This window comes from Aptenodytes patagonicus, chromosome 1 (genome assembly GCF_965638725.1).
Source record: "Aptenodytes patagonicus chromosome 1, bAptPat1.pri.cur, whole genome shotgun sequence".
Classification (NCBI taxonomy): domain Eukaryota; kingdom Metazoa; phylum Chordata; class Aves; order Sphenisciformes; family Spheniscidae; genus Aptenodytes; species Aptenodytes patagonicus.
Genome location: NC_134949.1, coordinates 80,269,097 through 80,488,386, shown reverse-complemented (window position 1 = coordinate 80,488,386; position 219,290 = coordinate 80,269,097). Strand labels below are relative to the sequence as shown.

Here is a 219,290-nt window from a genome sequence, read left to right as displayed (position 1 = left end):
GACCTCATGGCTCTCTACAGCTTCCTGAGGAGGGGAAGTGGAGAGGGAGGTGCTGATCTCTTCTCCTTGGTATCCAGTGAGAGGACATGTGGGAATGGTTCAAAGCTGCGCCAGGGGAGGTTTAGACTGGACATTAGGAAACATTTCTTTACCGAGAGGATGGCCAAACACTGGAACAGGCTTCCTAGAGAGGTGGTTGATGCTCCAAGCCTGTCCACGTTTAACAGGCATTTGGACAATGCCCTTAACAACATGCTTTAACTTTTGGTCAGCCCTGAATTGGTCAGGCAGTTGGACTAGATGATCGTTGTAGGTCCCTTCCAACTGAAATAGTCTATTCTATTCTATTCTATTCTATTCAAATAAATAAAGAAAAACAGTGCCAATGCAATATTAATACTGGTCATTTTATAAATTAGAAAAATAAAAAAGATCTTGAGACATAAAATGAGACTCTTTGTATTCAGGCAGTATATTACATGTCTTTGATTACTAAATATGTGCATTAGGTTAATGATCGTTATTTTAAGTGAAAAATCATTAAATGTGCAGGATATATAGAGCATAGTTAAAGTCACACCCCTGTAAAAAGCCTATCTTTTGCATTTCCTGACTTTAAAAAAACACTTGAAAACTTGATACCTTCATAAAATCTGCAATATGGTACATTAATAATAACTCAGTGTTATGTAAAGTTAAAATCTGCTGCCAAACATTAAGGTTGCCAAGTTAACACTGACTTGCAGATAACCATTATCATGGTGGAGAGTTTTTCCTGGATAATAACTTATTCACTGAAAATGCAGTTTTCAAAAATCAAAGCAATCCTTAACTAATGTCAAATCTGGCAAACATATCTGAACATTTTTTTTCAGTGACGAAAATCCTTTGGCTCTATTAATCCAGTAGATGAAGAGCGTTCAAGGGCATGACCCCACAGGGCAAAGGTTAAGGCCTCTGAGTTGGGATATCTATTTTGCAGTTTCTGTTCCAAATTCACTAAAGAGGAGATTTAACTATTTTGTCTTTTAGTTCTCCAGGTAACTACTCACTGGGCTACTAGTAAAAGGAGAGGGGAAAGGAGGAATAACGAAAATTACCATCTGCTCCTATTTATCCAGATACATCACTCTCTCCCTTTACTTTCATTAAAAGTGACCAGAAATACTTTGTATAAGACAGTTATGTTAATATGCCATTACTAAAATGTTTGGGTTCGGTTCTACCTGAACCAATGTTTAAAACTTCAGCACGGCTGCTGAAACCAAAACATCATTTATTCACCCGTTTTTTTAAATCGGTACCTCTAGTAATGAATTTTCCAGGTGTCTCTTCCTTTAGAAGACCCTGTCTTGCAGAACCCTGCCACATCCAGAGAAACAGAAAGCGATCAAACGCAGCCAGGATGCAAAAATCTCATTGCTATACACATGCAGGGACGGGAAGCAGAAACAATGTTATCAGTAACTAGGAGAATTAATACAGAGCCCAGCTTTTACCACAAAGCACAGGTTGCAGGCGCTGTAGCCAACATATTCATCACATAGAAAAGCAGATTTTTATCAGTTAAAATGCTTCATTTCCATATGTAATGCCAAAAAAAAAAAATACAGTCAGCATCTGAACCGCCTGGACCAGGTAGATGGTGATCGATTGGACTCTGACCACCCGCCTTTGCTGAGATCAGCCTCCCTGAGCATTCCTTCCTCAACTGCATTTAGAATTAATCCCAGATGATCCAGATTAGGGGAAGCTGAAACTTAGATTAGATACCACTCCCATTTAAAATGTAGACCCAAGAAAATTATATTATTATATTTTAGAGGCTTCTAAAACAGTCCAAGTCCATTTAACTGACAGAAGAAGGATAAAGAAATTGCAACACGTAACAAAGAAGGGAGCTAGCTGGGAACCTGTTTTTCTGGAGTTTATGGACGCCTTACTCATTTCACTATTTTATTTCCTTTTACAAATTTCCTGGTTTAGACCTTTTAAGAAAAAGCTGTCTTTAAGATGTAAAGAAAAAAAAAATCTTCTCAAGAATCAGTAATACTCTCTAGGGGTTGTTTTAGGCAATTCTAATTTTACAGTTTCCTCTTCACGTTGGATAAGGATCTTGGATAGTGTCAGAGATTTGGTATGTGCACAAGATCTTGGCCCTGGAACATTAAGTTGTCATAGCTACTTTGGATGGTTTCTAAACATGACCAAATCCTCCACAGGATCCTTCCCAAGTTTAAAGGGCTCTTCTGCAAAAGCTGGTTCCGAGTGTTTCAAAGCAAGTCTCACTGTTTTGCCTATATGTATCTGTACAGCTGATGTAAAGGAAAGCAGTCACTAAATCAATGACAAGGCAAGTTTAAAAATGAGTAACTAAATAACTAAATAAATGGAGTCCAGGACTGCTTAAGAGCAGTGTTCCTCATACTTAAACAGCACATTATCATGGTCTGCAGGGGACTTCTCTTTAAAAAACAAGAGTTTGCAAGACTTTGTGTGTAACACAGTTTTTCAGGTAGAGAGTTTGTCGTTGTTCTTTTAAATATACACTTTTAAAAAAAATTATAAAATAGGAAAAGCGTGGGAGCGAGAGACTACAGACCAACTAAGAGAAAGCTCATCTTCTGAAAAATAGAAGGAAATGGTCCAATTCTTTGATGCAGACTATAAAATAAATCCTGGTTTGGTCACAGCAGTGTAAAACTGGAATAAATTCATCAACACTGGAGGAGCTGAGCTGGAATTTACCAGAACAGCTGAGAGCAAAACTAGGCCTTTAGTTTTACATTTTGTTCCGCTCTCCTATAACTTGAGTAGAATCATAAATCAGCAGCTCATTGTCTCTGGAAGTATACGGAAAACTAAGTCATTTTCTTCCGGGCTTAAAGATGGAAGAATGGTTTAATTACCTTTAGCTTCAAAGCAATAATCTTGATTTGAAGATATGGTTGTACTTTAGAATATGGTAGTATAAACCCTCTGACACAGGAGAAAGCAACATTTTCCAAACTGCATTTTACCCTGTATCTTGAGGTTAGTCTCCATTCTTTTCTATTTTCAATGCAAGAGGCGAGAGCATTGTGAACTTGAACTGTTAAAAGAAGAACAGGGATTGTTGATTCCAAAGGTAGATTCATAGCAGGGAAGATAAAAATGGAAATCTAGTAAATGGAAGTTGGTTTGGAACAAGCTCTTCAGCAAGAACTATTGCCATAAAATACTGCTATTGAAATAATAAAAAACAACAAACCTGGCTTAGTAGGTTAGGTCTGCTTTGTGTAGGAGGTTGGGCAAGATGACCTCCAAAGTCCCTTCCAACCTAAATCATTCCGTGATTCTAAACAAACTGGAATTTTCCTTGTAAACATATTTGTTCAAGAGATTAAAAGGGATTTAAGAATCGATATTGATTGACTAGGTAGTTACTACTATAGCAAAACTTACAAATAGTCACTTACAAATAGCAAAAATATTACTCCTTCAGTAATACAAAAAATAATGACCTTATGGTTTGATCATTCAAGTAAAGCCTGGTCAGAGAGAAATATAATGTATAACTCTCTTAACATTTTCCCTAAGCTTTCCCACTGATGAAAAACAACTTTTTGGTCATGTATATCACTGCTTCCCTCTCAGTTGCAGTCCTCCTGTTGCATTCCAAAAGACCCAAGGAAACAATGTTGTTGAATACAAAATTTTATGAATGTTATACAGTAAAGGCCTGTTGGAAAATGTTTCCGTGTATAACTTCTAGGAAATTTAGTCTTAATGTGGGATATGCATCACTCATGAACAGGGCACTTAATTTTTATTGCCTTGTTGGTTAAGTTAATTATGTTATAACTGCTAGCAATTTTTCATCAAAACAGGAGGCTGTTTTACCATATTTTTTTCCTTTTGCTCCACTGGAGCGCACTGGAAAGTATCACAAATGTGGACAGAGGAGCATTGTTAAATGGTGGTATTTGTGCTCATAAATTCAATCTAAAATAAAGTCGCTGTAAACCAACAATAAAATGGAATATAAGGCTGACGTTAAGGTAAAGGAGTGGAATTTGCCACAGTGAAGTAATGAAAAGAGGAATATTTTAACAGCTTTAGCTTCAGATGTGTATTAGGTGGAAAACAAGTAATACCTAAAGTTTTTTGTATTGATTCTCCTGTTGCACTTGTGTTACTTGACAGTGCTTCAGGGTTCCAGTCGCAGATATGAACACGGTTAGGTGAGGTACTAAACAAAAACAACAAAAGAGTCACGAGGACTCTGCTGATGCCAGTGCATGCATACAGGCCCAGTCTTGCATTGCTTCCCTACCTGAAAATCCCACTGAGATTTCTACTTCCATCCCACTCAATCTAATATCCACAGAGAGAATCCCTTTTTCTTTCAAGGAAAATATTAGAGTCAAAATGGACTATGTCACACTAATTTGAACAATAAAAACAATATTTCTTCCTAATGCAGTTAGAATATGCCCAAAGAGCTCTGTTGGAAAAATCTGGTTGTTTTTATGCTTGCATTTATGTGCAGATCTATAATCCTATGAGCTATTTTGGTATTCATCATATCCATCTCTGGGTTTTCCCAGTCTTTTGATGTGAAGCTCCGTTCTTATATCTTCATGCAAGTCTCTGAATCGGCAGCAGTTCAGGTCCTGAAGGTATGGAAGGCACAACTGGCTGTAATCACTAGCTGTAAATGTTTAAGCTCACTCCTCTCCCAAAGAGAGACTGAACCGCTTTCAGTGATTAAAGGTAGATATCAGTAAACACTTTCAGGATGCAATTATAGAGCATTTTCACTCCTCTTACTGGAGGAAGCAAGCTGCCGTTGACTTAAAGGGGTTTGAGCTTCTGCTGATAGTTATCCTTTAACAGTTGGGACCGCTTTTGACCCACAACACGTGAAACAGTGCTTTATACGGTACCACTATGGTCCTAAGAGATATCTGGTTAAGGTGTTCTTCAAGATCAGGCCCAAAGCACAAGGAAAGGTTACTCAACTGCTATTAAATGTACAAGTACCATTATAGAAGTATTTTCTGTTTCCTCTGCTTTCATCATGGCTTTGTTGGTAGTATTTCTTTTTACTCTGAAAAGGCCACAGTTTAAACCCTGTCACAGGAAGATATCTTTCCTTCATACAGTTTTATAGCTTGACATTTTTGGCTTTGGTTTGCCTTGTAGTACACCTTTAAACATTTTTAGGACATACAGTTCTTACAAGGAGCAGAGGGTATTTCCTGAGGCAATGGAAGTGCAGAGACAATGAAAGTCTGTTTCCTCACCAAGATGTATACTGCCCCCTCTCACTTTTCTCCTTCGGGTTTTTTTGGGGTGTGTGTTGTTTGGGGTTTTTTCCCTCCCCCTCTCTCTTTGCTAATCATCATCTACTTGGAAATACGGATTTGGAAAGACTGGCCTGTCTTTCTTCAGATGAGGGCAGCTTATCACCAGTATTTGTAATCCTGGGCCACTAGGCAAGATGCTGTAAAGACACCAACTATAAGACAGTTCCTCTCCTGAAGAGCTTACAATTAAGTGTCTGACAAGAGACCACAGCTGGACACAACACAGGCACACACAAAAAGAAAAAAAAGAGAGACCTGTAGTGGTATTTGGCAAGAGATCAGGTAAATTGTCACTTGGACAATACTCCCCTGTTAGAAGATCACTGATAAGACCTGAATGGCTACATGAATGCTGTTCAGTTTTGCTTATCCAGCCAAACTAAATCCAGGGGAAAACAAAAAACCAAACAACTAATTCATGGAAATCGTGTTTCCCTCAACGTGTCCCTGGGTGAGAAGACAGGGTGCTGGGCAGGACACCACAGCAACTCAGAAGCACGGAGAGATTCAGTTTTGAACCCTGGAACCCCTGTATATCTGGAGAAGGAAACCTCCCTGACCTTCCCAGAGTACGATATTTTGAGGGCTTTTTCTGCTACTGTTCTCTCACTTAAACCTTTTTAAAGCCACCGGCCAAGGAGGGAAGAAGGTCCAAAGATGAGAACCTCAGTTCTCTGAGGTTCCACAGGTGGAAGACTTGGGACAGCTGGAGAAGAAGATTGCTTCCTCCTTCCATGTCCCTCCTCCCTCTTCTTACCCCTGCCTCGCCACGTAGTGCCTCTGTACTCTTGGAATATTTTGATTTGAGCTTAACTGTAACCAAATCCTACGCTACACTCCAGTAAGGCTAAGCTAAAAGGCCTGATGAGGAAATGCTGCTGGGAAACATCTGTGCTTTGTTTTATGCAACCGAAGAGTTAAAATTTTTTTCATAAATACCATAATGTATAAAAGCTGTGAACACCCAACTGTAGTGTCAGACTTCCAAATTGTATAAATCTATTTGTCTCTCATATTAGTAAACGTTATTTGAACAGAAATAGCACATTGTAACAGCCTAACAAGAAGCAGTCTTTCTGATGACGTTTGAGACTTCTTTGCTCCACTGTATGGAAATATTTAAGACTTAAAAGATTTATATTACAACATAGCATTTAAAATGGCTCAGTCCTGTTCCCAGTAAAGTCAAAGAGGATTTTTACCGTCAGCTTCAATGGAAATGGCATAAGGGCCAAGAGGCATTTTAACATTTTTTTTTTCCTGTTTTGTTCTAAGAGTCAAGAAGTTTCTTCAAAGGCCCCCCCCCCCCCAAAAAAAAAAAAAAAAAATCAAGTGAGTTATCAAGCGTCAGTCACTGTCATGGCCAGACATTAACGGCCATTGAGACCTCTGCGCAGGTAACAGTAAGTGGGCTCTGAATACCAGAGTTCCACCACGCGCAGCACATTGGGCACAGAGAAACACTGTATTTCTGAGTTTATTGGAAAGCTTCTGTTGCCTTTTAGGATCCTTTCTCACAATATCCAACATACTGTCCTATTTGCTCTGAGACAAAAATTCTCATCTTACGCACACACTTCAAAGATAAAACAACATGAACTAGTAAGTGATAAAATCTGATCCTTTAAAGGGATTCGAGTGCGAGTAAACTCATCAGCCTTTGATCCATTTTCTTTTTTTGTGATTGACAGATGCCAAATTAAATGAGATAAATGAAGAAACGGTCACATAAATTTTTAAAATCCATGTTTTAATTTAAATAACGCAAGGACAAACACCATTTCTCTTCAACTGAGTTTTTCTACCAGCCTCCAGTATTAAAATGTTTTTCTTTCTTGGTTTTTATGGTTTATGCTTGGTTTTTTTAACAATTTTTAGATCATGCATTTTGCATTTCTATTGAGCCTTAAGTGATATGTGAATAGCAAAAGCATATTTAGCTTCGTGATAAAAGTTTATGGGAAACATGGAAATGACACGTCCTAATATTTAGTTTATTCTTCCGTCTTCTGTTTTTTGGTTTGGATTTTTTTTTCCTCTCCTGTCTTTTAGATATTCCTCTGCTACAGTGCCCTAAATATTAATGTAACAGCAGAAGGTTTTCTCTAAAGAATCCTCCACTGCATTTCTTAGTGGTGTATTTTCCAAAAAGCTTGTTTGACATCCCTTAAAATATCAACTGCATCAGGACACCAGTCCTCACAAAGTGAACAATTACAACCCAGGCAAACTGCGTATCTGCCCGTCTTTTTAACTGCATCCACTGGATTTGTCTGACCACAGACATTTATCTCAAACAGCTCGTTTTCAATTGGCACATCTAAGAGCTGAAATGAAAAAAAAAAAAAACCCCAGAATGAAAAATAATTACATTCCTCAGTTAGCTGTATAGTTTCATACATTTAAAGAAAACTAAAGGAAAACTAAACTTGCAATGAAGCCACTGAGTTGGGACAAAGGTGATTATTTTTTTAGTTGCTGGTTTGAGCAAAGGTTTTTCTAGAAACTTAAGCATTGGCTAGTATGAAATTCATTTTCCCCCAAATCTCAGATAGGAATAATAATAATAACAACAGCAACAATAACACCACCACCACCACTTTCTTTCTCTTCCTTTTTGTTCTGAACATTTATTTAGAATTATAAGCTCCATTGGAAACTACCTACTGTGCATATGTCCAGAGCCAACATTGATGGGTTCTTAATCTAGTTTGGTGTTGCTAAATGTAGCACAAATATATTGGTCATGAAGAAAACACCATTGTGTGCTTCCTAAAAGTTATATTAAAAAAAGTCTGAGCATTTTTTAATGTGGTAGTATGCATCATATTAGAACGGGAGTCACCTGATACCAACATTCAGGCCTGCGTCTTCTTTTCTCTTTAATATGTAAGCAACGAGTAGTTTCTGAAATACTTGCATTGTAGTTTTCAGCTGAGCACATTTCAGCGAGTAAGGGGGAGGTGTATAGGATAAGCAGCTAAATTGCTTCCTAAATATTCAAATGAGAATGAATACTCGAGGAGTCAACTGCTCATCAGAATCTGGAGTATGATGTTTGGAAACAGACTGCTATAATAAATTAAAAAAAGTAATAATAAAGATTTGCCCATCTGCTCTTTGTTACAATTTCTGTTCAGTACTTTTATATGTGTATGTATATATACACACACACATACCATGTATGAATAAAACAAGTTACACTGAAAAAACCTTCCAGATTGCCTTCCTGATTTTTTTTTCAGTGAATAATCAACCTACATTGCCATGAAAACTGTGTCTCCGTGGGCGAGCAACAATATTTACATATGCAGATAAACACAAGAAATGCTCTTGCTGAAGTTTAGGGTTTATAATCCCCTGTTACTGGTAAAGGCTTCTATAATTTCCTGAAGTATTTGCTGCTCGGGCCGAGGTTACTTATTCTTGTGCTACTCTTTGAGCTGTGGCAAACTTGCCTCCCACCGGTTTAAAAGCAGGCAGGTACTCGGCACAAGACACAAGGCAATCTCGTACGTGTGCAGCTGTGCGCGTGCCAGCCTATAGGTCCGAAAAGTAAGGAGGTAACAGCACAGCATCCGACACAGTCATTAAGGCACAGAAACACATCAGGCACAAATATGATGTCCTCGCAACGTGCCCCTGTGACAGTTGCCACGGGAGACCTAACTTTGAATTTCCTTAGGTCTCAGTGTAAAAAAACTTTGACCGCGTAGCATTAATGCAGGGGGTTGGCTTCGCACCCTTTAGGCACAAAGCTAAACACTACAGGTGTTCAAGTGAAATCTTTTTGAGCGTTTTACTCGCTTCTTTTCCTCTGGTGTCGTGCTTCAGTGTTGTTCTGTTTGAAGAGCCCTAAGTGACCCTTTAAGCTTAAACACAGCCAGACAAACTTTTATCCCAGACAATTATGAGGGAAAACAGGGTAATGTCACGCAAACGTGATCCAGTGACTTAATTAGAACCAAGTTAGCAGAGACGGAGAGAAGCTGAAAATCTCCTGAAACTCCTCGGGGGGCTGTTGCGGGAGGGCGAAGCCCTTGCAGCGCTGGGGAAGGGCAATACAAGGGCGGCAAAAAAACCCCCCACAAACCCGAAACAAAACAAAAAAAACCAACCTGCATTTTAGAGAAAAACATGTTAGAGTAAGGCTGTGCATTTTTAAAGGAAAAGGTTAAAAAAGCCTTTAAGGAAAGAGCCCAAAGAGTTAATTTCCAGCAGCACTTGAAAGCAGGCAGCAGCCCGCAGCCTGGGAAGGCTCCCGGCGCCCTCTGGTGGGAGGCAGCAGCAGCAGTGGAAATTTCCTTTGGAAACCAGCTTTGTTTCAAAGTTCAGACAGATTAAAATGACTCTTAAACGTGCCGACGGGGCGAGGAGAGATTTTCCCGAGCGACGAGGCGGCACAAGGGGCGCCTTGCTTGGGGGGCAGCTTAGTTTGGGGGTGATGGGGAGGGAAGGGGGAAGGTTGCTTTATTTGTTATTATTATGTATTAATTCCCCCCCCCCCCCCCCCCCCCCCCGCTTTATTTCTGCTCCGGAGTCTCAAGTTGAGCCGGCTGCGATATGAAGAAAGGAGCCTTGAAAACCGGGCGGTGAATGAAAACATCGCAGGCTCCCCGGAATAATGGTTGCAGCGTGACAAACATCTTTCAAAACAAAACAAAACAAAAAAAATAAAACATGCACGCCTGTTTCCCTCCGGTCTGGAGTTTCCAAGGGAGGGCTAGCCTAAACGAGCACGGAGGAGAAATGTCTTCTTCCTACATGACTTTAATACTAAGCGGGAAGAGCCTCAAAAAAAAAAAAAAAAAAAAAAAAGGCGTTCTTGATTTCAGGCACCTCTCCCTTAAAATTGAAGATACTGCAGTCGACACCCTTATTTTAATTGCCAGGACAGCGAGGAGCCCTCTCTGGTATCAGGCTGCGAATTCAGATATTTTTTTAGATCTTTACAATAAATAACGACAAGTAATTTGTAGCTACTTTTGAGAATCAAAACGCACACACAAAAGCCTACCTACAAACGAAAAGGGGCCGACAGATCAAAACGGGAGAGCAAACCGCAAGGTTATTCCTTTAGGTACCTGCCGGGGAAATACACTCTGGTTTTAACTCCTAAAAAAAAGGGGGGGGGGGGGGAGGTGATTGGGGGGGGCGTGGAGGCAGCTTCCCAGCTCATCTTTACCAGCTGTTTCTCCCCCATTCCTAATACCTCTCAAAATGGCCCATCTTCCAGCAAATGCATCCTCCAACCCCTTCAGGAGACCTGACAAAAAGCAGGTACCGCTTTTTAGCCGGGGGGGGGGGGGGGGGAGGGGGGGGCGGCTGCAGGTCCGCCCTCCGCGGTGCTGCCCGGCCGGGGTGGGCGATGGTTCTCATCGGTACCTGGTTACAGCGATGCTGCTAACGGGGTTTTTAGCTCGCCTTTGCCCGCATCCATCCCTCTCGGCATCCTTTCCACGGGGGCAGCAGGCGCTGGGTTTCTCCCTCAGCTAAGGACAAATTTACCTTTTTTTTAAAAAAAAAAAGAGATTTTTTTGTTTCCCTTAAGGAGGTTGTTTTTTTTTTTTAAAAAAAAAGGAGGTGCTTTTTTTTGTTGTTGTTTAAAAGGAGGCTTTTAAAATAAGTGCTTTCATCTCCCGCCCTGACAACGCTTGAGAAAGTTTGGGGAAATAAGCGGCAAGTCCCTGACGGCCTCTCTGCGTTTTGCATACCAACCAAAACATATTTCCCTGGGGGGAAAAAAAATACAAAACTAAAGACAATTTATTTAATAAAAGCCAGCAGATTTCTGTTGTCAAGGTGCGGGCGAGGCTTCGCACCTAACCTGGTTTGTAGACATACGCGCATGGGACTCTTCCACCCCAAGCTCCCCATCGAAGGGCTTTAAAAGGGAAAAGAGAGGGGGGTTTAGTTAAAATTTTGCAGCCAGCGATAAGGCAAAGCAAACCGTCGCCGAATATTTGTAGGAAGGTCATGTGCAGGCGGATTTGTCCTATTAATAAGACATAGGAAGAGCCGGGAGAGCAAAGCCCTGCCCTGAGGACAACGTGGGATGTTATTTGGGGTAATAGATTAAGGACAGACACTGGAAATCAGTACTTTGTGGATGCTCAAACGCGTCGTTATTTCGCGTTAAATAACATTTTAGGAGAAGCTCCCCCGGCTTTTCTGCTGGAAGGATGCGGGATTATTTGGAAGCAGTTGTAAAATGGGGAGGGGGGGGGGATGAATAGAGACGACAGGTCCCTGTCGGGAAGCTAATCAACGTTATAGATTATAAACGTTCAACTATCAAGGGCTGCTTTGCCGCAATTAGTTTTAAATCATAAACATATAAATAAAGGAACTAGTTATGAGACCACATCGGAGTTTATCTGGAAATGACTGGAAAGTAACAGACCATTCCCGAAAACTATCGGTACCTTCCAGGGAAGCCTGTTGATGCTGAAGAAGCGACAGTCGGCGGCAAAAGAATAGAGCGGGGGGGGGGGAGCCAATGTCCCCGTGCTTAGATGGCAACACACGATACGTTTCTAAAAATGCCGGTCACCTAATTGTTATTTTTGTAGTTAAAATCTATGGCTGAAACCGTAGGTGTTAAAGATCTGTTAGTAACACGCTATTACAGACGTGCGGAACATTTTAAATACGACCTTAATAGTTTAAGAAGTAAGGGTTTTAGGTAACAAGACTACGATAGCTATTCATTTTCCCTAATTAGAAATAATTGATTTTTAATCAATTTTTTTCACAACAGAGACTTCACCAAACAAGATTTCAGTTTTTTTGCTTATAGGTTGTTTGGGGTTTTTTTAGTTCGGGCTTTTACTGTTGTTTTTTTTTATTGCTCACTTTGTGTCTATGTTTATTACCATTAATAAGAATTTCCAGAAGAAAAAAAAAATGGAGGCGATGAGGAGGGCCTGACTATACGTCTTTAATGAAGCGAAAGACAAAACTTCTATTGACTCACGTGGGAACAGAATGAGGCCCTACGAGAATTACTGCTGGGTGTCCCCTGTGCAGGAGCCAGGTTTATTTTCCCTTCAGCCGTGAGGGAAGAGGTGGTCGCCGAATAGGTATTATCCAGTTCTCCCACGCGGGTGCATTGGTGGCAGGGCTCGGAGCCGCCTGCACCTCCCCAGGGAAGGGCTGTTAAATCGGGGAGGAGCGCTGCCCCTTTCCCTGCCCGAGCGGCAGAGATCCGCTCCGAAAGCTCACCGGCACCTCTCCCCGCCTTCCCCGCCAGCACCCCTGCCTTGCGCGGCCGTGGGGAGAGGAAAGGGGGCACGCGTGGCAGCTGCCCGCTGCCAGCGGTTGCCGCCTCGGTTTGCGGGGAGCCGGAGCGGGACCTCCGGACAGCAAGACCGACCGACAGACGTGCTAGCGGGCTCCCAGCCGGCGTGCTCGCTAGGTGCTCAGTAAGCGGGTATTCCCACGCAGCAGAAACAAGCCGGGGGCTTTGCAAATGTTCTTTCCACGGCGGAGTGAAAGGGGCTCAGACTGAATTATCAAGTACCCTGAAATATTCTGCTTTCATTCACGTTTCAATTAAATTATTTCATTAACGACCCATTAACTCTTTTAACGACCCATGTTATTTAATCACTAATGCTCCATGAAAGTTATTATTTATTTGAAACTTCATTACAATTTCCAGTCATTCTCCACTTACCGTGGGTATAACATGCACTGTAAGAAGAAAGCGAGAGAAGAAAAACACAGTTAGTCCCACATATTGCAAGACGAACACTACACTTAGGCTCCTAGTTCCATTTTTTATAGAAATAAAAGTATTTTCCCACTTGCTAAGCACTCACTATTCCTGTTGATCTCCCTGGAAGGTGTTGGGTACTGAAGCCTTAGGAGAAAACAGGCCACCTTTCAATAAAGGCCTAACCATGGATTTAGATAGCCTAACTTTAAGCACCTACATTAACAAACAAGAAGCCCTACGACTTCATTTCAATCCCCAATTCAATGTACCACGCTCCAAAGATGACATAAACAGATGTGAGCGCTGTAGAAACGGTGTGCGAAAGTTAAAGCCGAAGAAAAAAAAAGGCTATCATAAACGAAAAATGATTTTAGGGGATGTTAGCCCAGCGACGGCCGCACGATCTGCAAACTCGCTCATTCCCTCTGAAAACACAGCCGGTCCGTTCCTACCGCCGTCCTAAGGATAATACCGGCGGTGTTAAACTCGCCCGTAAATCCCCACGGCACCGGCACCGACCCGCGGAGAGGGTATTTACGGGACAAGGGCCACCGAGTAACAACCCCGCAGCAGAACTGCCGGGGGACGAGAACCGAGTGATGCCCCCCGGCACCCACGATTTCTTTTCGTCCGGGTCCGGCCTTTGCAACCGATCAGATTTTTGCTCCGAGGCGGGGGCATACCCCCCCCCCCCCCCCCAGTCCCCTAAAACTTAACCGTGATGTGTCTGAAACCCAGCTCTGCGCCTAGCGTGCAGACTTCAGGCGCAGTGGAACAGATTAAGCCCACGCGGGAACCGAGGAAACCGCGGCACGAACAGGGCGACGCGGGCAGCAGCTGGGACTCTCCGCCGGTGGGGCTAGGCAGGGCTGCAGGATCGGGCCCGCACGCTTCGTTCTCTGATCGTTAAATTAGCGACAGAAATACTTAAAAGAATTCCCGCAGACCTAAACTCAATGCGTTGTTGAGATCTCAGTAAAGCAAAGGAGAGAAGAAAAAAACCAACCCAACAACAACAAAAACCCGAAACAAAAGCTTAGGACGGGCGGTCAGCAGCACGGCCCTACGTGTTCCCCATGCCTGCACGGCCGCTCGGGTTTTCCTCCACGACGCTCCCACCGCGGAGGGAACGACCCTGTTTTCCCTGCAACCTCTGTTACCTTTTCTGCTCGAGGCAGCAACCCCGTCTCCCTGCGCTAGGCCTTCTGCAACGTCCTGAAACAGTGCGGTGTTAAATAAGGCATACGCCCGAGACTGGGGTGTTCTGACCGACATTTGTTTTATTAAACACCTGCATCTTTAAATATAGCGGGAACAAATTAGACCCGAGGTAATGCGAAGGCAGTAACAGAAGCGGCTTTTCTAGCCTGGCGTTGTCTTTATGTCTGGTTTATACAGTGCTTAGTAAAATGGATTAAACAGAACGATCCCTCGGTGAATCTAAGCGGTGTGATAAACCACGGTGATAAAATATGACCGTACCGTTCTCTACGTAATACCTCCGGATTATTTTATAACGGTACGCTCCCCGGTTATTACCTCTGCCCGTGACTGACGGCCGCGGGGCCGGCTGCCGGAATCGAAACGCACGATCTAAGCCGGGGAAAGTTTTTTAAGTCCCCGGGCTGACCTTCCTCTTCACAAACAGTAAAAAATGCAGAGTTCAGGAGGCGGAGCGATAAACTCCCATTAAAAAATTGTGACACGGGAGCAAGGCGTATATATACCTATATATATATATATATAAAAATGTGTGATTATTTTTAAGGAATTGGTATGATTTCAGCAACCTTGTTTTTAAAACACACTTCGGGGCCGCTGAGTACTGCGTGTTCGATTACTTGGGAGGCAAAGGGCAGACCGGGCCACTCTGGATGTTCGCATTTTGGTATTTTTTTTAGAAATAAGGCAGTACAAAACGAAAGGAGACCCGAAGCACCGACAGACGGTCACTCCACACAAGCAGCACGCAGACATCCTCGCCATTTTAAACAGTCACCACGAAGGCCCCGGTTCCTGCGCATTAAAAAGGGCAGTGGAGGATAGGATTACCTCAAACATTAACAAAGACGTTAACTTGGGGACTGCGAAGAAGCCGAGTAACTGCTCGGGCAGCGCGGTGATCTCTCCGCGCTCCCCCCGCGGGCTGCGGAGCGCGGCCCAGCCCTGCCCCGGGCGCGCCCGCGGAGGCCGGTCCTGCCCGCGGGGTTCCCGCAAAGCCTTGGCGATGGGAGGCGGGGGAGAAGCGGGATGTGACCGTCCTTCGGATGGCGACACCGCCGTTGGGCTCCCGCACAGGCTAGGCGGGCAGGCAGGCAACCACAGCCCTGCGCCCCGCCGCACGGCGCCCGTTCAGCGAGAGCGCTGCAGTTCAGAGAACCGAAAAGTTAAAAAAAAAAAAATAATAAAGGAGGAGAATCGCAACCCTTTCGAGTCTTTATTTCCAGGCAGGGCCCTCCAAGAAAATAAGCCTGTCACCCGGCCCGGCGGAGGGGGTAGGACCGAAAATAAAGATGTCTGCGTGCTGCCGTCGGGTCCTCCCCCCTCCTACAGCGGAGGGGGCAGCGCGGCGGCGAGCCTCCGCCTCGCAAGCCCGGGGTCCCGCTGGCCGGCACCTGGCGGGCCCCGTCGCCCTCCTGCGGCACCCCGGGGCCGTGACAGCCCGCACGCTCCCCTCGCCGGCCCGGAGGAAAAGGGCGGGCTCCGGGCGACCGCGTCCTGCCAGTGCGTGCGTGCGGCCGGGGGGAAAGGGGGGGACGGGGACATCTGCCTCCGGGTGGCTGCGCTCCCCGGCACGCACAGCGCGGGGGGGCCGGGGACAGCGAGGAAAGCCCAGAGCGGCAAAGGGCGGAGAGAGAAAATGGAGGAAGGTGAGGGGAAGGCGGGCTCCGGGCCGGCTGCCACCGGGGCCGGGCCGAGCCGAGGCGGCTGCGCCAGCGCTCCGCAGCTGCATGGCGGCAGGCGGGGCGGGAAGCCTCGGAGCGGGGATCCGGGCGAGAGGAGCGGCGCGGAGGGGCGCAGCGTTTCTTTTCGGCCTCTGAAAGCGGACCGGGGGCCGGGCTGGCACAGGAACGACCCGAGCTTCGAGCCAAGGGGGGAGCGAGCTAACCTCCTTCCCCGCCCGCCTCCCGTACCGCTCGCGTACCCTTAACCGGGAAACTGCAACTACACACAGCCTCCTATCCCCCCGCCGCCCCGAGCCTCCCCAGGCCCACGTCTGGCCCGCCTGCGCGGCCCGTCACCGCCGCTGGAAGTTCGCGTCTCGACACGCAGCGGCGGCAGCGCCTGGCCGGGGAGGGGGCGTGCCGCGGTAACGGATGGACACGGGTGGGTGCCCCCCCCCCCCCAGCCTGGCACCGCGCCGGCTCTCCGCAGGCGGTGCTCGGTCACAACCCGCTGGAGACGGGGTGACGTGCCCACGCCGTACCGGGCGACATGGGCGCCCGCTCGGAAGGGCCGTGCCGGCGCCTTCCCGCCGCGGCTCGCCCCCTCACGGAGGGTAACGGGCGGCCGGGCGGAAGACGTAAACGTCTTCCTTCCAGAACGTTCTCCGCGCGCTGACTGAGGCCGGCACTGCCTGCGGCGAGCGGAGGGCGCCCTCTGCTGCCGCCCAGGGAGCACGCCCCGCCGCCCCGCCCCGCCCGCTGTCGGGGTCGCCCGCCGGGGTGGCGAGACCCCTGTCCCGGGAGCCCTGCTCCCCGCTCCGGGCAGGGAGCACCCCCCAGAGCACCGGGCAAGCAGAGGGAAACGGTTACAGTTAAAAATGGAAAATGTAATAATTTTGTGGGGGAAAAAGTCATCTTTCAAAGCTGATTTGGCATCCTACAATATATCTTCCCCCCACCCCCCACCTGCTGTTTGTATAATTTTTTGTCAGGATTTCGTCAAATTTCTTTTATTTACAGCCTGAACGTTTTAAGGCAAAAGTGCCGAGTTGCCGAGTAAAATCAAAAGTTGAGTTAAACTCAGCTGATGAGCACAACATAGATTTTTTTCATTCATTTTAAAAGTACATGCCCAATTTATCACCACTTTGTGGTCGTTTGTAGTTCCGTTAAATGGCTGCAAATATCAGATCGCAAATACCAAAAATGTAAATTCAGCTTGTCTAATCCAGAGTTTAAAATATTCTTGTGATGTCACAAAATGATGGCTTATAAAATATTTTCATTTAATTAGGAAGCACTAAGAGGATTTCTGTAAGGGAAAAAAAAAGCGAGGAAGCTCAGTTTGAATTATTTATGTGCTGTGAACGATCATGATTGCCGCTGAAGCTTTTCAAGTACAAAAATGCAGGCTTTGCTCGCTTTTAATTTTTAGGCCCTAGTTCTTTAATTATTCAGGCATGCAAATTCCTGTGAATGGGGATTAATTATGCAGGTAATCAAGGTTTTATTCTAAGTTAACTTTTAAGAAGCAAAGATTACCCGATACCGTGTACAGTGTTGCTGACACTGTGTGCATGCACCGACATATTATTTTAAGGTGTGATAATGGTTTGGGATTCCGTGGAAATAAAAAGGGGTATGGATGAATTCGTGCCTCGCGTAAACCGAGGAACGCAACCCGTTGCGGCACCGCTGTGGTCAGCTGGCACAACCCGCTGTCCTGCCAGAGGGAAGGATGTCCTCCGTCAGGATCGAGCGCTCATCGTCGCCCTTTTGCAGTGATGTGTACAAAGAGATGTACCACAGCGTATGCCGTGAAGAAGTGAGGAGGTCAGAGACTGTTTCGGATTGGGAAGAGTGAGCTCGGGAGCGAGAGGCAGGAGGAAGACCCTTAATTCCACCATTTGTGAAGCTGAGCTGGCTTCTGTCAGGGGTGCCACCCGCTGCCTTCAGGGGTCTGTCTCCTCCAGGAAGGTGCTGCATTCATTACACAGCATTGTGGGGCTTTATGTAGCTGCCCTGTTCCCACTTGCTTTGCAGGCGCTCGGACATCAAAATGGCGTTAAGTGTCTCAGTTCAGGTGCCAAAGCACACAAATCTAGCGGTGACAGACCGAAACATGGAGAAGCTCAACTTCTGTACATAAACGCTGCACTGTATCATTTAATAAATGATGCTGTCAGAAGTACCACAAAATAACACCAGCAGTGAACACCATTTACATCTCAAAAAATTTTTGCAGCTGTAATCACACTTAGATACTTCAATTAGCAATCCCTTATTTAAAGCTGACGGTTATATAGTTTCCAGATACAGAAGTGTCGTTGTGTCTTTAGTATGACTTACTCCAGTAGAACTATAATTCGTTATGAAATACCTTCTCCTGACCCTTCAGACTAATATATTTGAACACAGAGCTAGGCTTAAGTCCCTGAAAATAGCGAGGCTCAGGGCAGGGAGCGGTGGAGCCCTGGCAGGCACCGCGGCGGCGCAGCCTGCTGCCATCCCGCCCTGGGCCATCCATGGAGCCATCTTGTGTGAGGCAGCGGGGTGGTGGCCGGTGCCTGTTTCGGGGTCGCTCGCAAGCTGTCGATCACTTCGGTGCTTCTGGCGTTAAGGTACGGCAAGTTACAAAGTCAAGGTGTCTGGCTTGGCCTGTTTTGGGTACTGCTTGATCACGAGTCCCTTCGATCAGTTAAAGAAATAAAGCCATACCCTACAAAACGCCATTTTGGGTTGGAGAAAGGGAGTTGTTGTATGCTGTCAAAAGAGCTGGACCTGAAGAGTTAAGGGGTAACGTTACTTTATTCATGGTCCAAGGAGAATAAAATTAGGTTTATTTTAAATGCCAGAGTATTATTTTAAAATGCTAGGACAAGAGCTAGAGGTCTGTGGAATGGGCAGCCCGAGTCCTTTGGAGGCCTTGTGGCTCTTTCATCTTCCTCCCCCCTGGAATTCCCGCTCCATTCCAATTGTTTGAGGCACCCTCTGGGCAGCAGGGAGGGGTCCATGCCATTAGAAAAGCTATTTTATTTCAGACAAAACTGCGCTACAGCGTCTGTCTCATGCACACACAACAACTAGCAAAACCTTTTACCTTCTTCCTACCAAAGTAGCTTCCTGAAGCCTCCCTCAACAGCCACTCATTAAAGCAGGAAAAGGAAAACCCAAACCCTAACCACCTTTCCCCCACCAACTAATCTGCTGGCAGATATCCAAAAGGAGAAATGGACCTCTTACTTTCTTGATTTCTTTTTCTTTAACTCACTGATGGGACTGGTGATTAAGCAGCATTTACAGTGTGGTGGTTCTGACAATGTTAGAAGGAAAAGGCAGCATGGGGGATACCGGTACAGCAGGGAAAAAGCCTACACATTTTATGACCAGCCACAGTCAGTTAGATGAACATCATAATGCAATTCATTATATAGAAAATGATACAGAAAGTATTTATAGTAAATATAAATTTACTATTTACAAATAGTAAAGAGCCTTCTCAAAGAACAGAAATAGTAATGCTCACGCTAATCAGTATTAGCATTAGTATTGGCATAGTTTTTCAGCCAGCTTGAAGGAAGACACCCTGTTACAAACAGAACATACAAGTTCAAGCTCATTCTTTGTTCTGAAGATAACTTCTGCAATCTAAGAAAAAACGCTTAGGAAAGGAACATGATTAAAAGAAATCATGACTAGAGAACCTGCACGCTTGCATCTTCTGGTGACATTTACTTGAGATAGGAAAGGAGGGGAGAGAGAAAGAGAGAAATTAAGCTCACAAAAAAATCTGATTCACCCCCTTATTTTGTCAAAACATGATGAAATGTGGAGAAGAAAAAGCAGCCCATGATAAAAATCCACACAAAGGAGAAAACCGTCTGCACTTAGTAATGGAATTATGACATTCTATTTACTTCACTATAACAGTAAGGTATCATATATTGTCCTACTTTTAGGACAGTTTACAGATGGTTTACAGAATGCCCACACTTGCAAGCCATAGGGTTGCATGCTGTGCTGTAGCTACATCATAGCCATCACGGTGCAAATCCCTTTGTAGATACTGTAGTATTGGTGTGACTTCTGAAGAAACTCCCTGCCTAGGGACAAAAGGGGGTGGGGGGATCAGACATCTCCTCTTCTCCCTTATGTCGCATTCAGTTTCTCAAAGCATTGTTTCTCCTGCCCCAGGGGTGGAAGCCACTTCCAGCTTTGGGTGGCTGGAAGAAGAAAGGCCAAGGAGCTGATCTTCAATTGTATGGAGTGAACAGCAACAGATGGAGAAGTAGGAGACAAATGAATTGTTCCTTCCCTTTCTGGATCTCTCTCTGGATTTAATTACCCAGTGATTTTGTAGCTGTCAACTGATGGATGTGCAGTCTACCAGTGCTTGCTGGCTAATCCACTTCGGGGCTGTATTAGATTGGTTGAAAAATGATTGAATTAGAATAATATTTTGCTGTAACATAAAACAATAGTGGGGGAATGAGGAAGTCTATGGAAAAAGTATTATTGGTATCAACAGAAGAAACTGAGTTTCAATCTCTAAGGGGTAAATCTGAGTTTCAGTTACATTAGTGCAGCACCACGGAAAGAGTTGGGCTTGTTCTTATGAGATTCAGAATTACATAAAAGAAAAAATGAGACACAGAAAAAATTAGCAAAACATAATATAATATATGGTCTTGTGGTTTGGTAGAAATCCAAATAGAGGATATTAAATTTGGTTGGTGTGGTCAGTAGCACCTTGTAAACCCAGATGCAGAACATAGTGGTAAAACAATAACAACTGGAGGAAGAGAAAGGGGAAGTTGTAGACCTATCAAATGAAATACAAGTGAGCTCCCTTAAATGAGTACTTGAGGTTTACATAGCTGGAGATTTGTCTTATGCCATGAGAATTCTCTGTGTGTGTGAAGTTTTTATTCAATGAATCATGCTTAAATGAAAAAAAAAAGAAAAAAACACCACCAAAATCCAGAATGGTGCATAAACCAGAGTGTGTTTTGACACTGTGTATCCATTCTCATGCTCTTATCTCTGAGTAATGGTTTACTCTTAAAGCAGTGATTTGGAGTTGAGCCCTGAGTAAAACGAGGGGTATTTTGTATATCTTAAGGTCCGAGGAAACTTGCTTAGTATATTTTTAGTTATTAGTTATTATTAGTTATTATATTATTAGGGTTTTTTTTTAGTATTTTGTGCTTAGTGCAACAAACACACTGTGTGAAAATTGTTTCTGCATCAACGGTATGCCTTTATCATCCTGAATTGTTTCCTCTTAGATATATCTACATACCAGTATTGCCGTTATCTTGGTTGAATTGAATCTGACTCTTCCATTTTCTCTAAGTGACTGGAAAAAGAAAGAATTTTTTCATACAGTCTGTTTGCATACTAAGAAATAGGAATAGGAATAGGAATAGGAATAGGAATAGGAATAGGAATAGGAATAGGAAGAGAAGAGAAGAGAAGAGAAGAGAAGAGAAGAGAAGAGAAGAGAAGAGAAGAGAAGAGAAGAGAAGAGAAGAGAAGAGAATATTATATTTCAGTTGTAGGGGACCTACAGTGATCATCTAGTCCAACTGCCTGACCACTTAAGAGCTGACCAAAAGTTAAAGCATGTTATTAAGGGCATTGTCCAAATGCCTCTTAAACACGGACAGGCTTGGGGCATCGACCACCTCTCTAGGAAGCCTGTTCCAGTGCCTCTGGAAACTTCAGTGCTCTTAGGAAAGATAAATAAGTCATTATTTTAGTATCCAGTGTTTATGAAGGGAGTAGAAATAGCCACTGAAAGCAGAGGCATTGTACTTCCACAAAATTCCGTGAACAAGCCAAGAGCGATTCAAGTGTGTATATCCCACAAGATACATATGATGTCTTCAATGAGATAAGCCTGATCTTACTTGTTTCTGTCCCTGGGAGGAAATGGTAATTTTTCCCTATTTCACCCATATCAGTAGTCAAACACATAAAGAAAGGAAGTCCTCTTAGGTGAGAACACCAACAGCAATATGCCCTATAAGGAGCGACAACTGATGCGGTCACTAGCATCTATGATGCTAGAAGATGACTTCTTCAGAAGTGCCTTCATTAGAAATTGCGCAAGAATGGCCAATACCCTGCCCTTTATGTAAGAAATCATTAACAATCCTGTCAGTAATAACATCAAAACATCCCCGTTGCTTTTTGCAAGCCATGAAGACAAAGGTCTGGCTCACAGTTTTGGCATTTCCCATTCGGCAAAACTGGCTCAAACATCCAAAGAAGGTGGTATATTTATATCCTTTGGCTTTGTTATTGCTTCTTTTGTATCAGCCAAATCTACTGCGATCCATTTAGCTTTTGCATCGCTAGTAGTACCACCGCTGTCTTCCATAGCACTATGAGCAGTTAGCAAAGCACATAGAGAAGGAACTAGCATGAAATGTCCCCATCTTCTCGCTGAGGTAGGAGGAACACTGATGGAAATGACTCACACAAAGTCATTCAGTAGGCCAGTGATTCAGTGAAGACTAGCACTAGGCACGTCAAATTCAGTATACTCAAATTTCCTTAATGTCATGACAAACTACATGAACAATGACTAGCTGAAGTAACCTGCGACAAAGAATTAAAAGGCAGAAGGCGCCCACCTGCCAATTGTTAGATTTCTATGGGTAAGGCTTGTATTATTTCACTACATTATCAGCAGGATGCCTTGACAGACAAACAATGTAATATACTTAAAATGACTGGAACTGAGTTGGTCTGTCAGCATCTACAAGAAAGACCATCAAAAAAGCCGCACCAGTCTGAAGGAGAGGTAACAAATTCTAATTTCAAAAAGTGAGCTATAGCCATGGAAATTATTAGCAGAATTATTGTGGATTCTGGAAATACTACGTATGCTGTAGGATTACACTTTTGAACCCAGCTTTCATTTTTATTTTCAAAATACAATTGTTGAGTTACAAACAAATTCTTAGAAATACCAAAGAAATGCTGTATTTCCTGTGTATTTTTAATACAATGGTTCATTTTACCAAAGTGCTGCTCTTTCGTTTGGTTCCAAAATCTTTCTTTCCTTTACTCCTATTCCGATTAACACATCTCTTCTCTTTTCATTGTCAGCTGACTCTCTTCTGCACACCATTTTTCTCTTACATCACTGTTCTTTCCCAATTTCTCTGGAAATTACTACCTTACATTTTCTGTTCTCTTACAGTCTTTTTTTGTCAATGTGTAAGTAGGTGTAATAGCCACCCTTAAAGGCCTTTGAATACTTACTGTCCTATATCAAATTCTTCCAAAGCATATACTTACGCTACATATAGAAAACAGATTGCTCTGTATTATGACACCAAAAAGTAAGAGATAGGGCAATCTCTGCAAGAGCTGACACAATGCCGTTCTAAGGAATGACAGACAATTAAGATTTGGTTTCCACATTACAAAGGAAAAGTACCTGTACAACAATAGGAAAGTTGCAAAGAAATTTCTAGAAAGTTGCATGTCTTTTTTTTTTAGTTGCCAAAAGTAAATGGACACCTACAGCTGTCAGCGAAAAGAGGGGTTTTCCCCCTTACCTTTATGTTTCATTGATTGTGAGAGACATTGTGGACAAGATGGGACACTGCTTTTAAAACCAAACCAAGTTAAGACTTTCTAAAAGAAGAAAAAAGGGAGGGAAAAAATCGAATAAGGAGATTTAGTCAAGAGACTGTGTTTGGTAAAAGCAATAAATACGTTCTCAGTTTACGGCTCATGGAGACTCAGTAGACAATAGCCTAACAATCAGCTGTTGTATGAAAGATCCCTGTTATACCAATCAAAGAGCAAAAGGCAAAAGACCGTATTAGCTCCGGCATGCACACAAACAAGCCCATAATGATTCTGTGAATAAAGCTCTGTATCACTTTAGAGGGAATAATTTACTCAGCGTAAAACTCTCCTGCATCCAGAGACCCTGCAGACAAAATGTGAAGTGGTGAGGAACGTCCCACAGAGTGGTACTAGATTTCGGGGCTCTACTCTGGATTTGGAAGGATGTTGGGGACTAATCATTTAAGGTTGGTAATCAGCAATTCTGTGGTGTGGTGCCAGCTTGGGGAGGAGGATGATGTCTAATAGATTAATGGAGGAAACGAGACAGTCTAGCAGTCAGGATTCCTAGATTCTTGACTGCATTTGTTCTCTAGCTAGACCAGACAATAGACAGCCATTACAAATAGGAAGAATTATGATTGGCTTACGTGCATTGTCATATATACAGAGACCATATCAAGACATCTCCTGGTGTGAATTACGTTACATTTATATTGATGCATTTTCTTTGTTTAGGACCCTATGAGTGAACATAGCTACTTTACAGCTACTCTTTTTTATATAAAAAATCTCCATGGACAGATGATAGTGCCCCACCGTTTCCTACTAGCACAAGTAGCATTCATTATTAATGTTTATATAATAGTGTCATGTAAAGGTCGCAAAGTTAGTCTCCAATTTGCTAAGTCTTGTAGGAACGTGTAGAAAAAAGTCATTGTCTGCACCCAAAGAGGACTGAAAGAATTTCATTTATACCCTGGTGTGAAACCTGTCCGTACTACAGGAACTGTTCATACTTTCTCCAAAGATGCCCTGATTCTTCACTTTTCTGGAGGCACAGGTACAAGCACAGTGGCACCTATACTTAATTCCCCCCTTCTTTTAAAAAAAGCAGAAAGATTAATTGATTCTAGAAGCCACAGATAATCAAAGGCTTTAAATAACTGATTTCTGCTCCGTGCTTTACATCTTTTGCCATGACGGATGGTATCACAGGAGCCCAGCATCTGCCAGCCCAGTGTCTTAGAAGATTTGTTTTGCATGCTTCCTTAGGTAACCTGTCCTCACACTTTGCAGCTTTCAGGGAGCATATTGGCGGGGGCAGGGGCGGGGGGGAGGAGACAGGGGCTGTGGCGGCCACACAATGATTTCAGATAATGCAGGACTGCAGGCATCATGCCAGGAAAGCATAATGGGGAAGCTACTGCCCTTTTGGGCCCTTGCCCAGTAAGCCTGTGCTTAGTTTGGAAATAATTTTTTTAGCAACTTTTATAATGCATGTAAGGTATGTTAGGGCTGCATCAAAAAAAATGCTGAGAACCTTCAGCTCCAATAAAGGTGATGAAAGAGTAGAGGCAGTCAACACCACTTAAGATTTAGACCCTGGTCTCTACAGAAATCTTGTGCTGAGATTAATCAGACACTGGATTCAAGCAAAGAGTTAAATCTGAAAACTAAAGTATGCACTTTTAAACATCTCATAAATTGCTTATAACTGCACAAAATACCGCAGGGTGCATGTGAGCACCCCCACATGAAGCTGAATTGCAGCCAGATAAAATATCCTGCAGCTTTTGCTGATAATCCTGATGAAAGAGAGGCTTGTTGTAATAGAAAGAAAATGTAGGAAAGATTTGTAGATAAGTGATCGTTACAATTCAGTGACCTGGGGGAGGACATGGCACAAACAACGTTATTTGATGAATCGTTGAAAACTGTAAAGGGAAGAGTGGCAAACCTTTCTAGATTATTTGCAAAGTCCATTTCCGTATAACTAAGTTAATAGATCCAATGCAATTATATCGTAGAACTGCAGTACGGCAACATAGCTAGGTTAGTCAAAACCTGATACACAGAGGCAAAGATTAAAATATCAGTGTAAAAGAGACAAATGTTTTGGAAAACGGATGAAGGGTGAATGAAGGATAAACTTAGTTGGACACAGCCTTATAAAACTACTCACCCGGCATCATCTTCACCTGAAAACCTCTTTAATGGGGCAGGTTTTTTAGATTTAAGACACTAGAAATAGGTTGAACTCTTAAGAAGTAGGCTAATGAATGGACATATATCTCAGCACTGTCATTACTGTAGCTTTAAATGAAATGCAGTCCCTCCTAGGTAAGAGCAGTAGATGGTCCTTGATGATGGCTGGGTGGAAGAGACAGGAAGCTAAACAAACCAATGTCCTCATGTTTAGGTTGGCAACATGAGTATCATCAATCCCGTGCTTTCAAAACTAATGCCTGGACTCTCCCTCCCCCCACTCCCATTATTAGATTTACTTAAAAAATTGGGATAATTATAAAAATAGCAATTCTAGATGTGCTTTCTTTTCTTAGAATGCTGTAGTTTCTGGGAGGAGGGGAAAAAAAATCACATTTAGGAGTTTTTCTTGGCATCTCACATGTATGGAAAAGAAAAAAAATCCAGAGGTTCTCATCTCATCTGTTATTTAAAAACGTCAAGCATGGAAAGGCATGAGATTAGCTTTTGAAATCTGGCAATGATGTACTGTTAAGTGTATATAAATATGGATCATCAGAGTCATTTTTAAAAGCAACATACACAAAATTGAAAGATGATACTTTATTCCAAACAGGAGGGCACCCATTTATACAGATTTATCCCAAAATAGTAAGTGGTATACAATAAATCAAATTAATAATTTCAATATGAATAAAGCCTATAAATTCCTGTATTTTTATGCAGAGATGGTTAGCAAGTCCTTTAATGAGTTATTCTTAGGAAAAAATGAGTGTTTAAAAGCTCAATTACAAGATATAAAATATGGCCCAAACATATGGCTCCTGTTATAAAGTTTCTTACTGGTTGCTGACATCTGTTTAATATTTTCTTGATATGAGAGGAAAAAAAGATGCTATTATATGGTTTTCTGCACTTACTGTTCACCTTTCAGGATGTTCCCCTAACAGGAGACTGCACCAGATAGCTGGAGCTCTTATAGCAGGAGACAGATGTGCACTTTGACTCTAGACCTGAGATTTCTGGGAAATGTAGTTTATAAATCAGAAAGAAAAAAAAAGACTGGCTTTGCTGTGGTTATTTGCAATTAGTGAAATTACAAAATTTTTGTATTTGCAATTAGTGAAATTACAAGATTTTTGTATGCTTAAATGCAGCGATGATTTACTGGTCTGGTGGCAATCCCACAGAGGCATGTGTTTCTTCTGATGACAGAAATGCAGTTAACGGTTTATCTGAGAGATTATGAGTAATACCTTTGAAAGCAATAAGATGAACTGCTAAAGAAGATTCACATCATTAAGCTGTATCACCAGTGATACAGTGATAAATGAAAAAAGAGGTAAGCTCATCCATGTTGTGGTCAAGCCAATGGGAAGTGAGTAATCTCCACACTGCTCAAATTAGAGACGAGTAAATTCTCCCTCACTGTCTAGCAATGAGGCAGGGGCATGGATGGATGGAGATGAGGCAGAGTAAGTGGAAACCTCACTAGACCTTAGAGCTCCAAATGCTGACGTCTGACTCAATTGGAGGAGAGCACCATTGTACCATTTTATTTATCACTAATTCTTTTTCTCCCCTATATTTCTCCCACTTCTTTTTTTAATGAGTATTCCTACTGTATACCTTTAACGATTCTTACCAAGGTGCCTCAGCTTCTTACAATGAAAAGTGCCTCTGCAGAGGGTTACCTGAAGAAGGGATCAAAAGGATCTGCAACTCCAGACTCACAATCTAGCTACACAGAATAGGGATGAAGCTAACATCGAATGAGGGTACAGCTGCGCTGGTGGAAAGGCTATAGCAGGGCCTGGTAGAGTTTTCTGTTTGGTAATTAATGGGTAAGAATGTTTCTCTCATCTTTCTGCAAGGAAGCAATCTCCCCTTAGCGTTGGTAGAAGAGTGCCATGCTCCCTGTCTACAGTCTCATCCCATAATATGGCACTGCGGCCCCTCTGGCCTTACCTACACTGGGATGCTGCCCTAGTGACAAACACTCTGTGTGGCTCACCGTATCCGAACCAAGGCAAAGATGCTATTCGCCTTAGCGAGATTTCAAGGTTTGTTCCTGTGATGCAAACAATAATTTCTAAGTCATGTTTGAAATCTACAATCAAGCAATTTCACTGGGACAAAACATCAGGCCAAATACACAGAGTAGGTACGGCTTTAGTCTTCACAGGCTGATTATCAACGCTTATGGGTTTGCAACTCATAGAAGCCAAAAAGAATTTTGAATCAGATGGCATAAGGTTACAACAGAAGATCAGTTAGGAAAAAAGACTCTCCTATAGACTGCTTAACAAGGTGTAGCCTCCCTTTTAATATTATAAAAATTCCAGCACACAATAGGCAGGCAAAAAAATTTAATACATCACACAAAACTATTCAGTCACCTAGCTTTTGAAAAGATGATTTTAAGGGGCAAGTGTAACCTAAACCCACCATAGTATCTTTTGTACTCATCATTTGAAAACACAGATAACTAAAATGATGTTTGCCCACCTAGACGTGCCTGAGAATATGATTAGAAAACATGACTGGAGCATGTAAATCAAAAAAATTACTTCTGAGTCCTGATTTTCCTTTGTTGCATCGTAGGTAGTTGTTGACCTAGAGACCGGCAATGGCTCCTAGAAAAAGGGAAGAGAAGGGATTCCTCTTTAAATAACATAAAAATGACAGTAGAAGATTGTACTGATTACAGATTAAATTACTGGACCAAATTTATTTTATTATGATTCCAGTATAAACCTTGCTGAACTCAATATTTGGTTTGCATTCATTTGGGCTGCCTTAGTAGGGCTACCTTAGGCAAACAGCAGACTTGGGTTCAATGAGGTTGTCTCTCTCTCTCTAGTACATTACCTAAAGCAGGGAATGAAAGTTGTTCACAGAGTTTCAAAACCTGAAGTTTCAAACCTTAAGTCTCTGAATTGCTGACCTAATTAGAAATGTGCAGAGACTCCTTTGATTAGACATTTTCTTTGTGAACCAGTGAGAGCGCTTGCTATTGCAAGATTAGGATGAAATGGGTCACCTCATGAAATGCATCCTAGACACAACTGCTTTGGGTGTTCCTCTGAACTCCTCGATACAAACTACATCTCCTTTGGTCAAGCTAGATGCTTTCTGAAACTCTTTCAGAGTAAGTTGGGAAGGTTTATTTTATCTCTTGCCATGCTTTATGAAGAAGAATAGAATTTTCACAGCACAGTGCTTGAAAGCAGAGTCACAGAATCATAGGCGTTGTGTCTAAAAGGGACCTCAATGCTTGTAGCCTGAGGTAGGATCCTGTACTACTGAATTTCTGTAGATGTTTACTTAACCTGGTCTTAAATCTTGGGAAGATTTTCCCTAATTAAACTAATTTTGCCTAAATGCTGCTCAAATCCATTTATCCCCTGTGTCTGTGTACAACAATTCCTTACCTTGCCATCTTTGTGACATGTTTGTGCACATTTGAAGACTGTTATCCTCTCTCTGCTCAGTCCATGTGTCTTTAAAATAAACAAACACAGCTGATTCAACTTTTCTTCATGGATCACATCTTCGACACATAGAATCATAGAATCATTAAGGTTGGAAAAGACCTCTAAGATCATCGAGTCCAACCGTCAACCCAACACCACCATGCCCACTAAACCATGTCCCTAAGCGCCTCATCTACACGTCTTTTAAATACCTCCCGGGATGGGGACTCAACCACTTCCCTGCGCAGCCTGTTCCAATGTTTAACCACTCTTTCAGTAAAGAAGTTTTTCTTTACTTTTTTGAACATCTTTCTGTTGTTCACCTCTGGGTCACCTCCAGTTGATCTATATCCTTCTTGAAGTATGCTGCCCAGGAGACACAGTTCATCCATCAGTCTAGGCTTCCTACTGCTGCAAAGAGTGAAAGAATTAGTTCACGTACAGCACGTACATACAACATGCTAGTTTATTCAGAGTATTTAACTTTTTTTTTGCAGCTATATGATATTGCTGACTCATGTTCCGTTTTAACTGCTGAACCTTCTTCTGCAGAGAATCTTTCCAACTAACACAGTCAATGGAGTAAGAAGCCAGTTCATGAAGAACAGAAAAAATTATCTAAAATTGTATTAAGTGCAGTGCAACAAAGCCAGTAAATATCCACTTAGTAAGGGAGGAGATAGTGAGAAAGTCTGTTAATGCCATTTCGTGCTGGTACCCCAGACACGTGTAATGCATCTAGTTATACGTTGCTGTGGTTTGAACAATGCCTCTCAGCTTTGATGAAACAAGAAGTAAACAAAAATTTTCAAACCAGGATTAACCTGAAAATGTGAAATACATGAAGCAACTGAGCATGGGCTCCTATGTTACTTGATTAATCTAGTTTGGTGTCTGTTAAACCGATGAAATGTTAGCAGGCTTAGGAATTACAGGAAGACAGATACTCTGAGAAGTAGAACATATTCCAGGTAGTGAGATATAAAAGAGAGGAAAGCAGAAGATGGAGAGAAATAGGGAACAGAAAACAGAGACGGAAGATAAATGAAAGCCAGTGGCAGCCAAAGGTGTGGACAGATGCTGTTTTGCGTAATACCGAGTGAGAGAACAACTAAGGGCAGCAATGGAAAGTTTAGTTACTATCTAAGACCAGATTCAGACTTTGACCTTGGTGCAAACTGTCTATTGCCATTAATGGGCGCTGTGCTGGACACCTTGCCAGAGGTATGCCCCAAAAGCATAAACAGCGTGTAATTTGCCCGCTCCCATCAGATGAGTGCCATACCCTTCTGCTGAATCAAAGCTCAAAGAGCAGATGACTGAGAACAGGGCTCGGCATCAGAAGCTCGCTGAAGGATATCCTGAGTCTTAAGAAAAGCTCTAGAGGCAGACAGTGGGTTTGGTAGTCTCTCAGAAAGAATGGCCATCTTAGACCTAGGAAGCAGCTGGGTAAATGAGAGAGAGTCATTTAAGAAAAGACTTCATGTGCAAAGGCCTGGCAACATAAATACAAAATATTACGGACTAGTTGTAAATATACATATATATATATATATATACACTTAGCATAGACATCTCTAAAGAACAGGTGTAAATTGTGTGTAAGATCCTGGTCAGGTATAAGATACCTCTCCTTGTATGCTTCTTATTTTCATTTTTCTTTTAGTTCTGTTCCTTTCTTTCAACCTTTTTTCATGCTTTCATTTTCTTAGTGTTAGATGGGGCCTTCATCTACAATTGCGTGGAGCAACAGTGCCAGACAGTGGCTGGCTGGGATAAATGCAGCTGGATTTTGCTTGTAGTTCAGGCTTTGGGACCTGTAACAACCATGCTAGTTACCTGTGATTGATCTGAGCAGTACAGAAAGACGAGAAAGCCACGTAAAGCAGCCTGTCGCAGAGGAATTACCCGTTGTCTGCATTCCCCAGAAATTTGATGGGATTTGTTCTGATTTTTAGCACTATGCTTGGAAATACGCTCTAGGGAAGATGATGTGAGCTGTGACCAACAGTTTAAAATTCCTTTCGCCTTCGGCACTGCTCATGCTTCCATTTACAGAGCTTTACAGCAGGTTGTAAAGCTCTCTTCATGCTGTGAGGATTGCTCCTCCTGCTGGGACAGAGTACCCTGTCTGTAAGGCCCTGCAAGCTGTAGCAGCTCAGGTCAGACTAGCAGCGCTGTGTCCCTCATGGCACAGTATGGGTGACGTGCAGCCTGGAATAAAATTAAACCCATGCCTCTGCCAGTGAATCTCGTTCCTGTCATCTGCTTTTCTTAAGAGACTGACGCCCAAGTTACCCTTGAGTAACTGCACACCCAGTAGTTACCTCCTGTTGACTAAGCTGTCAGACAAATTCACAGCCTGACTCATGACTTCTGAAGGTCACTTGAATTCTCCTCCTCAGGTGCAGGAAAACCCTCTCCGGTTGAGGGAGTGGAGATAAATGCATTTGTGATGGATTGTGAAAGCTGAAGTCCAACGGGCCTTGGAAATACTTTGTCATAGGAACCATTTTATCAAAAGGTTATGGGGAGGTATGGCGATCAGGCAGCAGTGTGGTATAGGTGACCTTTCCTTCTGCGAGTTCAGAGGAGTGAATGACCAGCTTCGTCAGCAGAAGGTCAATGGGTGGAAAAATGAATTTTCAATCGACTATATCACCTGTCACGCCAATTATTTTGGATGAGTAAGAAACAATGATTGTGCACTAGCAGAGCATTCAGCAAATGGTTTCAACCCACATCTACCAGTGTTTTTGTATTTATGAATATTACCTTACTTTCTGGAAGCCTTTTAGCGTTACTGAAGTGGTATTTGTTTAATGTAGTTTAACAAGCTTTACATATTTTGCCTATAAAGTTGAAGTAACTATATGAATTTCTGAATACTAATGTAAGAATTACCTATTTTAATATTCTCCAGGTTTGGGGGTTTTTAAATCACAGAATTACTAAGTTTTGTGAAATCTTCTTATCCTCAGCCTAAGCTTTCAGCGATAGTTAAGCCAATATTTGAAGGAAAGAAAATCTGTCATTTATCCCCAGTCCAGCATCTTCAAATCGATTAGCTGAAGATAACAGTGGAGTAAGGGTCAAAAATACAAAAAGAATTTGCCCTGAAAATGACGTTATCTCCAAGCTAGTTTAGACACAATCTAGTGTAGTTTCTTTTGCTGAAACTGCTTGGGTTTGCATGGAAACACGACAAAGGCTTACTAGCTCAAAGAGGCAAGTAGGACGCGCTAGCCTGACGGTTAGCACACAGTCACCGAGGAGACAAAGGTCATCTGAACTGCGGTCCTACTTCCATGGGTTTTGTGAGGGAAAAAAGCAAACCAACCTGTACATGCAATCCTTAGAGAAGTAACAGCAATTAATAGTTGTGTTGCTGAGCCCCTCACTCTTAATCTCCCTGGCCCAGCAAAAGTCTAATTCCTGTATGCAAACCGGCACAGCTTCACAGCGAGAAGCAGCGCGCCTGTTTTCAGACCCACGCCCGGGTTCGCGCGCGGTTTGGGGAGGGGGGCGGTGCAGAGGAAAGGAAGGCAGCCCACGGGCAACACCCAGAGTTTGCGCTCTTAAAGCCAGCGGCCGCGGCGGGGTCTCGGCCCGGGGTGCAGGGCGGAGACCGGGGCTCGGGAACTGCGGCTTACGATCCCATCGCAGCCCGGCGCCCCCGCGCCCTCCGCCACCACGAGTCCCCGCAGCCGCCCCTCGCCCAGCCGCTCGGGCCCTCCTCGCCCCGGCCCGGCCCGGCGCCGCCGGCGCCGCCGCCTGCCGCCCCTGGGTGGCGGTGTTACCCCGCGGGACGCGGCCGCGCCCGGCGCCGGGGCCGCCCCGGCCCCGCTCTCCGCGGCAGGGCGCCGCGCCGGCGTTTGCGAGGCCTGGGGCAGAGGCTCCCCGCGACTGCCCGCTGCCGCCGCCTCGGCCCTGCCGCCGCCCGCGGGCACGGCTCGGCCGCCGCGCCTGCTGCCGCCCGGGCCGGAGGGAAGGCCTGTGCATCCCCCGCGCCTCCCACCGCCGCCCCGGCCGCGGGCAGCGCCCGCTCCGCGCCCCGCGGGCGCCCGGGGCTCTCGGGGGGGGGGACCTCGCTTGCAGAAGGCTTCAAAAAGCGGAAAAAAGGGGGATTAAGGAGCGGGAAAGCTGCATCTTGAATGCCCTCTGGGTGTTGGTCAAAGAGTTTGGATGGCAGCTCTGGGTACAGTTATGAGGCTCTTGGAGAAATGGTTTTGCAAAAGGGAAACACGGTCTCATCTTACCTAGAAGTCCTTAAAAAAATAGTGGGAGTGCAAAAAAAAAACCAAAAAAGTGGGTTTAGGTCAGGGGAAAAAAAGAATAAAGGACATTTAAATACAAGGGAAAGAGCGTGAAGGGAAAACGCAGCATTTTAAAGGACAAATTGTTCGTAGTTAAGTATTAGGAAAAATGTAGCAGAAGCGGTCTGGAGGAGGGCCGGCTGCCTGCAAAGACCCGGAGCGTTGATTATTAAAGAATAAAACGTGAGGAATGCGGGGGGAAAGGCAGAGCGAAACCGATCAGCAGGGAGAGATAGCGGAGGGCGGCGGTGGGGTGAGCAGGCTCCGCCGTCTCCGTCTGTCCCAGGGGGACCCGGCGTGAGTCACCCCGCAGCAGGGCCCTTCTCTGTCTCGCTTCGCTTCTGCTTCCCCTTTCCAGGGACCGGCTTGGGACCTCTGCGCAATGCCCCAAGGAGACCCTGTTTTCGAGAGCTGGGTGGGTGATGGCAAGGTGCGGGCAGCGTTGACTGTGGGAGTCATCTAAAAATGACCTGCGATTTCACACTGCATCTCTTCAACCACGGCAGCCTGGCTGGGCTTTAAAAAAATCCTTTGTTTTCTCCGTCAGGATAGATGCTTTACGATGAAGTTCTGTGTTCAGCCTCTTTTGCTTGCTTGTCACTGCCTGCTTTCCTTTCAACCTTTACTGGTGTGCGTTTAGCCGATTCCCTCCGAGAGATGCCTAGAGCCATTTATGTTTACTGTTACTACATGTATATAAATGTATGTGTGTAAGTGGGCATAGGTGCACGGGTTTATCCATATCTATATAACCTACCACAGCCCGCAAACGTGTATTTGGGTGCTATTTAAGCGTGCATATGCATGCAGATATATGCCTCCAGACAGGCACACATTGTGTAGTAGACTGGAATAGATAATTCCACAGAACGCAGGAATAAACTGAGCAGCTCAGAAATCAGTGAGAAAGAAAGAAAAGACAGAAAGAAAGGACAGAAAGAAAAGGAAGCCTTGCTTGACTGTTAGGGTCTGAACACAAAGTGAGTTTTTGTCTCACCAATTAATCTCCCTAGGAGCAGCAAACTGAATATCCTAAACTCGTGTCAAAAGCCAAGTATATCTGTTTCTTAAAGGAGGAAGAATGTTTTCTTACGGTTGAAAATGAAATCAAATTTAGTGACAGGCGTTTGTAAATGTGCAACAGGGTCGGATGACCAAAGAGAAATAGTCTGGGCACACACACACACATCGCCTTTTAGGATACGGAGCTGTAAGCAAACGGGGGTTAACGCCTGCCTCTTTTTGATTAGAAAGAAGGGGGGGTGGGGGAGAAAAAAAAAGTTTTAACGATCTCTTTTACGAAGTCCATACATTGCAAAGCCAGCCGCATTACCATATTAGAGGAAATGAAAAAATGCTTCGGTGTGAGAGGACGAGTCCTTTATTTCCCTTATTGGATACGTTTCATGTGTTTTCCCCAACACTCCGGCTTAAGGACATGCCTTCTGAAACACAAACACACGCACAACTCGCACACGCACATGCACACAGACAGATAAGATATGTATTAGATCCTGACACATACGGGGTGGGGGGAAGAGCGGGGGGGGGGGGGGGGGGGAGAGAGATCCTCCTACCTGGAGCCATAGATTGCAAGATACGTAGTGTTACCTGGGGAAGTCAGAACAAGTAAAAACACATTGAACTTCAGGGCTCTATGAGGCAGTTGATCAAGATCAGTGCTTGCTCATTTTCTCCCTCAGACTGTCTGTCTTGGGTTTTTGTTTTACCGCTTTGAGCAGCTCTTTCTATTTTTTCCTCCCTCTTTAGCTTTAATATCGGAGCCGGTTTCGGTCACCATGGCTCTGGGAAGAGCTGCTTATCTGCACGGTGTTGATTTTTTACAGTTCGGCCGGCTTTGCTCCTGGGTAGCTTCAGCAATGCTCTTGACTGGGATTTAATCGACAAGATCAGTTCGACTTTTTGTGCAATTTTTATGGCTCAGTCCATTCTCTAGATCATGCACAGAAACTTTCGGAAGTGGATTTTCTACGTGTTTCTATGCTTTGGAGTCATCTATGTCAAATTAGGGTAAGTCCTTGTGCACGACAAATCTCCTTGGCTTTTGGGTCACGCTATTACAGAGTTGTGAACAAAATGTTGCAAAGGGGAAAAAAAAAAAAAAAAAAGAGAAGGAAAAAAAGAGGTAATTACTTCTCTTCTCTCTCCCCCTCCCCCGGGTGCCCAAGCGGTGGCAGCCCCCAGAAGCACGCCGGTGTTTCTCCCCGGTCCCCGGGCAGCGCGGCGGGGCGATGCCCGGCCGCGGGGCCGCCCAGCGACGAGGCGCTCCAGGAGCGCCGAGCCGGGAGGGAGCCGGTCGCGGGTGATGACGGATCCTTTTATTTTGTACTGCTTAAGCGAACTTAAATATTATCTCTGGCGTATAGTACCCTCGGGGGGAAAAAAAAAAAAAAATAAAAAAAAGGCAGCCCGACAGAGTTAACTCAGCCGCTGCTGCTGGGACAATAGAGCAGAGCTTAGGTATTAAAAAGGCGAAAGGGGCGGGAGGAGGGGAATCCCTGCTCTGAACCTGCACTCAGGGATTTGTTTTATGCAGGCCTAGACACAATTTGCGTTTCTATCCATCACACGGACGTGTTGAAATTAACTTGACAACTGGTCCGGCTGCCTCCGCGCTGAAGCGGCCGGGAAGCCGAGCGGGCTCCGCCGAAGGGACCGGCTCGGGGGCTCGCAGGCCGGCCGGCGGCGTGGGCTCCCGGGAAGCCCGCTGTTTGCTCCTCGGTATTTGATCACCGCGATCGAGATCACTCTGTTATTTTAGTTGCCAAGTTTCTCCCTCTCTCCCTCTGCCTCTCCCCCCGTACCTGTATGCCCTTATTAATATTGCTCGTCGCAGTAGGCTGACTTGAGTTGAATTTCCACATTCCTGAGCCCCAGCCGAGTCCTTACCTGTCGAGCTACAAACCCTTTAAAGATCCTGTCTTTGCATAGCTGCGGGATTTTTTTTTTTTTTTAAATGATCAAGAATGCATAAGGTGAGTTGCAATCCAAAAACGCTCGCTTCCCACCTTGAAATCACTACGGGGAAGCGGGGGGGAGCCACAGGGCGGCCCCCAAAGGCGGGAGAGCGGGGGCAATTCCCCGGAGGGCCGGGCAGGCCGGCCGTCAGCGCGGCGCGGCGCAGCAACCCCGGCCCGTCCCGGAGCGGGAGGGCAGCGGCGCAGCGACAAGCGGGGAGCTGCCCGGCCCGGCCCTGCCCGCCCGGCCGCCGGGACCTGCTGGGGCCGCGCAGCCCGCCCGTCCCGCCGCTGCCGCCGCCGCCGCTGCTCCGGGCACGATGCGCGGCGGGGACAGCCCCGTCCCCGCTGTCAGCAGCCCGGGCAGCGGCGGGGAGGAGGGGGCTGGCGGGAAAAGGGAGGGAATCGCCAAAAGGGAGCACGCCAGAGCTGAGGGTTAAGGTTACACCGCGGGAGGAGGAATTAAATCAGGCTCCTCGGGGATGAGAAGGGAAGCGACGCTGCCCAAGCGGGGTCGGTGCTCCCGCCGGGAGCTCCCCCTGCCCGTTCCCTCCCCAGCTGCCGGCAGCAAGGGCAGGGCTGCCGGCGAAAGCCACGGGCTGCCTTCCGGAGGGTCCCCAGCAGGTTGCTCGGCGGGCACCAGCCGGATTGCATCCCTCTGTGTGTGTGCTTATTTATTTAGTTTTGGCACGGCTCTCAGCCCGCCCCCACAGCCACAGGTGCCGCCGCGGGGGCCGGCGGAGCGCGGTGCTGTCCCGCGGGCGAGCCGCGGAGGATGCGCGGACGCGGAGGGGGCGCGGGAGACGTCCTCCGCGCTGCCCCCTGCCCTGTCCCGGTGAGGAGACCGCGTCCAGCCCTGCCCTGGCCGGCGCACACGCCCGGGGGTAGCCCCAAATCCTGCCTGCTGGAGACAGGAGGGTGTTGTCGGTGCTCTAACCTCTGCGGGGCTACATACCTGCGCCGCCCTTTGTCGTAGCTGCGGTCGGCAGCGATGGGCTCTGTGTCGTCCTCCAGGCTCGGATTGACAGGGGTTTAGCTGAGAAGCGAATCTGGCGAGGCTGTGTATCCATAAATGAAGCGATGACGGGGACACCCCATCTGCTTCAGTAGCTGGGGGACTTGGTACAACGCATCCCTCAGAGAGAGGCAGGCGAGCTCAAAGAAAATGCTTTATAGAATAAGGGTAATGATATTGCTGTTCGCTTTCACTGCGGTTTTATTTTTAAAGGGAACAGAAGATTGGGCACATGTTACAGTCTGGAAGGCAGATCTCTTTTCGAAATTGATTGTGGCTGTTTTAGAAGGGGATTCAGAGTAAAAATCACAAGAATGCTGTGGGACTGAGGCTGGAAGTAAAACCGAGTGGACAGCAGGAACAATACAAGCCCTTACAGAAACCCCATCAGATCCATCACCATGCCTGTAAGGCGATGAGGATACTTCACTTTCTCTGAACAATAGGAGAGAAATTTGCTCTGAGATCCAGGGCTACTTCCAGGCTAGGCATGTGGGACGCAATTATTGCCTCTTTCATCAGCCACTGGAACTACCATTTTGTTGAAACCATATCCTTTGAGTGTAATGATACCTTTTCTAGTGAGCTCTTTGCATAGAAAAGGGGAGGAGATGAAGTGAGATAAAACGTAGTTTGTCTTCCAGTGCATTAGGTTTATTTTGCAGCGTGAAGGAGAGAGCCATTGTGTCAGCGATAGCAAAGAGGTTAGGCTTGGCAGGCTTTTTTTTCTTTCTTGCTGCGGAGCACGTGTTCATGTCTTAATAAAACGTGCTAAAAGCTCCGCTTCCAGTGGCAAACATGAGACCGAGGGGAGAGAAAATAACGCAATACATAAGTATTCACCCAGCTGCTGGACGGGGCGGGAGGTGTCCCGTGGGGTGACACGGCAGGGTACCATAAAGAAGCCGCCGTGTGCAGTTAGGAGGAGAGAGCAAGATCCCGCTCAGGTAGCCCTTCCTCTCAGGGAATGCCCGTTGTTCCCATTTCTATTTCCTATCCCCGAGTTTGCCTGAGAGAGGCGTGAAGTGAAGCATCCCTTGATATTTCTGTCGATGACGTTTCCGTCCAGGCACCGAAGCGTGAAGCGTCTGCAGCCCTGCTGACTCCACGTATCCCCTCGCGAAAATAGATCCCATCAAATATTCACCCCGGCTAGCAGCAGGATTGAAACAGAAATATTTCCTGCGAAGATCGCAGAGCGCTCGGCTCCAGTTTAATTAATAAATACGTCGGAAGTTAAAAATCACAGCTGTGCCACAGATGCAAATCACAGCGGATGCTCTGGGGATGAGTGATGTGACCTCCGGAAAGACGGGGCCGCGGGCAGTGCCAGATCGGGGCTCTGGGGGCAAAACTCACCCTGTTCCTCTTTATCTTTTCTGGAGGGAAAGAAGGGGGGCAGCCGGGCAGCGCCAAGGGGAGCGGAGAGGACACCCCCCCTCCCGCGGGGAGGAGGGCAAGGTGGGGTTAGAGGGATGCAGGCGGTGGGGGCTGGCGCTGCCCAAGGGAGCAACGGAAGGTGCCGGCACCCCTGTGGGGTGCGGCGGGGACGCTTCCTCCGTGCCCCTGCGGCAAAGCCGAGTGGAGCTGGGGGCGCGCAGGGCTGCGGGCGCCGGGAACCCCGGCCCGTCCTGGGGAGGCCGGAGGACGCCGCTCCCTCTCGGTACTCCCGGCGACCCTGCGGCGGGGAACGGGCCAGCCGACCCCTCTCCCCGCCCCAACGGCGAAGCTCGCCTTGGCTTTGCGGCGTTTGCAGCAGACGCCAAGGAAATCCCGCTCCCCTCGCCCACCCCCGGGGCTGTCTGGCCGCGGGGAGCCCTGCCCGGTCCGGCCCGGCACCCTCGGCCCCGCGGCAGGCAGCGGCTGGGGCGCAGCCTCGACGGCGGGCACCACGTGGCAGCGCCGGGAGCCCCCGGGAGGAGACCCGCGGGATTTACGCTCGGCGCCCCGGACGGTGCGGCTGCGGCAGCGGGGCTGCCTGGCTCCGTCCCCCCCCGGCGGGACGACACGCTCCCCGGCCCCTCCACGGGCACCCTCCCTTGCGCTGCCGCCGCCGCCACTCCTCGCCCTCCCCGCCAACCAGACATCCGCTGATTTCAAGCGGGTCATGATTCCCCCCCTCTTCTTTCCCCTGGCACTCGACTTGCAGCTCGGTGAGCTACAAGAAATACCCGGTTCCGACCAGAAAGGAGTGCAGTGTGTTGCCCACCGGGCGTACCTTCAAAGCTCTTACGGGCTTCCGACGTACCCTTGTGCCGGACACTCGGCAGGTTTGGGGTAAGGAAGAAACCGCAGCTGGGAATAGACAGATAGAAGAAATAAAGGAAATACTTTATTCGTGCCTGCTCTGCTTCACCTGCCCGACTGTGGTGTCGGCAACCGTTTCGGCGCCGTTATGCCCCTATTTTGTCCAAAATACACGTGTTTGTGGAAGAAGGAACGGCAGATGCCGAAATGCCCGTACTAGGTGTTACCGACAATACCCTTTCCTCCGGTGCCACGTCATTTTGTTGCAGGGAAGATATTCGGCTTCAATCAACAAAACAAGTGCGCTTCTCGCTACCCCCGGCTGACGTACGTATAGAAACCATTTGGGTGGAATTTAGCAGGTTATTCTTATCATCATCATTATTAATTTTCCGACGTAATAACCGGTCCGGGATTTTAGAATAAAAGTTAACTTCCCGAAAAGAAACGGCACGTTTTGGTTTCTTTTACACAAGTTTCCTCCCCCTACACAGCTAAGCTGTGGATAAAACCAGCTTCGATCCGAAAATTGTGGAGATCGGTAAACTGTCTTCGTTTCAGCTGGACTGGGTCAAACTCTGCCAGCAGCAGTTCGAAATTTTCCAGCGCCAGCCTTTACTTTTCATTTTCACAATTCACTTTGTTTTTGTTCTTCTTCTTCTTTCCCCCAGGCACATCTTTAAAAGCAGATGCACATTGTAAAACGTATCCGAAGCCGAACAAATGCTAGAAATAAAACATCAAAAGTCGCTACCCGTTCTCCTAGTTCACGTCCAGCACAGCTGCCCCAGCCACAGCCTGCATGTCTGAGAGGGAGAACGGGCATTGCAGGCGATACACATCTGTATGTCTGTCTGTCTATCTATCTATCTATCTATCTATATGCATACGCACACACACACTTACAGAAGTATAAATGCGACGATTTTAGAATCTTAAAGAATTATAAATAAGACGATTCTGGGATGTAAATAATCGTTGAAAGGCTTAAGCTTCTGTCTCTTGTTAATCGAGACTAGCGTTTCTTAAAAGGACGTTGACTGTCCCAGCGTCTGCAGTGAACTTGTAGATGAAAGTGGTTAAATGAAACCAAACCCCGAGAAGGTTTTTATCGCATATTGGGCGGCAGACAACGTTTTAACACCAATCCTGCAATTCCCATTCCATCTGAAGGAATATTTCGTTGTGTCACGGAGAGAGCTGCACCCATGTGCCGGGACTGGTTCGCTGGAGGAGGTGTTCCCAGCGTGTTTGGAAGAGCTCTTGGCCAAGAAAAGTACTTCGGTCATTAGGCAATTAACCTGAGACGAACGTTTACAAACCCTACGGACCGAGGAGACTTCGGAACCTAGTTCTTGCTCACTTCGGCTACGTTTGCGTTAAATTATCCGTGCTAAATTTATGCACACTTCTCTTTCGGGGTTCGTTTTCAAACCCCAACCCCAGCATCCGCAGCGCACGTCTTTCCACCATCTCTCCCACCACTAAAACTTTCTTCGGAGGAAAAAAAAGGACAAACGCCCAACGAGGCAAAGAGGAAGAGCGACTGTCTGCTGGGCGGTTGGGGCTACACGGGGCGAAGGGCTCCCGCCCGCCGGAGCGGGGAAGGGTCGGGCATCCCCTCGCCCCGGAGCGCGGCGGTACCGAGGGGCAGGAGCCGCCCGGCTCGGGGGACAGGCAGGGGAGAGGCAACTAACCTGCCGGGAAACGTCTCTTCGGACTGGCATCTTCTCAGGAAGGAGAGAGGGAGAGGGAAGAGAGGAGACGCCAGCTCTTCCTGCGGGAGCGGCGAGAGGTGCGGGGACCCGGGAGCCGCCTGCAGACGCTGCCTCCCCGGCGAGGGGCTGCGCCCCCCGCTCGCCTCCCTACACCGGCTGTTTCACACCAGTCCTTTCCCTCCCCTTCCCTCACGCGAAATCCAATCTCGCCAGGAAGCTACGAGCGTGCATGTCTTTATTTCTCACTCAGGCGGGCTACGACAACATATACGCCTTTCTTTTCTTTTTTTTCTTTTTTTTTTGGAAAGAACCCCCTGAAACCGGAGCTTAATTTTCAATACCGGGGACAACAAGAGCCAAAGCCCTGCCGAGGCTGGAGGGGACGGCGGAGCCCTTCGGGGGAACTGGGGCAGCCGCCCATAATAAAGCAATTAACCGAGAGCGGGGCTGAGAGCTGCCAGCTCCTTCAGGATCTCTCCCAGGGCGAGCTGAAAGGGTGCCACGGCAGACGCAGGGAGCCGGCCGCCCGCAGCCCGCCGAGCGCCGAGGGAGAGCTTTAAAAATGCCCCGTGAAGCGGGTGAGGAGAGCTTGCGGAGCGGGGCGTACGGAGAGGGCTCAGCCAGGGAGCACGGATTCGTTGCAGCCCGGGCTAGATCAGTGTCTCTCCGTTGTCATCCTCCCCTTTAAAAAAAAAAAAAAAAAAAAAAAAAAAAAAGGGAGATGGAGAGAAAAAAGTAGGCGGATTGCAGTGACTGACTGCCCAATGGCAGCCCCGAGTCTCAGGAGAGTTACAGAGGGGGGGGGGGGGAGAGAGAGAGAGAGAGAGGCACTTTCTGCCATCCAAATCCCTTAAACCATCCTCATTCCAACACGAGAACCCACTGTAACAACTTCCAACCACTGAGACATGACAGGCAGGAGCCCAGAGGCAGCAGCAGCAGCGAGAGCAGCAGCAGCAGCACATACTCTGCACAGGGAGCAGCATTAGCACCAGGGGAATACTAGACACAACAATACAAACAAACAAACAAACAAACAGACAAAGCCCCCCCAAGCCCAAGGGACTGGATTCCAACTCAGATTCAAGCCACAGCTGACACCAAAAAGGGTGGGGAATTACGACCAGGGGGGGCCAGAAAGGAATAACCAAGGAAGCGAACTCCAAGAGTGTAAACGGGATTCAGCCATGATCCTTTTTTCATCTCGCAGTGTGTTACTCTCAGTGTATTACCCTCAGATTTTCCTCATCCTTACCAGTGGGAGTTACCTGTAAGTGATCCAGATTTTTTTTTTTTTTTTTTTTTCCAAAATACTGTTTGAAATGACCCCGCTAGCAGCTACCTAGGGGCAATGCGCAAAGCAAGCAGAGGGAGCCGGGAGAAGCCAGCACGGGCGGCAGCTCCGTGCAGTGCGCGGTGGTGAGGATGGTGGTGGCGGCGGAGGTGCTGTGCTGGTGGCGGTGCTGGCGCTGCTGGTCGGACCCTGCCGGGGGAAGGTGCACACCGCCAGGTAACTCCCGGGGCTGCCCCGCCGGCGGGGCCGGGGCCCGGCGTGCCCGCAGCGGGGGCGGCGCACCTTGGAGGGCGGCGGGGCAACGGGGCACGGAGCGGCCGGCGTCTCCCCTGGGGACTCCGACCCCGACTCCTCCTCCTGCCAAACCGGAGATGGGCATCGCTTCGCGCTCGTCGGGGGAAGTGTGTTTCTGCGCGGAGATCCCGAGGAGCGCGGGGCTGCCGCAGCCGGCGGCGAGCGCCCAGCCCCGCAGCCCGGGGAGAGCCCCCCGGCCGCGGAGGCCCTTGCTAGCCGGCTGCTTTTGCTCCGGAGGGATCTCCAGTCCCGCAGTTAGAGCTGGCTCCAGGACCTTTTCCTTGTGAGGAAGGGGGTGGAGGTAGGGGTGGGGGAAATGAGAGTCGGTGGGTGGGACTGCAAGGAGTTTCGGTCTCTTTTTTTTTAATATCTATATCTGTATCTAACGTTGCGGTGGATAAGTAGCGGCTGGGCTTAGTCCGTGCGGGCTGCGGAGAGAGTGTCCGCCGTCGTGCTCCTGCAGGTCCCCCGGCAGGTCTCTGTCCCCGCCGGGCGCCGCGTCAGGGGGTCGGGGGCGGCGGGCCGGGGTCCCCGCGCCGGCCAGCCGCGGTGCCGAGGGCAGCCGGGCCCGGCCGCGGTGCCGAGGGCAGCCGGGCCCGGCCGGGGCTGCACGTCGGAGCCCGGAGGGGCTGCCGGGGAGCTGTCGAGGGCTTCTGCTCTCCCGCACTCCGGGCGAGACCTGACCACGCGTTGGGGCAGCCGTGGGGAGAGGAGGGCGCTGGGGGCGGCAGGTCCCCCGGCCGGTGGAGTCGGTTTAAAATCGGGACCCTCCTCCCTCCCTTGAGCACCCCCCCAGCCCCGGGGCGCGGCGTGCCCCTCCGTGCCGGGACTCGGGGATAGGGCCCGGGGGAGCTCTGGGAAGCGCGGCGGGCGGTTCGGCTCCGGCCCAGGCTGCCCGGGGCCCGCGGCAGAGGGGCTCACCTCGGCTCGGGCGAGCTCTGGTCGGTGATGGGGAAAACCCGCCTCGGCATCCCCGGCCTCGCATTCGCCTCAGCTGCGGGGTCCGGGCGGATTTCCCTCCTCTCTCAGCCTCCTGACGAGCTCAGACCTTTTTGCACCCCGGCGGGTGCAAAATTTGAGCTCCTACCCCTGAACTGTATGTGGATTTGTGTGTGTATATATATATAAATTTTTTTTTCCTCTCTATGCGTGCACAGGAGCACATGCACATAAACAAGCACATGTGCGTGTATTTTCTGTGGACTATAGAAAAACATAATCCACCGCTATGGAAGAAAAGTAGGAATAAACACACCCATAAAAAGAAACTAAACGCCTATTTCTACATTCTTAATTCTCAGTGAAATGCACATGCCTTGGCTACCGATTTTTAAAGGCGTTTGATTTGTGGAAGCACGTTAGGTTTAATTCGGCTGGATGCTATTGATTAAACCAAATAGCCAGAGCTGCCTGTTTCTATTCACAGGCGAGATATGTCTGCTGGTAGGTGACCAATAGCTTGTAAAAAAATTGCAGTGATATCTTTTTAAAAAAAAAAAAACAAACAGGAGGAAGGAGTCGTAATAAATAAATAAATACAGCCTTTTAATATAAGCGTAGCCATATTTTCTCAAAACCGTAGGAAATTACTATCCTACAAAGTTTTCCTTCTATAAATAGTTCAAATCTTGAAACAAAAGTTTTAAACCGCACACCAGATGCTGGGATGCTAGCGGTTTCCCTTGCTGTGTGACATAATTATAAGGTCCGAAAGCAAAAGCTATAGAAGTATAATAATAATACGAAGGCGACTGCTGAGGGGAAATACAAGGGAAGCAATGCCTGCTTTATTTAGAGCGAACTGCTTGGGGATCTTTTGAGCGCTGCTCCGCGACAATGAGAATTTGTTGCGGCTAAATAATGCTCCCTCGCCTTTCCCTGTGCCATCCCCAGTTCACCCCCTCAGCGGCAGGTCACTCGGAGCTGGACCCGCGGAGCCGGAGCCGAGGTGGCTATTGCAGTCCAGCAGAGCAGAAGGGAAAGGGATCAGGAGGTGAAACCCAACAAAGCGGAGCCCCAAACCAACGCGCACCTCCCTCCATCCATCACTCCGGAGGGACGGAGCCGGCGGCTGCCTCCCCGGGGAGAGAGCAGTGCGCCCGGGGCCGGCGGGGAGAGGCTGCCCGCCCCCCCCCCCCCCCCCCCGCCCGCTCCCCGCTCTCCCTCCGTGCCACCCCCGGCCCCAGCCCCCGGCCGGGCTTGCTGCAGCTCAGCTGTGTCCCCCGCTTCGCCCCCAGTAAGCGGGGAGCAGCGGCGGGGAGAGCCGGGCACGCCGCGATGCTTCGCCTCGCTCCCGTTTGAAAGTTAAAAGAAAGAGGAGTTATTTCGGTGCTTAATGGATAGTAGCCTAGCGAACTTGTGGTGTTTATCTTGTGGGTAAATATACTTCTCTGGCTTACTAATGGTAGCTTTTGAAGATTAAAGCATAGTAGAGCCTGTTCGAGCATTATCTTCTCGTGTCTGCTTCTGCTACCCTCGCTCTCTGGAGGGGAGGATGCTTCCCAAGCTGCTATTTAGTGAGCTCTCATGCACTGTCAATGGTTACGTTAATTTTGCCCGAGATCTCTATCATCTTTTGGCTATGGGAACAACTCCTCGGCCTCGGAGTCGCTGGTCCTTCAGGGATAAAGACGAACCTACCAGGGGCAATATATAGTTTGCTCGGACGAGCAAACCGAGCGCAGGGTGTCCGTGCTCTGTCTCTCTTGGTGCGTGTGAGTCAGGGTAGGGGGACACACATGATGCAGCTCGTTTATTCTGTTAGAAAAGCTGTAAAGCAAAAATCCCATCGTGATGAAATGGGATTTTCAGAATGAAAAAGGCAATGATGAAATGAAATTTCATTTTCAGAATGGAAAAGGCACTGGGGCCTCAGTGTTTTGTGTGCACTAGCTGGAAGAAAGTTAAGTTACAGTAGCCTACATCCAAAACTAGTTTAAAGAACCAACTCCTTTGTAAAATTGATTTCTATATTGTAAGTATGCTATCTGATAAAGTAATCTTCTTTGGCGTGCTTGCTTACTAACCTTTGGCCCTCTGAGACACTGTAAACATTTTTCCAACCAGAAGCAATTAGTGTCTGACTTTTCGAAAAAGAAAACCGACTGCAGCTAGAATAGCTGGTAGTAGGATGATTGATGCATTTTAATGCTCTGGACATATTTTGGTAATCCAATTACATATTTAAAGTATAAAACTGACATTTAATAATATCAATGTAATTAGTATAAATGTCTAAAAAACAGGATTATATATAATACTGTCTGGCAGCGTTTCTTGAAGTGCATGTTTGAGAGTGCATGTGTCTGTACACATATACATATTTAGCTTCTTCTAAAGAAGATGGTGCTAGTCTAACTTTCCCATTTGTGTACTCCTTTCACTGTTCATCTTCTTTAGGGTTGGATGCATTCACCAGCAACATGAGAGTCGGTTCTTAAGAAGCTTATTTCAGGGATTATCTGCTGGTACATAGACAGAGTTAATTCAGTTATTTGCTATAAAGCAATTGGAAATAACTTGTAAGAGAGAGTGTGTGGATGTAGTAATAGCAGCGTAAATCTTCAAAGAGGCTACGTATTCTAACACCATAATAGAGCAAATAATTTATATTAGAGAGTAGATATTACTGGCTGGTTAGGCAATGTAGAGGGAGAAAAATCCTCTGCGCATTTTGCATCTGTTCTGCTGATGCTCCCATGTCCTTACAATTCCACATCCTTTACAACAGGGCTTCTCCACACTCGTGGGACGCGGCTTAGAAGGAACATGTATTTTTCATATGCATACAGGAAAGTAATCATGCCTAAAGATTAGGACTGCTGGAGACAGTCCCTGAAGCTTGTCTCTTAGTCTGTGCGGTGTGGGAGGGTGCTACGCAAGCAGGGAACAGCCAGCCTGCTCTGTGGTGCAGACCCTTCAAGGGGATGGTGGGCACGGCTTCCCCATTAATATCAACCAGTGTGACTGATGCTCCCACATTAGCTGATACAGTCAGGGCTACACAATCCAGCCCACTCTTCCCATCCCGCTTAGACCAGGGCTGTATCGACCTCTGTGATAAAACTGGCTGTTATGGGAACAGGATTGTCCCTGGCTCAGTCACTGGACTGTGGTGTAAATCTGTCATTTCCCTGCTTTTGCACCTTATTCATCTTATAACTGAGACCGTGCACTCTTTAGGACAAGCTAGCTCTCTCGACCTCTATTTGTGCAGTGTCCTGTGCCTGAGGAGAGCTGTGTTGAGATCCTTAGATACTCCTTTTATATAGTGCTGTAATAATAGTAATCTATAAGAGGATTTGGAATAGGACTTCAACTTTACCGTCCCCCAGAGATGTGTTGGCTTAGAGACAGAACAGGTGAACCTCCAAAGTGTATTGACTATTGTCAGGATCACCTAAAGCTAATGCTTCTGCTTAGCAGAAGCAGGAAAGATAAAGAATATTTGCATGGTGGGCCGCCATAATCACTGTGAGCTTGGCTTACCTGCCTGATACAGGCTATTTCCATGTACTGAAGCTGCCACACAAAGACGGGAGAGTGATTGTGATACGACTTCTTGGTAGCTCTAGAAGATAAAGTCCACCATTTCTCTGAGAGACCCAGACTAAAATTCCCTGTCTAAAACCGCAGAGCTTTGGTAAATCTGTGACTGGCCACCCCTCTCCCTGCCATGGTCTAGGCCAAGCACCCAAGTTCTGGATATCCTTGAATCCAAATGCATTTGGATATAGGCGCCTCTCTCAACCCTTTGTGGCAAGCAGGTTCTGAGAATTAGATATCTAGCACGCCTTAAAATTGAAAAAAAGTAATGACAAGTAATTATAAGGAAAGGTGGCAGCATCCAGAATTTGTAGGATGACAGCGTGGAATTATTACATGTGCTGCAATACTAACATAATATAACAAGTGGGTATAAAGCAACATGAAATACTCAGATGAGTAGGTAAGATTAAATGCAGATATGCTCGCATATTAAACAAAGAACAAGGCTAATCCCTCAGAAGACAAATTTCAAAGGAGGTGTTAAAGAGCTAAACAAAGCAAGCTGCAATTACACAGTTAGACTGACAAACACATTTTATGCAATGGAAAAAATGCACCATGTGTACCTGGCAATATGGCATGCTAAAGGTAGAACGGTGCCAAGTGTTTTCTCAGTTCATGGGACTGTGTAATTTGGACTGAAATACTGGCAGAGAGATTCCTAACCCCCAAAAATACAGTTTAACCCTCTAGTCCTTCCAAGTTACTGCAAGCAATGGGAAGCTGGGACCAGCTATAGATCAAAGGAGTTCTGCAGACGTGCTGACACCACACGTTACAGAACTGGTTAATGTTGTAAGCCCGATTCTTCAGCCCATAACGTTTGCACGTTGTTTTACCCTCAGTGGACTCTGACCAGTGTCTTTCATGCATGCTGGCAAAACACTTTTGCGTGCTAACTACATGACAGGTGGCTTTTTGCAACTCCAGGTTCACCTGTCTGCTTGACTCTTCTCATTATTTTTGCTCCTTCCTCCTTGATGCTTCACTGCCCTCCTGTAGAGCATTACCCCCCTGTACAGCATTACCCCAACCTGCCCCAGGTATATAACTTACATAGTATTGTAGTAGCGCTCCCCATGGAAGAGTTGTATGAGAACCAGCCAGGCCTCTAGTCATGAGAACCATGACCAAAATATCTACGCATGAAAGCAAAATCTCCATGACTTCTGGGTTCTGGGATTGTGCCATGCACATGTGAATACCCTGGCAATAAGCTGAACAAACTTGTCACCAAAAGCTTCGGGTTTACAAGCCCAGAGTTACTTGGGAGGCTAAGAAAGACCAGGAGCTCAGGCGCAGGAGTGCTCTGGAAGAAAAGCCAAGGAAGGCAGGTTCCTGGAGAAAGTCTTTCAGTCCTTTAAGGGTTATTAGCACCCTCTCCTTCTCTTTTACTCTCCCTTCAATCCTCCCCCAAAGGAAAAAGGATACATTTTCCCTCCATTGTGGAGAGCTGCATAGGACTTGCTGGCTTCTTGTCAAGACAACTCCTATGTATTTGCTTTTGCTACAACACATGCATAAGGAGCGTTGCAAATACTTCAACTAGAGCAAATGTGAAGAAATTCTAGAAGAAAGTATAGAGACTTAAAAGTATTTCCTCAGTAGGTTTTTCTGTTCATATGCAATATATTTCTATGACTTCTCTCTTCCGTTACTGCCTAAACGGTGTTAGGACAAACCTTTAGATAAAGCACTGAGGTGTCTTTTCCACGCTTTCCTCTTGGGCTTTCTTTCTAAAAGGCAGTTTTCTTGATAGTGCGATGGAGCTGAAAGTTAGCTGCCTCGTTCAGTTCTAATGGAGTATAGGCAGCTTTTCTAAAGTTACGATAGTTAAGGCCAAATAGTTGCTCTCATCCTAAAAAAATCTTTCTTCCACTAGGATCTGACAGCAAGGTGATTATCACCTATTAATTATTTTACAGCAAACCATACCTTCTTTAGAAAATCAGAAGACAGGCTAAATTAGAGAGTCGTATCTTTTTCTGGAAATAATTTTAATAGTGCATACAGTTTGTACCCACGTTGTAGTTACAGTTTTGAACATTTATTTTCTTTTCAGCCTATGCTTGGGGATCAGATTTCCCTCGTGGCAGGAACCCACAAAGGATAAAATTCACGTTTATGCAAAAATCCCACTTAATCATCATGGTGACATAGTCTTTGTTCCAGCTCTTTGTCCAAGGTCAAATTTCACCCTGAGTTCCTAAGTAATAAGAAATAAAGGACATCCAGTGGTATAGCAAGTGTGCAAATGAGGGCAACAGCTAGCCTCAGATGTTTAAGATGTGGCAGAAGAATTTTTCCCTGTGAAGTGGCACCAAGTCCACTGGTCACTGTACTGCATGTCCCAATTTTTTTTATTTGAAGTAGAGCCACCCTGTTGCTAATCAGTGGCACCACTTTCGAAACAGCTTGAACTCCAGGGACTTTACTGGCAGATTTGTGCTGCAAAGATAATGCTGATGAGTCCTATCTTCCACCAGCACGTACCTGGAATGCACAACAAAGGCATTCAAAAATATTTTCTTCTGGATGGCTATCACTATAGATCTGTGCAGCATTTTGGGAAGCTCTTCTATCTTGTCTTTTCAGCCCTGAGGGCCCAAGGCTTCTCTCCCCTGGGGTTGCGTCCACAGCTCAGCAAGTTAATAAAGCAGGAGCAACTCTGCCGCAGTCAACGGAGTGACTCTGGTGCAAGTGAGAGGAGAACCAAACAGAAAGTCAGCACAAGCCTTGTTCTTCCAGTATCCATTCGAGTATAGCCTTGGCACAGGCTGCCATATTATGCAATTTAAAGGGAATGTGGCCATATTTCCCAAGAACATACAGCAATAGCAATATTAATAGGAGGCCATGTCAGACAAAACCCAAAATCAGTTCTATGGGCTATTGAAAGAATCATTATGGCCTCTGGTGCCAGTAAGAGCTGACATAAAAACAAAACGTTATTTATTTTTTGAGGGGAGAAACACTTCAAAAGCACTGCAGCATTTGCTCGTTATGTGCAAGGCATTGTGGGGCAGCCCAGCTTTCAAAGCTGGAAGTGAGCATAAGCTGTAAAGATATAAACCACTGCCTGCCTGCAAGTAGGGCCTAGAAAACAATTTGAGGTGATTTAATTTAAGATTGTTTAAATGCTGCAGTACTGGGACTGGATATCATATCCACCCCCCTAATCTGGCTGAAGTGAGACATAATTATGAAACGTGACTACTATTTAATAATAGTTTCTTTCATTCAAGGATCGTAAGCAAATTAATCCTCCCAGTATTCAAGTGAACTGGGCAAGGATCATTTCACTCACTGCTGGGGTGGAATGCAGCAGCTGCTACGTAGCACCCAGCAGAGTTGTTATGGCCATGGAGGACCAGCACCGGTCCTAACACCCCCAGCAGCAAGGCAAGAAAGCATCTGAAAAAAAGCCCAAGTGCATCTCTGATTGATGTGGACCCTGGCCAGGGCAGCGGGGTAGCCCCTCTAAAGAGTATGCTTTTCCATGGTGGGATTTGCTGGGAGGTGAAGGCAGGCAAGATCCGAGACTGGACCGATGCCTGAGATGCTGAATAGCAGTATCCTGACTTCTGCCTGCCTCAGTTTCCCACAGCTTCAATAGGGCAATAACAACGCTGGTATGGCTTGGAGGTAGGGGAGGGGCAGGAGAGCCAAAGCTACCACAGCACTTTGAAAACGGAAAACGTGGCGTAAGTGCCATGTCATTACTTTCAGTGACTCTTTTCCAACCACAAGCGGTGGAGACAGCATGATTGCGTCTCATCTGAAACATGGCATCGCTATGACCTACTTCACCGTGTCCAGTGTGGACTCGGGGAGAGGGCAGGGGGAAAGCGCCACTTACCAAAGTCACGAGCATCATTTTTGACAGTGCCTCCTCCTTCCACAGGCGCCAGCCAGCCACCCATGGGCACAGCCGAGCAAGGTCTGGCTGAGGAGAGCCGCTGGCCTTGGGCGCGAGGTGGCTGGTGGCAGGCTGGGTAGCAGGCAGGACATGGTTAAGGGAGTGCTGAGGGGAATGGCAGCATCTCTCATGACTCCTTTGGCTGCTCGCCAGGGAGCCATGTGACTCCTTGGTTAAAAGAGTCCTCTCAACCATGAGACACTTTTTTTTCCCCCCTCTGGTTATACCTTTTCTTTTCTGAACTTAAAAGAAAACAAAACGTACCCACAAAACTTTCCACATTAAAGTTATATTGTAGTCTGATGACTCAGGGTGAGAAATTCAAGGGGAATGAAGAGGAAGGGGAACATTTCTGAATCAGACCTGTTGTGCTGAGCCTTAAAGGAGAGGAGGATTTTGCTGGATGGAGAACAGCACTGCTGTACAGCATGGTGAGCAAGGAGCAAAGGACGGGGCTTAAATCTATTCCCTACTGCTGTGGGCTACAGCTAAATCTGTCAGGGTAGCTTCAAATCCAGTGGACTTTGATGCTATCAAAAGGGCCAAGGGTGGGAGTGCAAATAAGTATGGCTTCATCTGATTCATAGTAAATTCCTTTTTCTCCACTCCCATGGCCTAAAGGGTACATCATCTAGCTTTACAGTTTTTGGTTGTTTTCTTTTATTGGCACCTCTCATCACAGTATCTGAGCACCGCCCATAACAATTAGATTGGCACATCCCTAGTAGACTTCCTGGAGTCTTTTGTTCTTCTCCCTTCTCTGTCTCTGGGGAGCTCTGCCCAGGGTAGGTGCTTCTGAGGGGAGGGATGGGGTCAGGTTCTTGTTGTTAATGTCACTCTGGTTATGTTGTAAAAGGTATATCAAAGAGGAAGTTCTTGCACTATGACCTAAAGGTCATCGGACTCTGGATTAGTCTAATCTCTGAAAGTTTGTTCCCCAGACAGATCCTTTTGACCGAGAGTAACTTACCTCTGGGCTCAGAGCTTTGTCTTGTGTTTTACGATCTTCGTTATTCCAGAGGAGCTCAACAGGCCTGGCAGAGGCAGAGGTTTGGTCTGTCTTCTCTTGCTGGGCCATGATCCACTAATTGCTGGGTAGAGGTTAGGCTTCACACCTTTAACTGGGGATGAAAGAGAACAGGAGAGATGAGAAGGACTTGCATGCAGAGGCAATGTGCACAGCGTAACCTCACCTGGACACATGCTATCTACTTTGAAGTCAGCATGCTGTTTTCACGGTCAGAGCACTCTGGAAGTCACAGAGCCTGAGTCTCACTTTGGCTTTGTCCTCTTTCGGGAGAAAAGGGCAAAACGTTTTGAAAATTGCCAGCAGGGCGATTTTCAGGCTCATCCATCTGTTTGGGTCTCTTGCAGGCTGCACTGAGTGGTTGGAAAAGCTGTGGCTGGAGAGTGGCAAGTTCAGGGATGTCCCTTAACCAGTAACACACAATGCAAGTGTGCTGAGGATGTGAGGCATGCAGGAGAGGATTTAGAAACAACAGCTTGCTCCTTTGTAACCCCCAAACGCAGATGTGCTTCTGAGCAGAACCAAGGCATCATCTCGGTGTAAATACTCAATTTTAAGGAATGCACTTGAGACAAGCATGTGTGCCTGCCCCTGTGTGCTCCTCTCCTCTCCCCACCCCAACTACGCGGCGTGCCAAAGCCAGCTCCTCAGCAACAAGACTTGGCAGGTGGCACCTGATGAGATAATCATGCCCCTGGGACATGAGGAGGCATGAGGTGCAGCCAGGTGCTCCTAATCTGTCCATGGGTGTGATTTTCTGTGGTAACCACACCCTCAAGTGTTGTCTTACTGCAATTAGGAAATTTGTTCAGTTTAGGTCAAGTACTTCTATTAGGGTGCTCTTCACATCTAACATGTGTTGGTATGGCAGGAGCATGGTGGACATCCAGGGTCACGTAATGCACTGTGCTGAGTGGTGTTCCTGCAACTAACAGGGAAGAGATCCTACTTCTCACCGCTTTGCTATCTGCTTATTTCCAAACCTGGACCTTCACTTCACGAAGACCCACTAATCTGAGCGTTAATTCAGGTGCAAATAAAACCAAATGGAAACAGGTCCATGGGACAAGACACTCCATTTCATATGTGTCACAGACAAGGTACCTTTTAAGAGTTCGCCACTTTCGCTTCCTGGGATTTCTATTTTGCAAGAAGTGCTTTAAAAACTAAAACATACGAGGGCCTTACTGCAGCAAAGATCAAATGACTGTTCCTTCTTGTAGGTAGAGAATGCCTTGCTTTCACAGGCTGGCTTGCGTTTCAGTCTTACTATAGGTATGGAAGCTAGGTGTTAAATAAATGTTAGTGAAAAATACCAGTCAGATACTCACACAGGTTCCTACCTTCTTATTAAAGACTTGGTGTAACAAGGTCCAACAGACAATGAGGTGCTCTGGCTATCACAGAGGTGAATAGGAAAGTGGGGCCTCCAGCTGCTTGCAGAATTCATTCCCCATGTCTTTACTTGGGCAGAGCCGTCATTGCTTGCCATGTCTGCTGCAATACTGTAAGAGGTATAAAATGAAACAGCACAGAAGAGGCTTCAAGTGCTGCCAAGGTCTTGGTGTGACTCTGGGGAAGCCTTTCCTGCCTGTGTGCTGTGGTTCCTCTTCCAGCATTGCCTGCTTGGGCTGCATGCGGGGGAAGAGCTCTCCGTGCCTTCACACAGGGAAGCACGTGCAAAACTTGTGCTATCTGCCCTTCACTCAGCCAGCCTAGCTGCTGCCTAGTTTAAAGTTTAAGTTTAAATTTTGGCTCCATCCAAACATTGCCTGAATAACTGCAGGATTTAGCTCACAGTATTTTGTTAGGACAGTGCTGTTTATTGGAAAGAAATGGTAAAATCCATCAACTCACTGAGGAAATCTCCTATGTTGGGGAAAGATAAATTAGAGGGACTGGTGTATTTTACCTCTCCGAAAATGAAAAACACTTTCAGTGCTAACAGAAGTCCTGCTTTTCTTCATATTGCACAGATATGTTTTTTGAGGTATATCAGATCTTTGCTTACATGATAGTTGCCATTGTATACCTAATTAGGAATCAGCTTTAGCTTTCTGACAATAGCTGGCACGGATTATGTTCACTCTAAGACATCTTGTGAGATAATTAAAGCGATGACTGACAACATAGCACAGCAAAAGGAATGTTTCTCAAAGTACAGCTGCTTTACGTGTTGCTTCTATGCGTTTTGTTAAACGCAGCCCTGGTATAACTACCCTGACTTTGATGAATTCCCCAGAAATGAATCTGGTGCCTTATTGTTTGAGAGCAAATCCTGAAATTCTCTCCGTTTCTGACTCCTTTTTAAATTCATATTTAAACAGATGTACATGAATATACTGCTTATGAAGGGTGCCTGAATCACAGCCCTGGAAAATGAATTCCTCTCCTTACCCACAAAACCAGCACAGCACAAGCAGAGGGTGTGTGAGCTTCCCCACTCCACCCCATCCTTGTGTCTCATCCATGACCTAGAGGGGCAACCTCTAGCTAGGCATAAGCGTGTGGCTCAGTCTCTGTACTTATTTAATCCTTGGCCAACCTGCTAAGGCTGCCAATAAGGGTGCCAATTGTGGTGGTGGTTTCTGTGATGTGGATAGTCGTCCACTGGGAACTGGATTAAGACCATCAACTCATTTCAAATACTCTAGGCCACAAAGCATCTGCCAAACGGTAACCATTTTTTTGGTCACTACTGACTTGGGTCATGTTTGGATCAGTGATGAAAGGCTCCATATCCCAATACCAATCCCCTGAGCCATACAGTTTCCCAGAATAATTTTTTTAAAGAAGGCAAACATTATTTATTGTCCTAGATTCTACTTTGATCTGCTGATTTTTAGTGTGCATATTGGCCCTTTAAGGTGCATAATTTTCATGACTTGATTGTAGAGGGTTCAGATGCTGGGAAAGATTTTGGAAGATGGCAGGTGGCAGATCCAGGCGGTGTGATCCAAAATGAGCTCTCGGAGATAGTGGTTACACACTCTGGCACCTCAGTTGGCATTATGTTTGGACCTAGAACTGATCTTACACCTTCAAACTTACACACAGTCCCTCAGCAGGGAAACTGCCATTAAATTGGAGAAGATCACATTGCTTCCTTTGCTCTTGTTCTTTTGGAGATACCTAGGTATCTGTGTCAGATCTGTGGCATCAACCAGCTTTTCTGGTAGCTCTTCCAGCAGCTAATTATATTGTCAGTGGTCCCTGCTGAACCCACCACAAACTTTCGTGTATGCCCACTAGCACCCCACGTTGTCGGGAGATGACTTATTTCACAGATGCTGCAGAACTGCAGGAGGCAGAGACTAAATCATTTGGCTAAAATCACACAGCCCAGCAGGGCAGGGAACTGGCGTGGAGTTCTCCTGATCTCAGCCTAGCCCCCAAACCATGAGCAGTCCTTCTCTTCGGCACACCTGAGAGTGGAGCTAGGGCCAGCTGAAATTCTTAGTTTAGTTGGCAATGAATAATATTGCTTCCTGTGGCCCTGTCTCTTGCCCAGAAGAGACCCAGTCTCAGAGAATGCCTAGGATGAGAAGCATGTCGTCAGCATGCTGAAGGAATGTATTTCTGGCCTTTCTTGGATAATACAAAGCTGTGCAACATTGCCACCAGCTCTCCCTTGAACTGAAGCAAATCCTAAGAGGTGACTACGTTTTTCTTTCCTGGGGCTAATTTATATTTACACTAGCACGAAGGCACTACTTTGCTTGCATTAGTTCCTCGGAACAGTGAGTCACCTACCTTCTTCTTCTCTATTACACATGGAAGTGAAGCATGCTGTGATATCAAAGGAGTGACTGTTAAGATGATAGAAAATTCTGAGCAGATCCATTACAGCTATGGATGTTCAGAAGCAACAGATAGAGGAAAAAATGATGGTATTGAGTTGATGGTATTGTGAGGCTGTGATAGAATCTGCTTTCTGTCACACAAGAAAAGCGTCAGGAGCATCTTTACCAGTAGATATCACACAGTGGTTTATTGGTATTAGACTGTGAAACATGTATTTTGGATTTCCTTTTATTTTGTTTAAAATAATAAACAAAAAATTATTTTATTCAATATAACCTTCCACTGTGAAAAATTGTTTCTGTTAAGAGAAATAGAAGAAGATGGAAAAAGTAGGGGAAAAATTGTGTTTGAAAGATTATATGCAGTCAGAGAGATGTGTATAGAAATCATAATTCTTTAATTCTTAAAAAAATAAATGCATCACTACAAAGCTCTCTTTTTTTAAGTTTCTCTGCTTATTTGGAGCCCTTTTATGTATAGTTTCTCTTTCCAGAATAGAAACTTCCCTTTCAATAGCAGCTGAGGCTTAAATTCAAGAAAACACATGGAGAAATGTAAGCATACTGGCTTAAGAGAACTTGTAGTTACATGCATATATTTAAGCAGACCATGTCCCAAATGTAGAAAACACAAGACACATACAGTGCCTAGCACCCTTGTATGTTCCCCGAGTACAAAGGGATTCCAACACATGCTTAATTCTTTCCTAAACAAGTTCTAAATTCGGGTGATAGCTCTCAATTTTACTTTTTCACTAGCAAACCCATGAAAAGTGAGCTGAAAACATACAGTGTCAGAGTGTCAGTGAAATCTCAGCTTGGGATGTATGAGTTTATATAAATAAGTCAGATTTTTCCTTTCAGCCTGTTGGCTGTGCACGAGGACCAAACTTACCGTCTCAGGAGTTTTGAGATGAAAGGTGATGGGGAGTGATGGGTAGCAAGGGAGGGACAGCCAGGGCAGGGCCTGCGTGTTCCTCAGGGAGAAGGGAATGGAGAGAAGTGTGGGGTGGAAAACCCAACGGGAAGGAGAGTGAGTGAACCAGGAAGAGAAAAGGGGAAGGAGCCCAGGGGAAGGTTAAAAAGCTGGAAGGAAGAAAGTGAGAAGTCAGGGAAGCATGGAAAACAGAAAAGATGGAGCTGGAGAACAAAACAGGCTTTAGGATGGTTGCCAGAGAGGGAGGCAGTTCTTGGGAGGTTCAGCGTTTAGCCAAATCATCGTTCAACCTGTCTTGCTGGTCCAAGTCATGGCCCCATCAGTTGGTCAGAAATTTAATCACCTGAGAGCAGCTTTTTTGCAACTCAGCATGAGGACCACAGTCTGGAGAGAAGCATAGCCTGGGACCATGAGGCAAAGAAGGAATTAGGAAGTATGATCAGAAAGCGCGAGCAGAGCAGCTCAGGAAACCGACCTCAACCCAGAGACACCCGCTGTGCTGCTGAGGCTTATTTGTCCCCAGAAAAGATGTGACTGACCATCACTGGTCAGGAAGAGAGACAACAAAGGACAGAGCACAACTCATAGCTGGCTAACTTCAGCTAGCAGAGGATGATCCGCCTTTTGAGGAGGGGGCAGGGGGAGAGATGCAGGAGAGGGAATGTAAAAGAGAGAAGAGACAAAGCGCAGTTTACATCAATAAGAGAATTTGGCTTTGGAAGAAGATTTTCTGCATGGCTGCTCCACATAAATTGTGCTTAGCTCTACCATTGCAGGATTTTGGGGTCTCTGATGAGGCTTTTGAACTCCTAAGGACAATTTTACTATTTAGCATCCCAATATGCTACCATCCACGAAACCTAAAGCCTTTTGCAGGTGCACTTTTAAGTTCAGAGATTCAGAGATGCTGTAATACTAATGGTTAAAAAAGACATGGATTAAAGGCTCTCTTTACAGGATTTAATTTGTGAGTATTGGGGTAAATGTACTCTTTGGCCTGAGAGTCCACAACTAGAGTGTGTAACGGCAATACATAATATTACAATTGTTCAGTCACAGCAAATGCTGTGTAATACCGGTGTGCAAGGCTGAGCTGGGACAGTCACTACTGAGGGGATGCTCAGCTTTTCCTTCCTCTAGAGCATGAATTCATTTCAAAAGCCAAGCTTTCAGGGGGTATAGCATTGTTTGTGTGCAGCCAAACCATGAAGGATTTTCTTCTCAAATTAAATTCAGCTCTTTTCTTCCCATCTCTAGAGCTAACTCTTTTCAATATTTCAGCTGACTGGGATCCAGTTTTTAAAATATATATAGGAGCTATTGCTTGGCACAGAATAGAGACCTTGGCTTTTACAGCATCCATGCACTACCAGGGTCTAGTTTATTACTTTGTAAAGTATTTTTGGGATACTTCTTTGTTTATATAAAACTAAGTCCAGTACCATGCATATTTCACATCTCTCTCTTCTTTTCTGTTGTTTTCTTCATGGACACAAATATATATAAAGGGTTTATAAGATACAGAAAGACCGGAGAAGGTCCTTTATGACTGACTGTGAGTGGTTTTTGGATCTTCTTTTTAGCTTTGTTTAGAGTTCTCTTTCCAAAGTTGCACACAGTTTTAGTTTAAATTGGTGCCTCATACACACATATATGATTTCAATCTATGCCTCACAAGCCTGATTCCCAAAGTTTCACTCAGCAGTTTTCACTAAGGACATGTGTGCGTAGACCTAAGACCAAGCAAATGTTAAGGTAAGCTGGCTATTGTATCTCATCCTTCTGAGGAGCTCAAATTAAACTCCTTGAGATGAACAGAGCAAGATTGTCATCTGAAGTAAACTATCTTATCAAAACTAATCTCCATGTAGCTATGCTGGTTTCAGTCTTGTTATACAATCACAGAACTGTATTTTTATTTTTCTCCCTCTCCTCTATTCCCTCCGTTATTTTTTCTAAAATAAAATGATTAAGGAAGCAGATAAGTAATAGAGAAACACATGAAACTGAAAGGAGGCTCGGAAACCACCTATGATCCCCATCGGTGGATTCTGCTCTTTGGAATAAACCTCAAGTTACCCACTTTCCCTGAGATGTGAACCCAAAAATATACTTCCCAAGGACCAGGAAGCACCTGGCAAATACCTGGAGAGAGACTCGCTCACATGTTCAGCAACACAGGCTGGGACACAAATGCAGTCACCCAGGCAGAAGAGTAAATGCTAGCTCCAGTGCTTCCAAGTTGAGAACACATATCTGGGCAAACATAGGTTATTATAACTCTGGACAGCAAACCACAAAGGCATTCAAAGAATCACCACCACAACATTTTACAGAATATTATTACAACTGTCACCAGCAGTTCTGTCAGAAATCTGAAAATTGCAAAGGACAAAATTTAACTACTGAGGAGCAGGGGATTCTCAAAAATTGTCTGGCAGTATGCTGGCACGTTTCAGACCAGATAGAAAAACGCTGGACTTTGCTGCTAACCATCCTGCAAAGCACAGGGGGAAAACTAATATCAGAACGATACTCGTCTACACCTCTTCCTTTAAGATCCTACACGCATTCTCATTAGTATTTTTATGTCTGCTTGCTCTCCTTGTCTGTATTGCACCACCTCTGGAGCTGGACTAGCTCCAAGGACTAACTCGAACACTGTTCTTCATCAAAATCTCCAATCTCACTAGAGCTGTGACTTTAGAAACAGGTTTGAATTTTATGAGAGAGGAAATAAATGGAGCTGTGCTCATCTGGCCTATACCTGCCCCAGCAAAATGTGTCACGGTAACATTGCAGTTAAATTATAGCTCTGAAGTCACATAAGACATCTGGTTGGGCATGACCTCTTGTGCTGTTAAAAGACATATTTTGTGCATTTATATATTCTGATATAAAATACGTGGCATTTTGTGTTGCTCCAGATTTTAATTATGCACTACCAATCCTTTCGCCATGCCTCCTTAATGCAAGAGGTTGTCAGAGAAGAAGTAGAGATTTGGACACAAGGATCTGGGAGTTGGCGCTTCTGGAGCTTGGGAAGCTTCCACAGGAAGGGTTTTTGGTGACTTGAACCCTTGGGATATCTTCTAGACAGGAGGTGGAACAGGACTGTTATGCAAAGGTGCAGAGCTTGAATTCCTTCCTTAAGTCCCCCAACCAACAATGGCTCTGAGCAACCTTCTCCATGCTGCATCCCTTTTAGCTGCTACTTCAACCAAAATTGATCCACGAGCACATTGCTTAGAAGCTTTTGGTTGCATTATTAGGAGTGAAATGGTTAAGCACACTAATTGCCATTTTCACCAGGTTTCAGGAAAAGCAGCTTTCAGAGCTATTGTTTCAGACTCCTTGCAGACTGAGGGGAACAGAAAGGCTACAGTAGTTTGTATGTTGAAGGGCTAATGAACTAGTTAAGAAAATACTCAGGATCAGAATGGTGCTGCAGCTTCCAAATAGTGAGCGAGGACACGTTAATGTAGTTGGCCCCAGTTACTGTCTGTGTGAGAGCCTGCCAGTATTTGTGCAAAGTGTTGTTGGGTGTGTTTAAACTTCTGGCAGCAAAGCCTTGTTGCCTCTGTCATCATGTATTCCAAGGATGGCTTTCCTGGAGCCCCACACATGGCACAAGCAGACCCTGTGGGCCTGTATGCTGGGATGTGATTGTAGCCAGACAGTGCCCAGATGCCCGGCAGTGCCTGCCTTCTACGTTCCTGTGTAATGCCCTGTACAGAAAAAAGATTTATCCTAGAAATACCTGAGAGAGTTATAAAACATATTATTTTTACTACTGGTCATGCCCATCTCCCTCTAAAGCCAGGTGTTTTTAATACTAAGAGTTCAGGGACTTGTCTGTAATACAGCACCAGCATTGTGGAGTTGTGAAAGTGTCCAGTTGTGCAAAATCCCTTCAGCTGACCCTGCCCTAATGACCTGGCAGTTGGTGTAGATCTGGAAACTGAAGTTCAGCATCATGTCCTCTCACTTTGGTCCCAGTGCTGGATGGGATATTTTGTTATCTAGTGTAGTTATTTGCAACCAGAAGAAAATGCAATTGTATTTTTGTAAGTGTAAAAAGCCTCCTGCTTTACAGGCCACAGGGCGAATGCGAACAAGTCATAACAGGGGCGCTTTTTAGGCAACCTGAGGCCACTATCTACATAAAAGTGTGAATTGCCCCAGGGTCAGTAAGTATGATTGTATAAGGCCTAGAAATGGACAGAAGACAATTCCTAGCTCCTCAGTGGTACAGCACACTCCTTTCCAGGCGGTAATGACTTATACGATATTACACATGAAGCCTGTCAATCATCCAAGGCTGACTGTTGCATCTTTGACGTAGGAAATGCCGATTCTGGGGGGAAATATTTTTGTTTATGCGCTAGTGGTTTTATAACTGCTGCTTAGGTTTGGAGCTTCAGAAGTGGCTCCAGCAAGCCTGGGTTAATGGACTGAGAGTACGAGAGGTGCAGGATAAGTAACGTAGGAGGCATTTCCGCAGCTTACCAGCTGATATCACCACAATGTAAGTGATATCAATGTATGTGCTGAACAAAGCAATCTGTTGTATTGGGTTCCCGCCTAGCTCAGTTCAGCAAGAGGCTGACGTTTTGTGGCCTAATTTCACCAAAGTACTTAAGCCTGGGAGTATCCCACTGGCTCTGGTTCGAACTCAGTGGGAACATGTGCATGTTTAAAACTTTCCACACGCTCTTAAGAGCATGTCTAAAGCCCATGCCCAGTGTGCTCCATGGGACGACCACCGAAAGGCTGAGTGTCATCAGCAGCCACTGGTGACGTGTGCGCTTTGGTCACAGCATGCTCCCCTGGGTGGGCAGTTGCTTCACCAGACTGTTTTCAGTTACATTTTTTTCCTGACCAGGGTCGTTTAGTTTGTCCCTTTGCTCTCAGACCTTTGCTTGGACAGTTTATGTCGCTTTTCAAGAGCTGCCTTTAACGCAGGAGCTCAGACCTCTTTGGGAAATCTGCCTGCAATCATCAAAATCAAAAGGGACAAATCTGCATATGGAACATGCTGAATGTGTAACGTCATGTAGATGCCTAAAGGAGAGATGAGCTCTTTAGGAAATCAGACTGCTCCTGTGCTGGAAATCTGGCTTTCAATTCTTTGGAAAATCTGGGTGCTGGACAGATTTCCTTTTAATTACCTGTCTCCGCTATCATCCCTAACACTGTTAAAAGCTTACCAAAGGTAATCACCTACGCTGAAAGCCTAGAGAACATTCATTCACTCACACGTGTGTGCTATTGTCTGTACATCCATCCAGGTGAAGATGCACGCATTCCCCAGCTATGCATATAGCACGGGCTCCCTTCCTGGTGCCTCTTCTCACAGAGCTGCACCCCCAGCTGCCTCACCACCCCATATGCAGGGACGTGGCATGACCCTTTATTTTCAGTCTTCTCCAGCTCTGCTCTAGGGACAGTCACTCCTCCCCCAGCATTATCCTTTCCCATTCATTGGCATTCTAACATTTGCTATTTATTTATTTTTAAGCTGAACCTTTGCTCTACAGCTGCCCATACAAAGCAGCTTCTAGCAGGGCCAGTCACCAGCACTGGTGGAGTTCATCATCTACTGCCCATCCCCTGGTCTAGCAGGGAAGGAAAGGGAAAAATGTGTGCACAGGCAAGGTCCTGTGCAGGACAGGAACACTAAGGCAACAATAATGAGCGCTGATACTGGCCCTGGTTTCCTGTATACATGCTGCCAGGGAGGACAGTCATTTCTTTGGAGTCCCCAGAGACTCTTGTAGAGTTAAACGGACTGTGGCTCAGGCCACCTTTGTTTGATACAATCATTTGCTTTAATGGGGTGAGTCAAATTACTCCAATTCCCTCCCAGTTTGAGATGCAGCTGATTGAAGGGGAGGATGTAGATGTTGCAGTAGGAGGGAGAAAGAGGGAATAGTCTCCTTTGAAAGCAAATAAATGCTACCACTTCTGCTAATTGCATAAAAGTCAAAAGCTAAGCCATAAGTGGCAGTGCAAGTCTGAGATTACTCGACAGCCCTGTTATTCAAATGCAGAATGCTATATGAAGCAGATATAGAAGAGCTTAGTGTTAGAAAAGGTTCTTATCTTCCCTTGTTAAACCACTCATGTTGCGACAAGTCATCCCCAGCCTAACAAATGAAGATTAGTGCACCACCAGCAGTGTTAAAATGTATAGATACTAGAAACTGTAACAGTGGACCCAAATGGCCCCTGATCTTTGGAGAACTGACACCTCAATCCAGTTGTAGCTCGACCCCTTTCTCATGAAACATCCAAAACCCACCTGTCTGTCACGTACTGATGAACATGCAAAGTACTCTTTTTGATACGAGAACTGACTTCCCAGTCCAATTAATCTAGTGAAAAGGCTCCTGCTGTTTTCAATAGGCTTTGGATCAAGCCCAGGAGTGGCTGATAATGCACACCGAGCATTAACATGTGGCCCGGAAGGATGGCAGATATCTCAGCTTCTGCTCATACTTGGTAGCTTCTGTTAAAGCCAAGGCATACCAGAGTGGCTCCTCAGAGATGACTTGCTGTGGAGTGGCAGAAAATTGGCCTCGGTGTTAATATCCAGAGTTGTTTTCAAAGTCAACTGGAATACATATTTGTGCGTAGGATTTTTCCTTTGAAAAATTCAATATGCGGAAACCACAAGTGCTCCATGATAAGAGGTAAACAAAGAGAAGAACAAAAGGAGCTGTGAAAGGCAGCGGCATGTTGCAATCCATTTGAATGTTTATCTGCAGCAACATGCAGAGGTGGATTCATAAAACCAAATTTAGGCAATGAGGAGAGGCTCTCAAGTTAGGAGTCTGGTCTCCCTGGGTGCCTCCTATAGTTAATGGAGAAACAGGCAGGTCCATGGGTTAATTCAATCCACCTCCGTTCTGAATCATCCTGGGAGGTGGCTGGCTCTTTCCTTGGTGGCAGAGGGAACCTGGGGGACCTGGTTGCCTACCTCAGGCACCTCTTGAAGCATTGTGAACAGCACAGAAAATGGGGCCCAGTGAAGAAAGCTGCCAAACATCTTTGTTAATTCCCATTAAAGTGGATTAGACCTAGCCTGGCTGCCTGAATGCTGAGATGCAAGAGAGTTAGAAGGGAGCAAACGGGATGGATGCTAAAGAGGCAGAGGACCAAACTCTGCTCTGTGCCCATGATCCCATGATATGTCTGGGTCACAAGTAGTGTAAGGAAAAATGCAGCACTGGCAGTCTATGTGCTGCATGGTTTTTTGGGTTGATGAATGGGAGCTCTAAAAGCCCCTTATAAATTAAAATAGTCCTGAGGTGCTGCAGCAGTGGCATCCTTCTTTAGGCTGTTAGACTGAGTAGCGTGATGGCTCTGATAAATAGCAACATTTCTTTGAAGGTGGGATAGTGAAGACCCACGTACACCAACACACCACTGTTCCTGAAGAAAAAACAACTTCTCAGCCTTTGTTATAGGTTATCAGTGCCATGGTCAATATACAGTTGAGAAGGAGGCAGAGCAAACCTGTTTTCTAATTCAGGTAAAGGGTTCAGCAGCACTTCGGGGAGAAGTAACACAATCTCTAGAGCTGCCGAAGTGTGCTTGGGACTTCCAGGCAGCAAGAGTGAGTCACAGGGAGGGACAGAGAGAGAGAGAAAGAGAAGCGAGCTCAAATCTGGGTAGAGAGTGTGGGTGGAAGGCAAATGCCATGAAAGAGCAGAGGGCTGCTGTGTGAGTCAATTGAATCCTATAGATACTAACATTTATCATAAATACCAAAGAGGTTTTAGCAACCACAAACTCTCAGAAGGTACTAAATGAAAACTGTTTCCTGTGGTTAGAAGGACCAGAGAAGAAGACGTGAGTGGAGGAAAAGGAGATAACAAGACTGTGAACGCAAGGGAAGGGGTATTGCGGAGTATGACATAATGGAATACGGATTAGCAGCAATTACGTGGCATGGACAACAAGATCAGATGATTAGCTTTTCCAGAAAGATGCTGTGTTATTTTTCCCGGTAATCTCTTTTAAAAGGATTCTAGAATGCATGAACAATACAAGAAAAACCCTTCTTATTCTAGTGGCTTTTCTTTCCGCAACTCCATAAGTTTTGCACAAAAAGCATGGCAAGATACTTTTTTTTTAAAGTGCCACTTCATTTCAGTTTTATGTGTCTTGTTTGCTTTGGTTTTCAGATGGCACTGAAATATGAGGCTTATGATCTATGCAGAAATATTTTTAACTCTGAAAGTTGCTTTTGGGAAGCTCTGTCAATGCAGAGAATACTGTTTACTGCTTTTACTTCACAACATTATCTCTCACAAGGGCCTGCCCTGTGGGGTGCAATAGCCTGTCAATGATTCATTTTTCTTCTTTCTTCAGAAAATGCACTGGAGGGTGAAGGAAATGATAAGCATTATAACAATCTTCTTACATAGCTTTTTGATTTTAATAACAAAAAAGACATTGTGAAAAAAAATAATAGAAATGCATCTTTGAAGGTAAGGCAGCAGTACAACGCCTAGGAAAATACAGAGTTTTCTTTGACTCTTTTAGAATGTTATAAAATAAAGCCTAAACTTTGGGCATTCTCAACATGCAGAAATGATCTATTTTTTTTCCTTTTCTGGAGGACAGATTGGAGTGAATGTCAAATATAATTGTCAACGCTGGACTCTAAACCTTCTCAGGTGGTTCCATCTACAGGTTAAGTAGAGCACTTTTCAGAATGGATATAAGGGTGAGAAACTGGGCCACAGCTGATACAAGTTAGGACTATACATACAAGCCAAGGCAGGGAGGGAAAATTTTTATCTGAAATTATAGGAGGGATTGTTATGCATTTAATTTGGTGTTGAGACTTTTCCTGTTCTGTGACTGCCTCAGTAATTTCAGACAAGACAGTTCAGAAGACTCTTAGAAAGAGGTTACAGAAAAGGATACTGCCCTGACCTTCATGACTGTTTCTCTCATAATCTCTAGAGTGCTCTTGAACAGGAATTTGCAATTGGTATCGGAGTTATGTCCAAATTTGACATTTGAAAGCTCCAAGTTTGGGTTAAAATTTCAGTTTAGTAGTTATTTCTTTTTTCCTGAGAACTGCCAATGAGTCCTGGTTGTGGCTCCCACCTAAGTGTGCATTAGTATGTGGTCTTTAATTCACGGTCACATTTTTCTACAGGATCCCTGCCTCAGGAGTGCACGCTAGAGTGACTTTGGGTCGGTAGGCTTTCCTCCAGGGGCTGCGATTGAGCACAGGCTGTCTGGGGGGTAGTGGGAGGGTCCTGTGGGTCAAGTGTTTGAGTGTTGCTATCGGGAGCTATGTCCCGTTCCTTCCCCTGGCCCGACTGCCTGTGTATTGCTAGCTGAGTAATTTAAACTTTTTTTTTTTTTTTTAAAGTTGGTAGTAGTAGCTGTTCCCTGTATTTGATTGCTTGATTCGGGTTCCCAGGATGTGACTTGTTGAGGTGGGGAGCAATCCCAGCTGCAGCAGAAGTCAGAAGGATCAGCGTTTCAGACAAAAAAATTATTTTGAAGGCTGGTGTCCTAAGAGTTGTCAAACTGAACTCGTTGGATAGGCGAATACTTCATAGATAAATCTTGCTAAATTTCTAAGGTGGGAAGAATCACGTCTCCTCTCCTCAACGGGATATTATGAAATGATTTTCCTGTGATGCTCTCACACATTGTATTGATCAGCACTACACAAAAGCCAAGGTCAAGCTCAGAATTCATCAATAAAATGGAGTTTGAAGCGCTGATAAAGCCTGGGGTGTGCACAGTGAACAGAGAAAGCAAGACAGAGCAATCCTCATCAAGGGAGTGCATCCACCCTGTGCACTAAGTGGAGGAGAGGGTCCTGTGGAAAAAAGGTTGTGCTGCCGTTGAACTGCAGGCTGTATCACTGTGCACACACAGAAGACAGGTGAATTAAAGTTTCACTGTCACTTCTCGTTCTGGCATTTCCTAACTTACAAGTGCTCAACCTTTTGACCTTAAAATGTTAGTGTAGAATTGCTTTCTATCTGTTAATATTATGTATGCTTACAGTGGTTTAAATGGAAAGACTGATAGAATGAACTAGGACATGAAACCCTGATGTAAATTGTCTTTTTAAATTTTTTTTTTTCCATTTTAGAGAACAGTTCATTCCATACTTGTTTTTCTGAGGCATCCTCTATGACATATCATAATATATTGGCTCACTCACTTTTAAATTAACAAGTTAATTGAAGCCTGTTAAATCCTAGAATTTAACAGTTTGGGATTTCAGAGGCATTGCCCAAACTCATACCTCATATTACTCTAATGACTTTGGTATTTGGCTTATTGCACCCCTTTCATTTTGGAAGGTTAATCCTGCTAGCCTTACTCACAATGAAGAGATACATCGACTTGGCCTATTACACTGGACTCCTTTGTGTCAACAACTCAGTAAATGAAGAGACATATTCGGATGCCTTTGCAGGGCAAAAAAAAGAACTACCTTGTGTCTTGCCAAAGAAACAGAAGCATTCACAGGGCCAATTAAAACTTTGCCACATAGCTGATGGAAAACCACTAAGTGGTAATTTCACACAGCAGTTTGCTGAAGACTGTACCCTGCTTATAAGGTCTTGGTTAAATCCATCCTAACTTTTAAGCTGCAGGTCTTATTAAAACAAGGTGTATTTTTAGATAAAAATGTTAGAACACATTGTAATTTCTACGGCTGATTACACTTTGCAAGAGAAGGAAAGCAAGGTGAATGGCTGGGGGTGTATGAGCATAGGTACGTGTGTGTATGTGTGTGTGTGCAGGTATCTGTAACAAAGGTGGAGTTAACTATTATTTGAAAGAAAAAATCAACCCCATCAATTTCTGGTTTTGCTTTGTTTTTTTTTAAGAAAAAATAGCTATAAAAGGTGCAGCCTGCAAACCAGCTTGGCTGCGTTGGGCCAGGGTAAATGAAGAAGGGTGGTAATAGAAGCGGGATATCGTGGAATACATCTGAACAGAAGAGTGGTGGCCTGAGGTTTACCAAAGCTCATAGAACAGAGATCTCCCACTTCATGGTGAGCAGCCCAAATTCTGTCTAGAGCAGCATTAGCTGGAAGACATCATCACACCATGGCTGCTGGGTGGTTGAGGAGAGAATGGATGTTGTGGCTTGACAGCAGCTCCCCCATGGGTCCCACCAAGCCACTTCCGTAACTAACAGTAATTAACACCCCTATTTCCACCGTTCCAAGTTCCAAGGCCAAGAGGCAGGCCTGGAAAGGTGAGAGTTGTCCCTCTGAGAGGCCCCTAGGTTGTGGCTAAACTTGTAGAGTGAGCACTCTAGTACCCTCCAGCCTTTGAACACCCAAAGAGAGTGGGCATCTGGGAAGAACTTAAGCCATGGGAAGCAATGGGTTAAATTTACTATCTCACCATTTAACTACCCCAAGGAAAAGTAGTGAGATTGGTTAGCGAAGAAAGAGAAAGCAGCTATATCTTAGGATGCTTCTGTCAGTGTCATAGGGCAGACTAAATTTCGTACTGCAGAGGTTTCAGTTTTCTTTTTGGCTGTTGTTTGCTCTTCTGTGACAAACGTTAGTGTCTGAGTCAATGACTGGAAGCTGAAAACAGAATCATTCAGATTTTTATGACAGCAAATGTTACAGCAGGAGTCGCTAGAGCAAACTGCTAAGGGGAGTGATGGGCTGTTCACCTTGGGAAGCGCTCTCGTAAAGTCTGGATCCTTTCCAGCATGTGCTTTAGTTCTGAGTTTCTCAGGTGAGTAGTTCGTGATCTCTTTAGGGGTCAAAAGAGGATTTGGGTGACATTACAAAGTTTTAAATTGCGGCGTGCAGCCACTCGATTCCTCCAAGGTGGAGGAGTGAGAGGCAGCGGAGGTATGGGTGTCCCATGGTTGCACTAGCCAAGGCACAGCTCGGCAGCTTCAGTTTGTTGGTAGGAGCTCAGCTCCTCCAGACCAAGGGGGATGTGCAGCAAGCAAGGAAGTGAAGGACAGCGAAGCAGAGAAGAGGTGTGTTATTGCCAAATGGGGAGTCAACATAGGCAGCATTTATAAATTCACAAAACTTCTGTGGCATTTATACTTGGGCTGCATCTATGATAAGAATTTGAGATATAATATATTCAGTATGTCCTCCTTGCCTTTAGTAGGAGATAATTGATACACAAACTAACATTAACATCTTAGGCATGCAACTAACATGTTAATTAATGTTAGTCTATTTAACATAGCTGAATTTGAAAATGGTCCTTAAGATGGTACTGCTGAGCCACCTGAAGGAGACATCTAAGATTTGCTATACCTACACTCATGTACCTTCTCTGGAGCTGGAAAACACTGACATATGTTTGGCAAAAGTGAAGAGGATGGTTTGTTTTAGAATTATTACTTTGGCAACAACATCAGCTCAGCTAGGAAAAAAACCTATGGGCAGCTAGAAAGACAAAACAAAATCCCAACCCAACATCTTCTTCCATGCAAATGAATAACAGCAACTACAGCAAAAATGATCAGGATCATTTAAAAGAGTTTGAAAAGGATAATTTGGATGGCAGAGGGAAGCACTAAAAATGATAGTACTCTCTAATTTTTTAATGCCTCCCTTTGCTGTCAGCTTGTTTGTTACTGGTGGTACCTATGTGGGAGTCAGTTGGTATGTGCCTTCTAGTTAATTTTTCAACTGAATTAATGCCTAGCACTGAGTCTGTACCGTGAAAGAGATTACAAGAGCAGGCAAGTCACCGTCCTGGCCCACGTGCCATCTAGGAAGGTAAAACAGATAAATGCAAGGAAGCAGGGAAGAAGCACAAGGCAATGAAGTGGCTTACCCAAAGATGCACAGCAAATCAGAGCCAAGACTAGGACCAGATCTTGTTATTTTGATCCAGTATCCGAGCCACTGGAGAAGTGGCTCTCCACCTCTCGTCTGTGGACCTTTTGGAAGAATAGGTAAGCAAGGAGAGCGAGCATAGGCTGCTCTTCAGGACCAGAAGACTCTTGATATCCTGAACCTGTCTGATGCATCCCTCACACAACCTGACTCAGGTTGTGAACATGGGAAGTGAGCTGATACCCTAGATGTGAACAGCGTGAGACCTGAGTCAGGTTGCCTGATTTTCTATAGTCTGTGACTCCAGAGGACAATCTCTCAGACTTCCATTTCAAATCCTAAACATATGGGATGATCTGGCCTATCATCTCCCTGATTTGACATCATAGTGCCAAGGTCTCTCATTCAGAAAGACAATAGGAAGGTAAATGTGGTAAAATACTGCGCTAAGTATATGCCAGGGAGGCTTCCCATGCTATTTAGAAGCTGTAGGCCTCTAAAATATGGAATATATTGAGGCAGACAACTAAAACCAGCAAAACTTAATCTAGTGTTCAGCACCTGCTGGTTTTGATCCTATCTAAAGGTGTACATCTATTGGAAACTATAGCTAACAATTTTCTACAAACTCCTGTGTGGGGTTTTGATCCCTTCCTTTTACATTGTGCTATAATGGTTGGAATCACTCAATCCCCAAAGGGAATGGGTAATTCTGCAAGTTTCAATAAGCACTGAGGAGTTGAATAAGAGTTTGCTTGGCAAAGATACTGCATGCGAAAAATTTCACTAAGTTAAGATGGTAGGGAGCCATTTAAGATATTCTTCTCCAGCTTTGCTATTAAAGTTCATTAAAAGCTTTGTGAAGCAGAAGATGTTTTGGATTAATTGCCACATTCAAATTCAAAGCAAACATTTTTTTGCATAGTTCTGTGCCTCAGTATTCACATTTCTAACAGTACCACTTCTCATCTATTGCTATTGCTAGGAATTTTTAATCCCTGATTTTTTAAGACCCTAGGCTTTTCTTTATTTCACATAGGACAGGTTTGAAAATTATTTGGTTTGCCTGTACAGTGTCTCACTATGCTCAGAGGAGGGTTCAGAATGTGTTGGATCCCACCGACAGCGGATGCCAATTAAGAAAAAATAATGGAAAGTAATGCATTGTAGCAAGGATAAGTGTAGAGCTGCTGCAGTGACACTTAATTCCTTGATAAAGTTGCTGTACAGAAATCGCAGAAGTCCGGCTTTGATTCCTAGCTGCAGTAACTCACGAGATCTTCACAGGGACCTACTTCTTCACGTTTTCTTTTTAGTCATCTATACCAGTGTCAGGTTACAATTTGGCTGCTTTCTACACAACTTCCCTTATAACTTAACACAGGCCAGGACAGCTGTAAGCTTGCAAGTCAACAGCTTGCAATCAAACCCAAGGATCTCAGCCACTAGGAAGACAGTCTGTCAATAAGACAAAAATAAAAGCCACCCAACAGTTTACCATGCTTCAGAGTAAGGGATATTTAATTCCATCCCCTCTAGCTTGAAGTAACAACAGTTTGAAAATATTAGCTTACTTCTGTGTGAGTTCACAGAATTAAATGAAGTGCGGGTGATACTGGTGGAATCTGCAGTATTTGGTGCAGAATTTTAAACCCATATAAGGGCATTGCAAAGAGTCAGTGATCAAGGAGACAAGTTGCTGTAGGCAAATATAATACAGTTTTTTATTTTCACACCGTTGATTCAGATCCTGATGAAACTAGTAGTTTTGAATGACGTGAGTTTGACCAGCCTTGGGATAATTTCCAGCAGCCCAGAACACCACAGCTGCCATTATCTGCCATTGCCTCATTGACAGTTTCTACACAGAATTCAAGGACTGAATGGTTATAGAAAAGGAACTACCTTTTCACCCTCAGAGAAGATTTTTCCAGTTCAGCACCGAATACTGCAGTCATTGGGTGTGGAGAGGGAAATAAGGGAGGGAGAACATCAGTTTCTAGAAACTAACCAAAAGAAATGAGCCAATCTTTTTTTTCGTCCTCTCATTCTCAAATTAAAAAATGCACAAACTATATCTTGGAAGAGCTGGAGGAGAATTTCTTCTATAGCCGGAATGAAGCCATCAGGCAAACACCCACTATTGAATTATCACTTTTTTAATCTTGGCTAGGTAGAGTTTTATTTTCCTTTGCAATCCCTGTATTTGTCATGCTGAGTCATCTAAGGTTGAGCAGCTCAATCATCTCTGCCATAGTGCACATCTTTTCTGGGATCACTGTTGCCATGTTTGCATTTTGCAGCTGTTGGTATCACCAGACCCTGCTTAGCTTGGGTACCACTAGCAGTGCAGCGTGGTGCTCAGCGTGGACTAGCAGCCCTACCAAGCTCAGCTTCTTCAGACCAGACTGCGTTCCCTTCTGTCTTCTTTACATTGCTTCATCTCTTGTGTAGATCTTCCCATGCTGCTGTCATAGCTGTGACCACATTATGGACATAGGTGACACTCTAACAATGGAGGGCAGCAGGTTTGGTGTATGAAGTCTCTTTCTTCCAAGATTTCCAGTTTCTCTGGTCTTTCCTATCTCATCCCTGGAAGTTATTAGCATTTCAGCCAGGTCTTGCTGTAGACTTCAGTCAGTAAAAGTGACTTTAGTGGGCTGCAATGTTAGGACCTTATACCACAAAGTATTTTATTTCTCTTTTGGGTTTACGTTTTCCTTCTGAGTGACTGGTTTTTTTGTCATGAGAAACATTTCTTATTCTTCACAAACTTTTCTCTGCGTTAGAGTTTTATGCAGTGATATTGTGTAGAGACGGAGGATACACTGTGCTGAACATTTGGCAGAACTGAGAATAATCTCTTCACCAAGAAACTGACTGTCATTGTTTATGTCTTTCAGTGAAATAGCTCAATTATTTTGAGCTTAATAACCAAACTGGCTAGAGGACTGATCATTACATTTATGGTTCAAAAAGGATCTATGGTACAAAAATGATTATAATGTCAAGCTTCCTGTTTGAAGTCTCCTGTTCTGTGAATCACATTTTCCTCTACTAGCAAAACAAGAAGGGTGATCATCCTCTTCTATGCAGTGTGGATTCACTCATTGCCATTTCTAGAAAGCCCTGAGATCCTCAAAATACACGATTTAAGTTCAAAAGTAGTAAGCCTATTTCATAAATCTGGACATACTGTAAGCCAGCTCTTTTGCCACCCACAATTCCTCTGTGGTAGGTTATGGCCAAAATCCATCCTGGCATCACTTCACTTCTCCAGTCAGAGAGCATCCTAACAAATACACAAAAGCATACACCTTTTCTTTCTGAGTTAGAGACACATCCACCTATACTTTGTATGCGTTGTATATAACTAAGTCATGAATATACGATATTTTTGTCCCTTCTGAAGGAGTCCCGAAACAGTTGCAGGCCTCTCACATGTGTGCTCAATTCTACATTCACAGGGTTGTCCCACTGGGCCATAGGGTTAAATACCAAACCATGTCTAAATTCCTAGGTAGAATCATTCAATTCAGAACTGGAAAATATCAGCCATTCAGCAGGAAACGGTATCACATTTACTCAAGTAATCAGCAGGTTTCTTGCCCCCAGCTTTACCAGAAAAAAGCTAGGATGGTCGTTGTGCAGACCAAATGCAGAAAAACTGTTTAAACAGGAAGAGGAGAATATAATATATAGTTAATACTTACAGGAATTTTACACAAGCAAGATTTTCCATCAGTTCTCTGACTGCAAAAGATGCCAGAGGATTTTTAACACCACAAGAGATCAAGCCCTCTGTTTCATCTCTGGGAGGCAACACCAAACTGTAGGACATGCGTCATCATCTATCACCATCTATTTTCACTGTGAATTAGGCATTTGGTATCTCCAGAGGAACTGGATTTTGGGTTAGCATGAGATTGCATTGTTTTGTTCTGCAACAAAGACGCTGATTCTTGTTAGCTTTTGGGAGTTGGTTTGTGATGTTTGGATTGTATTATCAGGATCATGCACCATATGGGTTAGTTATCAGATCCTTCACGAAGCTATAGTTTTCCTAACACTAAACAAAAAAACCCCAAAGGGGCGATTTTCTTACTCTTGTACCTCTGTAAGACAGAAAGAATGCTGTGGATTTTTTTTTTTCTTTCTGGGTGACAGGAAGTTTTGAAGCATAACAAATATGATGCTTGAGAGGCCTAAAGTATATTTTAAGACATGGCATTAAGGTATTATTTTATAATACCTTTTTTGTGAAAGCATTCAAAACATTCTCTTTATTAAAGTTATTGAACAAATATGTATGGCGTTCACCCACTGCAACTAGTTTTTCCTTTAAAACAAAGATTATTACAGCATTCTGTAAGTATTTTTTAGAACACACCAGAAGTCAGAATAAAAGGACTCAACTTGGAAAACACTGGCCACCACAGAAAGAGCCTTGGGAGGATGGACTTTGAACAGCATGAACTGTGATTTTTTTTTTTTTTTCCTGGTGTCTGTGGGGTGGGCTTCCCCACACAGAAAGGCAGTTTGTGTCTCATGGTCAAATTTTCAAAATAAGCGAGATTTCTGTTGACCCTCCAAATGGGTGGCCAACTCATCACAAAGAATTGTCTGTCAACTGAGTAGATTTGTGACAGGGGTGAGTGGTCCTACTTACGGACTGAACCCATGACCTCCTAATCCTATCTCATGTGTAGTGCCTGCTAGACTGTTCAATGGTCATTAGACCTGGGTGAACAATTTGGACAAAAAAATTAAGCTATTCTGGGGATTAAAGATCCAAAGAAACCAAAACCCAGCTCTCAAAGTTACTTTGGGCTCTCAGGCTCCACACAATTTTGTATTACAGTGATATCTTTCCTGTGCTACATGTTTGTTTTGCCATGACAGTAAACTTTCATCCTGGATCCTATAGGCTAAGCTAGGAAAGCTCGAGGATACGGTACAAGTCCTTTGTGTGTGAGCTAGAGACACTGGAGTTTAAGGATTCACTTTGATGGAATAATGCAATGGTAATCCAATAAAACAAGGCACTTTGATTTTTACTAGGATGAAATGCTCAGAAATTGAATAAAAAAATGTAAATGCTGGCTTAATTCTAGAGCTGTTTATTTAAAGTGGTATTGGATAGAAAGTTTTATACCACATTCTACAGAAAATCCATGAATTATAGCAAATTCAGAAGCATCTAATGATTTGGACTCTTAATCTTAACTCCTAGGGTCCCTTGAGCATACAGACTGGTCTAGAAATTAAACAGAGAGACTGCATTTCAGCCTGCAACTGAAAGACACTTTTCCACCAACACATGTCATTCCTTACAACAAAAACTTGTTTGACTTTGTTTTGAGACATGGGAGAATGACCCAGTAAGTCTGGAAGCGATGCCACCTCATTTCTCTTAACCAGTTCACAGATCTCTGATTAGAGAAATTCTCCTGCGCAGTTATTCCAATTCTCAGAAGTGCAATGAAACCAAAAACGTGTCAAGCCTACTTTGGCTGTCACTTACTGGGAAACTAGTTTCCTCTGCTGTAATTCTACTCAATACTGCACCAAAACTTGGTTTAGATTTGTTCAGACTGTGTATCTGTGGAAGCCAACATATGCAATATTTCTAAGACTCTTAAAACAGATGTTTTTAAAACACGTCCTTTTTGTATTTTAAGTATTTAATGAGGATACTTTTACTTGCAGAGTTTACCCTGTCTCAGACACTAAAAGCTTTAATGTAAATATCAAGCATAATCTATGTGAATTGAGTTTCTACACTTTTTACTGTACTTCCTCTCCATCTGCCCTACATTTTCAAAGTCAGATGCTGCAACTCCCCTTATTTGCAAATCAAAGGAGTGCTGATAACTGGACACTAATTGCACAACTGCTACTGTTCCACTAATGAGGGGGTGAGACACAAGTTCAAGGAGTCAAAATATTTTTGCAAGGTCCATTTGACACAGCTGCAAGATAGCCTTAACATTGGGTCTATGCAGGAGCTGAAGAAGTCAGAAGCAATGGAAACTCGCTGTAAAATGAGGTCTAAATAGTCATTTTACTTCAGGTCTCAACTCTGTTTCTCTCCTCCCTTCACATGTACCTATTTTCAGATTTGGCAGTGTTTTGCTTCATTTTCCTTTTATACTGCTACGAAGGATACAAAGGAAGGCCTCAGTGTTGAGCCAGTATTGGTTTTGATACACTCGATATATTAAGTTTCACTCTCAATATAATACCAACGATTTCTCAAATCAGCTCATTGCCCCTCACCTACAGCCATCCCAGAGTGTGGTGGTTAATCTAACACGGGCAATCAGGGAGCCTCGGAATTGCAGATGGCCTGAGGTCTCTGGTCCTTAATTAAGTCAGTAGAGTTGGTCAAGCCCCTCGTATAGGGCAGCTCTCCGCCAGACCAAACCCGAGAGGAGCAGCACTCCTGCCTTTTCTGCTACGTGCCTTTTCAGACTGTGGTATGAAGGGAAGAGGGACACTTTGGAGTTCGGTTTGGGATGTAATGTTGGTAAGCAAGGAAAGGTAAGAGTGTGATATAGAAGATACCCACTGATCACAGCTGCATTGGGGTATAGCCCGAATTAGAGCTAAGCCCAGGATCAGTGGGTAGCAGGCAGCATCCAGAATGGCACTAAATGTGTGGGGTAGCAAAACCAGTTATCTTATTGTTGTATCCCTGTGAGGAGGAGAGGGGAGTGTATTTCCTTCAGTGCCAATCATATTCAATTTAGCAGCTTCTTATGCAGAAAAACATGGACCAGTGGGAGGGAACATTGAAGAGAGCGATAGAAATGATTGGAGGTCTCATGCCTAAGAGGAAAAGTTGAATGAGGACAGTTTTGCTCTGCAGAAGGTTTATAAAAAACATAAAAGATGGTGCAAGACCTCTGGGGACAAAATATTCTCTGTTTCCATGGGGCATCAGAGAAGAAGCACTGAGCTTTAATTGTTGAAATTTAGGGAAAATTAAGTTAGAGTGTTTTTATAAATAGTACTAAGTATCTGTCAGGGGTGAGAAGTGTGTAGCTGATCTTGCCTCAGGGAAGGTGGATGGACTACTGGCTCCTTAAGGTCACTTTCTGTCCTATTTACTCCCTTCTGTTGTTAATACTGTGCCTTCCCACCGCCATTCAGACAGAAGTGATTACCACATTGCTTTCTCACAAGACTCTCTCCCGGGAATGTAGCTCATTCAGTCTCCAGCGTTTGTGGTCTTGTAATATCCTAATGGGAGCCTTTCAGCGTAAGCATACAGTGGCCAGCGCTGCACACTGCTGTGCGTACATATGCCAGTCCAACAGAGTGCTTTGGCATGTGCTTATAGATCCTTTGATGAACGTATTCTGCTGGTACTCTTAAAGATAAATGCGTGCTTTGTTTTGCCAGGGTTGGCTTAACACCATACACAAAGGCATGTCACGTCATCTGGGTACCCACTGGGAGAAACTAAGAATGCAGGTTGCAGATTTCACATCTTAGAGCATGTCCATGACTATCCTTGGCTATAATCACAAGCCTTTTTAACTAACCTCACCTTTTGAGAGGTGGGTAAGTGCCATAGGGTTTAATGATATTTAACTTGTAGGATTTTAGGAAAATTTAATAGTTTCAGGACTTAATTATAGTCTATGATGTTATTGCTAGTTTTTCTTCTTTAGAATGGTTAAATGTAATTCAGACAGAAAGGTTACACTTCTCTATCAATTTCTATTGCACTTAAGGGTAAAAAGGTTAAAAAAAGCAGTGGCAAAAGAGTGACAGAATAGGGAAAAAAACAGAGTAAGTATTTGTTAGCAGTGAAGGAAGATTTGTCTAAGAGTGTGAGGCCGGCAGAAGACGAAGACTAGAGTGTGACTCAGATGTAGCTGTTAAGCCATGCTTAACCTGCTCTGGCTGCTCACTGACTGACACTGTGTGTGCCACACCATCTGCCTATATGCCCTATAGATTTCATATGCTTCATTTTTATGTAGCTGTTTTAGTACCACCTCTGCTGGCTCAGCTGTGAATCCCAAACATTTATTATCACTTACTTCTTTAAATATGTTCACTCTTTGGATTACATGGCCATAAAGGGATTTCTTTGAATTATTAGATTTAGAAAGAGAAATGGAGGAAGAAGGCATGCAAGATGCCCATAGCCAACAACATCTTCAGTTTGAAGGCAGGAAGAAGCTTAATTGGGGTCAATAGACACCATAACAAAAATGCAGGTAAATGCTTGCATATGTATGATTGTCAGTGTGTGTGTAATCTTTTGAGAGAAGATTTTAGAAGGAGAAGTATTTCATCCAGCTGCTTTCACAAGCTTACAGCGATTTGCAAAAAGCCAAGGACACACCCAGCACAGGCCACTGGGATAATAACACAGATGCACAATTTTTATGGCTGCCTACCAAATTTAGAAACTCCCTCTGGAAAAATAACTCAAAACGGCTTTTGCTAATCCTTCTGAACACCTGGAATAAGCTCAACAAGCCGGGGAACTAGAAAAGTTACTGTGTGGTTTACCATGGCTCTTACATCACTCAAAATTAAAATTTTGAAATAAGCAGCTGAAAGAAACCTTAGAAATTAATGGATAGCCCTGTTGGGTGTTACACTGTTTTGCACCAGTGTTGACAGTTCAGATTATAAAACACAGTGTTTCTGTTAGCAGAGAGCCCACATGCTGAATACAATAATGTTTTGAATGTTTGGAAGTCTTCATAGGAAATATGTTTTTTATATTCTACAGTTTCTGTGGGGTTCCCCTCTTTTTTTTTACCCTCAAGGCTTTCTCAGACTGCAGCCATTTTATAGTAATGTCCAACTTCTGGGAACAGATCTGAAGATCTGATGAGTCTCATAGTGTACTCTCAACCAAGCCCTCTTTCGTTCGCTTACTGACATGAATAACCTCACATACACAAACTGTCTTGCAACTTCAATGGGATAATTCACATAAGGAAGTTAAGCATAAATTATCTATCCGATGGATCAGAATTTCTCTTTGCATGATTATCAAGAGCCAGAGGGAGTTGCGCTGGGTGCAAGGAATGCAGGCCTGCTCCGTAAAAACGGCAAGTGGTTTCACTTATGGTTAGTTATGATGGTGCAGAAAGGCTGCCAATAATTTTGTCACTGGGAAATAAAGGTCGCCAAACAGACTCTGAAGAGAAAAGGCAAGATTAGTTAATGCACTAATAGGCTATTAAAAAAAATATTTTTACAAGGGCAATTCAGTTTGGTATTTGTTCAAAAATACGCTGCAATTTTTTTTTCTTTTGTTTTTAGACAAATATTTATTAAAAGTGTAAAAAACCTACCGAATGCAGTGTTTCTGCACTCTGTATTTCTTAGGTATCCGCCTTAGTGCAAAGCTTCTACCTCTTCAATGCATTTTGGGATCTGGTGTTTACTATGAAGTCTCTATGCAGGGATGTATTCTGATACATTTACTTAGGCTGACTTGCAGCTTAATAGCAAATTTCCTGCTGAAGCAAACAGGACTACATGACCACGAAAGCATGGAAGGTGTCAACTATGTATCTAGCATGTTGAAATCTGTGATAGATCTCTTGTATTTAATATGCTGGTCCTAACAGCATTTTCCTTCTTTAAATCAAGGCTTTGCAAGATCTTATCTGAGCTGTGCAGGCTGAAGGGGACTTTCAGGGCACCTCTGTTTGAGGAGCATGCTCATGTTGCAGTCAGCCTAGTGAGCTCATTTAAAGCTACCTGTCTAGCCATAGCACAACCTCTTGGTTGCCAAATCTGTCCCAGGAGCAGGACAAGTACCCAGGCAATCAGCCTGTGCCGATCTCAGGTCTATGGTGGTTACACTGCAACTTCTGACAGGTCACCTAAAGCTAGTCTGGATATGGCTGCATGAGGCTGAGCTCACGGCAGGGCGATGGTGCAGAAGTGCCCTGGTCTGAGAGGCGGGTTGGCTGTGCAACTACTCTGCATCTCCAACACCAAGGACAGGAGGGAGGCTGTATCTGCCGTGTCACCTAAAATTGAACAGACGCCGCTCTGCTGCTTCCATTAGCTTGTGCCTGTGTAATTTTCTGTGGACTCTCTGGTTGTGCCGACTTGCCACTGAGTAATGTGATGTGGCATTTTGCTTACTGGTAGCAACATGACAGTTCTAACCACAGAATGGGTGTGGGGCCTCTAAATCGATATAAAAATATTAGAAGAGACAAAATATCTTGATTCCAAAAGCAGATCACCCGGGAGAAACTGTGATGTAATTAGTTGCTCTGGAAAAGGGCAAAGGATACCTGCCTTCATGCCAAACCTGGAGAGGTCAATGGTTTCTGCTTCTGGGACTTTGTGTTTCTTTCCCAGTTTTTCTCACTTCTTGGAAATGATGCAAGCGTGTTCACTATAAATGGGTGTACACCAACTAGTGTAATTTGAGGGAAAGGTAAAAGTGGGCCATTGAGCGGGAAAAAGTCTAGGGCTCAAGGCTCTGCAACCAAATTGAGAGTATGTCAAGGAGCCAATGATCTGCCTGGTACACTTGGGCACTGTCAAGGATGTGCCCAGTCCTCACACTTGCTTCCTTACCTACTGCACACCTGCGCAGGAGAGACTGCCCTTCCCCTGATGGTGTGTCATCCCAAAGCTTCATCAATAGTAAAGAAAAATCAAGAGAAGACCTTACGCTTTTCATCCTCTCTGTTGGCAGACAACGGTCTTGCCTTAAGTGGGACAGTTAGAGCAGATGGGAACGACAAACGCCGCCACTGGTTTGAGCAATGCACCCATTCCAGATGTAGAAACAGGCCAGTAAGCAAACCTGACAGTATCAAGCCTATGGGTTTTTGGTTTTAATTTTGTTTGCGGATGTTATTTAATTTCATATCCCGATATCTCATGGCCTTAGCAAAGATTTACCACCATGAAAATAGTAGTGAGGAAAGGAAAAGAAGAAATAAATCATGACTCAGAGTATATTGGTGTATATAAATATCAGTGTATATCAGTGTATATCAGTGTATAAAAATTCAATGTCACTAACAAAGTGAATTTAATTTTTTCTTTTCTGCTGCTAATTCAAGACCTCCAGTGGTCATTTAGTCCAAATTGCACATTGCACAATTGCACATTGTGTGTGGGGTCAATATGGCCTCTCCACCTTCCTCACTTAAAAGGACCTCTGAGACTACTTTGTATGGCTTTTCAGGTGTAGCTTAAAGCCACATACGTGCTTTCATCGTCATGATTAACAGCCACTGCAGCGTAGTCTTAAAATTAACACAAAAGATTAAATTTTCCAACATAATGGTTCATTAGTAGATTTTCAGAATTTATTCTCATTGACTGCTCAGATGTTGGCTAACAAAAATGAGTTCCTACCTGAACCACCATAGCAGTAAAGGCAGATGATTTCCTTTTGGGAAGCAGGTGTCTTCCTTTCCTGTAGACCCACTATCACATGCTTTCCGCTTTCAATTTTTGTATCATATCCATGGAATTCCTGTGCATGCAAAGCCAAAAAATTAAGATATATTATATACTTAAATGTTAAATGGAAAATATAACAAAGCATATATTTTAAAATAGATTCCACCAACAGTCCATCTTTAAGATTTTAAACCCACAATGCATACCTGCTATTAACTGAATGACGTTTTGGAGTGAGCTAACCAAGGAATATATGCTTCTGTGCACGAGAACCGTTCTACCACGGTTTCAGAGCCACACCGTGACTGTGACACACTTTCATCAGATCTCACAAATTAAGCAGGGTATGGTGTTGACAAGTCTTGGACTTTGCCCGAAGGACTTCATCTTTCTCTTCCCCTTTTAATCTTTTTGCAGGAGAGAGCAGACTGCTAAACTTTGGACAAAGCCAAAATGTGCACTCCAGTTATGCTTAATTAAGGCTTGGAATTGATAAAGCTTGGAAAATGCCCATATCTATGCATATGTCATGTGAAGTTGAGAGAGTTTATTCATTCTTAATTGCTATATGAAAAACATAACAAAAGCGTGGATTTTACACCTTGGAGTGTGAAATTTTTATTTCTCCATAATATTGAATTGTTCTTGTGTAGACACAGAAAATCTGCGGCTTATCCCTTCCAGCCGTTTTGGTATTTCAAAGTTGTATTCCCCCACAAGGGAACTGCAATATCCCACCACAGTTATTCTGCAAGGTAATTTTGCTTTCCACTGTGCTGGATCACTATTCAGCAAACAACTCTGTAACTTTCTGTTAGATATCAGCATGAATCTTTCTAGTGCTAAAGGAAAACAGAAATGGGGTGGAAGGCAAATAATAGTGCTAGACATCAATACCAACTGCAAGTGCTCAGCAGGCATTTTGGCATTCAGGAATGGACATTTTTGTTACTGATGGTGGAAGCTGCTTGGTACTTTGCAGGGCCTAACACACGTGTGTGGATGTTTGCAGAACTGAAATGGTAGGTCCTGTTAACTGTGTTTATATAGCCATAAGAAAAAAAATATATGAAACGGAAGTGTTTCAGTTTGATTTCTAAATCTGATAAGGTCCTGGGTTTTTAAAAGGAATCAAATAATTTTATATCAACACCATTTTTCATTAAACTTACTCAGTTAAGTACAATTGCACCATGTACGTCACCACCCTCATCACTGGCAAGACCAAAGCAGGAATATTCCAGCCTTTTGCGAATTGCCCCGTGCATGCCAGGAGAGCTGTTGCCTTCCTGCAGCTTCCAACACAGGCCTATCAGTTTACTCTGGTTTAGCAAACCAAACGCTTCTTGAAACCCAAATTGCTTTGGAATCAATGTTTCCCACACTTCAGATATTTTAACATCCTATTTTACTTTTACTGATTTTTATATATACAAGATGTGAATGTTTTCCACCATATAACAAGATGCCCCTAGAATAATGTGATTGGAGACAAGAAAGGAAAAGCTTGTTATATAGTAGTTTGCCATCCAAATTCAGAATGCCTGCTGTAAGACAGTAAAGGTCCAATGTAAATGTAAATGTCCAATTTGCTGGTGTGATCTATACAATAGGACATATGAGGCATGTGAGGCACTTCTGTTTTCCATGAGTCTTCCTTCATAAAAAAATTGAATACAGGTAAACTAGAGCTGTAACAGGTCTTCAAGATACCCTGTTACATATCAAGTATTGCCTCACTGACTGATGAATAAAAATTACTACAGTGGACCAGCCATGCACTAAATAAGCCATGGGTCAACTTACAATCAGATTGGATTGTCATTTTGAGGATAATTCTCAGGAGACATCATGTCAGAAATACTCCTGAATCTTAGATGCTTTTGCTGTCTCTTGCTCTGGCATGACCAGTAAGAATTAGCGAAAGGCCGGTACCAAGCACTGATGGGATCTGTGACAGCTGGTGAGCTGGAGAGTCAAATTTTGTCTCTAACCACTCCCAGCCCTCCTTCCCTGCCATAATGCTATTTAGATGAGGCTCCTGGGCCTTCAGTTGGAGCTTCTTGCATTAGGAAGCCAAAGCAAGTACCACTCCCCAGCTACCCTCCATTTCAGGCTCAGGACCACTGGTAATCCTATGGTTTTGCACAACAACTAAAGACACAGTGGAAGGTACAAACCTTTCTTGTAGAGGAAGGTGCGCTGTTGAGTAATGGGGCTTTTACCATCTCCGTTTTATCTCATAATGTTCACACTTGTACTTCTGCTTCTGGTACTCGGTGTAAGCTTTTCTTTGCTATACACAAGAAAACTAGTGGGGTAAATGCTGCATCAGCAGGGATTGCATAAAAGTGTCATCTCCAAGGAGCTGAAAACATGTGGGCCCTGAGGACACCCCTTGTCAGAGCCGGTGCTTGCTGCTGCAGTGCAGCCTGTGAGCGTGGGTCCTAGGGGTAGCACGCAGGCCACTGCCACGCCGGTGCTGTGACCTGGGGACGTCTCTCTGTTAGGCAATGTCTCCCCTCCTTCCTTCTGAAGCCTAATCATTCGCTGCCCGCTTCATAGCAGCCATCCTGTGCCTCCCAGCTGGCAGGTGGGGGAGGGCGCGAATCCAAGGCTTTGCTGATGTTTCCCCCATCACTATTGCATACAGGGATGGGGTCCTTGTTTCCACGCCTCTCTAAAGCACGTGTTTAGCCTGAGACACGCTCTGCCCTTGCGTGAGTCATCCCTCAAGCTTACCTGTCCCACCACTTTCATTCTTGCCCATGCCAGCAATCGCACTATATAATCTAGCGGCCTCTTTTTTTTGGGTGACCTCCTCAGAGAAATCTCTGCCTTTCATTTAATGGGAGCGAACATGTTGCTGTCTATGGCCCCCAGGTCCGAAGGCTCAGCTTGGAGCTCCAGCAGAGACGAGTGCACCGCAGGACAGTACCACGCAGCCCTATTTGATTTCCATTTCAATAACACATGCGCCGAACAATGATTTCCCAAAGCCAGCGATGGAAAACAAAATTGAAAGCCTAAACATATGCAGATGGCATTCAGAGCCCGGGACGCTCCTGCCAATTTCTGCAACTGATGCACGCTCAAAATATTTACTTAGGAATTCTTCATTAAGTAAGCCATTCAGTAGTGGTGTAGTGTTTCAGATGAGTCGCAGTGTCACCACAAAGTATCTCGGTGGTTCCTTCTAACAAAGAATCCATTATGGGGATTTTTATCAGAGACGGTGGGGTAAGTTTTCGGTACAGTGCGCTGAGGTTTAAGCCGTGCAGCTCCTCTGCTGTTAATGGGATTCATGCAGATAAATCCCTTCATTCCTTGCTGAAAATGAACCCCCTGCCCAACAGCAGCTTCAGGTGAATATCGAGTAGCAGGGTTAGGGGTGAGATCACAGTGACCCTATGGGCGCCTATTCAAAGGGCTTGCAGTAAGGCCGGCTCGGTGGCTCGGGGGGAAATGTGCACTGTGCTGCTGTGCAGCCAGGAATACAAATGAGCGAGGGTGTCAGACGAGAAGGTGTAGCTCCTGAAGCCGTCCCTGGCCTGCAATAAAATGTTATTTGCCCAGGGAGCAAGGATTACTAGAGATGAATTTTTAGGGCAATTTTTTTTTTTTTAAATCAAAAAGTTACAATCACTTGGTTAAGTGCTTCATCTGTATGAAATGTGTTGTTGGTTTAATGTCTCTATTTTACATCTTCTTTTGTTATACATTTGTCGGAACTGAATTTTAAGCTCCTTGGAGAAATCTCAGTACACATCTGTGCCTGTACAGGAGTTTGGGGACAACTCTGAAGACTGGTTAGTTACTGCTGTTTATCTATACGTAGACAGTTCTATTTCATAATTTTGTCAAAATTCAGATTCTTCTAACAACAGTAAAAAATGAGAATTTTCCTCATGTGGTGCATGTGGTTGTACAACTGTCCATTATAAGGATTTACTTTATATTTATATATTTTCCACTTGTGCAAAGACTCTAAGACCCTCTATAAACTACAGTTCAAGTGACGACGTTCCTATATGTGAAATTTGTCTGCCATGCCATGAAGTTTTGCTTGCTATGGCTGCAGTCATGGTTATTTTTTCAAAGAATGAAAAACTTGATGTTTCAGGATTCTGATGCAGAAACCAGGCCTTCCAAAACATCACTCCTCGGGTTTAGTTTGTTGGAAGTTTGAACTGCAAGGTCCTATCCAAGCCCAGATCACTGTTTTTTTAATTTGGATGTAACTGTTTATAACTATTGCTCAGTTTCAGTGGTGGTGTCTCCCTTGGATTAATGACTAAGTGACAAAGAAAGGTGAAGACTCTCCATATGCCAGCTGCTACCATTAATTGGTTAGGAAATGTGACTTTACTCCACTAATGCTGTTTAGTTGGATAACCCATGTGGATGACCCAACACAAAACTCTGAAGTGTGTGCGGGCTGTCGTGGTGCGGGATGGTTACAATTACTGTAAACTGCACCAGAAATCTTAAAAAACGCTGCACTCAGGATTTCCTTGTGATAAGGAAGTTTGCACCGCAGAGAAAGATTAGATGGGAGAAGATGCCAAAATGTGGCATGAGGATCTGCCTTTTGACAGTTATGAAGTGAAACATTCTCCATCTAGTAAAAAAAAAAAATATGTAGCCTTCAACCTGCCAAGGGGCAGCAGCATGGCGCAACCCTCCTGAATGTGTGACAGACGCACAAACTGAGGGATGCCACAAGAAATAGCGGAGAGGAAGCTTGAAATGCTGTTGGGTGCATTTCTTTAATATAAATAAAGTTTTCCAAAACCTCAGTTTCATGATTCAGCATTTCTTTTGGCACTGAAATTATAGTAACTATTTAAAAGTAGGCTAAACAAGTCTGAGGGAATATGCTGGTAAGTTCAGGCCAGAGAGGGGGAAGTCCCTGGAAGTAATAATAAACTAAGACCCCATCCACTCCCAATAATTGCAGTTTAATTCTTTTAATGAGGAATGTCTTAAAGCACTTTACAAACACATAATAATTATGATATCCTCACAATACTTTCTGAGGCAGATATGATCATGCTTATTTTCTGGATGAATAAACTGACCCACTGTATTAAAATACTTCAACCAAGACCTGCTCCAAAAAAAATGAGAGACCAGAGAATACACTCTTTAACCTAATTATGAGACAGTGGCAATGTGTATGGAGGAAGGAACTAAACAGAAAATTATATGTGGGGTAAATACTGTAGCCAACTTCTTGCTTTCCTTTGTTTTAAAAGTCATAAGTTTTTGTTGCTCAGATTGAGACAATAGTTAGTGGAAACTATGGGGGCTCAGCTCTTTTAAAAAAACTGATGTCAGAAAGTTACCTCATAGCTTTTATCAGTATTTTTATTTTTTTATTTTTTTAAAATATTTATATCATATACAAATAATTTTTATATATAATTTTTATCAGTAAGTTGGGTGCGTGGCCTCAGTAAGTCAATGACCGTCAGGCAGCCAGGGGACCAGAACTGCATGTCTTGTGCACGTGTGTCGAGCATCAACTTAAATATTGAACGCTTGTGCATGTCTCTTTCTTAGGACCCAATCCCGGATTCCTTCAGGATTAGGTTTTCCTAGAAGGGTCAGTGTATGAAGCAGCTCCTGCTGCAAGGGAAATGGGTTACTGGATGGGGAGGTCTTGCAGGATGCTTGGGCACCTGCTCTGTCCCAGAGAACCGGGCAAAGCCAGGTGGAGGGGATGGGGTAAGGATGGAGCACAGCCTGAGAGGCACCCGGAGAACCCCACCGAGCCAGGGGAGTGTTGCTGCGAGGGAGCCCTGGCTCTTGCTCTGCTCTGAAGGACGGCTGTAGAAATTTACCCTTTCCTCAGCTGACCCGCTGCCTGTGCATCCCAGCAGAGAGCGAGTGGCCGACCTGGGTTCCCTTCAGCCTCCCTGGGGCAGAAGAACCATGGACTAAGCTGTAATGGCAGAGTCCCCTGTCCTGCCAGCATCTTCAGGTTACTTACTCTGTATAAGATATCTTTCCCTTGTCACAACTTTAAAACCATGGAAGGGCCAGACCTGGATCCTAACATGATTTGGGAAAGGGTACAGGCATTTTAGAGTCATCAAAGAGTATGTTTCTGAATACGACACATCAGCTATAATGGAAAAATACTTTTCTTTGCATTTTACTGCAACATTTTCAGAATGTACATCCTACTTGATGTGGAAAGTCACTGAAGTCAGAGAGATAAAAGCTCCATGAGCTATGAAAGAAAACAACACTTTTACTTTTCAGTATTGAGAAGTGTCTGATTTTAAAAAATTAAATATTGATACTTTCCCCTGTGATTTTCATTAACTTTTGAAGCTATAAGTTAATATATAAAGTGCCATTGTAAAGGTCAGAGAATCTTATTATCTCTACATCAAACTCATAATGTTTTTTTGAAGATTATCGTATCTCTTGGAAAGTCCTGATTTAAAGACATCGTAATTTAAGTATTTTATTTGGTTGTTTAAGTAGAGGTGGGCCATAAACAAAACAGCTCAAAACCTGCATGAATCTTGGGGACTTGCTGGTTCTAATTGATGCTCCAGCTTTGTTGCTCAGCACCCAAGAGGAACACGAATTAAAACTACAAGTCTGAGCGCTCCGGTTCCAAACACTGTGAGTGGTCAGAGCTGCAACTACATTTTGTTCTTATTTTTGTTTCATAGGTAGCATGGCATGCATGCTCTGTGTTTGCAATACCTTGTCTCTATATCTATAACACACACACCCCCAAGCCATAAATAAAAAAACACAATTGGCGAATTTCTCATGGATTGTTAACTTTGGAAAAGATGCACAAATACCTATTAAAGGCAGAGTGAATCATCATGGAATTTCCATTCCACAGTAAAAGTGGTATTTCATTTTGGCCAGGGAAGAGTTCTCCATTTCACCCTTTTTGCTCTGGCTTTACTGTAGTTTATTGAAATGGCAAAATGAAACACTCCGGTTTTGTTGAAATGCAACATTTATGTAATTTTGCAGTTACCTTTGCGATGAAGTTGATAAATTCCTATAAAACTCTTCAATTTTGTTTAGTCAGCATTTTCCAAAAGGAGCACTTCCAGTGGGAAATTTTTAACACTAAGAAGAAAGGCTTAAGTCAGTGTTCAAGATGGAGAGGAAGGTAATGGAGAAGTTATTCTGTATCCTGTTACTAACCTGTTCATATATGGTGACTTCTGTTACTGTGAAACTCCACTTAAACCCAAGGTGCTGCAGCATCATCTGGGCAAGCATCTTTCTCTACATTACAGAGGCAGTCAACAACAGCATTTGATGTACAGTAATTACATGTACTCTGATTACAGAGGCATTTGATGGGAAAATGAAATTACTCGTATGATCCAATACCAGGCTGAGACAAGCTAAAGAAGGGAGAGGGTTTCTAGAGATACTTCCTTGCAGGTGCTGAGGAGCAGCAATGCTCTCGGCACCCCAGTCTGCCAGCCAAGGAGCGGGACAGCCAGCTGGGCAGCATCCAGGGGCTTTTCCAGGCTTTGGTTGCGTAGCTATCTCAGGGTCCATCACACCATGCTGAGCAAGGTTTGTTTTGCTAACGCAGCTATACTGCTCTCTTTGCTCCTGCTGACTTGTCCAGAGCCAGTTGAAGCATCCCAGCATGGGCCTGGCTGGCATTTGGTAGATGCAACCTGAGGCATCATTGAACATGTACCCATGTTGTCTTATTTTTCAAAATATGACCACTTAAAATGTAGCCTGTAAAGATGTTTGTTGAAAAATGAGCCTGTAAAGATGTTGAAAAGTGAGCTGAAAAATGAAAATTAAATGCGCTAAAGTGAAAACATATGGCAGGTGCAAGTTATATGCAAACTTTATAATGAATTCTGAAAATATACTTGAAGAATGAGAACTACAAATGTTTCTAGTCTGGATGGCACATATTAAGGATCACTCGTATGTGCTCCATGATATTTGCCAGGTCTAAATGTACAGTTATGCTGGTGAACTTTCATTAATCACTCACTACCCTGAGTGTAATAACGGGCAGGAGGGTTGGTAGCGTGAAGTCATTCTCTAAATTGTGCTCAATGGTTTCAAATGAGGGATGGATGAACTGGCTGCAGTAACTAAAACGCTGAGCCCGAATCTACGTAGGCCATTCAAAGCAGACATGAACTCCAAAGATTCGCAGACAATCAATTATCACTATTTTTTGCTTTTAAGTATGTCTTGCTTTCCACATCTCATCAGCTGATGGCTGCGTGTAGGACTGGAAGCAAAAGTGCCAAAATTCCATTTGTTTGTTGTTTCTGGCACAAATCAGATCAGGAATTACTGCAAGATTTCCAACCTCATTTACCAGACCAGAGAGGTTGGGATAAGTCTGCATAATTATAGGAACCCAACTTCCAACACTTCCTCTTTTGCCCAGCGCCTTGCCTGCCATACGGCAGCACACGGCAAAAGCAATTAATGGCGTCAATTTGGTTATAACGTGTCTTTCTGCTTTTTTTTTCTTCAGAGCTTTGTCATCTGTGGTGGCTTTAGGAGCTAATATCATCTGCAACAAAATCCCAGGCCTGGCCCCTCGGCAGCGAGCGATCTGCCAGAGCCGCCCTGATGCCATCATTGTGATCGGGGAAGGGGCACAAATGGGAATCAATGAGTGCCAGTACCAGTTTCGGTACGGGAGGTGGAACTGCTCTGCGCTGGGAGAGAAAACAGTCTTTGGACAAGAGCTTCGAGTAGGTAAGGGTGTCTCTAATACGGTGCTGAAGCGATACGTTGGGGCTGTTTTTCTTTTAGCTTTCTCACCGCGGTCCTGCAAAGGTTTATATCCCTCTGGTATTTGCCTACTGGAGTTGAACAGTGATGCTTCCAGAACTGTGGTCTGTTTGTTTGCACTCATTGAAAAGTAACTGGCAAGAGACAGGAGATCCCTAGTGATCTCTAGATGAAGTCATTCATATCTGTGCAACTTCATACCCAGCAATGACCGAGATGTCTGCTCAGGCATCCAAGGACAAAGTCATCACACCCCGTGGAAAAATATTTCCAGTTGTCATCCCGTTAGAAGTTGCCATGATAACCATGGTGCGTGTTATGACCAATCAAAAGGGAACTAAAATTAGCTCCAAAAAAAACCTTTGCAGACTTCCCAAAAACTTAAGTAATGGGATAGTTCCAATTAACTGCTGGAAGTACAGTGCATACGACACTGGCCTTCCAATATATGGCAGTGATACATATCCATTTTAGTGTTGCTATCATACTGTAAAGAAAATACTGCAAGTGATTTGAGGCAGGAAACCCATTCAAAGAAAATAATACAGGACCTTGGCCTGACAAACTGTTAGCTGGCAGAAGTTAAACTGATCACTTTCCATTTACCCTATGTCTGAAATTATTTCATAGGGGAGATTATGCAAATTTTTTCCAGCACTGAGATCATCATACACCCAGATGAGTATCCTTAGCCTATTCCTGACCTTCCCTCTCTCCTCCAAGGGCTGCCCACTTACCATCCTCCATGCTGTCTGCTGCTCAGTGTTGGGACAACATTTTGTGGTGTTGGCTCTCACAAGGGCCATTCAGCTTCTCAGTGGGGTTGTAGCCTGTTCTTCTTGTGTCTGATTCTTCTTTGGGTGACATCTCTTTCTTGAATTCAATGGTTTGTGTGAGTCTTGTGCCTCCAACACAACTGAATGTGGTCAGACATAAGATCTCATCAAAACTGTGTGAAAAAAAGGCATAACATTTCATCCCATCTGTGCAAAAAGGAAACGACTTACATGGTGCTTTGGTTGTTACTGGAGATCAAGGCTTTGGGTTTTTTTTCCAACACCTTTGTGAAATGGACACCAAAAGCTGAGGTATGCTTAAGTCAATGATGGAACTGAATATTTTTTCAAAAAACATGCAAGTCTGAGAGTCTGGCTGAGGTCTGGGCTTTTTAAGGGCACAGTGGCCCAGCTGTAAAGAGTTGTAATTGAATAAATCCATTGGCATCAGGGGAACTGACTTACACCCGCAGACAATCTGTCATATTACTCTGTAAGCATTACTCCACACCAAATCACAGAAGTGGAGAGGGCTAAAACTAATAATAAAAAGACCCAGTAAACCAAATTAATGGGAAAAGAAAAGTCTGAACTTTTTGAACTTCAGAAAAAAGTTTGGTAGAATTTGGTTTTGATGCTGAAAAGCTGGTGGTAAGGAATTTGCTCATTAGTGTCTCTTCCCACATTTGTCCTAAGATATTGCTAATTCTGTTTGGATAGTACTTCTTGCCTAACTTTTGTTTCTTAAAAAGAGTGTAAGTGGAAGGCATTAAACAACCTCAAGACACCATATACAGGAAATACCCTAACGTTTGACTTTTACCTTCAACTATAAATGAACCAGAAAAACATCTAGTCACTTATCTTGACTATTAGAAGCACAGGTCTGGTCCTCCTTGGTTGGTCTTATGCCTGTTTGTCTTAAGTTGATGTCCAAAATGATGTTGCTGCCAGGAAATATACAGCTGCCAAGCATGCTACCATTGTACTTCTTCATGCTATGTTGTCTTGATCTGCCAAAGCTTGCAGGCATGCTCTGACCCTTAGACAAGTGTCCTCTTAACTTCTCTGAGATCACTTATGCCCTTGAAGAGGCACACTCTGGAGGATTGTACCAGTCGGTGTCATCACTAAGCTTCCTGGTGAAAAGGCTTTCACCACTTCTGCTTTTCTCTTCAAGCTAGGAATCTCATGACACCTCATCAGCTCCGTCCTTGTACTCATAAGTATTAATCTTCACCACTGAGAGACTCCTTTCATCCTCAGAAACCTTGCAAGTGAGCGCAGTCCAAATGCCTAAAGAGGACTACAAATCATGCCTGTGCATGATTTCTGAATGAAACATTCTGAATGTTTCTATACAAAATAAGACCTATAGGGAACAAAAATTGTTCGGCATCAGGATGGACCCGCTATCAGGTTGGTCAGACTATACAAAGTTTGAAAAAAACCCAGTGTTTTCTTGAGCCACTGTTCAGGCCATATTTGCCAAAATGTTCACCAGATTTTTGACCTCTTCACCGAACCTGGGTGGTTTCTTGCAACTCTGATATGACTGATGTGGAATTTGGTGGGTTCTTTTATGGCTTAACCCAAACACAGACGAAACTTGGCAGTTGCAGCTGAGTTCTGCTTTGACATTTGTTGGGTGTGAAACCACACAAACTGTAACGGATGGAGAAGGTTTACATGACCCCTGCCAGCTGAGCCAGATGAGTTCCGTGCAGGTCTACCAAGGATCCCATAATCCACATGTCTTTATTTGTTTTATTAGTAGAGTAGCACCCAGAGACAATGTGGTCAGTATCTAGGAAAAGGACAGGGTTTAGGAAATGGTGTTAGTGAGGGGAAAAAAAGTAAAAAAAGGACGAAGTTTAAAAAAATACTTTAAAGGTACAAAATACTTGTAAGCATAAATATTCACATGGGTAACAAAACATATCTGTGTCTGACATAACAGAAACACTAAACCAAATGTTTGGTTCTGCCTGAACAGACTGAAGAAAGGATTAAGACTAAGAAAGTCTTAAGTACTTAAGTACTTCACCCCAAAGGAAAGCTCATCTAGCTTTTTCCCAGAATCACTTAGGGAGATGAACAATCAAGGCAAATTATTCAGGTCATAGGGAGGAGAGGGTGAGTAAGCTATGACAGCAGGATATAAATTGCTCTCTATCTGTATAGGAAAGAGAGGACCTACTCTTTAACCACTGGGCCAAGGCTCTACCACGAGCACTGACAAGAGCAGATTTAGGGTTATTCTAATTCATATCCTGATGCAACACTCCTCCCCCCCCAAATTCAAAGCAAACCCGCAGACTCACCCAACATGAGGTTTCTCCAACAGCTGTGAATCTGTTGCCAGCATCACCTTGGGTGCCATTGTGCTCCAACTATGCACGTCTTCCCACCACAACCAAGCAGCAGCCAGAAGGCATGACACAGGAGCAAATGTCCACCATCGTGACTTCTGGGGATCACACTGTGCCAGGGAAATCCCCAGTAAGTTAGCTAAGCTGGATCGGTGCTGAGCTATTTTTTCAAAGAGGTACTTCAGTGAATGAGGGCTGTACCACCTATATAATACATGGGAGTCTGTATTAAAAATGATTGAAATAGTTCAGAGGACAGAATAACAACTGTAGAAATTATGTTAGGCATGGGGCATTCGTGTTGGTGTGAAAGATTTATAGCAGCCAGAGATAAAAAGTGACGGAGAGATCCAAATTAGTAGCATGAACAAAGGATGTGGCATGGGATGAATTAGCCAAGCATTGTGTATAGCTTTTTTTGGTATATTTATAGCTGGGAACTTTTCCATAATCATGCCATCCCCAGAGAAAAGTCACTACTACACTCACTTCACTCATCCTGTCCCTGTACATGTATTTGTCACCTTCCTGCACTCATCTCGTTTTCATGCCAGCTTCTCACATAAAGTCATCTTTTGCACTCTCCACACATTCCTCTTGCTGTAAGCCTCTTTAACAAACTACCTCTTTAAAGCTTACCTCTTTAACAAATGGATTAAAAAATTAATTGGTTAATGATATATCAATTGTTATTATTGATAACCATTGTTGAAAGATAATTGTCCTTCTAACTTTTTGAAGGCAAGGACCCTGACCTGGAAGAGTAAAGCCTCTGGTCCTATCAGGTTATTGATGCAAAAGAGCTCCAGCACTAGGGAGCGTCTCTATTCCCCCAAATAATGGTTGGAGCAATCAATCATGTAGGTACCTCTAAAAGTTACAGATCATTAATAATGGTTGGAAGCAAATAACTCACGCAAAAAAGAAAACAGTGCAGCCTCTGAAGTATGGAGTCAGAATCAATAACAGAAGTCAAACCTACTGTTGTTCTTTGACAGTGGATTATTCTGGTTAATTATTTGTGCATTGACCATTTCTGCTGGAATTCTCCAAATTGAAGTGCTTATACACAGACTGCTCTTACCAGTGCTAAACCCAGGGCAAAAATTAGGTGTTTTGAAAAATTATATGTCAAGATATCAAAAGTAATGTGTAGACGGCTCCCTTGTCAGACTCACGATGTGGAAAATGATCATGATTTAGGAGTATTCATTTGGCTGTGTCATTGATACAATGATTTGGCAGATCATTGAACCAGACACCTGACAGGGAAGAATCAACAAATAGGCAAAAAACAAAGGAGTTCCGAAGTTTTAAAAAAAAAATCTCTGACCTTTTGTATTGATCTGTTGTTTTCTGGCATGTTGAAAGGATGCATCTGAAGTGAGGTTAAAGCCCTGCTTGCCGTGGGAGGTTTAGGGGAAGAACAACATCTTACGAAGCTTTCTGTCACCATGCATTTGCTCAACTTTTGATCCACTCTCCAGGCAGAAAGGGGGAGGGATGGGAGAGAAAACTACAGTTTTAAAGACTAACAAAATCTGTGCATGGATTTTATTAACTCACAGGTGAAGAAGACTTTACAAGTTATTTTGAGAAACACAATCAGAAAATAAAGTTGAATGTCACGGTTATATACAAGCATGCACTCGTGCACATGCATGCATAAACCACTAAGAAGACAGAATAATTTCAAACAGAAGACTAACAAAGGGAGGGGAACATCTTCTGAAGGAAAGACACTCATAAAAGAAGTGATTATTTCTATATTTGTACTGGAAACAGGTAACTAAGTCCACATTGGATCCCAGTGTTTCAGCTGCAGGCTTGAAAGAACATGGGGCATGAAAGATATGTAAGTGATGGCGTCATGGAGAATGGTTGGCATCTTACCATACATGCTGAGGGGGTGTCAGTCAGTAAATTATTCTTGGTTCATGCCATATATAGGCTTAATTAAATTTGGATTCAGACTTACATATGAATCCAGTCATTTTTATTCTGGGCTACGAAGGTGGTTTAACCGAGATGCCAAACGTTCATAAAAACTTCCCACCAAAAATGGGAGGAGTAGAGAGGCTCATTATTCTCCAAAAACGGAAATTTGCATCCAAACAGATACATTAATCTAGCACAGTAGTGTCTAGTATGGTATGAGTTGGCCAACTTGGAAAGCTTGACTTTCAGTATGAGAAGAAAACTTCCAATACGTGAAGACAGGCGGCATTCTTAGGAATGCTTTACAACCATACTTGTGCTTTAATGCTGTCAGCAAATCAATAAAGGGAACCATAAATGAATCCAGATAGTTTGCCTAAAGTACGTACATTTCTATCTCACTTTTTGCCTTTCTTTCCTCCTGCCATTTCTTTCTCTGTTGCTTTATGTTCTCATTTTCCAATTTTTAAATCGATTTATGTTGGTAGTTATATATTTGTTAATGCTTAGTAATATTCATATATCAGGTTGACTGTATGTTTATTATTCTAACATCTGCGTATTTATTATGGGAAAAATCTATCTTTACGGACTTGCGTCATATCCAATAAAAACAATATGGGGGAAAGAAAGGAATCGTACAGCTGGAAACAATTTGGAGGGGGAAAATGAGTTGGAATTAGATTATTTTAAATATGATACAGAGCAGGGTACACACTTCACCAACGGAAAGGCAGTAATTATCTTTGTCATAGCAGTAGGTGCTATGATTGGTTTAGGCATTTGTCAGTTATTGTGAACCTCAATTGCACAGTGGCTTTTGGACCCAATGTGGAAAAATTTCTGGTTTTTTATTGTTGTCATATAGCATGGTCCCAGACAACAATGTCCTTTGAGCATTCAAGCAACTGATCAGAAAGAAACTTGTTTTCAGTAATTTGAACTGGATGTCTGCGTTGGTGCTGGGATATGGTAAAAAACATTCCAGTGTGAGAGATGGCTTCTTGGGGGATGGCATCAGCTTTCAACTCCTAGTGTAGCAGGCTGCCTGGGATGCCAGGAGAGAGGTACGCAGGATGCATTCAATCAGCTGAAACCTGTACTAGGACTGTGTGCGACTTCCAGAAGAACACGTAGGACCAATACAAACCGGGCCTTTATTACTCACGTGGCTACTTACTTTGGAGTGACTGCTGATGTCCATTTCACAAAATGCCATGCGGAGCCATTGCATTTGCAAGTGTGATTTAGTAAAACTAGTAGATGCTATAAATACCATGGCAAATTTAATGAGTTGTGTCTTATAGTTTTTAATAGAAGCACAGTAGTGTGTAACAAGATGTATAATTCTTGGTTATGTAGAGAGAGAATTTTCTCATTACTAGGATAAATTAAAAATAAAACCACAAGACATGCATAGTGAACCATCACCCATACCAGCTGGGTAACTGACAGGCAGGCAGGCAGAGGCAGCTGGTAAAGAGAAAAAAAAAAAAAAAACAAATCTGAGGATGTCCTCAGTGTACTCATTTTGCAGGAAAGATTTATCAAACTGCAAACGCTCATTGCAAAGCCTTCTCCTAAAATGTCTCAAACGGTGCATTTCTTTTCACAACTGACATGTTGTTGCTGGAAGGAGAAACAAAAATATCCTTAACCTTAAGGATATCCAGTATATTTGTTCTAGCTTATTAGATATATATTATTGCGGAAAGATTTCAGTTATGTCACTGACTATCCCACAAGTTGCCTTACAAAGGTTCCATGCCGGAACAAAGCTGGGCCATTCCACCTAAAGACCCTCACACTTCTATTAGTTACCCTACAGACAGTAAAGTAAGTACTATAAAGTATGCAAGCTGCTTTACAAGGACAGTTTTTCCAGTGCAATTCATTTTGATGGAAAGCTAAACAGTGGAAAAAAAGCTGTGATAATCTAGTTGTTACAAGGTAAAGTAAGTGAGAGGACTATTTTAGTTTGCATTATCATCTTTGGAGGAAATTAAAGAATCGCTTCAAACAGTTCATACTTTCTGGCTGTAGAAGGGCGGATAAGCTTTTTACTATCACAAGTAGCAAAGAAAGACAGTACCCCAAACCAGAATAAGAAAATAAACCTCCCAGCTGGCAGCAGCTGAGGTTGGGAAGGATTGGTAAAAAAGTTATGAAACAACTACTGTGCTAAGAATTTATATGATTCCAACTGAGGAGACAGCCTACTGTGAGAGTGGTAGGTTCAGACTCTTCTTCATTTTAGTAGGTTTCTGTCACTTGGAGGTTTTTAGAAAACTAAAAATATCTTTCTGTTCTAAGGAAGTACTGTCATATTAAAGAAACATCCTATTTGAAGAGGATGGAGGATTCCCAGCCTAGTGAATCAATTCGAAAATTTGCGCATGATAATTTCTCTGTGCTTTAAAAATGTCTTTAGATGCCAGAGCCTCGTAATGATCTGGTGAGGCTTAATTAATGTTTTCAAAACACACTGCAAATCATAGATGAAAAGATAAACGTGAATGGACAGTACCATTTGTAAATTATAGGTTGACAGTAATAAATTTTGTTTGACTTTACTAGAAAAAATGTTGCTTTGCTACATTAATTTTCTCATCCCTATCTCTTTTTCTCTGTCTCCCTATAAAAGAAATGTTTAGCATATATAACCTGTAGCATATAATAATTTCCAACCATGAATAGACAAATTTTTATATTTCCCAATTCATATTCTCTACTCCCTAGTCTTTTTGTAAGGTACTACTGTCTAGTTCAAGTGTAGCTCAATTGTGTTTTCTTATCCCTCAAGGGTCATGAGTTTGAAGAAAAGTGTAAGTTCTCTTAAATTAAAATGTTATCGTTGCCATTTAAATATTTACCGCTTTGGCAGCAGGCTTGCTTTAAAAGGCAGACATCCTTATTCTAAACATAGCACTAATATGTTAATACAATTACTTCTTGAACTCTGCGTGTCTTGCAGCTGGATGAGAAATGGTAGATGTTGACCTGAATGAAATCTGGAATTTCTATCCTGAGGGAAGTGCTAACTTTTGAAACTTCTGTTCCATTCCATTTTTACATATAAAAATGAAGATTTTCTTGGAATGGATGTTTTTCTGTAGACATTTTCAAACTAAAATACACTGATATGCCTGACGCTGAACAACTCCATTTTGGTTTGCTAGTGCACTTAATTTTAAATGAATTAAGTGCATTGATGTAAATTGATGCAGGGAACTGTAACTGGGGAGACTCAAGCCTCTGTATCTCATGAGCTCTGCTCTCGCATGCTTCTGTATGTATTCTAAGCTATGTGGTTCCACAACACACCACACAGCTTGATAAGACATCACGTAGCATGACACACTGCCTTCCTGTGACCTTAAATCTCAGGTTAAAAAAAGGCCATTACGCTCTCAAAAAACCAACGGACTGACATGGGGATGCAGTTTAATACTTTGGTATTAAAAACCAAAATGGTTCAAAACTAAATGGACCTGTTTTTTATTAAATGGAATAGCTCCATTTAAGTGTCAATGTGGAAAAGAAACGTTTTTGGAGAGGGGTGGGTACTTATGGTTTTTGGCACTCTGTGATCAACCTAATAAATATGTAATTAGCTGTAGTGGAAAAGGGTACTGTTATGTATAATGTGACCTTACAAGCTGAGTCTGTAATGACCTGTAACTCTGATCATCTCCCACTGAGTATTGGCCAGAACAACAACAACAACAAATCCTCATCTTCTGTTGCTTTTAATTTTGCCTTTAGCTGCTCAGGATAAAATTTTCCATGTTACTTTACTGGTCTGCCTTGGGATGAGTGAGTCAGAGGTCCTGTGGAAAAGTTAGTATGCAAATTCTAGGTTATTATTTAATTGAATACTGTACCAAAATTTGGACACAACAGGGCTAACTTCGCATAGCAACATTAAGTTCGGCATTTCCTTACTTCCAAGTGTCTCACTTGGAACGTTAACGTTCCTTTAAGGTCACTTTTTTTCATGTCACTTTGTAATAAAATTGCTGGCTACAAATGATCCATAGCATGCTAACTCAATTCGTTACTTCCAGTGTCCCAGTCCTATTGGTCAAGGACTTACAACGTAATGCACGCTTAAAACAGGAAAGCAAATAACATTTAAAGTTAAATAAAGTGGTGGTGGGCTTAATCCAAAATGACAGGGGCCAAATTCTGGTCCTATTGCAGTCAGTAGAAATCTTGCCACTGCTTTCATTAGAGCCAGGATTTTAGAGACACTAAAAAGGCTCCTGGCTTTTGGGTATGAGCAAAAGTTCAAAGTGGAGCTGAATTTCATAGCAGGGACTCAGCTAAAACTTAATTATTTAAATGGAAATCAACTATACAACATTTGATTTTTTAACTACAGAGCAACTTTGCAAACAGGCAGGTGCTGCCAAATCTTGCCACTGCAAGGAAAGTTTTTTATGTAAGATGACAGGTAGCGCGGGACAGCAGCTAACCTGCTGGTATGCAATCCTGTAACAACTTGGGGTTCTAATGACTTTGGAGATTCCTTGAGCTTTACTCCTGCGGTTAACTATGTTGTCAAAATCTCTTCCCTAGAATTACAGATGATAGGTTTGGTCATCTTGTTCAACCTCTACATCAAGCAGGACAGGCTAAACATAACATTAGACTTCAGAGTTACATGTGTAGCAGCATCCCTCCCTTTCCTCCTCTGTTCTTTGGGATACATTCTGTTTGGTAAACCATCTGTTTCTAAATTGAAAAGCTCGAAATGCACAGAGAGGCATTTACAAACATTACAGAAAACACAGTATTTGTTCATCTGTACATTTTGGTTTGCAAACAAATGTTTTGGCATTCGGGCTTAGATCGCCAATCCATGCAGTTTGCTGACTTGCCTCTAGTCACAAGCAATTTCTTTTTCTAATGAAGCGGCTGGCATATTCCAAAATATTATGTCTGACAAATATCTTATTTTCTAATTGACAAAGTTTCCTTCCTGAGTATCGTGCATGACTTTTTAGCATTGGATTAAATTACCCGTGACTGTAGTTTATTTCTTACTGACGTATTGTATGTCCGTAACTGTGAAGTATAATATTATTGTTACTGATACAAGAGCCAAATTAAAATGAAAGCAAGCAAGCAAGAGGACTATATCATTTATTATTTGGAGGCTTGAAAAAATGAATCTGGCATAGTAGTGCTAAGGTAGCTGTTCTGTCAGGATTCAAACTGGCAACAACTTTAGTTGTGCTCTGTTTACCCAATATATGCTTAAATTTAAACCTTCCATTTTAAGTCCTACTAAAGTAAAAGAGGATTTGAAAGTGTTTCATTTTAAATGCATGCCCAACTGGTTTGCAGAATACAGAAGTCATCGTGAAAGCCAGCATGCATGATTGAGCTGATGATAGGTCCTTCAGCTAGTAAAAAGTGTCACATCTCTCCAGTTTTGATCAGATTTGGCCTCAGGATTGAAGTGGATCTAGGAGACAACTTTTAGCCACAAGTGTAATCTGTTGCAATCTATGATGGAACCTCCACTGCAGAGGTTCTGATTTCTGAGTCTGTGAAAGAAAGATGATTCCTAAGATTTAACCAGTGTCAGTGTAAAAAGTGGGCTTGGATGCCTGAGGAATCTTTAAGTAGACTGCTCCCCAGAAAGCTCACTGGTGCACTGGGAGAAGACACTTCTATCTCTAGATAGAAGCTCAACAGACATGGACTGAATTGCTGTAGACTAGAGAGCTCTATTCAAATTGCTAAAATGAACAAAGTTTACTCATGGATCATGATTTATTTATACCTGTTCACTCATTTCTTCATGACAACATGGGAAATTGTTTTCTGTCTGATTCAGCCTCCACCCATCCTGTTCAGAAGAGGTCTCCACACAATGTCCCATCTGACATGATCAATGCAACCTTGCAGTTTCTGAGGGGAATGGCACAAGAGGTAGCAGTGGTTTCTGTCTCTGTTGCTGAACTAAAGGACTTCAGACAATAGAGGCAGAAAAATGGGGAGCCTCTTCCTCACTTCTTTCATTTGGCCCAGTTTCATACCACATAGCTCCAGGCATTTGGATGAGATGTCTAAGATAGGAACCTAGTCAGCCTGTATTCCTTGCATGGTCAAAGAAGAGAGAGAAGCACTTCAGGAGGGCGACTTGGATCTTAATTTGACTGCATGACTGTCTGGAGGTCCCAGCTGACTATCCTGGGAGCTTAAACTCCCTAATATGTATCAAGCCAGTTAATTTCTAATTTTGGTTTGTCTGTGAATTTTTTCTTCCTCTCCTTGTGTGTTTCTCAGGGGAGCATGTGGTCCTCTAATATACCTGATTGCCCTACATAGCAGACATGGAAACATGACCTTCATTTAAAGTCCTAGCTATTCTTGGTACTCATTCACCAGTAGTACCTGCAAAAGTTGTCTTAGCTGATGACTTTCAGACAGATACTGGCAAAAAAAAAAAAATGCTGCAACCACAGGCATAACTCCACCACTGCTATTTGGAAATTTAAGAACAAGTGGGAGTCCAAAATTACCACCAGATGGTGCACCTATTTAGCAAGTGACAGAGACATGTTCCACAAGAAAGGGTAGCCACAGCCTCCAGCAACCCATCAAGTTGCTTCCCCTGCTGTTTATTCTCAGCTGTGATATAAATTGAATGTGTTTGAAACATGGACCTGCCGGTCATACTATTCTGTTACATTTAATATGGAGTATGTTTTCAATCTCTGCGATGGAAGCCTTTCAACTCCCTGGCTAGGGACATGAGGAAGTGGGAAAGAGTGTAGCAGATATATGAATGCATGTAAAGGGAGAAGGAAAGAAAAAGAGATGGGCCGGGAGCAGGAAAAATTGGTAATGGTGAATGGCAAAGAGCAGGCTCCAAAATCAGAAGTGGTCAGGACAGAGCATCTGTGCGTTGCTGTTTCATTAAGTTGGGCTGGTTCCGGCTGTTAATGTTAAGTAGCTGGAAGAAGGTTGAGGTCAGGGCATTTCTGAAGGATAGTCTTAATGTATAAGTCAGTATTTTGGAAAACTGCCAATGCCAGTATCCCAGGCGAAAACACATGGGATATTTTATTAACTGCATAGAAAAGGTGGTGAACTTTCCTAAACAGTGAAGTGGTTTTTATTCTCTAACTGCTTCTCATTCCTAAGCGCTTGTGGTACTCCATACTCAGAGAAAGATTAGCACAAGTTGATAAGCGTATATTTTCTGCCATATTTCTCAAAATGTCACAAGACCACGTGATTCTTTCAACTAGATTTGCTGTAAATCAATACATTATCATGTATAGGACACGAGTAGGTCTCTTTTCCCATTCTACTCCTTGCTTTAAAGAAAATTCTAAATTAATATGTAGGTTCCTGGCAAGCCCCTTTCATGAACATTACAAAATTGATGCAGGATAAAATAGTGTGAGTCTTTCATTCCTTTGCATAGATGTGTCTTTTACTGCTTTCTATTGTTTTGGTGTGTTTTAAAGGATGCCGTCAATAGAATTTAATTGCTAGAGAATGATTAATTAGAAAGGTTGTTCTTTTAGTTACGACTTGACCAGTAAAGAAATGTCTGAACTGAAAATTTCCTCTGAGCAAAAAGTGAAAACGTTTGCATATTCTTTAACCCAAGAACAACTCATTCTGAATGGACAAAATCATTTTTCATTCTCTTTGTCCAAGCTGAGAGGAAGGCGTCACCTCAGGAAGCTCAATACAATTCCCTTCCTATCATTTTTCACATGCCCTGTGGCTCCTAGTTCAATGTGAGAACTATCATTTTATGGCTAAAGCATGGACCAGGAGATAATGGACTTGGACTCTGTTCCCAGCTGTGCCATATACTTTTCTTGTGACCTTGGGCAAGTCACTTCATACCTCGCTGTCTGGAGACTAAAGATGACTAATTTCAGTGGGGAATTGAAAGGCTTAATTAATGTGGACTAACTTCCACTTAAACATTTGTGAAGTACTCTGGGATCCTCAAACAAATATGGCTGCTGTTAAAGTCTTCTTATCCAAACAGGAAGCAAAGGACAGACATGTCGCAGAGGGATTTGGTCGTCTAGAAAGCGAGTCCAGGCCCGAAAAAAGACCATACTGAAAAATCTCAATAGAATAGGCCTGGTAAGATTATTAGCTGAGTTTGCATAAGAAGGAAGTTTGGAAACTTTAGGTAGTTGTCTACAAAGAGCCTAAACTCAAATTTCGCAAGGAGAAAACGCTTACATGTTTAGTACTTACATGGAACATAAAAGAGAGAGAATAAAGCCCACAGGGGGAGTAACTGCTCGTTACTTACTATATGCTCGCTGTATGTGTGCTGTGATTCTTCGAGTAAATCTTCCTGTCCAAGGCCCTCTTTTTCTAGCTGCTGGTGCACAGTGACATCCTGACACCAGCGATGGGGCTTGAACAATTTTTCCCTCCTTCCCTTTCTTTTTCTCCTTGCTGTCTCCCATTTCCTTTTACTTCAGCAGTTCAGTAATGCTGAAACTAAGTTCCCTTCCCTTTTGTTTGCTTTTCCCTTGTCCATTGATCAACCATGTTGCTTTATTACAGACACTGTAGTATTAACTACAGGATAAACAGAAGCTCTTAGCAGGAGAGTTAGCTGGGATTTCCCTGCCCTCTTACACAACCGAAGTTTCTGCAGCGCCACTTTCTTGTTTGTTTTCAGGGATTAGTGGCAATATTCCACATACTGCTGACATAATGAGGCATAAGCTTCACTCAAAGGAGGCAAGACACTGATTTTTAAAAGACCCTGGACTACTGTGCTACTAGGGATGGGCACGGAAAGTTTGAAAGGCAGCAGACTACCCTCAAATCTGAGTGGCAGTAAGATTGCTGATGAGTTTTTGCACAGCATGAAGTATTTCTGTGAATACTGTGTCCTGCTCAAAGTTAAATTCAAAGTGTCCACATGGAATATCTCATATAGCAGCATGTGCATGCTGTCAGTTTGCGTTAGCCAGAGGAACATGACATCATGTGATAGACAAAAACACTACTTGCTACCATATAGCCTAATCCAAGACTTTTCACGTGAAACATTTGTTTTGTTTTGGTTTTAAGACATTTGCCTTTCTAACTGGTCTGTTTTAATTAGAGCTCAACCTGAACCACAAACGATAGATTTGAACTTTCCCAGAGTTCAGTGGTGTTCAGATCTGGCTTTTGGTTTGGCCCATCACAAAGACAGGGGTCAGCTTCAAAGTTCAGATCTGGAAACGGGCTGCTACAAAGCGGGAGGCTGAAAAGTTTATTTAATGAGACCCGTATCTCATTGTAATGGTGGATTTGCAGTAGAGACACTTGCTAGTATTTTTTAAAAGTACTTTTATGTAAGCAGCATCTCAAAGACTGGTGTTAATACCAATCTATCTATTTAAATACTCTTGTATTTCTACCGCAGAAAGGGACTTGTCCCTCCTTTCCTGGTCACAAAGCCTGGTCTGAAGCTGGAGTATCTTAAAAACCTACAGATTTTGCTTCTGTTCTTTGTTTAAAACTCATCCTTCAGTTCTAGGGTACTTAAAAACAATGGAAGCTCTTTGTGGGCGAGAAATTTGATCTTTTTGTCCTCAAAACAATTAGTTTTTTCAGCTGAAAAGGCAGCTAACTCACAGGGCCGGCATCCGCCCATTTGTCAAGCTCTTGCAGGTGTGGATCAGCATCTTAGGGTGAGCTTGCTCAGTACCTGGCAAAACACAAGCTTAGCACAACACAAATAATAAATAACAACGACTACTTTACTAGATAAGATAAGCTGACTGGTAGGGTTAGCTGGACAGGTTCAGATTAAACACTGATTCAGTATCTTTCATGAGTCCTGAGAAGATTCATATAATTCTTCGTTGTTTATGTGAATCTTGTCACTTCCCAACTCCTGTCAGGACCAGAAACTCCAGAGCTGAAAAAAAATACTTTGCTCTTGTGATGCTTCCAGACTTATTTTGCAAACCAGAGAGGTTTGGACCAGAATCTAAACTTTGTGTATTTATCCAAAACCCTCTGAGCTCTTTACTCTTTTAAATCTCTTTCATATGTGTGATCTGTGCTGTGTCTTGTTCACTGGGGTTACAAACTTGACTACCAGGCAAAGACCCTTTAAACACCAAGAAGCGTAGACATCATTACTTGAACTAGCTCTCTTCCCAGAAAGATTGTCAGGCAAGTCAAATGTAACAGAAATGTGAATGCAGCCACACAAACAGTGTAAGAGCATTTGGAAAATATTTAAGCAAATTCGAAAGCAACTTTCAACCCAGCCTTTTCACCAGAACTTTCTCATTTGCTTTCCACAAAATCTGAGCTCTGACAGGGGACACTGGTGACTTACGGGGTTACTGCCCAGCTGTTTGCCCTATGCCTGCAAGATGTGATCTCTGCAGCGGAATTAGCAGAGCAGAACGCAGGCTCATACTGACAATCTGCAAACCCAGCCTCTCCGCTGCAGGAAGGGCTGGTTTGGGCTGGACTGTAAGCTAAAGCCAATGAGGCATGGTCCTTCTGCTACCATGGGAGATATCAAGGGAGTGGTAACACCCTAAGCAGCCACATCAAGACTCACCACGTCTCACTTGTCAAAACTTACCTTGCCAAGAATGCACCAGCGAAACACATTAAAGCCCACACACCTAAAGGATGAGTGGTGAGTCACCAGCGATAGTGCTCACATGATAGATTTGCTTGTGAAATTTGACATATTGAGTTGGCCTTCTAAGGTGTCCTGCCAGGCATCAGAAACCACGCCAGGATTTTATGTGAGCAACAGATTTGTAGGACAACCTTAATGAACAATATGCAGAATTATCTCCAGAAGACAATCCAGCAGTAATTCCCAGCAAATCCAACGAGAACCTCTCTGCTACGTCCCTGTGCAGAATTTTACAGAAAAAGGCAACATTCTGGTACACTATTTGATACAAATTATTCTTCCTTTTTTGTCAAGCGTAGGAAATAGTCTTTTGTCTATGTCTATGCAGTTTTGAAGAATATCTTGAGGCCACCTTGAATTGCAGAGTCACTGGACAAGATGAAAGCATAACAATTTCTGTGCCTGAAAAGCGCTATGCCAGGCACACAGGAGCTGTTTCTCCATGACCAGTAGTCTGAAATGCTTTTCAGAGCCCCCAGTCTGGCTGTCACCTTTTCTGAGGTTGGGCAATACTTCCTCCATATTGATTGCTATTATCGCAAAAGGGTGTGTAGATCAAGGTATTTCTAGATGTCATTATTTCATAGTTATTTGACATAATACTCCTCTTGTATTGCTGTTGCGGTGAAAGCTACAATGTGACGGATGGTTATGCCATTTTAGGATATTTCTCTGGATTTAGATTGGAAATCCGACAAATACTTTAAATAAATATTTATTTATTAGATCCTGTCTAGGCCAAGTAAGATGCCTAGTGTAGGTGATTCAGTTTAAGAAAAGATACGGCTGCTCTTCATAAACCTTATTTTACAAATGTCATGACTAGGTAGTATTAGTACTTTATTTTATATAAAATCATCCTAATTCTGTACTTGATAGAATCAAGTTAGATGATACTCTGAAAAAACCTAGAAAAATACACTAGAAGAAGTTATATTGTGTTCAGTAGAATATCTTTATCCTAATCAGTGAAACCAACAAAGTAATCTTCTGGCTTTTAATGTAATGAAATCTTATTTCCCCTGTCAGAATATAAAACAGAATAAAGGACTGATAGTGGAATATTTTAAGGGTGGGATCTCCTTTTCTAAAACCACCATATACCCTCAGCAATTACACTTAGATGACTGCTGCCAGCATAGTTGGAAAGGCTCACTGTGCAGGGAAATCTGGCTTCACTCCCTCATGGGGTAAGTTTAGACACTCTCTCTTTCTTTGCATTTTCTACTCACAGTTTTGGGGCTTCCCCATGCAGCTTGATAGCTTCTGGAAGTTTTGCTTTTTTGGTGTCTAACTCTCTCAGCGCTTGGTAAGGCTGGATTCCTATCCTGGCCACATGGAAAATACTAAATGGCAGAACATTAAAAAGGTAGGCTTTAGAGCCAACGTCCCTTTGCAGATATAGCTCTAGGTGTCTAGCTCTTGCCCTGTACATGTAATTAATTTTGTATACTGTAAACATTGGCATCTAATCTGAAAACAGTACCTCATACCTGCAAAATGTCTTGGGCTAGGCTTGCTTGCTACCGGTCTTGCTTTGTATGTGTTTCCGAAAGGGGATTTCTAAATTAATACCTATATATATCTCAAACAATTGTGTTGGCTAACATGGAACTATCAGAAACGAGTACGAGCAAAAAGTCTATGCTGACACATAGAAGCAGCCAGATATTACGATCCTGCTTAAAGCTGCACGTCTTACTAGTAATCAAGAAATATCATCAACTCCAAATGGGGACATGAAAACATTTAGCATCTCTCTGAAACAGAAGCAAATGCAACCTCAGCAAAACCTCTGGCAAGACACTTAAATTAGTTTTTTTTTCAAATTAAAGGTAAAGGAAGGGTGTGGATCTAATGCTATGCAGGTATGGCATGTGAGGAGGTGTGAGTGCAGAATGTTAGGAGTGGGCTCTAAGTGCCGTGTACTTCTCTTGCATTGCTGGCAGGCATGGTGATGCTGAGTATCGCTGTGTCCAAATCCCTTTATGACTCTGGCAGTAGACGACTAATTCAATACTATGCTAGAACAGTATGTGGAAGAGCAGAGCAGAGAAATCCCAGTCCCAGGAGGTGCTGCATCTTTCTTGGAGCTCTCCTGTCCCACCATGCAGCTGCATGGACATCCTCCCTGAAAACAGGGTTGAATTTGTGTCAGTTGAGGAGTCTACAGCTAAATTCCTTTGTGGCCTCAAAGAGAATCCAACAAGAAAACAGCTTGTTCTGTTATGGGTCCTTCTGCCATATGGATAAATGCCTTAACTTCTTTGTGCCCCGGTGAAAGAGAGGTGATAGGATCTCTCTTCTGTTGCCCTCTCCAGCTGAAAGACGCAGCTTCTTAAGGCAAGGACTACCTCTTGCATAAACAGATTTGTGTCTAAGACCAATTTCAGCGGGGTATCGCTGACTATATCTGTAATTCAATAATTATGGCAAAGCGGTACTGGCCCACTAATAGGGTCTGCACAATATATTGAGGTAACATTCAGGATTTAACTGAACCGCCTCAAGAAATTCTGAAGCAAGAGCTGAAATTTCATCTGCAACATACACAGACATTAGCACCCACAGACACCCACCCTCAGACACTCTGGCATGCCCAGGTATAGGAGCTTAGTTCTTACAACTACTCATAATTCAGTGAACCCTTTAAAAGGTATTATTATTTAACATGTTTCTACAGCAAAGCACAGGTGTGCACAGTGATTTACAAAAGAATACAGACATGACCACTGCCCTCAGGGATTTGTTATCTGGGTTAGAAGTGACATAAGATAATACAGGAAAAGATGACTTCATGCAAATGGCAGTGCAGATTTATTTTTAAAGATATGTTCTTCAACAGAGTATATTTACGTCAGGCCACTGAAATGATTGAAACGAGTTAATTAAAATACTGACCCAGCAGAGAGTCCACTGAGAAGGTCTGATTCTGCAAGGCGATGACTTCTTAATATACATGGGCATGGCAGTAGGGATGACAGAGTATTTGTGAAATTGGGACCATAGCAAAGTCAAATATAATCACAGAATCATAGAATAATTTGGGTTGGAAGGATCCTCTACTGACAGCCAAGGAGTATATCCACTCTGAACTGATTCACTCACTACAAGCTCAAGTCTATAAAATTCACACACATGAAAATCTCAGTGACTAAAATGGTTTGGTAGCAACCTACCCTGCTGTTGCATCCTACTAAATTGGAGCATGAAGTTGACTTGAAAACAAATTTACTTTAAAAATGTGGTAGTACTGTCCTCCATTTCCCTGACAGGTTCAGAGTGAAGGTTTATTTTTTGCATTTTTCTTTTTTTTTAAAATGATGTGGCAAGCATATTTTCTATTTCTTAAATCAGAGCGGACAATATTCCCCTTGCTGAGCACCACACAGATCTCCCAGAAACCTTTAACAGGCCATTTTGTAGTACAACAGCACTATCAAGAGCAAACCTAAAAAAAGAAAATCATGTGCCCACATACTGTAGCTTCCCTTCCCTTTCTCTTAAATATTGTTTTTATTTCTCCCTGTGAAATGCCCTTAAAAAAGGGACCATAATGCATAGGCAAATCCTACACGTAAGAACTGTTATCATGAATAGATTGAAGTGATTGAATTATTATAACAACACCTGGTTCCTCACAGCCCCATTTAATATTAGGACGTTAGCATACTTTACGACCCAATTTCTCTGAGATAAGTCCATGCTTTCCGACAAGGGGTGCAAAGAACTTTTTAAAACCTCAGTACGCTGCAAGATGTCTCCAACTGAGCTTTCACATATTAGGATATATCAAACCACTAGTCATCACTGAAAAGAAAAAGCACCAAACATTCAGCAGGGAATCATTAAGTCCCACAATGGGACGTCAGTAGGTCCAGAGGAGAACACAGGCAGGAGACGATCTCTCTGCTCCAGCTATTGCTTCCCACATACTACTTTCACAATATTAGCAGTAGCATTGTGAAAACACAGCTGGCTGTGACACTGCACAGGCTTTTCTCAATGGTACAGCGTATCTGGGAACTACCCCCTCACACTTTGTGCACTGTGTATTTCTCAAGCCATGCTCTTGTGCATTCTTTAAATGAGCGCTTAGCACCATGTTCTGGTTAAACCTTGACAAAAACAAGCAGCGGTGCTTTTGGATCAAAACTTAATTTCCCCTTTTTCTGTAAGAATGCGAAACAGATTGTTTGTTAGGGCTGAGTTAGTAAGAAATATTTGTTACAACAAATAGAGTTTTACAGGGGAGGGCCCAAAAATTTCATATTTCTCTGGGCACTTCTAAACATCCTTTCAAAGATCACAGCTAACTTACTAACCTCACAGGAGCTGTCCCAGAAAACTCCACCAAGGGACATGCTGCCAAAAGACAGTCAAAAATACAACACAATTATGCTCACTTTGGATCAGAAATGCTGACTTGTTTACGGTTGCTAGGAGTTAACTGAATATGTTTAGGGGGTAAATTAAATAAAAAACCCCTGTAAATTGTTGGAAGCCTCATTACAGAAACCACTGTGGAAAGTACCACCAAGTCTTTAGAAAATAACCATGAAATTGGAAAAATGCTTGAAAAAATGTGAAAAGCAGAGGCATAGTAAATAGCTTTTTTTAATAGACTTGCTTCCAAAAGTATATAAATAGTGACAGCAAGGAGCTGCAAAAAGGCAAGTGTGAAATAAATCTGGCTCATGTACAGCCCATTCTGAAAGAAAATTTGACAAACCCACATAAGCAACAGAAAACAATCCAGTTGACAGAGTGATTCTAGACTGATGGCCAAAATTCTGGCACCTCCAACCATAAAAACTTAGTGGGAGTCTAGAGATGAAAAATGCTGAATAAGAGAAGAATCTGTAAAGAAACCATTATGTCATAGCACTACACATTCTCAGCTTTGAAATCTGCAATGTTCTCTGTCCCAGCCATGTGTAATTGGAAATAGACATAGTGGGCAGGCTAGGAAGAAGCTGCTGAAATCATGTGCAACTCCTGCTCTAGCTCTATCTGGATGAAGCAAAATTAAACAAGACTATTTTAATTAGACTGTAGTAGAAAAAAAAAGATTTTAGGGTGGAAATGGGAAACGAATAAATATTGTAAAGAGAACATTACCCAACGTGACCATCGGAAGACTTGACCAGATTTGACCAGAAAGTCCTGCCAGAGTAACAGATATTCGATCTGCATCAGCTTCATCATTCAGGAGAACTTCTGAGCACAGGTGCTACAAGAGGAACCTCACGACCATGGATGACTATACCTGTTTTTTTGACAACAGGCTACACAGTGATCATTCAGTCAGTACTTTGCCAGTGAGTGGGAGATGAAGAAAAAAAGCTGGCCCACTACTCAGTGGAGTGGACCCCCAAGGAGAGTGTAAACCAAGGATAATGTTAAGAAGGCCAAGCACTCCTTGCATCAGCCTTCACTAAAAAGGTCAATGGTGAGCAGATGGTCATAGAACTAATACCATCGACAGAGGAATACCATCTCAGCATTAGATAGAGGAAAGTATTTGTCCAGGTTGAACGCTTTCCAGTTAGCTGCTCCTCATCTCAGAACATTTAATGAAGCCATTTTAGAGCCATTAGTCCTGACAGCCATTAGCGCTGAAAAGTTGTGGAGAACTCTAATTAAGAAGAATTGAAAAGACAAATGTATTGCCTTTGTCTACAAGAAAAAAAGAAAGGAATTATAGGCCCATTCAGCTTAACTTCAGTAAATGAAAAAATATGGGAACAAAACCCCATTTGTAAGCTCGTAACTGAGAACAAGGAGATGAGTAACAGTCAACAAGGATCTGTCAAGAACAAGTCATGTTAAACCAATTTAATTTCCTTCTTCTACCACCCAGGGCCTCAGAGGCAGAGAAGAAGCAGTTTATGCCATGTATCTTGGACTTAAACGAAGCTTTTGACAATGCTTTATATGACATTCTCATAAGAAAACTAAGGAAAAGCTAACCAAATGGGTACATGCTATCTGGAAATCGTACTTGGAGGGTAGTTATCAAAATGGAAGGATGTACTAACTGGGTTTCCTTTGTGATCTGTGCTGGATCTGGTACCAGTCAGTATTATACTCTTGACTTGACCAAGGGAATAAGCTGTGCACATTGAATTACAAATGATGTCAGGCTGGAATGGACTGCAAGGAAGTTGAAGGAAGTTGGGTCAAAATTGAAAATTATCATGGAGAAATGGTCTGGAAAAGAAGAAAAAAGAAAAAAGACAAAAAAAAGAAAGAGGAGGCAAATCAGAAAGACAAGTACATGTGGATCTATACATGGGAATAATCAGCTGCACAAATGCAAGATGGGAAACATCTGGTGTGATAGCAGCTGCACAGAAGACGACTGCAAACTGAGTAAGAGTCAAAAATGTCCTGCTGCTGTGAAAACACCATGCTGGCATGGCTTGCAAGACATATGAAGTGCTCCTCCTGCTCTAGCCCTGAGCAGGCGAGGCCTCAGCTGGAGCTCCCTGTCGCATCTCCGGCACTGCACCACAAGGCACAGGCCAGCCCATTGGGAGAGCCCCGGGAGAGCAGGGGGAATAATCAGAGCTCCTGAAACTGCTCTGCAAGGACTAACGATGGAACACATCTAGAAAGGTGTGGAAGTCTTTAAATATTTAAAGACTGCTGCTAGAAGAAGGGAGCAATCGGTTCTTAGCATCTGTAGAGAAAGAAGCAATGAATTTGCGTTCAGAAAGACAGTTTCAGGTTAATATTAGTAAAATGTGTACCAATAGGGGTCCCAAGGCACTGGAATAGACTGTGGAATCCCCACTAATGAAGATCTTTAAGAACAGGATAAATAAAAAGCTGTTGTGAAGGACACCTGTGTTATTAGCTTACGTTAGGGTTGAGGGATGGACTAGAGACCCTCCTGAGGTTCTTGCCAGCCCTGCTTTTCTACAGTGTTTTTTCTGCTTGTACAAAGTGATTTCACTGGTCTATAGTTCTGACATGCAGCACTGGGTATAGTAAATTAGAGGAATAGCAAAATTAAACCAATCCCTGCTTTTAGATTATAAACCAAGGAGCCCAAAATTAATTACACTGAAAATGCAAATAGAGAAAGGATCTGCTCCAGACAGTGAGAAAACTCTCACTGACTTGTATTGCCCTTGGATCGAACCCAAAGAGAAGAGCCTGTACTATTTTCCTTGAGAATTGCTAATGAGTGTGTTGAATAAAATACAAAATTACAAAGGAACTAAACTTCTCTGTAAAAGTCTTCATCCAACCCTGCTTAGGGTGCTGTTGTCTGAGTTTTAGTTTACTCATCTAGATGTATCTATTGTCTTTTGCCCATAAAAAATGACTCAATGTGTCCTCAGCTTTCACTCGCAAAAGACAACTTGTTGAAAAGGATAGGTTTGGCAAAAAAATCAAACTACTGCTGTGGTTCATTTCTTCTTACCACTGACCTATATTGTATTGTGTCATATAATCAATCTGGTGTCTTGTGTAAGTACATGAGGAATTTGTTTTGTTTAACAGCAGCATGTAGTATTTTTTTCTATCATTGTTGATCCAAGATTTAGCAAATTACTGGCTAAACAGTGTATATTCTACAGTTTAATATTTCAAGTTAAATTACAGTCGTAATAGCTGACATTCAGTGGCAGTCTTATTCATCTAGCTGCTGACATAAGACATTTCAGAATGATGTGTGGAATAGCAATATTCTCATCCAGTTACTCAGAAAAATAGATGCCTTGCTAATAACTATGAAACAGTTAAATCTTTAACCCTGCGCTCACAGCTGAATGATCAAAATACGTATTTAGCATATATGATTCTCAGCTGATTGTGGTTACATGCTGAAAACATGCTGCTGAATATATGCATGTTAGAGTGTAGTAAACTATAGCAATTATGGAACTTGTAAAAATTTCCACATCAGACGATACTAAGTTTAGTGCTCAGTTAGCAGTCTAAAACTTAGTCAGAGATGACATCTAAATTAGGGGTAAAGTATAGGCTGCTCCACAACTCCAACAACGGATAAATAGGCTCCTCTCACCCTATCTGCCAGAAATGCCTCATTTTAGGAAGCATTGATCCAATATCTGTCTGTCTGAGCAGCAACTGCCTGCATTACTGGGTATTAGAGCACTTTTAAAACACAGCCCTCGGTTAGAATGCAAATGAACTCAAGCAAATGGCAGCAACTCAGACCGGCGGACCACAGGCAAGACTTCTCTCATGGCCTGGCAGATTGCAAGAAGTGACCTTCAGCACCTTCAGCAAAGACAAAAGGCTTCATTTTAATTAGTACTGGTGGTGATCTCCTGTTGGAGTTATTAGATCAGACAGTTATCAGATCAGACAGTTATTAGATCAGACAGAGTAACATTCATGTTACTCATGAAAATATTCATGCTATGTTTTGGGAATTAAATCAGAACCGTCTTCCTTGACACCAAAGCAGGCATTTCTAAGAGGGAAATGGATGAACCCAAGGGTTGCACAAAGAAGTGTCTTTTCCACCAAAATAAAATCTCAACAGAATTATTCTGGTCTACATGACAGAAAACATTAAAAAGTCAAACAAGAATTTTTCTTCTGAGACACAGATAGTGAGCATATGTAGTGCCAAATAACTAGGTGACCAGGACATTCACTGGAAAAAGAAAAATCTAGCTTCAAAGTTGGGTCAAATCCCAAATCTTCTGTGATTTATAATCTTTCTCCATTTCATGAACATTTCTGGAAAGACTTGTCTCTGTTTCTTTGCAGAGCAAGAATATTTTTGAAATCTCAGAAAATTCCATAAAATGAGATTATTATTCTCCATTCAGGTATCACAGCAATCATTACTTAAATATTTTTAGCTGCCTAACAAAGACTTGCTTAGAACTGATTCCAAGTGATGACATGCTAATGGAAAGCTTTGTGTACAGCAGACACATTATTTGAGCACAGAGGTTCCCCTCCCTCCTCCATCAGCATTTTCTGATAGACTCTACTGATCCTAGGACTTTAGAGAACTGCTGAGGTAATGCTTACACTGAGGTTCAAGAGAAGTTTTGGAACATCCTCTAGTTAAAAAAACCTAAAACCAAAAAAACTTAATTCTTAGCAGGACAACTTAACTTGCAAAAGGAATCTGATTTTCAAGTCAGATCTTATTTCTGAGCCCTTCTTATGTTAGAGCTGCACTGAAACAGAAGAGTAATCTCTTCAGAGAGTCAGTATGGTTTCCATTTGATATTATCCCATGACTTGAGACAATTCCGTCACTGCTATAGCTCTCAAGTGGGTGAAGGAACCCTCTGTTCCTGAAGGTAATCAGGGGTATAATGGGAACGAGGGGGAACAAAAGGCAGATAAAGACAGGATATTCTTTAGTTTTACAAAACTGATCAAGGGAAGTGCTGTGTGAAAACTCATGGACAGGTCACAGACACAGTGGCCATGATAAAATGGCTTACCTTCTACTGTGGATACATGTGGAATACATTGAGCTTAAACATAAAATGTAAACAACCTCTCTCTGGTTAATCTCTGAGTAAATCTACTGAACTGTAGCTCACAGCTGCTATGTTCCCTGACAGGAATATGTTTCTGCCTGTTTATAAGCATTTCTACATGTGTTTCAGAGGTGTTTGAACTCAAAAATTTTTCTGGGTCTGATTTTGCACTCTCATTTACTCTCGTCCTGAAGAGGAAGGAAAACGTATCTATAGATGTAGTTTCTGTTATATCCCATATTTCCAATCTTTCAATTTATAGATTAAGAACAGACTGTTTTGAAAGGAGATGAAGAAAGAAATCGTGCAAGTCACCAGGATACCTTTTAAAACACGGGTCTCAGCTTTGACTTCAGCTGGCGGGTGAAGAAGAGAGGAGTGAATATCGATAAGCGCTTTTAGAGAACACACTAGGAACTAGAACAGAGGTTCCCAAACTTTTTTGGATTGCTATCAACCCTCAGAATTTCTTGCAGACCACCAGGCATCGTTATCATCAAACTTTTAATTGAAAACACTATTAAAAACAGTGTTTAATACAGCTCTGTGGATTAGCTGCAAACCCTTTACCGTGGCCTCCTGGACCACCAGTGTTCTGCAGACCACGGTTTGGGAACCACTGAACCAGACTACACACATCGTACACCCCAGCAAAACACTTCTGTGTCTGAAAGCAAAGTCAGTCCTTCTATTGCATGAGGTACTCAAATAATACACAAGTCAGTTTAACCTTCTTGGTACCTGAAGAACACAGCACCCTTTTATTTTTCTCTTACCTTAAGTTTCTTTTTTATTGCTTTGGAGAAACAAGTAAATGGTGCCAAAAACCAGTTTATGATTGTTTCTTGTAGGATCTTTCTCATATCTGGCAGCGGTGTAACCTTTCAGGAAGCTATCTAAGAAAATAAGAAATATAAAACATAAAGCCCCCCACACTGTGCACTGGTAATTCCAGAATAGTTATGATATCTGTGAATCCTAAAATAAAAAATTTAAAATAGCTTCTAAGCTTTCTTTTTTTTCCTCCTTTGGAAAATTTCTTCTTTTTTTTCCTTCTCAAATCCATTAATGATGTTAAAGCTCTGTGTGTGGTCATTAAAGCATTTCAGCAACTTTCTGCAAATTCTTGACAGTTATTCTTTGGCTGCGGTATTACAAAACGTCTGTTTATCACCAGACGAACACACAGAGGAAAATGATGATCGCGCTGCGAAGGGAACTTGTAGGGAAACATTATAAATACGAACAGCAAAACACCAAGGGCCATGATCCAGCCCTACATTAAGTCAGTGACAGAGTGAGGTCTCACGTGAGAGCAGGAATGGGCTGTAGCATCCCCTTTCGATCGTTCTGCCTCTGTATCTCCTTGCTTATGTGCATCCCACAGGCAACTAAGCCAACCAGTGTCTAGTAAAGAAAGGGGGTTTATTTGCCTCTCTTCATATACTCAATATCAACAGCTATAACATGGAATTGGGAATGAGGAACCTTGGCAACCAGTGGCATCATAGAAAAAAAAAGAACTTTTTTCTAAAAAGACTTTTTTCTAAACAAGACTGTACTTCCATGACAGTATCTCACTTGTTTTGGAGAGGAAATAATGCTGCCACAGCACTTCCATACCCCCCGTATGCTCAATAGCCAAGGTAGAGCAAAGGTTTGAGTCAGAGTGGGAGTGGAAAAGGGTTGTTACAGCAAAAGTAATATGCAAGAGAAGTCAGCAAGGGAAAGCGGTAGCCTCTACTTTACCTTGAAAGAAAACAAAACCTACCCAGCTCTTGTCTCTATAGGCCTCTCTTGCAATACTTTACACGCAGCATCGCTAATGGGCGCTACCGGAGCATTTATAAAGGTGGATTAATAATCTTTCCCATTTGTGTCCTAGCCCTCTCACACATCTGAAAGGGTCTGGTATTTCTTACGTTGTCTGAACACTTTTCTTTTTCCATGCAGTGCCAAGGGTTAGAGGTAACTGTTGTTTTCCAGTGAGCATGGCCGCCAGTGACTCGCTCATTATTCATCTGATATAGATAAAGTTCAGCTTGCAAACCTGACTAGACAATGTAAAAACAAATCGTGTTGCCTCTCCTCACCACCGTCCAGACTCATTGCCAAATTCCCCTCTGGTGAAGGGGGTTAGCTGGCACGGTCATATGCCTGGTGCTTACCTGGGGTAATATGCCCCAGCTGAGCCAAGCATTTTAAATATGTATGTAATCCTGTAAGAATGAGAATTACCCACCAGAAGTAATGCCCTCCTCGCATTCCTGCCTGACACCGTTGCTGTAGATAATGTGTGTACTTTCTTTAGTAAGTGCTGCCTTTCTGCCAACCCATCAGCTTTTGGCTTCTCTCCACAGGAAGCAGGGAAGCTGCGTTCACCTATGCCATTACTGCTGCCGGGGTTGCACACGCTGTCACGGCCGCCTGCAGCCAGGGCAACCTCAGCAATTGTGGCTGTGACCGAGAGAAACAGGGCTACTACAACCAGGAGGAGGGCTGGAAGTGGGGAGGCTGCTCTGCGGATATCAGATACGGCATTGAGTTCTCCCGGAGGTTTGTTGATGCCCGAGAAATCAAAAAGAATGCACGGAGGCTGATGAACTTGCACAACAATGAGGCTGGAAGAAAGGTATTCCAGAAAGGATGAGGGATGGGGAAACGTGTGTGCTGGAGGACGGGGGGAGGCTGGCTTGCTGGCAGGAGGCATTTCCCGAGAACTTACCCCTCTCTCTTCTGTTACCCCACACCCACATCAAGTTTCCTGATGGCATCTAATGTTTACATTTTGTTGCTGTTTCTTTTTATTCAGAGCTGGCCATGTATTATAGATGCTCCTCTAAATGTTCCTGCTTCGTAAGCCTTCTTTCCAGTCCCACTGATAAGAGCTGGAGCTGTTTGGCCTAACGATAAATCTTTGCTTTCCATCTCCTTTGCAAAATTCTAGCAAGAGATGTTGGGGCTTGTGATGGGACAGGACTGAGTTTCTGCATTGCTGAACTCCCACAGCACTTGCAGCTATTTATTGTATCCAAACCCAAAACACTTCTTTGACCACAGCTCTAATGAAATACACACTTCATAGCAAATGCACAACGGTCCGTTTCTCACTGGTGGGCTACAAACGGCTGCATAAGTGTCACTTTGGAAGAAGAAATAGTTTCATGTCTACAGCCATGACTGAGTTGCTTGCAATGGAAACAATAAACATGATGGAGCTATGCCAATTTATGTCCATTGAATAACAATCCTCATAGCTCTCAAAGCTTGCTCTTTAAAAAATATAACAAAACTTTCTGCATAATATATACCTACCTCAGGAGAGATTTTACTATACCCTTCAAAAAGGGTTTTCCCCCAGGTAAAAAATTGCTGCTTCTACCATCCAGCGTTGTAGGAGACTCCAGTATACCACTCCTCCACACCTAGCCCCAAAGTTAGGCTGAAATTTTCTCCTCTAAAACAGTGTGTACTTTCAGTCCCACATCAAGCAGTAGCTGCTGAGGTGGGCAGAGGTGGTCGAATTGGTGGTGACAGAAGCAGTGCAATTATCTCACTACCTGTATTTTGGAGAATGTTTATTAACACCCAGTCCATGCAACAAAACCTCCTGGGGATTGCAGTTGGTTGTGCACTGAAACTGAAGGTGGTGTGCGGGCACTTATCCATTGGGATGAAAGTGTTATATAAATTTAACATGGTGAAAGAGACCAGTTAGGGGGCATAATCTCAAGTGTAGAGACAGGACTGATACTTGATTGATGCTCAATACTGAGGTGTCCAGATGCGAAAGGAGACAGCTGACCGAAGAGCCAGACAGAAAAGCATCCTTAAGAGGGGCACAATCTTTTTCCCCAAAACTTGCTCTGTTTAGGGGGTAAGAACATCTCGTACTGCTGTATTGCAGCTTGGAAGACCAGCTCCGGGTCTGATTGTTTCTCCTAGCCTGGATGTTTCACCTCGGCATCACGCATTGCGTTTGGATGCAAAATAAGATGGAAGTCACGTGTTAAACTTGCAACGGAGCATTTATTACTGCTAGATGCGTTATGATCCCTGCTTAAACTGGCAACCCACTGTGGTGGGCACTGTGCCACCCCCACGGAGATGCTGATGCATGTCCTGTTTTGAACATGTTACAGTCTAGACGTGAAAGAGGGGCAAAAGAGCAAAAGCGGATGCATAGATGGAGAATAGTGAAGTCCCTTGCCCAAGGACAGAAGGCGGCTCAGTATCTGAGCCAGGCACTGATCTCAGGTCCCCCAGTTCTAAATATAGTCCAGTAACCACTAGACCACATTGCTGATTCTTATTAAGCAAATTATATTTTTACTCTTCATCAGAATTTCATAAGCAGGGGGACATAAGCAAACCAAAGAAGTGTGTGTTTGTACAGATATTTCTGGTAGCAGCATTCACGCAAATGCATTTCTTTTAACATTTCTAAAAACTTAATTTTTTGCAACTGTTCTTGCAAAAACAAATGATAACACTCACTTTCATGTTTTTGAGACAGGAATAAAAAGGCTTGTAAATACTGACAACATAGGGTGGTTTTTTTTTCCCGAGTACCCTTTTTTTATAAATAGTATTTTGGAATTTACCCACTTTTTTGTTGTTGGCAGTTTTCAGTAGTTATTTGTACCCATATATTTTCATTGTAATAATTAATGCATCATATCACTTTCAAAAGCTAAAGATGACTGAAAGGATTGGGTGCAGCTTTTTGTTTTTAAGTACAATCCATCAAATCCCGAGGAATGCGTTCATATAAAAGATGGTTTGGGGGTCATGTTTAGAAATAATGTTGGTGTTATGACATACATTCCCATGAAATGAATATGCAAAGTTGTACAGTATATAATACTTAGTGATTTTGGTTCATCTGAGATCATCTGCTATTTGTATAAATTAGACATTCTGAATTTGAGACTGACTGAAACTTAAGGTTAGAACAAAACTCTGGAAACAAGAAAACGTTTTCTTTGTTTTCTGGGTTGGACCTTTAAGAAAGCAGCCACAGAGTTTTGTGCAATTTCAATGTGAAATCACAAGTCCCTTCTGAGGATCCAGGCAAACTTGAAATCTGACCTACATCCACCTGAAATTGGGCAGTTTTGGGGATCCTGCATAAACTTGGATTGTGAGCCTGAAACAAAATCCAAAATCAGGAAATTTTGCTCACGTGTGGATGTCATTCTGACATACTCCACATGGTCCTTAATCACACTCAAGTCAGAAATACTGCATTTATGTCTCGACACTTGCTGAATCACGACACTGAAACTCCATCTTCCTCCTTTCCCCTTCCAAAGTCTCACAACACAACTGGGAAAAGGTCATACCTCTCTGAGTAAGACTCTGTCAGTGCCATCCTGCTGATCTGCATGAGACTTGTTTTAAAATTTGCAAACAGTTTGGAGCCAAGCTTCTGGTTCATGACTGCTATTATTAAGGACCAAAGTAAGGATATTTTTCCCTTATATGAAATGAATATGTTATGAATAGAAATAAAAGGTAAGAAGGCAACTCAGATTATTCCTTAATTCTTTGTTGCTTCAGAAGTTCTCAAACAATTTTTTCAACCTTAGGGTGGGAATGCCAAGACAGTAAAGGAAATATATGCTTTTGTAGCTTCCTACAGAGATTCTGCCAACCATTAAAATATTTCCTAGTTACAGTTCAATCTTACCAAAACTGGTACAGGGAAAAAAATCCAACAACTTGGTTATATGAACGTTGGTCCATTTCCCAAGGTCTTACATATCACAGCACTTTCACTATTAACGCCCTCCCCCATTTATATCTATAATGGTAAGGCTCATAGTTCTTTTTCAGTCCTGGCTTAGTTCATACTGAATTGGCTTTTTAAGTTAGGTAAGAACAACAATATTTAGGCAATAAATCTGCTATCTTCATTTTAGTCTTCTCTTCAAATCCCAGAGCCTCCTAATACAGAAACTTGAGGAAAAAAGGATGCAAAGAGCTCCTGACCCCACCTACAGTTATTTCCAACTTGCTCTGAAGTCAGTGGAAGGCCCCTGATGACCTCACTAGACCTCTACCAGGTGCTCAGAAGATCATTGCTGGGGTCATTATCCAGGACTCTGACCAGCAGTTTTGCCCCCAGAGCAATTATTTGGATGCTCTCTTATACCATCGCATGGAATTTTTCATGCCCCGGGGCAGGAATTTTGCCCATCCTCAATCTCTCCCAGCACTTGTCCCAGACGTGCCTGGGAGTCAGAGGCATTTGTAACTATAGCAGTGACTACAATGTTTTGCTTTCATAGGGATGTTCTCAAAAGCCGGCCTGCTGGTATTTCACTGTTGTTAAAATTAGAGTCCTGAGGAATTTCTCTTTGAGGAAAAAACAGCACACTGTATAAATAATTGCACAAACTTTGCAGACAGATGGGGGGAAACAGTTCTGGGGCTCTTTAACTCGAGTCTGGGGCTGAGATGCTCAGCACAACACTGATAAATACCTCCTTGAAAACAGACAATATTTAGGCTTTTCAGGGAATTTCTGATGACTCTGGAAAGAATGAAGCCCCTCGTTGCCCCGCGTTGCATCCCCTAATTGCTCTGCCTTGCATTTCTAAGAACTGTTTCAGCTAATGGCAAATTTGTGAAGTTTCTAGTAAATTTGTAATGAATAGCGCCAGTGATAAAATCATAAACTTGCCATCGGTGCCATTTGGAAGAAATAAATGCTTAGCGATTCCTGGTGACATGAGATGCTACTGATGAAAGATGCACGCTTTGCGGCAAAACAGCGCCATGCTGTGTAAAAAAGCGAAGTAGCTAACTTCACCATCAGTTTTTAAATGGCTGCTATGGTTCAGGATGGAAAGTACAAGTGTGGTAAATGAAAACAAGCCCCCAAAGGAAGACTAGTGTAAGTCTAACGCAAATGTTACTGAACGAACGGCTTGTTGCAAATCTGAATGATTACAGAGAGATCTGTGGGCAAAACTTTGATAGAGTAATGAAAAATTAAATACCAACAAAACCAAGTAAGCTTTGATGCCGCTTGATGAGACAGCTTTCTACCATGTATTTTTAGAAACAAGTATCTTTATTCTGGGATAAATGAACTTAGAAAGAGTAACATCTGGGAATGCACACCATTAATCTTAACTGTTTGTTGAAAGCTTCAAAACAATGACCGGCTCTCATGGGGAATATCAATTATAAAAATGTTTTTTTTCTGTTTGTTTGTTTTTAAGAGGAGAGCTAAAAGAACAAGCTGACAAATTGGTAGCAGATCACAGCTTTTACCAAAAAGAAGAAATGTTTCTAACAGTTTATCAATCAATTAGGCTCTTACGATAGACAATGACTGTGGTTATGTGGAGAAAAAGCTGGCCTATTTCTTGCCCTTCCAGAAACACACCCATCACACTGACTGCCAGCAACTCAGCCTGGTATCATCCCAATATTTATTCCTTTGTAATGTCGATGGGTTTTTCTTGTTTTTTTGGAATGCCTGGAAGATGACAACATCTTATTTTACATTTGAAACAATAAGAGTGTGGGGGACAAAAAAAAAAAAGAATTCAGACTCTCTTTAGAAGAGATTATTCAATTACTTGGGACAACATTTCCATCTAAGCCATGGCTCGTTCTCGCAGTTCCTGGCGCCACAGGACTGTGGTACTGGGAAGGGTTTTTTTGCTGACATGCTTTGGCGGTAGAACAGCTAATGAGGTGATTGGTTGGTCACCATTCACATTATATATATATACACACACACACACACACACACATATATATGTAGGGTATGTGTATGTGTCCATAGTTATGCAGATTTATACATATTTATGTGTTGTCTGTGCATAAAATATGTAAGAAGGTGTTAGCTCCCTTCACCCCACATGAAATATTTAAATTAATAAGCTCACTTCTGCAAGATGCACAGCATGCCCTAATATGTTGCAAACTGCCCTCACTGTCACCTAGCGGGACATAAAAATTAGAAGCAATCCCTAGAAGAAGACTCTGAATGAAATGCTCCAAAGTTGCAGCGGATGCTGAATCCCAGCTTCAAAACTGAAAACCAACTAATTTTATACTCCTATAAGCCTAAAATATTCTTCAAAATGTGACTTTGTTTCCTAAGTCATTTCAGCGATTTAAAGAATGTGACTTTCCAGGTTTTACAGCCCTGAGTCCATCATTTGCTGAAAGTTTCTTTCTCTAAAAGAGACAAACTATTTCACTGCACATCCCTTGTGAGAACACTCATGAAAGAAAAGCTTTTGATAGTTGTGCTTCATGGCATACTTTCCACTTTCCCACTTAAATTGATTTGCAGACAGATATAAATCCAATTTCAAAAAGTTTGGTGTTACAGCTTGGGTGGGTTGGATGGATAACTAATGCTTATCCATATGTCCCGAATATACAAGCTTTGGCTCAAAATCTCATGAGGATAGTTCTCCTGCTTCCAGTTGGGCTGGATTTACTAGCCTATTTTTTTCTTCCAGAAACACACCCTTAACATTGACTGCCAGAAGCTACATCTGGTACTATCCTACTTTTTGAACATTTTGCTTTAAAATTAGAGGGGGGGAATAGCCAAATATTTTAGGACTTGCTAAATGGTTTTATTCTAGAAATGCACATGCCCATGCATACCATGCAATGTATGCAAGACAGATATCATCCATCTAGTAAAATGTTGCTGCACCCCCTCAAACCTGACATCTCTATACTGCCTGACAGAATAAAAACAATGAAATATTTTTAACCCTTTAAGATGATATTTAAAATTTTACCTTCAAGCTTTACAGCAAATTCCATAGAAATGAGAGTGAAATACTGCAATTGCACTCGATTTGGGAATGATTTAAAGGCTGCTTCTCAAGATTTTTGCTTTTTGCAACATTTCACTGTAAAAATAAAATTCAGAAAGTTTTAACCAACTGCAGCAGTTTATTGCTCAAATTTAGAAGCTATTTTCTCTTCTTGTAGAAAGTAGGGAGAAGGAACAAATGGGTTAGGCTCTGTAGCCCATCCTCATAATAGTAGGGACTTTCATATGATGGGCAGCAGGTCTCAAAATCCCAGGCTTATTTTCCTGCTAGCCAAGAAGAGAACTTGGGTAAAGAGAGCAGCGGGCCTTCCTCAGTTTTTTTTAATGCATTCAGTGGGAATACCATGGGAGTGGGTGCCTTACCTAGGAAGGCAGGTGAAGGGTAGGAGGAGGTGAATTGACGCCTCTCGGTACGCCAGAGGGTCCCCAGTCCTGCTGAGCTCTGGCCAGTGCCAGGGAAAAGCCATCTCGCGCTGTGGCTGGATACTGACCTGCTGCATAGCACAGGCTCCCTGCTCCCATCAAACTAAACAATAAGAAAAATAGGGATGTGACAAGAGAGGGAGTAAGCACAGTAATTAAGTTCCTCATCTCCCATCCCACAGAGTATATGGGATGCTCGATGGAGCAGCCTCACAGAGGAGCAGAAAGAAAGATATGCAGCTGAAGCACCCATATTCCGCTCCTGCTGGCTCCATGTCTTCTCTTCACATGGCTGGGCACAACTTGAGGAGACAGGACATGAACTGCTCAATTTTGGGCTCTGTGATCTGCTATTAATGAAGAATATTTTCAGGACATTTGTATTAAAGGAGCAGCACTACACCCTACCAATGTTAGTTACACCCCTTTTCTAGTTAAAAAGCCAGGCCCAAACAAACCCAACCTTGTTTCCCAGATGGGTCCATGGGAATGGGAGATCAGCATTTTGTCAGCAGTGGTGGACCCCAGGCTGCACTGAGACTAAGGTTAGGCAGTACCCACACGCCATCGGCTTGCGTGGCTGCAGCCACTCGAGTATCAAAGGGGTGGTAACATCTTATGACCAGGATCCATCTCTTTTGGTACTGGTATTACCCAAACCAAAAGTTGATCACTTGCATATTTGATGGAGGAAAACTCCTAAAGTCTTCTATTTCTTTTTGATACTGCAGTCAAACAGTAATATGGATTTTGTTACATTCAACATCTGGTCCAAAAATGTGCATTTCCACTAAGGAAAACACAAACCAGAAAAGGCAAGCCAAAACAAACACACACAAAATGTTACTATTGTTTTTACATATTTTATCCAGATAGGATTTTTAATATGTATAGAAACTGTATCTGATGTTATGCAGTTGGGTCTAGATATGGAACTTGAAAAAATGAATTTCTTTTCATGCGTATCATTTTGTTTTATTTCAGTCTTTGCAAGTCTTTTTCTACTTAACTGGCAGCAGACAACCCTCAAATTGCATTTTCAGTGTATGATTTATATAGGTATAAAAATATGTGGGATAAGAAAGCTTTAACATTATATTTCACAATTCATTTAACAAAGTAACAGTAGTTAGAAAATTTTACTTGGCAAGATGATACTGGGGTGGGAGTGGACCCGTATGTGGAAAAGGGACCTAAGGAATGTTCCTACGATTAGTCTGAGGCAGCACAGTCCAACGATGGGAATTTGCTTTGGGAGGTAGATCTTGCTGTAAACCATTCAAGATTAGATACGAGGCACTGACATATGACAAATGAAACTGCTGAGAGAGTGGGTCGTATGAGCTAATGATTTTCAATCTTTAATCAGGCACCTAGCTTGGCATAATGTATTAGATTTGAGTAAATAAGTACCTTTAAGGCTCAGGGTCAAAGCTTTGATGGGAATTTTGCTGAGGAACACTGAGCTGGAGGGACATTTAGGAAGAAAAACATTAGTTGCTCTTCATTCACAGCACTGAGCGAACAGAGTCAAATCCTGCCACCTTCGCCAGGTCCAGTGGCACCTTGCTGGCAAGTGGAAAGCTGCTCGAGATACCAGGCAGCAAGGTGCGGCTTGCCGTCTACACGGTAAGCTGCAAAGCAGCAGCACCAGGGCGTAGGTGGGGACCTCCGCATGGCACCTCATGGAGCTTTACAGACATACCTCTGGGAAAGCCGGAGCGTGCTGGCTCGTCAGCAAAGAGGAACACTCTGCAGCATCTGGGTGGAAAGAGGGGAAAAAAAAAAAATCTTGCTTAGAATCTGCTTAGTTTGGGCCTTGTATTCCCTGACCTCCAAGTTTTTGGGCACAGTTCTATACCCACAGCTGACTGTGGGCACACAAATTATAGCATTCAGGAATTTAACTACCTGATGATTGGGCCTGCGCTCAGTGTTGTAACCCCAAGCATTCCACATTCATGAGAGAAGCCTCCAAAAAAATAAAAAAACCTGCGAGATTGGCTTCAGGATCATGAATTAATACTTTTTGAAACTTCTGCTTTTTTGAGCCTGCGTGGCTTGCATTTCCAAGTTCTTCCACCATCATAAACAGTGGGAACCTTTGAACCAGTGAAATCAGATTTTTGTACAGCAAAACAACTCATGAAACTGGATCTTCAGAAAGACAACAACAACAACAACAACAAAAGAAATCAAGACTTAGGATAAAGTTGCTGGAGATTGTACTACAGTGGATGCCAGGCAGTGCTGTATATAAATGGCAGCATCTCAACCAAACACACACACACAGGCAAGCATACACACACACACACACGCATTCATATATAAATATACATATACAAAGGTATCACCTGGGACACCAGAATGGGTGATATCTTTGTCTTTCAGGAAGAATGACACTTTCTGTTGTAGCAGGGAAGCACATCAATGACGGAGACAGAGGCTCCTTGGAACAGTGTCCAGAGTGTTGAGCCCACACAAGAATAAGGAGCCTCACAAGCTTTACCTCCTCCCACTCTGAGCAAGTTGCTGATTTGACCTTTTCAACCAAAAAACAGACATCACAAACACGTGCAGAACCTGACAAAACACGTACCAAACCACTCTCTTTACCAAGATTTACTACTTAGGGAGAAGAGGAGCAGATCCATCCCACTGGTAATGCTTTCCTAGAAGTCCTTAGATCCTATAGTGCTTTGTGGTGAAGGTGTAGAGAAGGTTGTCTCCATCCACCTTTTGTCATGGATTTTGCTGCAGTGCTTTTGGCTGCAACTGTATGTTGGTCAGTGGTTGAAAGAGAGAGCTGTAGAAACAGGCTAGTCTAAAAAAAATATATTTCAGCAATACCAAACAAAACTTACAAGCAAATTATGTATACGTATGTGTGTATATCTAAGTATATGTTTATATGTATATATACATGCACATCTAAATATCGATAGATTATTTTAACCCAGATTTGTGGAACAGGATTGGAATCTTGTTTGTGGTCTTTGAAAAATCACATCCTTCTGCACAGGCATGAATTAGAGACAGAGGAATCCTGAAAGGCCCTGGAGTATTTCATAAGACATCCCTCTACTCACTGCTACTGAAATGCAGCCACCACAGCAGCAGGCATCGTTTTCCAGCTTCTTTTTTTTCCGTAGGGAAGACAGGAAGGTGATACGGTTTGTTGGAGAGCAGTGGCCTTTCCAGTGTCCACAAACAGCAGCTCATCATAGCCTTGCTGATTTTCTTTTTAGAGTAGTTGCAGCTATAGTAGCTTCTTCCCTAATCCAGTAAACCTTCCCGGAAATCACCTTTTCTGCCTCTGAAAAGCTAACTTGACCTTGACCTGGGAAAAGCCTGTGGTTCCAGAAGGTCTAAGGTATTTTTGAATAGGATGCTCAGCTATCTTGTACTTGCTACTGTATGTTGGCAAGGGAGAATCAAAACCAAATATTCTCTTTAATATTGAAACCCCAGAAATTTGGGAAAAAACAAAACATACAATTTAAGTGAAACTCGAACAACTCAGGAGGGTGCCCTCTATTTGCAGGGATAACCAGATCTGTACAGCTTTTATTTTAAGGCCAGTTTCTTAAGCAGTAAGCATTTTTTACTTCCCTTCTACTTCATTATGCCATTGTACTCAGATTTCGGCCCTTTTATCCTTTGCCCATTTCAGTCATGTTCTGGGATCTGCAACGAAACCACTACAGGAGATGGTCTGCAGCATCAGTAATGCTTTAAGACGAGCTCGGTAGCTCATATTTCTTTGTTAGCATCCCATTGCGAAGGGGAAAGATCAGTTTGCTTTGTTCTTAGGCCTTGATTTTCATAAGCTAATGATGACTGTGGGTGTAATTGTGGCCAGGCTTAAGTGGTAGCGTGAGGGTAGAAAAACAGAGAGGCACTTCCGTGAGGCTGGTTTCCCCTCCGCCGCACACACGGAGCGGGCGAGCATCTGCTTGCCTTCCCCTGGGCATATGCCCCTGCCCGGGGAAGGAGGGATGTGCCAGCCATGGCATGGCTTGGCTGCAGCGGAGGTAGGAGGTCGGGAGCGGAGCGTGAGCCCGAGCACCCGCCAGTTTGGGTCCCTCATAGGGACCATTAGACCATCTGATGTTGGATTAACCTCCTCCAGGTTAACCTCCTCTAGCAATAGCAAAAATAAATACTCCCACTGTGAGCCACTTCTCTCTGGCTCACAGCTTAGCAGGACCCTTCAGTGGATTTTATTTCCTCTAACATTGTGCAATCGTTGCCCTGGTGCAAAAAAAATGTATTTGTGGCTGAACATTTGCTGGATATTTGGGTTAGATACTGCAAGGAGTGCTGCTTTTAAAGGGATGGTGTGCTCTGTGGAATAGTTAATAGGTATGCTGGTATTACCACTGCTGGTATAGGCAAAATTTTTAATTATGCAGTGAATATGAATGCCTATTTTTTCTGTTTTCAAAATGAAAATGGTTTGAAAAATTTTTTTTAAGTCACTGGAGCCCCATGAATTACTTTGGCTCTGAAGACATGTCTCCTGAAATTTAAGTAGATATTCTCCAATATTTGGAAACAGAATGCAAATGTTTTCTAATAAAATGACAAAACACACTGTTTCTGACCAAGTGCCATGTAAAACAATATGTGTTACAAGCATTCTGCTGGGAGGTGAGATTTATGAGCATGCATTTGAAAATTTTCAACCAGCAGTAATGAGTATTCATATGAACTAAACAGACTGAGATTTAGGCAAGCTTGCAATACCGTTTTCCTGCAGTAACAATATACAAATGTCTGTGCACATAGGTTCTCGAAGAGAGAATGAAATTGGAGTGCAAGTGCCATGGAGTTTCAGGTTCCTGTACAACTAAGACCTGCTGGACCACGCTTCCTAAATTCAGAGAGATTGGATATATTTTGAAAGAGAAATACAATGCTGCAGTGCAGGTGGAAGTGGTACGAGCCAGTAGACTAAGACAGCCAACCTTCCTGAAGATCAAGCAGATTAAGAGTTACCAGAAACCTATGGAAACAGATTTAGTGTATATCGAAAAGTCACCCAACTACTGTGAGGAAGATGCTTCCACAGGGAGCGTCGGTACCCAGGGACGACTCTGCAACCGTACCTCTCCCAGTGCGGACGGGTGCGACATGATGTGCTGTGGAAGAGGGTACAACACACACCAGTACACCAAGGTGTGGCAATGTAATTGCAAATTCCACTGGTGCTGCTTTGTGAAGTGCAACACGTGTAGCGAGCGGACAGAGGTGTTCACCTGCAAATAACGGCATCACGTGCAAATGAACAGAACAAATCACCATGAGTGAAGAAAGTGGAGTACAACAAACGACGACAGCATCATTTTGCACATCTAATCTTCTTTGGGAAAAAACCCAACCACCAACACCACAACAACCAATCCCTCCCCACTACTTACACTTCTAAGGATGGTGCATTTTGGCTGGCTGGCTGTTGTAACTGCTTTGGAAACAAGGGCAACAGGATTAAGGTGATGTTGACAACCACATGATACTTTCTCTCTCTTTTGGTTTTGTTTTTTTTTTTTTTTTTTAAACTACAATCTGGGTGTTGTAGAGTTCTCCTAGTAAGTGTTTTAAGTTATACATATCAGAGAAGCTGATTCCATTGCAGCTCCCATGAAATTTAAAAGAAAAAGACACTTTCTCCTATTTTACAACAACAAAAACACCGAGCCCTGTGCAAATAAAGACTTTTTTTAAGGAAATGAAATCTTCACTGACTAGAACACAGCAGTCTTGCTGCAAAACCCTAAATTTCTAAGAAAGCTGGTAGAGAGAAAACAACTGGTAGGGAGACAAAATCTGTGGCGGAAATACTCCACTATCAGTTTGGAAAAAAATAACGTTCACAAAATTACATCAGCTGCCAGTGACACTGGAACTCTTTGAATGAACATTAAAAATAATTATTTATGTTTTTAATAGTATCAAAAAATTCTAAGCACTAACGGGTAGCTATGTCTTAATTCTGTACTAAATGTAAACTTATTGGAACCCTGACTTTATGATTTTTGTATTTGGTTCTCCCTAAGTTCTTCAATGCTACTGATGTGTTGTCACTCCACTATTAGAGTTCAATTACTGTAGGCCTTAAGCAATTACCAGAACTGAGCAAAGAGATCATGCGAAACTGTGGTTACAAATGCTTGATAAAGACTTTTCCCGCTTGCCTCCTGAATAAGAATGACTCTTTTTAGACTCAGGCTTGAGGCGTGGAGCGCCTGCCCTCAGCTCCTCGTAAGGAGTTTTAGGATACAAAGACATGCTTCGACAAATATCAAAGGTTTTGCTTTGCTGTCAAATGCACTGGCAGGATCTTCCAAGCATTGCATTTTGCCTTTAATGGTTGAAAGTTAATATTACCAATAGTTTTAAATAACTTATGCTCAGTTCGAACTGAGAAGTTAATAAAAATACGGTAGCTGAGATCTAGGTTGCTACAACCTGTGAGCTGTGGTGGCTTCATGAGCATAAGAAGGCTAAAATTTGGGTTAGTCTGTGTCGTCGTTATTCTAAGGTTAGCAATAACGTACCCCCTGGTAAATAGATGAATGTTAAGAAAGAAGCTAACTTTTTACACCAGCACTCAATTATAATTCACACACATTTTCCCTATGAGAGATTTTTAAAAAAATCCTCAGATATTTTACTACTGTAAAATCTAGTGGTTTTAACCCCAAGAGCCAGATATGCCCACTTACAATACAGCACATTTAATCACGAAAATGTTTGCTTGTGGCAAGGGTCCCTACCTGATTTTCTGAAAACTTGGATTAAAAATTTCCTAACGTCTGCATATCTGCATTTCTAGCTTTTGTTTCATTTTATTACTTTTATTGAGGGGCTGCACAGCCATGAGCCCTCCCCACCTGACATGGGAGCACTTGCCACACCAGACAGTGCTCTTGGGGCAAGGGGCTGGTGGAGCTACTGCTCCGCCAGCTCCCATGCTGGATATGTGAATGAGCCAGGATTACCTCCGTAATTTATGGACCTGTATTATCAAAAGTAACTCATCACCTGGCGACCTTCGTTCGAACACGCATGAGGACCTGCCTTTCTGACCCCAAGCACTTACCCTCTGAAAATCAGACCCCTTTGATGAGTCTCTCACGGAGCAATCCAAAATTGAAGAGCTCATTTTTTTCGTTGTTGCTGTTGGTTTCTAAATACCAGCCTTGGTGTGAACGAGTGCAACTCCACAGAAGCCAACAGGGGCCCCCAAAAATGCTAGAGTCACTCCATATAATTTAAAGTCCCTTTGATTCATGGGTATTGTTGTTGAATAATAGTGATATACTGTACTTTCACTACGTTCTTGACAGGAAGCAAATAAAGCTCCCAAGCACAGTAATGCACAGTCTTATGGTACTAGATACTGTAAATATATTAGAATAGTATTTGTTAAGTACAATTGAGGAATCCAATTAAGTTATATTATTGTATATCGTTTAAATGTCTATAGAGTATTTTAAATTATTGTGAACTACACTGCGTTAAAAAAGAAAAAAAAGGTTATATATTATAACACCAACCACTCTGAAAAGTGGACCAAAGTGACACTTTCTCTTTTTTTTTTTACATACCCCTATTTCAAATAGCTCTGTCAGCTACTGTAACACCATTGTAACAGTCCTACGATTGGATTAGCTGTCTAGAATATAACGTTTCAGAGCATCATTTAAGAGCTTTGCTCATGTGGGGGTGCAGCATTCAGAAAGGCACAAAGCAGGGGCTGACCACAAAAATGCATGGACTTTGAACTATGTCCCAAGAAAAAGCAGTTTTGGTCAGAAAACACCATTGCCACTAATGTACTGAAACATCCCAAAAAAATGGCGACCTTTTAATGAAGGTGTCTACGAACAGAAGTGGGTTACACACAACTTTCATTTTTAAAAGTTTAGTTTGATGACAAAGAACTGTGACAATAGAGGTTTGAATGCGAACAGCAACACAACGTGGTTTAACCATACCTTAGCCATGATAAAACTCAAAATACTGTATGTTATTAAAGAATTTAAGAGCAAAGATCAATTTGTTTACTATGTTAATGTTTTATGGCAAGCAGAAAACAAAAGACGAAATGTGTTTCCATTAAAACTTAATTTTTTCCCCTTCTAGTTCCCTTTCTTTTTGTTTGTTATTTATTTAGAAAAAGGAAAAAGGGCAACAAGGCCTTATGCAAAGGCCATTTGTGTACAGGCTTCTCTGGATGGCAGATAGGCAGATTCCAAGTCCAAAGCAGTTTTTGTGTTTTGTGAGAAACAGTAATGAATGTGCCTGTGTCTGGTATCAAAGTCCAAAGTCATCTACCTACAGCAGTGGTACAGAGAAACTGGCACTAGCACCAATGTTGCTACTAGCAGAGACTTCGGGTGGCTCAAATGAGGAGGAGATAAATGTTTTGTGACAGAAATGTAGCATCAGACTCCAAGATGGTTCTCGACCATGAACCTCACGTAACAGATTAGCAAAGAGAGAGGAATAAGAGGTGTAGTGGAGAGGCTTGAAAGCCCTCACTTCAGCACGTGCACATGCTCCAGCTTATTCAAGCAAGTTATGGACATATCTGAAAACCTAGCTGAATCGGGACCTAAAAGATTTTACAGCATTTACCTTGGTCAGAATAGTAGCAAGCTCCTTGATACTGAGAATAGCGTCTTCCTATACGAAATCTAAAGAAAATGCACAACGTTTGTTGTATTTGCCTCTTGGGGAAGATATCCAGCTATAGATAAAGGTATAGCCAAATTCCACATGAACTAAATCCAAAATAACTTCGTTAAAATGAACTGAGTTGCCCTGGGTTTATAGCAGTATGAGTATGCACAGCATTTTACCCACGGATGCCAAAGAAAACACTGCACCTTCTTTCTAATTACATCATGGGAAACTTATTAATAGAGCTGCAGGAAGTTTTCATAGCAAATGGCAGTATTACATTTGTTTCTACGATCTGGAAAGTAGATGAAACTCATCAAAAGGTTTGCAAATCTTTTAACAAACCTAAAGCATGTTGTGAGTAGGTCACTTAAAGTTTCAAACATATTTCCATGGATTTCTTTCTTAGTTTAAGGTTAAAACCCAAAAGTAATACTGAACGTAACAGATCAAGACCGTCCCTTGTATCAGCTTTCCCATGCAAATAACTCTATATGCTTTTCACCGTTGAAGGCACTGCTGGCATTCAACAGAAAACGCTTTCTACAACGTGAGAGATAATTTGCATTCATAGCAATTTTCATAACTGGACAGAATGACTGCACGTTTCCTTTCCAATCCTTCAGACCTTTTGTTGCAATGACAGTTCCCACAGCGAAGGTGGTACAGTAAGTGGTACAGTAAGGACCCAACATTTTTCTCTCCGAGCGATGGCCACAAGGAGATGTGGAATATACACAACTAAAACTAAGTCTAAGGGAAAAAAACATCAAAGTTGGAAAGGCAGGGGAAGTTGTAAGCAATTTCAGTTTGTGATACCGATATTGTAAGAAACCTCCTGCATGCAAAACTAATCGCATTCTAGGCTGAACTTCACCCACAAACCTTTTTCCCCTCGAATCCAAAGTCCCCGTCTGCATCTCTGCACATTCAGACTGTTTCACGGGAGAACAAGCACACCCAAAGGCCGTCAAGTATTTTCCTTTTAGTGTTTTAGCTGCTATTAGGAAATTGTAGGGGATCATTTCCTGAGAAGGGAGACGGAGTCGCAAATTTAAAATTTGCATCTCATTTTTTAAATGAAGATCTAGGATTTTTTTTCTCTGCACAGTCCTGCAGTACAGATATATGTGCTTTAAAAGATTTGTTTGGTGAAGAATAAAGATGGCAGTTTTCACATAATACATGGTTGTTGTTTGTAATGTGTTCCACAGAGCGCGAAGGCAGAGGGAATAATACTGCTGTAAATTAAAAATCTTTAGTCGTGCTGTTTTTACTGAAAGCAATACACTAAATATTACCTGTTTGGAGACCCTAGTGTGATTCTATTTTATAGGATGGTCCTTTCCATAAGTTGGTACTATGAAAGGCCAAAAAAATGGAAATAATAAAGTTCACTTTGGTTCCGGGTCCTCTTATTCTCCCTGTAAACAGACCATAAGATCAATGAAAAACCAGCTTAATGACATTTAAACTTGTGCATAGGTATTAAAAAAAATTAAGATATTTGTTTCGTAGGTGATCCCAAACAAATGTCACCGCATCAGACATTGGAAATGTTTGCATCGAAAGCCACCTGTATGATTAGCCTCTGCCCTCATTGGCCCAGCAATTTAGGGGAAAACCAGCATTTTAGATTGCATACAGCTAAAAGGAATTCCTAGGAAATTACAAGATTTTGATCTTATTTTTTAATTTCCGTGGCTGAGAATGAAAAGGAGCATTCCCTCAATCTTTGGGTAAAGGGAAACCCAAAGGCATTTTGAAGACTGTTCACACCACTCAACTTAAAAGACTAAAGGACGGGCTAAGTGAGCTGACAGCCTCTCTGGACCCCCTCCACAATAGGGAGAGTGAACTTGCTCCAGGAAAGGTGTTAGATGGACACTCTCCTCCTTCTCAACCAGAGAAAAACCCCAGGGAGACATGCTGGATAATTTATCTGCTGAAATTAACCACCAAAAATTGTGTCATCTGAATGAACTCCCATTTCCCCTCTACTGTTTGCCTCAGCTGCTCTTGGGTACTAACTATATTTTCCTTAGGGTTTTTTTAACTGCAAGCTTTATTATTTTATGTGTTGTGGAATAGATACTCTGTTATGTAGGTGAAACTGGCTTTGGTTTTCCTTTTTACTGTCACCCTGTTCTCCTCTCTTCCAACCAATCTCTGACTCCTGATTTTATGCATGAATTATTTCCCTGCAGAAATGATTTCAAAGAGAAATGGGCTATTATCCAGTGATTTGATGAAGCAGTTTCCTACAAAGCAGCTTATTTATGATTTTGACTTCCTCTTAGGATTTGCACTGTGCAGATAACTTTAATCCACGGGGTGAAGGTTTAATAGTATTATGATACTGGTTGTGAAGGATCCTAACGGGTATGCATTGCAATGCTCTCCTGGTTATTTCATCAGAGCGCATCCAGGCTGCTGTTCGTGAGCACACCAGGCTATGCCAAAAGGGTCTCGCAGCAGCTGCATCCCAATTACCTGCATGGATTGCACCCTGCCATTGAAGCCGAGTTCAGCCTACAGGTTAGGCTTGTTAAAAAGGCAGTGAAATTTAATGGCCATGTATTCTCAGTAATGCTAGCCATCACACAGAATATGGTTACTTGTCTCAACACCTTTCTGAGGTAAGTATTATGTCTTTTAAAGACAAAGAAATATATACATAACTACTTAAAAAATATTGACCTACCCAGAGAGAGGAAAAAAGGCACTCCTCAAATTGCATCACATACCCCAAATAAAAAGCCTAATATGCACACACATCACACATGTATTTCCAGATACACACATACAAATATATGTAAATATATTAAAATATATAAATATATGTGTGTGCGTATTTGAAAAACACACACTGCAGATATTCAGAGCAATTTCTCTAAGATCCTTCCTCAATTTTTCCCTTTTCAAGGGGAGTGGATTTTGTGGCCTCTTACTGAAATACAGGGATACAAATCTTCCACATTTCCTTCCAGATGTACTGTGTCATCAGCACCATAACACCACCTGGTAACACTTCTTTCTTTCATTTGTAGGTCTTTTTGTTTGTAGGCCTCAAAGAAAAGCAAAAAAGCTCTCATTTTGCAGTTGGAGAAAGTGAGATGATGACCTTTAAAGGTCCTTTCCAACCCAAACTATTCTATGATTCTATGAAACCTCCCTCCCCCGCCTTCACCTACTCAGGAAGAGGAGGCAGCCTAATTTAGCTCTAAATCACTTGCCAAAGGCCCCAGCAAAAGTCAAGAGTTAGGGCTACAACTCAGATGTCCTGATTTTCGGTCTGGGGCTCCGATTACCAGCCCTACCCACCATGATTATTGCTATGCACGGGAGCGTCAGCTGTGATGAATATAGGTTTATTGGCAAGCACCTCACAACCCTTCATCCTTATCTCTCTCTTTAAAAGATAAGCTACTTAATATTTGCCCCTGGCTGGTATCAACAAATGTGTCATGATATGCACTTACTTTGCACCCGTGCTAACCTTTTGAGCAGATGCAGGCACTTTCAGTCAGAAAATCATCACCGGTATGCTCTGTTAGTACATTTACAGTAATGAGTCAGATAAATGCTTTCTGTTTTTAAAAGGCTAGAAGCAATGCAGCAGGACAGGTTTGTCCACCCACTGCATTTTGTTCCAGCAATTCTGGCACAGAGCTGCATCTGGGATCAAATAGTCTTAGGAAGCCAACATGCCAAGCTTGAACAGTAGGCTAATGTAAATATATAATGGCGTGGGAAAAAGTCTTTTGTTTGTTAATATTAGGTGATACAGAATATCTGTTGTTCAGGACAAGGAACCAGAGAGTTGTTGGATTATGTTCAGCAATGCCCAGTTGTCTTTTTTCAGTGCATAGGTTGCTTTCCTCTCTGTGCATTTGTGTGTGTGTTCGTGTGCACGCACACAGGGGGACTTGGGAAGCATTTAACTAAGTCAATGCACTAATAAACTTTTCATTTCATGGACAAGAAGGGCAAAAAAAAAGCATTTAGTGGGAATCTAAGCAAGAAATACCTGGAGATGGGTCACAGCAGCATGGTAAGAAAATATGTGCTTTGGAAGTTTCAGCTGACTACCTAATCCAAACCACTCCTGGAGGAAGGAGAAGGAATGAGGAAGTCAGTTTGCGGTCACCAGCTTCTCTGCCTGTAATATCCAGTACAAAATTATTACAGGGCTACAGTTCAGCCAGCTTTTGACAAATGAACTACCAAGAGTTTTCTCTGCATGTTTTCTATTCAAGTGTGTTTAGTCATAAATAGTTAGATCTAATGGCATTTTCTTAGTCAAACAGAGACACTCCTAAGCATTAATAATACATCTTATTCTTGGTATAAGCCTCTGAACAAGATTCTTTTATTCCGGTTGAAGGTCTCTTTACAGAAGTTGAATATCTTGGATTTTTTTCACCCACGCTAATTTTGACTAATTATACCCCTAGCACTCTTTGTCTCCAAACCCTTTGCAACAGTCCATACATTCTGTGCTGAAAAGTTTCCATGAAATACAATGTGATATCCAAAAAAATTATCAAATTCATTTTATAAAAGGAAAAAGTAATAGCAAAAGGATACAGGCATCAGGCCAGAACATCAGATTTCCTTGTTCCCAAGGACTTTGCTCATTCTCAGCTTCTCTAGTCTTCAGGTTCATACAACAGCAACTCCTGAGTGCACGTAATGCTCCCATTACCTCATCTAGAGGCATCACCATTTTAGAGGTATGTGTAAATACCAACTTTCAGTCCCAAAGATCTGAAGTAGGAAGCAATGAGCCATAAACACTCCCTGGTAGTGCTACTGTATGATTTGACTGCATTTGCAAACTTAATATTAAAATGATAATGTATGTATGGAAAATGTTTATTTTTAATCAGTGCATATTTTTCAAATCATATCACTTTTTAAAATGAGGGGCAGTACTCATTTTCATTCAACGCATTTTTACAAGCAGATAATAAGAGGTCATACACCCCTTTGGTGATGGTTTCCCAAAGTGGAAATTAAGATTTAACAAGTCAGATGCCCTCTACTAGTATTTGAACCGTTTTTGTAGTCTTTGACTCTGTATGAGCAACTCATGCATATGTAAAACACATTTAGTGCAAGTACCAGCACTGACAATTTTTGTTTTCAGCTATTCCTGAAATTTTCTCCCCATCCCTAACTACCCACCAGCAAAGAGAACAAACAAAAATAAAACTTTTTTAAAAAACAGCCAAATGGATGCTTTTCTGAGGATCGCCATTTGCTTTCTTTTAAAAACAATACCGTCAGTTTTCTGTTTAAAAACTTTTGCATTCAAGAGATGCCTCTTTTCCCTAGATGGGTTCACTTGAGCTTCTTTCTCCACTTCAGCTTTTTAGTTAGCTACACTCCCTCACAATCTGATGCCTGTTCAAATGTCTCTACTCAAGCTGAGACAGATCCAGAAAGTACTTGTAGAGGGTGTTGGCCACAGTCCCGAAAGCCTTTCTGCTGGCACTTCAGAGCAGTGAAGTGTTTGCCTGCTCCCATCGTCTCCAGCTGAAAGAGGAGGGAACTGAGCTTGCCCTTCAACCGTGGATGACTGCAAGGTAAGCCACATCAATTTAAGGAGCAATAAATCAAATCAGGCCCTGCTCAAGCTCCTGACCTGAAACTTGTCAAAGGCGACGGTTATCACCAAATTCAGCTCCAACTCTACGTCCAGCAGGGCCGGACTAGAGGATGCCGTGACCTAAATGAGAAAGTTTTCTAAGTCTGGCTTCAAAAGTGATCAAATCCCTCTGACTCTGACATTTGAACACCTCATCCTAAATATCCCACTTCAGTTTTGAAAATTTTGGAACACTTTTTGTTTAAAAGCTTTGTGTTTAGCATAATTCCCATGTTTTACTACCTTTCAGTAATTCAGCTACTGAAAAAAAGACCTCTTAACAAGGGATTTTCAGGATTAGTCTCAAAATGATAATGTAGCTCACACACTCAACAGAAGTACCAGAAAGAAAAAAAAATCATAAAAGCAGTCACATGAAGCTTAAAAAATTGAAACTACTGAAAAGATGGAGTCTGTGTAGAACAGTAACATTAGCACAGATCCTACACAGTATGTAATTGCAACAGTTGTGAGGCTGGCAGGGTTGCACACATTCATCTGTCCTATAACAGGTTCACACACTTACCTTGGTTGGAAAAAAACCCCAAACCTGTGAGAGAACTTTGCAAAAAATTTTCTTTGGTGAAAAAAGGGAGGTTAATCAAGACCAAAATAAGGTAGAGTTTGGATGAATCCCTCAAATTGATCCTAAAAATGGGACACTAGCAAGTGAGAAAACTTTTTATAGTAGGCTTCCTCAATGTCTTCATTTTTATTTAATTTTAATTATATATTTTAATATATTTAAGCTAAAAGCTCAAAAAATGGAAAGAAACAAGAAACAAAAAGATTTCACAACTATCAGAATGAAGTAAGTTGGCTGGTCCAAACCAGACCCTATCTTAGATCCATAAATTTTTGTGCTCCCTTGGACAAAGAATACTTTTCTGGATTCTTTTTGTGTGTGTGTGCATGATGGGAAAATCATTTTAGTCCTAGCTTAAGGAGTATGTTATCTTTTTGAACATTTCTGTTCAAACAGAGCCCATAATCTTTCTTCCCCTCCTACTTTGGTAAAAAGACTGACCATGTGACAGTGGTGGAGTTTCATATTTCAGTGCCAAAAGAAGACAGCTCCTTCTTTTTCTTCTCTCTAAGCCTTCTCAGTTATATACTATATATTATAAGATGTCATTCTTCCAAGTTCAGACACCCAAAACAAACAAGACTGGAATATACCATCATCTTCATCTTAGATAAATATATAAAGCCAAAAGGTGTTAAGAGTATTTTTTGAAAGATAGTGGGAATATAAAGAAAAAAAAAATCCCACAGAAAACAACATTTAAATAGTAGAAGCCTAATACTAAAACAAAGCCAGGTTGTCTTATTCTCTCACAGTTTTAAAATAAACACAAGTGATTAAATAAGAGCTTACTGTCCAGACTTGAGATCTCATTTGTGAAATATTGCCCAATGACTAGATAGTTTCCTCTTCTTCATTCAGAAAACCCTGGTAGAACTTGATGCTGAGGTCAGGTGTAGCAGAGGACACTTCAGGGAGACCAAATCAAACCTGGGAAGCCAGGGAGCACAGACTAGCATGGCTTTTTTAACGTCACCACAGCCATTTATGAAACACAAAAATACTCATACCAACAGCCTTACCATAGGCAATTCATGGCTAGAGTTATTTTCAGCCATGAAAAGTGCTCGACTTCTCCACACCGTCGGGTGGTGAGTGCTTCTGCATCCTCTGGGGGAGAAGAGGGCAGAAGGCAAGTCTTCAAGGCTTCATTTTGGGACCTACAGGTGAACTGCTGCAAAACCAGCACTCTGGCTTCTGTGCGGTCATTTCTGCTTATCACGGCACCAGCTCAGGAGAACACTCGGTGGCCAATGATGGAGAAATTATTTGAGAGAGAAGAGCGAGATGTAGTTGGTGCCCAAGCACAGAGCTCTTCTCAAGTGACACTGCAGCCCTGTCATAATGCTAACAGCTCCCTACTGAATCCCACAATATTTAGTCTCTATTAATTAGAAAGCCTTGGGTCATATCTGTTTTCTTGGTGCTTTCCCAAAAGGCATTGGCAAGTGTCTTTCTTTTCAACACCAGCGACAAATCAGTGCAAAATAAACAGCTGCCATGACAGCGTGTTGTTACACATCCTCAGCACAGGTTGCAGAGTCACTCCAAGTGTGGATGAAGCAAACAAGCAACCCCCCCCAGCTGATAAAGTAAATATTCCATTCCTGTCATTTTGGCAGTGGCATGCGCCAGGAAATCAAAAGCACAGGGGACCCCATCCGCTCTGGGGACTGGATTGGGATTGCTGCCCTTGGGAGGCTGCCCTGCCGCCAGCAAATGGCCACAGCACGGACTGAGGAGCCGGAGAGGCGTAAGCCCAGCCTTCAGCACACCTCGCCGCCTCGCTTGCAGCTTGCGCTGAGGAGATCATGTTTGCATACTCAGGGCATGAATAAAGGCAAAATTTTCCAAACTATTTTAATGTAAATACAGGGGCGTCCACAGCTAACCAGCATGGCAGTTTGACTGGGATGACTGCCAAGGAACAAATTTAATGCAATGTATTTCTTTTACTCCTAAACAATGGGTAAATGGCACTCTCTCGCTGTTTAAATGGCATGCCCACCGCTGTCTACGTGTCTGCCCACAGGTGTTATGCAGTACGAACACTTACCGTCTGTTAACATAAATTTGTTCGCTTGTGTTTGCTTCCCTCTTCCAGCCTGGCTGCTAAGCCTATCAAAGGTCCCAAGCTAAACAAGTACAAATACCACTCACAAAGTGTGTAGGCAGCAATTAAAGCACGCCGAGGTAGGGTGCAGCGTTTTAATCGCACTGGCCGGTGGCCAAGGAGCTGCAGAAGTGAACTGTGCTTCCCCAGCCACGGAGGAGGAAGGAGGAGGAATTCCCTTCATGCCTCTAACGTGTTGCTGTCGACAGCGCTCCTTCATTTTAGAGCTGCGCCCTTGTCCGCGCCTTTCTACCTGCCGGTGGATATTCACATGAGTATTCTTAAAATTTGCCTTCACGACAACGATTCATGCAACCATATTAAATAGTAGTAGTAGTAGCCCCATTTTTTCCCCAACAATTATTTGTGACTAGCAAACAAGCTTCTACTGAACTGAATTTATTACCTTATTTGAGCAAATGCTGACGGCTCTTTGTTGGTTTTGCAGTATTCATAAAAATTCAATGCCAAAAAGAAAACACAGAAAATATTTTGCTATTACACAATAACGGGGAAAAAAAGGAATTTTAAAACATTGAACTAAGATATTTTATCAGTTTACAGGCTTAAAAATGAGCATTCACAGAAACGGTTTGCTGAATTGTAACCAAAATATTTGTACCTTCTGGGACAAAACCCCGGTATGGTAATGATGATGACTAGCAAAAAAATCTGTTAATTCTGTGAGTTCTTCTTTCTAGTATTTTTTTTTTCCCAGTTATTAAGTGTATACCATATGATAAGGAAATAGATTCAGCTCATGTAGTTTTTCCTTTGGATGTAAATACGAGGAAAAAAAAAAATCACATAGTTCACTGCAGTGCTCCCAAAACTTTCAGCTTTCTCTTCACTATTCTATTGCTGTGAGATAACTGGATGTGCATCTCAAATATTAGCATACAAATAGTATGCATAATTCAGTATAAACTGAATTGTTTATAAACATCAAACATAATTTATAGCGCGCTCTCACACACACACATCACCATGGAAACAAAGTAATTGCCATACTATTAGGATGCAATTTCTCTGCGCAGTGAGTGAGAATGGCAATTTATCTGCATCTGGGTGGTTTCATGTTACTGTTTGTGGTCACAGATCTCCCCTCCAAAGCATCTTTTGGATGTGAAATTAGTTTTGATTACCGAAGAAAAGATTAAATCAATATAAGAGTGAGACGATTTGAAACAGAAGAGCACATGTGAAAACACTGCACTTATTGCACAGGAGTGATGTGAACTATTCAGCGGTGGGGATTCAAAGACAAACCCAGGAATTTCAAGCCCAGTCGAAGGTCACTGTAGGCCAGCGTTTCCCATCTTGCCATTGCCGATGGTCAATGGTTGCTGCCATCTGCTTGCTGGTTGGCAGCCTAAATGAAGTAGTATTGATCACAGATTCAAAAGGTAAAATATTAGTATGAAGAGACATCCTTGTTTATAATCCTTCTAGAGGGGTGAAGGATTGAATGGACCAGAGAAATTTTTTCCCTCTTTAAAGAAAACAGAGTATACGTAGTACCAATATTTAAGGGTAAAAAGAGCTTTATCAGATGAATACAGGGGCAGAGTTTCTAAAGGACAGATATGCCTGCATATAGAGATAGATATCTACTGAGACTTTCTTTTTTTTTAATATAACTAAGAATGTAAGGCATTAAGATCACTGCTTTCCACCTGGCACTTGAAATGGAGGCTGTGATACAAAGAAAAACATATTCTTAGCCCTAAGAGTGTTAATGACAAGATTATCACACCTTGGCAATAACAGCTTCCTACTCGGTCATCCCTGCATAACAAGAGCCCTTTAAAAGAGTTAGCAGAAAATGGATGATAATTCATCACAGCATCATACCAGACTGTATTAAGCCATGGCTTGAATTAGTCATATATGTTTTAACACAAGAAAACATAATAAAATTCTCAGCTGAAACTATCAGTCCTCTCGACCAAGATGTGTAAGAGTGGGCTGACAGAACCCTTGTAATTTTGATGAAAGGTTCACACTGAGGCTAATCTTGCAATATTACTGCAGGCAAAACTCCCAGAGATGTTAAGTCAGAGTCGCAAGGTTACTCTAAAAAGATTGTACATAGAAAGTCCCATTACTGCATGAATTGAGTTTATTCCCCAGCTAGATTCCCTATGAACTGACCTGCATTCTGACTCATTAAAAAGTGCTCCTGAATTCAGAATGGAAGATTCCTTTGTGCAATCTGTCCTAATAACAGTGAAACCAGAATGGCTTCTATATTTCTGACAGAGGCTCTTTCTCAGAAGGGGAAAAAAAGAGTCTTCTCTCTCCTTGCAGATGTAAATGCTGCAAAGTACTTTGGGAGCCTTTAGGATAAAAAAAACCTGCTTGAGTAAACGCAGGGTATAATTATCATCATCTGTCATCTCTGTGAATCCATACATTTTATATTCCACTTAAAACAGAAAAAAAAAAAAATCCTCAGTGGGATGTCTTCCAGCGAACCAATTTAGCTAATGAGAGTGAATATCAATGACTGCTGGCTAATCAGAATGGTATTAGCATAAATTTTACTTAATGAGGACATATTTGCCTGGTGCCAGGAGCAAAATGGTACTGAGCTGGAGTGTAAAATGCAAAGGATGGGTAAGTCTCAACTGGAAAAAAAAAAAAAGCAGAGCAAATAAACAGAATCATATCTGAGGTCACTGTTATACTAGCACTTTTTATGCAACCCGGGATTTTAACCTCACTTGAGGCTTTTCAAACTTTTTCATTATTACAGAATCTTATCAACCCTTTAACTGTGATGAATTAAACACCCTGGGGAACAGCTTGACAAGGGATTCAATTGAACTCTTTTAACCTCATGTTGGTAGGTAGATTACCGAGGGAACTTGCTTTCTTTTTAATTTAAGGCATGCAATACACGCGCTCTGCTGCACACGGAAAATATATTTTTCCTTTGTGCATTGTGTAAGGCTCTCTTCTGAAAAATGCCCAAATATTACTCTCAGCTTCAAAACCAGCAATGTTACATTGCCCTCTGTCTGCCTGTGAACGATCTCAGGCGGAAAATCCCCTTCGGCCGCTATTGTCTTGAAGGAGTTAAGTCCCAGCAGCATCCAAGTGCTGTTATGCACACAGCGTTTCTTCCTCTTTATATAGGCTCCATATTAGACAGTCTGAGGAGTCTCCACGAACAATATGAAAGATTTTTGTCTACAGTATCATAAAGGGGTTAGAGTTCAATGCTCTCACAAAATATTTAATCTTGTGAAATGTTATTTGTAGTGTCATTCTTGTATATACCTGCTTTGAAATTCCTAACCTTAGATTCTTCTATGTAAAGGAATATAGGGCACAAGTGTTCTTACCTTTGATATACTATAGGATCTAACAATATTTAACTGGTGAAGTCATTTTTGTTTCCAAACCTGTGTCTCAAATATGCTTGGGAACGTGGAAACTCACAATGCCCTTATTCATGACATCAAAATCAGTTCCATGGTAACACATTGTGATGACAAAATACACAGATTGCAAGGTCACAAGTCACACTTAAGAACAGGCAGGGAAGAAATTGTTAGTTTAATGAATAACATTAGCCAATTCCAATAGGAATAAAAATACAGAAAAAAATAAAGTGCCTAAAGTAAACGCCCTTAAATGCACTTCAGAACCATTTCATCTTAAGTAGTTCTTCAAAGGCAGAAGGCTTCCGCAGCTTTCACCTCTGCGGCAAATAGAAGCCCACGTTTAAAAGAAAAGAAAGACGCTGTATGCTAATGATGGCACTGGCAATGCTTTTCCTCTATGTGCACAGAGAGAAACAGTAACTGCAGGGAAGAAATTTTAGCCGAAAAGGAGTCATGTTAATTCCAGGCTAAAGCAACTAATGATTCTTATGCTTTGCAAGGACTGGGTTTTCACACACAGTGACGAGCCACTTTTGAAGCTTGCATTTCCTTGGTCTATAGCCAGGTATTTGAAATATTTCTGCCACAGAAGTCAGCAACGGCAACTGTGGTACAGATCCTTCTAATGAATCTGAAGCGATTCCTTCATTGCTTATTTACTGAACACTGTATCACAAGAAAACAATCCAAACTTACAGGGTTTTAAGGTACACAGGCCACCTCTGAAATTTAAGCCCTTTTGCTGCAAGGACCCTAACATACGTAGGTAGGAGAAATCACCGCAACTAGCTCATCACCTAAGTAGATAAAGCCTGCAAAAGAGGGAGAGGAAGGAAAAACACAAAAGACAAAATTGCCAGCCCAGTATCCGAACAAATGCCAGACACCTCTAAGACTTTGACATTGCCATCAGATGTGCTTGTAACTTCTCCGGGCAACAACAGGAAAAAATTAGAGTACTTCAAGCAAATGAACCAGAAAACCCCATGGTTAAGGGAATGTTCTTGCATATGGCATGTCTTAGGTGTTAGGTGGTTGGTCCATGAAGTTACTGTTCAAAAAGTAACAAGAACACATTTGAATGAGTTTTTCCTTCTAACTCTCACAATCGAAACCTTCCTTGAAATCGCAACTAAAATAGATCATATACAATATATTTGACGTGACTGTGTCATAAAATTGGCACTATATGTTCTATGCTTACCACAGTCTGAAAGGTCAATGGAGAGGATGGATTTCCTTTAACTTCTTGTTTAAATAGAATTTTATTTTTATTAGAAAAGATTTTTTTTTTTTTAACCATATCATGGCAGACAGCCGTATCCCAATACATCCTTACATAAATAGTGACTGAATAGCCAAAAAACAAATTGCAACTTAAATTCTACAAGGAGAACCTCAGATTAGTTTTCTTTCCCTATATCAGAGCAAAAGATTTGAAAAGCTGGAGCATTTCAAAATAAATTGGGGAGCAGCATCTTTGATTTTATTTAAATGGCGTAAAATCACTGGATTATTCAAAAATAATGAAGCATGCTTTGGTAAGACATTAACATTTTTAACATATTCCTGCACTCTGGCAGCAAAGGGGATGGTAAAATTCCCTCTATATTTTATAAAATGGCTTGACAGTTGCATACATACTTAACCACAGGTGGGGGGTTCTTCTTAATTTGGTGTCTATCATGTGATGCTTCATAAGCAAAGAATAGCAGGCCATGCTGCTTTATTCAACTGGGTTATGCTTTTACTCTTTCTTCCTGCATGTGAAAAGCATAACAGAGAACTAGCAGAGCAGAAGTAAGATGTGTTTTGTTAGTTGTCTGAAGCCCTGGGGCCCGGAACCGGATAAGTCCTGATATTATACCCTGGATTGAGCAGAATAAATCCATTTTGTTTCCTCCAAACATTTAGCCATTAAAAAAATATGAGATAGAAAAACAGACTTTGCTGTCTGCATGCCTTCTTGTAAAGCTTGTATTGTGGAAATGTCAGAATCATTAGGTCATTGGCATATATTTTGCAAGCTAATGCTTCTACTTTAATTCTCACTGGGGACTGCATGTCTGCTTTTCAAATAAAACCCAGACTGAAGAAGGTGAAGAGAGCTTAAAATGATGCTGGTAACGCTCTGTGATGGCTGATAACACTTCTAGATATGAATAATTAGGAAATATCAGCCAAGGTTGATACAACCACAGCTATTAAAGTACCTACTCTAATACCAAGCCCCACAACAGTAATTGGTAAGCGTTAAAATTGCCTCGTAAATATTTGTGGCTCCTTTTAAATGCACACAGAGACATGTGACTGAATAAAGTTTTAAAATAAATAGAGCACAAGGAATAAATTTAATATGTGAAATTATGCACATGATAGGAGAAGCATGGCGGGTTATACTTCAGAGAAGACAAGTGGATGAATTTGCTCCCGAATCACCAAAGGCAGATGCAGAAGAAGCGGTCACGGAAACACAAGCCCCGTTCCAAAAATAGCTACTCGTCTCTCAAAACATATATCGCTGATAAAATCTGGCATACGTTGAAGAAAGAGGTTAATACTAGTAGACATAATAATGCAAGTAGAAACACTGTCAACTCACAACTGGAAAAATAAGTCTTGAACTTGCAGCAGTAACTCCTCTGCCTGAACGCATACTCCCCACATCAGCTTTTCAGCTCTTTACAGACACACACACACACACACACACACACTTTCTTCTGCGATCAAGCACAGAAGCGCCTCTACTCCCGAGAGAAAGACGGATTCCTTCACTTACAGTCCTGCCCCTGCAGAAGCCGACCTGGCTCCCCTGCGCAACTCCTGCAGCCCTGCCAAAGACTCCTGGGGGGGGGAGCGGGGCAGGCTTGGCACCTCCAGGCTTTCCACCTTGAGCTTGGGGCTCTAATGAACTCAAAATAGCCAGTCAAAACCCAGCCAAAACCACTGAGTGCTACCTGGTTTAGTAGCATGGCCAGTTTAAACCGTACAAAACCACAAGTTTAGCGTGATTTTGATACCGGTTTATAAATCAACCCAGGTTTATTTGAAAATGAATTTAGAGTCAGGAGGCAAGTTAGTGAACTTTGACAAACCTTTGGACAAATGCATTTTTTATTCTGAATTTCTAAACAAATCCTCAAACTAAACAAATCTCATGCAGTTTCTGTTTTCATTGTGGACAACTTGCACAGCCCTAACTAGTTGCAGATTTCTGGGTCCATTTTTACGTTTCTGATCCATATTTCGTGGTTGCATGCTCCATAACAATCCTACAGGATATATCCTGTCTGACTTTCATAGGAACTTCATGTACTGTGACACACTGGCTTAGAGTTACATTGCTCCAAAACATAGGAAAATCAGCTGTGAACATCGAAAGGTGCCATTTCACCTCGCATTTTTCAAGCTATCCATTTAACTTCTGAGTACTTTGAACTCTCCGTAGGACTGGTATGATCCTCACTAATCTTCTAATAAATCAAAACTTTTCTGTAAACTTCTTTGAAGTGAAAATGCAAGACTCAGATCATGGGCAATGCATAAGCATAACTCTGTAGCCATCAGAGCAGAGATATACCGTAAAACCTGAATCATGCTTTGATTTAGAAAACTTTTCAGGTTTTGCTGATCTCTTTCTTCAACCTGTTCTCATTTGTATTTATTTTAATTAAAATCAGTCTGGCTTTACAACCTATGCTGTGTATTACAGACGAATATAGAAAAATTGTTCTGTGTCATTCCTCTGAAATTGCAAGTTGCATTATCCTATACAAATAAAAGTTGAGTTTACAGGCACTCAGCTTTTATCTGTAAGTGCCTCCCCCATTCTACACTGCAAAAGTGGGTGAGATGATCAGTAAATAACTCATTAGAAATGCAAAATTAAGTTTTACTCAATTCTTGTTTATGATTCATTCTTGTCCTTCAACTAATATTTGAGCAGTTCAAAGCTTATTGGGAAAAGGTGAATTCCCAAAAGCTTGAATATTGCAATAAAATAATTTTCAAAATGCATGCCCAAAAAAACATTTAAAATATAATCTACGCAATGTAAATAATCGGGTCAAAGCAGCAGTCCCTGACAAAGAGCAGAATGTTATCTTAAGTATCAGTACCTTCAGTGAAAGGCTGCGGACTATTCAGGGAGGAAGACGGTTCACAGAGAAAACTGGGGAAATCTGAATTAACACAGTTTCTTTGAAATATTGCAGAAGGCAAGTAAGTTTGGAAACATTTTCAAAAAATGAATACATATTTTCACAATTGGCTTTGAATATAAATTTTCTCTGATTATTGGCTCTATGGTACATCTATTTATTCTTAACTGCCACACAAAAAGAGTTTGCCAAGTATTGGTCTCCTGTATTTTTCTTTCCAGATCAAGCACAAGAGTAACTGGAACATGATTAAAAAGAAGCCCATATTATTGCTCCTGCGAGGACGATGGCAACGTTTTTGTGGGTTAGAGCAAAAGACACGCTGCAAGAGAACTAGCCCTCTAAAAGGCATGGAGTGTTTCAATTTTATCCTGTCCTTAGATTTAGCTGACTTCATGGAGAGCCCTCTCTGCCTCGGTTTCTCACTAATTCCCTCTTTGCACAGTTTGCTTATTCTTTAAAAGACGTGCTATAATTTATAAGTTGTAATGCAAAATTCTCACTGGAGTGATGATCACTCCTGAGCATTATCTGGTACCATAAATTTGGAGGTGGCCTATAGAACTTGAGGAAAATATAAAGGAGTAAGTGCAGGGCTCATGTCAGTTACAGCACTGCTCCAATACATCTGGCACACAACTGGAAGAGGTTCAAGCAACATTCTCCTCTTCATGAAGACAGTAAGTGGGGGGAAGGCAGAAGCAGCTATTATTTTCATAGTACTGGGTCAGAAGCACTAGATTTATTGAGGAAAAGAGCAAACTAGTTGTCATCCTAAATTACAGAAATCACAATGATACAGTTTTAGGAAAAATTAAGCTACGGGGATAGAAATTTCCTAGGAGAGATAAAAAGATGGAAAGACTTCTGTGGTATTTATAACAATTTTTTGACTGTCACTGCTTAAATTTGTAATCAGATTTTGATTTGGTTCTGTGGATCACAGAACCAAAACTGAAGAGGAAGACTGATTTGATTTAGATACCAAAAGGATGTCCATAGAAGGTGGAAGCAGGGACGAGCTACCCAGGAGGAACAGAGACACTGCTTGAGCTGGCAAGGATGGAGTTTGGAAAGCCAAAACTCAGCTGGAGCTGGAACTAGCAAGAGATGTGAAGGACAAGAAGGGCTTTTTGTAAGTACATTGGCAGCAAAAGGAAGGCTAAGAACAGCATGGGCCCTTTGCTCATTGGGATCTAGTGACAATGGACATAGAAAAGGCTAAGTTACATGATGCCTTTTTGCCTCAGTTTTCACTGGTAGGGTTTGCCCCCAGGTCCCTGAGCCTCCTAGAAGAGTCCATGGGCATGAAGCAGTACCCACAGCAGAGGAAGATGAAGTTAGGGATCACTTAAACCACTTGGACATACAGGACTCCATGGAACGGAGTGGGTGGGTCCGAGGGTGCTGAAGGAGCAGCCCAATGTCATTGCGAGGCTGCTCTCTGTCCTCTTCGAAAGGTCATGGCAGTCAGGGGAGATTCCTGATCACTGCAGAAAGGCAAATAGCACACCCCTCTGCAAGAAGGTGGCAAGGAGGATGGTCCAGGTCAATCAGCCTCACCTTGGTCCCTGGGAAGGTTATGGAGCAAATCCTCATAGAAGCCATTTCCAGGCATGAGAAGGGCAGGAAGGTGACTGGGAGCGGTCAGCATAGATTTACCAAGGGCAAAGGACCATGACCAACCTCATTGCCTTCTCTGACAAGGTGATCGGCCCTGTGGACAAAGGCGGTGGGGAAGGCAGTGCATGTTGTATACCTTGGCTTTAGCAAGGCTTTGACATAGTCAAACCCCAGGACAAAAAGAAACAGAGTGTGCATGCACATACTGTGAAAAGGAAGAGAGAGGAAAACGTTGTGGGACTCTTTTCATATACAGCTACAACCACTAACTGAAATATCATGTTTTTATAGGCTAGACTTTGGTCCATAAGTTATTCTCACACCCAGAGAGTGTGTACAGGCTGCTAGTTAGCTGAAGTTACAAAAACGGTTTTTGAAAAGAAAACCTATTTATATGAAAACAAGTTGATAAAAGCTTTCTTTGATGGCACTAGAGTGAAATCAAACCATTATGTGTGGATATGAACTCCATGTGAAAGTATAACAAAATATTGAAGAAATAACACTTATAATTGTTTTCTTATAAAACATTTTCAGGAAAGGGAGTACTTACTCAAGGGGTGAAAATGCCAGATATTAGGTTGTTAAGAAAATGAATACAGTAGGAGGACAGAAGCCACTAAAAGGTAGAAAATATATTCTCAGATGTTTTTAATGGCATAGAAAAGCTATCAATGGAATACAAAATAAAGTTAACAGAACTCATTTTCCCTGTTATATATGCGCCAACACATACTTAGAAGTGTACTTAGACGAAAACTTAAGGAAGAAATTAGACTTATTGCTCTGAATCTAGCAGAGAGTACTGATGCATCTTTAGAAGGGGTCTTTTCTCTACCAGCTCCAGAAAAGAAAGGGGAAACTCTTTACCTACACCTATCTCCTAAGGGGCCGAGCCAATGCCTGTGTACAGAACTCCACATATCTACCAGGAAAGATGTTTCTTAATAAATGTATTTTGCCCCTCTCCCTCTCATCTCACCGTAAGTACTTCAACTGGGTTGCGGAAAATTTCTTTAGAAAGTGAGGTCACGTCTGTGAAATTTTAACTTATGCCTTCTGAACACAGCACTTTACCGTAACTTTTAGGCTATGCTGTGCACCCGTATCATTTCCCAGAAGGATACCCAAGCATGGGAAGATACTGAAGTTTACCGATGGCATTTTGCTGTGAGTATAAAGAAGGGAACGGTACCATGGACACAGAGCCGGCAGTGTAAGCTTGAAACTTGACAGGCGGCAGTGTAAATGTAGGGGTGAATAATTAACTTACGTAGGAAAACCAGGACCGATCTAGGGGCCCTACTAGGCCTTGGGGGGTTATAGATGGTTATCAATATTTCTCTACTTACAGAGAAGGAAAGTACACAGAAATGATAAATTTGGCTGAAAAAATTATATCCCATCTGGCTGCCATAACTGTTGATCTAAAAACTTTAATCTGAAAAAAATGGATAGTGTATGAAAGATGCTAATCATAACAATTAGCCTAAGAACAGTTTATAAAGAAGACGCCCTTCCTTTGATTGTCTGATGGTAATTGCTATACAAAATCGTCAACTGAGCCCGCTATGTGAGGCCTCGCAACATTTTTGCAACTATTGGATTCGCCAGAGACTGTAGTTATGCTGCAGGAAACCTAACTTAAGCTGAATGCCAGTGAATATGGACAGGAAAATGAAAAGTCTCTACGAAAAAAACAGTTCCTCTTTTGCAGAAGCAGACTGCAAACCTCTTATGACAATGGCAGAGAAAAGGGTTTCACAAATACAACTTTGCTTGAAAAGGTTATTCTTTCAATTTTAGTTGGATGATTTATAGCTAGAATATAAATCTGGAAAAGACCTCGTGTCAGCAGGCACTCTGGCTGAGCTTTCAATAAAAGAGAGGTAGTACAAACACCAGAGTCTGATGTTGTTCATGTAAATAGGTTTGAGAAAATTTTCTTGGTCCCAGACAGGATGCGGTCTGTCACTGCAAGAGACCGTAATGCAAAAATGAGACTTTGCAAAAGGTAATACCAGCGATTAAGGCCAGCTGGCCTTCCAATCATAAACCTACTCCTTTTAACAGCTTTGGAGGAGAAATTTATGTTGCAGATGGTACTTTACTCAAAGGTTCTAGATTGGTAGTGTGTAAAATTTTAACATAGGAAATACAAAAGTGAGTACATGAAAGGTGTGTGGATACCAGTAGTGGAGAAGACTGGTTAGAAACATGTGGCATTTGCCTGAGAATTAATGCAGATATAGGGGGGGGGAAAAACCCCAATACCACAACAATAAATGTCAAAACCAGGAACATTCAGAAACTGGGGAGGAAAAAAAAAGAAACTCTGATTGTAATTTTAAACAAGGTTAGACCTATAGGCCACATTTGGTGCATACAGGTTTACGTACATAGATGAATAATTATTCATGTTTTGGTTGTGGATTATTATCCCTAATTTTGAGAAATATCACCATTAGAGTATGCAACCACGAAATACGTGATCTCACATATAAAATTTCTGTTTGCATAGAAGTTACCTGCCTTCGAGAACCAATGATGCTATTAGTGCATTTTTGTAAATTTTTATAAATATATTGAAACAAATTGAAACAGAAGACATACTGTGACAGCGTATTACATGACTTAAAGTCTTTGTAGTCACAAAATAGCACACACAGGTATTTGACAGCAAATGCAGTTATAAAAATCACTTGTTTCCTGTAAAACAAGTTTATTCATTTCTCTGAGGAGATTACTCAGAAAGTCCACACAAATAGTGCCCACCTTAAATTTGCACAAAAGAAAAAGGAAAGACAAACATCCTGAGGCTCCAAGATCCAAACCAGAACAGACTAGAAAAGAGAGAAGGGATCAGCCAACATTCGTTTAAAGGACTGAACAAAACACTGTGGAGAGCTACAAGCAAAGGAGCACCAGCTCAGAGCCTGACAGAGAGCTATGCAGAATTTGATGCGTCATCACTTAATTTTTTTCCTCTCCTTCATGGAGAAATGAAAGGTTAATGCATCCTCGGTGAGGTCCGACACCTTATTTTCTCTACTTAGTTTACAGTTATTAATGCAAGCAGCCTGACTTTCATCAAGGATCCATCTTCCTTTCTCCAAACTCTTCCTTTGAGCCGCCATTAGCTTACATTGAAAATGCCAAGTGATTTGTTGGCCACCACCTAAAGACACAAGACTAGCCTCAAGGAGCTTACAGTTCAGGGGGACAACCATGGTGACGGCAGAAGGGAAAAGGGGAGCAACAGAAGCTGAATCTTAAAAGACAGAGGGAAAACAGACATACTAATTGCTTTACTATGTTATTAAGAATTTCCCTTTCCAGCTCCTCCAGCCTCTTCTTTCAAGACGGTTTAAAGAAACAGGTCATCTTCTGGGCAAAGTAAGTTTTGAAAAAGAGAGGGTAAAAGACAGACAAGATTCGTAGTGCGTATATTAATTTGCTCCAAGGATAATTGCCCCAGGACTATGGATGCAGTCATCCCACAAGGTCTGCTCCTGCTTAGCTATATAACTCATCCAGAATTGATCAATGGCAGTAGTTCAAGATCCCCGAAGTAAATTTCTAGATTGGCAAGCAGAGACCTACGGTTTTATTATAGCCATTTGGCCTGTCTTGACCCCTCCCTAGATCTCTGCCCTGTTTTGTGCATTTAGACCTCAATGGAGGAAAATAATTTATAAATGTACTTAACTTTAAAGAGGTGATTAAAGCCTACAGACATCAATAGCAGGTAAGCACATAATTACTTATGTCTAAAATAAAGATGAGATTTGAACACTTTAAGTGCATTCTTAAAAGGATTTTTTATGGGAGATTTTTTCATCTTGTTTTGCTCGCCTGCAAAGAGTCCAGCACAAAGATTTCTGTAAAGAAATAAAGGCAGAAATGTCTCCTTGGCAGGGATGTTTAAGAAAGAAACAACATTTTGATTTGCTTGGAACATAGTATATTTTAACATTAATTTCTTCAAACATTTGTAGTATCTGTGAGAATTGGTTTTCAAGACAGTGTAATCTACCTTTTGATTTTTCAACTCTAATGTCTATGCCTCTACTTTTGAATCAGCCACAGTAAACAACAAAGCTTCCTTCACTTTTTGTAAGGCCTGTTAGATGCTGTTTCTTGATCTTGAATTAGTTGTTGACTCATATCAAATGCAAATCAAGCCTTTTTACAGTATGAATCATAGCTGCCCTTGGTTAAGGGGGTAAGAAGAGATGAGAAGGGAAACATTACATTTCTGGACAATACTGATGACTGAGGGCTGATGTGACTCATACTTAAGAGGGCTGATACGCACTTTCAAGTCAACAGCTTAGGAGATTAAGAAGCAACTTCAAATGGGGCTTTCAAAGGGAGAAGAAAACAGGATCTGGAATAAGCAACAGTGTAATGCACACGGCCACATCCTGAAGTCCTCACTGATGCAAGATTCCCATTGACATTAACTTTATGGTTTGCAAGCACTAAGCTTAGAGTTCATGGTTTAAGACTGACTGTCAGTTAGCTGGGAGTTTCAAACAGCTGAAAGTCCACTCAGTAGAGTTTTAAAGTAATTATTTTTTGGTCAGATTTTGTAACAAACAAGAATCCAGAGAGCTGTATGCCATTTTCCACAAAAAAGTTTCCTTCTCATGTACATGGCATTGTTATGAAAACTGTGGACATATCTGTGGTTACAAGGAAGAGGATATGGAGGGGGGCATTTCTATTTGCTGAAAATTAGATGTGGAGGACAACTCTCGAAAAAGTATCAAATAAATTATTTTTGTATCCCATCTAATTTTACTCTATATGGGAAATTACTAGGGAATTAGAAAAATGTCTGCCCATGCAGCAAAGCATCTCTTTGCTGATGAGAAAGAGAGACAGAAACAACACATTATAGAATCAGTAAGTCAGAAGCATACCCACTTTTGCTATTTACCATAGACAGAAATAACCATTTCTTCGCAAACGTAGGTGAAGAATACTTTTTCTTCAGTTTACTAAAAATTGAAAGAGATTTTTGGCTATTTCTTTCAAGACTGTTTTGGGGGGGTTGGTTTTTTTTAATCAAAACTTGTTCCATGCATTACTTTCCTACCCACCAGATACATTACTGCACATGAGCTCCTTTTGTATTTGGCTACACTAGATTTAATTGCAGAACCTATACTGCTCTCTTTGGAGGACAAGGAATCAACATGCCTTTTGTGTATGAGCAAGATTCTGTCTTAATCCCATAATAATTTTCTAATTCCTTTCATATTCTTGTCACTAGTGCTTAAGACAAAAACTTGGCAAAAGGGCTTTAAAGCAAAGTCAAGGTATTGCTCAACTAGTTTAAAAAGAGCAAGGAAGAAGAGATTTACCTATTTTTAGAGCAGCAACGAAACAAATACTTTTACTTTAAAGAGTTCAGATGACTTGGTTAAGAACATTCTGGATTAAAGAACAAATGCAATTAAGATTGCTTGGCAATTATACTGGGGTAATCAGCCAACGATCCTGCACAGAGATATCCTACTTCTGTCACTTTTACCCAAAGGAGGGCATTGTACTGAATGCCAATGATCCAACCACCGCCTGCTATCAGCAGGCAGCCATCCATCAACCCTCCTCCTCCAAAATCTCTGGCCGAAACCTTGCCCCCCTCGTCCCTGTCAGGCTTGCCAGCGGGTAAGGATCCATGGGACTTGCGTCGCTAGGCCTGCACCGTCTGCTGGCTTCACCCGCCATCCTTCCCACTCCTCTAGATGGTACCAACCAACTGTACTAAGCCACACGTTCTGATATGACAGAGTAAACACCAAGAATGAGGAAATCAAACAGCACACGAAATCTGCCAGGCAAGTTCACTGGACAAATATTTCCAATTAACTCTGCAGCAGGGGCCAAGTTCACTCTGAAGCTGGCTCTGTAACCGAAACCTCGCAGTCGGCCAGACGGGTTTCATGTGGTTGTGCTGTGCTGCGTGCAGTCTGGCAGCAGCGAAGCTAGTCCTGGGGAAAGGATGCGGTGGGAGGATCATAAAACTGGTGTGTGTGTGTGCTTCAGGGCTGGCACTCACTTTTTTTGGTTGCCATTTAAGTAGGCAGGCAATGGGATTCAGGTGCCACGCTCCCCTGGGCACGTCTGGAAACACGGGTGGTACCCAGGAGCCACAACACAGAGATGTCCCCGTTGTTTCCTGCTCTGAGCAGACTTTCTGCCTCAGCCCAGCCTTTCTGGGACAGTTTTATGTTCATTCAGCATGGACAACACAGGCACTAAACCATCTGCCTGACTTATAATGTTAATAAGCTTAAAACCTTCCGTCTGTCAGAACTGCTCCTGAGGGCAAGACAAGCACTTACAACACATTGCTCCTTTAAACCAATGTTAGATTTCTGTCTTGCCAGACCTTCAGTAACTGCAGCTTTCAGGTTTTGGCTAGCACTGAAACAGTTTCTGTAAACTATACCACAGATAGCTTCTAATTTGAAAATATTAGCATGAATAACGTGTTTGATATGCATTCAGCCAGTTATGTCCTTGGTTAAAAGAGTAAAGACTCTAAGAAATGTTTGAGAGAATACATCCACAGAAGGGACCGGTATGCATTTGTGGTATCTATTCTTGTCTGTTTAAAATGAAAATAGAAAAACAGATTGCCTAGGTTTTCCATTTTAACGTAACTTTCTAGTTATTATCTAATGTCAAGCTGCTAATTACACACAGGTGGTGTAATAGCTAAGTGATGAAAATTTGAGGCTTGTGGCACAGAATACTTACAGTTCTGCATAGATTGTAACATCTTCCAGTGAGCAATGCTATACCGGATTTACAAAACAGAGCCATAAAGTTAAGACCTCAGATTCCCACTTGCAAAGAAACAGCACAAAGAGCAACAACTCCCACTACCCAGTAGTATCTCCTGTGCACCTCAGATCAACCTCTGACGGAACTGATGCGTAGTCTTCATTCATTTAGGTAAACTTATGTATCAGGTTTTCTGCTTTAAGTTCCTCTTTTTAAAACATTGATTTAAATACCTTAACATGTACGTGGAAATGCAGGAGGAATAAACTCCCTGGCAGTATTTATCTTTTAAAAAAAATAAAATATTTTTTCATATTTTACATAGCAGCGTTTTCTATTTCCCAACCAAAATGAGATTAAAAAAAAAATCTGCACTAGCCCACAGTCCCACCTGTATCTTCTGCACCTTGCTTTATATCACAGCTGGGTACAGATTTATTAAGGGCGGCTAATGGGTCTTTATTCTCTCCTTCCTCCACTTGCAGCAGCTGTGGCAGCGCATTGCTTTGGCTCTTGGATTGCTGTCTGGTGGGATCAGGGCATTAGATGCAATTGGATGTATGGCATCTGCAAGTCCTGACGAGCAGCTGCTGCCCTGCCCATGTGGGTCAGACACATCTGCGACTCATGGGCTCACCCTGGTACTTTTGTGACCAAGGCTGCAGATGCAAACTCCTTCTCCTGAATGTTAAACAGGGCTGCACCCAGCCCTGCATACACCTATTTATTCAGGCCACCATATGTAACTGATTAACAGGAAAGAACATTTAATACAAATATCCCCTGGTCGGGTCATTCCAGCCTAGATTTCAGATTCATTCACAGTGAGCTCTAGTTCGGTCCTGCATTTGTCTGCCTGAGATGCTGTCGCTATTAACTGAGACCAGGATCCCACCGCGTTAGGCCAAAGGCACATAGACAGAAACAGCAGCAAGAAGCAGCAGTGCTCCAAAGAGCTGGCAGCCTGAACAAGCCATCAGGAGGAGAGGTGGGAAGACAAGCAGATGACAAAGACACAGAACAACGCTCTGAAAGGCTGAAGTAGCTTAGGAGCAGAAGTCTCACTTACTTTCAACAGTGCTTTTGAAAACTGCATCCAAAATGACTTCTCCAAGTTCACATAGGAAGTCAGCAGTGAAGCTGATATAAGAGTAGCACTCCAGTACCCACAGGACCCCAAAGCTCCTCCACGATGGCTGGAGGCAGACTTCAAACAGTATAGATAACCAAACTGTGAGATTAGATCCAAATCAGGAAAAAAAGTTAAATAGTCTAGCAGTGCTGCTGAAAACAAGCAATATGGCACTGGCGCTAATGCTAGTCTCAGCATCCAAACCACTGAAAAGAAAACCATGGCAGCAAGGCTCGCAGAAGAAAAGGGCTCAAAACCTCACAAACAGCTATGAGGGAGAGGGAAAAGGATCTGCAAACTCTGCAATCATCCATATAAAACTGCATCAAGATGTACGGCTAGCGAGGTCCTCATGGTGTGATGAACAACATGCACCCTTGGCTCATGACTTAATGCAGGCTTAAGATGAGAGAACTGCAACTGGGAAAGAAAACTAATGTAACCAGAAGAAATTAGAAAATGGAAGAAGGGCTAAGGGGGAGGGAACAGACCCAAGTCCCTCATTTCTCTCATGCAAGCAACAGAAAGTCCCAAATTTAAGGAGCAACCTTGAATTCTGGTTTGGGTTTGGCTTTTCTTTTTATGTGGGCTTTTTTTTTTTTTTTTGTATTTTTTATTCTAACATGATGCCAGCAATAGCAAACCATATGCTGCAAGAGATGGCCGTCCAGGTAAGTAATGAAGTGGTAAAACAAGAGTTCCTAATGCCTCAGACCCCTGCCCTGCCAAAGGGGTGGCCTGGCTCTAAGGTGCTGAAGGACAAACCAATTTGGGGGCCAATCAGTTCTGGCCTTCATCAGTCAGTGGGTTAAGCACAGTCTGACGCAACTATTCAGATTTTCAAGACTTTCTCTAGACACCCCTGAAAGAGTACTCAGGGGAAACATTAATGCTGTGTTTGGAGAAGCAACCTGGGGCTGCTGCCAAGATCCAATTTGCTGCCCAGGTGCACTACACAGCTGCAAGTGTGCAGCCCCATGCTGTCCCTCCATGACAAAGGGGACCCCGCATAGTTGAGGAGACAAAGTGGCTTGATACGCTGCCAGGTATGACTGGAAAGGCTCTCTGCAGGGAAGCGCACCAGAGACTTGTGTGTTGCACTCACAGCTGCTCCTGAGACAGCCACTAAGAGCTCTGTGGACACAGCCATGGGGCAACATCTGATGAGATGACATCCAAACCTCTAAACAACCACCACAGAAACTTGCTTTATCGTTAACTTTTATCTCCTCAACAAAGCCACGTAGCTATATTCATCTTCTGGGCACAGTTTATCACAAAGGTTCTTTGCGTGTGTCTCCGCAGCACTCATTTTTCCCTCCACAGGAGATGTCCAGGATAGGTCTGCTTCTCTCCTGGCAACAGTCTGGGCTTATTTACCCTCCTGTAAAGCACTCTGAGGGAAACAAATAACATCAGGCTCTCAAAATCAGGCCTATGGGAGGCTTAGGATAGGCTTTGTGCAAACTCTCTGTATAGACAAGCATTTCGCAAAGAGAAGTCCTTAGCTGTACCATGTGCCCCACGCAATAGTAGGCATCACTGCTTCTCACATTAAATGAATCCATCCTTGGGGTTTGGGGGTGTGTGGTCGGTGGGGAGGCTGAGTTGTGGGGGTTTTCTTTTAGCACCTACTCTCTAGATGACTTCTCTCTGCAAACTGAGGCTTATACTGGTTGTTACACCTTACAGTAACGTGACTTTGGTAATATCAGCCACACAAAATGTCAGAAGTTTAAAAATTCTAGTGATGAAAGAGACTACAAAAGTGATGTCTGATATTGAAGCATTAACCAGAGAAGCATGACACTGAGATGGGTCTGCCCAGGCTTTTATCCTAAGCACCCTAAAAATACTTATAAGGCTTTTAAACTCAAATGCTAGGTTCATTTTCTCCACTCCCCTGCCCCCCAAAAGCCCTCAAAGTGAGGTAGAACAGGATAAACAGATTAAAAGTCATTATTTCCCCACCTGATGCCTGTGTTATGCAGGGTGCATCTTTTGGGGCTTGCTTGCTTTTCACCATCCATAATTCTGCTTACAGTGAGGTAGGACCTACCTGGCTCGCAAGTCTCAGCACATCTTGAAGTCCCTCAGCATGCATCTGCCCCTTCCTCTTCTCAGAAGTCACCCACTCCCTGCTGCTTTACGAGCTCCCTGCCTGGTGCTCCTTTTTCTGCCCCTCAGCTGGCACTTGGGACTTTGCAGAACACAAGCTGCTGTCCTGGGAATTTCACGGGACGGATAAAAAAAGGGCAAAACCTGCTATATTGTTGTAAAAGATCATTCACAACTCTTGGAGGTAACACAGTGCAGAATAATCATAGTCCTCATCAAAAATTAAAGGCCAATAAAATGCACAATTTAGCCACTTTCCTAATAGAATAAGTACAAATAAATTTGCAAAGCAGTGTGCTGCATGACAAGGTTGACTCAGAAGCTGAATTTTGCGGAGCGAAGCTCTCCTTGCCTGGTGACACAAAGAGATACTGGGCATGGTGAATTTAGCGGGCACGTACATGTGTCAGTGGTATTAGGAAAAGGGAGTGGACGACAGAAGATGTGAACATTGAGGTAGCGCTGAGTCATAGCTTTTAGAAAACGGAGTGAGTAGGGAGGGCAAATGTGGACCTCCTTTGGTGATGGTGGTGTGCATCTTCACCTGGGAAACAGGGCTGCACACACAGTCTCTCCAAATACACAGCCTTGCACCAAAGAGCATTCCTGACTTGCACCACCAGTTTCTCCTCCCCACATAAAAGGTTCAGATAGTCAAGGCATCCGCTCCACTATGCTACACAGAAACACTCAGAAGACTAATGTTCTTCTGTAAATTATCTTGTTAAATAGATGAACAGCTAGTAATTGTATTCATTAAGTTTCCAACTATGTTACAGTCTGTTCGTCCTGCTGCCTCTTGTTCAGTCACCTACGTGATGGCAATGTTCAATGGAAAACGTTCTTTTCTTTTAAATAATGGCAGGTATGTTCCCTTGAAAAATTTGGTTTTGTTTCACACGTACCAACTCTCAGGAACAGACTCTGGGGGACAACTCTTGAACCTTGCTGTGGGAAAGACAGGTTGCTTTTTCTGAGAGATGTTTAGAGCCTAGGGAAAGTGAGTGCGAAGAAGCATACAATCAACAGGGAAAATAATTCAAAATAAGGGAGCATTTAAAAATCCTTTCTTTGGCTAACACTGGCAGTAAATGTCTCACTTGAAATACTGGAAGGAAATTCAGCTTGCCTGCACGGGAGAGCTATGGTAGAGCAGGAAACTAAATCCAGTAATTAACAGCGAGATTTTAGCTCTGACAACATAAAACATAGCACAGCACAAGGCACTGTCTAATATTTTGCATTTCTCTATAAGAATGAGGGCAGAGTTTAAAATAATGCAGGGGACTTGGGTGAAAGTTAATCGTTCAACAGCAGCTCCTAGCGAGGATCCCCCGACCCTCTTTTGGAACGATGCTGGACTCTCTGTGGGCACTTGGGTCTACGTGAGTAGATCACATTTTGAAAAATCGGTGCCTGATGTCCCAGCTAAAAGAATTCAGCCTTATTGCTTATGCAAAGAGTGATCTGAAGTAGATACAACAGAAGTACAAGGGAAGGGATACAGGACTTGCCTGATCGTTCAACCGTAAGGGTGTGCTGAAAGATTTCTTTCTGAGCCTCCTCCGGCACAACCCCACAGTGAAAGCTAGTGCGCCGGGTCTACAGAAGTCTGATTACTGTGCACACCGTGCACTAGCTCGGCAATGAAGTCATTCAGTAGTCTGATTAAAATAACATCTTCTAATTCCCTTTTTGTTGTAATTTAGAGTCTCTCTCCTTTGGCTGAACCTGCCAGCCATCCTGGAGGTGAACAAAGAGAATGTGCTAAAGTTGCCAATTCTGGGGCCTGGTGTGAGAGAAAGCTTTTGTTTCCAGAGGTTGTATTTACTCTGAAGACAGTTAATCAAAGCTCCACAGAGCATTGTAATTCTTCTGTTCCTTTCGTACGGGTATGAACTCAGTGTCTGATCCCCGCGACTGTCTTTCCAATCCCCACAGTAAGCTCACTCCAATGCAACTTACACTAGGGCCAGTTAAGAAAGATTCAAGCTTTTTCAAAATGGCTTTAGATAATTAAATTACATCACTTGTGTTGTTATATTTCATATTAGCACCACAGACACCAGCTAACTTTCCTACACAGCTGAAATGAGTATCAGGACTATTTCAGCAGAAGGACATTTAACACTCTCAGCCCAAAAGGGGACTTGGATGGAGCCAGTTCCATTGAGGAAGTGAACATTTGGGACAATATGGTCAATTTGTCAAATGCCTAACGTAAAATCAAGGGGCAATCCACACAGAGACATCCAAAATGAGCGGGTGATAAAGGTGTGTGTCTTAGATCTTCTAATCTTCTCAATTTGTTATTAACCCTCCTCCAATAATCCACATTGCCTCCGACCATACACGAAGACTGCACATACAGAATCAATGCCTGATAAGTCATTAGTCTTTCATTTAAAAATCACACAGAAAATTCTCTCTAAAGTCCTCTGGTGACACCGGTATACACCTTTTCTTGTCAGGTACAGCTGAATAAAATAATAAATTATTTCAAATAGCCAGGTTCTTGATTTGATCTTACACCAAGTCTGGAGTCTACGACGAAAGACTCTAAGGCAAAGCAAAACTACACTGGAGCTACTCATGCTACTGAGACTCTGACAAATCTAGTTGAAAGCTTTGTTATAAAGCACAACATTCTCTTTTCTGCATAGAATTACATAGGGAAGAAACTTTCTTGATAAAAGAAATTGTGTGCTACTTAACATGCAAATATTATAAGTCTCTTTTGAAATAGAGATACTTGAATAAACAGATTCATAAAGCCAGTAAAGGTTTTTTAGCATGGACATGGATGCCAGTTATTCTAGATAAACATTAAATATGAAGATCACTCATTTATTTTTAAACCACTATTTATTTTTTAAATGGTTCCATTACACAAATGCAAACAAAGCACACCAGAAACAGAGCGCTCTGAGACAAGTCCCCTGAGCACTGCCTGCGTGCATATATCCAGCCCAGAATATGCCTTATGGGCAGTGAACTCCAAATAATTTCAGCCTATCTCCTTGGAGAGGATGCTGCTGTATCTAGGATCAGTTCTGGGTGGTCTCCAGTTGCATTGGAGAGACTGTTTTAATACAGATAATTTAACATTGTAAAGTATTTTGTGACTCTTCAGGGAATGATGATAGTGAGAAAACTGTGGTATTTAACGCAGTTCCTTCACCATCTCTATGAGATGAACCACACCAACACCTACCTACGTCACCTTCAGTTTGTTTGAACTGAACTTTAGCCAACTCATTCCAGCGTCAGCCAGAGGCTGAAGCTGGGAAAGGAGCACCGTATGCTAATCCACCGAGTTTGGTGGACAGGGCATTAGACTGGGACTCAGAGCTATGGATTTGTCCTGAGTTTACTGCTGACTTGTGACCTTGGTTCACTTTGCCTCTGCTTCAATTTTAGCTTTGGTAATCTTGCAGCACGCTTCTGTAGAAATATCTGTAACTGCGGGCAAGCTGGGGTTTCTTGTGTGCTACAGTACCAAATCCGAACAGCAGTAGCAAAGCACCGAAGAGGCTGTGCCGTGAACTACTAACCAGAGGTTGCCTACACACCGAAGCATAGAAACAGCTCAGAAGCCAGCCGCCCCCCCTCTGCCACCAGAAAAGCATCGGGGTAGTGCAGCTACACTCCACATTCCCCAGATTGTGGTCTGCTGAGAATTGCCTCAGCACATGGTATTTGCTCCTTGACTTTTGAGCAGTGGAAACCATGAACTGATGATATACAATATCTTTTCTGCTTTCCCAGTATCATGTTTCAATTAAAATCATTGCAACAGATACTACAGAAGCACAATCTGTGCTCAGAAACAGCAGGAAAGGTGATCTGTGATACAAGCTTTGTGTTAAAATGTAGTCTACCACGCAAACAAAATCAAGTCTCTGAAAGACAGCAGAGGAGAGCAATACAACCCCAGCCTACAAACCAGTGCATTCAGGTGCATTAACAAAAGATCATGGCCAGTCGTAAAAAAATACTTGAACACAAAGCCCTTTTGTATCATCAGAAGATGATTGTGATCTAGTAAGTGCAGCTCAATATCCACCTGAAGCACTCTCAATTTGCTCCTACGCTTCCTCACTTTTGCTTTCTAGCATTAGGTCCATGCCAACATCTGAGAAAGCTGCTTCTAATTAAACGTGCAAATTCTTACCCCGTGCATTTAATTCACACTGTGCTAGCATACGCAATGCTGATAAATTAACAGAAGTGATTCTAAGCCACAAACAGTTAAATGAGGGCTCCTTTCCTTTGCAAAGTGTTGCTCTTTGAAGTGGCAGCATTTTAACTTACTCTGTCTTTGTTAGAAGCTAAGATTGTGCCACTGAAAATCTATGGTGAAATCTGTCCTCTACTGAATGGCAAAACTCCCAGCAACTTTAGCGAGGCCAGGAACAGTTTTCATCCCCTGTATCTATAGCAACCCAGAGGCATAAATTGCATCCACGGGACCTTAAAAGTCAGAAAGCAATGGGTGGCAATCATAACGAAGCTGTTTTTCCCAGGATTCTTAGAAAAGAGAAGACAAATAAATAAAAATCTAGAATATTTTAACATTTCATTTCCCCAACCCCTTTTCATGAGCCGCTACAAGTCCTCAGAGTTTCCCACTGCCAGTGGTCAATGATATCATTCACAGTGATTTTTCTACACCCTTCATTCGCTGGCCTTTCTTAGGGCTGTTACAGTTTCCTGTGGGCTTTGGTTTGATTTGTGTTTTTCTTGGCCATAAGCTGACCTGAAAATATGAGGCTATTTGAGGCAGAAGTATCAAAAAATAAAATAAAGTATGCTTTTTCAACCCCTACGGCCGCACCCCTATGCCTTCTGCCATTCTGCCCAGTTAGCATTTTTAAAACACGTTATTTATTTATTATTAATTTGTGCATTCAGTTGAAACTGCAGGAGTACTTGAGGCAATCAGAATATAATTACATAGGCTGTAATTTGTCAATAGAAATCAGGTTCTTTCAAAAAGCGCTTCAAGTTCTTGCAAAAAGACACTTGCAGAAGCAATGCTGTGACCGGCACCTTGGTTTCTCCAAAAACAGGCCTCCTCTTGCCCCAGTATGCCACTTCACACCACTGCGAGGCATGGGTTTGGGCTGGAAAAGCAGCCTTCATCCTGATGATCAGCAGCACCTTCCTGCACTGCCTGGGTGTTCCTGTGGGGTTTTCTTTCTCATCGCTTTCCCCGTGAGCAGGCTCTGATAGGATGGCAGGATTAGGTGATACCGCGACAAACCCTAAAGGCTGCCCTTCCAGCCTCCCCTTTCCTTCTCAGGAAACCTTCCAAGCTTGCCAGAGTACAAATTGACATAGCATTTTAACAGACTGCCTATATCTCTGTGGACAGCCAAACATACGATTGAAGGAATATTCTAATACTCAATTAGTCGTATTTTTCAACTGGTAGGAGTCTAACACTGTAATCATGACATTACAGGACACTTGCATAGTTTGATGTGGTCTTTTTATAATAATATACAAGGCAATGGCATCATTTTGTCCAACTGAAAATCTACATGGTGGCATTGAATCTAAGTTTTTCCAATTGCTGAAATAAATCTCACCATTCAAAGAAAAAGAGAAGAAAAAGCCCCCAAGTGAATTGTATTCCTAATTTGTTCAAAGCTGCACATAAAACAAAACAACCTCCTACCCAGAACCCGGCAGATTTATCCAGTCCTTCTTGCATGTTAAGGTGCAGTCATGAAGCAACTGTAAATTATTAAGGGTAAAACTACAGTTATTGTGATTGATGCTACTTAGAACTGCATTCCTTCTTACTGAAGAAAGGCACATACCGAAGTGCAGACCAGTCTAAGTGCTGCAAAACTACTTTGAAGTAAATGAAATAAAGTGATTTAATAAAACAGGAAACGATTTTGCCAGTGGGATGTGGGAAGTGCAGAGTGTGAGATACTCTGAAGTTTGTGCACTGTCTCCTGACAGATTTGCAGGGGAAGTCTCTCATGCTCTGATCCAGCAAAGCAGGTGAGCGTGAAAACAACACTGATGCAACAGAGCTCATCCAAGCCTTCATTACCCAGGGGTAAAGGTAGGAGCTTTAGAGGGTATCCACAACCTGGGTAATTCCTGGAGAATTTTAATCCAATTACTGCTTTGGAAAACATCCAGCTTGTAGTTGTAAAAGTCTTCCCAAGCTTATTCTATGACCAGAAAACTTGTGAAAGAGCTATTTGGACAAGGCCAGTGAGACAAAGGTTCCCCCTTACAGCCAAATAAACAGTACAACGGGTATTTGGCACCCCCTCAGTCCCACAGCCAGTCGTCAGAGATGCACATCCAAACGATTCTTCTTGCTGTTGCTCTTACTGACCTGGCGTCTGTTCCCTATTCCCACTACACAGCAGACGAATCAAAAGGTTTAACATTGGACCATAACTGTGTATACAAGTCACCACTGAAGAGCCCATCAGGTCCTAAGGTCAGAAGGATCTCCCCTATAACACAAGCCAATACCCCTCAACTCCCCCAGCACCGGAGTTTGTAACTTACATCTTGTCAGTGCCAATCTTCCAGAAAAGGTTTTGTCTGAAGACATCAGGAGACTGAGGACACCCTGCTTCCTTTAGCATTTTGTTGCAATACATAATTACTCTTCATTTAATCATTTGCTTCAACTGCTCCAGTGACTCATTAGAAAACCAGTGATACCCACATGTAGGCAAGCTCACAGGGCTTCAGAGAAAAATACACAGTTTTTTATTTTTGCTTTTCATCTGCAGCTGACTTCTCTCCAGCCTTGCTACCACTGCTTTAATCTCATGTTGGCCAGCTTCCATGCCATCTTTCACTTCTTTTGGGGAAGACTCTACTATTTCATTGTCAGGGTTGTTTTATGCCAAGCTCCTTCTGTTTGGAGATGAAATTTCCCAAAGTGGTGCCTACTTCACAGTTCCTAAACCCTTATTTGAGCACTTTGGTAACTGGCTTTGGTTTTCTAAGATTTGGAGTATAAGGCATCTTCTGACAGGAGATATCAGGTGCAGGCCTAGCTTTATGGAAAACATAGATCTTGTTTTCATGTTCCTAAATAAAAAATTAGAATTACAGGTTTTCATTTGTGGGCTTAAAGATCCTGACAAGAATGTCTATCGGCTGGATTATAATTCCACATCATTTGGCAGCAATTGCTCGAGTTGTCATGAACAGTGTAAATCTCCACCAGTCACACAATTTGCTCATTGGGAAGCAAGTAGTTGGGTAAAACCAGATGGCGCAGGAGCAAAATGTTAAGAGATGTCCACATGGCACAAAGCTGGGTCTAATGGAGATACTTAGAAAACCTCTAAATGGTACCAGAAGTAGGTGCATGCCACATCACGGTTCTATAACTTCATCAACTTTCTAAGTATTTCTGGACTGTAGCATATTACTTCAGAATGGGATTCCAGCCTTTCATCTAATATATGTACCTTCCACCATCATAAAGACCTATTTAAAAATATTTCATATATTTAACTTTAACTCTCTGAGACACTAACTTTTAGAGTTAGCCTGGATTATTACCCTTACTGCAGAGTAAAACTCATTGCTTTTCTAGATTTTAGGCTGACAGTTCTCCAGCTTCTAAACCCAATGGCATTCTGCAGATTTAATGGTATCAATACCTGAAGTGGCTAAATCATCTAGAGCATTATTTAGCCACAATTTGTTCTACAAGTATTTAGGAAAAAGCACCTCAGCCCAAGGGGAAAAAAAATAAAATATGGCCCAGTACCCATACAGTAGTGTAGGAATAACATACGTGGACAAAAGCTTTGCTGTGGAAGTGCTTCTACTGGGGCTACATTAGTTTAGGGGCCAATTCCCTGGGCTAACTTTGCTGTCTTGACTGCTATACCTTGATAATGACATCTATGGTTACAGAGAGAATTTGTAATGAATCTCAGATTGGAAACCAGCTCTTTCACTTCTTAACCAGTGTCCTGACTTCTGATCTACACTTCCTCAAAACAATCCCTGCGCAGTGTCACTTCCTATCATCAGAAGTTGCAGCTTCAGGACCACTAAGCTATCAATCAGGCAGAAACTTTAAAACAATGGTAACCAAACTGCATTCTCAACACTCTCAGTTGCTAACAGAGGCTTGGCCTCCCCACAGCCCTGCTGGATAACTTCTACCAGGGAGAAAAGGAGCATTTCTTTGAAGTCTAACAACTTCTGTGCCTGATCCACCCACACCCCAAAGGGGCTGCACCACACGGGGGCTGGCTGACTCAACAACTTTGTCTGAGACAGGCTGCACCTTGACCATCGTGAGGCCTCCAGGACAGTGGACGAGATCAGGACATCCATGTCCCCACCAGACAAACTGGGGTCCTCTCCATCGGCCTCCTTAACACTGGTGTGTGCACAAGATGCACTAGCTGTCAAAGCCTAAAAAAAGGCCAACAGACACTTACCTTGCTCTTTTTATGCTACTGTTGTCACTCAGACTTGGACTGGGTTGGATGGGCTAGACATAACAACCTGGCAGAGGTTCCCCATGAAAAGGGGAAACTTTGTAAACATTCTGAAAGATTTACCCTTTGGAGTACCCTTGTCATCATCTATGATGCAGGATGTAAGTTGTTAGGAAGCTGCATTAGGCTGACTAGATTTCCTTCACATCCTTACCTCTCTCCTTGCTACTCTAAGGTAGCTACAGCCAACGCACTAAAAAGTTGGAGGAAAACTTAATCTTGATCACTGCCTGCCAACAAAAACCTATAGGCTGACTGGTACAAGTTTAGGACATTTCCCATATGTCTGCTCAAATTAATGGCAAAAGATGTACTATGAGCTTATTCACTGTAGTTTTTTAACGAGAGGTTTGATTCCAAGCCATATTGCATTTCATCTCAAAAACATTACTAAACATTTACATCATAGAAAAGAGGAAAGCATATTTATTCTTATGTATTATTTTAGGTACCTGATGAATAAGGCACTCTAATGCTCATTTCCACTTACTAAATAAGTCTTTTTTGCACTGGCAACGCCACAGAGAGATAAGTTGCATGGAAATGACCATTTCTACTTCTTACAATGAAATACATCATTTCAGAAGGAGCATACAGATTTACTGGTGGGAGGAGGGTGAAGGTCTCTTGTGTCCCCTCCACAGTTGGAATGGTCATACAATATGTAATTTCTGTGCCACGTGATGCTCTTCATCACCCTCAGACCCTGCTTGGTCACACAGCAGTGCTGTGGTATAGTTAGTCTTTCCAGACGTTGCTTAGCCAGGGACAGGTAGTGGAGATGAAACATTCTTCAGATGTGCTCTTTGAGAAGTACTGAAGGGCAGCCATCAAGATGGATTTAAAATCAGGTCAAGAAGAGCCACTTTTAAAAGAGCCATTGCTCTTTCCTATTCTAGCTGTAGGTGAGGGGGTTTGCTAGCATGACATCTCTGTGATATGGGATAATGTCTTCTCCTGTGGGAACTGAAGTAATATGACTTTATACGCTAAGAATTGTCCTTGAAAGTTTCATCTGCTCCTGAGTCAGAAAACAACTGTGGCATTAGACATTACAGTATTAGGGATGCAGTCTCAGCGCCATCGGTTCCCTACAGTCACGTCCTGTGTTAATCGAAGATAACATCATGCTACTCCAATTACTGGAAAGTTTCACAGAAGTCAGGAAAAAAAAATCATCGCTGTTAAGTGAAAACAATCTTGAACCAACATTATGCTACAGCATCAAAACGTTCCAGATGGATTGTAATGACCAAAACTGCAGAATGTCAGCTATATTGGAAACCTCTGCTGAGTTTGATTTGTAGATTTTTCTTCCTTTCCCTCCCCCACTTTGGTTTTCTTCACCCCCACCTTATATTTATCATGTCCCTTTACCAGTGTTCTCAAAGATCCCCATCTGAGTTTGGTTCCTTTGGAACGGAGCCCTGCACATAAAATTATCTAAAGCAATCTTCCTTTTATTCTAATACTGACATTCATAATCCTCTAAGGACTTAAAAGAAAAAGAAGGAATAATATCAATTATGGGAAAAAGGCTTTCACAAACTGAAAAGGGGTTTTGATCTGTTAAAATAAAATTAAAAAAATTCAGCCATTTGTGTAACATTTCCCAGGCTAATCCACAACATAATTCAAATGAGATGGTCTAGCGTACAGAAAATAATAGAAATTCTTTCTATAGGACAAAAACACAAGGTTTTGTTTATTTAAAATAATTGCAGCTGTGGGATTAAGAACTTTAGCTGTACCAAACAAACAATCTTCATTCAGACGTTACAAAAATTGCTTCTCCTCTTCATTCTTCTTAAAATAGAAAAGAAAGGTGATTACAAAGAAAAAGAAAAGAAGTCCAGCAAATCTCAGTTGTTGATTATTTCAGAACTTTGGAAGACACAGGGTCACCTGTACTCCCTTCAAGGGTACAGGAAGGGACAAAAAAAGATGCCTTGCACAAGTAAGAGAGGAACATCCTCCTCCCCAGACAAGCGTATTGATAGCCCTCTGCAAGATGTCTTCTGAGAGCAGGCTTGTCTGGTGCTGATCTTTAATGCTCTAACTCCACAACTATCCAGTTATGCCATTAGAACCGGGAAGATGCTATATGTGCGGTAGGTATGATCCGCCAGCATATAAGACACTTTTAATTAAACATAAAGTTTTGCTCTAAACCACCACTTGAAAACACAGGTGTTTTAGAAATATACCTAAAACCTAAGACCCATAGTTCTTTTGCCTACTTCTGTCTCTGCTTTCACTCCAGAGCATATCAACATAAAAACATCACATTTGCAATTTCACTTACGGGTTAATATTTGGGAAGATTTAGCTTAAGTCCCTACATTGTTCAAATTTCTACATTCCTCCATGTTAACTGAAAGAATTTGTCAAACAAACAAACAAAATCTTCAAGTCTTTTTCCACTTCCCTGAAGAACAAACTAGGAAAAATCATGAGGTCTGGTAGCCATATGTTTTTTAAAGCTGGGACAGCTCTAGGAATCGTGAATCTAAATGATACTTTTATGTCGTGGTTTTCTTGTTCAAAGTAAAGAGCAGAGACCTAATCCATACTCTGAGCACCTGCAGTTAGAGTCAGAACTGGGACTAGGATTCACATTTCTCCAATTCTTGCTCTTGCTGCTCCTCTACATCAAAGCATGACTGTCTTATGGTTGCGCATTTGCTGTCGGATCAGATACTTCCGCAAAGCTCATGGACCCTTCAACCCTGTCTCTCTTCCCCAGCTGAAAGACCCCTCGAGCCCAACTTGGAAAACTCATGTGCAGTTTGACAGATGACAAGTGATCTGAAGTTCTTCTGCATACCTATTTGAGGAAAACATGGGAAAAGATAAAAGAGACACAGACGCAAGACTCTGTGATGCACTCAGCACCATTTAATACAAACTTACCACCAGCTGTGGTCAGCGTACAGGGACTAGCATCTCTCTTGCTGTCTGTACCGAGCTAACTCAAAACAATCCTCATATGAGGTTGGACAGCTGAGATTCCCTGGGAACGTGGGTCCATATGGTGCCCTCACAGTACCTGCCAGCTGAGCGGCAGGGTTGGCTGGCGGGGGTGACAGGGTAAAAGAAAACTGAGGTTTTTCCATTTCATGCCTTTAAGAAGACCAGACTCCTGAGAGATAAAAGAGAGTCTGGATAGTGTCCTTTCCTATCAATTAAGCATCAATCCACCTTCACTGCCAGTGAAACTGAATTTATGTTGGAGGATCACAAATGTCCATTGATAGTCGTGAGCCATACCTATGCCTCTGGGGTTAAGTAGGCTGGCTGAGAATGAGTTGTCTCGGGAAGCTTCAGATTTTAATGCTGAAAGGGGATGGGGAAACCTCAGAAAAGCTACCCCAAGCTATTTTTTTTCCTTTCACTGCTGGACCAAACTTGTCCAGCTTTATTTGCTCTGTCCCTCCATAATTCCCAAAAGAATATCCTGGTCTTCTGCCATATCTACTTCCAGTTGAAAGCCAGAGTTTCCAAGGCACACACAAATTGAAAAGTGGAGAAGCAACATTAACACTAGCTTTCCCAAAGAACAGTTCATGCTAAGCTATGAACAGAGCAACCAGTCAGCAGCTGAGGTGAGGATAACACTAATGCATTCACTTTCCCTTAACAGATTTCAAAACAGTTAATTCTTTTGAGAGGGTAATGTTACGGTAGTTCTTTACATCACATAGAAATAACGTCTGTCACATCAGCATACTCCAATAAGTTATTATAAAGTGCTTTCCTATATTCAGATGAACGTGGACTGTAGAGCTGACAGTCAAACAAGAAAAGTTTTTTGGCATTAATCTGTTTCTATTGAGTTGTATGGATATATAGCACAGTATTTGATGTTGACAAATTTTACAGCAACTAGGAATATGGACTTTTAACTTTTAAAGCAAAATGTGTTACTGAAGTAGATGGCTGCAAAAAATAGCTAGAAAGTATAACCAGTGTTTGCTTCCAAGGTTCAACCCTCCTAGTTTCATCCTTTGCATTTCAAATTTTTAGTCCAATCATATTATTATTAGTGTCATGATTCCTGAACACTTAAGATCCCACAAAGGACGCACAAAACTACTTGACTATGGGATTTCTTCCACATCTTTCTGCTGCTTCATTGCTATGGAGTAACCAGAAAACACTCTCTCCTTTGTGCTACTGTATACCACACACAACACAGTATGAACCACAGATATAGTCAGGCTTCTTTTTTCTCCCTTAAGTTTAGCAAATGCAACACACTTAGAAGCATAACTTTCAGGTCTTTAGAGCACGCTGCTCTACTATCAGCTTCAGATATGGATACTCTGCAGCCAATTGGTTTCTAACCTCTTACACCAAAAAAATATAAAACCTCTAGACAATTTAAAATGCTTAAGATTTCTGTAAGATTCAGGAGTTCAACAGTCTAGGGAACATAAGCAAGAAGAATTGTCCCCATCAAAGGCAAACATGTTGCTATAACCTTTTAAAAAAAACTGCTCTTAGAAGTGTTATAGTAAATATGTAAATATACTTTGAAATCTAATATCCTTCCTGAAGTGGAAGCCCTGGAGTACAAGAGCTCTTTGAGAGTATGTTCTGGTTTCATGGGATTGTACATATGTGATACTGAGCTGTGACAAGCAAGGCCAAGAGTCATCGCTACCATATCCTCTTGCAAGAAGGTTGCAGGGAGGAAAGCTGTCCCAGTGAAAGGAATGGATAATGAATCTGATTGCACTCCAACAGCATCCAGAGGCCTCTGACCAGGCATTAAGAATCTATTACCCCAACATATACCATGAGTAGACGGTTTCTGCCTCAATCTAAAATAATCTGAAACATCTCCTATGTCCCGTCCCATCTGCTTCATGTGGGATTCATTCGCCTCGCACTACTTTTCACCTGCCTGTTCATTAAGTTTCTGCTTCCAGCAATAAAAAGTCTTAGAGGTGATGTAAATTACATTGCCAGAGCAGTTGTACTGCTCTGCACCAGCCGAGTACCTTATGTCTCCCCTTCCTTTGAAAATAATTCACCTCACCACCCCTTTCACCACAGCAGTCCACGCAGTCTGGTGGCTCTGATCCATTTCCCAGGAAAGGGGATCCTTAGATGAGTCCCAGAAAATGACTGCCTTTTCCAGCCAGAGTCCGGATTGCACAAAATTTCCTCCTCCAGCTGTACTGCACTATTAGAAATTAGTTGCACTTTCTTTCTTTGTCTACTCTGAAAGAGAAATGAAATTTTTGTTCTTCTCCCTCAAAGGGTTCTGGCTGCAGGCCACCGATACACAGAAGAGGACTGGGAAGTAGGAGCAGCAATTGGTCTTTGTCCTCAGGAGACTGTTTCTAATTGTGGAACATGGGTTGGTGCTGTTACGGTGAGTTATGTCCCAGCTGCGGTGCAGGAAAGGACATTTCTGGGCCAGAAGAAAAGTTGAATGAACTCAGATGTTTCACAGGCTTGGGGGATTCAGCAAGAGCAAAAACGCACACCACGTGGAAGAGACCGCATGGCGCTGGGTCCAGAGGACGCTCTCCAACAGGAAGGCACAGGTTGATGATAAGCTGCTTTCTGCCAGGCCAGTGCACTGAATAAGGGTGCTATTTGCTCTCGCAAGCAGCCAGTCTGAACAGTGGGTAGCTCATGATCAGCTTGAATGACTGAAACCAAATCATGTTACAAAGCATTTCATCTTCTGTCCAATTCATGTCTCATAAATTTGAGGCAGGGGATTCATAAGCTACCCATTGCTTGTGAAGTATCTTCCGCAAATATTCCCTTGGACCACCTCCAGGGGAAAGAGCTCTCTCTTTTTCAATTCTGCCTGTTAACTCCTTCAGAAACCTACAAATGGCATCTGGAGAGTTTGCATGCAGAAAACTATAACAACCCTTTGCTTTATGGGTGTAACCCCAAAATTTCAAAGGGCTTTCTCCTCTGAGGGGTCGCTGAAACTCCGTCTGTTCCCAGACAGGGCTCTGTGGATTGTGTGGTAACATTCATACCTGTGCCTGCAGCTGCAGGACCAAGGGTGAGGGCTGGGCTGAGATGCAACCCCGGAGGAACACAGGGAGAATCCCAGCAAGGCTCCCACCATGGCTCTTTCCCTGGTGTCTGCCCCACATCAGAGCTGCCCTAGAGCACCGGCAGGCAAGCCCTGAGGAGGAGCCAGGGGAAGCAGCCACAGAAAAAGCGTGAGGAAGAAAAAGCTACTGTTTGGTTTTGCTTTAAGAGAAAGCACAAGCAAGATAGGAAACACTTGATTTACCTAGTCATGCTTCTAATTTTCATTATGGAAAGACAGGGTGCATTGATAGCACTGGAAAATCCATCACAGACCAAAATCACCCAAACTCCAGCCTCGTCCTTTATTTTTGCCTTTCCTGCACTCACAGAGGGGGTGGAAGTTGGTCATGGGGGAGGGCCCTCATCTGCACCGTACTGACTTGCAGAGGCAGTCATCCAAAAATAATATTCTGGGTCGAGTTCCTGGAGAGGGACGTTGGGGTTTTGTGGTGGGGAAAAGCTGGCAACCTTGACTCTGATCTGTAAAAATCTTCCTTCACCCCTTACACATTTATTGGCTTGTTTTCACACCTTGCCCTCTTTGAAGGATTATATACAGTAACACAATGCTGTCTGGAGCTTCAGATTTTTTCAAAGGTGCATTCAAGCTTGAAGCAACCCCTTGCCCCGCAAAAAATAAATAAAAAAAAGTCGGATCTGCCTTGATTGCCTTCCTAAATTTTCCCTGCCTTTTTGTTTTTGAAAGAACTGTGCCACTTATGTGTGTTCTAACATATCCCTCCTAACTCAACAAAAATGCCATATCTAAAGCTTTAACTGCCATATGTCCTATATAGACATATGAAGCATATTTCTTTTTTATTCATATTTTATTGGAAGTCTTACAAAGCATACAGAACAGATGCCAGTACATCAAATTCATCATGCCGAGCCTTGATTATACAGACCCCGAAGCCCCAACACTGCCATACAATCCTTCCTTTCAGGAAATAAAAGCCAAAGACCAGTTTTCCCGCAGGACCACTTGCGGGTATAAGCTGAAGCCCTTATTACCGGAGGTTCCTTGGATACGATTTAAAGTTTGAAAGTTCCTCATATAGCTGTTCACTCATCATAAGGTACCTCTCAGAGTCTAGGCATGCTGCTAAAAGTAGGAACACCCGTCCAAAACCAGGGAAGCACTCAGCCAAATATCTGCTTCCAGCTTAGTAGCAGCAGCCTTCTCTTTTTCTCTGAGCAAGAGTGCAGCAGATGAGGAGAGAGATAAGTGTACAGAGAGCGCAACATCCCAAATATCCACTGCCAGAAGCTGCTACTATGCGAGGAAACGTCACTATAGTCACAATGAAACAGGGTTGTCACCTGAGCCAAATCTACTTTGCAAGGAGGAGATAAAATAGTTCCCTGAGAGCTTGATGTGCTATGCCATGACAAAATAGCAATTAAAAATAAATGAATAGAGCAGATTCCCATTGGCCCAACATTTCCTCCTATAGTTTGTGGTGTAAATCAAAGCAGGCATGACATCCTCCGAAATTTTAGATTTATTTATACGTGTTTGGGCTGACCATGTTTACTCACTCGGGGTTTCACTCCACCACTTGTTAATGCATTTGGCATGCTCTCATGTAAATACATCTAGAATTTCAAAGGAAGGTCATTCTCTATTCCCCCCTCCATGCAGAGGGAACATGCCAGAACTATGCTGAGGATATGGAATGAGATCACTCGAGATCAGAGTCGCCATGGGTGGGTAACGATGAGGTTACCCCTATGGTGTGCATAGATGTATTCCAAACCCTCATTATAGTTATGATATATTCACAGGAACACAACAAACCCATCTTTGAAACTGTTCCTTGATTTTAAGTCTACTTGCTGCTTTATGGAAGCCACTACTGCAGTGATTTTCTGCTGATGTAATGCTAAATGGCAGCAAATGGGGAGAAAAAGGCGGTGGGGGGGGGTGGGGAATGGAGGAATATAGAAAGGGGAATGCAAGGAAAGGATGTCAGAGGAAAATGATAGAAAACTAGGGCTCCACCATGCATTTGAGGATGTAACTTCAGAACAATTCTAAATCCCTGTTTATAAATCACTACTAGGAGTCAGCTGTGCGTGTAGATCCCAATACTTATATGCCTAGCCAGGTCAGGGGAGACTCTCTCATCAGCTTCACTGCACTCAGAATCAGACCCTGTAAAGCTCCGTGCTCCTTTTCTGTTATCTAGGGCTTTTGGGTCAAACGAGCTTCTTGAAGCTCAGCCAAGCACTGGAAGTTGCAAAAATTTCAGTTTCTTGACCAAAAAAGGATTCAGTGTTACACAAGAAAGGAGATGCCTCTATCAATCATAAAATGCCTGCACCAATTAACTTCCTCCGTGAGTCCAGGCAATTGCACTGGTCCTGGCTGAGGCAATACCCTGCAATGCATAAACATCGGTTCTGATCCCATCTGACATGTATTTTTTTCATATTTATTCTGTGCTGTTGTGGGAATAAAGTCTATGTTGGTTTTTAGCTTTATTTTTTAAACTTTATGGTAAAGAGTTTTGAATTTATTTTACTTAGAATAGAATTTTCTTCCTTTTAAATACATCTGGCTAGTTGGCATAAAATATAACTATAGCTGGCTGAATCCCTAGAGTTTAAAGGAATATTTCTGGTCACAGGGGATTTAGATGAAAATTTATTTCAGGATTACGCACTCAAGGATTAAGGCAAAATAAAATCCATGCAACACTTACTATTTTATATTTAAAATTTAGAAACTGCTTTGAAAAACCCAGCCAGCAAAAATACATTTTTTAAATTGTTAAAGATGATTGTTAATCTTTCAAGTTTTACTGCTGAAGTTATCTTTGTAGAAACTGTACATATCTGTGAAATGCCTGTTTGCATAAAACGACAGGATTTGTTGAAGTCATACTTCAAATGGGTTTTTTTGTTTGTTTTTTATTTCTTTTGAAGAATGTTCCACATCAATATCCCTAACTCTTCTTCTGTACTTAGGATGGGATTTCTGAAAGCGCTTAATATTGTGTCTCTAACTCTAGCCCAGTTCAATCCCAATGATGGCTTAAATGGGAGCAGAATTAGGTCATCACAGAAGACTTCTGAAAATCCCAAGCTGATCCCTACTATTACCTCATTTAGGGTCTGATAGTTCATTACCCGGCAAAAACGAGCTAACACTCTTGAGGATACAGATTTTCAGGACTCAAGAAGAATGCAAGAGGGAACTTTGACATTTGGGTTGATAAAAGCTCAGAAATACTAGGCTTTTACCCAGGTTTTAGTGTGAGAGACCAGCAGGAGGAGAGATGCCTGGTGTTGGACAGCTCGTGTGACTGGTTGTGAGCTGGCATGAAAAGCCATAACTCCACTAAGACGAGCATCATTTTTTTCAGTGAAGCTATGGCAGCTGACTGCTTATGTCTAGCTTAAAACAAACCACTCAGTAAACTCTACAGAGGTTATATTATTCAATAGCAGCTGGTACATTTTGCCATCCTGATGGTCCTCAGGAGGAACGCTTACAGAGGTCAGTGGAAAGCCTGTCACTGACTTCAGTGGTTCAAAGAGAGCGGGCTTCCCATGCTATGACAAACTTCAAACCTGCCCTGTTCCATCTTCCACATCCTTCTTCCTCCTCTGTGTATAGCCAGCTCCACAGCCAACCCGAAAACCCCAGCCATACAGTCCCCAGTAGAAGCACCACCATCTGTGCGCACCTCAATGAGTCACATCTAAGTGGACGGTCAGAATGTCTTTCGTCTCAAGGAACTAAACAGCAATAGATCAACCGAATAGATCAGTATGAGGTCAATAAAAGTTTATAAGCAGGTTACTAATAAGCAAAACCACAAATGTAAAAAGCAGCCTGTTTCCTGGTTTCCAGCATAACACCATTTTCCCTCCACCACATTCAGCTCCAAATATTATCTGCCACCCTCCTTTCACCCAGCTCCCACTAGAGCTGACCACAGCAAAACTAACATGTCTCGTGACCTTATTGCCAGGTGCCAATTCAGCTGAATTAAATTTTTGTATGAAACTACCCAGCTCAGATGAGGGGCACTTTTAACAGTTCTTGGAAAGCCAAACAGCAGTGCTAAGAGGGATACAGCACTTCCAGCAATTAGCAAAAATAGGAGAAGCTCAGAGAAATAAATCACACCGACGAACAGTGTGAGACTTGACAAAACCGTTTTTAAATGGTAGTGAGAAGGACCCATGGTGGCACATCCAGCTCTTCACTTCCCTTTTGGAACTGGCATTCTATAAATTATTTTTTTTCTCATCTTTAGCTAAGGTTTGATTGAAACTCATCTTAACCAAGCCCATTCACTCACCCACAGCTTCATAGCACAGTAGTTGTGTTTGAAAAGCACGAGTGGTTTTGCACAGGGTTTGTGGATATATCTGCCAGGGGGAGGAAAAATTATTTTTAGACATATCCTGATGCATCATGGTGTTTATGTAGAAAATTTAAAACCAGTTGGTCAGAGAAAATTTGACTTTTACCATGTTAGCACATGAGTGAGAGCTGAGTCACATTTTTACTATCTGAGTGGGTCTCATCTACCGGAACCATCATTTCCAGTAGTCATATCTTGTACTTCTCACATCATCAGTTCTTCCTCTGCATGTCTCTCCCACACATATTTCAATTTTCAAGTATCAAGAATAAGGGAAGTGGGAACACCCTATTCATTCCAGTATGCAAAATAAACCACTATTTTGGGGTTAAAATCTGAAAAGCAGTTGCAGCATACAGATACTAGTCAGTTAGCATCTCCCAACTGCTTTGTGCGAAGGTGCTGTGGAAGACACAAAGAGAAGCCCCAGCAAGCAAAGGCTGCCATGTTTTTACCAGAGAAGTCTTGGCTAAACTATTCCAAATGAAGTAAATTATGAGTGATCTTTAAGAGACAAATTTCTTTTCACTGAGATATTTTCACATGAACATTAATATACCTAAGAGTTTTGTTGCATGAGACAAGTAATCACAGAATCATAAACCTGGAAGACATCTGAAGACATTATGCAATGCACGCTCCCACCCTGGGACAGGACCAGCCCTAAATTTGTCAGTTCTTCAAAACCTTTATCTAGCCTCTCTCATTCTCAGTGATGGAAATGACACCATTTTCCCAGGCGTTCCTGTCACAGTGATTCACTGTTCTTACTATTAATTTTTGTTTCTAATATCTATTTAAACCCAGTCCTTCTTGTCCTAACCATCACTAGTGTGAGGACCAGAGTTTTCCTTCTAACATTGCCACCCACTATTATGGTAAACAAAATTTTGAATTAAGAGGAAACCTGATTTTTTCCAAAAAAATGAATCCAGTACTTGAGATTTCAAAGCACGAGTTATTTTTTTGCTTTGTTTTAATGCACGTCTTCACTTACTGGTTTTAGCCAAAAGCATTATGAAAAAAAGTTGTCTTTATGGTGTCTCAGAAATCCAGTCCCAATCTGGGTATGCAATAAATCAGAAAAGGCAGACTACTCTCACGGGACTAGAAGGCTGATTTCTGGACCAGAATGGTTTCAGAAAAGTTAAACTTTTAGACTCTTATCTGAACCGAGCTATTTGAGGTTCGCCCGTCACTTGCTAGTAGTCTAGCTTTTCACCTCCAGAGACTTCAGTTTAAATGCTGGTTTAGATCACAGTGAAAATGAGTTCGGTGGTTTGCATCCTAGTGGACTTCTATCAACATTGAAAAACCACCATACAATCCTGCACAACTGGAAATTTTTGCTTAAAAGAAAGCCTGGACTGGAATACCAGAGGTCATTACAAGTTGAGACAGAAGTGTAATGTTATAGCTACATGGAGAATTTTGAACAGCATCTCACACAAAGAAGTCCAGTGACAAGCAATATAAATTAACTGCTAGCTTAACAGGGACGTATTTATTGTCCAAACTCATAAATTTTTGATCAGTACCTTCACATATTATTCCAAAAAAATCTGATGAGAACCTCATGACGAGCAATGATGACAGAGAAACCAATCTCAGACACTGTATTTTAAATTAAATTAAATGATTAGCAGTATGCTTTACCACCATCCCCACAGAAAATAACAGTTAGGGAAATGATTTGTTGTACAGAAATATTTCTGTATGAAGGTATATTAAAAAGTTTGATGCTGTTGACCTCAAGGGAAATACAGAAAATAAGGAAAGTCAGAGATAATGGCGAGTTTTAGATCAGAGTATGGATTTTACATTTACCATACTAAAAAAACCCAACAAACAAGCCTTAAGTAAAATGAAAAAATGCAAATAATGTCTTCCTCATCTTTCACTCCTGTTGCCCTTTTCTCCTTCAATCACACACACACACACACAAGTCATTCTCAGCTGCTCTGTAGATGCATAGACACAAAGTGAAGTAGAAACACTCTCATATGTAGACAGATGCTAAACATGAGTTTCTCAGTTCAGGTGTTCCAAAGCCGCAGATGACAACAGCGGAAGACAGCGCTTTCCCATAACTCAGGGGACTAAAAGGACTTTCCACCAACTTTCCGAGAAAGTTCACATATGGTTTTAGACTAGATATGAAATTTTTTTTTTTCCCCATATGAAAATTTGAGGAAAAATGGAATGGGAATCAACAGAGTTTTGAATGAACAAAGAGAGTTGATGTCACTTCAGCTACAGGCAGAACACTGTGAATTCAATCATTTGCGGTGCTGGCATTTGCAGCACAATTCATCACTGGCTACAGGTTATGTTCCAAAATCTCAGCTTTTATTAAATAAAACCAGAACAATCACTTCTCCCCTCCCCCCCCCCCCCCCCGGGTTGCGATAGTAGGTTTGTATTTTGGAGAGCCACCTAAATTAATACAAAATTTGTTTTCCTGAGTTTGTGGTCTCCCTTAAGCAAGACTGGAGTCATGTGAAATGTCACATGCATATCAGCAGAACATCAGCCATGGAGAAAAAGTATGACGATGGAGTGACCCACATCATCTTAAAAAGTGGGTCCCCACTCCAATGCTCAAACAAAATTTAATAAAAACAAAGAAACAACCCTCATGAGAACTATGGCACTGATTTTATCATTCATTTGCAAAAGTAAATTTAAAACATCTGTTTCTCTGATGCTATTACAACTTCATCTATAGGTAGTTTTCTGAAGAATTCAAGTTCAAGGTACCTGACACCTTTACGACAGCTTTCCCATACAGTGAAATCTATTGCATAATACAGTAACCTAAAGAACATGTTCCTACAGTGGTTTTCATCTACTCATTTAATTTTGCAATATTAGTATCTACAGCCTACAGCAAAATGTCAGTTGTGGAGCTGGATCAAAATCCAGCTCTCCAGCCCCTTGTAAAGGGGGGAATAGTTTTGATGGTGCAGAAAAATTAAAGGATTTACTAAAAGGTAAAATCACAGGAAAATATTATAATAGAAACAAAAGACCTGACAGAAAAGGGAATCCATTCAAAAAGCTACAAGTACTGCTAGGAAAAATGCCCCACAGGGTCTTCACTCCAGTGCTCCTGGAACAGGAGGGAAGATAAGTTACAATGGGAAAACGACGTCTCCACAGAGTTAGAAAATAAAAGGGTGGAAACAAATCAGAAGCAAAAAAATACCCTCAGAGTACCTGCACTGCAAAAGGACACAGAAAAAGCACACCTGACCTCTGTAGGTGAGAGGACAGTCAGAAGGACAGCTGATGCACAGCTAGCCTATGAATCTGTCCAGGAATAGGGAGATCTCATGAACTGGAAAATATGAGATAAGAGTCACTTATGAATTACGCTATTATCATTTAATAATTTGATCCAGAGTAGGACCAAACACTGAGTCCAGCCTTTCACATTCATCACTATTTGCTGTCACTGCTCATGAGGCTCTGGTACCAAGATTTAACATTTTTCTGAAAATGATCTAACAAATTATGGGCTTGATTACCTTAGAGGAGAAGTCAATCAAAACATATCTGGGGACCAAAGAGTACTTGGAAAAATGGCATTTAGACAAGAGTTGGTAGTGTTGATTCACATAAGAAATCTCAGGCCCTAACACCTTCAAGGGATGCCCTACACAGATTTCCCCAGAGACTTCAGCTTTTTGTGAGGCCAAAATTTTTTTCAGTCTACAAAATCAGTTAGTTTGATGTTGTGAATGAGCAACTGGATCGGGTGATGGTTACTGATAATTGTTTGTATTTTAGGATTGGATCAGTTTAGAAGGGAACAACAGATGACTATAAATGATTTGTGATTAAGTCACAGATGTACTTACCAGGAAGGTTTATGACACTGAATTTTGCTGATATCCAACTATGTATCAGTTGAGGACAGGTAAAACAGTTTGCATTCTCAGCAACAAGATTAATGAATTTATGGAAACAGTGAAATAAAAATTAATGTAAATGTAATGAAAGTTAAAACCCATACATTATTCTATTTTAAAATGGGAACACAAGAAAGCAGAGCATGGTAAACAAGTAAAATGTCCTTAAAACAAAAGGCTCTTAAAAGCCTCTTCACTGCAAGAGCAAAAGTTCTATGTAGTTTAAGTTCCATGTTTGCTGACGTCAACCTCAGAAATATCAGGGATCAGCTCGATGCATTTGAAGCGGTTGATCACAATCCCATTAACTGTTATATAAAGTGTGTGCACAATGTAAGAGTCAGAATCTAAGCAGGCCTCATGCTGTAATGCCTTCAAGGAGAGGACTGGCTCCACTAGCAAGCTCCCGCTCCTCCATTCATACTCCTGTTGAAAGCATTTTTTTTTTTTTTTAATGAAAATTAATCAGAAACCTTGATTCTTTTGGAGCATTAAATTCCTCAGTGTTTTTTCACAGGAACATAAATTACCAGATGGGATTTCTGCACCAAATTCCAATTCAGACAATGATAGCTTGATGAAGACCTACATGCACTTTTGGTTTGATATCTCTTTGTTATTGCCAATGTCTTGCCGTGCTGTCATTTTCAACTTCGAAGTAGATGCATTTCAGTGACTGTAAAATGTTCTTGAGCATGTTCAGGATCTTCGACAATCTGTAGCACATAGGTCCTAGACATGTAATTGAATCAGCATGGTAAACTTTTACTTCTGTTTGGATCCCATTAAATTCAATCTTATTAGAATAGCCTGCTTCCAAATACAGTATAAATGTATATCCAATGTAATTATCAGATAGTAAGTTTAAAAAACAGAGGAAGTACTTTCTCACAGAACACATAATTAAACTGTAGACCTCACTGATACAGGAGGTTTTGGGATTGAGATTAAAAAGACTTCAGGTAAATCCATGGACAATACATCTGTCAGCAGCTATTAAAAACAGTAGCGCAGACAACTTCTGGCTGAGAAAGTATCTATGCCCCTGACAGCTGCAACCTGGGAGGGTGTTGTGGGAAAATGCAGTGCTACAACTGGCACCCATTAATGCCCACGCTGGAGACAAAATACTGGGCCAGGAGGACATTTGGTGTCACTCAGCACCAGTGATTATGTTGTAATGGCCAGTAAGAAAACTGAAACAAGGATTCTCCAGTGAGAGCGCCTTGCATATATAGTAAGGACAACCAATATGAGACGACATTGTTAATCTAAATAACCTCAGAGAAGCAGCAAAAGAAGTATCTAAAGGAAAATATGCAAGTTCAAGGGGGTCCCTGTTTACAGGCGTGTGCTTTTTCCTCCTGTCCTGTTCAGGGGCAAGCCAATAATCAGAAAGGCAGCAAGTAGTGGTATGGAAGTAGATAGTTGCATAAAATTGCAACCTCTCTCCATCCTTAGTCATTATGGAAGTGCTAAGCTTTATGCCTCCAGACTGTAGCTGCAACCTGAGGAAGAGCCATTGCACGTGACAAGCTTTGTCTTCAAGCGAGGAAAGGTTATGGCAAAGCTTACAATTAGCCCCACCATTACTGGCTGCACATTCCACAGCCACTACACATGTTGGAATAGTTATCTTTAAAAAAAAAAAAAAAGATATGGGATCTAATTGGCTTTTCCTTCCCCTTGCTTATCAGCCACACCTCCAGCTAGAGTCAGTAAGAAGAAACAGGATTGTGACAATGTGGGTTTCCTGAGCAGTCCCCTCTCTCACTGCTCAGAAAAATAGGAGGTAATTTCACAGGACGTGGGACAGGGTGGAGGGAAGCCTCAGTGCTGATGATCAGTTTAGCTTCAGAAAGAATCTCCTGGAGGATAAATTCAGTAATGTGTTCTAAGGTGCATTAAGAAATGTCCATGTGTGTCTCAATAATTGTGGGATAGAGGAGGACATGTCATGTCTGCAGTGTTGGAAAAATCACACATGCAGTAAACATGGGTAAGTTATACAACATAGTCAGTAGTTCCTGGCTATAAAGCAATTCTGTTTATTGTAAACATTATTTACCCAAGAGAATACTTCAGAGGCAAGAGAAGTCTGGATCCGCACATAAAATCACTCAGATAAATACGCCGTCCTACTTCTTCAGAACAACTTTTCTACTAAATTGGCTCCCTAGGCTATTTCCTAATGTGATATCATGGATTTTTCAGAGTCAATGGCAAAAATGTATGAAATGTAACTCCACATAAACTACTTCAGTGCAGTTTGGATGTTGAAGTGTCAAAATAGACAAACGATTAAGATTTTCTAGGCTTCACTCCCAACGATAAGAATGGCTGAATGAGCAGGATGGGGAGGAACCGGAGCGTTATGATACTTGGGTTTGTCTCTCTGCAATTATAGAGATGAATTTAGATGAAACCGTTCTGCTCTCTGTAGCTTTAATGAAGACCACTTGCCTTGCCTAATCAAAAAACCAAAAAGTATATATTTGAGAACCAAAAATATCTTGGTTTAATGACGCACATAGACAGAAGTTTATAAGTGGGTAAACTTCCTTGCTGCACAGCCCCAGTGCACCTGTGCAACAGCTGGATTTAATCTATCAAGGACTGTATTTTAGAAGCCATTGCCGGATTTCAGGCTGGAAACTGAATAGTGCCCCACCCAGCCATGTTCCAGTCCACAAACTACTTTTAACATTTCAGTGAGGGTAGAACAATCATATTCTGTGGGTTAAAGAAATCCAGGAATGAATTATGTGTTGTTGGGAGTTTAAAGAGGAGAAAAGAAAAGAAGCAAATTCAGCTGACAAGAAAATAACCTAACCATCTGGTGTAGTGCTGCAAACAGAACATCTAAACTTATCGATAAATGTGATTGATATTTGTGCTAGATTCATTACAGAACAGATATGTACAAACAGGATTCTGATCAATAGCAGCCAAGGCAATAATAATCACAGTTTCATAAGAAATAAGAGCTGTATTTCCTCCATATCTTTCAACAGTCACATATGTGTCTGTATTTTAACAGTCTGTATCAATAAACATACAGATTTAGGCATAAAGATCAAATACTGTGCCCAAGGGCTGAGCACAAATAACTATCAGCCAAATGACAACACAGTAAATAAGTGAGGCTCTGAAGCCTACAGGCTTTCCCAGCAGCGATTTAGGAAACCTATCTTTGGCCATTTTTTTTTTTTTTTTTCCCTCCTCCCTCTCCAATCATGGGTAAAATCTTGATACCACTGACCTAAGTGGAGCCAGGTTTTTAACTGTTAGCCTTACCATACAAATCCATCTGTTAAACAGATGGTATGAGATCGGGGTATGATCTCATACCTTCTCGGGCACAATATCAAACCCATGTGATCACAGCCGAAGCATCTAGAGCAAAGGATCTGGATGTGACAAGAGCACCTCAGCACCACTGCTTCATCATGAAGAGGAGCAGAGCTCTCTTTCCAGACTTGCAGAAGGCAGGTTTTTCAAATAAGTCCATAAAAATGTTGTCTTGCCTACTCTGTAAGCTCTGAGACTCCGTGACACTATTCCTAAAGCTAAGGGTTGGACACACTCCTTGATAAAGTGCCCCTTCTCCCTTCTACTGTTGAAGCTACTCTACTAGTATTGAGGATCACTAGACTGAAAAGTGAAACATGTTGTAATAAAATTAACCAAAATTATTACTGAAAAAATAAACCCTCCTTAACTTTGTAATTAAACGGTCAATTTATAGCCATCTGCAAAAGTTATTCCACAAACAGTGAATCTAATCTAGTGACCATTCAGGTGCTAACGTCGCTCTATGCTCTAAGACAGCATCTTAATGCTACTTGGCAATGTTCTGCTTTATGTAATTGTTGGAGGATTTGTTTTCTTGGCCTTCCCTTTCCATCAGCTACAGATCGTCATCCTATCTAATTCTCTGGCTCAACAGATATCTGATATAAAGCGAAGCTGCTCCTCAGGAGAGGCTGATGAAAACTTATCCCACAAGCCCTGACATCCCAGTGGTTAGACATCCATCTAGGGGTGGGACCCTGGATTGCGTTCCTTGTTTTGGGGCCTAATTATGTGTGACCTAAAGAGCCATTGCAACCACAGAAATTAAGAATCCTCCTGAATCCGGTGACCAGGACCTAGCTCTGGGAGAAGCTCTGCTTTAGATCAAACAGGTCATTCAAGGCTGAATGAAGTGGGAACACTTGCTTTTCATTTTAATGAGCAAGAGGGAGGGAAACGAGCTGCAGTTGACCTGAAGCAAGTGTTTTTTCTAAAAGTTTTGCTGAACTGGAAAATCAACTTTTCACAAAGCCCCTAATCAACACAGGCTTTCATGTTAAATACAGATGGATAAAACCCCCTATTGTATATTACATTTTTTTTCCCTTAGAAATACTATTATTTTCTTCCTTTGTTCCTCTTTTTCCCTGGAATTAGCTTTGCTTACACTAAACTAAAAGTTTGAGCTCAGACGCTTAGAGGTGCAAGGTGAGTCTCCTAATCCCATAGTGCAGTCAACCTATGGAAATTAGAAAACCTTCTCATTTTAAAAATTTACCAATGAGTTTCAGTTAATCAATCATAAATGAAGGATCTCAGCCTGCATATAATTTAATGCTAAAAGGAAAAGCAACTTACCAGAAACGCGCATTTGAAAATATAAAATAAGCAAACCCCCAACCCTCTGCCAGAGTAAAACAGCAGATCTTCAAGTCGCCAAGGCTGTGGGGTGAGAATACAAAGTCCAATTCCCGCGGTGTGAGAATGCGCGTATGCCAATTACATCTGGAAACACACAAATTGTGGTATTATTTGGAGGCTGAAGGTTTCACCACAATAGAATGTGAGAGGGTCTTTCTGTCCGTGACAAGCCCTTTCACATGTCCTTGCCCTGAAAAGAAAGGAATGCCAACACACCGAGTCACTTCTGCATCTCCTGTCACCATATTTTTCTTTCCCATGCTCATCTCGGCCAGCTGTTACATTGTCCCGGCTCATCTTTATTTGAACAGCTTGATGGTATTCTGGAGCAGCAAGGCGGCCCACCAGGCAATTCCCATCCTGATACACGGCTCTTGCTGGTCTCAGCCATATTTCATCACACAGATTTACAGGGACAGACAAACAGCTAACTTACAGATGGACAATTGGCGGATAGTAGAGCTCTGCAAGTAAGCGTGGACTCTAAACTTCATTTATTCATGTTTTAGTTCTTGGTAAGGGCTTCAAAGCAAAAATTAGCACATTTTCTGACACGATTTCCTTAACAACAAGCTCTGCAGAAATTCCTTTTGCCAAAATTCCCAGGAAGCAATTTCAACACAGCTTTATGCAAACCTCATTTTTAAATGGCAGCTCCATTTCTTCTACTTACCTACGCTTTCACAAAACAACTAGAGATTTTGACAGATAGAAGCTTAGGTGCTCACTATGTTTCACCATGTGTATGACCTCTATATTACCATGCTATTTGTTTGCTCAAATATTTCTCTTAACAATACCCCTGAATGGTTAAGAAGTGTTATTAATTTCCCATCTGTAAAATAGGAATTAGGCACAGAGATGTTAAGGACCAGATACTCCCCTCCTTCCCTGCCAACCCCATGATAAAAGGCCAAGTCTGAACATAAGCATCTAATGTTCTTGAGGTGAAATTTGGACTCTCAAAAGCTGAGCACATCTTTCACAAACACACTGCCTAGGCAAAACTTTTGTCAGTAAAAAAATACATTTAAGTACCTGAAGTTTTTCCACTGTGCTTGCACAGGACTGCAACCTTCTCATCAGAAAAGGGAGTCTTTATTCTCATCTTATGCAAAAGCCTGTTTGGGAATTACAAATTAGGAGGAGTCCTTAGGCCTAAAATCCCTTAAGGAATCTGAGCATACTCAAAACATGCTTCCTATATTGAGTTCAATAGCAAACACGACAGACTTTGTTTTTAGCATCTAAAGAAAACATATTCACATTTGGTAAACCCTCCAAAATGAAACCATAGATAAATTAGCAAGTTCGAATCACCTGAACAAAGCTTTAGATGAAATCCATCTTCAAAACAAATGACAACAGAGATGATTTCTAAATTTGACAGGATTCAAGTAGATTACAGCATAAAAACCCCAAAGTCCAATCTCAAAGGTGCATTCAGAGAGGAACAATGGTGACCTTCCCACAGAGCATTGCCAATATGCAGGGGCACATCTACCTGCTCTGAGCTCACAACTACTGCTGGGAGAAACTCCCCGTAAATTTTGCAATAGAAAGCCTTAAAATCACAGCTCTGTCTTCTGCACACATGCCATAAATAAAAAGTATTCCTTTAACATGCTTCCGGTTCCACCTTTACCATTAGCCTTCAAGGAACTTGTGTGCTCAGTATGCCCTTGTCAAGCACAACAGAAATCCACTGCAAGAGCATTTCAATTTCAAGCTCGTATTGCAAAGGAGGCAATGATAAATAGGTAAAAGGGCGACTACAGCACTAAGAGACAAGCTGAAGTGCATTCCCAATGCTGGAGGCCCAACTACTACTGTGACGTCTGTTCACCCGATTCACTGAAGTTTATATTATCATGCAAAACTTTGCAAAGTGACTTCACAGAGGTTGGACAAATGTTCCCACTTTGGTCCAACAGCATATTACAGGAGAGTAGAAAGCAACTGAAAGTGAAACACAAAGGGAGGAACTCCTTCACTAAGACTTCTGCCTTACCTGAATCTTCTAAATTGAGCTAAAGTTATTCTTAAATGCAAATGTATGTTGCATCTTCCATAGTTTTAGCTGAACGGGAGACACCAGTGCCATTTGGGCAGAACTGAGGTGGGGCAATGACTGCTTTGAGCCGCAGCTTCAGGCATAGAGAAAGTCCTGTCCCACAGAAGAATAAAAAAGAATAAAAAGCTGCCAGCCTCAGACACGCAGTACAAGGCTGCGTTATCCAAAGGATGCAGGCACTGTAGGGATGGAGGCATAAGCAATACCGATCCTCTGGCCACAGGAAGGTGTAATAGCATGTGTTACTGACCCAATGTACTCGACATCGTGCTGTCCCTTTCCAAAACAGGAAACATAACTCTTGTAGAAAATTACTGCCAGTCTGAAGATTATATGCATCTACTCAGGCAATTACATTCAATATGCAAAAATCTTGACTGGCATTAAGAAAAGAAGATCACTTCGGCCAAGTCCTCCCTCTTGCCAGAAGTGACACATCTCTTTCTCTCTCAGCTGCAAGCCTTGCTCTCAGCACTCCAGCCGCTCATCGCTCTGTAGGTTCAGTTGCGACGGATGTAACTCGTATTGGCAACCACCAGCCCATGTCATTGTGCTTCCTATGCAGCTGCTCATAACTCTAGGCCTCTCCACAGCACCGAGCCTTCAATCAAAACAAATTGTTTGTTTCTTTCTGACCACAAGAAGAAGTCTGGTTTCATCGTTTGCTTTGGCTACATCGCCTGAGTAAAAACACACTATAATGCTAGGAACTCCACTCAGCCCTCTCCAGAGCTAAAGCCATACGGTTGCAGTTTACAGTTCTGACTGACAAAGCAAAATAATTCACAACCACTTTTGAGGCCGTGGCACTTGCCAAGGAACCCTTCTTTGTATGCCTTATTCGTATACTGAACTCCCACACAAGCATGAAGGTGAAGATACTCACTGAAAGGTTTTGAAGGATAGCATGAGAAAGCATTTCCAAGGACGGTGTAGTGCGCAACGTAGGGATACTTGAGCTAGCATGGGAATGGAAAGCCACCCAGCCGGCACAGCGTGGGGCTCCCCAGGCACCAGTTCACCCTGTCCCCAGCACCCAAGCCTCCTGGGCTCACCCTAGGCTGCACTGCAGGGTAGGCATACCCAGGGGAAGCGATCTGCTTTCACTCCTCTGACAGTAGGTTGGGAACAGAAAGAGAAATAACGTTTGGAAACCTTATTGCTCCTCCTGGCTGCCAGAAGAGCTACCCTGAATCTTCCTCGTTCTTCATGCTCTGCTCACTAACGTTGCTGCCTTTGCCCTCCACAGTCCCCAGCTCCCTGGCACATCGCCTCATTGTAAAACACAGCCACCAGCAGAAACTTGTGATAAGCCTCAGCGTGGGTCCAATCCCACAGCTAATGGAAACAGAGGAAAACTATACTGGACTGGGACAAATCTGTAAATTTAAACCCCCATCTTTTGTATCATCTAACGGTATGTCAAGATTGTAACACAGTCTGAAAGAGGGTAACACAATGTGGTTTCCTGAGACTGGGAGGGACTGGAGCCAGTGACCCAGGAGGTCCCATCCCTTCCCATGCTCTTCTTTTCTTTCCATGCTCCCTTCTTGCTGCCACACATCTAAATTCAGGCTGTAAACTAATTTTAACTGTAAGGGGCATGGGGTTGACTCTTTTGAGTGTCTGACACACTGTAGGAGCAGGGTAACTAAAACACAAATGCTTATGTAAATTCATCTTTGATTTTGTAATCAATTTAGTTCACTAATCTGTTGCAGGGATTGGCTGAAGTAACATGCCAGAATTTTTACTGCCTCTCTGCCATAAAACTGACAAGCATAGGTTTTCTGTTTTTGTTTTTACTTCCTTTCAAGTGTAATAACTTCCCTTTTCATAAAATGCCAACATATTCTTTTAAAACTGTCAGGCTGCCATCAACCTGGTCATGATCCAGTGCCAGGCCATAGCCAGACAAGATGAGTTACAAGGTAATCTTTTCCCTGCCAAACAATACAAAGATATTGGCACCTTTCTCACGGCTGCAAATCAGCTCAAAGGGCCACAGAAATCAGAAACCCAAGAATCACTCCTTCCTCTTTTTGGTGTTTGCCTTGTGAGGAAAGTGGCGTTCTGCAAGCAATCTAATGTTTTCATTAATAGTACACTGGCTTCTTCCCTTTCTCCAAGCCTTTTCCTCCACAAAAGTCCTGGATATGATTTTAATGAAATTGAGGATACCCTCCCCCCCTCCAAGTTACACACTGGATTCCTGAAGACTGGTTTCAAGGAAATGCTGCTCATGAGATGAAATACAAAGCAGCTGCACAACTTTGGCAGGGGAGGCTGCACAAATGCCACCAAAAAGTGAATCGCTGTCTCAGCCTAACTGGAAGTGTATCAATATTCCTATTCAGGAAAGCCATGCAGCAGTGGAGACCATCCCTTACATCATGTAGAAAAAACAGTACAAAAGGCCACAGAACTGAAGTATTGACCCCATTTTTTCCATTGACTGACATTGAAAATGAGGTTTTTCAAAGTCCATCAGCCAGTAAATTAATACATCAGCATAGTCAGAGTTTTAAGACAGACCTTTAAAACAGTGGTAGATTTTGAGACTGCGCCTATGTTCTTTGCTGCTAGAGTCCCTCCAAATTCCTATTGCTTTTAAATGATTTGAGATGTATGTGGGTGGTACCGAACTTCCACCTCCTACCTCCATCCCTCATCTGGGATTTCAAAGGAGGATGCATCAGCCTCTTAATTTCATAGTTCTGAAAAGGCATCAAGAATTGTGATGAAAACAAGCATCTCCATGCAGTAATTTCTATGTCCCTTATCCTAGTAAATGCAGAACCGGCAGCTTTGCACATGCAGAGAACAGGTAGGGATTGCAAGAAGATCCAGTTAGTGCTGCTGGGAGCATTTTCTTTTTTCTAACAATTTTAATTGTATGACCATAAAGTATATAGTCAACCTAGCAACATTAGTGCATCAATCCTTCCTCACACCAATTTATTGAGCAGCATGGTACTTATGGTTGCCAAACTTAGAAAAGTTAGCCTGGATTCTGACTGAAGTCAAGCTGGTTTTCATTTGGCCTACACAGCACCATCAGTAACAGAGATTCCTGGAACCAAACTCTGCCCTCAACAAAATGTGGACAACTCCCTGTTTCCAATAAGGTAGAGCAAGGGTAAATTAAAATCAGGATTTGCATCCACAGTAGCAAAATAGTTAACGATGCCAAGACTTATTCCAAAACTGAGACAGCTGCACACTTTGGCAACGCTTGCAGCAATAAAAGTAATAAATATTAATTTCTTTCACAACAGCAAGCATATAGGGATACGTTATCAGGCATTTGCTGATAATGGTGTGTTATGGAGCGATAATGGTATGTTATGAAGCGATAATGGTATGGAGGAAAGGTGAAATTTTTTCAGAATTACTTTTCAAAGTAGAAATGTCCTCTGGAGACCACTGGGTTAACTAATATGTTACTGATATTTATTGATACTACTGATAATTACTTGCTATTAGAACAAATATGCATGTGTATCCATACACAGTACTTGCAAAAATGCTCATACAACAAGTATAATAGCCATCACACATCCTTTTTGAAAACTGGGACTATCGTTGGAATTTAGTCAGCTTTGGGCTCTACACAAACTATTTAGCAATAGACAGTAGCCATTTAATAAAGGATTTGGGCAAGGTGTTTTCTTTGGGAAACTTGAATAAGAATTTACAGCAGTAGGTTACAGCTCCTCAGACTGGTAAAGGTGCATAACTCTAGTATTCACAATTCTAGTGTTTGCATCCTTTAATCCAACACAAGGTATCATTAGAAAGGTAATGTTTGCAGTCACGTTAGAAATCACAACCCCCAAAGCATGCATTATCAGAGAGATGGTAGCTGAATATCAAACACACTAATTTTAAGGTATGACGTTTGAGACAAGCATGCAGAAGATGATAGTAAAACTTTTGCAATACTGCAGCTCAATCGTTCCGGAAGCATGAAAAGAATGATTAAAGAAAATAAAAAAGAGAAAGGTGACACAGCTCACTGAAAGCATGAAGTGATTTGGGAGTTTGTCTAGTTCTGCTTAGGAAGCCAAATGAACCACTCATCAAGAGAAAACGATATCCAGTAAGGAAAGGAAATCAGATGAATACACAATTTACACACCATCTAGATAAGAGATATTTACCTTCAGATAACTTTAAATTCAACTACTGAAATCAAGTATTTCCGGTCTCCAAAACTCTTGTGACTTAGACCAACATCTTAATAGCTCTAATCCATGTAGTTGAGGATGAAAAAAAAAAAAAAAAAAAAAAGAAAATCAAACAGAGCTTGAGGTACCTTACACTCCAACTTGATCTGTTACTGGATACACAGCAAGATAAGGTACATTCAATAAGGAAGTCCTCAGGCAATCTTCTGCCTATAGAGTACTCCAAAGTAGTCCTCTTTTTCTTGCTCAGTATATTTCATTTGAAATGTTTAACTAGAAAATGGGATTACATTAAAAACAAATTTCCAGGGAGAGTTGCACTTCGGCTGCATTCCAAAGCTCAGTGCAAAATATTAGACATGCAATTTATGATGATGGAGAAACCAAATTTCCACTCTTAAATTTCTATAGTATAATTAGTAACAAATCTACTCAGAAAAATATTTTAAAAAGATTTTAGTGGTTAAGCAGCACCTTCCTTTCTGATGACATAATGCTATTCTTTACATCAAATCCAACCTCACTCAATAGTTGCTTTTGATATTAAAATGGGGCCTAGTAGTATGAAAGAATATTAAAATGATGTAAAATTTAATTTTACATGCTCTTCAAGGCATCTTTAAAAAGTGTTAAAGGTTGTCTTGATGTTATTGGAACCCAGTTTCTTTGCTAATACATGAAAAGCCTTTAAAGGTTTCATTCATCTGGAAAGCAACAACATACTAGCATAATACTTGTCAGTGAATCACATAAACCAAATGAAAATGTACCCACTGGATCTCACTGGGTCAGGAATCAGCACCAGAATCATTCTCCTCTTGACCTCTGTGCTAGTCTCCATGAAATGGCCTATCATAATCCCAAAGAACTCAGGAGGACAAAGCACCAACAACCCCATTTTGCACATCGTGCCCACAGCCCAAAAGGTTTTTGGACAAAAGCACATGGAAGAGTGTGGGGCAGAGGTAAAGGGGAAAGCCCGCAGAGTATGTCCTATCAATGAGCTTGCCATCTCTTCTTTTAGGTGAAACCTCATGTAAAGGGACCACTGTTTTTGTGCCAAAGCTGTAATAACATACAAAATAAATGACTAACCTAAAAGACTAACTTAACTCCTCTCTTAAGGAAAGAACTCATTCTTCTTAGGAAGTACCATATGCTGTTGGATGTATGGAGAGTGAGCATTAATCATGGGCAAGGATCTAGGTGCTGTATTCACCTAGAAAGTAAATTTGGTTCTTGCCTCAGAGAACTTCCATATAATGAGGTCAAGAGAGAAGATGTAGATTCAGGCAGACAGGTAAAGGACAAAAGATGCACAGGGACAAAGGAGGAGAACAGCCTTGTGAAAGTGCCTGCAACAAGCTGTAGACAAAACTTTCTTTGTAGGCATTCTTGCAGTGCAGGGTCAAGGAAGATTTTGAAGGAAAATAACATAATATGTGATTTTGTATGACTATAGAAGAATCCTGTGACGTACGAATAGCAACATAGAAGGGAAGCTTGACATATTCAGCATATGGCAATGCATCATTTTTAATAGTCTTGACTAAAATTCCTCCTGAAATGTCACCAACAAATCTTGAGCACAGGGTGATATTTTTAAATTGTCTTTATTTGTTTTGACATTTCAGCATTTACTATTTACATGCTCTTTAGCATTAATGTTGAACCAATCTGGCTTTATTTTAGCAGGCAGCACTTTATTAACACTCTAAAACTTCAAGTTTCCTCAAAAATGCCTTCAACATGCAATTTGGATGACAGCCAGGCATGAAAAGCCACCTCTAAATGAAAAGTATTAAAAAATGGAATGGACTTTGGAATGGAGAATATGTAAGTTCAGTTACCTAAGTCTTATGAAAATATAGCAAACATGAAGAGTAGATGGTGTGCCACAGGGAAAAGTCTTACCCAGGTTGATTGCCTAATCAACATTTCTTTCATGGATGCACTCTCACTCATAGCATACTGGTGAGTAAAGCAGTGCCAGTGCTTTGAGTTACATTCACATGCCAGTTCAAACTTTAACTGTATTTAACACATTTGCCTCAAAGAGGAAACAGTCCCATAGTAATCTCACAGTCTACCTCAATCCCCCCACCCCAGGCACCCTACAACTGGGAGGGGATCACTTTCTGCAACGTAAATGGGAGTGAGAAAACCCTAAATAGGATTTGAAACATTTAGCTAGTAACTTTTTAAAAAGTAGTTTACCTTGCATATGCATCCCGTTTCCCCCCCATGCTCTATCAGCATGGCAGAGCTCACAGCAACACGGTGGTGACTCTCTCCACTTCAACTCCAAGCGTAGTTGTAAACCTTCACAACCATGTTTTGCCCTGGATCGTTTGCTTCAAAGAGAAAAGAAAAAAAGAAAACAGAAAAAGCAAAACAGGGCACAGCATTAGCACTGTTCTTTTCACTCCTGTGGCTGACCGGGAGTGAGGAGTAGCTCACTTTCAGAAATCCTCTAGCCTTTAGCCTTTAACAGGCCTGAAGAGAAATCATGAAATTTTGCTCGTTCCTCTTCCTGGGGGTTTAAAACATGTCCAGATTTTAGGAATTGAACCAACAGGAGAGGGAAAGTGTTCTCACAACTAAGTGCCTTCCTTGCATTCTTTCCCAGCATTCGTGGGACAGAAAAAAAAGCCAGAATAAAGTGCCTACCCTGCCACACCTGGTCATTATTAATTACACAGTTAATCAAACTGGAAAGGCCACACAACCTAATTTAAGCAGAAACTTGGACAGAAATCACTTTTTTTTACTGTTGATCTTCCACTGCTTTGTACGTGTGGGTAATCAGAAGCTGTCATTTTCAGGCTGTGCGGACAGGCAAAAGCCAGAACTGACATATTTAACTTGGGAGGAGGAAAGGTGAGATTTATGGTGAATGGCAGGAGCCAGTTAAAAACTAAACACCTGTCATATTAAATAGAAAGAAACCTGCTATCTACCGAAACTCTACTGAGCAGAGTCTGACCCCACCTACGGAGAGCTTGAATTACAGGATATTTGTTATAACAAACAGAAAAATACTAGGGAACCCAAGCCAGGAGCGAGGCTGGGCAGTATGTTGCTGCTCTCTCCCCAAGGTGACAACCTTTCTCCCAGTGCAAAGAGCAGCCGTGCCAAGGAAGAATTTATTATTTGCATAGCCAACCTCCTTTTTCTCCCTTGGCCCCAAGGCTAGGAGGAGGCAGTTGCCCTGCTGTTTGTGGCTATGGTTCCATGGGAAGTGCTGCCCCCTCCTCATACAGGGAACTGAAAATAAAATGTTTTGTGTGAAGTGCAGAGATTCTTCAAAAAGCTTCAGACAGGGGGAAGGGTAGGCCTATCGATGGGAAGAAATACTCCGTAATACACATAAAGAGTCAGTGTATAGTGACAGAGGGAAGTGGGGAATATCCCTGCTCCTCTGCTGTCCTTCACTTGCAAGAGAAAGAAATTATAGTAATGCTGTCACCATTTGTGCAAGGCGAAAAAGCATTTCATACCATCCCGAGTCTCTAAATAATCATCCGGAGAATGCTTCCCAATGACCAACACGAAGGTCCTTACCAGAGGAAGCTGGGGAACTCAGGACCTCGCACGCGCCCAGGACTGGTCCAATGCAGCAAGAAGCAGGATTGCCACGGGAGTGCAGGGCACGCACTCACGCCTTGGAATTCAGCCTATTGTCTGCTGTATTTTGTGGCTAGCTGATGAGAGATTAGGGCCACAATTCTCTTACAAAACATAAACCAGAAACAAGACTAACAGCATTGGAAGTATCACAGCAGGGCAAAGGCAGTAGGAAAAGGGAACAAGCTCTGTGATTACTTGACATAAGATGGGTGAGAAAACAGATCCCAGCTTAGGAAACTACTACATAAGAGCATGCCAAGTTAGACCAAACCACTGTCTAACCCAATATCCTGCCTCTGATGGTATCCAGCAGCAGATGCCTAGGGTAGGTGTATGAGAAATATAGCAAGAATAAAACAATCCTCCTTGAGATATTCCTTCTCCGTTTCCAGTGATCCCAAGTATTACGGGGGGGATGTAGATAAAAACAGATCGTATTCCTACTGGTGTGCTTCATGGACCTGTGCAAATCACCATCATTCTGTGCCTACCCTGGCTTGCCCTCCTTCCCCCAACCCTTTTTCCTGCTCTTTAGACTGAAGCACACCTGGGCAAGGCCTGCCTTGCAGCACATACGAACGGCACTTAGTACAAACAAGCCCTCATCTTGGATGGCCCTCAACAAGGTCTACAGAAGAAATTGTAGGTTAAATCCCACCTTCATCTAGCAAAAAATGAAAAAAGGAACAACTCACGTTCTGCTTCTGCATACAAAACCAGAGATACGATAGATAAAATCCCTCACTGTGTAATCCCTCCCCAATTTTTTCTGCTGCCAGAAAAACAAAGGAACTGAAAACAATTTTTTTTGCAACTTTTTTCCTTTCCATACAACATCAATAGCATAGAACAAATTCAGAAAGTAAGCTGAAATACAGCAGATACAACATAAGAGCTGCTACTGCTGCATTTGCAAGAACTAAACAATCTGATGATCCATTAGAGAACTACGATAGCAGAGATGATTGAGAGGCCAGTCACTGCCTTCCATATGCAAACTGACTATGCTATAATTATTTTCATCATCTTACTTACAAATAAATCAAAATTTTATTTGAAAGCATAGTTAGTCTTAGGAAGCAATGGCAAGTATAAGCCACAGCCTTAGTGTAAACTACTTGCTTTCCAATGTATTTGGATACCATTATCAAAAGTGCATGCATGCAGCTGAAAGGTTGAACAGCTATAATTGAGGGGAAAATTTGGCCTGGTCTCTAAAATCAGGCTAAAATGATAGTTAGATCCACATTAAGTACAGCTTTTTTTTTTTTTTTTTTTGTTTAAAGCATCAAAACCATTAGTTTCCCAGCTTAAATCTCTCGCTGAAAATACGCTTTAAAATCTGATACTAAACAGCCCAGCCATAGTCCTGATACAAAATACAGTACTACAGATGACACACTGGGAAAAATAAAACAAAATTAACATACCAATGTTTGTGGCTGGACCACTATACCATTACTGGCATTTTGCTTATGTAGTGATTCCATTGGTGTTTTGCATTACATGGCAAAACCATAGGTTCCCCTTCTAAGAAAAGAATTGCTTAATGTGCCAAATGGTACATCTGGAGAGAAGTACTGCCAGCCTGCAAGGATTAAAAAAAAAAAAAAAAGAAAAAAAAAAGAAAAAAAAAAAAGGATGACTGATGCCTGCTGGCTAGACTTCTAAATGATGATGCTCCTCACAATATTCTTATTGAGAATCGTATTTTGGTAATCTATTGTCTAAAGCTTTCAGGCTGGAAAGCATCTTTAATCCATTATTCTATGGCTTTTTATTTTTTTGGCAAATCCTGTAGCTGCAGGGGAGACGACTGTGGTTTTGGTGAGATAACATGTATTATTAGTGCTTTGCTTTAGCTTTTTAATTAAAATATTCTGTTGCCTTCCACTGTCAGAGACACCATCAGGCACAGAATTAATTTGATCTTCGAATGAGTATGTAAAATGAAGCCTTTTGCCTTATAGTGTGGATTTAGAGTCATGTGGTAGTTAAGGTTCAGCACATGTATCAGAGAAAACAGGTAGAAAGGATCTATTAGATCATACATGATCCATTATAACATGTTTTTCCGAAGTATATTACACTACTACCATATAAAGTCTAGTCAGCCCTTCCAAGCAGTGACTTCTGCTACTTCTTCAGAAGGTTATTGCACAAATCAAGCTATTATGGGCAATGGGATTCCTGCAGGGGGGGACCTCTCTGCCCCTTGTCTACTGTTGCAGGGCTCTGGGCGGCTAAAAGGCTCTGACTGTGCAACACCAAGTGGAGTCATGAGGTGTAGCAGACCTCCATCTGAAGTTTTTAATTTAATTAGCTTCAAACTATGCCTTCTTTCTAACGTGTTTGGTTCCTGACATTTCCACAGAAAGAAAGAAAAAAAAATCCCAAGCATTTTAGACTCTGGAGACTCAAGTTTGCACAGAATGATACAAGCAGCAGCCCGATCTGCTATGATTTAACTCCAGTGATATAAAATATAACCTCTATTAGCAGAAGTAACGTAACATATGTTGTGGAAGATGCTACTGCAGCAAGGCATACAAGTAATTCATGGTAGGTTCAAGACATCACGAAACACATCTGTCCCAGCAGACAAGGCAGGGATACAAAGACACCTTGGAGCAAGGCTCTGCGTTGCTAAAGCTGTGCCAAACCATCTGAGAACACAACTGCGCAAATCTGCAGCAGTTTCAGAAGCTGAAGGAGCTCTCTGGTTTTGAGGTTTGTAACAGTCCCTGCATTACAAAAGGCCATCCAAAGAACACGGATGATTTTTTTTTTTCAACTATAGGTGAATGATTTTCCAGCTGAATACCTCCCTGATTTGACAGTTCTAGGCATGCTTTCTGGAGTTTTTGGAAAGAGACCTACATTATAGATCTCAGAGCAAAAGTTCTCAAAAACATTGCTCTGGAGTTGTTCATAACCAGTCTGAAATAGTCTGTAGGCCATATTAAATACTCGGTGGAGAAAAAAGGTGAGGCCTTTTTCCAAAGACTATTCCACACCAAAAAAATCCAGAGAGCAAGCTGAGATAGCCAAGACAGGGTACTTAATATGGCAATACGAATGCTCCGGGGATGAGACATCAGTGCATGTGACAATGTAGACACAGCACAGGTAAAATATTTGAAATTCTGTAAAATGTTATGGGTCATTATTACTAGGTTGCACTGCTAGGTTGGGGCTGGGAGGGGGAGGTGAGAGAAGACGTGCCTTTCAGGGTTACATCACTTGGAAGCTGCCCTTACGCTGTGAAATTTCTTATCAGTTAGAATGAAGACACCAATAGAGCTGGCTTGGTCAGACTGCTGGTTTTGAGTGGCACACGTACAGCCACATTTTGCCTGCTTCCCTGCTAGTTTAGGCATCTGTAATTGTGCTACAGATGTCCCTTCAGCTCTGCTGGGTAGATATACTAGTCCAGTCTTCTACTAGGTAATTACCTCTTCCCATAGTATTAATGAATACTGAAAAATAGAATTAAACCCATACTGACCTTTTCAAAAGTCTCCGTCATTATCTCCCCTACACGGACACATTGCCAGCCATCACAGGAGGCTTTCATGTTTCATAATGTGAATAGTGTAAATTGCTTTGACTTTAATCAGTGTTTCCTACATGTGGAAGCACCTCCTCACAAACTGACTACACACGTTAAAAGACAGACTTGAAGTTTGCAAATAAGTCAAGTTTGACAAACTCACCTGTCCTCCAAATATATTGACATTTTTCATCTCACACAGCAGTTCCTTTATTTTACCAAAGATCAGAATTTTTGCATTCCAGGTGGTAGTTTTCAGGATCACTATTTAGTTCCTTCCCTAAGAAACATGTTTGAAAATTGATCTTACCTAAGTTATTTCCCTTCTCTGACACAGAATATTAATGAAAATTTGAAAAAAGAATCCAGAGCAGCATGCCTGTTGACAAGTGGATGAGAAGTGTCTACATTTCGGCACAAGTCACTGAACTTTTTGAACACCTTTGGGAGACTAATCTCTACAGAGCCTGATGTTACTTGTTTACTTTCAACGTCCAGACCTGTGCTTCATTTTATTGAACAATCAGCTCTGAAGCCTTTCCAGTGGCATTTAACGTGCATCTCTTATTTTAGTGTCAGGCATCAGATCTACAAGTACGGCTCTCATGGCATGTATCATGAATTTCTGCTTATTTTTATGTAGTGAAAACATTGTTTTTCCTGAAAAAAATGTAATAGCAAAAGAACAAAGTTCACAGTGAAAATAGATGTGGCATGGTTTTATCCTACAATAATGTAACAGTTCCTTAATATTTAGCTTTTATAATAACAGCTAAATTAGATACATGCTTTCAGAGACACAAACTGTTCCAAGCCTTGCTGTTTCACAGATGGTGGATGCAGAGATTGAGTGACTGGCTGAAAGTAACACAGAAAGTATGTGGCAAAGTCAAAAACTGATCCAAGAACTCCTGATTCCTATCCACTGTCTGAACCGCAAGACTATTGTGTCTTCCAACTTGTGTTATTATTTTGTACCTGCGTATATTGTTTGCCCTCACCATGCTCTGTTAAAAGAGCTCTCGATACCATCAGAAAACACCTGTTCTTATCTCCGATAACCCCCCATGTTTGGCCTCATAAGCCTTAACTCCCCCTCAAACCTGGATGGAGGTCCAGGAGCCCCTTCCACCACTGTTCCCAGACACACAGCACTGACAGCCCACCTCTCGCCAGTCCTGTGAACACATCCCCACAGATCTCCCACCTCCTCCCAACCTCTTGAGCACAATCTGCCTTGCAATCTATATGCTAAACCTGCAAATCTGGCAGCATAGCTGCCGAACTAAGCGTGGTATGTGAGTCTTCTCTGTCCATTAGTGTCTTGAAGGTACTTGTGGTTCAGAAACCCCTTTCCTATCTGGTCTGGGAGGTCCACGCTCACCCTGGTGCCCAGCAGCTTCATCCAGCCAGCTCCAGCTGCAGGAGCGAGCTGCCAGTGCTTTTGGAGGGACCATGCAGCAAACGTCACCTCTGCAAATATATTTTTGCAGAACTTGAATTCCAGGAAAGAAAATCCCAAAGCTTTCACCTTTTATTTGGGATAACTGAGAATGTAGAAACTGAAAGACTGTATGGGAGGGATTCAGAAAAATACAACTGGCTGTTAACCCCTTCATGTTATTGCATATCAATGGGAAATAAATACCAGACATGTATCTTCAAAAGCCTCCCCTGATGTGATTTGTCTAGAGCTGCAAAGCACACACCAGAAATACAATCTGGGAATTGCATACCATTGTGTCCTGGCACCGATCACCACAAAACGGCTTGCTGCACCTCACGTTCACATGTGGAGTGTCTCAGGTTCTTGTTAAGTGAAAAGAAATCGCGGCAGTTCAGAAGCCATCAAATCCAGCTTCCACAAATCTGCTAAAAATGCCGAGGGAAAAAATGAAACAAACATGAAAAATGTTTGTATAGTGCAATAAATGAATATGGAAGTCCACAGTGCATATAAAATTTAAAATTAATCGCGATTTTAAAAACAGTGATTATTTTCCTTTAAAAAATTCCTTAATTTTCACAAAACACCCATACCTGGGTTTATTGTTCCATAATAAGTTCATCCAGATTTGTTCCTATTAGCCGAATTCCATAGCTTACAGTGGACCAAAAATGAAAAGCTGGATCCTGTCAATGGATGCCAGACAACTTGTGATTAAGAAAGTTTTTTGGGATGAAGTTTCCCAAGTAACCATGGGAAAACCACATATTGATCATTTGAGTTCAGCCTTCTCCCTTTCCCAAGGGAAAGAACATAAAAACATGCATTTGTTTACATCAGTTAGAAAGGAAGTGGTAGAAAGAATGACTGTAATACTGCCCTGTCCAACATTATTTCCTGGCTCTTTCAGCATCTGCTGATGTTTGAAGTGAATCTGCACAAAGTGTACCTTTGCTAAACTTCTCAAAATATATGAAATCTCAACTATTTCTGAACAACAAAAATCAAAATTAGCTGATAATGGATATGCAAAACCAATGCCACCTTCTCTCTCTCTCTTAGTCCACTAGCAGGAGCTAGCAAAGCCTATCCAAATTTGTACTTGAACCCCACCAGCACCAGTGGGAATGTGTTATTCAGAAATCTCAGAACAATGGAGTTTATTTCAATACCACCACTAATTTCTGGTCCCTGTCTCCAGATTGACCAGTTCCCATAGAAAAGTGAGGAAGCTGTGGAATGGCGATGACAGCAGATAAGGAAAAGAGGATCTTTACATCAGAGACTTACCTTACAGTAATCATTTGTCAATATTTTAGTTATACCTTCGATTATCATAGCATTTGCCATATTCTTTAATATTATAGACATAGAAATACTGAGGAAATACTCATTTCAAACAACTAAGTTATTCCAGGAGTGATCATTTTGAAAAAATAGAATACCTTACTTGTGCTACTCATTAATTTAGTTGCACAACATGGAAAACAGGACTGCATTCTTCCTAACAAGCATAAAGTGAAAACAAACAGGTCTCATGTGGAGACTTGTGCTGTTAATTTGATCAGCAATCCCTGGAAGACCCTCTGCCATTGGCATATTATCCTCCTGTTCCACAACACATCTGACAATTTATGGACAATTTTTTTCTCTGACAATTTGCTATTACACCTGGGTGTGCTGGGCAGCCTCCAGTCTGTAGCAGGCTCCAAAACAGCATGCTCCTAAATTCACAGTGCCTCATAGGCTCCAGTAATGATTAAAATGAGAAGGGACAAGATGCTGAACATCATCTGCGAGGGTTCTCCTGCATAGCAATTCACACAATTGGATTTGTAATCCCATTAACTTTGTTACCTCAACAATAGGACCGATTTTTTTTTTTTTAGGGCTTGCTTTTTTTTTTAGGGAGTGATAGGAGATAGCACGACAGCAGTGAATGAAATAGAAGGTATCTGTTTGGCATTCAGTGCCTGATAGTTGCTAATGTCATGGGTTGGAACAGTTTAATTTAGGATTTGCCTTAAAAGAAAGAGAAAAAAAGGGTAATAAATAAAAGGAGGTATGTGACCGTGGTGGAGGAACGCTTGGGGTCCAGCATTTGGAGAATGGTCAGTGGACTGGGCACTCAAGGAGAAGCAGCACTACTCTTCCCTCCATACCAGCTTCCACACAATCCTCCCCCCCATCTCTAACACATCCTTCACAGCAACAAGTTGTCCTTGGCATGACCCACGTTTCCAGCTAGTAAAGTCCTCCTCTGTTCCCCCCATTCCCTCAGAAGGCATCAGTTTTCTATTTTAAAAATATCAAGTCACCCTGCTGCATTATAAACAAAGACAAACAAAACAACCCAAAACAGTTTTGTGTGTGTGGAACAAGAACAAAACACTTCAAACCCAAAGAAGTTTCCAATAAGTCACTCATTGAAATTCAGGAAGAAAAAACCCCAAAGGGTAAAAATACCCCCACGTATCCAAGTTCTCTGAGGCCATTTCTTTCCCTCATCTGTGTTCCATCATCTTCTTCCTTATCCAAAAAAGTTGCGGTGTCCGTGGGAGTATGAAAAAACATTGGTGTGACCACCGAAAGGAACTCTCTGTCTGGCAGCATAAAGCCACGCGCTATCCCGTCTCCAGGAACTCAGCCTTGCTTCGACAGTCATAAATATTCACTGATGACAAAGCAAAGGGTAGTCATTCATCCACATTGAATAATACTTTAAAACCTTGAAAAGCACACTGGGGTCTGTGCTCTGTCCCCAGCCAGAACATAAGATCCAGGGGAAACAGCCCCTGAGTGGCCTTGCATGTAGGACACCCAGTGCTGCTGATCTCCATCTTCAAGGTGACCCAGACAGAAGAGAGAGTTGGGCTTCTCCCTTTCAGAGGTCCCAACCCACCTGGTGGCCATTAAATTTATCTGAGGACAGTATGAAGCTTTAAAACCTTCCCAATCCCCTCCCTTGTAAAAATACTTTTGTTTTTTTTTGCTTGCTAGCCTCATCCCGTCTTGAATGTGTATAGGAAGCCAGTCTTCACATTATGTAGGCATTACTGGATGTAGTTTCACAGGATAGCAAATTAAAATACTGAAGCAGTGAGAGTGATCAGCCTCAACTACATCACTGAATGGCACACAGACACGCGAAGGCTGAAGAAAGCATCCAAGCAGAGGCTATCTGATTAATGATAGCTAGTGTATGCTATTAAAGGGTACCCAGAAAGTTAGGTCACCTTTTTAGATACACTCTGTCCTTGGAAGTTTTCAAAGCTTTACAAAACATTTACATACGTGTTTTTAAAAGGGAAGAAAAAAACCCCTCATTACAATATTAACTGTACACTATACTGTGTAATCAGAGATCTCCTAATTTTCAAGAGAGCGTTACTTGACATCTTGTTGCATAAATATTCTGCTTGTGCAAGCAGATCCATGAATGATCAGTAATGTACGTCATAGTCTTGCAAAAGTTATTGATGAGAAAATTATCTTTATGACTAGCTTTCACTTAGTCAGTGGAAAAAAAAAGATCTAAATGTAAGTCACTCTCCTCTTTTGGCCTCCCTTTCCACCCCCCGACCCCAAAATTAATAATATATTTACAATGAATAAATAACTTTATGCTTACCTGTATGCCTTCTCCTTTTATGGCAGTCTTAAATTAAATTTAATCTTACCATTCAAGGTATAAACAAGTAATAAAACTAACCTGTTTATTAGTCAGTGTAGTTTCAGAATTATATTTGCATTTCTTCCTTTGAGAATGTAACTGATTGTTGACACAATGGAGGCCAAGCATGCATTTATGGTGCATGATATCATTGTGTGGCTAATAGAGGGAGTTTACTTATTCCACAGATGACTGCCACAAGAGAATGTAATTGCTCAATAATGTGTCGATGTACCCATGGGAAGGATTTAAGTCATCTGAGACCTGTTTTGGGAACTTGCCAGGGACCCCAGCACTACCTCTAATTTGCACGAAATGGAGGAATTGTGGCCATCTTCCGCAATAAGGATAAACAGAATGAGGGAGAAAGTCAGGAAGAGCCAAAAAGGCACCTCAAATCCAAAAACTGGTTAGACTTCTAGTTGACATGAATAAATTGAAGGTTTAGTGATTTAAAAAAAAATAATCACGTTTATAAGTTTCTGATTTAAGAGAAAAACTAAGAAAAAACATTAGATTAAAAAAAAGCTTTTTTTAAAAAAATTAATTTTTATTTTTAAGGTGTCCAGGATGTGGAGAGTATTGCCACCTAGCCATAAGATCCTAGCAAATATAAATGTCTCCTCATAAAAAATGATTATGACATGCTACTTTAAAAAAAAAGAAAAAAGGTATTTCTCAGAAAATTGAACGCAACTAGAAGGGAAAAACTGTTACCCAGATGCAGGAAATAAAAGCTGTAAGAGTAACAAACTTCCAAGGGAACAAGTCAACATAAGTGCAGTATAGTCCAGTACATAAGATGATCTGCATCAGGGAGAAATTACCTCACCAAGAATTAAAGGCTCAAAAATAGATACAACACCTGACTGAAAAACTATTTAAGGACAAGGAAATCTTCGTACCATCTGCACTATGGCTTTAGTTTTTTAATCATGTATCAAGTTAAAGCGGAACATCTGACTGATTGAATACTAGTGTGAGATAAAAAATAGTCAAAGCAGAGTTAAGAGCTCACTGAATACTGCAAATCAAGTAGCACAATGCAGGATCAGCTCAATAAATAGGAATATTTTCCATACTTCTCAAGGATGCAAAGAGTCACAGGATGACATTCAGCTTGTTGGATGCCTACTTTTAAGTACATAACTCCTTTCATTGATTTTGAGAAGGCTACCCAATTGCTTTAGTTAGGGTACATGCATAAAAAACCTGGGTGAATGAAGGTCTTGATTAGGAATTCACCTTTGGATGTGTTGAGAAGCTTTTCAAACCAATGGAAATTGTAACTCCAAGACCCATAATAATGTAAAGAGACCCCGTGGTTAAAACGAGAATGACCAGACAGCCCCCACTGGCTAGGGCAGAACTGGAATTTAAAGCCTCTCCCAGTATCCAGCTGGAGAATTTTTCGTGAGTTTTCAAAATGGTTTACAGGATGTTTTCTGTCCACCTTTCCTCAAGACGCAGCTCGGAAGAACCTGCCCACTCGTAGCACAAGAATTCAAACCCCACAAGTCAAATGATCCGATTCAGTGAGATGCACTGTGTTACGATGTGATGCTCAGCTCAGGGCCCATATGTAACCTACTACACTTAAAAAAAAAAATCCCCAAACAACAATTATACTAGTTCAGCTAATTTCAGGTTAGTTTTTCAAATGGGTCCTTTTCCCCAGCCCTCCCTCTATTCCTCCCACCACCTCGATCTGATTTTTCCTATTTTCAAATAAGATTTAGAAATCTGCCCAATGGCAGGTGGGTGGAGGCGCTCCAGATACTATGTTTGTTGGTAACCCAGCAGTTATTTGTGGTTGACTTTTTTGGTTGCCCACAGGAATTTCCCGGGTGGTGTAAACAGACAGATGTGGGTTCTTTTCTGCTATATAGATCACACCATAGAAAGATATCAAAGGAGAAAAACAAATCCATGAATAATGCACTAGTGGCAGCTTTTGAAGCTCAGAACTTTAAAGGCTGGCCTCTGAATTTATTGATTTAATTGTTGGGTACGGACATTTAGGCCACCAGATAGCTTTTGAAATCAAAACATCACTGAAAGGTTTCCCAAATATTTAAAAGTTCATACAAAGTGAAAGGGGGCTCAAGTACTGGCAACCCAAAGCTGCTCCTGCCCTGACAGCACTGCCCTAGTCTTAAATGCTAAAATTGCTCTTTCTTTCTTTTCCTCAGTATCATATTGGTTTGCTTTTTACCTCAGTGAGGCATCTCAACGACTATTCATGGCTCTTTGCTGCTGTAACATTGGCAAGCTAAAGGGGAGGGCTTCGAGGGTATGGGTGACTTTTGCTGGCGTAGATGAGTAAAGCTCCACTGATCTCAGTCTAACATATTAGCCAGGAAATTTTGCTCCTCGTTCTCTTTTTCTTTTTTGTTTTTATTGGTACCATTATGCAGAAATTACTTTTGTCATGTGATTTTTGTGTGCCTTGTGTTCACACAACAGACACATCGTGGCATTTTTTCCCTTGAGATTAACAAGCAGCACATGATTAAAATCATGTTAACTCAACAGTGCAACTTGCTAATCATTCTTACTCTGGAATTGCCAGCTAAAGCTTTTTTCATAATTTATTTTTTCAGTAGGATTTGTATAGGTTTCTGTCAGTCTATTTTAGAGCATGGCAGGTTACAGAGGCGCTTTGATTCATGGCTGGACATAGATTATTTTAAGTAGAAGGAAAAAGGAGTCTTGGTTTTAACAGCATTGCACTGTCATCTTGCGGTTGCAGCGCTCAGTTCCTAACCCTTATTTGGAAATGCCTTGAACAAGAATTCGATGTGAGCAGGAAGAAATGGTAATTGCCTCACTCCCGGGGCTTCGGTTTGTTTGGAGGCCTCCTTCCTGCCACTCTTGTGACAACAAGACAGACTGGCCTTGCCAACTGTTTCCACTTCGGTTCTTTCCATCTCTTTCCTTCATGAGAGGAGAGCATGACTTCCTCCATACAACCATCATTATTTAGAAGACTTCATCTCCTCCAGACTTGCAGTACTTCTACTATAAACACTTATTCGAAGACACATTTCCAGGGCAGTGTTGTGCACAGTCCTCCTTGCTGCCTGAGCTTTAAAGAGGGAATGCTCTACCACTGTCAGCTCCTGATTAGTTATACATCTGTTTCACAACTGAGGCAAATCACTTCAAACACCTTCTTGGCTTAATTCACTTTTTCCAACTTGTAAACAGCAACCATTTTTGCCTCTTTTTTCTGGACTGCTCAAGATACCAGCCAGTGTGGGATTCTCCTTGTAGACCCTTCCAATCAGCTCAAAAGAGTTAATTTCCCGAGCTTGTCCAAAATGTAAGAGAAAGCCCTGAGCTAGGCTTCCCTTTGCCTCCAGTTGTGTTGTTCCCAGCTAGAGTGCTGCTCTCCCACCAGCCTCCTTATATCCTCCTGCTGGCTAAAAAAACCCCACATTCCAGAAAGGTACACAACATAGATCCAGTCCCAGTGAAGTCTGACCTAATCAACTATCAGTGCATGAATAGAAACCGTGAAATGGCAGTCAGCCTAACTAGTTACTTGGAAGTGTGTAGCATGATGATGCCCCTAGCCTAAACCACAGATTCCAAAAGCTGCGACCCTGTCGTCTTCCTCAAAAGGCAGTATGTAAATCCCCTATTATACAGATTCTTCCTTACCCTTTTACCAACACCAGGAATCAAAAGCTGAAAAATCTACGTTACTTGTTTCTATTTGTGGTCTTCACTTTGGCCATTTCTTTCAAGTTAGAGAAGAAAAACTAATAAGGTCACTACTGTTACCTTCAGTTTCAGCTTCTGTATTTGGGCTGCCAATACTTTGAGGGAGTGTTTATTTTTGCAGAAACCACTGCTAACATTAAAATTCAGGGAAAAAATCAGAAATGGGTTCCTACAGGGTTTAGTTTAGTACTTGGGAAGAAAAACACTGTATTTTGACTAGAATTGTGTTACTATTGTTCCCCTGCATGGAATTCGGAGTATGCATACTGAATTCTCCGTTTTCAGAAACAATTGCCTACAGCTTAAAATGCTGTAAGCCATGTTTACTTCAACTTTTTTTAAATGTGGAAATTTTCCTGATCTTGCAAACGGATTACCACAGATAGACTTATGTATCAACCCAAAATCTTACTACCAGCAGAGGGATCCTCTGTCGGCCTTGGAATCCATTAATGCACCATTCAGAGTACACATGAGGGTTGTATTCTAAAACTCCCCAAATACAAGATACTTACTGCAAGATTCTTTTTTTCAGCTATCAGATATTTTAAAAGGTTAGAATTATCTATTTTGTCCTCACACCTTCAAAATGGCTACATTTTGGTTTAGCTTCAGAAAAGAACAAAACTTCTTGCAGAGATAAAAATGTAAAAATGCTTCAGAAAGAGGACTGCAAAACGATGGGGATAATATGGAAACTTTTGCAACTGACAGCTATCACCGGTGCGATTGCCATTATGAAACAAATGGCCTGAAATGTGAAGAATCTTATTTGTGGTAGATTTAGCAGAGATGTTAGGGGACTAATCTCACTGATAAAGGGTGTGTGGGAAAGTCCAACCGCCAGGTATGGAGATGCCCCTGAACCCAGGAATCGATAAACTGCAGAGGACAAAGCAAAACCAAACCAAAATGGGGACACGACTGACATATTGGTACCGTGGGAGTAGGAAAAGTTGCAGTACCCCCAGAGGGAGAAAATACACACGTACACACAAGCCAGAGATAGTGTCAAAACTAAGCTGCTGCTGCAAGACTCCAAGAGCAGGGTGCCTTGGCTCTGTTTCGGAGAGACCACCTCTAACAGCAGAAGACAGCTCGATGGCTAATTCAGTCCTTCGCCTCCCTTACCGATACTGCCAACAAGGCTGCTAATTAGTACTAACTGTGACGGTGGTTTCTGTGATGTGGACAGCTGTTTGCGAAAAGCTGGACTGAGACCACCAACTCACTTCAGACAGGCCACTAAACAGCCATCTGAGGGTAACCACTAGGTCGCTGGCAACTTGGGTTAGATTCAAACTAGTGACTTCGAGGTGAAAAGGCTCCATATTCAATTACCAGTCCCCTGAGTCATCCCATCCACCCTCTATAGTTATTTCAAAGTGCTTTGGTAAGCAATATCTGAGGACGTTACATGTGTTCAAAATGCTAAAAATACCCATCTAACAGGGCACAGAAAAGATCAAATCACCCAAAAGTAAAGTTTCCTTTCTGTTTAAGAAGAAAATAAAAGAAAAAAAGAAAAAAAAAAATCACAATTCTAACACTTTAAGCTTGGGATTTTTTTATAAAATATAAAAGGCCTCCTCCCCTCTCCCCTCCGCTTTGCCATTTCAATTTATTTCTTGCAAATATCATTAGAATACTAAAGAAAGAGAGACTGTTCTTGGAAAAAAATAGTAATATCCTTTTTACCTTTGTATTTTCTGAATAGGCAAATCAATAGTAGAAAGAAGGGGAAAGCATATGAGGGTGGGGGTGTGAGAAGGCTAGCAGGAACAAAACAAAATGCTAAAAGATGGATTAAAAAAAAGCCCCATGCTGAAAATGACAACTCCCAGGGATTCCACCCAGGGCTTCTCAAACTTGCAGATTTGTTTTAAAGGCAACGTTGCCCTTTGGTACCCTGGGATACGGTATTTCCAATGCAACTCCAGAGGTCCACCAATCTATTTTTGTCACCTATCCTGGGATCTGACAACTCTCACCAGGGGCTCAGTTAAACAAGCCTCCAGTTTTTAAACAAAGTGGATTTTAATTGAGAAGCACCTGTGGCGAGAGTCTACTGGCATTATTAAAAAGCAAATTTATCACAGTGAATCATAGAGGCAGGGGGTAGGGGAGCGGGGAGGGGGGGTCCACGCATACGTCATACCTGCAGCACAGTACCATTCCTTTCACAAAACTCCCTTCAAGAAATGTGTAGGATTTGACTGCACCCCATGAAGAGTGTTTTTCCCAACAAGCTGTTCCCAGGGTGTTGAAAAGCTATCATTCATAAAAAATTATTGAGGGGGAAGGAGGTAGCAAAGGGGAGTTCAGAAGGCCAGGCATGCCAGTGGAAACCACAGAATGAGACCCTCTGTAAAGCACGCACCTGTTTACGGCCACCATAATAGCTTAACTAGAAAGCTTAAAGTTCCAAATTCTGCAGGGTGGGAGAAGGGGGGAAAGAGAGAAAACATAATGAAAGCTTGTTCTAATATCAAAATACACTTTAACCCATGGAGTGCAGGCTCACAATGGATGGCTGCAATTTAGAATAAAGCACTGACAATGCAAAATCCACAGAACTAAGGAGGACACTCTTCAGACACATCTTGGTATCATTAAATAGACATGGGCTTGGGCCACAGATTGGAAGAGGCACCACTCTATAAAGTAGGTGGCTAAAAAAACCCTGCTTATTAAGTAACATTTAATGTTGGACCAGAGAGCAGCTGAGAGTAGAGAGTAGGTGCCAAGGTCTGTCTAAATGCAGTAATGAACAACTCCTCTAACAAAGAATTTACAAAGCAAGGAAAAGAGAGTGAAGCCGCCCTGCAAAGACTTGGATGATACACAAATGTTTAGAATGATAAAGAACGTGCTGTAATTTTAATGACGCTATTAGTAAAATCCCTTGGTGATTTGTAACAGTGTTATGCATGCACTTTGCCCTGAGTGAGTGGTAAAAATTATGTACTCAAGCCTGTTGGTCCAGCTGAGAAGACTTGACATTAAAGTTGAGACTCCTCCCAGGTATTAGTCAGTAAGGATGCTTTTTTCCCAGGAAAGAGCTAGGCATTTTCATCCATTATTCTCTTATGAAGTGGTTTTGTTGACATTTTTGCCAAGACTTCTCAAAACATTTTGAGAAAACAAATCTCAAACTGAACTGAGGGAAACCACAGACAGGGGGAATACACATATCTCACAGAGAAGCTGGGTTTAAATCTTTTATTTTACGTATTCTGAGCAAGGCTGGAAGGCTGCCTTTGATGCAGAGCGCTCAGTCTTGTTGACAAAACAACACTTCTGGCAGAACCTATCATGATGAGCCTATAAAAAGCAGAACAGGAGGGCTGCCCCAGGAGTTTGAAGGGGAACATGGGGTAATACAAGGCAGTTGTATGTTTCTGTTCATGAGTATTGTTGGCCCAACATTTTCCCATTTATTAGTGCACACGCAATACTGCATTTTTTTTGCCTTGTTCATATACATCAGCCTACTGAACCTCACTTTTAATCAAAAGTAGGAACAGTCTATGATGTGCAGAAGAAAAGAAACGCATGGTGCAGAATAAAGGGGATAAGGAACTGAACAGAAACATCACCCGTTCTACAACCTACGTCTGGGAAAACATGTTTTTTTAATTGGTTTATCAACAATTTATGTTTTTTCTTCTTTTAAAATGACCCCCAAAGTAATAAGCTACTTTTGCCCTGCCAGAGAGCTTTGATCTGCAAGGCTTGTCTTAATTTTTTTTTTTTTTATTTTATTTTTTTTTTTAAACACAGACAACTTAGACTGTTTAGATCTGTATTTCTAGGTCTAGTCTTTTTTAGTCAGCCTGTCACATATTCTTCCAGCATGCCCTTCCCCTCCTCTACTTTAATTCTTACATATAACATTAACAGCTAAAAAAGTTCTGTAGCAAATGCAGGCAACTTCATCCACAGTTAATGAACAGGTAACCTGAAGCAGCAAATGGATTCTTCCACCCCTCCCCCAAAACCCCCAACCCACAAATAGAAAACATACATTGCAAAGCCCAGCACAAGACACTGACCTTGCAATGTGAGACCTAAGTCCAGGCACTCCAGACAGAACATGATAGGTTCTTATCAATCTTTTCGCTGTTCTTCCTAGGCACTGCTCTACCCAAATTCAGTATAACTTCCTGACATTTCCAATAACAAAATATTTTCAGAAATTACTGGGAAGGGATCATCACTTACCGTTTAGCTAGTCAAGCTGTGAATTATATAAGTAATTAGCCACAAGAAAGTCCTTTGTCATGAATGCTTACTTCCCAAATTTTTCCCCTATTTGCCCATAAGTGATTTATCTTACAAAAGCCCACATACACTAGTTTCATGTTCTGTTCTGAGAGAAATGTGTCAGACAACAGATTCCATGCTAATGCTCAGTGTTAAATGGATTTCTCATTAAAGTTGTTTAAATATATTTAAAACAAGCAATATATAAAGGATTTATCATGAAAAATCAAGAAAATACTTTTATAAGCATTCATGAAATGCTCACAAAGAATAGATTTTAAAAGGTATGTAATAATAGAAGGATTTGGCTTTATAATAACTTTCAGTAAACACAGTTTCAAAACCCAAATTGCCCAGGCTAACAGCTGAAAATCCCCTCTATATCCAGAGTTAGGACTTAATATTTAAGATAAATTACATAATCCATATTTTTTTCTTTATTATTGTGCTGTGAATACAACATGAACATGTATTTCGGAAAAAGATATCAACAGTAGAATAGCTATCATCACCAACATTTGCTGTGCTTATGTTTTAGAGTTACCACCGCCGTTGAGAGGCCTGTTCAAGTTCACACATTTCAGATGTATTTTTGAGATTTTTTTTTCCTTAGACAATACAGCTTTTGTGCCTACTTTGATCACATTTTCAAAACCCCATAAGAAGAACCTCTTAAAAACATCCCCACCAAAAAACAAATTAGAGGTTGGACTGTTCATCTTCTAACAAATATTGATTATGAATGTATGTCAAAAAGTGTTAAGATGTTCAGCACTCTTGAATTATTACAAAACACCCCACCAAAACTAAAAGCATTGCATAACAACTCCACAAGTGGACGGACAGGTTGAAATACTTCTTGAATGACAGTAAAAATTCAAACAGAAATCCCTTTTGTGCTATTGTGTCTTTAAACTTGTGTTTGCTTGTACTCAAAAATGATAGGAAACTTTTAAGTTTTGCATAAATATGTTATGGAAGTTACCTGAAGTTTAAATAAGACCAAGTGCAAATTACAGTGCATCTTACTAATGGAGCTTCAGTGATGTCTCTACGTCACTATTGGTGAGGCGTTAGCTGTGCTTCTGAACTGAGGTGAGATGCCACGCAGCAAAAAGAGTATGAGGTTAATTCTAAATGCTCTGGACTTCCACCTGTCTTTACCTCCAGCTGCTTTGTCCTTTCCTATGAGAAGACATGAAAAATTAGAATTCTCCGATTTATTTATATATTTGCTGGTTTTGATTTAAATATTTTAACTATTTAAGTATTTTCTGAATTATATACTACTTTTAGAGTAAGCTGTAAGGCTGCAGAAAATGCTGAGCCAGATAGCAGAGCAGCCTTGATTCCAACAAGGCCATTAAAAGCAGTACAGAGCCATTCCTGTCCAAAATAAATTTGGGGTGAAAGCAGACATTGCTTTGATCCTAGTTTGGAGAGGGGAGGCTCTTCCTAAAGGATTCCTTTCGGATAGCAAACTTCTGCAACTGTCAGAGTCTAGGAGGAATGATGCAAAATAATCATACTCCCTCGTTTGTTTTACAGACTGATAATGTGTTCCCCATCATCTAGAAGTTCTCTCTTGGACCTGAACTACTCCCTCTCTCGCCCCCTGAGATCCATTTTTATTTGTTGCTGCCATCTCCAGTCTAAGCAGTTCCTTACTTCACGTTAGATGGACATCAGCAGGCAGCTCACAGAGAAGTGCAGAGAATCTCTCAGTTCTTGATTTCTTTTGCCAGCACCACACTAGCGAGGAGCAATAGCTGTTGAAAATGCCCTGTACAGACCCTGGATTCATGACTGGAACAAAGACAATGCAAAAGCAAATTCAGCAAATTTAGTAGCTCAGCTCTCATAAGTCTCTACTTACAACGTATAAACCAAGGATTTCCAGAGTTTACAATGTGGCCAATTTGGACTGGATTATGACAGAGGAAAATGCATAACCCTCATTTATATCGGGAATAGTTAGTCTTTAAAAAAAAATGATTTTAGGGATACTATTAACATATACAAAAAACAATGCCAGTTTCTCATCCTCATAAATTACTGGATCTTATCAGAAATCACTGAGAGAGAAAGTTCCCCTAAAGAAACCAATTAAGCCTAAAGCAGCATGGAAAATTTCCACTCGAGTGCTTACAATTTGGCCGAGCTACAAGCAACTGGAACCAGATCTTAACATGGAAAGCACCATTTAACCCTAAACTGAGACACCGCTAACAGGTCTGCCCGTGAACAACAGAGACCTAAATACCTTCCACATGTAAGGCAGTAAGAAACATTTGTCTTCGGGTGTGCTTTAAAACCAGCACGCACACTATTGCCCAGCCGTGCCCTCGACATACTGCGGAGAAACTCCAGAGGAAATGGGGAAAACAGCGGCAACCGGACTACGAAATCGCTTTCCACCCGAAGGCCCCCGGGGGTTTGCGGAGCTCTCCCTCCGCGGAGCCGTGGGCAGCGTTATCAGAACCTTGGACAGCACTGAGGGGACTCCACCAACGCGGCGCTCCGCCGCGCCGGCTCCGGCCGCTCGCGCCCCGGGACCGCCCGCACCCTCCCGGCCCCCAGCGCACCTTCCCTCCCCACCCCCGGCTGCCACCGCCCCCTTCAAACACCGCAGCCGTGTGCACTGCACAAGGAAGCCTTCGGGGTTTTAAGAAGGAAGGGAAAATGGGTTCTCCTGCATCACTTCATAAATTCCCCCCCCCCCATCCAGCCCCCCGACGTGCAATAGGAAGAAGTCTATGTAGAGTACTGCAAAAAGACAGCAAATCCTAAGTCAACGTAAAACAATGATGTAGATAAGGCTAGGGACAAACAAAGATTTAAGGTAATTTTGGGTACAGCCTCACATTTTTAATACTTCTTCATTTGCAAATAAAGGGGAGTTTTTTGGAGTCTCGGTATGCAAACACTCACACTAACCTCAACATATAAAATCAACTGCTATATAAAGATTGTGACAGTGGCATTAACTGCCTGGGATTTTCTTTTTTGTTGGTTGCATTTAAAAACGTATTTTACAGGTGCTTTAGGCAAAACAAACCTAAATTATTAGCAGCAGTAGAAATTCAGAACTTTGCAAACATTTAAGCTTATTTCTCACAATTTGCAGGAAAGCTCTTTAAAAATCTGTGCACTTATGATGAAAACCCAGCTCCCTATTCCCTTTTAATAAAAAAAAGACCTTAAAAAAAAAGATCTGATCACTATTGTTTGAAAGCACTCGAAAGCAATAAGATGGTCACAAGACTTGATCTGACTGTTCTGCCCCTTTACAAACTCAATAAAGCTTGCTTTTTATGACTGATTGCTGTGCTGTATTAATCCCCTAGCATATAAAACAAGCCTATTGGAGACTGGGACTCCACCGGGGGAGGACAGGGAAGCTGTTGTGTTCTGAGAATTAATCCATCTAGGAAAATCAAAAGCCAGCCACTCACAATACAGTAATCAGCATGTTCTCCACTGTGAAAGCCCTACATTTCCCATTTAGAAAACACAACTATTACTCCATTATGTACTGAAACACACAAAACCCTTTTATTTATTTGTGTTTGTTATTATTTGCCTTATATTTATGGGTTTGTGCATATTCCATTGGTGGGTACACAACCATCAAGTTAAAAAAAAAAACCCAAACAAAACAAAACAAAAAAATCTATTCCCAACTGCTTAAAAGGAAAAAGGGACTCCCACTGCTTTTTCCACAACCAAAGTTCTTTCTGGATTTGCTTTGTGAACAGGATTTTAACTCTTTATTAGCCTAAATAGAAGGAAATTCTTTGCATTTTTTCCCTAAACAAAGTTCATTTTCTTTTCAGGATAATTGTTATTTTTTTTCCTCGCTTTGTTAAATTATCTAACATGAGCTTCCTAAGTACTGGTGCTAAATTAAAGAAGTCTGAGGTTTTATAATTACTCAACTGAAAACTACTTCATTTCTAGGTGCTATTATATTTGATGCTCCTTTGTCAGCAAAAATTTAATTCTTTCCTTTTAAAGATGAATGATGTA

The 219,290-nt window shown here is 42.2% G+C and overlaps 1 protein-coding gene and 1 long non-coding RNA gene across 4 annotated transcripts; both read left to right on the top strand.

Moving 5' to 3' along the window:
* Window positions 1-15,912: 15,912 nt before the first annotated feature.
* WNT7B (Wnt family member 7B) lies at window positions 15,913-132,976 on the top strand. 3 transcript variants are annotated; one of them, XM_076344341.1, is made up of 4 exons: window positions 15,913-15,941; window positions 90,084-90,310; window positions 117,950-118,221; window positions 129,625-132,976. In XM_076344341.1, the coding sequence occupies exons 2-4, from the start codon at window positions 90,214-90,216 to the stop codon at window positions 130,102-130,104; spliced, it is 849 nt and encodes a 282-aa protein (XP_076200456.1). In that variant the 5' UTR covers window positions 15,913-15,941; window positions 90,084-90,213; the 3' UTR covers window positions 130,105-132,976. The 3 variants fall into 3 exon arrangements, with proteins under 3 accessions (XP_076200456.1, XP_076200446.1, XP_076200436.1); XM_076344331.1 differs by lacking the exon at window positions 15,913-15,941 and adding an exon at window positions 35,338-35,577; XM_076344321.1 differs by lacking the exon at window positions 15,913-15,941 and adding an exon at window positions 42,402-42,774.
* Window positions 36,473-38,778, top strand: LOC143163287 (uncharacterized). The gene is made up of 3 exons (XR_012995874.1): window positions 36,473-36,542; window positions 37,753-37,946; window positions 38,609-38,778. It is a non-coding gene; the product is annotated as an uncharacterized LOC143163287 (long non-coding RNA).
* Window positions 132,977-219,290: the final 86,314 nt, after the last annotated feature.

Bases quoted from the DNA above. Each gene is read 5' to 3' on its own strand.
- WNT7B (XM_076344321.1), top strand. From the start codon at position 42,692: ATGATCCTTTTTTCATCTCGCAGTGTGTTACTCTCAGTGTATTACCCT. The intron at 42,775-90,083 runs GTAAGTGATCCA...TTTTTTCTTCAG, and splicing joins CTTACCAGTGGGAGTTACCT to AGCTTTGTCATCTGTGGTGG. The intron at 118,222-129,624 runs GTATTCCAGAAA...CTGTGCACATAG, and splicing joins ACAATGAGGCTGGAAGAAAG to GTTCTCGAAGAGAGAATGAA.